The sequence below is a fragment of the Pimephales promelas genome, chromosome 10 (genome assembly GCF_988280905.1).
Source record: "Pimephales promelas chromosome 10, fPimPro1.hap1.1, whole genome shotgun sequence".
In the NCBI taxonomy this organism is placed as follows: Eukaryota; Metazoa; Chordata; class Actinopteri; order Cypriniformes; family Leuciscidae; genus Pimephales; species Pimephales promelas.
In genome coordinates this window covers 17,216,320-17,483,866 of record NC_142778.1, presented here as the reverse complement: position 1 = coordinate 17,483,866, position 267,547 = coordinate 17,216,320, and the positions used below count along the sequence as shown (strand labels likewise).

The 267,547-nt window shown below is 39.9% G+C and overlaps 10 protein-coding genes, 3 long non-coding RNA genes, 1 other non-coding gene and 3 pseudogenes across 23 annotated transcripts; 6 read left to right on the top strand and 11 right to left on the bottom strand.

Annotated features, from left to right (window-relative positions):
• Positions 1 to 24,136: 24,136 nt before the first annotated feature.
• On the bottom strand, positions 24,137 to 56,483 carry rab27a (RAB27A, member RAS oncogene family). The gene is made up of 6 exons (XM_089135434.1): positions 56,295 to 56,483; positions 34,534 to 34,706; positions 31,451 to 31,536; positions 30,630 to 30,733; positions 29,069 to 29,192; positions 24,137 to 27,371 (listed from the first exon to the last, which is right to left on the bottom strand). Exons 2-6 carry the CDS (start codon positions 34,684 to 34,686, stop codon positions 27,170 to 27,172), a joined length of 669 nt encoding a protein of 222 aa, XP_088991560.1. The 5' UTR covers positions 34,687 to 34,706; positions 56,295 to 56,483; the 3' UTR covers positions 24,137 to 27,169.
• Positions 56,484 to 57,507: 1,024 nt separating this feature from the next.
• On the bottom strand, positions 57,508 to 58,488 carry pigbos1 (PIGB opposite strand 1). Its single transcript, XM_039658691.2, has 3 exons — positions 58,264 to 58,488; positions 58,117 to 58,180; positions 57,508 to 57,894 (listed from the first exon to the last, which is right to left on the bottom strand). The coding sequence occupies exon 3, from the start codon at positions 57,843 to 57,845 to the stop codon at positions 57,636 to 57,638; it is 210 nt and encodes a 69-aa protein (XP_039514625.1). The 5' UTR covers positions 57,846 to 57,894; positions 58,117 to 58,180; positions 58,264 to 58,488; the 3' UTR covers positions 57,508 to 57,635.
• A 256-nt stretch (positions 58,489 to 58,744) lies between these two features.
• On the top strand, positions 58,745 to 68,230 carry pigb (phosphatidylinositol glycan anchor biosynthesis, class B). The gene is made up of 12 exons (XM_039658502.2): positions 58,745 to 59,017; positions 60,259 to 60,388; positions 60,493 to 60,610; positions 60,684 to 60,788; positions 60,895 to 61,025; positions 62,071 to 62,211; positions 62,297 to 62,348; positions 64,223 to 64,434; positions 64,603 to 64,667; positions 64,746 to 64,959; positions 65,828 to 66,008; positions 68,036 to 68,230. The coding sequence occupies exons 1-12, from the start codon at positions 58,903 to 58,905 to the stop codon at positions 68,159 to 68,161; spliced, it is 1,590 nt and encodes a 529-aa protein (XP_039514436.2). The 5' UTR covers positions 58,745 to 58,902; the 3' UTR covers positions 68,162 to 68,230.
• A 2,516-nt stretch (positions 68,231 to 70,746) lies between these two features.
• On the bottom strand, positions 70,747 to 114,823 carry ccpg1 (cell cycle progression 1). 7 transcript variants are annotated; one of them, XM_089135432.1, is made up of 12 exons: positions 114,760 to 114,823; positions 106,224 to 106,294; positions 101,773 to 101,857; positions 101,147 to 101,235; positions 100,859 to 101,066; positions 93,810 to 93,893; positions 89,348 to 89,511; positions 85,261 to 85,396; positions 80,099 to 80,187; positions 77,041 to 77,166; positions 73,501 to 74,810; positions 70,747 to 71,697 (listed from the first exon to the last, which is right to left on the bottom strand). In XM_089135432.1, the coding sequence occupies exons 2-12, from the start codon at positions 106,281 to 106,283 to the stop codon at positions 71,505 to 71,507; spliced, it is 2,544 nt and encodes an 847-aa protein (XP_088991558.1). In that variant the 5' UTR covers positions 106,284 to 106,294; positions 114,760 to 114,823; the 3' UTR covers positions 70,747 to 71,504. The 7 variants fall into 7 exon arrangements, with proteins under 7 accessions (XP_088991558.1, XP_039514746.2, XP_039514893.2 ...); XM_039658812.2 differs by lacking the exon at positions 114,760 to 114,823 and adding an exon at positions 107,852 to 108,006; XM_039658959.2 differs by lacking the exon at positions 114,760 to 114,823 and adding an exon at positions 107,852 to 108,006 and having other exon boundaries at positions 93,810 to 93,890.
• On the bottom strand, positions 108,779 to 114,535 carry LOC148977387 (uncharacterized). Of its 2 annotated transcripts, XR_016169900.1 has the most exons (7): positions 113,890 to 114,535; positions 113,337 to 113,385; positions 113,086 to 113,191; positions 112,896 to 112,958; positions 112,431 to 112,525; positions 112,206 to 112,315; positions 108,779 to 109,291 (listed from the first exon to the last, which is right to left on the bottom strand). It is a non-coding gene; the product is annotated as an uncharacterized LOC148977387 (long non-coding RNA). The 2 variants fall into 2 exon arrangements; XR_016169899.1 differs by lacking the exon at positions 108,779 to 109,291 and having other exon boundaries at positions 111,968 to 112,315.
• A 10,634-nt stretch (positions 114,824 to 125,457) lies between the features above and the next one.
• Positions 125,458 to 128,900, top strand: LOC148977386 (uncharacterized). The gene has a single exon (XM_089116614.1). It carries the CDS (start codon positions 125,458 to 125,460, stop codon positions 128,611 to 128,613), a length of 3,156 nt encoding a protein of 1,051 aa, XP_088972740.1. The 3' UTR covers positions 128,614 to 128,900.
• Positions 128,901 to 131,229: 2,329 nt separating this feature from the next.
• LOC148977385 (uncharacterized) lies at positions 131,230 to 134,698 on the bottom strand. Of its 3 annotated transcripts, none has more exons than XR_016169898.1 (6): positions 134,444 to 134,698; positions 133,474 to 133,723; positions 133,239 to 133,289; positions 133,034 to 133,125; positions 132,830 to 132,945; positions 131,230 to 132,731 (listed from the first exon to the last, which is right to left on the bottom strand). It is a non-coding gene; the product is annotated as an uncharacterized LOC148977385 (long non-coding RNA). The 3 variants fall into 3 exon arrangements; XR_016169897.1 differs by having other exon boundaries at positions 132,830 to 132,948; positions 133,239 to 133,301; positions 134,444 to 134,697; XR_016169896.1 differs by having other exon boundaries at positions 132,830 to 132,948; positions 134,444 to 134,696.
• A 2,869-nt stretch (positions 134,699 to 137,567) lies between these two features.
• LOC120488731 (uncharacterized) lies at positions 137,568 to 143,246 on the bottom strand. Its single transcript, XR_016145440.1, has 10 exons — positions 143,140 to 143,246; positions 140,343 to 140,532; positions 140,097 to 140,187; positions 139,925 to 140,005; positions 139,336 to 139,467; positions 138,616 to 138,815; positions 138,320 to 138,479; positions 138,052 to 138,165; positions 137,888 to 137,938; positions 137,568 to 137,639 (listed from the first exon to the last, which is right to left on the bottom strand). It is a non-coding gene; the product is annotated as an uncharacterized LOC120488731 (transcript).
• On the bottom strand, positions 140,662 to 143,047 carry LOC148977384 (uncharacterized; annotated as a pseudogene).
• A 17,042-nt stretch (positions 143,247 to 160,288) lies between the features above and the next one.
• Positions 160,289 to 166,434, bottom strand: LOC148977383 (uncharacterized). The gene is made up of 6 exons (XM_089116649.1): positions 166,386 to 166,434; positions 165,968 to 166,060; positions 165,404 to 165,639; positions 165,030 to 165,189; positions 160,503 to 160,609; positions 160,289 to 160,342 (listed from the first exon to the last, which is right to left on the bottom strand). The coding sequence occupies exons 1-6, from the start codon at positions 166,432 to 166,434 to the stop codon at positions 160,289 to 160,291; spliced, it is 699 nt and encodes a 232-aa protein (XP_088972775.1).
• Positions 166,435 to 167,306: 872 nt separating this feature from the next.
• Positions 167,307 to 169,148, bottom strand: LOC148977382 (uncharacterized). Its single transcript, XM_089116613.1, has one exon. It carries the CDS (start codon positions 169,146 to 169,148, stop codon positions 167,307 to 167,309), a length of 1,842 nt encoding a protein of 613 aa, XP_088972739.1.
• Positions 169,149 to 197,001: 27,853 nt separating this feature from the next.
• LOC120464191 (uncharacterized) lies at positions 197,002 to 200,412 on the top strand. The gene is made up of 7 exons (XM_089116612.1): positions 197,002 to 197,010; positions 197,614 to 197,770; positions 198,167 to 198,277; positions 199,766 to 199,828; positions 200,003 to 200,065; positions 200,240 to 200,302; positions 200,408 to 200,412. Exons 1-7 carry the CDS (start codon positions 197,002 to 197,004, stop codon positions 200,410 to 200,412), a joined length of 471 nt encoding a protein of 156 aa, XP_088972738.1.
• Positions 200,413 to 200,477: 65 nt separating this feature from the next.
• On the top strand, positions 200,478 to 201,837 carry LOC120488653 (uncharacterized). The gene is made up of 3 exons (XR_016169895.1): positions 200,478 to 200,565; positions 200,883 to 200,965; positions 201,728 to 201,837. It is a non-coding gene; the product is annotated as an uncharacterized LOC120488653 (long non-coding RNA).
• An 8,884-nt stretch (positions 201,838 to 210,721) lies between these two features.
• On the top strand, positions 210,722 to 216,796 carry LOC120470862 (uncharacterized). The gene is made up of 13 exons (XM_089116648.1): positions 210,722 to 210,878; positions 210,995 to 211,091; positions 211,184 to 211,293; positions 211,518 to 211,643; positions 211,776 to 211,890; positions 211,983 to 212,045; positions 212,795 to 212,849; positions 213,028 to 213,119; positions 213,290 to 213,407; positions 213,535 to 213,642; positions 213,732 to 213,899; positions 214,078 to 214,242; positions 215,940 to 216,796. Exons 1-13 carry the CDS (start codon positions 210,772 to 210,774, stop codon positions 216,137 to 216,139), a joined length of 1,524 nt encoding a protein of 507 aa, XP_088972774.1. The 5' UTR covers positions 210,722 to 210,771; the 3' UTR covers positions 216,140 to 216,796.
• An 11,755-nt stretch (positions 216,797 to 228,551) lies between these two features.
• On the bottom strand, positions 228,552 to 230,255 carry LOC148977381 (zinc finger MYM-type protein 1-like). The gene has a single exon (XM_089116611.1). The coding sequence runs from the start codon at positions 230,253 to 230,255 to the stop codon at positions 228,552 to 228,554; it is 1,704 nt and encodes a 567-aa protein (XP_088972737.1).
• Positions 230,256 to 233,937: 3,682 nt separating this feature from the next.
• LOC120485961 (general transcription factor II-I repeat domain-containing protein 2 pseudogene) lies at positions 233,938 to 235,696 on the top strand (annotated as a pseudogene).
• Positions 235,697 to 258,169: 22,473 nt separating this feature from the next.
• On the bottom strand, positions 258,170 to 266,129 carry LOC148977380 (uncharacterized; annotated as a pseudogene).
• Between the last annotated feature and the right edge of the window lie 1,418 nt (positions 266,130 to 267,547).

Here is a 267,547-nt window from a genome sequence, read left to right as displayed (position 1 = left end):
CTCATGTGACTCTCTCCCTATTCACTTCAATCGGGAAGTCACTCACTGAACAGCCAACACTGGCTGTTTGCGAGCCGTCATGGAAAATGCGCCATACTTTTTTTCTCAAAGTTGGCTTGCCATAGTCCATAATGTTTGAACAAAAGAACAACAGTGTGAGCGTCCTGCAACACCACAAATGTCACGTCCATATTGGAATTGGAATTGCCCAATATTGGAATTGCCCAATTTCAACCCAGATAGCAAACCGACATTGAATCAACGTGGAAACGACGTCTCTCATGACATTGAAACAACGTTGATTTTGCTCATCGAATTAACGTTGAACCAACGTCAGACGCGGCATTCTTCAAAGCTAAATGAAAATCGAAAATTGGTTTGCTTTCATAACGTTGAAACAACGCGTTGATTTCAAGTTGATTTTCCGTTAGTTTTGAAAGAATGACGCGTCTGACGTTGGTTCAACGTTAATTCGATGAGCAAAACAATGTCAGATCAACGTTGTTTCGATGTCATATTTCCACGTTGATTCAATGTCAGTTTGCTATCTGGGAAAGAATTTAAACATAATTTTAACATAGTTCAAGGCTACCACTTTTTTAAATTACTATTAGTACTAACATAATTAAAAATGTGGTAGCCCTACGTGTAACACATCACAATCTGCAGTTAATGTAGCAATATCAGCTTTTAACAGATGAGCGAAATTCTTCGATGTTGGTGTGATGGCGATCTCCCTTCGAGGGCATACTTCCTGCTTATCTGTGCCCATTCCTGCCCTCGATGGAGCAGCTGCCCATGGATACACTGGGCTCCCCCCAGTTGAACGCTCTGTTGCGATGCAGCTGTGTCCTCAGAGTGCTTCTTCTCGCAGCGAGCCTAAGCACCCATCCAAAGCCTGTAGGTACTCGTCTATGTTAGTGGCAAAGTCCTACAGAGCGGCGGGACAGGCAGCATCTTTGCTGCATGCTATGGCCACTCTGCAGGTCTACCAGACCCAGATGCTCAGAGACATGCACGAGGGTATGACAGACCCAGGGCTCTTTGATGAGCTGCGCGCTGCCACCTTGCTCTCCGGGCGACGAAGGTGACCTCACACTCCCTGGGTTTGGTGATGTCCACAGCCGTTGTCCAGGAGAGACAACTGTGGATGAACCTGGCTGAAATGAAGGATGCCAAGCGGTCCTGTCTGCTCGACACCCCCATGTCCCAGGCCAGCCTCTTCGGTGGTGCAGTTGAGGGCGTCGCCCAACAGTTCTCAACTACTCAGAAACAGACTGAGGTCATTAAACACATCCTGCCCCGCTGACCCACTGCTGCCTCCATCCAGTCGGCACCTTCTTGCGGCTTCCTCCATGACCGGGCCTGGGTGAAGCCTGCTGCTTGGAGCGGGTGGGAGGGCCCGGGTGGGATGGGTGCTTTTGTTCTCCACTCACCCTAATGTGGTTAAAGAAAGAAGTAACATGTCCATCCCTGAGCACAAAGAGTTCACGAACGACACAGTGTACCGCCCCCAGGCCGTGCCCCGCCCTTTGGTAAAAACCTACCTGTTCTCTTTAGCATACTGATCTCTTTTTTAAGTATTTTATTATGTTATAATTGAGTCTCTGACAAGGCTACTCGTAGCTTTGCTGCTTTTTATGTGTTATATGCTTTTTGTTTTTTATTGCTGTTTTCTTTTCTTATTTGTGAGTTCTCTAAAGCACTTTGGTCTGTCTAAGCGGCTGTTTAAATGTGCTATATAAATAAATTAACTTGATCTTGAACTCTCGAGACCAGGTGTGCGAACATAGGGACCAAGTGCTTTGCCCAGTGCAGAGGATCTCCTATCTTGGTATGGATAACGACTCGGTCGCCATGTCCATGCAGCTTATGAGCGAGTGTGCGCAGTCACTGCTTGGCTTGCCTTAGACAGTTTGAGGGCAAGAGTGTGGTTCCACTGAAACTTTTCCAGAGGCTCCTGGGCCATAAGGCATCTGCAGCCATGGCAACATCGCTCGGATTGCTTCATATGAGACCACTTCAGCTTTGGCTTCACGACTGGGTCCCGAGGTGGGCATGGCAACATGGCACTCTCCGAGTAGCACTTACTCCAACTTGCCGTCAGACCCTCACCCCGTGGTTGAACCGTAGTCCCCCTGGAACGAGCTTCCCGGCATGTTGTCGTAATGACAGATGCCTCCACCATGGGCTGGGGTGCCATGTGCAATGGACATGCTTCCGCGGGCTCCTGGACAATAACCCAGCGCCTATGGCACGTCAATTGCCTCGAGTTGCTGGCTGTACAGCTCACCCTGCGCCGCTTCCGAGCCGTGCTCAAGGGCCAGCATGTACTGGTCCAATCAGACAATACTGCAACTGTAGCGTACAATAACCGTCAAGGTGGTCTGCGCTTCTGCCGTATGTCGCAACTCGCCCGCCACCTCCTTATTTGGAGTCAGAAGCATCTGAGGTCGCTTTATACCATTTATATTCCCGGAGCCCTCATCTGTGCAGCCGACAAGCTCTCACGGCTTCAGCCCCTCCTGGGGGAATGGCGACTCTATCTCCAGTCGGTTCAGCTGATTTGGGACCAGTTCGGGGACGCACAGATAGATATGTTTGATTATTCTCTGACCAAGGGCATGCTCGGCACAGATGCACTGGCGCACAGCTGGCAGAGGGGCCGCAAATATGCGTTTCCCCCAGTGAGCCTTCTTGCGCAAGGTCGGGGAGTACAAGTCATTCTGGTCGCGCCGTACTGGCCCACACGTACCTGGTTTTCCGAACTCATTCTCCTCGTGACAACACCTCTTTGCCCCATTCCTCTGCTCTGAGGAAGGACCTCCTTTCTCAGGGACGGGGCACATAATTGCACCCTCGTCCTGATCTTTGGAACCTCCACGTGTGGCTCGTGGACGGGACGAGGCAGGTTTGAGGACCCTTCCACCAGCGGTGGTGGCTACCATCACTTCTGCTAGAGTGTCGTCCACGGGACACGCCTACGTGTTGAAGTGGAACCTCTTCGTCAACTGGTGCTCTTCTCACAGAGAAGACCCCCGGAGATGTGCGATCAGTGTCGTGCTTTCCTTCTTTCAAGATGGGTTGGAGTGAAGGCTGTCTCCCTCCACCCTCAAGGTCTCTGTCACCGCTATCGCCACACACCACGACCTTATCAAAGGTAAGTCGGTGGGAAAACTCTACCTGATCGTCAGGTTCCTGAGAGGAGCGAGGAGACTGAATCCTCCTCCCCCTCCTCTGGTGCCCTCTTTGGATCTCTCAATGGTTCTAACTGCCCTGCATGGCGTGGGGCACCCCATGGAGTGGAGTTGCGTGTACATGTACTATGTACAATCTAGGCCGGTGCCAAACTATTTTTCAGTTTGGTTCCCTACACTAAAGGCGCTTTTCCACTGCATAGTACGGTACGGTTCGGTACGTCTCACTTGTGGTGCTTTTCCACTGCATGGTACGGTACAGTACGGTTCGCTTCAGGTCGCTTTAAATGGTACCTGGTCTGTTGAGGTTCCAAGCGTACCGTACCGGTACTAAAATGTGACGCGAAACACTGCAGATCACTGATTGGCCAGACAGAATCGTCATTCCCTGCGTCACTACTAGCGTCATTGGATTTGCGACACGAGACACGAGACACTTTTTTAGCAGTATTTTTGTTTTGCTGCCATCAGCCTCATTTTAAACACATTTTTCCGTCTAGCAGTTAAAAACAACCACATACCGAGAATCAGGAACACCATCCCCTCGATAGTCTCCATTGTTCCTGTGTTGTGGGTTTGAAAATGTGGCGCTTTTAAGATGATGTCATGGCAGTAGAGGCGCGCGCAAATAACGATCAGTCCCACACACTTTGAAGGGGTACTACTGCGGTGGAAACGAAAAGCGATCCGAACTGTTCTGCGCCGAGTCGAAGTGTACTGAGCCGAACCGTACCGTACTATGCAGTGGAAAAGCGCCTTTAAACTATTGCACTGAGAGATGCATATTCATTAAAGCTCAAGGCTTTTAAATAAGGTTCGGTAAAACCTGCAGATAACATTGCACAAAGTAAATTCTAGTGATCAACATGCTAAAAAGTAAATACAACATGAGCCATACAGAAAAGCCACTTGTGCTCAGTTTTGTATGTTTGTAATTGACATTGTATATACGTAATTGTAATTGTATATATGATTACTAGAAGTTTACATCTTGGTGCTTTTTGTATTTGTACAGTTTGCAAAAACTATAGTCTCCGAGCGTGGTCAAACATATAGGAATTTACGAAAAACATGAACCGATATTTCTACATGAGATATTTCTTTTAGAGCTTCTTTCAGCTATGTCTACGAAACATTGACATGAAAGATGAGTATTGCTGTTTTTCTGTTACCTATAAAACTATTATATTTCAAACTCTTCTAGCTATTGTCTGTTTAACAGCACAGTCATAGATACAGAGTTATTTTGTGTATGTGACTAAACAACGGTCAAGCTAATGAATTACCATTGATAACCAATATTTTTACGAGAAAGGTGGTGTAGAGTCTGTCTGGTCAATTTGGGGAATATGTATAGCCTACTATAATTAATAATTGATAATGAATAATTATTCACACAGGTTTGAATCAGATAAACTTTACATTATTAAATCTCCCGAAAAGGGATAATATGCTATACTTAAAGTTGTTCGCTTTTCAAAAAACTTTTGCTGATAATTTACTCACCCCCATGTCATCCAAGATGTCTATGCCTTTCTTTCTTTAGTCAAAAAGAAATTAAGGTTTTTGATGAAAACATTCCAGCATTTTTCTCCATATAATGCACTTCATTGGGAGAACCAAACGGTTCAAGGTCCAATAGACACTTTCAGAACAAACTGCAAACTGTTCAAAGGGCTTTAAACGATTCCAGACGATGAATAAGGGTCTTATCAAGCGAAATGATCACTCATTTAAAAAAAAAGTTTTATAAGCTAAAAAGGTTGCCTTGCTCTGTACTGCGATGTGCGTTTGTGACTCTCCTCTGACAGGAGGAGAAGCTCGCGGGCAATCGGGGAAACTTGGAGGCAAAATGACAAAATAATTTATTAGAATACCTAGCAAAAGTTTCTCCTGCTCCTAGCTCATGGACAGCTCCTACTCACACACTCTGCCTCTGGAAGTTTCGGAAGGGAATGATTCAAATTTCTCATGCCACAGCCACTAGAAGACAGATGGGTTGCTCACGTCACATCTACATCGTCAAGCAATGTTTGAGTCGGTTTGAGTCTGCGTGTCAGGAACGGAAGTGCTAAAAAAATAAATAAATAAAAAATGCTAAAAATGGGCTTCACTTGTCTCAATGGAGTTCCTGGCTCTGTCCACTTCTTATACTGTCTAGGGATTTCTCTTCCGCATCGGCTTCGGAAAACGCGGTCGTGTGTAGCGTTCACTTCAAATCAAATGATTATCATCCCGGCGATATAAAGGAGTTCAACATGGGATGCCGAAGCAAGAATATTGATCGTCGTATACTATACCACGATCATCAAATAGTGTGATATAGGTAACTTAGGCCCCGTTCACACTGCAGACAAAAGTGGCCCAAATCTGATTTTTTTGGGGTCAAGTGACCAGGTCAGACTTCTTCAGAGATAGTGTGAACACTCAAATCTGGCCCAGATCTGATCTTTTTAAATCAGATTCAGACCACATTCATATGTAGTCCTGAATCAGACACAGATCTGATTTTTTTCAATGTGTCCACAGTGTGAACAACCAAGGCGGATTTAATGCGACTCTGACATCAATCTACATCTGACATTTGACAGAATTATGCGCCGGCGATTAAGCACTAGACACAACAGACACAGACAGTAACATTAAAAACTTGAATACATATGGAGAACAGTCATGGAGGGAGTCAATGGAGGGAGAGTGATGTGTTAGACCTATTAACATATGGGCTAATTAATAAATAGCCAATTTTGCTTTCTTTCTCTTCATTCTTCTCCTCATCATCACCTGCTCATTAATTTTATGGCTTCTATTACACAGACATTTAGAAATAAAAGCGTGAAATGCTTACTTCCTCCATAACCACAGAAACCTTAGTGCAACAGTGTGCTGCGTATGAAGTCATTGTTGTTCTTTTGCGCATACGGGTTGGTTTGAAACATGCAAACAGTTCACATTGGAATCACATATAGGTCACATTTTAAAAGGTAATGTGAACAGCCAAAACCAAAAATCTGATCTGAGCAAAAAATCATAAATGAGCATTAAGACTTGCGGTGGGAACAGGGCCTTAGTCATGCCCTAAATAGAGGCAACTTGTAATTGAAAAACAAAATTGGTTGTTTAAATACTCAAATCTTTTATTTTCTGTTTATGTTATAACCCAGGTGAAAAATGTAGGCTACCTTTATGTTTTTAGTACAATAGAAATATACGCAAGTATAGTTTTTATACATTTAATAGTATACCCTAAACAAACTAATGTCTGCTGGCCTGTTATAGGATCATAATAATCTGTACAATATTGTGAGCACAGTATATATCGTTAGTGAACGTGTATATCTACAAGCACGTCTCTCACAAAAAGACACCTGTCCTGTTCTCCACTGGTTCCTCACACCACAACTCAATTTGTTTCTGACCGTTCTGTCTAACATTATCCTGGCCTGTCCCTGCTCTCTTTAGAATAGCAGGCTCATAACTTTATGGCTTGGTCCGTTGTAGGAGTATTTCCTCAGCGTCCGAAATGTCATTGCGATCCATTGTTTTCCTTTTGTGTGAATCGACCACTCTCCCGTTTGTTGCGTCACACCCGCCACGCCCATTTTCAGACGCGGTCACGCGGAGGTAAAATTTTCTCTCAAAAACGACTCCAGAAGCTTGTAGCGTATTTATAAGTATATTTTAAACAAAATCTAGTTCCTACATTATTTTTCTATGCATTGACTCGTTGGGTTCTCTAACCTGCAATATGCCCTTTAAAGCCCTTTGAACAGTTTGCAGTTTGTACTGAGAAAGTGTCTTTTGGACCTTGGACCGTTTGGAGTGCATTATATGGAGAAAAATGCTGGAATGTTTTCATCAAAAACCTTAATTTCTTTTCGACTGAAGAAAGAATGACATGGACATCTTGGATGACATGGGGGTGAGTAAATTATCAGCAAAAGCAAGACTTTTGACCACCATGTATAACATGCATGAATATGCATATTATCATTATATTTTGTAATTATTTCCTTGTGGTTATAAAGAGGCCAAACAAAGGTATCAATCTGACATGTTTTTTCTGGTCCCTAAATCTCAGGTCAACATCGACATTAAATCAATGTTGATTCGACATCAGGAAATGAAACGTCAATTTGGTGTGATATGTCAAAACAATGTCTGAAAAAGTATATTTATTACTCACTGTAAATCAATGCAACTAATTTTCAACATCTAAAAGACTGATCTTGAAAGTTGTAGGCCGTTGTAGGTCTATGTATTTTGCATTTTTATTTTATTTAAATACTAAATCCTAGCAAGTTTAATTCAGTTCTCGATTAAAATGACAGCAGACACTATAATTGCATATACTATGAAAGGTAAATTTAATATGATATTGAAGCTGATTTTTAAAATAATCATCATCGATTACAAATTGACTACAAAAAGACGTCACATCCTGGCCATATCGCGCGGAAAAGACGTCACATCCTGGCCGTATCGCGCGGAAAATCTGCATAACCGCCCTCAGGGCCGTATTAAGAGCTTACTGGGCCCCGGGGCTATGAGTTACTGCAGGGCCCCCCCACCACTTTAGGTCACCAACTAGATGAGCTAAATGTTATATTATTATACAAGTCATTTTATCCATCTATGATATACTTCACAGTTAAGTTATGTTACTTTTAACACGATTTTTTTATCATATCAAAATGTATTGACTAAAATTTCATAATTATTGTGACCAATTTCAATATCACCAAAAAATAATAGTAGCTTAAGAAAATAATCTCAAGCTTACTGATGACAAGAGTCACAAATTAAAATAGAACAAAGGCACAATAAATCGACCTATGAAAAACTTGAAGCACTGAATAATATTATATTATATAAAGTAATCAAATATACAATACATGGTTTTCACTATAAATTCAACATTCATTCGTGTTAATTTTGCAAAAGTAATTCAGTCAAATGCAGTAAATTACTTTCTTTCTGATGTTTGATTAACATTATTGACACACACGGCGGTCACTTTGAGACCTCAGAGTCGGATTCAAGTGCGCTGTGCAAAACCGGCTCAAGTTCACCACAGTCTATGCTTCACCTTGGTCTCAAAACCAGCATTTACAAATTACAAATTCTCCCGCTGCTCACTGTGCCTGAGCAGTCTGAAATAATTTGTATCCAAACCACAACGTTTAAAAACGCGTTTAAATGATAAACTTACATCATGATGGCGCAGCAAAATTTAAATATTTCTACCGGATATATTATCGCCAGTCCTTTAGGCGAATATAGAGTTTAATCAAACACAAAAAGCAAAATTATACATCCATCAAGTTAATATTCAAACTTACCGAAAGTTTGTGGGGTCGATGATGACGCTGTATTTTAAGAATAGACTAGATTAGAATGAAGAGTAGAGTAAAGGCGATTTATTGGTTGAAAACCTATTCTAATAAGGCGCAGGCAGCAATCATCTATAGGCCTATGCGCAGCAGCAGGTCGGTCGTTCACAAGTTAAATATAGAATAAATATATTTGTCATATCAAATTAAAACCTGACGTTTCAATTTACCATGCCCTGCTCAGAGCTTCCAGTCCGACATTCAGGCTGCTCTGTTTTTGCTGGACAGGTGGGTAACGTTAAATTGTTTTTTTCTTTTAATTGACGCTTATGTTTGCCAAACCCACACAAGGATATAATTTGCTAGAAATGCACGTTCACAATTATTTCAAGAAGCACGGAAGGGAGGGGGAGGAGATGAGATGCGGAGGAGGGAGGGTCTAGCTAGCCTCCGTTTTGTTTGAAAATATTCCGAATGTAAACACCCAGGATTGCTCAGAGAACCTTTAAGTGCCATAACATTCCTGTGAGTGGACACGCCGTCATTGCATCATAGCCCGCCAGAAAGGGCGTGGCCAGCGTGTATAAAAGTGAGGTTCACAGGGTGCCTCCCTGATTTGCATCTCTGATCGTCAGAAGCCGCGTCGGCGTTGATGGGCATCTTTAGCAAGCGTGGACAGCGCCTGAAGAAGCTGGCCATCTTCGCCACCGTCAGCCATCCTGCGACGTATCCTTTTTAGAGCACTACTTCATTTGTGAAGCTTCACAAAAGAACAGCGAGAGTCTTTTAAAGATGCCTCGCAACACCTGCGGTTCATGCCGCGCCCCTCTCAGCAACGGAGACCGCCATCTCATTTATGCTCTCTGCCTGGGACTGGAGAACACAGAGCTCGCTCTCGCCAACGGTGGATGAGGAGCTTTCGTTGCCACGCAAGAAGCGCCGCTCCCAAAGGCCGCCGGAACCTCCCATGAAAGCGACCGTCTCGCCGGAGCCTCTACCTCCGGATGAGAAGGAGGTTTGTTCCCTTTTGGCTTCAGACAGCGAGGAGTGGTCAGGTTCTCACGCCTCCTCCTCGGCTACGGAATCCAGCAGGAACAGCGCCGGAGTCGAAGAGGAACTAATGCGCCTCCTCTCACAGGCCGTTGGCCGCCTCGGGCTCGAGTGGTCACCGCCCCCTGAGCAGGCCCTCAACCGACTCAATGGCTGCTTTCTTCAGTGCCGTCACCCTGCCGAAACTCCACACTGAACTCAAGTTGTGGAACGTGCCGCTCTCGGTCAGGAACCGGTCTCATGTTTCCACCTCTCTGAGCTCGGTGGACTGGGTTGCCGAGAAAGGCTATTCATCCATCCCCCCCGTCGAGGACTCGGTTGCAGCACACCTTTGTCCGCCCTCCGTGAGATGGCGATCTAAGCCTGTGCTCCTGTCTAAGGCCTGCAGAACCATGTCCGCTTGTGTTGCCCGCGCTTATGCCGCAGCCAGCCAAGTCTCTTCAGCTCTGCACTTTATGGCCTTCCTGCAGATCCTCCAAGCGAGGGCCAAACTCCCTGATGCTGTCACTGATTTAAGGAGCATGACGGATCTTTCTCTTCGTGCCATGAAATCTGCAGCTCAAGCCCTGGGAAGATGCATGGCCGCTTTAACTGTGACTGAGAGACATCTGTGGCTAACGTTAGCCGACATGGGAGAAGCTGAACGCGCCACCTTTCTCAACACGCTGCTTTCTCCGTCCGGTCTCTTCGGATCCTCTGTGAGTGGGATCGTCGACCGTTTCTCAGAAATCCAGAAAGCCACGCAAGCGATAACTCATCATGCTAGCTCCTCTGCAGGCTTTTCACGTGATCAGCACGAGTACCGCTGCAGTGCCCAGCTCAGCACAGTCAGACTTCGCAGCGTCGTCAGGGCGGCCGCCCTAGATCACGCTCAGACAGCTGCCACAGGCCGCCGCCCGAACAACCGAAGTCCTCCTAGCCCAGCTGAGAAAACGACGGCTATCTCCCGCCGCGGCCGGACCGCCGTCAAAGCTTCATCCTCTGTCAGTCCCCTATATTCACATTACTGCAGCAGTGTACACAGCAGCCAACAAGCCAGTCACCACTCCTGCTTGCCTGAACCCAGAGAGATCTCTTAAAGAGCAAACATGCCGTTTGTGTAGAAAATGTGCCCACAATCCAGTGTTCACCCCTACACAAAAGCACCACACTCCCGGTGTCTCTGTCAGAGCCCACTCCCATAAAGCGGGCAGAGCCCGTTCGGGTGTCAGAGTTCATAAACGCGCGCACGGGCTCCCTCTCTGCCCGCTCTGTTACACGGCCAGTAAAGCCCCGTGTCCGCGACCATGCTCGCTCATCACTCTCATGTGACTCTCTCCCTATTCACTTCAATCGGGAAGTCACTCACTGAACAGCCAACACTGGCTGTTTGCGAGCCGTCATGGAAAATGCGCCATACTTTTTTTCTCAAAGTTGGCTTGCCATAGTCCATAATGTTTGAACAAAAGAACAACAGTGTGAGCGTCCTGCAACACCACAAATGTCACGTCCATATTGGAATTGGAATTGCCCAATATTGGAATTGCCCAATTTCAACCCAGATAGCAAACCGACATTGAATCAACGTGGAAACGACGTCTCTCATGACATTGAAACAACGTTGATTTTGCTCATCGAATTAACGTTGAACCAACGTCAGACGCGGCATTCTTCAAAGCTAAATGAAAATCGAAAATTGGTTTGCTTTCATAACGTTGAAACAACGCGTTGATTTCAAGTTGATTTTCCGTTAGTTTTGAAAGAATGACGCGTCTGACGTTGGTTCAACGTTAATTCGATGAGCAAAACAATGTCAGATCAACGTTGTTTCGATGTCATATTTCCACGTTGATTCAATGTCAGTTTGCTATCTGGGAAAGAATTTAAACATAATTTTAACATAGTTCAAGGCTACCACTTTTTTAAATTACTATTAGTACTAACATAATTAAAAATGTGGTAGCCCTACGTGTAACACATCACAATCTGCAGTTAATGTAGCAATATCAGCTTTTAACAGATGAGCGAAATTCTTCGATGTTGGTGTGATGGCGATCTCCCTTCGAGGGCATACTTCCTGCTTATCTGTGCCCATTCCTGCCCTCGATGGAGCAGCTGCCCATGGATACACTGGGCTCCCCCCAGTTGAACGCTCTGTTGCGATGCAGCTGTGTCCTCAGAGTGCTTCTTCTCGCAGCGAGCCTAAGCACCCATCCAAAGCCTGTAGGTACTCGTCTATGTTAGTGGCAAAGTCCTACAGAGCGGCGGGACAGGCAGCATCTTTGCTGCATGCTATGGCCACTCTGCAGGTCTACCAGACCCAGATGCTCAGAGACATGCACGAGGGTATGACAGACCCAGGGCTCTTTGATGAGCTGCGCGCTGCCACCTTGCTCTCCGGGCGACGAAGGTGACCTCACACTCCCTGGGTTTGGTGATGTCCACAGCCGTTGTCCAGGAGAGACAACTGTGGATGAACCTGGCTGAAATGAAGGATGCCAAGCGGTCCTGTCTGCTCGACACCCCCATGTCCCAGGCCAGCCTCTTCGGTGGTGCAGTTGAGGGCGTCGCCCAACAGTTCTCAACTACTCAGAAACAGACTGAGGTCATTAAACACATCCTGCCCCGCTGACCCACTGCTGCCTCCATCCAGTCGGCACCTTCTTGCGGCTTCCTCCATGACCGGGCCTGGGTGAAGCCTGCTGCTTGGAGCGGGTGGGAGGGCCCGGGTGGGATGGGTGCTTTTGTTCTCCACTCACCCTAATGTGGTTAAAGAAAGAAGTAACATGTCCATCCCTGAGCACAGAGAGTTCACGAACGACACAGTGTACCGCCCCCAGGCCGTGCCCCGCCCTTTGGTAAAAACCTACCTGTTCTCTTTAGCATACTGATCTCTTTTTTAAGTATTTTATTATGTTATAATTGAGTCTCTGACAAGGCTACTCGTAGCTTTGCTGCTTTTTATGTGTTATATGCTTTTTGTTTTTTATTGCTGTTTTCTTTTCTTATTTGTGAGTTCTCTAAAGCACTTTGGTCTGTCTAAGCGGCTGTTTAAATGTGCTATATAAATAAATTAACTTGATCTTGAACTCTCGAGACCAGGTGTGCGAACATAGGGACCAAGTGCTTTGCCCAGTGCAGAGGATCTCCTATCTTGGTATGGATAACGACTCGGTCGCCATGTCCATGCAGCTTATGAGCGAGTGTGCGCAGTCACTGCTTGGCTTGCCTTAGACAGTTTGAGGGCAAGAGTGTGGTTCCACTGAAACTTTTCCAGAGGCTCCTGGGCCATAAGGCATCTGCAGCCATGGCAACATCGCTCGGATTGCTTCATATGAGACCACTTCAGCTTTGGCTTCACGACTGGGTCCCGAGGTGGGCATGGCAACATGGCACTCTCCGAGTAGCACTTACTCCAACTTGCCGTCAGACCCTCACCCCGTGGTTGAACCGTAGTCCCCCTGGAACGAGCTTCCCGGCATGTTGTCGTAATGACAGATGCCTCCACCATGGGCTGGGGTGCCATGTGCAATGGACATGCTTCCGCGGGCTCCTGGACAATAACCCAGCGCCTATGGCACGTCAATTGCCTCGAGTTGCTGGCTGTACAGCTCACCCTGCGCCGCTTCCGAGCCGTGCTCAAGGGCCAGCATGTACTGGTCCAATCAGACAATACTGCAACTGTAGCGTACAATAACCGTCAAGGTGGTCTGCGCTTCTGCCGTATGTCGCAACTCGCCCGCCACCTCCTTATTTGGAGTCAGAAGCATCTGAGGTCGCTTTATACCATTTATATTCCCGGAGCCCTGATCTGTGCAGCCGACAAGCTCTCACGGCTTCAGCCCCTCCTGGGGGAATGGCGACTCTATCTCCAGTCGGTTCAGCTGATTTGGGACCAGTTCGGGGACGCACAGATAGATATGTTTGATTATTCTCTGACCAAGGGCATGCTCGGCACAGATGCACTGGCGCACAGCTGGCAGAGGGGCCGCAAATATGCGTTTCCCCCAGTGAGCCTTCTTGCGCAAGGTCGGGGAGTACAAGTCATTCTGGTCGCGCCGTACTGGCCCACACGTACCTGGTTTTCCGAACTCATTCTCCTCGTGACAACACCTCTTTGCCCCATTCCTCTGCTCTGAGGAAGGACCTCCTTTCTCAGGGACGGGGCACATAATTGCACCCTCGTCCTGATCTTTGGAACCTCCACGTGTGGCTCGTGGACGGGACGAGGCAGGTTTGAGGACCCTTCCACCAGCGGTGGTGGCTACCATCACTTCTGCTAGAGTGTCGTCCACGGGACACGCCTACGTGTTGAAGTGGAACCTCTTCGTCAACTGGTGCTCTTCTCACAGAGAAGACCCCCGGAGATGTGCGATCAGTGTCGTGCTTTCCTTCTTTCAAGATGGGTTGGAGTGAAGGCTGTCTCCCTCCACCCTCAAGGTCTCTGTCACCGCTATCGCCACACACCACGACCTTATCAAAGGTAAGTCGGTGGGAAAACTCTACCTGATCGTCAGGTTCCTGAGAGGAGCGAGGAGACTGAATCCTCCTCCCCCTCCTCTGGTGCCCTCTTTGGATCTCTCAATGGTTCTAACTGCCCTGCATGGCGTGGGGCACCCCATGGAGTGGAGTTGCGTGTACATGTACTATGTACAATCTAGGCCGGTGCCAAACTATTTTTCAGTTTGGTTCCCTACACTAAAGGCGCTTTTCCACTGCATAGTACGGTACGGTTCGGTACGTCTCACTTGTGGTGCTTTTCCACTGCATGGTACGGTACAGTACGGTTCGCTTCAGGTCGCTTTAAATGGTACCTGGTCTGTTGAGGTTCCAAGCGTACCGTACCGGTACTAAAATGTGACGCGAAACACTGCAGATCACTGATTGGCCAGACAGAATCGTCATTCCCTGCGTCACTACTAGCGTCATTGGATTTGCGACACGAGACACGAGACACTTTTTTAGCAGTATTTTTGTTTTGCTGCCATCAGCCTCATTTTAAACACATTTTTCCGTCTAGCAGTTAAAAACAACCACATACCGAGAATCAGGAACACCATCCCCTCGATAGTCTCCATTGTTCCTGTGTTGTGGGTTTGAAAATGTGGCGCTTTTAAGATGATGTCATGGCAGTAGAGGCGCGCGCAAATAACGATCAGTCCCACACACTTTGAAGGGGTACTACTGCGGTGGAAACGAAAAGCGATCCGAACTGTTCTGCGCCGAGTCGAAGTGTACTGAGCCGAACCGTACCGTACTATGCAGTGGAAAAGCGCCTTTAAACTATTGCACTGAGAGATGCATATTCATTAAAGCTCAAGGCTTTTAAATAAGGTTCGGTAAAACCTGCAGATAACATTGCACAAAGTAAATTCTAGTGATCAACATGCTAAAAAGTAAATACAACATGAGCCATACAGAAAAGCCACTTGTGCTCAGTTTTGTATGTTTGTAATTGACATTGTATATACGTAATTGTAATTGTATATATGATTACTAGAAGTTTACATCTTGGTGCTTTTTGTATTTGTACAGTTTGCAAAAACTATAGTCTCCGAGCGTGGTCAAACATATAGGAATTTACGAAAAACATGAACCGATATTTCTACATGAGATATTTCTTTTAGAGCTTCTTTCAGCTATGTCTACGAAACATTGACATGAAAGATGAGTATTGCTGTTTTTCTGTTACCTATAAAACTATTATATTTCAAACTCTTCTAGCTATTGTCTGTTTAACAGCACAGTCATAGATACAGAGTTATTTTGTGTATGTGACTAAACAACGGTCAAGCTAATGAATTACCATTGATAACCAATATTTTTACGAGAAAGGTGGTGTAGAGTCTGTCTGGTCAATTTGGGGAATATGTATAGCCTACTATAATTAATAATTGATAATGAATAATTATTCACACAGGTTTGAATCAGATAAACTTTACATTATTAAATCTCCCGAAAAGGGATAATATGCTATACTTAAAGTTGTTCGCTTTTCAAAAAACTTTTGCTGATAATTTACTCACCCCCATGTCATCCAAGATGTCTATGCCTTTCTTTCTTTAGTCAAAAAGAAATTAAGGTTTTTGATGAAAACATTCCAGCATTTTTCTCCATATAATGCACTTCATTGGGAGAACCAAACGGTTCAAGGTCCAATAGACACTTTCAGAACAAACTGCAAACTGTTCAAAGGGCTTTAAACGATTCCAGACGATGAATAAGGGTCTTATCAAGCGAAATGATCACTCATTTAAAAAAAAAGTTTTATAAGCTAAAAAGGTTGCCTTGCTCTGTACTGCGATGTGCGTTTGTGACTCTCCTCTGACAGGAGGAGAAGCTCGCGGGCAATCGGGGAAACTTGGAGGCAAAATGACAAAATAATTTATTAGAATACCTAGCAAAAGTTTCTCCTGCTCCTAGCTCATGGACAGCTCCTACTCACACACTCTGCCTCTGGAAGTTTCGGAAGGGAATGATTCAAATTTCTCATGCCACAGCCACTAGAAGACAGATGGGTTGCTCACGTCACATCTACATCGTCAAGCAATGTTTGAGTCGGTTTGAGTCTGCGTGTCAGGAACGGAAGTGCTAAAAAAATAAATAAATAAAAAATGCTAAAAATGGGCTTCACTTGTCTCAATGGAGTTCCTGGCTCTGTCCACTTCTTATACTGTCTAGGGATTTCTCTTCCGCATCGGCTTCGGAAAACGCGGTCGTGTGTAGCGTTCACTTCAAATCAAATGATTATCATCCCGGCGATATAAAGGAGTTCAACATGGGATGCCGAAGCAAGAATATTGATCGTCGTATACTATACCACGATCATCAAATAGTGTGATATAGGTAACTTAGGCCCCGTTCACACTGCAGACAAAAGTGGCCCAAATCTGATTTTTTTGGGGTCAAGTGACCAGGTCAGACTTCTTCAGAGATAGTGTGAACACTCAAATCTGGCCCAGATCTGATCTTTTTAAATCAGATTCAGACCACATTCATATGTAGTCCTGAATCAGACACAGATCTGATTTTTTTCAATGTGTCCACAGTGTGAACAACCAAGGCGGATTTAATGCGACTCTGACATCAATCTACATCTGACATTTGACAGAATTATGCGCCGGCGATTAAGCACTAGACACAACAGACACAGACAGTAACATTAAAAACTTGAATACATATGGAGAACAGTCATGGAGGGAGTCAATGGAGGGAGAGTGATGTGTTAGACCTATTAACATATGGGCTAATTAATAAATAGCCAATTTTGCTTTCTTTCTCTTCATTCTTCTCCTCATCATCACCTGCTCATTAATTTTATGGCTTCTATTACACAGACATTTAGAAATAAAAGCGTGAAATGCTTACTTCCTCCATAACCACAGAAACCTTAGTGCAACAGTGTGCTGCGTATGAAGTCATTGTTGTTCTTTTGCGCATACGGGTTGGTTTGAAACATGCAAACAGTTCACATTGGAATCACATATAGGTCACATTTTAAAAGGTAATGTGAACAGCCAAAACCAAAAATCTGATCTGAGCAAAAAATCATAAATGAGCATTAAGACTTGCGGTGGGAACAGGGCCTTAGTCATGCCCTAAATAGAGGCAACTTGTAATTGAAAAACAAAATTGGTTGTTTAAATACTCAAATCTTTTATTTTCTGTTTATGTTATAACCCAGGTGAAAAATGTAGGCTACCTTTATGTTTTTAGTACAATAGAAATATACGCAAGTATAGTTTTTATACATTTAATAGTATACCCTAAACAAACTAATGTCTGCTGGCCTGTTATAGGATCATAATAATCTGTACAATATTGTGAGCACAGTATATATCGTTAGTGAACGTGTATATCTACAAGCACGTCTCTCACAAAAAGACACCTGTCCTGTTCTCCACTGGTTCCTCACACCACAACTCAATTTGTTTCTGACCGTTCTGTCTAACATTATCCTGGCCTGTCCCTGCTCTCTTTAGAATAGCAGGCTCATAACTTTATGGCTTGGTCCGTTGTAGGAGTATTTCCTCAGCGTCCGAAATGTCATTGCGATCCATTGTTTTCCTTTTGTGTGAATCGACCACTCTCCCGTTTGTTGCGTCACACCCGCCACGCCCATTTTCAGACGCGGTCACGCGGAGGTAAAATTTTCTCTCAAAAACGACTCCAGAAGCTTGTAGCGTATTTATAAGTATATTTTAAACAAAATCTAGTTCCTACATTATTTTTCTATGCATTGACTCGTTGGGTTCTCTAACCTGCAATATGCCCTTTAAAGCCCTTTGAACAGTTTGCAGTTTGTACTGAGAAAGTGTCTTTTGGACCTTGGACCGTTTGGAGTGCATTATATGGAGAAAAATGCTGGAATGTTTTCATCAAAAACCTTAATTTCTTTTCGACTGAAGAAAGAATGACATGGACATCTTGGATGACATGGGGGTGAGTAAATTATCAGCAAAAGCAAGACTTTTGACCACCATGTATAACATGCATGAATATGCATATTATCATTATATTTTGTAATTATTTCCTTGTGGTTATAAAGAGGCCAAACAAAGGTATCAATCTGACATGTTTTTTCTGGTCCCTAAATCTCAGGTCAACATCGACATTAAATCAATGTTGATTCGACATCAGGAAATGAAACGTCAATTTGGTGTGATATGTCAAAACAATGTCTGAAAAAGTATATTTATTACTCACTGTAAATCAATGCAACTAATTTTCAACATCTAAAAGACTGATCTTGAAAGTTGTAGGCCGTTGTAGGTCTATGTATTTTGCATTTTTATTTTATTTAAATACTAAATCCTAGCAAGTTTAATTCAGTTCTCGATTAAAATGACAGCAGACACTATAATTGCATATACTATGAAAGGTAAATTTAATATGATATTGAAGCTGATTTTTAAAATAATCATCATCGATTACAAATTGACTACAAAAAGACGTCACATCCTGGCCATATCGCGCGGAAAAGACGTCACATCCTGGCCGTATCGCGCGGAAAATCTGCATAACCGCCCTCAGGGCCGTATTAAGAGCTTACTGGGCCCCGGGGCTATGAGTTACTGCAGGGCCCCCCCACCACTTTAGGTCACCAACTAGATGAGCTAAATGTTATATTATTATACAAGTCATTTTATCCATCTATGATATACTTCACAGTTAAGTTATGTTACTTTTAACACGATTTTTTTATCATATCAAAATGTATTGACTAAAATTTCATAATTATTGTGACCAATTTCAATATCACCAAAAAATAATAGTAGCTTAAGAAAATAATCTCAAGCTTACTGATGACAAGAGTCACAAATTAAAATAGAACAAAGGCACAATAAATCGACCTATGAAAAACTTGAAGCACTGAATAATATTATATTATATAAAGTAATCAAATATACAATACATGGTTTTCACTATAAATTCAACATTCATTCGTGTTAATTTTGCAAAAGTAATTCAGTCAAATGCAGTAAATTACTTTCTTTCTGATGTTTGATTAACATTATTGACACACACGGCGGTCACTTTGAGACCTCAGAGTCGGATTCAAGTGCGCTGTGCAAAACCGGCTCAAGTTCACCACAGTCTATGCTTCACCTTGGTCTCAAAACCAGCATTTACAAATTACAAATTCTCCCGCTGCTCACTGTGCCTGAGCAGTCTGAAATAATTTGTATCCAAACCACAACGTTTAAAAACGCGTTTAAATGATAAACTTACATCATGATGGCGCAGCAAAATTTAAATATTTCTACCGGATATATTATCGCCAGTCCTTTAGGCGAATATAGAGTTTAATCAAACACAAAAAGCAAAATTATACATCCATCAAGTTAATATTCAAACTTACCGAAAGTTTGTGGGGTCGATGATGACGCTGTATTTTAAGAATAGACTAGATTAGAATGAAGAGTAGAGTAAAGGCGATTTATTGGTTGAAAACCTATTCTAATAAGGCGCAGGCAGCAATCATCTATAGGCCTATGCGCAGCAGCAGGTCGGTCGTTCACAAGTTAAATATAGAATAAATATATTTGTCATATCAAATTAAAACCTGACGTTTCAATTTACCATGCCCTGCTCAGAGCTTCCAGTCCGACATTCAGGCTGCTCTGTTTTTGCTGGACAGGTGGGTAACGTTAAATTGTTTTTTTCTTTTAAATTGACGCTTATGTTTGCCAAACCCACACAAGGATATAATTTGCTAGAAATGCACGTTCACAATTATTTCAAGAAGCACGGAAGGGAGGGGGAGGAGATGAGATGCGGAGGAGGGAGGGTCTAGCTAGCCTCCGTTTTGTTTGAAAATATTCCGAATGTAAACACCCAGGATTGCTCAGAGAACCTTTAAGTGCCATAACATTCCTGTGAGTGGACACGCCGTCATTGCATCATAGCCCGCCAGAAAGGGCGTGGCCAGCGTGTATAAAAGTGAGGTTCACAGGGTGCCTCCCTGATTTGCATCTCTGATCGTCAGAAGCCGCGTCGGCGTTGATGGGCATCTTTAGCAAGCGTGGACAGCGCCTGAAGAAGCTGGCCATCTTCGCCACCGTCAGCCATCCTGCGACGTATCCTTTTTAGAGCACTACTTCATTTGTGAAGCTTCACAAAAGAACAGCGAGAGTCTTTTAAAGATGCCTCGCAACACCTGCGGTTCATGCCGCGCCCCTCTCAGCAACGGAGACCGCCATCTCATTTATGCTCTCTGCCTGGGACTGGAGAACACAGAGCTCGCTCTCGCCAACGGTGGATGAGGAGCTTTCGTTGCCACGCAAGAAGCGCCGCTCCCAAAGGCCGCCGGAACCTCCCATGAAAGCGACCGTCTCGCCGGAGCCTCTACCTCCGGATGAGAAGGAGGTTTGTTCCCTTTTGGCTTCAGACAGCGAGGAGTGGTCAGGTTCTCACGCCTCCTCCTCGGCTACGGAATCCAGCAGGAACAGCGCCGGAGTCGAAGAGGAACTAATGCGCCTCCTCTCACAGGCCGTTGGCCGCCTCGGGCTCGAGTGGTCACCGCCCCCTGAGCAGGCCCTCAACCGACTCAATGGCTGCTTTCTTCAGTGCCGTCACCCTGCCGAAACTCCACACTGAACTCAAGTTGTGGAACGTGCCGCTCTCGGTCAGGAACCGGTCTCATGTTTCCACCTCTCTGAGCTCGGTGGACTGGGTTGCCGAGAAAGGCTATTCATCCATCCCCCCCGTCGAGGACTCGGTTGCAGCACACCTTTGTCCGCCCTCCGTGAGATGGCGATCTAAGCCTGTGCTCCTGTCTAAGGCCTGCAGAACCATGTCCGCTTGTGTTGCCCGCGCTTATGCCGCAGCCAGCCAAGTCTCTTCAGCTCTGCACTTTATGGCCTTCCTGCAGATCCTCCAAGCGAGGGCCAAACTCCCTGATGCTGTCACTGATTTAAGGAGCATGACGGATCTTTCTCTTCGTGCCATGAAATCTGCAGCTCAAGCCCTGGGAAGATGCATGGCCGCTTTAACTGTGACTGAGAGACATCTGTGGCTAACGTTAGCCGACATGGGAGAAGCTGAACGCGCCACCTTTCTCAACACGCTGCTTTCTCCGTCCGGTCTCTTCGGATCCTCTGTGAGTGGGATCGTCGACCGTTTCTCAGAAATCCAGAAAGCCACGCAAGCGATAACTCATCATGCTAGCTCCTCTGCAGGCTTTTCACGTGATCAGCACGAGTACCGCTGCAGTGCCCAGCTCAGCACAGTCAGACTTCGCAGCGTCGTCAGGGCGGCCGCCCTAGATCACGCTCAGACAGCTGCCACAGGCCGCCGCCCGAACAACCGAAGTCCTCCTAGCCCAGCTGAGAAAACGACGGCTATCTCCCGCCGCGGCCGGACCGCCGTCAAAGCTTCATCCTCTGTCAGTCCCCTATATTCACATTACTGCAGCAGTGTACACAGCAGCCAACAAGCCAGTCACCACTCCTGCTTGCCTGAACCCAGAGAGATCTCTTAAAGAGCAAACATGCCGTTTGTGTAGAAAATGTGCCCACAATCCAGTGTTCACCCCTACACAAAAGCACCACACTCCCGGTGTCTCTGTCAGAGCCCACTCCCATAAAGCGGGCAGAGCCCGTTCGGGTGTCAGAGTTCATAAACGCGCGCACGGGCTCCCTCTCTGCCCGCTCTGTTACACGGCCAGTAAAGCCCCGTGTCCGCGACCATGCTCGCTCATCACTCTCATGTGACTCTCTCCCTATTCACTTCAATCGGGAAGTCACTCACTGAACAGCCAACACTGGCTGTTTGCGAGCCGTCATGGAAAATGCGCCATACTTTTTTTCTCAAAGTTGGCTTGCCATAGTCCATAATGTTTGAACAAAAGAACAACAGTGTGAGCGTCCTGCAACACCACAAATGTCACGTCCATAACGCTGGAATTGCCCAATTTCAACCCAGATAGCAAACCGACATTGAATCAACGTGGAAACGACGTCTCTCATGACATTGAAACAACGTTGATTTTGCTCATCGAATTAACGTTGAACCAACGTCAGACGCGGCATTCTTCAAAGCTAAATGAAAATCGAAAATTGGTTTGCTTTCATAACGTTGAAACAACGCGTTGATTTCAAGTTGATTTTCCGTTAGTTTTGAAAGAATGACGCGTCTGACGTTGGTTCAACGTTAATTCGATGAGCAAAACAATGTCAGATCAACGTTGTTTCGATGTCATATTTCCACGTTGATTCAATGTCAGTTTGCTATCTGGGAAAGAATTTAAACATAATTTTAACATAGTTCAAGGCTACCACTTTTTTAAATTACTATTAGTACTAACATAATTAAAAATGTGGTAGCCCTACGTGTAACACATCACAATCTGCAGTTAATGTGGCAATATCAGTAGATTTACTCACTAACATTTAACAATGGAAACTAAAATATCGTACAGCGCAAAATTCTACCTGCCGCCTCAGTCCCAAACACTCATCGTAGTCTACATTCAAATCAAATGTTAATGCCGCGGTAGAGTTACACTCACTGCACTTATTCACAATCACAAAAGTTCATTATTTGTCTGTGCTTTAAAGCTTTGCCGGGTAAACATTTCATTGGCGTTCTGTTCTAGTGCACTTTTTCTGAGTGCTTACTGAAGTGCACGCGCACTGTCACACTGTCCCAAATGGCACACTCCGGACTTGTGGAATCCCTCAGAGTCCACACTTCGGTGACGTCATGTTGTGTAGACCTATAGGGCCTTAGCACGAGTCCACGAGGGCACATAGAGAGGTATTTTTGGGACAGACTCGATCGTCACGCCGGAAACAGAAAGGAGGTCTGGTTGTTTTTGTTGTTTTTACAAGATGTCTTTCCATGCAGAGAAATCATATTTTTGCGCTCAGATGCATTCCTCATGCCTGTGAAAGCCTTATCCCTCTCCATACTGAGCTGAAAGAACTTAAAGGTCATCTCATCAGTCCCTTTATTAGAAAAACATCACAAATATTATTTAAAAAAATTACAGTCTTTAGCATCGAAAACTGGATTTATTTTATTTTCCCAAATCTTATGTCCATGTGAACTACATAGTCCACTTTTACAGTTCTATAATTGTATGCCACCAGGGCATTAGAATAGATGTTTTGGTTATGTAAAATGATAAATACAGTTGTACATAATAATAATAATACATAAATGTTCAATTTTAACACAAAATGAAAATGAGTTTAAGAAAAATGTATAGGTTTCAATATTCATACTACGTTTATATGACTCAGTAAAGCCATGACATTCGGTTCTTTTTATGTAATGAATCATAATGCCAACCACTGGTCGATAATGTTTGTATCTGTAATTAACAACTGGTAAAATGTACGCCTATGTCATAAAAACCATAATGATACTTAAATATTCTCTTCTCAGCCATATGTTTACAGTCCGTGACCGAAATCCCATCCGTTTTCTAATTTGGCATTTCACAAGGATTCCTGCGGAAGACCGTTTCAAGGGTATAAAGGGGGCGCTGCTGAGCACACTTCAAAATACTAAATGGGACAGCCTACGGACTCATAGATTCGGCGAGCATGCGCAATTTAAGTCCACGAGACCGAAAGTCCGTGAGACCGAAAGTCTGCATGAAGTGCGCCATTTGGGACAGGGCCAGACAGTGCCAATCTGGATTTTTGTTGGTCCCCCATCACTATCAGATGGGGGCCTCCCCCCCAGACCCTCCCCTTAACAAAGAATAAAAAGACATGACCCACCCCTATTTTCCTCTGGTGGCCCTTTCCATAAGTTCCCTAAGCAAAAAAGGGGGGGGGGGAAGACAACAACATTCTGTTAATTTATTCTACTTGCAAGAAATTCCAGTTTTCTTTGACGGAGGCTGCAGTTGGATAAATATTGCAAGCGCATTGGGAAACTAAAAACAGAAATTCTTTGTGAGGCAACCAATGTCTTAAGTTAAAAGTGCAAAACAAAACCATGGGTAATTTGTGGGTCTATGCTGCAATTTTAGATTTCATCACTCAAATATGTAGATTACCGCCATTTCAATGAGTCAGCTCACGAGTAATGCATTTCAAAAGGGTGCATATGACAACATCATAATAATAAATAAAATATATTTATTTTCTCAAATAGAGTTTCAGTATTTGGCACAAAAGACAGTGTTTGGCAATGACTCAGTGTTACAGGGCAGGCACTGCAGTAAAATAAAGCACTTTGGAAATTATTCTGGAAACTAAACCAAAATGTTAACAGAAGATAAACAACAAATTCACTCATATTTCTTTTTTTACTTTTGTGAAATTGAGGGACTGAAGAGATGAGATTAGCAGAATCTTCTGGCACTTTGCAACCCCTTTAAAAAAAATAAAGTATGAACTTTAACCCTAATTTACAGAATAGATGTGGATATTTGATCTAAACAACATTCCAAATCAAATCCTAAGATTAAATGAAATGGCAGTAAAGCTACACAAACCAGTAGGAAAACAAACAAACCAAAAAAAAAACAAAAAAACAACCAACACCTGGTGAATGTCTAAACAAATATAAAACATATCAACCACTAATCTAAATATGAATATGATAACATCTAAATACTTATTCTATTTGTGACACATCTACAAGACTAGAGATAACATAGTAACACATTTAAAAGTGTTCTACAAATTTGAAAGACATGCGATTCACCATCTGTCCAAAAGAGGGGGACAACCAGCACAAGTTATTAAAGGAACAGTTCACCAATTAATGACAATTCTGTCAATTTCCTATATTCACCCTCATGGTTTTAAAGGAACACTAAAGAAGGATTTTAGCTTATTCACCATATCCCCCAGAGTTAGATAAGTCCATGCATACCTTTTTCATCTCTGTGCGTGCTGTAACTCTGTCTGACGCACCCATCGCTAGCTAGCATACTAATCCCAAATAAGTGACAAAATAACGCAAACATTTTCCTATTTACATGTTGTGATTTGTATAGTCACAGAGTAAACAAATAACGAGGTCATATATGAGACACAGCCATCTTTTAACCGTATAAATATTTGGAACTATATTCTCAGATGGCGAAGCACTGCTACTTGGGTGGAGTGATTACCGCACCACCTGAGAGACGCACCGTGGTTCGGAGCAGAGAGTTCGTTCAGAGGATTACTAGATAGTAAAAGCATAGTATAGCAAAGCATAGCATAGTTTACATAGAATTCCAACCAAAAACGCTGACCAGATGAATCAATGAAGTTACTTGCTCTGGATAATGTTAGATCCAAGCACACCTGAAGAGATCATCAAGGACCATGTTTGCTCAGTACATTTCACAGAGGAATATATGAATAGAGTGGTCACTAGTATTGCAGTTGTTCCCGGTATCCATGTATCCCTGAAAAGTTTATATGTTTTTATCTCGTTGCACCGCGACCGTGTTGCTTCCATTATGAGCACGCATATCCTGCGCGCCTACATTTGAAATAACAAATTGGCTTTATGCACAGCTGCACTACTTCCTGAACTTCAGCCAGCTCCTTGTTTCCTGTCTGCCATTATTGGCCAAATTGATTAATTCAGGTGTGTCTGATTATTGTTGCCATGACTACTGAGGTCAGGTACACCTGAATTAATCAATTTGGCCAATAATGGCAGACAGGAAACAAGGAGCTGGCTGAAGTTCAGGAAGTAGTGCAGCTGGGCATAAAGCCCATTGGGCACGCAAAAGACGCGACATTAGCAGGCCTTATAATGTTAGTATTGTTTGTCACAAATGCGCTCTATCGTCCCAGTAACAAATGAGCGGAGAAAGAGGTAAATTCAGGACTGTAGCCTTCACCTCGCTAATGAATGATTTTTTTTTTTTTGGGGAGAAACAGTGACCTTGTCCAGAACGGGTAGGCTATTATGGGTTCATTGTGCAAAAACCATTTGTCTTGTGCTATTACTTTCTCCTTATTCTAGCCTATTGTAATGCAATTATGTAACGTTACTGTATTATATGCTGTTGAATACATTTGGTTCATCTGTAATAAATTGCTTTTAAAATATATTGATTTCTGTAATAATAATTCTTTATTCATGTTCTGTGATATTTATAAATCAGGATACATTTTTGGTTGAAATTCTATGAAAAATCATGGTATTACCCAGTCTCCCCTGTTTATTGTTGCAGCTACAATACAACTAACACCCATGATTGTAAACTATGCTTTACATTCTAGTAATTGCTGACTCTATTACTCCAACTCTAAACGAACTCTCTGCTCCGAACCACGGTGCATCTCAGGTGCTGCGGTAATCACTCCGCCCAAGTAGCAGTGCTTCGCCTTCTGAAAATATAGTTGCCAATATTTATACGGTTAAAAGATGGCTGTGTCTCATATGACCGAGTTATTTGTACACTATGCGACTATACAAATGACAACATGTAAATAGGAAAATGTTTGCATTATTTTGTCACTTATTTGGGATTAGTATGCTAGTTGCAACCATTTACATTCAGTCTTTGTGCTAAGCTAGGCTAGCGGTGGGTGCGTCAGACAGCGTTACAGCACGCACGGAGATGAAAAAGGTATGTATGGATTCATTTAACTCTGGGGGATATGGTGAATAAGCTTAAGTCCCAAAAAGTCGGAGTGTTCCTTTAAGTTCATATGTTTTTCTCATTTCTCTTGTTGTTGTTTTTTAGAAGTCAAATGGGTTTCAAATGACAGGGTGAGATAATGACAATAACGGTTTGTAATGTATATTTTCTAAATGCATTTATATAATTTTGAGAGGTGAGGTTTTCATTTAGAAATCAACAAAAACCTAATTTTCTAACAACTGCTTTAACAATATATGTGCAATAACAGTGAAACACACACAGTGAGAGAAATCAAGCCCTTGATACAAATCTAGTCTGATATACAGTATAAAGGGTTTTGAATGAAGGATTTGGTGTAAAGTGCTCTCAAAACGTGGAGACTGGTAACCAGCCGAAAGCTTGATGATAATGTAGGTGGCTTTAGTCCATTCTGAGAAAAACTGGTTTAATGCACAGGGTCTCTTATCCTCTACATCCACTGAATTAAACTGAAATATATACTACTATTGGTGAAAGAGATCTGGAAGCAGAGGCCCACCGGGAGGATCATTACATTAGCAGGCACACTTGCTCTGGTCTGTGTCCCGCGGTTCTGCCAGGTCGCTGGTGCTGTGACCGTTGGTGCGAACCGTTCCGTCGGGTATCCAGGATTTGTCCACACATCTCTCCATGCGCTTCATGATCAAATCCAGCAGAACCTCCACAGCATGGCTCACGTTTTCACCGTTCGCAGCACTTGTCTCAAAGTACGGGACACTGCAAGAAGAAAAATTAAACTGATTCCAATGGAGTTTGGAACTAGGATGTTGCTAACCTACTGATATAGCTCTCGAAGACAGATATGGGATAAAATAGTAATTTTTACAGTAGTTGCTTTCATTGATACAGTTCATTCAATACACATATCACAATCTACATGTCATTGTGGCAGCAATATATGATACAATTTAAAAATGTGTAGGCTATTATACACAACATTAAAAACGCAAATCGAGCAGCCTTGTTTTTACCTCAAGTAAAAAAAGAGAGTATTGGATAAGAGTATTGGTATTTCACCGGCGTCGTCCATTAACTTGTTTCCGCTAATTTCCATATTTTTAAAATGACATCCTTTTGGGATAAAATGCAATATAATATACAATTAAATTAGATTTAAATAATAAATAGAACATTGTTTACCTATTATTAAATTCAATATGAATTTATTTGTATTATTCCAAGCGTATGACTTTATTTACAGCAGACAATCATACGACCAACCACGTGAGCAGCGTGTTTGCCGGATTACAAAACTCGCTCCTACACATTCGAATGCAGTTATTAGTGAGGTGCTACGCAAATGTATTTTTTACAAACATCCACATGAGAAACAATTAGCGTCCCAAACAGGGCTATAGAGCAAAAAAGATTGAGAACCCCAGCAATGATAGATTCAAATGTCTCTATTGTTTGTTCAAAAACAAGCCTGGGAGGAGATAAGATGCCAGTATCAGTCAACACACTCGATGGACACTCTGATAGCAGTGTGCAGTGAGTTTGCAGTGACTCATCTGTTAAATGTTGAGAACTAGGGATAAACACATTGCCAATATTATTGACTAAGTAAATATCTAATTCTATCACAGTAAATATCTAAATGTGCAGTGTAGACAATAGATATATAGTAACTTTTTTTTACATAACAGACTAACTCAAAGTCAGTACATCGAAATATGTCAGAAGGATGACAAGTTTAACAAGTGACTCTTAAGGTTTCAATGTAACTTCATATAAAACTGTACTGAACATAATTAAGAGCTAAGAAATCTGTTCTTGAGGCCAAAACATTCTTAGATGCCATAAAAGACTTCTGAAGTAATACCAAGCTTTTCTAAACTGAAGACTCCTCACATTAAACACAGTAAATATTAGCTTTTCGGTATACCGCCATCTTAAAGTGTCATATTTAACGAGAAGATGCCCTCATCTTAGGCAAACACGGTACAGACAAGGCCCTTAAAACAAACATCCTTGGAGACGCCCGCACCCTGTGAACACGTACAGTATGAAGACCTACATTACGATACGACTCGCACACACCAGCAAATCATTTCACATGTCTGCACGTTACTGCACGCCTGGGAATCCGCCTTAATCAGGCAAACCCGTACAACTTCCCTAGCATTTCCTGTCATTTTATCACCACAATCAAATTAGTATGAGATGTGATGACCTTGAAACTAACTTGCCAGCAGCCCTCTGCTTCATATCTTGATCCGGCACCACTGAATCTGATTACTACGAAACCTAAATACTTTTGATCAACAGATCATTCCACAGGCGAACTGTGAAGCATTTCTGTCCTAAAGTCTACAATAAAAAACGATTGCTTTTTGAAGCAGACGAGGTCATGTGTTACACATACAGGGCAAGTTTCTTCAGGTCTGATGGATCAGGTGAATGTGGCTTCTCACCCATATTTTTCGGCCAGTTCTCGTGCATTGTCCGCTTTCACTGCACGCTGGTCCCCCAGGTCGGATTTGTTTCCACACAAGACAATGTCAGGATTCTCGCAGTACGCATGCGTCTGCAGCTGACCTGCACAAGACATCACAGAAGTTCAATAGCAATAAGTATTTGAAAGATTATAATCATAATGATAATAACTAGCAGCGGCCCATCTACTACTACAACTAATAATAATTATTATTATCATTATTATCAAAAATATGACCAATAAGCTGCTAGTTAATTTTTTTTTTACAAAATTGTACACAAAAAATATTTATATTTTTATTATTATAAGAAAATTTGCGACCACTCTAAGCTGCTTGTTACAGTTCATCAAATTGTATTAAATTGTTATTTTAAATACCATTTATTATTCTAACAATTAGATGGGCAACTATTCTAAGCTGCTAGATAAAAAGAAAAATTATTTTTGGGAGGATAATTTTTTGTGAATAATTTGGTAAATAAAATAAATTATGAGGAAAATGCATGTTGCTACACTTTAAATGTGGTAAACCCCCCCTGTTGTTGTGGCTTAAAAGTTAATCCTCAAGTGTGGATCGTCGTCTACTGTTTGCGATCCACCGTCACCTCCAGTAACAGTAAGTGTATTTTATGATTTTTGAGCAAATAGTCTTTTCAGTTGATGTCTATGGAAGCCAATTCAACAACAAAAGCGTCTAAAGTTGTTGTCGTCGTAGGGTGTCTGTGTAGGCTATATAATTTAAACCTTGTTTGTATAGTGTGTAACCACACGTTTATAAATATATATATATATTTTAAAGATATTGTATTAAAAACTGCATGTATGTTCTTGTTCTGTAAGTTAGCCATCTCCTCACATTTGCCAAAGAAGCACCTGTAGGACAAGCTAAACATGACGCTACAAGTCCCTCGAATAAATGTAATTTCGCTTGTACGTAGCAAACTTTATCACAGAATGTGTATGTAGTATCAAAAAATTGCGCCACCATTAGTGTTTGTGTGTCTGTGTGTGTGTGTTCCACATCCATAATTACAAATGGGACGCGATTACAACTCAATAAGTACATCATTGTATCAAATAACCATACCGAGACGTACAGGTCCATTCTCATTTGTGTTTATTTTGCCGGAGTCTCTTCGTACTATTTATATATTCCGATTCAAACGTACGCTGAATGACATTCAAAACAGCGGTTTCTCTCACTCTCTCAGTACCGACTGCCATAGGTATCAAGTTACGCCCTAATCCAAAGGCAGGGCGGGCATATGCAGCTCATTTGCATTTAAGGTGGTATACACACGAAACAGCTCATTTTTAATCAGGGCCCAAAATGACATTTTCATTTAATAAATTAACGGTGGGGTATTTTGAGCTGAAACTTCACAAATACATTCTGGGGACACCCGAGACCAATATTACATCTTGTAAAAAGGGGCATAATAGGTGCCCTTTAAAACAAAATAAGGTCTGTATATGTAGGAATCTCATCATGTGTTGATTTCAGTGAGTCTGGACTCAGTAAGGTATGAAGGACATACTCATCCAGTTCCGCACATTAAGGAAGCTCTGCTCGCTCGTGAGGTCAAAGAGCAACAGGAAACCCATGGCATCCCTGAAGAACGCAGTGGTCAAACTCCGAAATCTGCATGAGCATTTAGAGGAGAAGACACAGGTCGCACAACAGTGAAAAACCATTTCAATTTCTTTCACTGAGTGCATAGCCGCGTTTCCACCGCAATTCCCAGGAACTATTTGTCCCAGGAACTTTTTTCATGGGAACTTTTTTTGCCCCAGACTGCTTCCTTACTGCATTTACACCACGGACTAAAGTACCGGTCCAGTCCGTGAAGATTATGTAGTGACGTTGAACTGCGTGCGACTGCTCCTCCCAGTCTGCGTGTTTGTTTTGAGTTTGTATGGAGGAGATTCAAGCTGTGCTGCTTTTGTGTGCGATTGGTTTACTAGCGAGGTAATTAACAAAAAAGGCAGAAAAGAGACGAGCTCCCAAAGCATATTCAGAAAGCTCGTAATGCTAGATATAAAACCAAAAGTAGATGTTAGTTATCAGCGGACTATGATCGCGCCATCGGGCAGAAAGAACAAGTGTAAGAACCAATCAGCATGTTCAGCGCACAAGTCCCACCCCGAAAGTTCTCAAACTCTGAAAAAGTACTACCTCGCCAGCAGGGACTTTCTGGCAGCAGGGAATTTTTTACCCGGAACATCATTTAGACCCTGGTTCCTGTGGTGTAAACACACTGAGTACCACCCCAAAGTTCCTAGTTCCTGGGTAAAGTTCCTGCGGTGGAAACGCGGCTCATGTTAGGAAGTAAAGCACAAGTATTGATCTGCTTCTCACCTCTCCTGTCCGGCTGTATCCCACAGCTGAATGTGGATCCTCTGACCTCTCCCGGCTGTGCCATCAGGACCGTTGGATTTATACACCTTATTTAGAGACCCGTAAAAAACTATATTAGTGCATGATGCTTGAATATCCTTGACACTTCGACAAAGAAACTATATTGTTTGTAGAAAATGTGAGGTTTGCCTCATAGAAAATGTGCTACCACAAAGCTACAGTGTTGTGGTGGTTGCTCGGATGTTACTATGTGGTTGCTGTGTGTGTGTTTTTGTGTTATAAAGTTCCAAGAAACTTGAATTTACTTTTGACTTAGTCAAACACAACCATGAAATGCATACTTGATGATTCAGTACTGGAAGTGTGGCCCTAAACAATCAGCATTTGTTTAATGTCTTAAGTGCTGAAGTGTTTGTTCTTAAGGAGGGATCCCTGCTCTATTATGCCATATGAAGGTGGGAGGATCTTTCTCCTAAAACACACACACACACACACAATCTTCTCTACTGAATTAATATTTCCGTATCTATACCAGCCATCCCGTTTCAGTTTTGAGTGCAACAGTCTGGATGTAAAAATCCCATTCATTTTCTGATTTTTCAAAGTAATTTATAAATCAATAAAGGCAAACCTACTGTAAGCTACGAGATTGTTAAAGGAATAATTCACCCACAATTTGAAACTTTTTTCATCATGTTCCAAACCAGTATGATTTTTTTTCTTCAGTTGAAAACAAAAATATATTTTGAAGAATGTTGGTAACCAGGCCAACATTTTTCAAAATATCTTTTTGTGTGTTCAACAGAAGAAGAAGAAGAAAAAAAAAAAAACTCGTACAGGTTTGGAACAACTTGAGGGGGAGTAATTAATGACAATTTTCCGTTTGTGGTGAACTATTCCTTTAGATCAATGGTATACGCTTTTGTTTAAGCTTTTCAAAATAATATATATATATATATAAACCAGTTTAATCACTGTTGAAGCAAACATATAATGTCATTCGCATACAAAGCGGACATTGCGCCTCGCACAAACATTCAGAAGCACAGAAACTCATCAACACTGCCTCACGACTTCTTAATAAAATTGTTTCGCTACTAAATCGCTAAAAAGGGGTTACAATGCTATTATGTTAATAGAGAGACAGACGCTGAACAGATGCTCTCTTTTGCTATAATTAATTTAAATAAATGCTATTATTTATTCATTCAAATTAATTTAATCTTAAGCACTACTTTAAACTAATATTTTAAATATTTTAAAATAATACTTTGTTAAACATGATTGTTTAAATAATTGTATTTTTCAGTGGAATTCAGTGGAAAGACATGACGTGATTGTCACACGCTCAAACTACAAAATATAGGCAATATACACTACAAAGGTAAATATTTGTATGAACAGAAAAAGATCCAACAACTGAGAGATAAACTGAACAAATTTCACAGACATCTGACGAACAGAATTGAAATAATAAAGTGTCCCTGATGAAAGTGAGGTCAATATCAAAATTAGTAGTCAGTATGTCTCCTTACAGCATTACAAACATTGCAGTTTATCATCATGCCTCCTGCAGCAGGACTGTATTATTCTTTGGGGCCCTGGGCATCTTTCTCCTGGTGTTTTTCAGAGTCAGTAGAAAGGTCTCTTTAAAGCTAATTTAGGCAATTTTGGAGAGGCTAGCAATAGCAAGATCCCACCGTCCCTTCAGAGCATCTCCAAAGCCACGCCTCCTTCAAAAAGCACTCAGCAAAGTATCACGACACGAGAGATCTCATTACCTCAGGTCTCAAAGCACATAACATTTCAAATATAATAAAAGTACAAGCGCTGACTTGTACCACCTGACTGCTGCAGATTCGTTTAGGCATTTACTGTGTGCCACAGAAAGGCATTAACCCAGGGACGTGCGAACAGCTCAGAGTAGAATGTTACAGGATCCAACTGTGTGATTCTTTTTTTGCTGAGTTTATATCTTTAAACTAGTAGTTTTATATTTCTACATTGTTTTGAATTCATTCACAATGGCGTGGAATTGTAGTTCTTTCCCTCACTAGAGCTGTACGTTTGTTTTTTTCAGCTACTAAATCATGGCTTGTAACTTTAAAAATCCCTATGGGAAAAACATATAGGAAAAATCCGAGGCCATTAAATAATTGGGCGGCCACTAATGCACTCTTTGTTGCATGTCTCTGTAAAATGCTTGATTCTGATTGGTCAAAAGTAGATTTACAGCTGCTAGATTCAAGTCTTGCCATCTTGCATATCACGCCACACTCTTCCTTCCCATATTTTTATCCAACAAAATAGCTTCTACTTTAATCAAAATTTATGCCCATGTATTTTACTGGATAAGAAGTCATGTGGTCATCAATAGGTGGGATAATGTAGATTAGTCATTATCATAAAATAAAGACCTTTAAGAGAATAAACCACTTGCAGAGGAGTTAATTTTACTACAACAATTAGTTCATTGATTGCACATATTATATTACATAATAAATATTATTAATGTGCATATTCTTGTATACTGTGTATCCATCCATCCATCTCTGACGTGTGTATCATGTGAAGTATGTGAACTGCCTCTTGTCGTTGCGTGTACCCAACAAATTAAGCAGCCTTAGGCATCGTATTGCATTCAGGAAAAGCATAATTACTCAGAGAACGTCTATTTGCTTTCGCAGGCGTGCAGTGTTTTGCATGTGTTTTTTCTGCATATAGTATTCATGACCGTGTTCAGACGAACCTGTGTATATCCCCCTGCACCTGAGGCAGCGATTTATACATTAATGGCGGTTTTTAAACCTCTGGGCAAGATTCCATGTGCAGAGCTGTACAGGACGATGGGATTTCACAGTCCAGTTAACCTCGACTGGGACTTCAAAACACTAAACCTCCATTACAAATCAAGCAGGAAACATCTAAACCTATGAGACCTGATAAAGGCATCTCATTTGCATAGAACTATATACATAGCCGAATACTCAAAGCTAAATAAGTTAAAAATTCAACATAATCAATATCAATACAACTATGAAAATGTCAATGTTCATTTTAGTTCCAGTGATAAAAATACGTACCACACGTTTTTCTCTGAAGTCTATTCCCACTGTGGTGATGAATTTGGAGTTGAATTTGCTGTCTGTGTACTGATATAGAAAGCTGGTCTTACCCACCCCAGAGTCCCCCAGTGCGAGGAACTTGATGAGGTAATCATAGTCCCCATCGGACATACTGAGAGCAGATTGAGGACCTGCGATGGACAAACACAGAGCAGTGTTATTGCACTATCATTGATATACAATTAATGTCATTCAGAGGTTTGGGGTCAGTAAGATTTGTTTTGGAAGAAATTAATACTTTTAGTCAGCAAGGAGCATTCAATTGATTAAAAGTGACAGCAAGACATTTATAATGTTACAAAGGTTTCTATTGGAAAAATGGTGTTCTTTTGAACTTCCTATTCATCAAAGAATCTTGAAAAAAAAAATGCATCACAGCTTCCCCAAAAATATGAAGCAACAACTCTTTTCAACATTGATAATAATCAGAAATATTTCTCGAGCAGCAAATCAGCATATAATAATGATTTCCGAAAGAGCACGCTAAGATTTCAATGTTCATCACAGGAATAAGTTTCATTTCATAATATATTACAGTAGATAGACAAACTGTTATTTTAAACTGCAAATAATATTTCACAACATTACTATTTTTACTGAATTTTTGATCAGATAAATATGCAGCCTTGGTTATGACTATGGCATGGTCACTCCATGTCAAATCAACTACATTTTGTAAACTTTCCCTGCTCGATTTTATTTTTTAATTTTTTTATTTCTGTACAAAGATAAACAGAAATCGTGATAAAAACAAAACATTAAATATCACAGTATATTCAATGAGTAATCCACTATTTTGTAGAGGGGGGTAAAAATTAGAAATTTCACCTGAGATTTGGAAACAAATTAGAAGGTGTAAAAATGAATTTAGAAAGATGGCAGCATCATTTTATTTTACACACAGATTGGTAGGTCTATTAATAAAATCTGTTGCATTACATGCCAATAGTGACAGTTCAAAAATTACATAAGGCACTTGTGTTTTTTTGTCTCATGTTTGCATGCCTGTAACTCAAAAAGTATTTTTGTGTTTAAAGTGTTCAAATTCTGGTTCTTAACAAACTTTCCTTTTGGCATCTTCATTTTAAAGGCCCTCTATGGTTCAATCCCAGAGATATGGAGATCTCCACAAGTAAATTGGTAAAATTGTACATTTCAGTGGTTAAAAAAATCAAATGTGGGTCACTTTGTATTACAGCTAATACTTTTTTCTTTTAAAGAGAAATATCTGAAGAAGTTATTTCTTCTTTTTTTCTATCAACATAGCCTGGATGCCAGCCCGAACTCCGCCCACAACATTTTTTGGTCGGGAAGTTCGGTCTGGACTCGATCCATTGAGGAGTAATTATGATCAGACAAGAAACGTTCGGGCCAATCAAATTGCCAGGGCGGGCTTTATACGATGATGGACAGATGATCTGCAAGGGTGTAATCATCACGTTATCAAATATCGCTTAACTGGTTTCCCTCAAAGACGACTGCAGCTGGAGAATTGATATGTATAGATTCGCTGTCGCGTCTGTTGTGAAATAAATCGACAGCGCATTAATTTTAATAGACAAACCGAGAACTGCAATCAAGGCACTTGTCGATCGGAAAGATATCTTTGCCGTCCTTCCAACTTGATTCGGCAAAAGTGCAACTTATCAGCTGGCTCCGATGGTCGCTAAGAAGATGGGACATAATGAAAAGCCTGTGGTCGTTGTGGTTTCACCTTTGGTCGCACACATGGAGGAGTAAGTAAAAGAAGCAACACTCGTTATTTTACTTCTAAAATAAGTAAGTTCTGTAGTTGAAAACTGCGAAGTTGCAAAGTTGTTGAGTTACTGCGTTACTCTTATTGGTTGTAGGTTTACCGACTATCCAATTGAGTGCAGAGGTTTTTTTTTTTTTCCTGGTGCGGTTAAGACACGCCTCATAATCAAAACCCTACGGAGCAGATTCAGAATCATATTCTCACTAGATGTAGTCAGGCTACTATCAACATAGAACATGCATAGAACATACCTGATGAGTACCATAAATATTCCTTTTCCGAAAAGTTTGCATGCTTGTACTAAAAGCATTCAATATTTCTTAATATCCTTTTAGATTAGCATTCTTAATATATTTTGCTTTTGAAATCTTCCTTTTCAAGGCCATAGATATTTCATTCCCATAGATATGGCGATCACAATGCAGCTCCATGTTCAAATTATTGAATTTTACCCATTTTCTGTGATTGAAAACCAAATGTGGGTTACTTTATTTGCACACAATTGATATTTTCATCAATTGTTGTCATTAACATTCATGCTGATTCAAGTGAAGCCCAAATGAAATCATTAGTCGACAAAGTACATCAAGAGGCCATTCTTTTTCAAGCATTTCGTTAAAAGGCGAGTGTTTTTATTTATGCAACAGTGCTGATTTAATAACAGGAAACTAAAAAAAGAAGTGTGAAACAGCTGCATTTCTGTCTTAAAACAGTCATTATGCTTCTTAAATCAATTTTATTTGTTATTGGTCATGAGAGTCCATAAATGCTGAAATCCTGGAGATTAAATGAAGAAAAAGCACCTACTTACACTTGAATGCTTCTACACAATAGCTTTTATTTCCACTCACATTTGTCAACTCACGTTTCTTTACACTGTTAATCGAGTGCCTTAGAACTACCACTCAGAGACATCATTCTGTTAAAGGTTGTGTTACATAACCCATGGTGGTATTTAACACTAGAGAGTAGAGACAAACATTTTCTGTCACTTTAGTCTTTAAAATTGTCATGCTCTATTTTTTATCTGACAGTAAAATATTTCAATGCTTGTTAATGTAGATTTACAGTGACATTGGAATCACAAGACCGTTTGTGATGAGAGCCTGAAAGTCTCATCATATGCTCTCAAAATGTGAACAAGTCGACATTAACTGCAGAATTGTGATATGGTCACTCACTTAATTTACAAAGTTTCACAAAACCTCAATTTTGCAAAAAAAAAAAGCCTTAAAATGTTAAAAGTTTTTAAAAGCTTTAACAGCACATTAATATATTTTCTCACAAGATCAATGAACATTCTTCCTTTGTGAGAAGATGTCTTGTGTAAGCTTAAATAAAAAGAATAAAGCTGTGTCTCATTTTGAAGACTGTGTCCTCTGGAGGTCCCTTTGTCGGCCGCATTCATCATTGAGGCTGCTTCATTTCAGTGAAATTCATTACATTCACTACATTCCCAAGATATGAAAAAAATACTAGAATTTATGCTTCACTAAGAATAAAAGACAACTTTATAATAGTTACTGCGCTGTTCTTTATGACGTATGCGGCCGACAAATGCGACGGCAGGAGGACGCAGCCTTCAAAATGTAAAAACCTGTTTCAACAGCCCTATGATTTCATAATGCCTTGATCTTGTCTTGTCATGTCCGCAAACACAACTGAGAAGAGAAAAGCATCTGGAGAATGGTTCCTCAGACTGCATTAAAGCAGATCATATGACTGCAGAAAGAACATAGAAACTCTCTAACAAATGACCACATTATTTCACGAGGAAGGGCTAAAGACCATCCAGCCCATAAGCTGCTTAACGTCTGGGGCTGACCCAAGCAATCGGATCCATCCAGCGAGACCACAGAATACTTTTCTTGGGTTCATCTGGCTGATACATTGACTATTATGTTGACGCTTACATTAAATATATATAATAGCATTTTTTTCTGGGGAGTGACAGAAACACATTAATACGTTTTTGTGTTTAATTTTGGAGGGAAATGGACTGCTATGGACAGAAACATAGAATGCAGTAACAGCAACGACTACAGTATATCTGCAGCAATGTTCGGTAAAATTTTAACATCATAAAAAGAAACAACAGATAGTTAATGAGTGAATTAACTATGTTCCTAAATAGGCTATGGCTACAATCCATAACATGTATGTTTTTAACATATGATCTAAAACTATAATTTCAGTATGGCTAATTTCATCCTTCCCTAATCATAGACTAAACCATTCATCAAAAAACACCCACAAATGCATGTGTACTGTACGCAGTACATTGTATACATATACACTCACCTAAAGGATTATTAGGAACACCATACCAATACTGTGTTTGAACTGCCTTAATTCTACGTGGCATTGATTCAACAAGGTGCTGAAAGCATTCTTTAGAAATGTTGGCCCATATTGATAGGATAGCATCTTGCAGTTGATGGAGATTTGTGGGATGCACATCCAGGGCACGAAGCTCCCGTTCCACCACATCCCAAAGATGCTCTATTGGGTTGAGGTCTGTTTACTGTGGAGGCCATTTTAGTACAGTGAACTCATTGTCATGTTCAAGAAACCAATTTGAAATTATTTGAGCTTTGTGACATGGTGCATTATCCTGCTGGAAGAAGCCATCAGAGGATGGGTACATGGTGGCCATAAAGGGATAGACATGGTCAGCAGAAACAATGCGCCGGTAGGCAGTGGCATTTAAACGATGCCCAATTGGCACTATGGGGCCTAAAGTGTGCCAAGAAAACACACCCCACACCATTACACCACAACCACCAGCCTGCACAGTGGTAACAAGGCATGATGGATCCATGTTCTCATTCTGTTCAAGCCAAATTCTGGCTCTACCATCTCAACAGAAATCGAGATTCATAAGACCGGGCAACATTATTCCAGTCTTCAACTGTCCAATTTTGGTGAGCTCTTGCAAGTTGTAGCCTCTTTTTCCTATTTGTAACAAAGATGAGTGGTACCCGGTGGGGTCTTCTGCTGTTGTAGCCCATCCGCCTCAAGGTTGTTTGTGTTGTGGCTTCACAAATGCTTTGCTGCATACCTAGGTTGTAACGAGTGGTTATTATAGGCAAAGTTGCTCTTCTATCAGCTTGAATCGGTCTACCCATTCTCCTCTGACCTCTAGCATCAACAAGGCATTTTCGCCCCACAGGACTGCCGCATACTGGATGTTTTTCCCTTTTCACACCATTCTTTGTAAACCCTAGAAATGGTTGTGCGTGAAAATCCCAGTCACTGAGCAGATTGTGAAATACTCAGACCGGCCTGTCTGGCACCAACAACCATGCCACGCTCAAAATTGCTTAAATCACCTTTCTTTCCCATTCTGACATTCAGCTTGAAATTTCAATTAAATAAATTAATTGTGTGTGTGTATAATATCAGGTTACCGCAAGTTAGCTAACGTTAGTAAAGTGTTGATCATGTAAGCTATAGCTGCAATTAACTTATTATCTTCCAATAAACAATAACTAAAACTGGTTACATAAAAGATAACTACTGACTAGATTCACGATAAGTCAGATAAGTCAGCTAATGTATGTAAAAGTAAAAAAAAAAAATACAGTAATTTCATTAATTTACCAGCAAGCATACTTCGGAAACACTGAAAATGAATGGGGTTCAATGCAGGACCTATCAGTGTTTAGAACTATTGGCTGCACCACGAAACGCATCACTTCCACATTCCACAGTTCCTGTGGCGGTCTATGGGAGTGTCGCAACTCAGTTTTTCAACGGCACTGGTTCAGTATTAAACACTGCCAAGCAGCGGACACACTGCTAACGTGCACTTTCTTCTTCGCTGCTCTAAACAGTGGTTGCTTGTGGCAACAGCAAGGCAGAAATGTTTTGAAAATATGGACGAAGGTACTGAATACGCAATCGGATGCATTATGGAGGATTGGGATTACACATAGTGTCAGCCATCTTTTTTGGAAGCTAAGCTAGCAGTCTCTTGTTCTGTGGAGAAAGCCGAGTAGTAACTCGGACCGGTAACTTGCGTCTCACAAGTGTCGCTCATCGGTAATCATCTCCACACGGCCCTGACTCGTCCTCCTCGCCACAGTAAACCTGATGAATGGCAACTGTATGCAAAAGCCGAATCCCGGACATTCTGGGCGATCTTGAAACACATTTTCGACTCATCACGGAGAATCATTAGTAGCCTACACTGTTGTTTACCTACTACGCTGTTACCAGTAGGCGTGGCCTCCTAGGGGAGCGAAGCAAGTGCATTCTGGGAGTTGTTGTCTTTCATCCACATAAGCCAAACATATATTTTCTGGCTTTTCTCAGTCTAGAAAGCTCCAAATTCCAAAATAATTTCACATTTCATAAATTACCCATTATACACATTCATCTTTCCAGAGGTGGAATGACCCTTTAAGAAAAGGGTATCGGATCGGTACATGGGTACAAGTATTCATTCCAATGCCAGAATTAACCCTCTGGGGTCGGATTCCAATGCCGGAATTTTTATTGGTATCGGTGGCATTTCCGATACTAGTATCATAATCGGAACAACTCTATTTGAGATCAAATTAATGCCAGATGTTTTGCAACAAATTACAGACATGACATCGGAGGACTATTTCTCATTGTTCTTAGTTATTTTGTTTTATTTCCAGATTCAATCAAAGGCTCGTTCTTACGTACTAAAGCATGAACGCACATGCGCACTCATCAAAAAAAGGTGCTATAACCCTCTGGCGTCTAAGGTGTTTTTGGGGTCCTTAAGATGTTTGGACATACCCTTACATGTGTTTTTTTCAGTTGCTTATAAACATATTAATGACACAGGTGAAATTACACTATTTAGCAGAAACAGGGCTACCATAATATTTGAGAAACATGTATGTACATGTTTGTATTTTTGATAGAACATTGTTTATGCATGGTTATTGAAAAAACAAAATAAAGTTTCTGAAATAAGACCACAAAACACTAATTATCTGTCCACAAGACTTTTGACTAATGGATGTTGTGGCCTAGCGTTTGTACTTCAAAATGATATGATGATATAAATCATCCTGCCTAAACATTCACATAAAAAATAGATTGTTTTAAATTGTGAAAAACATTTTTTTTGTTTGGAAAGGCAATATGCGAGGAGGCGTGAACAGCCCAAACCCTCATGTATAATTAGGTTGTTCTCACCTGAGAAGGCAAAGACCCACATAATAATGAGCCTTTCATTCAGGTGCGTCACACAAGAAAGAATGCGTTATCATATCATGATTAAAACAAATCTCAGTAGGCTATAGCAATATAGTTTGGATGTGTTCATGAAAAAAAAATAACGTTTACTAATGTAGGAGCGAGAGTGAATGAACGCACAGATGCGATGTACAGTTGTAAACAACAATGCGCGCACGCGCCTCTGTGCCATTCATTCATTTATTCACACACAAGCACGCAATTCATATTTAAGCAGTCTTTGTGCAGTTCACAGACACTATTCAATAACATGATCAGAACAAAGCACATAAGAATAAACTTATATACATCAGAATTTCAGAATCGAGTCTGAGCTTAGTTTTTAAATACAGATGCGTGATGACGCTGCGCGTGCTTGAAACAACCGTGTTCCGCTTCTCTCTCGCTCTCTTTCTCTCTCACTCACTCACTCACTCTCACACACACACGAGTCACGACACTGCTCGAACCTTCCGAAACATGGCATTTCATACTCGTTCGGTGTTTAACTGAATTACAATGAAATTCGCGGCCTTCGTTGCACAGGTTTTGGCGCTTTGCTTGATGTTATAACATTACTCTTGCAGTCCACATTCTCTCCCGTGGGAATTTTCCTTACAAATGCTTCACAAAGGCATTATGTCTTTTGGAATGCAGTTGGCTTATATTAAAATATGAAAATCACTGAGAAATCACGCGAAATTACTGCAAACACGGTCAGTTATATCTTAAACCAACAGGACAAACCACATTTACAATTTTAAAAGAGATATGCATTAGTGTGAATGCAGCTTATCTTATCTAAACTGAGGGAAAAATAAAAAATAAAATCACTCCAGCTCTTGAATGAAAAACATTCAGACAGCCTACTTTTAAATACTGAGACCACTCTTTGTTTATTGCTTGTAATGCTTTTTTGTTTCTCTTTATTTACTAGCTTTTATATTTTGAAGCTATATTAGTTTATATAGCCTATTTACATTTCTTAACATGTAATTAGTTTAATTAAATGTTTTTATATATATTTTTTATGTATGTGTTTTTACACATTTAATTAAATACATATTTTAAGTGTTATTAAGATTAATTAATAAGAAAAAAAGTAGATCGGATCATGAGCTGCCTAAAGATTCCCATCCCTACTTTACAGTGATTTATTGCTCGTCTTTGTCGACTAATACAGAAGGTAAAGAACTTAAAAAAAAAAAAAAAAAAAAACGCATACTAAATCGCAATCGCAATATTGGTTAAAAAAAAACAAAAAAACAAAAACGCAATTAGATTATTTTCCATAATCGTTCAGCCCTAGCTGGATCCGTGCTCCACGAAATGCAACTATTCCAGAACTTCTGAGGTTACATTTTGGAGGTTTTATCCATGGCTGTTTTCATGGCTTGCCTCAACATTTGCATTTGAATAGTGCACGCTCTCAGTGGGCGTGGTCACATTAACACGTCATACGCTATAATTAGCTGAAAGGAGAAAAGATCCCTCTCTTTTCATACCGATTTCATAAACTGAGAATCTTTGTTTTTTATATATATTACTTCATCTAAAAGAAGAGAATTTCAGCTTCATAACAAAAAAATCTTTTGTGCCTGTGTGACAAGTATTTACCTACAGTTAATTTTCCGACGCGTTTCAGAATGAACTTCACCGACAGAGAGAATGCAAGATTCGCATGAAACCATGTTTATTTTTCTTTACTTGACAAACAGCAGAACACTTTGTTTTCATTGTGAGTATCCACAAAAAATACACACTTAACAGGATCTGTTGATTTTGATCTTACATATGTTGTAAATGCAGCCGTGGTTTTTTTGTATTTATTTTAAAATTTAACTTAAAAATAACTTTTATTTTGACACACACAAGCAACCGATAGTTTCACTGTCATTTTTCGTACAATCATTAAATGTTGTAGAACAAAATAGGTGATACAGGTTTCATTATGGCACATGTACAGTAAACACATCTCTGTAAAGCAGTAGGCTGCAGTAGTAGGGATAATACACACATAGAAGAATCATTCAACAAAGTGTGTGATATATTGATGCAAAACACTACAATCACAACATAGGTTTATTGAATCTCATTATCTTGAAACTTTCATGATTTACTGTAAACATGGTAGATTGTGTGTCATGCAACAGTTATCATTTTGAGCAGTTGGATCAATTGATAGTTAGATCATTGTAAGGAAATGAATAGACACTCATTTGAAATGCAATGTGTGAATTGCCTTTTGAAATAGTACTTTGATGTTAAGTTGTGTCATATTGAACAGGTGATTTTTGTTGAATGAACAAATGATCTAAGTTTTATGTATATTGTATCCAAGCAATTGAGAAAACGGTTAGAGTTTTTAAAATGTGCATTTTGATCATTGGTTGTGAGTTTTGTGTCTAGAGTTTTGAAAAATGACATCAAGGTTCTGAAAATAGTAACAAAGAGAAGGTAAAAAAACTGTTATAAAGTCTATTATTTCGAGAGACAATAAAATTTGGCTACTTGATGGTCAGGTTGATGTTCTGTCTGGGTCAAACTTAACAAACTTAACCACATGTAGGTTTAAAAGCTGCCCTAGTCTACTCTTTATCTGCTCTGTCTCACTCACTTTTAAAATTCATTTAATTTTTATTTTTATCTTGTCTGTCTTTACCTTGCGTGACATGGCATCTACTGGTAAGACCCAGTTTACTCCTTGCATTTAAACATAGCCTACTCCACGTGGTTTCTGGAGCAACATCACCGTGGATATTGGAAATGTGTTAATTACAGTTTATGATGTGTACACAAACACATTTATAATAGGCATGTATGTATGTATGTATGTATTTGAATGAAAATCTCTCTAAGTAAAGATTCAAATGGCACACTCACTCTAATATTTTGTTTTACAAACATAATACATACAAACATAAATGCATTATAAAGCCCACATTAAAAACTTTGGCCCATATGGTTTAAATGTATATTTTGGTTTAAGTTGTTTTTTTCTTTTTTATAAATGAGACAATCTAATTTTCTAATGTATATCATACAGTTTTCTTAAAATAGCCTACTGATCTGGACTAAAATGTATGTGCACTTAATGTGTGTTTTATCATACTCTGTCTTTAGTTCTTCTTTTTAACTTGTATCTCATTAAGGTGTGTATCTGCTTTAGCTACTTAAGAAAATTAAAATCTCTGTCTCTAAACTTTTATAAACACCTATCTTTTGAAACCCCCAAAAAATGTTCAACCATGACATTGTGCTATTATTTTATAACCATTGTTTCTACCACTATTCAACTTTAGCTTAAATAAATAACCTTTTTGTGAACAAAAACATTGTCTCTTTCTATTAAATGACCCTTGGAATTTTAGAAAAGGGTTAAATTGTGTTTGTCTTCATTAAATGTTATGTAGGACACTGTTCTAGCTGTATGATGACCAACTGTAAATATTTCAGCAGATATTTCATTAAGGATCCATATGATTAAGCATATCTCAAGGCTAAATATGGTACATAAATGTAACTATATATACTTCACAACAACATATATCAGTCAGTTCCCTGTATATAAAACAGTTTAAAATAATTAATTCTTCAGTAGGTCAAATATCATTACTTTGTCCATCTGATTCAACTATGTGTATTAGCCTGAGTGAAGCCAACTGAACATCTGGATGTTTTAATCCTTATAGTGCAGATAAATCCACTGTCTATAACGTTTATTTAAATAAACTAATACATAAAAATTAGCTGAAGTCTAGACGGTTATTAATGTGTTTGTTTCCAGCGTCGTTTTACGTTATTTCGCCATACATCCATCTCCCCCTACTGGACGCATCAGGAACAACAGGGGCTTAAAACTGTCAGGGGCGTAAAACTGTCAGGGGCGTAAAACTGCCGGCTCCAGGTCTGCAGCCTCCCCATATAGATCTTGGCAGCGCTTCACCTCTCGTCACTACCGGATAAAATAAAATGGGCAAAGAAGCGGGACGTGGATGGAGCTGAGGTACTAATGCTATATGCTACTGGCCTCGCGCTAAAAGTGACAGCTGACTGAAGAATTAAAGCCAAAAGTTAAAGTTTTTGTTTTTACTAGGGATGGGCAACGATTAATCGCGATTAATCGCATCCAAAATAAAAGTTTGTGTTTACATAATATATGTGTGTGTGGTGTATAATAATTTTGTATATAAATGCAAACACATGCATACATATTTAAGAAATCTTTGCATGTATACTTTATATATATTTATACATAATTAATATTATGTATAAATATTTGATATTTTAAGAACACATTTTTCTTATACATGCATGTGTGAGTATTTATATACACAAAATAATTTTAGACACCACACACACATGTATCATGTAAACACAAACTTTTATTTTGGATGTGATTAATCGCGATTAATCGTTGCCCATCCCTAGTTTTTACCCTTCAAAATATTAGGCCTATAATAGCTAAAAGACGTAACTAAACGTGAGACTATTTACTTTACTTTTTTATCAACTTTATTAATCTCTCAAGAGGCAATTAGTTAAGAGCATGTATACAACAGATCACACACATTTCTCACAAACTACAAGCAGTCAACTATGTGTATCGTGATGCATTATTATTCTGCTAGTTAAAAATGTATTATCATGCAGACAGTAACTTACAATATTGCTCTGAGATTGTGTGTGTGTGACAGTGATTCATGCACATGTCAGTCAGCGCGGCATTGCATGTCAAGTTCGTAAAGAGCTTTATCTATTTTACAATCGGATTTTGGCCGCCTCTCAATTTCTCAGATGGGATAAACCAAAGATATGATTTCAGAATGGCAAGTGCACTAGAAATCTACACTCATTCAAGGGTGTGCATCTATTGCATGGACGGAGAGAAAGCACTGAAATGATCAGATATCCATTAGTGCATGCGAGGGAAACAACTGGAAATACAGCGCTGGTCGTTCTCTCCATACTCGACAACAACGGAATACGACGGCATGCATGGGCGAAGGTATAATACGTTGTGTATAAAATTGTATGAAATAATCCCGAAAAAAGCACAACACAGCAGAGGGTGACGCTAACAGACAAACGAGCAGTAAAAGCAGCGGCAATCCACCAGTCACTCAAGTGGCCACGCCCTTAATTATGCAGAACTTTAAGGCTTAATTAATTTAAACGGATGAGTTGTAAAAATAAATCACCCCCTCTAACAGGGTCATAAAGGGTAAAATTATCGATATAGACCAAAACAACTATTTACCACCAGGCTGTAAACATGTTTTTTTTTTTTCCTGCAGTGAAGTTAGGCATTTTAACATGGGGGAGATACAGATTTGACACGCTTTAATTCACTTCCGTGTTGGTTTCAAGAGAGAGATGGGGAGATTGCCGCTTGTTGGGCAAATTGAAGACCGTCACCGGAAGTACGTCTTTTAGTATAGGCTACGGATACGGCTCTTCCGGTTAGCTTTTTACAATGTGGGAGACCGGTAGATACGGCTGGACCAAACCTCTCCGCAACCTGCCTGAAGTCACATATATGACGATGTGGTTCAGACGGTAAATGAAAACTTTCGAGTGGGAAAGCATGAAAGCGAGGTATAGCTTTCTACGTCCTGATGCAGAGCAACCCGGGACACTACAACAACAGCCGTGGGTAGCTCTAGCCGTTCGCCAGTAAGGTAAACGTTTCTATGGTAACAGCACATTGGACCAATCAGCAGACGTTGCTGCTACGCTTAGGATTGAGTAGTTTTTTTTTTTCATAAGATCACGGAGAAAACGTTTTTCTTTAAACAAGGTTGATTTAAAGGAGCAATGTGTGATTTTTAGCGACATCTAGTGGTTCGGTTGCGAGTTTGCACCAGGTTTGCACTAAGGGCTCCGCCCACTGCTCACCCCTCCCTTTCGAAGAAGCTACGGTTGCTAAAACGGGACAAACATCTCGTCGGCTGAGACAGCAGAGAATAGCCAGAGTAAGCCAAGAGTGTGTAACATTGTCACTGTTTCTGTACCACAGTCCATTATAAACCACATCATGAATACTGTCTGTTTACAAAGCCAGTCAGGTGAGGATCAAGGGTTTTAATATATAATTTAATATAATAATATTAATCAGCTGATTGTCTCACAAACGTAACCAGCAGCACATTTCTCCCCACATACTGTAGCAAACCCATAATACAGCGAGGGAGCAGCTATATATTTTTTCTAACAGGGTAGTAATAGTTTAGCTGGCTAATATGAGCTGTTACTGTGGCTGAGCTGGGACGCGTCCGCATCACATGAGTCCAAAGGTCGGAAGTGCGCGCGCTGTTACAATCATGTCATCTCCGCATCCCATAGATACTATTTACTACACACAATAGGCTTTTTTCTCTGATTTTGAAAACTCTTGGCGATCGACTTTAGTGATAAAAGACTTTAGTAAAAGTCTCTATCGACGGGTTAGTGATTCCTGTAACGTACTGTTTTACAGTCAATGACATGAATACTAATCATCAGCTGTCTCACGAACGTAACAGCACATCTATCCCCAACATAACAAACCCATAACACAGCGAGGGAGAACTAAGTTACATGAAACAATCCTAACTACATATTTTACACCACTCACAAGGGAAAAAAACACTACTCACGGAGTGTAAGGCTAGCTTCCAGCTTTCCGCTACTTCTCTTTCAAGGTAGTGATGAAACGCGTTCGGTAGCGCTGTTTGTTCGCGGTCGGCTACGGTAGGAATATGACGTCACAACATGGCGACCTTCATAGAAGGGGATTCCCTCGGTTATGGAGCTATTAATGTCTCATTCTAAGGTAATAAAAACATTACGGTTAATTAAGTAAGTTCTTTATACACCACTGAAAACATAGTTATGGATGTCATATTGCATTTCTGTTAATAGATAATCAACTTATTTACACATTGCACCTTTAATATGAACTTACAGCTTCAACAGGAGCAAAAACCTTTCACAACCTCATAGCTCGTTGTCAGTCTACCTCGGATGGTTTAGACATTAGGGCTGATAATCTAAATCCTTATAGAGAAATACTGTTGACCGGAAGTTCTATATCCCTACTTTGCGTTCTGGAAGCAGGAAGTGTGACATCGGCCTATTCAAGCAAATTTCTAATCCGTCGAAATCGCAGCACCAATCAGAAACATTGGGTGGACTTTAGACGATGACGACAGCAAAGTGACAGAACTAAGGGTGTGACACTTATAGTTGAACACCGTCATTAGAACTCTAGAACCGCCAAAACCATGTTAAAAATGTTTGTGAAAAAAATTTTAATATCATAAAGATTGTTTAAATACTAATATCAGCTTACGAGGGAAACGGATGCTGCTACTGCTGGAGATGATTCGGGAGAGGTCTGTGCCCCACCCCCTCCCAAGAAGAGAAATCTTGGAGATCTCCTTAATAAACGGAAGTCTGAAATCTCTGCCCCTTTACCGATTAAAGCGTGCGCTGACACGGAGTAAAGCTTCGTTTATACTCAACGCGTCTGAATAAGCGTGAAGGTGCGCGCGGCAACAATGGTGCGTTCAAATCGCAAGACCAGCAAGACCTCATTTCTCTTTGCGCGTCTAAATTGCAAAGTTCATTGCTAAATTTTTTTTGTTTAAAATTTTTTGTTTTGTTTACTGTGTGTGATTTATTTAATGCAAAGTACATTCACTTCTAAATGTCTTGCTGTTAATTTTAAATAAACGTAGAGCAAGTAGCCAATCAATGTCTGCTCGTTGGTGCCTTTGGTCTTGATCCCTTTGGAAATGATTTGTCTATGAAGCTTAGTTACAACTGAGAATAGTCTGGTTTTAACCAGGCTAGGTTTTACCATTTCTGATCAAATAAATGCAGCCCTGCAACAGAGACTTCTTTTCAAAAACTTTAGTTCCCTGGGTTCCTTTAGTATTGCTTCCTGCTTCCTAAAGCACCTCTGTTTAACCTATATGGGTTTATGAGTTTAAGATTAGCTATAAGGGCAAACGATCTTGAAAACAACAACAACAACAACAAAAAAAAACATTGTTATCAACATCCAGTATAAATTCAATGAAATCATTTTGTTCTGTGTTCAGGTATTTAATGCACCATTTTACGCATGGCAAGGAGAAGGTGTACATTTATTTTGTACCAACTTAAATTTAATTAATGACCGGCTTTACAAAAGATTTACACACATATGAGACCATGTTTCAATGAGACCAAAAGTATTAGTTTATCACTGTTAACATTGGAAGCTGATGGATAAAAGCAGTCACTTGATTCTACATAATCTTCTTAGCTCCACGGTGCTTGTAAACAAGCACACAAATCACTATTATGAGGACAAATTGCTCAACTTTAAGACTCTTATTTAGAAGGGTCATACTAAAATATGCAACTATTTTTATAGACTGAAAATTACAGTTATAAAAAGTTTTCACTGTCTGGAAATAAGTGTGTCACAATCTCAAACTTCGAATTAAAAAAATTAAATCATTGCTACTGCCATGCCCCCACATCACGTCCGTTCGGCTTGGCAAACGGGGAAAAAAAAAGTCTATGGTGCTGCGAGTCTATGATCAACCTCCTCTAACTTAGCAACAGCCATTCAAAAGATAGCATGGCAACATTTAGCTGAGCCATTGCACAAGGCCAGTGATTGTTTAACCCTTTGATGCGCAAGCTATGAATACCCCTTCTAATGCACAAAATCTTAAAAGACCCGTATTCATTTCCTAGGCCAATGTTATTTCATGCATGGCTTGGTATTTTTTTGATGCACCTTTTGAAATCACTTTATTTGATTTAATATTTCATGATTTAGGAATATTCAAAATATCTTGTTTTCAATTATCACAAATTAATATTTTAATATTTCCAAGGTTTTGTGTTAATACATCAAATTTGCACGCATGCCTCTAAAATGACCCATCTATGCAAGTGTGATAAAACAAAAGAATAAAGAAAACTTTTAGTTAAAATAGCCAATGTCACAGTAGTTTAAACTTTAGATCAACACATTTACTGTAACACTTGAAATATGTTTATTGGCCACTTTATCACACATAAAACAGATATAACAGATAACACTGAAATTGAACTGTAGTGTAGGTGCAGTAGGGGGATCTCGCCACCACCAATGTGCAGCATCCACCCAGATGATGCGACAGCAGCCATAGTGCACCAGAACGCCACCACACGACGACTTGAGACCGATAGCATTGATTTATGACTACAAATAAAAATAAATGTGGAGGTACAAGGTTTCTGTCCAATAGCGACAATGTATATACTTGTGTATATAACTTTCTATTGCAACTTTTATTTTGTTGACCTAGCAATTAGATAAAATAGAATATGTCGACTGCAAGCTATAGCTAATAGTATTGGACATGTTTCTCTTTTGCACTAGCAATGAATTTCAAGGTCAATGTAACCTTCGCCTAAACGTTCAAATATTAGGCGATATCTAGATGTCTTTCATAAAATATCAAATATTTTCTGTTATAAAAAATGTATTAAATAAAACTTACATGCATGAAATATACAAAAGCACAAGCAGCCATGTTGAATTTTGAAATGTATGGCAGGTGAATAGTTTTCTGCAGTAAATATATTTATAAGTATCAAAAGTTCCTATATGGGTCATTTTTGACCCATGTGTGTAAAATTGATATAGATATACGAAAAAACATGTTTGTTTATAAAGTAAGAAAATAAAAATAAATATAATGATGTGGGGATATCAAAAACAATATATTTAATGAAAACCTGGATTAATAAATTATAAAATACATTTCTTTCAAATATTCAGCAAAGAAACATGAATACGGGTCATTTTAGACCCATGTTGCATATTAGAAGGGTATTGACACAAAAACGATTTTATTCGAAAAATAAGAAAAGAAAAATTTAAATAAGGATTTGTAATGATCTAAAACAAGTCAATTGAGAAATACTGAATGATGAAATTAATTCCTTGCAAAGATTTAGAAAATGAAACTCAGTTGGGTCTAATCGAACCGTGACCTTAGAATCGAAAATGTAATCGAATCGAGGATTTGGAGAATAGTGACACCCCATCTGGAAAGCGTACCGATTTGAAAAACAACCTTATCTTTATGTGCTATATAAGCATGAACACACAAACAATGTAGAATCAGTTCTAGACACAAATGGTGAGTGTTCGACTGCATCAACTGACATGTTTGTGATGTTCACTTCACACTACAGTAACTTTTGAAGACAGACAGACGCTTTCATTTGGGTTAGACACATCTACACAACACAAGTGCTTAAACAATCACTGGCCTTGTGAAATGGCTTAGCTAAATGTCTGAGTTTGAGTTGTGCTTCCCGTCCAACCAAAACAGCCCTGATGAAAGCCTGGATAAAGAACAGGAGAAACAGAGATAAAACATTGCCAGCAGAGTACCACCCAGTGCTAGAGGAGAGAGCCGCTAATCCAGGAGCAGAAAACTCTTCTGCATTTCACACCAGAGTTTCTTCACCAACAGTCAACCTCTGACAAGTTTTTTTTTCTTTTTATTGTCCACTTCCCTCTTTTCAACTCAAGCTGTACGTGTGAAAGACAAAATAACTATGCAGATCTACAGAAGCTCATAATAACCTGACGCAAGAAACATAAGAAGGAGTTTTCTTCGGCCTGGAAGCCATTGCAAAACAACTATAATCACATTTTAACTACAACCTTTAAGTTTAAGAAAATTAATCTTGTGAACTACTTAAGAGTGAATCTATAGGATGTTCTGGATGGTTTCTTTCTTTCTGGCAAGAAAAAAGTCATGTCAGGAACATTGTATTTAAAAGTCTAAAGCACATGAACAACACCACAAAGTTGGGGAAACTGGATTTTCTGAAGTTTCCAAGTTTAAGGCATGTCAGTGGAAAAACATGGTGGACACAATGGATGCAGTGTTACGGAAGCCCCGAACCGCAACGTAAAAAAAAAAAAATAAATAAAAAAAAAAAGATTAAAGTCGAAACGTTTCGAGAATAAAGTCAAAACATTACGATGATACAGTCTTCCATAGAAGTGTGTGCATTCATAACAGTGCGCATCCACTAGCTCAGATCGCATGTGTGTGTGTGTGTATAAAGAAATGCACTAGCGAAGTCGAACTTCCATGGATCAACACAAAATAGTAGCTTTTTACAGGTGCTAGTGGCAGTGTTTTTGAGGTGTTTTCGTGCTCGTCTAAGCAACATCTGGGTCGAGAACACAACAGTAACCTTTCTGTCTCCCTCTTCAACGTAAATACGTTCTGTATACATTTTAAGTGCATCATTCTGTATCCAATCATTTAGCCGGATCCTGTGATTTCCTCAGATTTAAAGGAGAACTCCGGCGAACAATGAACCTTTGGTTTAATAAAACATTGGTACCTAGTCAATCGTTCTCTGAGTTTTGTTTTCATGATAATCGAATGTAAAGAGTTTTATCTCTAAAAACTGTTTAGCGTATAATGCTAGTAATGGGGGCATTGAAGAAAGTAAAAAGAAATCGCTAGTTTATACCACTAACAAGGCTCAAAATAGCCCCACACTCACACAGTAACATAATGAGGCTCCATACATGCAAAACGAAGCATTGAGAACTTTGTAAGTGTACAGACCGTTTAATAAGAAGATGAAGACAGTTCACTTCGCGTATACAGGCAGGAGCCATCTTAAAAATGAGTCTCGATAAGTCAATCTCGGAACGCCGTTCATACAGTTCAGAAGTTCGTTGAACTTCATAGAGTTCAGATCACTCAGCATGACGTTCGTGGTTTGACTTATCGAGACTATTTTTTAAGATGGCTCCTGCCTGTATACGCGAAGTGGACTGTCTTCATAAAGTATCTTCTTATTAAACGGTCTGTACACTAACAAAGTTCTCAATGCTTCGTTTTGTATGTATGGAGCCTCATTATGTTACTGCGTTAGTGTGGGGCTATTTTGAGCCTTGTTAGTGGTATAAACTAGCGATTTCTTTTTACTTACTCAATGCCCCCATTACTAGCATTATACGCTAAACAGTTTTTACAGATAAAACTCTTTACATTCGATTATCATGAAAACAAATCTCAGAGAATGGTTGACTAGGTACCGATGTTTTATTAGACCAAAGGTTAATTGTTCGCCGGAGTTCTCCTTTAATAACCACTTAATAACCAATTCTCTGATATGATTGTAAATCCCTTTGAGTGTAGGCCTAGTAGACATCTAAAAGTGCCATATAAATGCCCCATTCATTCATTCACTCAAGCTGGATTTCGCCAAACCACTCTGATAATTGTTTTCCGGGTTGGTTTTCCTAGTATAGGCTAAAAAGTCTATTCCAGCGCAGTATATTTTATAACGTTCGATACTGGTAGCCTATTGCTGGTAGATTGGCACCTGTTGAATTTCCTTTTGTTTAAACAAAACACAAATGCGCAGACACACACACAGTGTGAATCACTCGCTATGCACTTTTATGAATGCCTGTGTGTGCGGCACCGGCAATGTGAGACAATGGCAAGCACACACGCAGCTTCAACGGAAGACTGTATTCTCGTACTCTCAAAATATTTTGACTTTATTCTTGAAATGTTTCGACTTTAATCTCTAAATTTTTCCGCTCTAATCTCAAAATGCTAGATTTTTTTTTTTTACGTTGCGGTTCAGGGCTTCCGTACAGTGTCAATTAATAGTTAATTTGTTGATTTTATTTTATTTTTTTTTTACATTAAAATGAGTTGCATGTACAGTACAAAATATGGTTAACACTTTACCTAAGGGTCCATTTGTCAACATTAACTACAAAAAGTACTTTTCATTTATTAATCTAAGTTTAATATTAATTTAAGCATTTATTATATAGGCCTACAATATTAAAATCAAAAGGCTATCTGTTAATATTTTTAATGGGCCTTGTATTATTATTAAGAATCCCTCCTTCAATGCGTGCCTGTGGGATTTTTTAACCTGTTTTATGGAGGGAGAAAAAGGTTAATCGGATGGGTCACTTAGTGAAGTAAAAGCAGTACACTCTCCTCAACAACACACATGATTTGAGAAGTCATTCATGTCTGAAACAAGCGCTGCAGGCCGACACAAGCTCAACTCTATTACTTAGACAAGCAATAGTGATGCAAATCGTACTATACCAATAGAGCTATCTGAAATTACTTTACAGGCTTAAATATGTGTCCAAATGGCTGAAAACATCTTCATTAACTAAATAAAGAAATAAATCAATTTTGCAATTGGATAGAAGTGTCCAGAGTGATTTTTGCCATACCTTATATAAAGGCTCCGTTTTGGTGTTTTGTGAACTGTAAGTTTTAACATCAGGCTTATCTAATAACCATCAGCTGGTGCTCATGTGCTTTTGGCATCCTGTCATGTGACCCTCGATTCCCAGCCCTGCCAAGACCACGCTTAAAACACACACACACACACACACACACACACACACACACACACGCACAAGCCAAGGTTCATTTAATTTGCTTTCTCTAAAACGGAGGAAAAAAACTATAAGCCAGCCAGTTTAAATGATATGAGCTTTGTGGGACGTTCTTTTGAGGATAGAATACTCTTTTGAGATGCTTAAAGGAATAATATAACCAAAAATCTCACTTTCTTGTTCCACATTCCAAATATTTTTTAATGCTACGCAAAACAAAACATTTAGCAGAATACTTTGCCAACATGCAATAAAAATAAACGGGGCTGTCAAGATCTAAAAATACAGTAGTCCATATGACTTGTGTACTATATTCCAAGTCTTCGTAAGTTATATGATAGATTTGTGTGTGGAACTGACTGATATTTAAGTCTATTAAAAATGTATTTCTGCTGTATATTCCTTTTGCTGTAATTCTCAAAGTTGCAAACCTTCAAATATGGTGCATTAAGATGTCTCAAGTTTGATGGAAGTGACATCAAAGTAATTGGATATTGAATATGTCTGGTGACCAAAGATCATTAAACTATCAATAAGTTTTACTGCATGACCTTAACTAAAAACAGAACATTTTGCAAGTAAAAAAATGAAGAAAGAAAATAGCAGGTTTTGGAATGACATAAGGATGAGAAATGTTAATTCTGGAGGGAAATTTTGCTCTGTGTTACAAATAAAAGGGTGTCAAATTCAGAAAAACACAGTGACCATGGTAAATCAATCCATTCCACACATAATAGATTGATTCTGAGTCACAAACATAGGCCTTTGTCTTACAGTTACTTAAGAGTATTTCCAAAGTTAAGCAAGGAAGAAAGGAAAATTGATCATTCAGAACGAAAAATTATCCCTTAACCAAACATTCCTGACAAGTAACCCGATATGGGAGTGAAGCAATGTATTTCCCCAAGTGAGACAGGTAAATTCCCAGGACAATTCTTCCTCTCTGACCAGATTATAATTGTAGGTCATAATCATGCATCATGTGTGTTTGAGATGACTAAAGTTACATCTCATCCAGGATAGAGCCACATGTGTGTACAGTTAATTCAAACCCATGAACGGCAGCTGTCCATCACTAAAAACTCATTATTATGACAAGCAGAACGAGTAGGACACACGTAAGATGTTTTTAGGGTGCAATCATTAGATATCATATTGCGTGCCTGTTTAGTCAAAACAAAAATACATTATCAAAAAGCCAAATTGTAAGATTTTGAAATAAAGATGTTGACAAGACATTTATCAAACTGTTATTATCACCCTTTGAAGAGAAACTAATACATGTAGCCTACTTACCAGGACAGTGACCCGAACGTCTGTTGATCTCGTTGGATTTTAAAAGGTCTTTCGAAAATATTAAACCAACGGAGAACAAGTAGAAAATGTGTGATACTTTTGAAGCGATGGACACTTTGTTTCCTAAAGTTGCTCCCACACCTACATGAAGCAGTGCGTGTGTACGCGGCCGTTCAGTGACGCAATACTTCCCGTGCAGCAGCGCAGTCCGTTTAGCTCATAATTATTAATTAGGTAAGGCCTGACGTTGCTTAAAGATCTTCCTGGAGCCTTGAGCGACCACCCCATCAATAAAGTCATTATTATTATGAGCCCAACCTCTACTATAAAATCAGCCAATCATAATGTACTATCGGACGAACGTCACTTGCGTTCTAAATATTCATGAGGTTAAAGCCTTCGCCATTGTAGTATGCGTTCGTTTGCGCCACTCCTGTTAAGAACACAGACTTTCTGAGTCTATTGATTTAACTAGTACTATAGGTTTTGGTTTTTGCATTTAAAACACGCTCCAAAAGTGCAACAGGAGAGGAACCCTTTCAGAGCCGTAAGTGTGGTGTGTGTGTCTGTGGCGACATCTGGTGGTAAGATTATGTCAAAGGTAACTTCTATCAGTGAACGAAGTCAGTGGGGCCTCACAACATTCTTCAAAATCTTTTACGTATCACAAAACAAAGAAATTCATACATGTTTGGAAAAAAATTTTTATTAACTCTTTTGTAACAATATATGTTTAGACAAAAAATGTATTTTAGTATGATATCCGTGTGAAATCATGTACTTGTATTTTTTTATTTGGTAATATGTGTGTATTAATATAAGATGCTTTGTTTTTAGGGTGACTTTTTAAACATTCTGTCAAGCGTCTACAGATACAAATTTGTATTTTTTTTTGGTAAATTTGGGCACATTTACATCTACCAATGTTTATTAATGTGCACTGGCCCTGTAAACAAATGTAAAAGTAAACAATGACAGAATTCAAACTTTGGCTAAACTATAACTTTAAGCTAATTATATATTATATTATAGCTATACTATTGTATAAATACTATTGTATTTGGTATGCAACTTTGCTAGTTTTATTGCAAATGTAAAAAAAAAGCCATTTATATGAACACATTTTGTGTCAATACAGTATGCAGTGGCTTAATGTCACTGCAAATAAGCGCGCACACACACACACACACAAAAATCTACGCCATTCTGTTCATTTATGGATGAACTATTTTCAGTGACAATAAGGCATTTTATTTAGAACCTTTTTAGTGGTCATTTACAGAGTATATGAAAATAACAAGCATTTAACATTCAAACTCTCACACAAACTCTTGTTCAACATCAGTCTTTGGTTGCAGATGCATTTGCTTGTTCTTCTTGTTGGGTAGCTTCCGCTTTCTGCTCCTTAGAGTCTGGTTTGAGGTCTTGATCTGGTGCAATTGGAGGTTTTTTGGGTGCTTCAAATATAGGCCTGTATATATACACACCTCCCACCACTCCAACCAGAGTAGCAACTGCTATCTGATTAAAGGGAATCCGTCTTCCAAACATAATCTTACTGTATGTTATGAAGGAACACAACCCATTTAACACCCCATTCCTGAAAAAAAAGGAAATTCAGTAGTCACATATTGTTTATCAGATCTTCTGTTAGCTGCTGTTTATAGAATTTTGCATTACTGATATATAATTGCACAATCTGTACATTACAGTGCATAAGCATGATTGTAGATGACATTCACATATGAATTTACGCAGGAACAATAACATTCTACCATGTCTAATTTTCTAATGTCTAACGTTTACTATTTTTATTACTCACCCTTTTTAAATGTTTTCCAAATGTTAACAGAGCTTTGTCAGACGTGAACAGTTACAACCAAAGACTGTAAAAAAAAAAAAAAAAAAAGGTTAAAACACATGTAAGCCAAGGACATACGGGGACATACGAGCGACTACGGCAACTCACGCAGTCCAAATGCGACGTGTACATTTCCGCCTTTTTTCAAACTACATTCATAATAATGTTTCAGAGACCATTTATTGATCCACGAATCATATTTAAATAAACCTAAAATTATTATACATATGACAAATTAAGCGTTACAAAACATGCATTTATGTTCTTATTACATATTCCAGAGCAGAGCCATCTATTCTGTTCTGCTCTGTTCCAGAGGTAACGCTGGGACTGTCGCCCTCATAGGTATCTATAGATAGCAAACTGCACCCCTCCAGACACAACGTGCGCCCGCCATTTTGCAACGGTCAGAGTGCATTCTCACATGTGAGAATGTCTTGGTTTTTTAATTTAATTTAACTTTTTAATGTCGTATCAGCTGATGTCTTCGTCTTGTTGTATTGTGTTAGTTTAACAAAATGTTGCAGACGCTCAGTCGATTGCTCACCGACCGCTCCAATATGGCTGACTTAATGAGGCATCTATGTATGTACTGCTATGGGACACCATGACCCAAACACGGAAATGGATCTAGTTTCCACATTTAAGGCAGAAAACACTCAGTAAAAGCGCCAGAAAATGAACATTCACTGTCAAAGTAAAAATGCTGAACATTTTAACGAGCCCCTTTGAGGTTAATGTGGAGACATGGAAAAGATCCGAGAGCGCTTCAAACAGAACAAATCCTCATGTGAATCAGTGAGACTGAGGAAGAGGAGCTCCATTCTATACAGCACAGATGACAGGAGACCTCAAACACTTGGTGAGAATCCTGAACTGGGGTTTAGATTCACTTTACAGCCAAATGTGTTTCAATGGGAAGAAAATAATAATAAATAATAAACTTTACATAAGTAGACAGTTTTGCGCACATAATTATATATATATATATATATAAACATGAAAAATTACATTTTGAGATGCTAAAGATATTGAAGTAAGTATATTATCCTTAAAAATAAATAAAAAATGAAATAAAAAATAAAAATTGTCTTTTTAATAATTATGTAGGCTATTTAAATTCTATTTATCATATGTTTATTTAATTGCATTTAATGGTAAAATATTTATAAAGGATAATTTTTCTTGCACAGAATGATATTTTTTTTAAACCATAATAAATATCCAATGAAACTCACATTAAGAATGAATAAGAAATAGAAATTGAACACTAAAATGTATTATTTTAATATAATTTAATTCTTTAATATTATGTATCTGTTTTATTATTCTTTATTAGTAATCATAATCAGTTGTATTATCTTATGACGTTTAAAATGGAAAATGTAGATTGCATGGACACATGTTTAAGGATCATATTTTAGACACAGGGAGGGGAGCAGGGAGAGTTACTTTTTTTGCTTAGAGGTATGTGTGCAATGCAATGTTCACTGAGCAGAGATGACGAAGATACATCAAATGTGTACAATTATGTTCTTTACAAGGAGAGGAATGTTTTTCAACTGATTCAAATGTACCACAAATGTATAGACCGAGGAATAGTTTCTTAATGTGGAAAGTGGATTGTACCATGTTTAAGCATGAGGTATACGTTCCATTTTTAAACATAAGCAACATGTTTTACTACCTTACAATGAAGTTGAAAGTCACTCAGTGGTGTATATAAGCTCAATCCTTACTGTACTGACTTAGAGAAACATAAAGGCATGAGGGCGTGAGGGAGGAAAAACACGTTGAAACCCTTTACAGCTGGCATGATGGGGTGAGGGGATAGAGAAATGGGGAAAAGAGAAATTTGGAATGAAGACCACCTCTCATATAGCCTTATTCTTCTATGCTTGTTTCTCTCCTATGACTGATACATGTATAAAATAATACATTGAGATTTCTTGGCAAAAAACAATAATGGGGAAAAGCATTATTTTCAAATCTGCAGAAATAATGCTACAACTAAGTAAAACATCCGTTATATTAATCGGCATTACACTGGCCATCAGTGACCCTGCTTCTACTATCTGCACCTGCTAACTGTCATTTCTGCAGAATTCTTTGGCATCGGTGTCTCAGTTTTCACTGTCATATTCCGCCTGCTCAACTGCCTCCTTGTTCAGACCAGCTTCGTCCCAGATGAGTACTGGCAGTCCCTTGAGATTTCCCATCGAATGGTCTTCAGATATCCTTGCTTGTACAAAAAAAAAAAAAAAAAAAAAAGTTGTTTAGTTTGAACAATACTTTAGAAACATTCACTGTAAATGAAATCCTTAACCTGTTTCTCACTTATGGCTACGAGACCTGGGAATGGAAGGAAGGCATCCGAGGATACTCTTATCCTCTCATGTTCGCTGTGATGTATAAAGTCTTGGATCTGATGAATTATGATACAGCGTATCTATTGGTAAGACTTCAGTGTATTATATTGACAGCAAGTGGAATGTTACTTTCCTTAACATGTTTACCTGTTTTTGCAGGTGTTTTTGCCACGTGTTTTCCAGGCACTGCTGGCTGCATATGCTGATGTGAAGCTTTACCACCTCGTCCTGCAGTGGGAAACCCCAGATGTAGCCAAATGGACGGTAAGATGATGTTCCTGTTGTGATAATCATCAAGCAGAGACTCAAACAATGCATTAAGATTGAATGCTTTGTGTTCACTCCACTCAGTTCTGCTGTGTTTTCTTAGTGTTTCTGTCAGCTGTGTTCATGGTTCACCTGGTACTGCTGCAGTCGGACTCTGACCAACACCATGGAAACGGTTCTGACCACCCTGGCACTTGGCTTTTACCCGTTACCCGGCTCCAAAATGCACAACAGGTGCATAATTTAGTGCCTTATCTACACACTAGAGCTGCACGATTCTGGATAAATTGAGAAACATGATTTATTTGTTTTATAAAGAGATCACGATTCTCCCAAAACAACACATCATTTTCTAGAGGTTTCGATAAGATGTTAATTGCTGCAGTCTATTTAAAAAAAAAATATATATATATATATCTATTTAATTTAAATGATAAAAAAATATCTATTTTTGACTGAATTATTCAATGAGTCACTAGATGAATTTTGAACGAATCTCTTGAATGGATGATTTAATGACAAATACATTTTTAAGTCGCTTGCTGTCACCTACTGGTGTAACAATGTAATGGATACAACCTTTATTTGAAGCTCAATTTTGATCGCTATCATAAACATCAGTGTTTATATCTGAACTATAGTATAAACCTATATCCCAGTACTTCTGTGATCATTTGAATTTCTGTGATCAGTTTGTAACACAGAAATGTTGATACCGTGTGGTTGAAAAGACTATTTGTGACGCTGTGTCATAATTTTATATGACAACTGCCCTCCGCACCAATGCAAATTTGAATCGCTGTGATTGTACCTGTCAAAGGTTTAAAGGTGGGGTAGGCAATGTTTGAAAGGCTAGCAAGCTAGCTTTAAAAGTATGAGATCCCACCATCCCTTCAGAGCATCTCCAAACCCATGCCTCCTCCAAAACACATGAACACGCACTGCACACAGCGTTATGAGACAGTGTTAAATCACCTCATGCCTCAAAGAAAGTAAACAACTTGTAGAGTGCTGACTTGTACCACCTGACTGATGTAGTTTCATTTCAGCGTTGATAGAAATGCATAAATCCGAATCAAAGGATGTAAATAACCCTATAGTTTTGGCGTGAACGCAGCATAAGCTTGCCTACCCTGCCTTTAATTGACAGCGAATAGTTGTCATTTAGGAATAAGATTGCGATCGTTTAACCATTAATCATGCATCTCTACAACACTATAGTGATTGCCCAAACCTTTCAGATACTCATTGGTGAAACTTTTTCATTTCTCTCCTTTAGCTGGAAGTATTTATGTCTGGTGTCCTTGGCCGTAGTCATCCGTCCCACAGCTCTGATCGTCTGGCTTCCTCTGCTGTTCTATCATTTCTGTGGGGAACAGAACAAGCTGAAGCTCATCACACAGCGATGCATTCCCATTGCGTACGTGTTGCATTTGTTTTCACTTGTAGTTTGGATACCAGCAATAATCTTTGTTAGTTCATGAATGTTTCCATCATTTGTGCAGGGCTCTTGCACTGGCTGTCTCGACACTGATAGACTCTGTGTTTTATGGAAAGGTATTTTTTACTGCTTTTACAGACTTTCTAATTGAAAAAAAAGTGTATTTCTCTACTGAACAAAAAGCTCAAGACACCAAATGTATTGATTTTTTTTTTATTTCAAACACCACCGGTTTTGGTGGAATAGAAAGTGTTGCTCACAAAGTCTGTAAAGATAATGCTGTCATATTTCACACCTGAATCAGTGTAATTTTAATATGATAATCTAAATAAAAAATACTATTATAGTATTTACTAATATTTCAAATTAATATTTTGTATAATATAATATAATGTGCTTTTGTCATTTTCTATTTAAAGGAGAACTCCGGCGCAAAATCAACCTTTGGTCTGATAACACATTGGTACTTAGTCAACCGTTCTCTGAGATTTGTTTTCATGATAATCGAATGTAAAGAGAATTTCTTTTTACTTATTTAATCCCCCTATATACTAGCATAATACTCCAAACAGTTTTTAGAAATAAAACTCTTTACATTCGATTATCAAACAAATCTCAGAGAACGGTCAACTAGGTAGCAATGTTTTATTAGACCAAAGGTTCATTTTGCGCCGGAGCTCTCCTTTAACTTAAAGGAGTAGTGCACTTTTGAAAACTTTTGCTGATAATTTACTCACCCCCATGTCATCCAAGATGTCCATGTCTTTCTTTCTTCAGTCGAAAAGAAATTAAGGTTTTTGATGAAAACATTCCAGCATTTTTCTCCATATAATGCACTTCAGTGGGAACCAAACGGTTCAAGGTCCAAAAGACACTTTCAGTACAAACTGAAAACTGTTCAAAGGGCTTTAAACAATTCCAGACGATGAATAAGGGTCTTATCAAGCGAAACGATCACTCATTTAAAAAAGCTCAAGTTAAAGTAGCCTTGCTCTGTACTGTGATGCACGTTCGTGACTCTCCTGTTCAAACTCGTTCATTAAAATGAACAAATCTTTTTCTGAGTCATTTGGTTCATTCAAGGAACAAAACGAGCTAATTGACTCGGAAAAAGATTCGTTCATTTTGATGAACGAGTTCGAACAGGAGAGTCACAAACGTGCATCGCAGTACAGAGCAAGGCTACCATTTGAGCTTATAAAACTTAAACTTTGTGTTTTTTTTGTTTTGTTCAATGAGCGATCGTTTCGCTTGATAAGACCCTTATTCATCGTCTGGAATCGTTTAAAGCCGTTTAAATTGTTTGTACTGAAAGTGTCTTTTGGACCTTGAACCGTTTGGTTCCCACTGAAGTGCATTATATGGAGAAAAATGCTGGAATGTTTTCATCAAAAACCTTAATTCCTTTTGGACTGAAGAAAGAAAGACATGGATATCTTGGGTGACATGGGGGTGAGTAAATTATCAGCAAACGTTTTTTGAAAAGTGAACTACTCCTTTCATTTCTTTTCATTTCAGTTTTAGTAATTTTAGAATTTCAACTTAAGTTTTTTGTAATTGCTTCATTTTTCAGTTAGCAAAAATGTTTTTAAGATAGTTTTAGTTAAGAATAACTATGACATAAATAAGGAACTGCATTTTGCATAAAAATAATAAACTCTGATATTAGTGTAAATATAAAATAAAATATTTTATAATATATTTTTTTTTCAATTGAGTATATACATATATTTCTTGCACTCACTGAACATAATGTAAAACATTTGGACATATAAGAAGAATTAGGGACAGATAATGTGCTTAATTATCAATCTTCATAAAAAATAATAATTTGCTCATTTTTGGATGAAATATGACCCGGACATATTCTTGACAGTGTTTCAATAAATTACCGAAACTGAAACCATGAAGCTTTCAGGCATAGATCGAAGTATGAATTGCATGTATCATCAGAATGACCAACATGTTTGTTGTGTTTGTATTTCTGAAGTGGATCTTTGTCCAGTGTAACTTCCTGAAGTTTAATGTGCTGCACAATGTGGCGGAGTTTTACGGAGCTCATCCATGGCACTGGTACTTCAGTCAGGGTCTGCTGGTCGTCATCGGACCTCACTTACCGTTCTTCTTGCACGGATGTTCACTGGCCACCAAAAAGCACAGAATCCTGCTAATAACCATCTTATGGACTACAGCCATTTACAGGTGCACTGAGTAAATCATTAACGCTTATCTACAGACAACATGTCATATAGAGTCAGGCCAAGATGCCATAGCATTGTGTACGCAACTTCTGCATGGACAACCATTTACGTTTGGCTTCAGAGAATGAATTTATTAATGTATTTAGCTCATGAGATATGCTTTTTGCAGTTTGCTTTCACACAAGGAGTTCCGGTTTATTTATCCAGTGTTGCCATTCTGCATGATATTTTGCGGTGAGTATTTCTTGAATATTTAGCAGTTTGTGAAGATTTGAAACTGCTCTGAAGGTCTTCATGCTCTCTTACCGACAGGCATATCTTTAGCGAAGCTGCAAGTGTGGAGGAAAACTGCTGCTGGTGCACTGCTGGTGCTCAATCTGTTCCCTGCCTTATATACTGGTTTAATTCACCAGCGTGGAACTCTGGATGTCATGCATGACCTGCAACGACTGTGTGACATCAGTGACTCGCAGAACTCAACTGAGCTGCTGTTCCTCATGCCATGTCACTCCACACCACTGTACAGGTGAGCATCTACATATTCAGAATACAAACATTTTAGAAAACAAAATGTTTCAAGCTTTTATGAATCATACTGTATGTAGTATGATGTAGTGTGAATATGGAGGGGGGGAAAAGCACCAATTTTATTCAGGTCCAAACTGAGCAAACATTTGCAATTTGGGTGCAGTTGCTGATATTTATATGACCAAAAAGTGAGGTGAAATTTTGATAGCTTGTAATGTAAATCAGTGAGATCTTTATATCAACAACTTTGTGACAACTTGCATAAAATGCATTTAATTATAGACATAAATGTCACTCAATATCTGCTGATAATACCAAATGATATTTAAATGTTTAGTTTTATGATAAAATCTCTGTAGTTTTAAAACATAATGCAAAGCAATACAATGTTGTTTAAGGGGTGAACAAATAAACATTCCTCAAATCCCTGATGTATCGTATTTGATATTCTCTTATCAACATGATTTTTCATTAAGGAACTTTTTGGATTCTTTTTTTTTAAATCAAGTAAACCGAAGTTGTTTCAGTCCAGTTCACCTTGAAATATTACTAGCAATATAAAAGTTATCTTTGGTTTATAAGAATCAGTAAAGATTTCACAGCAAAAAAACAAACAAACAAACAACAACCCGTAACCCACCTGAATGTGTATGGTTTGCAATTATACTAAAAGGTCTTTTACTTGCTAAAAAAAAATAAATAAATCACATGACAGAAGGCATGTAGTAGATTTTGTACAAAACAGGTTTTCATGAAGTTTTGATGATGTTGATTATTAAAAATAACATTTCAAATACGAGACAGTACACTTCATAGGGTTAAAGCAATAAGATGATGTGACATCATGGTTCCCCTTGTGTTTCTAGTCACCTGCATTGTCCCCTCAAACTGCGTTTCCTGGAGTGTCCACCTGATCTTACAGGAAATGAGGAGTATGTGGATGAAGCAGCCGTGTTCTTCTCCAACCCTCTTCACTGGCTCAGAACATCCTTTCCATCTCGGTCGACGTTACCATCACATTTAGTGCTGTTTGACTGCCTGGAGAAGGTAAAAGATCGAAAGCAATTAAATGTAGTCAAATTAAATCACTTGATGTTTACACTTATCAAAGAGACCAGGGGCCTATACCATGAAGCCGGTTTAGGTGGCTAGCCCGATATGTTTCAGTTTAGTTTGTGCCAACCCTGGGTTTTAGGTACCATGAAAGTGGTTTGGCTTGTAGCAGTGTTCATTGCCATAGTAACTTGCACTCCACGGCTAACCTGGTCCGGGGCAGGTTATGTTCCAGGTAAGAGGTTGCAAACCGAACTTGGACCAATCAGCTGTGAGCAAAGTGACACATGTGTGACACGATAAAGTCACTCCACAGCAAATAATATTGAAAGACAAAAATCATGTTTTTTTAGTAAATAAATTTGTATGATTTAGAAATTATTTCTTTAATTTTTATATCCTAAAACAATCTAATTTAAGTTCATCAATTATTATTACGCAGATTTTAAATGAATACGTATATAAAGGCAATATATTTATAAATATGCTTTAGAATCAATAAATGAAGCTATAAAATGACTACATGTGAGAACATAAACTAACTTCACAACTTTTTCTTGCACTCATATACAGTAGCGAGACTTTCTTTTAGTTGTCCTCTTTCATAGACGGCTATTTTCTTCTTGCTGTGTAAATTTGTTTAAATTCTTAATATTTTAATACTTTTATTTAATACGTGAATTGCGCTGCTTCTCTCGCGAGAAATTAATTTAAATGAGTTTCACTCTTTCTCAGCATGTGATTGGCTGTTCGCTACTGATGTCACACCTAAACTCCTTAAAGGATTAGTTCACTTTTGAAAAAACGTTTGCTGATAATTTACTCACCCCCATGTCATCCAAGATGTCCATGTCTTTCTTTCCTCAGTCGAAAAGAAATTAAGGTTTTTGATGAAAACATTCCAGGATTTTTCTCCATATAATGGACTTCCAGGGGAACCAGACGGTCCGAGGTCCAAACGACAGTTATAACAGTTTCAGATGCAGCTTCAAATGTCTTTAAACGACACCAGACGATGAATAAGGGTCTTATCATGCGAAATGATCGGTTATTTCAAAGCTTATTCCAAAAATGTAACTTTTCTAAGGACAAATGCTAGCCTTGCTCCATTCTGTGAGGCGCGTTTGCAACGTCACGTAATACGTAATTACGTTCAAAAGGTCACGGGCGACGTAGCCGGAAGTACAGAGTCAGAGTGTTGAACGCATAGGTTGAACGTGCAAACTAACTCAAACACCGTTTACAAAAAAGGAATTAAAAGGTAAAACAACGATGTCGGACTATTTTGATTCTGTACTTCCGGCTACGTCGCCCGTGACCTTTTGAACGTAATTACATATTACGTGACGATGCAAACGCGCCTCACAGAATATAGCGAGGCTAGCATTTGTCCTTAGAAAAGTTACATTTTTGTAATAAGTTTTGAAATAACCGATCGTTTCGCATGATAAGACCCTTATTCATCGTCTGGTGTCGTTTAAAGACATTTGAAGCTGCATCTGAAACTGTTATAACTGTCGTTTGGACCTCGGACCGTCTGGTTCCCATGTAAGTCCATTATATGGAGAAAAATCCTGGAATGTTTTCATTAAAAACCTTAATTTCTTTTCGACTGAGGAAAGAAAGACATGGACATCTTGGATGACATGGGGGTGAGTAAATTATCAGCAAAAGTTTTTTCAAAAATAAACTAATCCTTTAACTCAGGATCAAAGCCTGAGTTGACAGAGAAAGTTGATGATCTGCATTATGGTACCAACAAAGCCTGGTTGGATTGGTTTGGTTTTGTCAACTCGAAACTAGTCCTGCAACCCTGAGTTTGTTCAACAACCATCATGGTACAGGCCCCCGAGGTGATACTTCCCTGCAAGTCGTAAATCCAATTGCTCTTGATTTGAGGAATCATTTTTGTTTGAAACGCAATTGCTGCAGGACCTTAAAAGTTTAATACTTCTTTTTAGAGGTTTGATTGAATACATCACTTATTTTCTTGAGACTAATTTTGTTTCTTTCTCTTTTAGGAGATTGCAGCATTCCTGGAGGAAAACAGATTTACCAAACAAGCTGAAATATTCCACACTCACTTTCCTGAAGGTCGAGTGGGAAAAAACATACTAATATACCAGAGGATCTTGACTGAAGATTGATTCATTTTCATAGTTTGAAGATGTACAACCGAATGCAAACCTATATAAAGACTTGCTTTTGTTTTGTTACATTCTGTCTAATTTCACACCAGAATCACAAACACTTTTCCAGTGTAAAATCCAGGGCCCGTATCCATAAAGATTCTAAGAATCCTCTCAGAAAACTCTTTTAATTTAGCTTAAAAACTTTTACGTAGGAGTCTTAGCGATTCTGGACCGATCTAAGAGCAACTCTGAGTAAGGAAAACACAAAAGCTTTCATCTTATTGAGGAGGCGGGGTTGACCCTATTGCTATGTATGAAACAATCTTTTGAAGACTGTGATTGGTTGGTTGTCCAAGAAGGAAAAAAAGTATTTCTAAATCCTTTTTTTTTACCATGCTGTTAATTTCCTAAAGTATTTGATTGGCTTAGAATGATAAAAAAAATGTTCCACTCTTTTCAATCACACTGATTGCTGAGGTTCTGAAAGTGCTGTATTTTTTTTTTTTGCGTGATCATTGCTTGCAGAAGGTTGTGACAGAACCAAATCACCGCTGCTTTATTGTATTTTCCCATTTTCCAAATATCTTAATGTAGTGATTACTTTAATTTCTGGCGTTATGGTATTCCTGCGCTGTGTCTGAGATATTAGCGTGTCTCTAATAAGATCGGTCACAAACATGATCCCTGGGGATATTCAAATTAATTAACCAATTAGTAATACCATTGATCAGCTCTATCTAACGTGGATGGTTTTCCACAAAAAAACGAACATTGTTATTATGTTTCGATTGATACTTTGAAGCTGCTTTGATGCAATCTATATTGTGAAAAGCGCTATATAAATATACTTGACTTGCACAATCTATCTCATTAACTCACTATCATCCATTGTCTGCATCACATTTCTCCTCCCTCTTCATCTTTCTGCCATTTTCTCCTCTGCTAAAGAAACACTTAAGCCTCTTAAAAGTCCTCATCCACACTCCTAACAATTTTGACCTTAAAGGAGAACTCTGGCGAACAATGAATGAACCTTTGGTCTAATAAAACATTGGTACCTAGTCAATCGTTCTCTGAGATTTGTTTTCATGATAATCGAATGTAAAGAGTTTTATCTCTAAAAACTGTTTAGCGTATAATGCTAGTAATGGGGGCATTGACTAAGTAAAAAGAAATCGCTAGTTTATACCACTAACAAGGCTCAAAATAGCCCCACACTAACACAGTAACATAATGAGGCTCCATACATGCAAAACAAAGCATTGAGAACTTTGTTAGTGTACAGACCGTTTAATAAGAAGATACTTTATGAAGACAGTTCACTTCGCGTATACAGACAGGAGCCATCTTAGGAAACAGTCTCGATAAGTCAAACCATGAATGTCGTGCTGAGTGAGCTGAACTGTATGAAGTTCAACCAGTCTAATTGAAGAGAATTGGCACTGGCTGGTTACTTCCGGGTTCTGGACTGGCTGCAGTAACGCGTCTCTGTCCATGCGGGGGCGCTCGCGGTCGAGTGCAGAATGAATGGGAGTCAATGGGGTTTCACCCCCAGAAATCCACTTTTCTCAGGATGTAATTTTTTGTCAAGTAATTTGAAAGTTGCATTCAAAAGGGAGGGCTAAGAAAATACACTCAGCTGAAAATTGCTTCTCTGTTCTAAAAATCTGTTCAAAAATGTGATGACGTCACACAATAGCAGAATGCTAGCGTGTTCCGGCCGACAACGGCCTAACCTGTACGAAATCAAAAGGACATAAGTACTCGTTCATTCGACTTTTGGCCTATAATCTATATTGAGCTTGCGGAATCAACAATAAAATCTATTTTGATTTAAAGACAAGCAGGTGAAAGAGACACATTTAGCCGTTTAGCCCCATAGACTCCCATTCATTCTGTTCTCGCTCGCCATCACCTCCAGTGGAATTCTAATGGAACTGCAACCAAGATAATACACAACGGGGCTAATAGGAAGTGCCAAGGCTCTCCGTTAGACGGGCTCTGGTTCAACGAACTTCTGAACTGTATGAACGGCGTTCGGGGTTTGACTTATCGAGACTATTTCCCAAGATGGCTCCTTTCTGTATACGCGAAGTGGACTGTCTTCATAAAGTATCTTCTTATTAAACGGTCTGTACACTTACAAAGTTCTCAATGCTTTGTTTTGCATGTATGGAGCCTCATTATGTTACTGTGTTAGTGTGGGGCTATTTTGAGCCTTGTTAGTGGTATAAACTAGCGATTTCTTTTTACTTAGTCAATGCCCCCATTACTAGCATTATACGCTAAACAGTTTTTAGAGATAAAACTCTTTACATTCCATTATCATGAAAACAAATCTCAGAGAACGATTGACTAGGTACCGATGTTTTATTAGACCAAAGGTTCATTGTTCGCCGGAGTTCTCCTTTAAGACCTCTTTTATGGGTCAAGATGCTTTCTGAATGACTTTTTCATTACTAGGATTTTTCCTTTATTTTAAAAGTAAACTTTAAAAGAATTTTGTCACTAGGAGCTACTCTTTGCACTAAGATTCTTTATGAATACGGGCCCAGATCTGTTTGTAGCTTAATAGGTCAAAGCAGGAAAACAATTACCAGTGAAGCATAGAAATACTTTTATTCTACAGTTTAAGTGCAACATTAAGCAGTTAAGTGCATTTATGTTCAATTACATTAGAGCAGATGGCTAGTGCATCTTACAGCTGTTTCAAAACAAGGAATGTTACTTAGCCAATAACCACACAAAAAAAGAAGAGGAACTGGGAACTAACAACTGATTAGCATGGTCAAATAAAACAGCCCCGCAACAACCAGTCAAACCAGACCACTTCAAAGTTACCCATATAATGCGGTGTAATCCTGAAATTATTATTTTACATCTGAACATCTGAGCTTTTTTTTCAATATAATTTATTTTGATTGGTTATTTTGTCTTAAGCAAACTGGAACACAAGGTTTTTTGTTTAGAAAACCATTGTTATGAACCATTTAAAATGATACAATACAAAGTGCTTTTTGGTTTCTAGCCCGAATCAAAATAATTTACCCACTTGTTACGCGTTCAAAATGATTTTCAATAATTTACTAAATGACTTTTTCCTAAATGATTGGGGAACAAAAATCTGCCTCAAAAATACCTATAATTAATTCTAAACTGCTAAAGAAAATGCAGTTTGTTTTCTCTAACTTTGAGACTCTGCCATCACTGTAGTGCAGAAAGAGAAACCCACTCGAATCATTCAACCAGCATTAGAACAGTATTTTACATGTGCAAAAGTCCAAAGCATTATTAAATCTCCTCCAAGATACAACAAATTGCAAAAGGAGCAACATTACAAAGAACTAAAATGTTTCTGTTAATATTTGGGATCGAAGGGCATGGGACCCAGCTCTATTTTGACATCTGTGAACTGCCGATTGGGGTCGCGTTCTGATTGGCTCCATTTCTTCGTTCTCTGAGGCCGAGGTCGTGGCTGCTGGTGCTTCCTCTGTCGCCTCTGACAATGACCCCATGCTTTACCCTTCGACTCTGGCACTTTGAAGGGACGACTGCAAATTTACAAACAGGAAATTGTTTAGGGTTTGACAAAGCCCCATGCGTGTCAACATGCAGACTCTACTGTTTCTCAGACCTACAGACAGAGAAGCAAAAGAGACGAACATGGTTATGAACATGTTAAATGTAGTACAACATTCTAGTATACTAAAAGACAAGAGAGCATCCATCACTGGCTCTATTCCGGATTCAAATGTTCACTTTTCACAATCCAACCAACCGACCCTTTGCTAAACTCCTCATAAACATTACATGCCAGTGGCCAATTCTCCCTTAAAGGGTTAGTTCACCCAAAAATGAAAATGAAGTCATTAATTACTCACCCCCATGCTGTACCAACCCCGTAAGACCTTCGTTCATCTTCGGGACACAAATAAAGATATTTTTGATTGAATCTGAGGGCTGGATGACTCTTCCATAGACAGCCTGAGGGACTGCCTCTTGAAGGCCCAGAAAGTCATTAAAAGAAAAGGTTTAAATATTCCATGTGCCTACAGTGGCTCAACTATAACTTTATCAAGCGACGAGAATACTTTTTGTGCGAAAAAAAACGTAAATAACGACTTTATTCGACTTTCCATTACTTCCTTATGGGCGCATGCGCGAGAACTGAGACGAGACCGTTCTTCTTCGACTACTTTTTGTTACCGGCTGCTCACCGCTTAGGAGTTTTACCGCCCCCTACCGTATAAGATGACGTACTGATATAGCCGGAGGCGCAAAACGTTCTGTTTACAAGCAGTACGTCATCTTATACGGTAGGGGGCGGTAAAACTCCTAAGCGGTGAGCAGCCGGTAACAAAAAGTAGTCGAAGAAGAACGGTCTCGTCTCAGTTCTCGCGCATGCGCCCATAAGGAAGTAATGGAAGTCGAATAAAGTCGTTATTTACGTTTTTTTTTTCGCACAAAAAGTAGTCTCGTCGCTTGATAAAGTTATAGTTGAGCCAGTGTAGGCACATGGAATATTTAAACCTTTTCTTTTAATGACTTTCTGGGCCGTCAAGAGGCAGTCCCTCAGGCTGTCTATGGAAGAGTGATCCAGCCCTCAGATTCAATCAAAAATATCTTTATTTGTGTTCCGAAGATGAATGAAGGTCTTACGGGGTTGGTACAGCATGCGGGTGAGTAATTAATGACTTAATTTTCATTTTTGGGTGAACTAACCCTTTAACAACTTTTGCTATCCACCATGTTATCAGAAAGGCTTTTACATTTCTCTAATACAAGTCTATATGGACAATCTGTGTGTTGATAATTTTAAAACAGAATTGTACAGAAAAAAATACAATAAATGTTGCTCTTTTATAGAAGTGACAATGTATCCATAGAGGACATAGTGTTTTTTTTATTATTAAAATGAAAACAGAAAATATAAAACAAAAGCTAACTCCAAAATATTAATAAATACAATTTTATATGTTAAGTACATAAAAAGGTAATACAAATAACTAACACTGGCCTTTGGATATAACTGTTGCCTTCATTCCCAAATAAACAATTATAGTATAATAAGTATAAGAACACCTACATTTGCCAAACTAAAGTAGTACTACCTTAACATAATTTTATGTACTTATTAATGTAGATAATTTACTAAATGTTGATGTTTACTAAAAAAAAGGTACAGTAGTTAATGCATTCATTAGAATCAACATAATCGAATAATCCATTCCTCATGGATAAAATGTCATGTGCAAATTATGGAAGTAAAGCAGGCTCATGTTTATAACTCCACTAGCTATATCTCCAAAGTTTAGTAATGAAGAAGATTATTTCAACACCACAAAATGGCTTACCTTGGCCCAAAGTATTTTAAGTACGTATCTCCAAAAATGTGCCGGTATATGTAGTCGTCCAGATCCTCAAACACATCATCACTGAGACTGTGATATTCATCCATTTCTTCAAGATAATCCTCAACGCCACTAACAAAGTCCGTAAACAGCATCTGGTCGTGGATGAAGACGCCGTTATGGAAGAAATTATTGATGAAGCTCTCCAGCTCTCTCCAGTGGTGGAAATGGCTGACTTCTTTATACAAATAACTGCGCAAAAGTTTGTTAAACTCATCCGCACGAATGGGGTCTATTGCCTTATTGAACAGACTCATCGACTCCTGATATGCACAGTCAAAAACACCTGAACAGCCTTTGAGTGGCATTTTCTGACCCATAGTAGTGTAGGCTTTCTGATTACCAGGTTTGCGTGTGTTGCGATCCGTGTGAAAGAAAGAGTCGATGGTCGATTTGCGAGGATGTCGGTGTAAAGGTTTCTGAGGCTGCCAATCTTCGGCACGTTTGTTTCCTTGCTCTTGCTGAAACGTTTGATGCTCGGGTTTCCTGGCTTGAAACCTCTTTTCCTGGTTGAACACGTTTGAGGCGGACTCTTTAAAATGCCTGAACGTGGATTTCACAGAGTCAGAAAACTTCCGTAGATTTTCCTTAACCGCCTCTTTGGCCTTCTTGATCTGTTCCTTTTGATGGTGCACAAACTCTTTGGTGGAATTCTTCACAGCATCAAACGTTTCTTTCACCTGTCCTAGCATCCCATCCCTGGTCTTTACGTCCCTGTCCCCCTTGGCTCTCTCCACCTTCGACTCCACGTACAGTCTCTCCCAAAGATCAGAGCGCTGCTGCTCAAACTTCAACTTGTTTTCGAGCTCCTGAAGTTGAGCCTGCAGTTCTTCGGTCTCGGGATCTGTCTTGCCCTCAACATCCTCCTCTTTCAGACTCAATTCCTCCAGTTCCTCCTTCAGCTTGTCCGTTGTCCTCCGCTCTTTATCGAGCTCTTTCCGCAACACCTGAGCCTCGGCCACCAGTGCTTCCCTTTGGCTCATGAAGTTGCGTAATTTCTGTTTCTCCTCCTGCAAGTAGCCCTTCAGTCGCTGGTTCTCGGACAGAATTGAGTCGGTCCCGGCTCCTCTCTCCTCCAGCTCTTGGATCTGTCCCCGCAGGTACCTCAGTTCCTCCTTCAGGGCCGAGAGAGATGCCTCTTCTCGCTCGAGAGTGATTTTAAGGTCCTGGTTCTCCATGGTCAGGTCTTTTTGCCGAGATTCCATCTCACTCTTAGTCTGCGTCAGTTGCTCATATAAATCTTGTCTTTGGGCCTGTGTTTTCAAACAGGAAGCCAAACTGTTAATGTGGCAAGTCCACTAATACAACCAAGTTAACTTAAACTAAAACCATAAGTAACGTTTTTGTTACTATAAATGAAATAAAATATACAAATACAAATATTTTTTTTCAGCTAGTTGTCAAAGCAAAATCTCTCATTTAAATTAAGTTAAAGGGATAGTTCACCCAAAAATGACAATTCTATCATCGTTTACTCACCCTCATGTTGTTCCAAACCTCTATGTGTTTATTTGTTCTGCTGAACACTAAGGAAGATATTTGGAAGAATGTTTTAATCAAACAGATCTCAATCCCCATTGACTACTAGGGCTGAACGATTTTGGAAAATAATCGAATTGCGATTTTTTTAACCAATATTGCGATTGCGATTTAAAAAAAAAAGTTATTTACCTTCTGCATTAGTCGACAAAGACAAGCAATAAATCATTGTACAGTATGGATGGGAATCTTTAGATAGCTCATGATCCGATCTACTTTTTTTTCTTATTAATTAATCTTAATAACTCTTAAAATATGTATTTAATTACATGTGTAAAAACACATACTTTAAAAAAATAAATATAAAAAACATTTAATTAAACCAATTACATGTTAAGAATTTTAAATAGGCTATATAAAATAATATAGCTTCAAAATATCAAAGCTAGTAAATAAAGAGAAACAAAAAAAAGATACGATAAGCTGCATTCACACTAATGCATATATCTCTTTTGAAATTGTAAATGTGGTTTGTCCTTTTGGTTTAAGATATAACTGACCGTGTTTACATCAATTTCGCGTCATAAAAGCATTTTGACATGCAAGTACATTTACCAATGAGTCGCTCACGGCCGCATGCAAGAGCGCTCTTCACAAAGCACGCGTTAGTATTTTAAAATGAAAGCAGCCTTCTCAGTGATTTTCATGGTTTTAATATAAGCCAACTGCATTCCAAAATACATAAATAATGCCTCTGTGAAGCATTTGTAAAGAAAATACCCGCGGGAGAGAACGCGCACTCCAAGTGGAACGTTATAACATCAAGCAAAGCGGCAAAACATGTTCAATGAAGCCCGCGAATGTCCTTGTAATTCGGTTCAATCCCGAACTTTATGAAATAACGTTACTATGTTTTGGAAGGTTCGAGCGTTGTCGTGTGTGAGTGAGGAAGAGAGAGAGCGAGAAAATAGAAGCAAGCAGATTCAGAACCCGGTTCGTTTCTAAAGCACGCGCAGCGTCATCACGCATCTGTGTTTAAAAACTATAAGCTCAGACTCGATTCTGAAATTCTCTGAATCGATCCAGGATTGTTGAGAATAAATAACACAATAAACTGTTCTTTTCTGGACGCCAGACCGCGTAGCGTGGCAAGTTATGCTTTATCTTGCAGACTGCTTTTCTCTTGCGTGTCACGTGACCAGTGTAATCGCAGCTCTTGCGATTACAAAATCACGTTTCATCATATCGCGATTTTATCGCAAATGCAATTAATCGTTCAGCCCTATTGACTACCATAGTATGTATTTTTTTCCTACTATGGAAATCAATGGGGACTGAGATCTGTTTGATTAAAACATTTTTCCAAATATCTTCCTTTGTGTACAGCAGAACAAATAAACACATAGAGGTTTGGAACAACATGAGGGTGAGTAAATGATGAAAGAATTTTCATTTTTGGGTGAACCATCCCTTTAACATTGATGTTCTAAAATAAACTAAAACTGAAATAAAGTTAATAAAACTATAGACATAAAAAAACAATAACAATAGTATCTCAATCATACAAAAATAATACTAATAACCAGTAAAATTTGGTGAAGTTTGTAGCAGCTATACTTTTGTTTTTAGTTAACGCAACCGTTAAAGGGCCAAAAATGAAAATTCTGTCATCATTTACTCACCCTCAAGTTGTTGCAAACCTGTATGAGTTTCTTTCTTCTGCTGAACACAAAGGAAGGTATTTTGAAGAACCATTGGAACTTTGGCACCATTGACATCCATAGTATTTCTACTTTTTTTCTACTTTTAATTTCTACATAATTTTCTACTATGTAAGTCAATGGTGCCAAACAACTGTTTGGTTCCACTCGTTCTTCAAAATATCTCCCTTTGTGTTCAGCAGAAGAAAGAAACTCATTCAGGTTTGCAACAACCTGAGGGTGAGTAAATGAGGAAAGAATTTTCATTTTTGGGTGGAGTATCCCGATAATGGAGACAAATTACCTGTAGGTCTTCCAGTTTGCCTCTGAGATTCTGGTTTTCTTTAGTTATCTTGTCCATTATGCTTGTGAGGGACAGCACCATGTCTTGCTTTTCTTCTAGATTTTCTCTTAGGTTTTCAGCCATGTCCTAAATGCATAGAGACAGGGCCGTGAGAATGGACATCCATTCAATTCTACTCTTCTCTTCAAAAGTTTGGGGTCGGTAAGACTGAACATGTTTTAAGGTCTCTTATGCTCACCGAGGCTGCATTTATTTGATCAAAAATACAGTAAAAACAGGAATATACGCCTTATTCACGTCAGCGCCATCTTTGATTTTTAATGAGAATGAAAGCGAGGCTGTGAGGGATAGACATGCATCTATCCCTATAAGGTCTATTGTGAAATATTATTGACATTTAAAATAACATGTTTTCTATTATAATATATTTTCAAATGTAATTTATTACTGCGAAGCAACATTTTCAGCATCATTACTGCAGTCTTCAGTGTCACATGCAGAGATGTATAGTAACGAAGTAGAACTACTTCACTACTGTACTTAAGTACTAAAAGGCTGTATCTGTACTCTACTAGAGTATTGTTTTTTTTCTCCTACTTCCACTTTACTTCAGTACATATTTTCAATGAGTTTAATACTTTTACTTCGATCATTTTTTTATGTTCTGTATCGTTACTCGTTACAACTATAAAAATGTTACGAATCATTCCAAACCCCCATTATCGTTCCCAGAGCGGTAGATTACCATCTCTGTTACTGGTTTGATTAAGTTGGCTTTTGTGCTGCTTAAATCACACACCCGTTTTATAGTGTTTTATAGGGTAATGGTATTGATTGACACAGACACTGACATAACTAATGCAGAGGTTTACCTGCAATGACATTTTTTTGGCGGCCGCCAAAGCAAATGTTTATCCCGCCAATGCACCTTATTTGATTGGTGTGACTGGTGACTGGTGAGTGATGTAGAATAGAATGAATGACTGTTGCGCTTGACGGCACATATAGAAACGATCAGAGAGAGAGAGACCCGTCTTGCTCTCAAATCGCTCTATTTGTTAAAGGGTTAGTTCACCCAAAAATGAAAATTAAGTCATTAATTACTCACCCCCATGCTGTATCAACCCCGTAAGACCTTCGTTCATCTTCGGAACACAAATAAAGATATTTTTGATCTTAATTTCTTTTCGACTGAAGAAAGAATGACATGGATATCTTGGATGACATGGTGGTGAGTAAATTATTAGCAAAAGTTTTTTTTTTAAAGTGAACTACTCCTTTAAGTGTGGTGCTTAAAGAGCACTTCAACTTCTACTCAAGTCACTTTTTTGATTGAGCACTTGTACTTTTACTCAAGTCCGGGTTTCTAGTACTTTATACATCTCTGGTCACATGATCCATCAGAAATCATTCCAATATTCTAAATTCTGCTCAAGAAATATTCATTATTATTATCAATGTTAAAAACATCTGTGCTGCTTCATATTTTTGTGAAAAATGATTTATTTAGTTTTTAAGGATTATTTGATGAATAGAAAGTTAAACAGAAGAGCATTTATTTGAAATAGAAATAGTTTTAACTTTACAAATGTATTTACTTTCATCCTTGCTGATTAAAGGTGTTAATATCTTATATACTGATTGTCTAGAGAAAAAAAAACCTAGAAAAAAACTAGGTCTGATTTAGAAAAGATCCTTAATAATTAGGAAGTCAGGAAATTTTACATGCAAGGTATTTAAACCTCTTTAGTTAAGGAGAAATTATTGAAGAGCAAATACAAAAATACAGCCAAAGTCGTATAAACGTAGAAGTGGAAGAATAAGCGAGTAAGATAAAGGATAAAGGACACTAAATCTCAGCATACAAAGATGAACCTGAGAAGAAATTATCAGCAGAAAAGCTACAGGATGATGAAAGCTGAAACAAAGTTCACCAATGAGACAAATAGGAGAAAACAAAAAAACACAGAGAGGTGTAATCAATGTAATCCAAACTAGTAAATACATTTTGCTCATCACTATTCAGAAGCCATGAATGTCAGCTTAAGTCTGCTGATGTGTGATTATTTTCTTCTTTTAAAGGGTTTTGGCTACTTTTACTCTCTTATGGAAGTAAAATAACGACAAACTGCTTGCCTGTATATAGTATGCTTTATCAATAAGGTGTACACTGACTGAGTTTTGTCTTTTTACATCGCTGGTAGACCAGTAAGCCAGTGTTTTAACGTTAAGTTTTTAAAATGCCCTGCATACTGTATACTGGCCCTAATAATCACAACATACTGCTTGCTCCATTTCTAAATGAGTTTTTATGAATGAATGAATGAATGCATGAATGGCTCTAGCTGTTGCTTTGGTTCTCGCCAGCACCCGCTTGCACCTCCTGCTGGTTAGGTGACTAACGGCAGATTAAGCAGCGGTACTCTACTGCTATTCCTGCAGTTCTCAAATGTGCAAAGTGGAATATTCAGCCGAATTTGTACCACCAAGTGAATTTGTTAAGTGAAATAAAATGGAATGATAATTGGCTGTTGAAAATTATAGGTGTTACTTTTAAACATACTGAATATTTTTTAATTAAGCTGATGAAACCATGTTGAATAGGCTTTATGCCCAGCTGCACTACTTCCTAACTTCAGCCAGCTCCTTGTTTCCTGTCTGCCATTATTGGCCAAATTGTTTAATTCAGGTGTGCCTGACCTCAGTAGTCACAGCAACAATAATCAGACACACCTGAATTAATCAATTTGGCCAATAATGGCAGACAGGAAACAAGGAGCTGGCTCAGTTCAGGAAGTAGTGCAGCTGTACATAAAGCCAATTCCAGCCCCCCAAAATGCAAGCCCTGAAAATAGTACAATGCAATGAATTGCAAGCACTGTTAAAGCAATGCATTTTTTTATTACTGCAATGCAATGTTTTCTTTCAAAGACATTTGTCATTATTTAACTTCCATGATCTCTAAGATGAAACAAGTCTTTGAATCTATTAACAGCTTTCAAATCTGCAGTCTTTCTCAGGCTCAGTGAGCGGACTGTGACAGACAGGACTTACTTACAATGGCCAGTTCTCTCTTGGACGGCATTTCCAGCTCATTCATGCGGCTCTTTTCCACAATCCTCTGCCTCTCCTGAACCTGCATTGTGCCTGGAACACACACACATTCTGATATTAATACTGTCTATAATGTACGTGTAAGGGTTAATGCCCGACGAGGTGTCCATTGTCAGGTTTTAATGGACGACGGCGAGGCGTAAACCGGCCGACGCGCAGCGGAGGACGGTTGCCTCCGCCGAAGTCCATTAAAACCTGACAATGGACACCTCGGAGGGCATTAACCCGCTTATACCATGGTCACTTGCCAAATAAAACATTTTTAAAACATTAGTTTATATTTTAATTAGGCTAAATCTAGTTTTTACAAATAATAACTTGCCTTGCCTGACTGTTTATTTAGCAACCGGAGATATTTATAGTCCGCTTAGCTCGTATCCCTTCAGGTTCACAAATGTATTTTTTTTTTCATGAAACACAAAAGGTAGGCATATTTTTTTTTTTATTACACATAAAACAATTAATCAAACAACAATAAAAAAACAATTAGCTCTGAGCTCCAGCGATTTGCGCTTAACGTTATAGAGGGCAATAAATTAATCAGATCAAAGAGAGGGTCATTTGCCTCAGGCTCCTTAGGCTTGAAACGCTGTAACGTTCAGCCTTCTCCTGCCTTGGTTGTCTGGACAGCTGCGTAAAACTCCCACAGGGTCTCATTCAGGGGTGCGTTTCCCGAAAGCATCGTTATCCAACTATGGTCGCAAGTTACGTCGTTACCAATAGAGTTCAATGGAGCAGCGCAGCAGCGGTGTAATTTCCTCCGTTTTATTTACATTTTTTCTTTCTTCAGCAGCATACCAGTCGTCAAAGTTGCCATATTCTCCATAAATGTTAAAAGAAATAGCACGAAGTCGCTCATTGTTGTATTAGGCTATAATATCTAACGTTAGATGATAGAGCTAGAGCATGTGACTGCCTGTTGCTATGGTTACTCACAGCCGTTGTGGGCAGCGCATTTATTTATTCATTTCGAATGGTAAACAGGCAGTTTCACCAGAACTACTTTACTAGGTGTCCTCTATCACTTTTTAACGGACACCCTGCAGCCAATCAGAATCGAGTAGCCTATTCACCCAGACCATGGTATAAATATCAGCAACATTTAACTGGTAGCTTTTTCCCACAACCAGGGTTGAGGTTCAGTAGGAAAAATTACAATCTGGACATGCTGTTTTGTATAATATACCAGTAATCTGTATAATACAAATCTCATGCAAACTTCATTGCTATATGTTGATTAATAGAACACTGTTAGGACTAAGACCAGTTCATCTTTAAAATATTTAGCTAAACCAACCTTGTAATGTTTAAACATTAAAGTCCCTGTAAAGTCAAAGTTAAGTATGTGTTCTGAGTTTGTCACACCACAGAAAAATGTGTAATTAGCCACCCAGCCAAATTTGAATGATAAAAAAAGTCGGGAAGTACATAAAATAAGCTATCAAAATCATGAAAAAATGAGCAGATTCTCTGCTCTCAAACGCTGAGGGCGTGTCCGCTGGCTGTGCTGAAACCACGCCCACTCACGGGAAAGCTGTTGACGTTGATATTAGCTGATTAGCTTTTGGAGACGGGAGGATGAAAGCTGAGGCGGGAGATCGTCGTTTCGGCCCTGTTCAACAGTAATAGTAGCCTAGAAATCTAGACGCACCCTAGCGGCAGCAAAAATTATTTTGCAGCAAAGTGTGGTCTAGCAACTCTCCATAGACGTTTTAGCTGGAAAACCCCAACTCTGGTAGGGCCAATCACATCGTGTATAGAGTAGGCGGGCGGGCTTAACATAATGACGACAGAGTTGCGACGGTCAGAGCAAGCTCGGACATATTCGGTTTGAAGTCGTTCATCCTCGGATGCGGCCGGCGCCGTGCGCGCTGTTACAAAAAAGCTGTGGCGAAAGGATCAACTTGTCATTTTTTGCCATGCTGTTGCGTCGAGTATAACTCCGTGTCAGCGCGTGCTCTGATCGGTGCACGGACCTCTCCCGAATCATCTCCAGCACTCCAAAGCACCACTAATCCGCCTCCGTTTCCCTCGTAAGCTGATATTAATATTTAAACATTCTCTATGATATTATTTTTTTATGACACGCTGTCTCTTTCTCTCATACACACACACACACACAAACACATATTGTCTCTTTCTCTCTCACACATATGTAGGCTAGTTATAAACTCTTTAGACTTTTAATGATTAGTGTTTTATTTTTAAAGTTTGTGGGTCGTGTAAAAAACAAAAAAAATCCCTTTTTTTGGGGATGGATTCCGGGAAATCTCCCTTAATTTCAATGTTCAATGTTGACAGCTCACTGGATACGATAAAAGTTTAATATATCAACTTGCTCCGCTGACTACGTCACCTTCTTCGTTGCTCTGATTGGCTTTAGCGCTTTCCAATTGCGTGCAGAGAGAATTTGAAAGACAACCGTTTATCCCGCCCCTCGGATTGAGCCCTGTCAATGAAGAGTTTCCAGACCTAACATCTTGATGTAGGTCTGGCATGCCAGGCTACAGTAACCGCGGATTATCAGTGAATTATCAGTGAATCCAAGTTGTCTCTGAGGAAAGTTTATAAAACGATCCAGTCTAAAATTATCACTACAGAGGCGGGTGTTTCTGTCGGTGATCCTCAGCTTGTCATCAAGGTAACGTTAGGCTCTCTAAAAATCTCTTCTTGATGTGATCGTTTTTAAGGGAATTTAAATAAAGATACCGATCTGTTTTGTACATGATCGCATCCAGGTAGTAGCCCATGCATGTCCGTGTCGAAGGCATAGCTAGCTAGAAAACTGTAGGCTCAGCTGTAGTAACTAATAGTACTGACAGTCACTCGCGATTGAGCGGCGAATGCGAATGTGCTCGGGGAGTGTGTGTGGAGACGGGGAGGTCAGACTCTGTGCGTCATCAAATAGGGGGGTGTCCAGCAGCTCATGGGTTCCAGTGCGTCATCGAGCCCTGTTTTAGCCCCGCCCAATTAATCCGTAAAATTGCAATGGTGAAAAACTGTTTAACGGTCTAACTCCACATTTCAGTACTTCACAGTTCACATACTTTGTAATATGTTTTAGCAATACATATGTAACATTTATAATGTGTTTAGAACTTTTTTGTAGAATTGACTTTACAGGGACTTTAAACCCTAAAACTATTCTTCGCAATGTTGCTAGAAGAAAAAGCTATTATGGTCGTTCTGATTTTAATTTTGCCGCCCCTACAAACTGGAAAAATTTGGTCTAAAAGGGTTGTCCCTATTCTCTTAATGAGTAATGGGTGTGTTTTGGGCATAACGTACATTAAACCAATCAGAGTTTCATCTTATATTCCCTTTACGCTTACGCCATGGAGGATTCGCTATGTACATAGCGGAATTTGCAAGTGGAAAAACTGAACACTTCTCTAGCGAGGAAACGGATCTATGAGAAAAAAGTGAACGCACGTTGTGGACCCACCTATAGAAGCATATTACTAACGTGCTCTTTATATATAAAAAATTGTCAGTTGCCTCAAAATAGCAATGCGCCAACAATGCGCCTAAACACACCTTGTTTTCAGACCAGCACGCCCATGGGCGCACAAATGGGCACAAATGCATTTGCTATTTAAACGTAGCATAGGACGTGAAAATGATAACTGTGTCGTGCTGAAAGTAGCATAATACACTTGCATATTGCGCAGGGTATATTATAGGGCCTCATCACAGGATAACCAATGACGACAGAGTAGAACTGTTTCAGCTGCTCCTGTGGCAGGTTGAATTGCCTCAGCTGGCAAAGAAAGTACAACCTCTACTGGGCTTTTTTCACTTCTTTTATCATTTATTAATAAAAACAAACTTCATTCGAATGCTGTCTATAGGCAACACCAACTCGTGGCCATTAGAAATAGGCCAAGATGTCGTTACCTCAACAAAATGATCATATGGCCATGACTTATTATCACAAGTTAATATGTCATTGTCATGGCAAAACTAAGTAAACCGCACAGGTCCACTCCCGGTCACTGTACTAGATACCTCATTATCCGAATTGTTGCATTTTTTAGACTGCACATTAGCTTATTTTTCATCAAATGGTTCAAATTTACAACATCGCATAAAAAAATCTATCAGATTTATGCTGAGGTGAGATGAAAAGGAAATACCATCGAAACGTTCCTGAAGACAGACATTGCTATAAATTTGTTCAGACATTAATTAATATAATGTCCCTCAGCACTACTATAAAGGTTGTAAAATTGGCATCAGGATAACTTGGCACTGGAGGGCCACTGCAGAGCTCCAACCATGGTCAAACTCACCTGACTGAAGCCTTCAAGCAAAGCTGATTTAAGGCAAGCCTAAAGGTTAGCAAAAAATAGTGTAACGCTACAATACGCAGGGAAGGAGACAAGAAGTTGTTTTTTAATGGATGTCAATGGAGGAGAGGCTTCACTATGCTGAATAGACTGTTTATATAATGAATGGACAGCCTCTCAACTAATCTTCAATATGTTTACTCTTAAAATATTAATTTTGGATTGACCTATTTTTAGACTTTACACCGAAAAAATTATGTTTTATAAGAGAAGTCATGGACAACTGCGCGACAGGTAGGATTTATTTTACAGCACTTCTATTCACTTAATTCATTTCTATGGTATCCACAAATGGTGATTGACTGTTGAACATCTCTGAACGAAATTCAATGACGTCAAGGGCAGGCTGTAATGTGATTGGTTATCAAGGTACAAGGGATCCAAGTTGGCCATTATGCTTTCACCAATGGTAAAGCTACAGACCCTTGTATCTCCCAATAACAAAACCATCTCTGCTCCTAGTAATTCTGAAGACATTGATGAGCTGGCTCAGGTGTGTTTGATTAGGGCTGGAACTAAACTCCGCAGTACAGTGGCCCACCAGGACTCAGTTTGCCCATCCCTGCTATAAAACCCCACCTTGTTTTCACACAAAACAAAATGCATGCTACGATGCATGCTGCACCTGTACAAGACTGCTTCTAACTTAATGCTGGACAGTATTTGCCACCAACAGTCTTTAAATAAGGTTTTTATGATATTAAAATTAAAATGAATTAAAGTATAAAATGGTAACAGCCTCGTAAGCTCTGCTCACCGTAGAAGTGCCCGAAGCCCATGCTGGTGGCGATGAGCAACGCTAACAGGATGCATTTGTTCAGAGTGCCGCTGACATGAATTTGATCTTGCGGAGCAGTGCGGCCATCCGGATGGGCTTGTATGTCTTCAACAACCTGATATAGAATCAAACATGCATAATTTCAGTACATGGCATGGACAGTGTTTTGTTGTTGTTGTTGAGATAGCTGGCTAAGATAAATGTGATTTTGTGAAAAATGCAACAACGATTAAAGGAAGTCAATGTTTCATCAGTTAGAAGAATTAAGGGTGTAACGGTTCTTGGTACAAAAATCCAACCGTACATTTCTCCTTTGAGTTAGTCTCAATCTGTCAACACATCTATTTTATGGTTTGGTGAAAATCAACATTGCATAAAACAGTGTTCAGCTAATGTATGGTTCCGATGGATATGCTCCGTGTGTGTTTCGTGACCCTTTGACGCATATGATCACACCTGTGTGATTAGAGCGTTCATTGCATCACCTGCAGAGGGGGAAAGAGTACTAAAATATTCTACTCAAGTAAAAGAACTATTACTTCAATGGGCTCTATGCACGGCGGTATTTCCGGTGAAGCATTAGGGATGCTCGATAACTTCCGCCGATCATAGAGTCCAATGCAATAGCGAGAATTTATATTGAATTTTATACTCCATGGTTATACTAATGAAACGTTAGTCACAAAAACAGATAAACAGACACCCCTCGTTGTGTTTATGCTTCTTTTTAAAATTATATAAAATAAACATAACTGTATATAAAATTACATCTAAACGTATGTACGTTTCGTTTCAAAGACGGGAGGACAGTAAATATTGAAGACTCTGCCATAATCCCGTTTTCTCCGGTTTTCCTCCGCTTTAATCTACACAACCGGAAATAGACGAGCATCCTTGCGTCAAATGCGGAACTTATGCGTGCATATAGCCCATACGATGTTACTTAACTACAAGTAAATGTGCCTGTCTAAAAATCTAGGTAAAAGTAGTTCATTTAAAATTGTTTCAGATAGGGGTGTAACGGTACATGTATTTGTATTGAACCGTTTCGGTTCGAGGCTTCCGGTTCGGTACTCATACAAACCGAACGATTGCTTGGACCATTTTTCCTGCCGGCAAAATTCGGGCTGACGCGGCCAACACACCGTTGCGCAACATCAAATGGCAAGCGTAATGAAAGCAGAACGAAACTGCGCTACTCATTATGTGCTTCACGGATCGTTGCTATCAGTTCGGACCAGCAACATCTGTGCAGCGCGAGCCGATCTCGATCAAGCAACACTGTTACCACACCGCGCTAAGAGATCCGGTAAAGAAAACATTTGAATTCGCCACTGAGGTAATAACATCGCTGCGAGATCTAGTGAGATGCATTCACATTTCTCCGTTATTAACCGTAGATCTCTATTAGATCAAACAGCGCTGTCATGGAAACCAGGAGAAACATTGTGCCGTGAATGAACTAGTGTTACTTTACGTCCACAGACCAGCAACATTCACCATGGATTTAATGTAGTAACACTAACTGGAACCAGTTTGGCTGGAATGGTGAAATGCTTTCAAGTACTTCACATCTTTTTCCAGCACTTCAAAATTCAAATATTATATAAATAAATATATATTTAAATGTTATTTTTAATGTGATGACCAAAACATTATTTGTTCATCCTTCAAAGATGACCCCCATTTATAAACCTGAAAGTTTCAAGATCTACTGTAGGAAAACTCACTTATTTAAAAATATTTTTTTTCTTTGAACAAATAGGACATTTCTCTGGCATTTCTTTCTTTTTGCTGTATCGAAAACGTACCGAACCGTGACTTTAAAACTGAGGTACGTACCGAACCGTGATTTTTGTGTACCGCTACACCCCTAGTTTCAGAGTAAAAGTTGCTGAGTTACTTGTTTAACAGCGGGGGTGGGGTGGGGGACTCTCCCATTTAGGTCTGTAACGGTATGAGAGTTTCACATTATGATAACTGTCTCAGAAAATATCACGGTTCCATAACTCCATCAAGGTCAGCTAGGAACCTTGGGGTTGAAATTGATGATCAATTAGGGTTGGGCGATCTCTACCAATTTGGGATCAGATGATGTCTATAGTGAAACATCGCGATGGACGATGATATCGGGAGGGAGTTGGGGGTTGGGGTATTTTCGTAATATTCTCATTTTCCACAACATATTTTCCTCTATCAGCAATTTCGAATTCGGCACGCTCTACAGCAGCTAAGCACAGAGCGAGTCTATGGAGTGAATGTATAGTGACATAACTGCCAGATTCAAACTGCGTGCTTGTGCTATGGCTGGCGCTGAGCCAAAGATGGACGCGCGCAGCGCTTGTCATAGGCTATATCACAACTGTTCAGTGTTTTTAATCACATAATATATTTATTTTAGGTTTCGGACATTTAAATATATATAATATATTATAGCAAAACAATACTTTTTTAGTTTGTAAAATACACAATGGTGTCTATAGAAGCAGAAATAACAACCCATTCAAATATTTGATGACGGTTTTTATTGATATCAGAGAGACACCGTGTAAATAATTATAAAGTCAACTCTATTTTTCTCGGCCACTTTCATGTGTTTCGGGAGAAACTGATGAATTTCCGCACTGTAATAAATCCAACAGACAGAAATATCTGAACTGCGGCCCAAACACTGCGCTGATCTCACGTTACAGATAAAGATCTTTTTCTTTCTTTTTTTTTAAACGACAAAACAAACTCACTAACACATTTGAGAATCGGAATATGAGAATGGTAAACAAGTTCATATTTTGAAATAAAAGCGCTAACTTAAATCTGCAATAGAGCGCTATTTTGGCTGTGGTGAATCACGTGCCAACAAAGCATAACGCGTCACCATGGAAAGGGGGGGGGGGGGGCGATGTTTAACCGGTGATGTCTGTCAGCCATCTGTCAGCCCAACCCTATGATCAATTGAACGTCACAGACCACATTGCTAGAACTGCCCGGTCCTGCAGATTTGCCTTGCACAACATTAGGAAGATCAGGCCCTTCCTAACAGAGCATGCTACGCAACTCCTTGTCCAAGCGCTTGTTCTATCCAGACTGGACTATTGGCTCTCTGGCTCTCCTGGCTGGTCTTCCAGCTTGCTCTGTCAAACCTCAACAAATGATCCAGAATGCTGCAGAACAGAGCATTCTTTTAATGAGCCGAAGAGAGCACACGTCACTCCTCTTCTCACAAAATTGCACTGGTTGCCAGTTGCTGCTCACATTAAGTTCAAGTCACTGACAGTCGCCAACAGAACACGCAAACAGCACACGAAACAGGCATTTTTTCTCAATTCTCGTTATGAGAAGTATGAGAAAGTTGCCCTCCGCCGTTGATGTACGTTCCAGCGGCCAATAGGGCGTCTATGTATTTATTATGTCTATGACTTTGGTACCCAACCCAAGTCGCCGGCCAATACAATTGTCGCGTTTAGACACGTGATTCAGACACCGGTCATGCTGAGGTGTTCCCCATTAGTGTCCTAGGACGCAGCACTGTGTCTAGATCCACTTCTCAGGGAACCAAGGTTACACTTGAAGAGTTCAGATGCAAAAGCCTCTAAATGCCATTTGAAATTTTCTTCTTTAATGATGATTTTTATCAAACTTGTATATTTAAGTTCAGTAATTTCACTTAAATAACAATTAATAGGTAATTATCATTGCCATTTAAGTGAAATCACTGAACTTAAATATACAAGCTTGATAAAAATGATCATTCTAGAAGAAAATTTCAAATGGCACTTAGGGGCTTTTGCATCTGAACTCTTCACTTGTTACCAGAGATGGTTTGCTTTATCGTTTTCCAGCAAACGCATGTTTATAAATTTTTATCCATCATGTAGTTTATGGATCTAGCTCACAAAGAAATGTTTCTGTGACCATGATAGATATAGATGTATAATTTCCAGCTACATTTCCAGCTAACTAAAAAGTATTTGTAAAAATATAAAAAGTAAAACTGGTATAATTTATAGCATCAAGTATTATACAGCATTATGGAGTAACACGTTGTTGTTGTTGTGTTGATCAGCACCTCCTGTCTCCTGTGGGGCTCCTGCGGATCTCCAGGCTCTGAGCCGGTGGTGCTCCTCCTCACTCTGCGTCTCCTCACCACAGGGCTTGCCTTCATCTCATCCTCCTCTTCCTCACTGCTGCTGGTACTACCGTCTCGCTGCACAAGCTGATCCACTGGGAAAACTGTGTACAGACAAAAACACACACAACCCAGAGGAATCAATATCTATTGTTCTTAAATAAAAAGCCAATTATAATTACCACTGGTGTGGTGTGGCATCAAGAAATGAATAATAAAATAAAAATAAAAGCAATACATAAAAAAATACATTTAAAAAATATTAAACAAAATAGCAATAAATAAAACTAGACAGACTGATAGACATAGACAGACAGATATCATATTATCAAGAACTGGGATAAAAGTTTATAGTTTGGATATAAACATGACGGAAATATAAACATGATGTCTATGGATTTCAAAATGGACTAAATCACCTTTTGAAACTAACATGGCTACATCAAGTGTAAAAATGTATTTGTCATTAAATCATTCATTCAAGATATTTGTTCAAAAATGATACACTCACATCATGATTCCATACTATCAAAATATTTTAAGCCAAAATAAAAAAGTTTTTTTTATTATTATTATTAAAAAATATGATTACATCTAATACATAATAAACAAGTGAACAAAAAAATGCACTGTTGATTAAAACACGGTTTATATTCAATGCAGGCCTACACTAGCCTGGCATGCCAGACATGCATCAAGATGTTAGGTCTGGGAACTCATCATTGACAGGGCTCAATCCAAGGGGCGGGATAAATGGTTGTCTTTCAAATTCTCTCTGCACGCAATTGGATAGTGCTACAACCAATCAGAGCAACGAAGGAGGTGATGTAGTCAGAGCGTATCCAGTAGGTAAAACTCCGAACACATCTTTTTTTTTTTTTTTTTTTTTTTTTAAATGACTCAAGTGCCGTTCTTTGTTCTGGTTTCAAAGAAAAGCTTAAGTTCAAATCATCCAGAGTAGCGGTCAAAAGCCGAATCGAAAGACAGCTGTTCACCAGCAGCAGCCATTCTTTGTTTTTAAGTAGCAGTGAATCGTCGCAACTCTGTCGTCATTATGTTAAGCCCGCCCACCGACTCTATACACAATGTGATTGGCCTGACCAGAGTTTGTTTTTTTCAGCTAAAAAATCTATGGAAAGTTGCTAGACTAGCCTGACTTCGTCATACCTACTTTTTAGGGACCAATTAAACACATGTTTTCTGACAAATGTCAATGAAATTTGTTTGAACATAATGCAAAGTGCAGAACAGTGAATCCTGTCACAAATTTTTTCACACACACGACAAACACGTGCTAGCAGAACACATGCTTCCAAAACACATCCCGCATACCATAATGCAGTGCAGAAAAAGTTAACAGACCTGTTTACACCACAGTAACAAGCTAATCGACTAAAACAGCACATGACTTGTGCTTCAAAAATACAGCTGCAGGCCTAAAGCTGTTGTGACTGTCTCCGTTGTATTTGTTGTTATGCTTAAACAGCTATTGCATCAATATTAGGAGAAATAATTCATACAGAAGAAGGAAATGATTTAAGCATACTGGAAACACAGCTGAAGGAACCAAAATTCTATAAATACTAATGAATATTAACAACATCTCTCCACAACACACAATTTGAGGAATCATTCATCCCTGAAGCACAAATAACCTAGAATACTGTCTAACATTTGATGACTGCTCTTGTCAAGTGTTCATCGTCAGTTAGGGCCCTGGGGGTGCTCTTTTGGCTCGTTTCCACTAAGTGGTACGGTACAGTTTGGTTCGCTACGCAATTATTTGCGTTTCCACTGTCAAAAGTTGTGAATGGTACCAAAAAGCCGAACCGTACCGTACCACTTTTTGGATACCCTTCCGTTGGGGTACCTAGCACAGTGAAAGGGTACTAAAAGGTGGAGCTAGACTCACAGCAGAACGGTGATTGGTTGACAGAGTATCGTCACTCGCGCGTGCTACAAGGGCATTAGAAGCATGGTTTATTTATAGATTTATGATAATTTGACTGAGATCCATTTCAAGCGATCACCGGACGCTCGCACTGGTGTCCCCCGCCTGGAACAGCCTTTCCTCGGCTAGTCGTTCTGATGTTTGCCGCTGACTCGGACGTGTCTGTAGTGGTTAAACATGAGATATAGTTCGTCTTGTATAAACCTAACAGGTGATCTTTGGTCTCGTGAATCTATAATTCGTTCCCTGGCCAATAGTTTTTGCAGAAGGCTAAGTGAAGTTTCATATCATTTGAGTGCTGAATTTGTATATTTGACTAACTGAATTGTTTCTTGATGTTATTTAAGCTTTACTGTATATCTTTTTGTACCTTTTACTTATACTTTTATAATGGCTATTATTGATACAACTGAAATTCAACAAAAAGAGATAGTTTTGTCATTTTTTTTTTATTTTGTTACAAGGTCATCTGTAATGTTGTTTATTGCAACATTTGTACCCATGCGATATGCAATACATTACATTACATACTGCCTGGAATATGTTTCATATTTTTAAATTTAAACAAAAAGAGGCAGGGTTGTTTTATATTTAGTTTTGTTATAAATATAACGTTGAATATAATCAATAGGCTATGCGTTGCCTGAACCATATTTGTGTGCTTTAGAATGTTTAAAATGTATTGAAATGAAATCGAAAAGAAGCAGAGTGGTGTTTTATAACATATTTCGTTTTATTGTTGCCTAAAATGAACATACAGAGATAACCGGAGTCGCAGAGCCCAAGCGAGCTGAGTGCCGCGTTCAAGAACGCGTTGTTCCATTAGCAGAATTACTGGACTCGCATCCGATCGGGACCATTCTCCTGAGTCGGACTTTGCGTTGGCTTCTTGGAAACGCCTAATGCCAGCGCTTGTTTCTAGTGACAAACATGCCGAGAAGCAAGAACAAGATCTGCTGTCTGTCTGTCGTCCATTGTTGTTTACTATGTCGCTTTCTTCTTGCGAAAATGACGTCGATCGTTTCTTTCCAGCATACCACACCTATCAAGTAAGGGTACTGTTGGCGGTGGAAACGCAAGCCTGATCATGGTGTACCCGACCTGTACTGTACTACTGTACCGTACCGTACCATACCGTACCCCTCAGTGGAAACGAGCCATTTGATACCAATTTTTCATTTGAAAGCCATGTTTCAAGCATCTGTAAAGCCATGTTTTTTCCATCTTAAAAATGTATAGACCATTTCACAAGATGTAAACAACACTGGTCCAGAAGCACTTCCTGTTTCAGTTTGTAACTGTTTTCGTTATTTCACATGTAAAGAAAACATCTTAAAGATGTTTGTTTAACTTTTTGATTCAGTTTTAAATGTTCTGTTGGTTGTATTTTATCCCAGCTTTTATGTAGTGTTAAAAAACTGAAACAGGAAGTGCTTCTGGACCAGTGTAGTTTACATCTTGTGAAATGGTCTATATAAATTACGAAACATGCTCCCAATGACAAATGCAGAAAGTTACTTCATGCATTCATGACCTCAAAGCAAGATTATTGTAATGTTCTGCTGGGTGGCTGCCCTGTACTCTTAATAAACAAACTCCAGCTGAGAACTTCAAACTTCACTAGAACCAGGAACTATGACCATATCAGCCTGGTTCTGTCAACACTGCATTGGCTCCCTATTACACACTGCATGCATTTTAAAATCTTGCTAATTACAAAACAAAACACTAAATGGTTTAGCTCCCCAGAACTTGAATGAGGTCTAAACGCATTATAGTCCTTCACTTCTATTGCAATTTCAAAATTATGGCCAGTTGATAATACCTAGAGAGTATCAAAATCAACTTCTGATGTACTTGATATATCGTAAAAAGAATGGCATCTCTGCTAATATTAGTCTGTCTTACCCTTATCCCGAGGTCTGATGTAAATCAGATTGTGGACCTGCACCTAGACACAACCAACACATAGCCTAAAACACATTTTTTGCTAAATTAATGAAATAAATGATGACCTTTACAACAGAACTGAATCAACACTGAACTGACTTCAGCTGAACAACAGCTGGAATGCATAATTTTCCTGTTATCACTGTAAAGCTACTTTGAAACAATCTGTATTGTATAAAGCGTTATATAAATAAAGATGACTTTAGTTGACAAATTCTGACAATTAGCTCACAATCTAGTCAACTCAAGACATGGAATTGGGACATATACACACAGCAATGTAGGTCAAAAAAACCCAAAACATATTACTGTGGCTTTTTCCACACACTTTACGCCTGTTATCTCTACTCACAGCTATTGGCTGGCCGTTTCATCAGTCAGGTTAATGTGGCTGAACCTATTTTTGCCATATCCCTTAACTCACTCACAAACACACTCGCTGTCCTCAGAGCTTTATTAGCATGCAGATCACAACATGCTCACACTCCCATGGCAGAGCACCTGAGAAAGAGAGAGAGCTGTGAAGCTGGCTGCCATATTCCCACAGTGTCCTGGAAAATCCCCATCCACTCCAACACCAGTCTGCTGCCACTCAGGAGAAAGAGGAACATTTCAACAAGGGTGAATGTCATGAAAACTGTTAAAAAAATATGTGGGTCATACATAATCAGAAAATATTTATATACACAGCATAAAGTATATATAGTATAGCATATATAAAAGAGCCTATTTTAGGATCATTACGAAATTTTGCATTGTGACATTATTTTCATTAAAATTAGGAATTATAATTAATTATATTATTAAAATTAAGAAATTAAGCATTACATTTACATTACATTTAATTTTAACATTTACATATACAGTATGCATTACAAAATATAATTTCTGATTATGAAAATTTAACCTGGACATTTCTTTTTGAGATGCATCCATAAAATAAATTTCATGGACACAAAAAGATCTACACACTAAGAATTCCAGGGATTCTAGGAAAAAAATTTCCAAACTGCTCAGGAATTCACAGTTTTTTCAGGCTAACTAAAAATGATATATGGGTGACAGATGTTAGAGGTTCCTCTTTCCAACTTCTCACAGTCGGAAATCGTAATTACAATGCATTGTTTAAGTGATTTGATACATTCGTGTTAGATACATTACACTGATCTATATAGATCAGTGATGCAATCATTGTTCTTTCTCTCTTTTTCACTTATTGACAAATACAGGATGCTTAGTGCAACAAAATTAAGAGCAAATTATTCACATTACACGTGTAATTGATGCATATTTTATCTTCCTCAAACTACCAAAGAGAATGATGGGAAGTATAGTCTTTCTTATAAATGGGCCAAGAAGTTTAAATAAAAAATAAAAAGCTCCAGATTTGGTGTACTTTTTTATATGGATGGACAATTTTTGCCAAAATATTTTTGAACATAGAGCATATCAATAATAATAATAATAATTATTATTATTATAAATAAACAAAAAATATTAAACAAAATAAGAAATATTAATTATGTTATTTCATCATATGCCTCAAGCTACTCTGAGACACTGAAAACACTAAATCATGAGCTGTTTGTGTATAAAAAAAAACACATGAGAACCATTGCAACGACAGCAACTCTACAGCAATATCAGTAAGAAATTAGGGCAGTGCGATTGAGTGCATTTCTTTCTATCATAGCTGTGCGCTTTTATTCCTACCAAATCAGCTAAATCAATGATTGTCATAAAATGCAGTCTATCGTTGCTTAACTGGAAGACGTGAAGAAGAGTTATTAAAACTTTCATTAAGCCACGAAAGAGATCTGTTCTCCATGCAGATTTCTGTGCGCACTCTGAGAGGAGCGGAACTCATGGAAAAGTAATGTGAGCTTTGACCTTCGGGTTCACGCCTAAGCAGTTAAATATACAGACATGTCAAAATGCCTGGATTAGAGAGTCATTGCATAAATGCAGTCGGTTATGTCTTAGGTTAACAGAAACAGTTAGGAAATTTTTTAAATGTTTAATGAAAACGTATAACAGTATATTGGATCTGTGCATTCTGTCTTAAAGTAACAGGAGCCTAATATACAGCTTCTGTATATTATCAAACAACAAAAGACAAAGGGGAAAAATGCATTGCTCTTTAGTAGATTTAGACAGATAGTTCAGTAACACTTTACAATAAGATTTCATTCATTAACATTAGTTGTTAAAGTTAGTTAATAAAATACAGTTGTTCATTGTTTGTTCATGTTACTTCACAGTGCATTAACTAAGCTGTTCCTAATCAGTGGTGGAATGTAACGAAGTACAAATACTTCGTTACTTTACTTAAGTACATTTTTCACGTATCTTTACTTTACTTAAGTACAATAAATAGTGCATACTTTTTACTTTTACTTCGTTACATTTTGCAGCAATTATTATACTTTCTACTCCACTATATTTCTACAACTTCTGTTACATTTTCGTTACATTTTCTGATCAGTTTTTCCCCTGCCAAAACGTAATCTGACCGTCCGTTCGTTGCATGTTTGTCTCACCAGTGACGTTTGGTTGCCATAGATACAGTATATCAACCCGGTCACACTAAATGCGTCTCGCACGCAGTGTGTTTATCATGCAACTCATACGCGAAAATTTGTTTTTACGTGCATAGGAAACGCACCGTGTGTAATATATGTTTGGTTTGTTTAGGATTATGGCAAGCCAAGAGGTTCAGAATTACACCATAAATGAATCGCGTTTACTGCCAAACATAGTTATTAACATATAGTAAGGATAAGCATGATATTGCCTAATTGCAAGCTTGTTTCAGAAATGGTGACATTTTTTTCCATCATTATTGAACATCATTATAGGAGTAGGCTATTAGGTTGAATGAGTTAGAATTAAATGTTTTATTAATCATTAGAAAATAGACATTAAGATAATAAATTGTTATGCAAGTACTTTTACTTTTAATAGTTAAAGTACATTTAAAATACAGTACTTTTTACTTTTTACTTAAGTATGGTTGTCATTGTGTTACTTCTACTTTTACTAAAGTAAATATTTATCTGGTTATTTGTACTTTTACTTAAGTAGATTCAGTACTTCCTCCACCACTGTTCCTAATCATAAAGTCATGGTCAAAATTGATGGCACCCCTGGAAAATATGATCAAAACTGGCTGTAAAAAATACATCTGCATTCTTTATCCTTTTGATCTTTCATTCACAAAATTCACAAAAATCTAAAATTTCATTGATGTAAAAGAATTGAAAGTGGGGGTAAATCACATTATGAAATAAATGTTTTTCTTCAAAACATGCTGGCCATAATTATTGGCACCCTGCCATTAAATACTTTTTTGCAATCTCCTTTTGCCAAGATACCAGCTTTGAGTCTTCTCCTATAATGCCTGATGAGTTTGGAGAACACCTGACAAGAGATCAGAGACCATTCCTCCATACAGACTCTCTCCAGATCCTTCAGATTCACAAGTTCATGTTGGTGCTTCTTCTCTTCAGTTCAGACCACTCATTTTCTATATGGTTCAGGTTAAGGGAACTGGGATGGTCATGGCAGAAGCTTCATTTTGCAATCAGTTACACATTTTTGTGTTGATTTTGATGTTTGTTTTGGATCGTTGTCCTGATGGAAGATCCAACCACGGCCCATTATAAGATTTCTAGCAGAAGGCGTCAAGTTTTAATTTTTATCTGTTTGTATTTGATAGAATCCATAATACCATGTATCTGAACAAGATGTCCAGGACCTCCAGCAAATAAATAGAGTTGTTTTTGGAGGAGCGAGGAGGATTTTTCTTGAAACCCTCTCAAACAACATGTGGTGATGTTTTGATGTTTGATGGTTGTTTGATTTTTAGGGGCCAAGCACCGAAGGTGCAGAGGCACCTACTGTATCTGTTCCGGTTCTTCTTATTATTATTCCGACTGGGCGTCTATGGCAGCCCATAGACCGGTTTGCGGGAAAGTTGTTTTGGTTTGACATTCTGATAGAGGACAGTCCCAACATTAAATACACCAATTTTGGTGTCTCTAATTTTTTTTAGGTTTTCTGACCCCAAGACTCAACTTATCTTTGCAATTCTCCATCTGTGATCCTTGAAGAGTATTTGGCCACTCAAACTTTCATCCTCACCGTCCATTAAGGCAATGTAGACACACATCCTCTTCCTGGCAGAACCATAACATCTTTAGTTGATGGTCAAAATGAGAATTTTCAATTCTTTAGATATTTTCTTACAGCCACTTTGTATTTTGTGAAGCTCAACAATCTTTTGCTGCACATCAGAACTATATTCTTTGGTTTTACACATTGTGATGGATGATTAAGGGAATTTGGCCTTTGTGTTTCCTCATATTAAAACAAGAAGTCATGGCTGGAAAATTTCATATTCCTAGTCACCCTGGTTATTAATGGGAATGTACTTCAGAGATATTTTTCTCATAAAAAATTTTAGGGGTGCCAACAATTATGGCCAGCGTGTTTTGGAGAAAAACATTTATTTCATAATGTGATTTACCCCCACTTTCAATTCTTTTACTTCAATGAAAGGTTAGAATTTTGCCAGTTTTTTTAACGGAAGATCAAAAGGATAAACAATACGGATTTTTTTTTTTTTTTTACTGCCAGTTTTGATCATATTTACCAGGGGTGCCATCAATTTTGACCATGACTGTATTCATTCTAGGAGAAGGAATGAAATATGTTACAAATGTTGCTTGCCAATAAATAAAGAGTTGCCCATACATGATTCATTTTTATCTCTTAAAAGGTGCTATATGTAATTTCTTTGACTGTACTAAAGCATAGAAATACCACAATATGTTTACAGATGTTCGGAAAAAATGCTGCTCACAAACTAGTTTTTTAGAAAAACAATGCTAAAGCCTAGTGTTGTAGTCAAGACCACCTAACCAGAGACCTAGACAAGACCATGACCAGAGTGTATCGAGACCGAGACAAAACCAAGACTTTTAGGGGCCGAGACCAAGACAAGACCAAGACCGAGTCAAGACCAAGACCAGCGCCCTACACTAAATGACAAAATAAAATGTGAAACAAGATAAAAAGAGCTTCTCAAATTGATCTGAAAGATCCACATTCCCATAAAAACACAGATATTTAACACTCGAAGCTGAAATAAACTTCACCATCTTTATTCAATACGCTTGGGTGACTTTCATCATTTAGTACAGAATATAAAACGAGTCTTCACTTTTCTCCGTCTTTTATTAACAATACATAAAGTTATGTTGTTTTTAAACCAACAACATTCTTTTTTTTTCAAAACCACGTAGCTAAATGTGAAAAAAAATGCATGTGATTTATAAAAGTACAGAATTGATTTAATTGGGAGCAGTTTCATCATATGCCAAACCTTAACATACTGAAGTGTCAAAAACTCTTCATAAATTCAAGCTCCCTGCCAGTGGATAAACAGTAAACACAGTATTCATTTTGTTATATGTCATGTAATATCTAACAAAGTCTGTTACGATGATAATAATAATAATAATAATAATAATAAAGCTTTTGAGGACAGTTACACTGTATTGAGACAGTTGAGAAATAGTAGGCCAAATATTTTTAGTTTTCAACAATAGGCTTGTTGAAGCCTTGCTCTTATGTTTCTCAGTTTTGTCATAATTTTAGCAAATAATTTCTTTTATATGTTTTGAGAGTTTTAAGACTGTTAAAAAATGTTTTTATTTAAGTAGGAATCAATTTTTTTTATTAAGTATTAATTTTGTTGTAACCTAATACATAAACTAAGTGTATTCATTCATAATGTATCATTATTGCGTGACATTTGTGTCAATAATCGTCAAACACAGGTGACTCCGCATCGTGGGAGGGGCCCCCAAATCAAATTCTGCTTAGGGCCCCCAAAAGGCTCGGGCCGGCTCTGGATAAACACATTTTATTTTGTCAATTTATTTTGATTACTATGTGCCAGGGAGAGAGAGCAAAACAGCGCATAGGAGAAGGTAAAGCCTTTATACATTCGCCTGGCTCCGCAGAGAGATTTCTTCTGATGCGCCCCGTCACACTCGCAGCAGTTCGTCTACATTACTCATCTATCAAATAAGGGCCCTTTCACACTTACCTTGTTTGGTCCGGACTTTGGGACTTTTCAGTTTGGTCCGAATCACGGTCCGGACCAAACAGATGAAATTTGGTCAGACGAAAAGAGGTAGTCATTACATGCATTGTAGGGCTGGGCAAAAAAATCGATTTTTCGATTAATCGTTTTTTAAAATGTGTTCGATTCAAAATCGATTCTCAACGGCCGGAATCGATTTTTTCCATATAAAGGGCTCGCGGACGCGGTGCTGCATCTTCTCGTCTCTCTGCACTAGGCAAGCGCTGCAGCTGACGATACACACACGCGTTTAGGAGTTAAAAAACGTTAAAAAACGTTTATCATTTTCACGTCTTTTTGAGTTTTACAAGCAATGTTAAACCATCCCGTGCTCGCGCACTCTCAGAGATGTCTTTCACTGCGTGCACAACGTTACAGCCTAAATCTGCCTCACAAACAGCTCGCCAGAAACAAAAGTTTTATCCCTGGATTATATCACTTTAACAGTTAAAACACGCAACATTATGTCAAAACTCTGGTCTTGGTGAGTAACCTCCTAAAGACAGTCGGTAATGTCTTAAATTAGCATTAAACGCGTGTGACAGAAAGTTAATGAAACAGTAATGGATTCGCGCACTAGTTCTTAAAGTGAACGCAGCCATTTGTGTCAGTCATTAATTCTGTTGTCATAACAACAGAATATAGTATTAATTGTAAGCAATCAGAATAATAGCCTTTGTATGGACTAAAAAGACTATCCAGTGTTATTTTACATTGGATTACTTTATTCAGTTTCTGTAGTATTTCTGACATACCCAAAAAACTACCCCAAAATGTCTCTTAATTTGTGTCTTTATTCTATTGTATTTATTTGTGCTACTTTTTTCAATTTAATTCAAAGACTGAAATCAAGCTTCCATACATAAACTCTTAAAACAAAAATAAACAAAAAATTACATTACCATTTAGGTAAGATCAATGTAAAAAAAAAAAAAAGTCAAAATATTTATATATTTATTTATCTATATCTATCTTAAACATAAAATAACATGATACTGTTTGATCAAGCTGTGCGACTGTTCTGACTTTTTTTGCATATTGCATCAAAATCCTGTTTATTCTCTGTATGCATTTAGTGTTCCTAAAATAAAAAGAGTTTTATATACAGGTTTATGGCTCTTAATTTCCTTGTATTAATTAACCACTAGTAAACTTATGTCCACTGTTCTTTTTTATAAATATAGGATTTGTATTACATCTTCATTATAGTCGAATCGAGAATCAAATCAGGAATCGAAATCGAAAATTGAATCGAGAATCGAAATCGAATCGAACTGAGAGCTTGTGAATCGAAATCGAATCGAAATTGAAATGTGAATCGATACCCAGCCCTAATGCATTGATATGCATGTAAAAACGAGCATTCCAACATGAATTGAAGGCAACATTTTCCACTCACTTGTATCAGACTCTCTAAAAGTATACTGGCTGCTCGATGAGCTTCCGAGATAGAACTCGTCACTTCCTGCTTCCTTTGCCTCCTTGGCAACAGGCTCCTTCCATGCATCAATCTCCGCCTCACAATAGTCTGGCAGGGTTAGGATGTCAGAGTTCTCACTGGAGGAGCAAAGAATCACATGTTCTTCCCCACCCACATTATCTCCGGCCTGCAAGAAAACATAAATGCCCCTTCTTTAAGCTGGCTTAGAAACACATGCCAAGAGGTAATTTTTGGATTTAATCACACCTTTTGGGTGGGTACCTCCTTCGTTGTTGTCTCCTCTCTTAGTGTGAGGTCCAAAGAAGTCTCTACCAAACTTTCCTCAACCCGCTCGTCTGAAAACCCAACATTGAAAGTCATTTATTTACTGTGTACTTATATCTGCCATCTGACTGTCTGAGACATGGTTGCCATAACGCGTTGCTGTGGGTTGCGTCTTGCTTTGGACATTCTGACACTGCTTTCTAACTTTAAATACTTTTGCAATTATTCTGCTAATTGTACATATACAATACAAGAAGTTTATATCAGTAGTCCTATATTTATAATTGTGACCACACACAATATTGTCATAATAAACATACATACAGTATACTGTATATAGGCCAATAAATATAACTACTGATAGATCCTTATTTTTTACATTTGAACCTCTGCCTCTAAGAAACTCTCTGCATGGCCCTGTATACATTGGACTGTTTTTAATAACTTTAATGTACTTAAATTTACTAACTAAATTGCACCAAGCATTAGGAAACTGCAAGTATCGGATCGGGACTCAGTCTCGAGGCACCAAAAAATTGATCAGGACATACCTAATAAATAGTTTTGTGTTTATTCATTTTGAATGACACAAAGGATGACATCCTCACCATCAGGTATGTCCGGAACACAGCTAACTGCTCTATCCTCACACTCTCCAGTGTTATCAGGCCCCAGCGTCTCAATATCCGAACCCTGTAACACACACACACACACACACACACACACACACAAACGTTTAAAAATAAAGTTGAGCATTTAGTAAACAAAATTAAAAAAAAAAGCCTCTGCACTGGCTTCTAAAAGAGGAAAATAAAAGACAGCAGCAGTGATATTAGTGAAAAATACGTTTGCATTTGTAATTAAATTTACATAAAATAATTACACACAAAATGTAATTTGTATACATGTACATAATTTGCATTTACAAAATGTGTATATATAGCTAAATGTGTATAACTTTTTAAACTGAATAACAAAGAAATGTCCAAAATGAATACTGTTAAATTTCACTCAATATATATATATGCTCACCAAGGCTGCAATTATTTGATAAAAAATACAAAAAAAACAGTAATATTGTGAAATATTATTACAATTTAAAACGGCGTTTTTCTATGTGAATATATGTGAAGTGTAATTTATTCCTGTGATGACAGCTGAATTTTCGACATCATTACTGTTGCTGATTACACATCAGTTTTCAGTGTCACATGATCCTTCAGAAATCATTCTAATATGCTGATTTTATGCTAAAAAAACATAGATTATTATTTTCAATGTTGAAAACAGTCGTGTACCATTTTTTCTCAAAAAATTCTATGATGAATAGAAAGTTCAAAAGAACAGCATTTAGCCACTTAATATAAAGTGGGACCAAAATAGAATCTTTTCTAACATTATAAATGTCTTTACTCTTTACTGTAACTTTTGATCAATTTAACTCATCCTTGATGAATAAAAAGTATTTTCTAATTTCTTTCCCCCCAAAATAAAAAAATAAATTCCCCAAACTTTTGAATGGTAGTGATTAATGTTACAAAAGCTTTCCATTTCAGATCAATTCTGTTCTTTTGAACTTTCTATTCATAAAATAATCCTGAAATAAAAATGCAAAAAACTGTTTTCAACATGGATAATAATCATAAATGTTTCTTGAGCATCATATTATAATAATTTCTGTAGGATCATGTGACACTGAAGACTGGAGTAAGGAAGCTGTAAATTCAGCTTTGACCACAAGAATAAATTACACTTCACTATATATTCACATAGAAACCGATGTTTTAAATTGTAATAATATTTCACAATATTACTGTTTTTTTGGTATTTTTTATCAAATAATTGCAGCCTTGGTGAGCAGAAGAGACTTCTTTTAAAAACATAAAAAAATCTTACCGTTCTAAAACTTTTGACCGGTAGTGTGTATATATATATATACACATATATACCAACCCAAAATCAAGAGTAGCTATCATCAATAAGAAAATGTGGAAATGAAAATAATGCCACAATAATAAATAATAATAATGGTCCTAAAAATAGGCTAATTATTCCTTATGCAAAAAATAATTCAATATTTCTATCTTTAGATTTTGGAGCAAAATATGACCTGTATGAGTTCTTGACAGGCTTTGTTTAATTTACCAAGTGGAGGATCATAAAAGGATAACTCCCCAAAAGCATTTACAGTGCAGGTCAGAATTATTTGCCCCCTTGGTAAATATGATCAAAGATAGCTGTAAAAAATAAATCTGCATTGTTAAAGCTACAATACGTAATTTTTTTTGCCACTAGGGGTTGCTAACCTCTTACAATAACAAAGGCGCATAATGAGGCATAAGAGGAATTATGGAACTTGTCATCATGCTTATATTAGATCTATTAATACTTATGGATGAGTGAATACATTCATGTTTTTTTTAATATTACTGTGGTATGAAGCAGGGTCCGATTGCTAATGAGACACAGACAAGTCCCGCGGATATAAAGGAATGAGGACATTCCATTCTAACGAACTACTCTCAAGTGCTGAATTAATACTCACACTGGTCAGTTTATGTAACAAATTAAGATTGTGAGGTAAGTAGCACTGTTTCACTTGGTCTACTACACTATCACACTAAACTGCACTTCAGTGTGTTGAAAGTTATAATGTTATTATATGTGTCATTGGCTGTATGAGACAAGCAGTAAGCTAGATCAACATTAGAGTAACATACAGATTCTAACATTTCATCATGGTGAGCTATATAACATTGATTAGTTTTATGCTACATTTGATCACCTGTCTAATAAAGCGCATGCAAGAGCGGCGTCTGTGTCAAGTCGAAGTTAGTCGCGGACGTGGTGCTCTCAGCATATTAAAAACGCCACGCCGATATTGATCTTTGTTTTAGTTCTCCTTTTGTCCCAAAGTCTGCTTGCCATGGTCCATAATGTTTGAACGAAACAACAACAGCAAGCTGCTTGACGTTACGCAGTTGTCCACGTCTGTCGCCATGGTTACTATGGCAGTACAAGCAGAAACCCGAAATAACGCGAATATTACGTCACTGACAGGCGACACTGACCAGGGACGATCCATCAGCTGGAAGTTGAAGCCTCGCGGGAGCCGCCATAGTAGCAGACCATCACCTGCTGTCAGCATTCCATTAACTCCCATTCATTTTGGCGTTACTTTGACAGCGAATAACTTTACATCTGAGGCGTCCAAAGACTTAATATTTCAACAATGTTTTTGAGGAATTAGGTGATTCAGATTTGTCTTGGCACAGCTACTAGAAGATTTACAACTGTCAGACTGTCATCACGCTCAGTTTGAGCCTGCGCAGTCGCTCAGACATCAGGCAGGAAGTGTGATAATCGGACTTCAGTCTTCTCCGTTGAAATCAATGGGGACGCTCGCTGTGTCCATTTCTTTTACTATGGGCTATGTGCACAACTGTAGTTTCGAACTTCCGCTTTTGTCAGAAGTTGGCTTATCAGTTTCCGGTCTACGACTGGTCATCCGCATCCACTAATAAACAAACAAGATGAGTGCTGCTGTTTTACAAAAAAAAGAGTTCTTAAACACATCTAAGTTTCTAAGAACTGTAGAGGATCTAACTTCCGTTTCACACCCGTTTGCAGTGTGTGTTGCGGTGCAGGAGCGTGCTATTAGTTCGTTCACATATGATGCGTTTGCACAGTGAATAACTGATCCGCGGCTGTACAACAAACACATACTTAATATTTTTATTATTTTTTGCGCGTCGATCAAAATGTCTATTTTGTGCAGCCACTGCACACGAAGGTTGGTGTTTATCAGGAAGCAGTAGAAGCTCAAATGGCTGTTAGCGACTTGAAGCCGAGCAAAGTGCCACACAGCAGTCTTCTAACGCTCCATGTAAACAGGTTAGGGCTTTCACTTTTCACTGGTGTGGTACGTATAACAGCAGCACAGCGATCGTTTCCACACCGAATCTATTTCTGCTGTGCTGCAAACGCTGGTGGTCAAAATGATAAAGATTGACCTGAAAATGTAGTAATTTCACCATAAATGCATTTAATTAAATAAAATTAAGTAATCTCAACATAAATGCACATTTAATCAAGGAAAACTACAATTTACTTCAACCAGGCGACAGAATGAACTCGTCTCGATCGTGGAGGAGGAAAAATAAGTTTTGTGACATGCAAGATCGATTGTTTTAAAATTAAGATGCAAAAGAAAAGGCAAGTCGGCTGCTTTTGTCAATTTCAAGTTTTAATTTAAATTATTTGCAATTTTAATATAGGAAATATTTGACCACTTTAATGCATGTAATGCATAGCCCTAACTTACATTGTTTAAATTGTGTTTAAACGTGCATACAAAGAATCGCAATGCTGACACAACTTTTTGTTTTTAAAAATAAGTCGCAGCATAACTTCTGGACTTTAAATAAAAATATTAAGTATGTGTTTGTTGTACAGCCGCGGCGGATCAGTTATTCACTGTGCAAACGCATCATAATATGTGAACGCACTAACAGCACACTCCTGCACCGCAACACACACTGCAAAAGGGTGTGAAACGGAAGTTAGATCCTCTACAGTTCTTAGGAACTTAGATGTGTTTAAGAACTCTTTATTTCGTAAAACAGCAGCACTCATCTTGTTTGTTTATTAGTGGATGCGGATGACCAGTCGTAGACCGGAAACTGATACGCCAACTTCTGACAAAAGCGGAAGTTCGAAACTACAGTTGTGCACATAGCCTATGGGGATGAGACATTATTTAAAATTGGAATTTCTCTGAAATTAAAAATCTTTGGGAACTTTTGGGATATTGTAAGTACACACCTGCAGGAAACATATCACACTGTGCAAGTGATTTTTGGATATTTTATTACATAAATCTTACATATTGTAAGAAAAATATTGTAATAAAAACATATTGTTATAAAAAATCAAAAGGATAAACAATGCAGATTTATTTTTTTACAGCCATCTTTGATCATATTTACCAATGGGGCAAATAATTCTGACCAGCACTGTATACCTGATGGGAAGCGAATAGCAATAAAACATTAATCACCTCATTACTAATGACTGTCCATCCACAGGACGACTCCGTGTCACTGGAGCTTTCAGACATCTCTCAACCAGCTAGAAAACAAGTGTAAACACACAGCTTATATTGTTGTCCTCTGTAATGACGTCTACCTGAATGCTCATTTACGGGATAGAAATGTCAGGTTGACCCTGCCACTGGTAAATGATTATTCTGCAATTTGCAGAAGCCATACAAATAGAGATCTACATAAACAAAGAATTGCAGACACAAATAAAGAAGCTTTTTTCATTATATATCTGACAGTAAACTGAAATCTGATGTATTGGTTTGGCTTCATGCAAAATGTTTTTTAATTAAAACAACATGCAGGTTGAGGGTGAGTAAATAATGTGAGGATTCATTTTGGATTGAATAGTTAATATTTATATATAAACGATATGAATGTCAGAAAGAGGAGAACTGGTCCCCGACTGAGCCTGGGTTCTCCCAAGGTTTTTTTCTCCATCCTATCTGATGGAGTTTTGGTTCCTTGCCACTGTTGCCTTGATTTTGGCTTGCTCAGTTGGGGATATTTAATATTTAACAACATTATTATTGATCTGTGTTGTACTACTTTCATGTAATCACTGTGAAGCTGCTTTGATACAATCTGTATTGTGAAAAGCGCTATATAAATAAATGTGACTTGACTTGACTTGATTGAACTACGTATTTAAAAACCACAGATCTGAGTCAAAACTATCATCTGATTGTTTCATTGGTTTGTTTTTCAGAAAAAGCCGACAAAAATAGCACAGTCTGGTTTGTTAACCATCCAAAAAAGCAGAACAGTGTCATTGCACATGTATGACATCATCCAAACAAAATTACAAAATACGGGGTGCAAAAAAAAGCATCTAATCCATGATATTTAGGTGCTTTTTTGTATTACAGATCAGGGGTTTTCAAACTGGGGTCGAGAACCACAAGGGAGTACAAAGTGGTTGAACATTCAGAGAAAAACAGTATATATATATATATATATATATATATATATATATATATACAGAAAATAAATATTTTTCCAATAATATTAACAAATATTTAGAATGTTCATTTTTCAAAGTATTAACAGGGTCTTTAAGAAAATAGAGAAATTATATAGCGAAATATTATATGCAAGAAAATATATAGTTGCCTTTTAAGTTGTAGGATAGAGTTCCCTCATACTTGTGCTCCGTGGCATCTAAAAGATTGAATTTGAAACCCCTTCCCCTGTTAGAGATTGATAGGAAGTAAATGGGTGGTGCATGATGCAGAAAACTGTTGTTGGATTGAAGTATGACAATATGGTCGTATAAAGCCGTACAAAATAGATAAATATGGCAACAGTTAAAGGGTAATGTCAGAGTGCATCTTATTTCAGAACAATTCAGATAAATGAAATCGAGACTGATAATCGAAAGTTAGACTTGTAATATGCATTTAAACAACGATCAAAACAACCGATTTGTCTCACTAACATTACGTGAATTGAACTTCTGTAGAGATGAGCAGATACAATGACTAACACTAGCTCAAATTTACAAAATATGAATGAGTCTCTTTAATCTGTAAGTCCTGCTATAGCTTTATGGTGACTTTAAACTGCCTTAATTAGCTGTCCTTACCGGTTTTAAAGGTAAATTGCAGCGGTAGAAGAGAAGAAGGCAAATGTCCTCTGTGCAAATCTAGCATTAAACGTCACGCCTCTTTAACCTAGCCAAAGCATCAACATCAGACCACACGAACAACAACATTGTGGCGGCCATAGACATCATATAGGTAGACGCCCTACCGACCGATACTGCCTATTGGCACGGACGAGAATTGGAGCCGCCATCTTAAACCGGTCATCCGCTCCGCTCAGTGCAATCTGAATGGCTTGTGAAATGAGCTGTCAGCGCATTAAATTAATCATATCTCACTGAATACTGAACTGATTTTCACGCGTTTTTTTTTTTTTTTTGCTGCAAAGGTCATTCATGTACATAAATATATATAAATATATAAAAAGAAGTATAAATAAATATAATAAAGAAGCAGAAACAGATAGTAATAACAGTAAAGTAAGATATTTTAATAAGTTGAAGAAGTTTATGATTGACACACGCACATACATACACACGAACAGACACACACACTCTCTCTCTCACTCTCTCTCTCTCTCTCTCTCTCTCTCTCTCTCTCTCTCTCTCTCTCTCTCTCTCACACACACAGAACGCAGCCACCGAATCCACCGAACGCAGCCACCTGTAATAAAAATTGAGAAGATGCTTTTCAACGTGTTTACAACAGTAATTTCTAAAAATTAAATTCGGACATTAAGCTTATACCTTTTTTATTGTATGTGGATGTAGGAGGGGAAAATGTCGAGACTAAAGCCCTATTCAGATTAACTTTACAAGGGTAGATGGGGTAAGTTAATGAAATTTTACCACAGGACTTCTGTAATATCAATAGCCAAATCGCATGTGGTAAGATATAGGTTATCAATAAAACTAGAAGTTGGAGAGGTAAGTTAACTCAATTTGCGCATCGCTGTCATGCGTGTATATTACGTTCCCAGTGGGCATTTGATGTCAATTTAACATCAAAATGACATCAAACATTGATGTCAAAATTACGTCACAAAATAGGTCAAAAATGAAAGTCAATTTGACGTCAAAGTGACAACGTCAATTTGATGTCAAGATTTTGACCTCTGCCGATGTCATTTTGATGTTATTTTGATCATGCTTTGTATGCATTTGATGCCAATTCAACATTTATTTGACGTCAAGATGTCATCATGTTGACGTCATTTTAATGCTATTTTGATATCATACAATATCAAGCTTTGATATCAATTCAACATAAATGTGACATCAAACATTGATGTCAAAATTACATAAAATTATTGACATATTTTGATATCATTTCAATGCTAAGCATCACTCAATTCCAACCTAAATGTACAATGACTGACAACATACACATACTTTGAGATCTGATATGTTTATTTTATTTTTTTGAGCAGTGTAATGCAGTGGGGGGGGGGGGCTATGGGTCACTCAAGGGCTCTCAAATGCCTGTAAAAGGGAACAAGAGAACAAGAAAACAAGAAAGCAAACATTAAAATGGGGCCTGTCCATTAACATAACAAATGCTTAGTACCCATCAGTAGTAGGCTACTCTACAGTATATAGAAAACTAAAAGATAATCCACATTATAGCCTAATCACATGCAGTTGTCAGATGTGCACTACTAATTAGGGCTTTCAAATGATTAATCAATCGCATCCAAAATAAAAGCTTTTGTTTTTTGTTTACATAATATGTGATTGCACTGTATATATATATATATATATATATATATATATATATATACACACACACACACACATGCTTGTATATATTTAAGAAATATTTTCATGTTTATGCTGTATATAGATTTATATATAATTTAAATTATTTATAAATAACATTTTTTTATTAAATATACATGCATGTGTGTGTATATATATATATACACAAAATAATTATACACAGTGCACCCACATGTATTATGTAAACAAACTTTTATTTTGGATGTGATTAATCGTGATTAATCATTTGACAGCCCTAGTACTAATATATGATAATGGATCGAGTCAATTTTTGGTTAATTTGTGTTAACAGTGTCCAAGGTTATAATCGTTAACGAAAACTAACGAAAAAACGAAAACTAGATGGGAAAAAACATTGTCGTTAACTGAAATAAAAATAAAAACGAGCCATTACAAAAAAACTATAACTAACTAAAACTGTAATGTGTGTTTGCAAAACTAACTAAAATAAAATAAAATTATAGAGCAAATGTCCTTAGTTTTCGTCTTTAACACTATTTAAAACACGCAGTGTATTCGTTGCATTTCATTTCCCTGTAACGCTTTCTCCCTCCGTCTCTCTCTCAAATGCACGCACACACACAGCCCCTCCCCTCCGTGCAATGCACACCGCGTCTCTATGAAAACGAGGGTTCGATCAATGTTAAAAGCAAGTTCGCGAAAGGTTGGTATCTCATGATGAACATTTTACACAATCACACATTAAAAGGTGGTGTAAAAATATGTTAAATTCTTAATACAATTCTGTAAGTGTGTTAATGTCAACCCGAGAAGCGATTGAGCCTTCGTTAGAAAGTTACTGACTTGGTTGCAATTTTGAGGTAAAATGCTGCTGGGCAGTGGGCATGGCCGTGGCTAACCAGTCCGGACCTCGGCCTTTTTTTTTTTACATTCAAAAATGGAATGGCATGATTGAATGATTATGTGAATGATTAATTAGCCATGTTTAGACCACCTGTGTGTTTGCAATTCATGTTGCAGCGAGAAGCTAGCGTAGGGCTTGAGAACGCATTGTGAATGAGGGCGCTAGTGTAGCCTCTGTGTTGCCAGATCCACCTAATCGAATGGTGCGGTAATCTTCTGGACCTGTTTTTCGGATTTTTTGTGACACTTTAGGAAGTTATTATAGTGGAAAGTTGCATGTTAGTGTTAGTGATATATTAATCTTATTTCCAAAACACAAGCTTTGAAGTAATTTCGAATTGTTATTATATTATTTGCTTGTTTTTCGTAGCAATATCTGGCAACATTTTACTGTCTGCGTTAATAAAAAAAGCTTTTTTTTTTATTGACAAACTGCAATTGCATAAGGCAACCACTCCAAACGCAATGATCATTGTGATTATCTGTAAAAACAATAGCATAATACAGATCTGTATGTTACAGAATAAAATTTGCCAAAATAACCTTACTGGCCAGCTGGAAGACAGCTCATGCTTTGTTAACGTTTCACATAGTCATCATAAATGCAATAATTAAAGTAGTGTTTCTCAACTAGCAATCTATTCAACTAGCAATTTATTTAGACCTACTTTTATTCTGTTTCTTTGCACAAAACTCTCCAGAAAGTGCCATTTAGTTAATATATGATATATATATATATATATATATATATATATATATATATATGGTAAATTCCTTTAAAAAAATCCCTTCATGTCCATGGGGAAATGTGGGTCCAATAGCCTAACCATTATTATATTACTAATTATTGTGAGGTAATTATTAACCATTATTACCTCACTAGTTTTCAGACCCTGGTTGCAGCCTTGCTGCTTGGTTGTCGGTGTCAAAACTCTATAAGCTGTGATTCAAATATTAAATAATGTTATGTCATTATTTTACTCTTACACTGACTGTTTGCTGCTTCTGTCCAGATTGTTGTATAGGGTAAATTTAGTATAAGGTGTGGAAATTGTAAAGCTGTGGGATTTTTTTATAGAAGATATCTAGATTGTTACGGTAAAGGATTTTCACATTGTAGGAAAAAATCTTCATTTTATGTACTGGTTTTAATGTTGAATAGATATTTCTAAAATTGTATGATGTTTTTGTTGAGTTATTGTTACACGATTCTTTTTCTGACCTTTTTCAACCTTGCCCCTGACAGATAACCCAAACTACAAAAAAAGGACTAAAACTAACACTAAAACTAATAAAAACTAAACTAAAACTAAGCATTTTCAAAAAATAGAAACTAAACTAAACTAGCAAACCCACTTTTAAAACTAATTAAAACTAAACTGAATTTGAAAACAAAAATTCAAAACGAAATAAAAATAAAAACTAATGAAAAATGCAAAACTATAATAACCTTGACAGTGTCATATGTCAGGATCTCATTTCACTGCTAGTCATCAGTCCACATTTTGTGCGGAATTGTAGAATGTGAACATTCATTCAAAGCCAGACAGCAGTGATTTCAAAACATCACATTCGTCCAGGCTCTTCCCTATGTATGCGATTGATATCTTTTTTTTTTCCATGGAGAATATTTTTCCCCCTATATCTTTCCAACATGTTTCGAAGGACCAGGTGTAGGGGTAAAATGAAGGGGAAGGGTAAAAAAAGAGAAATTGAATTGGGCCTAATCTACATTGCTTGCAGCAGCTCCTACCTTCCGGCGCCCAGTGCCCCCTCTTCTGTCCGGTGCAGCGAGCAAATGGTTGGCCGTAAGGCTACCAATGGAAGCTTCTGTGATGCCGGGTTGTTACTTCTAGATGGCACCTGAAAAAAATGTAACAGCAATTGCCATTTATCTTGCACATACTGATCAAAATAAAAATCATGTAGAGAATAGAGCTATAGGTGGTGTAGGTGCACAAATAGAAAATATAATTACCTATTGCGACCTTATAAAGTTCAATTCTTTTGAAAGGCAGCTTGTCACCAGTCCCATCCATGTTCAGTATAGACATGAGGCTATTTGTGAGCACTCTGTAAATAAAAATGTGAATAAACAAAGTTATACATGCTGTACAGGAAGAAATGTGAAATAATGTCAGGGCTCACAAAATCGCTAGCCAGACGTCCCGGGCTATATTGTGTTTTCAGTAGGGCTACCAAAATACATAACTGTCCTGCCCAACAGGCTATCTGAAATAGTATAATCAAATTCCCCTAAACTTCTGCCTCGTTCCCCTAAATATTTGTGATTAAGTGTAAACCACACAAATTCGTGTTCGCTTCGGTCTTGTTATAATCAGATTCAGCGTGTTCTTCATCTTCAATCCGCAGATCTGGGCGTATTCATTTAAGAGTATTAAATACATTTTAAGATATTAACCGCACAACTTCAGAGACTGACCTTTTCATCACAATGTTGACATTTTCCCACAGGGTAGCTGCACCAATTTGACATCGGAGCTGTCTGAAGGAATAATTTAGCAAATATGCAGAAATGTATATGAGGAACAAGAATATGTGAATAAGATATTGTATGTCTAATAATTGCATCTGTTAGCAAATGTTTGTTTTACTTTTTCATAGTAACCTACCATGAGTTTTCGTTTTTCCTCGCTGGTTAGCTGTCTGTTAAGCTGTTGAAGCGGAGTCGTTTTTGGAACTCTGAATGTCAGACCAAAGAGAGCAAGACATCATATTCTATACAAACAAAAAATTTGCATTAAAAAAAAAAAATTCAATGCAGCAGCTATTTTTTGTTTAGAAGAACACACTTACTTTTCTCTTACATTGGGAAAGGAATATTTTTAGGACAGTAACGTTATATACTACCATTGCAACTTACCTCTTATTCAAATCAGTGACAGATCTGGGGCTGGTAACGTTAAGTTACGCTGGAAAAAAAATTAAAACATTTCACATGCTTAGGATATCATTTTACTATCATTGTTAATTTGTCATCTCTAACATTAGCCTTGTAACGGGCTAAAGCTTGAAATGTCCACTTTTAAACCAACAAATTCGAATCGACAGTAAATATCGTCGCCGGTCGGTTTGGCCCCAGAAAACCAGTAAAATCGACATTTTTCCACACACACACACACGCACACGCACACGCACACACACACACACACACACACACACACACACACACACACACACTTTTAAAATCATACGATGGCAGACAGGAAGACACTTCTTCCATCATACCAGAATGTCAACGTTACAGTTAAGCTAATCTCCGGTTAAATTAGCAAGCTAACTCGCTCAGGTAAAGGGCAAGGCTGTGGAATTATTCGACATATTTCTGACAATTACACCCAATCAGATTAAGTAGCCTATGTATAAGATGGTGTATTAACATAATAACAACAATAGCATGCTAGCTGGTTACTTACCAAGAGTTGAAAGAGGAGTATTTTTTAAAATTCAAATCGACGATCTCTCTGGCAGTGAGCAGACGTGTGAGTGAGGGCGGTTATGCAAATCTTCTACTTTTCCGCGCGATATGACCAGGATGTGACGTCTTTTTGTAGTCAATTTGTAGTCGATGATGATCATTTTAAAAATCAGCTTCAATGTCAGATTAAATTTACCTTTTATAGTATATGCAATTATAGTGTCTGCTGTCATTTTAATCAAGAACTGAATTAAACTAGCTAGGATTTAAATAAAATAAAAATGCAAAATACATAGACCTACAACTTTCAAGATGGGTCTTTTAGATGTTGAAAATTAGTCGCATTGATTTACAGTGAGTAATAAATATACTTTTTCAGACATCGTTTTGATATACATTTCACATCAAATTGACGTTTTAATTCCTGACATCAAATCAACATCGATTTAATGTCAATGATATTGACCTGAGATGAAAGGACAAGAAAAAACATGTCAGATTGATACCTTTGTTTGGCCTCTTTACAACCACAAGGTAATAATTACAAAATATAATGAAAATATTCATATTCATGCATGTTATACATGGTGGTCAAAATCTTGACTATTTGTTGATGTCAAATTGACGTCAAGGTGCCCGCTGGGTTGCTTCCTGATGTGCGCAAACTGAATGCTTATCTGACAACCTAGAAGCTCTTGTAATAATTACTTTAACAGTTACCCCACCTCTCCATGCCGGGTGAACACCGGCTGATGGAACAGCATTTCACAACGATTTCAGTACAGTAATAACAAATGCTCCTTCTCGATTATCTGGTAATATTCTATTCACAAAATACAACCAATAGTACGGCAATGTTAAGACCTACTTGTGAAAAGCCCTATTTTCGGTGGTCCGGCGATTAGAACAGGAAAATGCTCCACAGTGCCCTGGCATCTCATCTGCTGCCACGCAACGAGACTAGGAATACGACCGGTTCAAGATGGCGGCCGGATTTCTCGTTTTCCAGCGGCCAATAGGGTATCTCTATATGATATCTATGGTGGCGGCTGGCGAGAGCAAGATGGATGGGAGTTGTAGTTTTAAAAAACCATCCCCTCAGTGGTGTCTTAACATTCCAGAACTCTAAAAACAACATTTCCCATGACTCCCTCTAGAGGCAACACAGACTCTGGCACAGGGCTAACGTGTCACGTGAGTCCTTTTTTAAGCGTTTCTGTTTGCGTGGTTGCTGATTAGCTTAATCCAATTTATATTGATTCCGGAGTTTAAATTTAATTTCAGGACAAAACTAGTTAATCGTGGTATGAAATGTTAGTTTTTACCGGGTTTTACGCCTTTTTATTTATGAGCACGCGCCGTTGACGTAACCGATCATTGCCATGGAGACGAATCTACACCACTCCACTCTCGCTGAAATTTATTTATTTATTCATTTTATTTTATTTGCCAGACTTATGTCCAAAAACACCACGCACGACAGAACAAATAAACAAAGCAAAATAGAAGTATTAAATTAAAATGAATACAAACATTTCAGCCAATGCACACTCAGTCTGGACGTGTACCTGGAGCAGCTCACTAAGGGATTTGAGAGTGCCACCATGATACTGTTGGTATACTCATCCAGACGTTGCATAAACTTAAGCATTTTTCTCAAATTTCTTTAAAGTGCTTTCAGGGTGATTACTCCAACAGATACACACATCTGACTAGCACCCCCTCCTCTGGGAACCTTGAGTAAAATTCTCATTGCATCATTGAAGGCAACTTATACATTTTGCATGCTGGATTTTTTGTAAGAAGACCACAGCGGACATTAGTGGTGGACATTGAACAGCCACTTTTACTTGAGTAGAGCAGTAACTAAACTTACATGCTATGATGTTTGCCTGTAAAACTTACGTCTACAGTATATGTCATCATCATCAATATATCATCTGTAATACAATGACCAAGATATTTAATATTTCTGCGGACCTCAAGACAATTTTTGGCTAGCATGAACACAGGAAAATGAAGCCATTCTGTTTCGTTCTGCATATTAAAACAGCACTTTTGCTAGAATTGTATTTTACCGGTCACCCCTATGCGCCTGTCACTCGACCTACCACTGCTATACGCGCCAGTCCTGCAATCTGTCATGGCTAAAGGTGCCTGTTATGGCAAGCCAAAGTGTTCACAAACGCCTGGTCGGGCGTCTGATCGCACAATATGTCAAGCCAAAGTGTTCACAAATGCCTGGTCGGGCGTCTGATCGCACAATGACACATTATTTCAAACACGTGCATCAAACCGCGCATCCTCGACGTGTGATCTGCTATTTAAAACACACGTTTGCAACGTGCGCTTTGGGGTCACCTAAAACACGTGTTTTTGATGCGCGTTTATAATAACAAAAATGGGCATTGAAAACGTGTGGGTTTTTCTTACTAGAACAAAACGCACACTTTTGACATGTAAACAGTTAAACTAAACAGGCAGTACAAACGTGTGTGAACTTTGGAACGCTAAAAGGCTCACAATGCGCCACTTTCCTACCATGTTTTGTTAAAAAAGCGGTGTAAAAAGTGCCGTTTGAAAGGCCAGGACACTGCTTTTTACGCCGCCAAAAAGCGAAACGCTGTAAAAATTGCTGTGGGATTGTGTAAACTATGCCGTATTTTTCGTCGGTCCAGAGGCGGTGGAAAAAAAACAACGCTCTATATGCTCATGTAAGCCACTTTTTACAGGACACAGAGTCCCCATGACACGTAGCACAATGCGTCATAAGAGCCATAGGTGTAAATGATAATGATCTACACCCTATTTTTTACAAAGCCAATCAATTTGAACTGTTATCACCCAATCAGTAAAGAACAAGAACAGACCACATTAATCCAACCCAGCACAAGGATGAGCTTCCAAGCCTCCGCTCACTGAATGTATACTGAAACTGAGAGATGGTTTAGCTCACTGCTAACGATACCACCTTGTAAGGCAAGTCTCTGTGTGTCGCGGGTTTGCACCCACTCACATCCTGTTATTTGCGAAAGGTTTTTAATATTTTTGTACAGTCTGTTTTCTATTAGAATGGAAATCGGTAAACTTAAGTTGTAGGTAGGCAAAAACTAGTGTTTTCATCAAATGTTAACCTAATAGAAACGATTCAACATATAGCCAACTGACTGAGCTTGTTTTAAGGTGCATTAAAGGATCATACTTTAACGGAAATGTACACACACACACACACAGGAATACATTTGTAAGGCTGTAAAAAAGTACATAATTTGTCAAATAAAATCATACAAAATGCAGAACCACCACAAATATAAATTAGTGACACTAGCCATGTTTCCATCGACACGTTTTTATCCGAATTAAGTGATATCGAATGAAAAAGGCCTTATGGAAACAGTAAAATTCGATGAAATTTCATGAAAATCGACTCAAATGAAATACGTTCGGTCTCATCGAATTTTCTCTTGATCGATATACGGCTAATGCGATAAAAGCTGATGGAAACGTTATTTGCCGAATAAACAATGAATTGCGATTAAGTTTTATGCCCTTTTATGGTTGCAACACGTCAGAAGACGAGTTCATTTCCGGCCAGTCTGTTTGCGCACACATGGCGGATGTCAACAAAGACAGATGTAAGTGGACAAAGCAAAAAGATGCTTCAACCAAAGGGTTTCCGTGAACCACGATCTTCCAGAACTGATTGAGCGCTCGTTCCCACACCACAGTCACCTCCGCTGTCGTCGGGCATACGTGCATCGGCATCATCATAGCAATGTTTATAGCGTCGTTGTTTTCTTGGGTTAGTTTTGCTTGTTTTTACGTGGCTTGGTTGAATTCTAATGTAGAATGTGGTCTGTTATTTCTAGTTAACAGACTGCGGCGCTGCTAGTGTAACACACCGTTGCCATGGACGCAGTTCAGAGACGGAACAGACTATTTTCTTTAGCAGAAGCAATACTCGTTTTAAATTAATAAACTCATTTTTAAGTCAATATTTTGTGTCAAATGATTTATTTATTTATTTATTTGGTTGATTTATATGTAATAAGCAGGATAATATATAGCGAGGTGGTTGTGAGGCGAATACAACAACCGCCTCGCATACATTATCCCATTCATATGTCGCTATCAGCTGGCACATAAGCATTATTAGCCTTCAACTGATCATTTTTTGGTAGATGGCGCGATCCGTTTTGTCTAACAAAACTTTGTTCGCAAAAGTTTGCTTGTTCGATTCAGTGCGAAAATAAATGGAAACACCTTAAAATGTCTCAAATCAATTCGATATACCAATTTGATCGCAAAACAGCATGTGCCGTCATTACGTACAGGTTTTTATTCGCTTTAAAGCCGTTGGATGGAAACGAATTGGTTACCTAACGTTACCTAATGTAACCTCGGTTCTCTCTAGATGAGGGAACGAGTATTGCGTAAGCTAGCTTACGCTACGGGAAAGATTCATCTTTGCTGAGAAGTTGAAGCCAAAAAATTATTCCATAATTTTGTAATCATTGTCAACGCAGTCTCTTCTGAGGCAGACCATGAGCGGGCTAGCTAGCGGCTCATTGGTTCGCTCAGAGAGAATGCACGAACCTATGGGAGAGCGGCGCTGAGTCCGCGGCCAATGAGCGGACGGCGCTCGCTCACTGCGTCACAGCCCGCCAAAAGGGGCGTGGCTACAGTGTATAAAGGTAGCTCTCCCAGGCTAGTTCGTCGATTCTGTAGCATGAAGCGAAACGCTGGTGGCGCAAGCACGGCCGGGAACGCAATACTCGTTCCCTCATCTAGAGAGAACCGAGGTTACATTAGGTAACCGATTCGTTCTCTTACGAGAGGTTCTCTCGTATTGCGTAAGCTAGCTTACGCTACGGGAACACCTGGTCAACGCCGTGCGCGCTAAGTAACCACTAAGCATCCCAGGGGGGAAAACACCGGGGGAATCTTTAAGTGGATGAAGATAATAAGGCGGCCAGCATAGCGGCCGTTATCATCTAGTGCAAAACGCCCTAAGGCGGCCGGCGTAGCGGGCCGTGACGTATAATGCATAAGCACATAGGGGAACACAAGGGGTGAGCCGGTTGTGATGGAACTCCCGATAGTGCGGCTTTCTATAGGAGAGCTGTATAGTACTAGACCGCCAGAATTTTAGCCTGTAAGCCTGGAACTTCCAAGTTATAAAATCTGACAAAAGTGGAGGGGGAGGCCCATCCCGCAGCCACACAAATGTCGTGAATGGAAATTCCGCAGGACCATGCCCACGATGAGGCCATGCCTCTGGTGGAATGAGCCCTGATGCCCAGAGGGCAAGGCAGGTCTTTAGCGGCATAAGCAGAGACAATCGCGTCTACTATCCACCTGGATAGAGTCTGTTTCGAGGCGGCTAATCCCTTGGTGCAGCCACCGAACGACACAAACAGCTGCTCTGAGCGTCTGAACGCGGCAACGCGTGTAGTGTACACTCTGAGAGCCCGAACCGGGCAGAGGCGATCAGCGTCACGTTCGCTATCGGATGCAGGCAGCGCCGATAGAGAGATCACTTGCGCCCTGAAAGGGGTACCAATCGCTTTCGGAACATAACCGTGTCTAGGTTTCAGAATGACTATGGAGTCATTCGGTCCAAACTCCAGGCACGCGGCGCTCGAAGACAGCGCGTGAATGTCCCCCACTCGTTTTACTGAGGCGAGTGCCGTCAGAAGAACGGTTTTTAGCGAGAGGTATTTTAGCTCCACGGACTCGAGTGGTTCAAACGGTGGGGCTTTCAGAGCTTCTAGAACTATAGAAAGATCCCAGACCGGCACCGTAGGGGGGCGAGGGGGGTTCATCCTTCTGGCTCCCCTGAGGAAGCGGATGATTAGTTCGTCTTTGCCCAGAGACTGGGCGCGCCGGGGTTCAGCGAACGCCGTGACGGCTGCCACATAAACCTTAAGAGTGGATGGGGACCTGCCCTTATCCAGCATCTCCTGAAGGAACACGAGCAAAGACGAAACCTCGCACGTCCGTGGGTCCAAATTTTTGTCGGTGCACCATTTGGAGAACACAGACCATTTTGCAGCATAGAGCTTTCTGGTAGAATCCGCTCTGGCGTGTTTGATCGTGTTCAGAACCCCTTCTGGCAATTCGACGCGTAGTCGTCGTTGGTCACCCATGCATGAAGCGCCCAGCGCTGTGGATGGGGATGCAAGATCGACCCGCGGGCTTGAGTGAGGAGATCTGCTCTGATTGGAATGGGCCACGGGGCTGTCTGTGACAGCCGCGTAAGCTCCGGTAACCAAATCTGATTCTCCCAGCGCGGGGCTATGAGGAGCACCGAGTGGCGTGAGTCCCTGATTCTCTGAATGACCTGCGGTAGCAGAGAAATCGGGGGAAAAGCATAGAGCGGGCGGCGGGGCCAATCCTGGGCTAGCGCGTCCTCGCTCTTTGAGAAGAATATTGGGCAGTGAGCGTTCTCTTCTGACGCGAAAAGATCTATCTCCGCTCTGCCGAATAGGCGCCACAGCGTTTGGACTGTATGAGTGTGCGGGGACCATTCTCCGGGGGAGACCAGGTTCCTGGACAGCATGTCTGGACCGTCGTTCAGATGGCCCGGTACGTGCGTCGCTCTCAGCGAGAGCAGGTGACTCTGGGACCACAATAGGATGCGGCGTGTCAGATGAAAGAGATTCTTGGATCTGACGCCGCCCTGACGGTTGATGTATGATACCACGGCCATATTGTCGGAGGAAATGTATGCGCGGGAGGAAAAACAGCAGCGCATTCTCGACCGCGATCATTTCCAGACAGTTTATGTGTAGGGAACTCTCGAGGCTCGACCACTGGCTTGCGGCCGGTGAGCCCTCGCAAACCGCACCCCAACCCGAGTTGGATGCGTCTGTCGAGATGACTTTCCGGCGAGAAAAAGTACCCATGGTAACGCCCCTCTGAAACCACTCGATTACTGACCATGGCTGCAGTGCAGTGATACATGTCTGAGTAATCTTGATCATCTGGCGGCCCGTCGTCCACTCGCGGTGGGATACGCGGCTCTTTAACCAGAGTTGAAGGGGGCGCATGTGCAGAAGACCCAGCTGTAGCACAGCGGAGGCGGAAGCCATATAACCCAGCATCTTCTGAAAGGATTTCAGGGATGTGTGGGTACCCATCTGAAAGGAGGCGGCTAGGCGCTGAACACGGCGCGCGCGCTGTGTGGATAAGCGAGCCGTCATTGTGACAGAGTTCAAATCTATTCCAAGGAATTAAATAGTTTGACTGGGCTGGAGAGAGCTCTTTGTCCAGTTGACAGAGAGTCCCAGCGCTTCCAGATGGTTGAGGAGAACTGCGCGGTGCGACAGAAGCTCCGTCTGGGAATCTGCTAGAATCAGCCAGTCGTCCAGATAATTTAGAATGCGCAGCCCCTGACTTCGCAGGGGAGCGAGCGCTGTATCCATGCACTTCGTGAACGTACGGGGTGCTAAGGATAGGCCGAACGGGAGAACGGCATATTGGTAAACTTGACCCTCGAAGGCGAAACGTAGGAATGGCCTGTGATGAGGGTTTATCTGGATCTGAAAATAGGCATCTTTCAGGTCTAGAGAGATGAACCAGTCCCCCTGGCGGACGTGCGCGAGGAGTTTCTTGACTGTGAGCATTTTGAACGGTCTCTTCATGAGCGCTTTGTTCAAAGCCCTGAGATCTAATATCGGCCTGAGGCCGCCGTCTTTCTTGGGAACCAGAAAATAACGGCCGTAAAACCCCGACTCGGTCATAGATGGCGGGACTCTCTCTATAGCGCCCTTCTGCAGTAGCTTGGCTATTTCTAAGCGAAGCTTGTTCATAGCAGCCGGGCTGACAGTGGATTCGAGCCGCACGCGCAAGCGTGGCGGGCGGCGACGAAACTGTAATCGATAGCCATTCTGTTATGTTCTGACTTTTGCATTTAGTTTGTTACTTTCTCCTCCTAGTGGTCATCTGGTAGTAATTCATTGTGTACAACTCTTACATTGCTATCATTGGTTGATTTTATCACATGATGCAGTTTGATCAGGAAACATTAGTAGTTATTTTCCATGCGGTCGGCTCCAGTCCCCTTATCCTGTTCTCACTCTGTTTGTGCCTTGAGAAAGCTTCGCTTGTAAGTTGGATTTGAATTTATACTTAATTATTCTTTAATACACAAGTGTCATATAAGATGTTCTGTGATGTTGAATATTTATTTGTTAACATGTGCAACTGCTATCGTGTAGCCTTTCAGCTAAAAGGTAGCTAATAGTTTGTTAGTTTAGCTGTTGAACTGCACATACTATGTTTACAGTTATAAGCATTCCAGCTGAATGTAAAATATAAATATATATGTTTCAGTTTTGTAGCTTAAAGGTATATTATTTTATGTCTGTTAATGTATGATGTGTTTGAATAGCATTCAGTGATTGGTGCTATCTTTTTGTATCATTTCAGTTTTACAAAATTCCTTCATGAGAATTACGACAACAGTAAAGAGCCTTGAACTTTACTCCAGCTTCTGACTTTCTCTTGAAGCCTGTTAGCTATCTGTCGATTTGTGTACAGTCACACACACTGAGGACAGAATAGTAAAAAAGCGTCTTCACGGCGGGCAAAACAGCAACGAGAAGATCAGGTACTGAGCCAGTACACCCTCTCAAGCATACTAAGGCCTCTTTATTCATCCCATCTAATACAACTTGGAGGATTGTTAACCATAATGTCACATACCAGTGAAGCTGGATTGGAAAAAGTGTCCATCACTGATGGTGATGTTAAAGATCAGGAGACAACGCATGAAGCAAGATCACAACGTTCCACCTCATCAAGCACATCTAAAGTATCCTCAGCTAGCAGGGCCGCTACTAGGGCCCGTGCTAAAGTGGAAGCTGCACGTGCACGTGCCACCTTTGTTCAGAAAGAAGCTGAATTGAAGATAAAAGAGGCACATCTTGTAGCTGATTTGAAGGTTGAGGAGGCACGGATAGCCGCTGAGTTATCAGCTTTAGAGCATGAGAGAGAGATTGCAGTAGCCTTGGCTGAAGCTGAAGTTCTTGAGGCAGCAGCGGAAATCGAAGGTACACAAGGCAGTAGGAGTCTTCACAATGCGGCTCAAGTCGCCATTCAGCGCACACGTGAATACGTGGAACACCACTCCCAGCTACATCTCAGTGATGAGAAACCCCCAGTACTTGAACCATATACACCATCACTGTTGCCGCCGCTCATCAAACCCGACATTCAATCAAACAGAAAGGAGTGTCTCCCTGGTCCCAGCAGCGCTTCTCATTTCATACCCAAGAATGAGGGTGCAATTCAGGCTGCTGTACAACTGCCAGAAAGAGCGACGTCTGTGATTCGTCAATTCACCACAAGGGACAGCAGCCATAAAATGCAGCAGTCTGAAAGGCCAATGCCAGCAATTCATCACCACTCCCATGATCACCTCCTCTCTACTCATCATCACCCTTGCTCTGTCAGTAAAGCCTCATTACAGACACATGTTGGGTATACAGACGACAGGGAAGGTATGAGTGATATTGCAAAGTATTTGTTACGTCGAGAGCTGGTGAATTCTGGCCTGATCAAATTTAATGATCGTCCAGAAAATTACTGGGCTTGGAAATCTTCATTCTGCAATGCTATTGGAGGATTGAACTTAAGTGCTGGCGAGGAGCTTGACCTCTTAACAAAATGGTTAGGAAACCAGTCTTCAGAGCACGTCATACGAATTCGTTCTGTGCATGTTGCCAGGCCTGACATAGGTTTAAGAATGGCTTGGGATCGCCTAGAGGAGTGCTTTGGCTCCCCCGAGGTTATCGAAAGAGCTCTCTTTGAGAGGATTGAGAACTTTCCTAAAATCAGTCATAAAGACCCTGTAAAACTCAGGGAGCTGGGAGACCTTCTAAGGGAGTTAGCGTCTGCAAAATCAGAGGGTTACCTGCCAGGGCTCTCATACTTGGACACCGCTAGGGGTGTAAACCCAATCGTTGAAAAGTTGCCAATTGGTCTGCAAGAGAGGTGGTTAGCTCAAGGCTCACAATACAAGGAGCAATACAATGTATCTTTTCCTCCATTTGCATACTTCACAGACTTCATATGCAGTGAAGCACGCAGAAGAAACGACCCAAGCTTCACTCTCTCAACAGCCCCTGTAGCTCCATTGAATAGTTCCCACCGGTTTACTACAGGTCCATCAAAGCTTGAACGAGTGGAAAAGAGACCAGCATATGGGAAAAGCTATATCTCTGCACACAAGACTGAAATCGCAACGTTACAAACAGCTTCTCAGGCGGACAGTTCAAGCAGCAGGCGAGGTGAAACAGACAAACAATGCCCTATTCACAAGAAACCTCATCCTCTGAAAAAGTGTAGAGGTTTTCGAAGCAAGTCATTAGAAGAGCGTAAGGCGTTTCTTAAAGAAAATGGTATCTGTTTCAGATGTTGCTCTTCTACCAGTCACCTGGCAAAGAACTGTGAAGCGGTTTTGAAGTGTGCAGAATGTGAGAGTGACAGACATGTTGCAGCATTGCACCCTGGACCCCCACCATGGGACAGGAAAGATCCCTCCTCAGAGCATGGCGGGGAGGGTGAAAGAGAAACACTTCAGCAGGCAGTCACCTCTAGGTGCACAGAGGTTTGCGATGACAGTATGAAACCTAGATCCTGTTCCAAGATTTGCCTAGTGAAGGTTTATCCTAAAGAACGCCCTGAAAAAGCTGTAAAAATGTATGTCATTCTAGATGACCAGAGCAACAGGTCCCTGGCCAGGTCTGAATTCTTTGACCTCTTTCAAATTGAAGGGTTAAACTCACCATATACTCTGCGCACATGTTCAGGGGTCACTGACGCGTTTGGGAGAAGAGCCACGGGGTTCATGGTGGAGTCACTGGATGGAACAACAAGTGTGATGCTCCCCACACTCATTGAATGCAATCACATGCCAAATGACCGCTCAGAGATTCCAACTCCAGCAGCCGCACAGCACCACTCACACCTGAAGTCCATAGCTCACAAGATACCACACTTAGATCTAGAGGCCCAGATACTACTCCTTCTGGGACGTGACATCATCCAGGTTCACAAAGTCAGAGAACAACGTAATGGGCCACCCAGAGCACCCTACGCTCAAAGACTAGACCTTGGCTGGGTTGTTATAGGTGACGTTTGCTTGGGCTCAGCCCACAAGACAGAGTCTGTGACTTCTTTTCGGACTAGCGTGCTTGAAAATGGACGTCCATCTATCCTTACTCCATGTCCCAATCGCATTCAAGTCAAGGAGAGGTTTGGCAACGAAGGACTACACAGCATAAATTGTCATGGCCTTACACACCACACCTCAGTCCTCCATGACAGCAGCCTCGGCAGCACAATCTTTGAAAGAACCAAGGATGATGACAAAGTGGGTCTCTCCATCGAAGATGAGCTTTTCCTGGAGCTTATGGATAAAGAAATGTTTATGGATGAGTCCAACAGCTGGGTGGCACCTCTTCCATTTTGATCACCACGGCGAAAGCTACCAAACAATCGAGAGCAAGCTCTTAATCGTCTTACCTCTTTGTGCCGCACACTTGAAAGAAAACCTGAGATGAAAACTCACTTTGTGAACTTCATGCAAAAGATTTTCGATCATGACCAGGCAGAGCTGGCTCCACCGCTGCAGGAGGGAGAGGAACCATGGTACTTACCCATCTTCGGTGTGTACCACCCTCAGAAGCCGAATCAGATAAGAGTCGTGTTTGATTCCAGCTCTCAGCATCATGGGATTTCTCTCAACGATGTGTTACTTAAAGGCCCAGATCTGAACAACAGCTTACTTGGAGTCTTACTACGGTTCCGAAGAGAGTTAGTAGCAGTGGTAGCAGACATTGAGCAGATGTTTTACAGTTTTACTGTCAGAGAAGACCACCGAGACTTCCTTCGGTTCCTTTGGTTCAAGGACAACAAACCTGGCAAGGAGATTGTGGAGTACAGGATGAAAGTCCATGTGTTCGGCAATAGCCCTTCACCAGCAGTAGCTATCTATGGTCTTCGTCGCGCGGCACAACACGGAGCTAGTGAGTATGGCTCAGAGGCCCAACACTTTGTGGAGCGTGATTTCTACGTCGACGACGGCCTCAAGTCTCTACCATCAGCTGCTGAAGCCATAGACCTGCTGAAAAAGACAAGGGAGATGCTTGCTGGCTCAAACCTACGTCTCCACAAGATAGCGTCAAACCACTCTGATGTTTTGGATGCCTTCCCTCCTGAAGACCATGCAAAGGGTTTGCAGAACCTGGACTTTAATGACAATTCAGCCCTCATTCAACGCAGCTTAGGGCTCAGCTGGGATCTTAAACAGGACGTCTTCACCTTCAGAGTAGTGTCTACTGAGAAGCCTTTTACCCGTAGAGGCGTTCTAGCGACCGTGAACAGTCTGTTTGACCCTCTCGGATTTGTGGCCCCAATTATTATACAAGGCAAGTTCCTGTTACGAGAGCTCACCAGCATTGAAACCCTCGAATGGGATAAGCCTCTTTCACCTGAAAAGGCAACTGAATGGAGAATTTGGAAAGACTCCTTGCAAGACCTGAGTGAGCTTAAGATTCCAAGAGCTTATACACCTTCCACTCTTATCACCACGCAAAAGAAAGAGCTCCACATCTTCTCAGATGCTTCGTTGAAAGCCATCGCCGCTGTAGCTTACCTCAGGGTGATCAATGATGATGGAGAGTGTCACGTAGGATTTGTCTTGGGAAAGGCAAAACTGGTGCCCTCATCTGCCCACACTATCCCAAGGTTGGAACTGGGAGCAGCTGTGTTGGCAGTAGAAATGGCAGAGTTGATAGAGAGTGAGCTGGACATCAGTGTGGACACATTGAAGTTTTACACAGACAGCAAGGTCGTCTTGGGGTACATATACAATCAGACCAGGAGGTTTTATGTGTACGTTTCCAACAGAGTCCAGCGGATCAGGAAGTCCACCAGACCTGAGCAGTGGCACTACGTCTGCACCACACAGAATCCGGCAGATCATGGTACACGTTCTGTTCCTGCGGCCGAATTAGCTAGCACAACCTGGCTCACAGGGCCTCCATTTTTGTCTCTCCCTGAAGGACCAGCCATTTCAGAAGAGAAGCCATATGGACTCATTGATCCGGACACAGACGTTGAAGTGCGTTCTCATGCCACCACTCTCTCTACTCCATCGTCTAGCCTGGGATCGCATCGCTTCGAACGGTTCTCATCTTGGAAGTCTCTGGTGCGAGCCATAGCATTCCTGAAACACATCATTCAGTCGCAACAAAGTGCAGTAAAATCCAAGGATGACACCTGTAGTGGCTGGCATCAATGCAAAAAACCTCACCCGGCAGAAGAGCTGTCCAAGGCAGGAACTCTTATTGTCAGGTGTGTGCAAAGAGAAACTTACAGCAAAGAGTTTGCCTGCTTGGTAGCTGGGAAAGACATCTCAAAAGATAGTTCATTGAGAAAGCTGAACCCCTATGTGGACGAAGAGGGTCTCCTTAGAATAGGAGGCAGGCTCAACCATGCTGCACTCGACACTAAAGAAAAGTTCCCTCTTATAATTCCAGGCCGTAGCCACATTGCAACATTGCTTGTGCGTCATTTTCATGAACAGGTTAAGCATCAAGGTCGTGTTCTTACAGAAGGCACTGTCCGCACAGCTGGGTTCTGGATTGTTGGAGCTAAGAAATGCATCAGCAGTATCCTTCACAAATGTGTTACATGTAACAAGCTTCGAGGGAAAAGCGCTGAACAGAAGATGGCAGATCTACCACCAGATCGTCTGAGTACAGAGCCACCCTTCACCTACGTGGGACTTGATGTTTTCGGCCCATGGGCTGTCACCACAAGACGAACCCGCGGTGGACAGGCTAACAGCAAAAGGTGGGCTGTACTTTTCACCTGCATGAGCATACGTGCCGTGCATATAGAGCTGATAGAGGCGATGGACACGTCAAGCTTCATCAATGCTTTGCGCAGATTCTTTGCGCTGCGGGGACCTGCTAAGCAAATCCGTTCAGACTGTGGAACCAATTTTACAGGTGCCTGCAAGGAGCTGCATATACTCCTTACTGATCCCAAAGAGCCCAATGTGAGGAGGTACTTGGGTGAAGAGGGTTGCTCTTGGGTATTTAACCCCCCGCATTCCTCCCACATGGGAGGATCTTGGGAGCGAATGATTGGCTTTGCCAGACGGATACTCAACTCCATGCTTATGCAAACCAGTCCTTCATGCCTTACTCATGAGGTGCTGTCTACTTTAATGGCAGAGATCACGGCAATTATTAATGCTAGGCCACTCGCGCCTATTTCTTCAGATCCGGATTCACCCTTTCTTCTTACCCCTGCTACACTTCTGACTCAGAAGATGTCTACTTACCCTTCTCCTCCGGGAACCTTTGACAGCACAGACCTGCACCGCCAGCAGTGGAGACGGGTGCAGCATCTAGCCGACACGTTTTGGAGCAGATGGAGACGCGAGTACCTTCCTACGCTGCAAAGCCGAAGCAAGTGGCAGGACGTACGGCCTAACATTGAGAAAGGTGACCTGGTTCTGCTTAAGGATAACCAGGCGAAACGGAATGAATGGCCCTTAGCTCTGGTCACAAAGACATTCCCTGATGAAGATGGAAAGGTTAGGAAGATCGAACTCAAGGTCACAAGATCTGGATCAGCAAGAACCTTCTTGAGACCTGTTTCTGAGACGATCCTTCTCAAGAGTGCTGAGGAGACTAACTGATTTAGTTACCCTTTTTTATTCAGACTCAATAAGGTACTTCAGATAGTGGTATTTATTTAATACCAGGCGGGGAGTGTTATGTTCTGACTTTTGCATTTAGTTTGTTACTTTCTCCTCCTAGTGGTCATCTGGTAGTAATTCATTGTGTACAACTCTTACATTGCTATCATTGGTTGATTTTATCACATGATGCAGTTTGATCAGGAAACATTAGTAGTTATTTTCCATGCGGTCGGCTCCAGTCCCCTTATCCTGTTCTCACTCTGTTTGTGCCTTGAGAAAGCTTCGCTTGTAAGTTGGATTTGAATTTATACTTAATTATTCTTTAATACACAAGTGTCATATAAGATGTTCTGTGATGTTGAATATTTATTTGTTAACATGTGCAACTGCTATCGTGTAGCCTTTCAGCTAAAAGGTAGCTAATAGTTTGTTAGTTTAGCTGTTGAACTGCACATACTATGTTTACAGTTATAAGCATTCCAGCTGAATGTAAAATATAAATATATATGTTTCAGTTTTGTAGCTTAAAGGTATATTATTTTATGTCTGTTAATGTATGATGTGTTTGAATAGCATTCAGTGATTGGTGCTATCTTTTTGTATCATTTCAGTTTTACAAAATTCCTTCATGAGAATTACGACAACAGTAAAGAGCCTTGAACTTTACTCCAGCTTCTGACTTTCTCTTGAAGCCTGTTAGCTATCTGTCGATTTGTGTACAGTCACACACACTGAGGACAGAATACATTCTTTATTATGCTTAAAACCCACGGGGAGATGCCGGGGATGGCTTCCCACACTTCGCAGCATGCGGCTAGCGGTTGAATGGCGATTTCGCCCTGATTGCTGCACATAGCGGGCTGGACACTGGGTGTGGGCGCGCTTATAATGCGGTTGGCAACGGGACTTACACTCAGAGAGGAGTTTATGGGCCGTGTGACAGAGCGGACAGAGGGGGGACACGCGCACGGGCTCGTGGGCGTGTTTATGTTCTATGCTACTGGAGCGGATAGAGCTCGCTCCGTTAGAATGGGCTCTGTGTGAGACCCGGGGCATATGGTGCTTGTGTGTATTCGTGAGCACATGCTTGTGGGCACATTTTTCACATTTGAGGCTTTTATGCTCTTTTTGTGAACTCTCTGGGTAGCCGTGAAAACGGCTTTTAGTCGCTCGCAAGCGGGCAGGGAAACCGGCTTGATTGTGGCGGTGAACTCTACTGTAGTCAGCGGTGAGACGGGGACTAACAGTGGGCGAAGCTTTGACGGCGGTCCGGCCGCGGTGGGAGAGAGCCGTCTTTTTCTCAGCTGTGCTAGGCAGACTTCTGTTGATCGGGCTTCAGCGCGATCTTGGGTCGAGGCCCCCGGGGAGGAGGCTGTCTGCGGTGGCTGTCAGAGCGAGAGCGAGGGCGGGTGCCCTGTCTACGCTGGGGCTGCTGAGCTTGCTGAGGCGGGCGCTGATGTGGGGTTCTGGCAGGTGGCTCGTGCGAGCGGCCTGCCGAAGAGCTAGCGCGGCGGGGCAGGAACAAGTTCATGGCCTGAGTCGCTTTCTGTACCTCGGAAAAGCGGTCAACGATGCCCGTGACGGCAGATCCGAAGAGACGGGTCGGAGAGATAGGCGCGTTGAGGAACACGGCGCGTTCTGAATCTCCCATGTCGGTAAGCGTGAGCCATAAGTGTCTCTCAGCGACACAGAGGGCGGCCATGCATTTCCTCAGGGCTTGTGCGGCGGCTTTAGTGGCGCGAAGGGAAAGATCCGTAGCGCTTCTCAGATCCGAGAGGATGGGCGGGTTCCTACCGCTGTTCGCCATCTCGCACAAGATGTCGCTCTGGAGCACTTGGAGGACTGACATGGAATGCAGCGCTGAAGCGGCCTGTCCGGCGGCAGCATAGGCGCGGGCATGAAAGTTAGAGGTCGCTCTGCACGCTTTAGAAGGAAGCGTAGGGGAAGAACGCCATCTAGCAGAGGGCGGGCAAAGATGAGCGGCGACCAGGTCCTCGACGGGCGGCATGGCAGTATAACCCTTCTCGGCGGCGAGTCAGGAGTCGAACCACTGCATGAAAATAGGTGTATCCGGACCAGTATACTCCTGTATACACTGCTGAAATTCGGAAGAATCCAGGAGTATAGTGGCCGGATATGTCAAATTCCATGGGTTTGTATATATCCGCATACATCCGGAATGATACCAAATCGGATGTATGTTGTGGACGTATACTTCCGTGCTAGAGCCATTTGTTGCCATGGCAAGTAATCCCATTAAAGTTTTTAGCAGGAAAAAATCACACCTTTTTGCAGGAAACATTCACACCTTTTTGCCTTCCAACCAAACTGGATTGGTTGTTCTTTTAAAGCCACTCCCAACACCCAGACCACTATTGGAGGGCAGGACATATTGAAAACCCAGTAAACGGACTTTATTGGTTACTTTTAAACATAGCCCACCCTAGGCCTTGTAGCATACTGATTTGATTGGTTATATACCAGCTATGCAGATATTGCTCAAATATATACCAAACCTCCCTCCCCCAATTTTAATATATTCATTAAAATAAATTTGATATATATATATATATATATATATATATTTATATTTAAACACACAAAGAACAATGGGAAAGTCTGAAATTTTTATTAAGGTATATAACACATTCCAAATAGCATTATAAACAAGCATTACAGAGGAATTGGGAACAAAAACTAGAAAAAAAAGTATGAAGTAATAACATCTCAAAGGAAGAAAAAAAAATCATGGACATTCCAAAGAAAATTATAAACATACATTAAATAAATTGTTAACTTTTTATTTTCGTTATTTTTTTTTTACCCAATCATTTTAAAGGACAGATGTAAAGGAATAAAGTACACAGTGTATATAAAAAGTTACATATATATATATAAAATATATGAAGAGTTCCATTTGAAATTTTCTCCTTTAATGATGATTTTTATCAAACTTGTATATTTAAGTTCAGTAATTTCTCTTAAATGGCAATGATAATTGCCTATTAATTGTTATTTAAGTGAAATTACTAAACTTAAATATACAAGTTTGATAAAAATCATCATTAAAGGAGAAAATTTCAAATGGCATTTAGAGGCTTTTGCATCTGAACTCTTCATATATATATATATATATATATATATATAAAATATACGTAGATATTCCAAGTAAACAATATAAATAAATAGAACATTGCAGAGAGTGCATTATAAACATACATTAAAATGCAAACAAGTAAACAAAATGGAGATAAGCAACATGGACAACAAAAAAAAGGAACAAATATATGAAATAATACGAGAAAAATAAATAAGAAATTAAAGTGTATATAAAATATTCAAGGTGTACACTGCCGTTTATAAGTTTGGGATCGGTAAGAAGTCTCATATGCTCGCCAAGGCTGCTTTTTTTTTATATATAAAAAATACAAAAAAAGTAAGAGTAATATTGTTAAATATTATGACAATTTAAAATAAACGTTTCTATTGGAATACATTATTCTTGTGATCAAAGATGAATTTTTAGCATCATTACTCCAGTCTTCAGTGTCACATGATCCTTCAGAAATCATTCTAATGTGATGATTTGATGCTCAATAAATATTCATTATTATTACCAAAGTTGAAAACAGTTGTAGACTTTTTAGGATTATTTGATCAATAGAAAGTTATATTTCATTTATTTGAAATATGATGTTTTGTAACATTATAAATGTCTTTACTATCACGTTTGATTCATTTAATGCATCCTTGCTGAATAAAAGTAGAGTTAATTTGAGCTATCCCCCCCAAACCAAAAAAAAAAATATCTTACCGACCCCCAAACTTTTGAACGGTTATATATATATATATATATATATATATATTTTTTTTTTTTACGAGTTAACATTTTTCAAACTGCCATGATACGCTGGTGGTGTGACGCATAGTGTGGGTCAGCCTCTAGTCTGTTTTATAGTACCTAGCAGAGAGCAGACTGGTGGAGACCTCACCATTCACACTGGCCTTCCATCAACAATAGCATCATCTTCATCAGACATCAGTTCTATTGTTGCGGTCTTCCAAAGTTCCTTTTCTGTGTTGGTTTGTACAACCCCGGACCTGGTCTCCAGCAACTGAAAAACATGACAGTAACTTAACCACTAAAACACAGAGAGGAGGATAGTTACATTCTGAAGAGAAAAAAAAGTGCTTAACCAGTTTCTTAACTTACCAGTCGCTTTCTTTGAAGGTTCTTTGCAATGCTTGTCATAGTTTTTCTTTTCTGGGCCTTTTCAGGCTGAGCCAAAGAATACTTCCTCCGCAAAGTCTCAAAATACATCTTCCAACCTGCTAAATATATCATAAATAAATGTAATGGCAATAAAAATAAGTAAAACAGAGGACAATAAAATGATTACAACATCTTTAAGATTACCTTTTACACATTCAGGGTCAACTTCTGTAAAAGTTGACCTTAATTCTTCGAAGAGGTAAGTGGTCACAGCCAGGTTATGTGATGAATTTATTCTGGGGGGGAAAGTTGCAGGTATCATTACTGAAATTCACTTTTGGCATTCCAAATCCATAGAGTAGTAGATTAAACTAACATTTAGGCTATAGTATATAAGAAACAGTCTTACCTGGTTTGTGGAACGTATTTGTGTGGGTTGTTCTCTGAATTATGGAGGCGCCTTTACAGATTCCTGTAAAGTTTGAAATTAAAAAGCAATTAAATTGATTCACAATCTTCAAGAACCACAAAACTGAATTTTCAGTTGGAATAAGCTGACCATCACAGTAACCGCAAGAGACAAAACAATAATTGTAACCGAACTATGGCTTACAGCCACGTTATAGAACAATAATTGGACTTACCGCAATGTTCACGTCATGTGCCTTTTTTATTCTTTTCGAAGCGTTGTAAGATTCTTCATGTAACGTTAGTCTGTGCTGCTCATACTTTCGCTAAAGAGCATCAAGACGCTGGAGAGTCTCTCTGAGAAGATCAGGTTGTGGCCAAAGACAGATTGATCCTCCCATTGTGATTCTGCATCACAGCTGTGGGGCATGTGGATGTGATCATCCTCATAGTTATCCACTGCATTACTGACTCTCATTGATGCATCTATGGAAATATTATAACCATACACATTTTTTACATTAGTAGCTACTTAAAATAGATCATGGAGAATTCATTGATGATGGCACCCATAGTTACACAGAACAGTGTGTGAGAAAGATACATTAATTAAAAACGAAACAATACACAATCTCCTAACTCGCCATAAGTCAATATCAATATCTGAATGAGAGATGTAGCTAGCTGGCCTGCTAGCATCAGCAATCTCTGTATAGACCATTTCACAAGATGTAAACAACACTGATCCAGAAGCACTTCCTGTTTCAGTTTTAACACTGTATAAACGTTGGGTTAAAGTACAACCAACAGAACAACTGAATCAAAAAGTTAAACAAACATATTCAAGATATTTTCTTTACATTTGAAATTAAGAAGCCTTTTACAAACTGAAACAGGAAGTGCATCTGGACCAGTGTTGTTTACATCTCGTAATGTGCAATAGCAGTAATGTGAGCTATTGTAAGACTAATGTAAGTTACCATACTATCTTGTACTACCGTGAATATTCATTCATTCATTTATTCTTTCAGACTCTTAGGTCAATATCACAAAGTTAAATAAATAACATGTGGGCAATGGTAATCATGCAAGATTCATTGTATTTTGTTTACGGCTTGTTACTGATCTTAAATGCATTCATAGAACGGACTTCACGAATCTAAAGTTAGGCAAACAAGCACATAACAGTTAGGCAAGTTAGCTTACCTGAATCTGACAATATTCAACACCCGGCGTGACTTCTTTATCGGAACATCGTAGCCGAGCCATTTCTGGGGTGTTTCTCAATCGGATTCCCGTCCTTAGGCCCTGTTTACACGAGAACGCTCGCGGGTGAAAAAGTAAAAATATTTTATCGGATGTGCCTTTCGTTTACACGGCGATGGCGTTTTTGAGGCTCAAAAACGCAAAAAAGTGAAACCACCCTCCAGAGTGGAAATCTTAAAAACTCTCCACCTCCGCGTTCCCGTGTAACGGTAAAAACGCAAAAGTTTGCTTGACGGTGAAAGTTGTACGCAGGCGCGTGGACTTAGTGTTGTTGTAGTATGCATTCCTAGCCGCCTGAAGTGCATACTACATTGAATTTCACACACTTTTGCGTCTCCATTTGCACGCGGACTTCTCACACAAAACGCTCGTCTAAGCGCAAAAAAAAAAAAAAAGATGACGCAACGCCACTTTTGCGTTTTCTCATCAGAATCGGGCACTTTCAAGCCTATGCTTCCAAATGTGTGCCTTCCGCCATTGCCTCCGGTGCTCCTCGTCTTTAGGTGGTGGGTGTAGCTAAATCGTAAAGTGCACCACAACAACAATCTGACCGCCTCACATTATGTTCGTTACACCGTTGGTTCAATTGTTCTCTCCTCTATCCAACTGTTATGGCAGCACCTAACTGAACATTTAATACTTGCCATATTTTACCGTTCGTTTCAACTAGCGCAGAATCTCATCCCTCTCTTGAGCCGGAAGTTGAAGTCTTTCTCAGACGGGAGAAGATGACAAAACGAACGCAATGGCGTCACCCTTGTTGTCGTGCAAAATAAGGTGAATAGAAGAAAACTGTTTCCAAACCTTGAACTGTTCTCTTTGCTTCGGGAAAGAATGCTGTAATTTTAAAGTATTTTTCTCGCGCTTGAAGCAATACACTAACGTTATTGGTTGCACCTCCATTACGTCACCACATTTGTTGTGTTAATGGTTGTGAGTGGTGAATTTCAAACCTCAAAACGCCCCCTTTTCTTGCAGCTTGTTTGTTTGCGGAAGGACTTATTTACTCAAACCACAAACCTCGGTATGACGCGTTGCAAGTGAATCTATTTAATTTTGTGAATAAATATGATGCAGCTGGACCTTTCAACATGGAAGGATAACCAGCTGCTGACAATAACACGGGAAAGCCCGGTGGTTTTGCGACCACTCGTTTCACATCATGCATGCCCAAAGAAGCATGGATTAACTCCAAGCCAAAACCGTGATGTCATTGTCCATCTCAGTTCAGATCTCATATAATGGTGTCAATGCAGGCAGTTCAATAACATTGTTGAATATTAAATAAAAATGTCCCCAACTAAGCAAAGCCAATGGCGACAAATGTTGTTGTCTGCAATTTGTAAAACGTCACAATAAAAATTTAGATATTCTGAAATGTTTCCCTGTATTTTTTATTTCATTAAATATTCAGATGTTTTTGTGAACGTATATTCATGGTGTTTATTTTGTCCTGTTTTTATAAAAGAATATTTGATTAGGATACTTTTTTTCATACAGTAGTTTTAAGGCCCTGACACAGGCGACATAAGCCAACCCTAGAGTTGGCTTTAGTCATTGCTAGTTCTTTGACGTCGGTTTTCTGTTTCAGGGCCTTAAGAATTTATTTATTTTTCTGTACAAAAAAAAACTTGTTTGCTGTAGACCAGAGATAATTTTCAATCCTGAAGTCCCCTGCCACTCCTCCCTCTGAGAACAGCCAGCACCCTTATGTCAGTCATTAACATATGAAAGGTCTTCTTCACACCTCTCACATCCAGCAGTGTTTCAGCTGTATATGTCCGTAAAATTTCACGGATTCCTGTATATGCCCGCGTAGGTGAGGTTTCCGGGTTTGTCTGGAAATATACTGTTCCGTGTTACTCTGATCCGCTTTTTCCCACATACATCCAGCAAACATCAAATTGCACAGGAGTTTACCATGCCCGGATATTGCCGGATTTGAGTCTTTTCATGCAGTGAGGAGTCCTTCTCATCCGCGGTGTCGTCGGAGGCGACAGAGCGGCCACTCGGCGGCAACTGTATGTCCGGTAGGGGCGGAGAGGGAGAGCGGTCGGTGGGCGGCGGCCCACATGGATCCGCAGGGGGCTCCGGCGGCCTCTGGGAGCGGCGTTTCTTCTTCCGCGGCGAAGTGAGAGGCGGTGCGGGAGCGGTTTTGACCGCCTGCAGTCGAGCCCGCAGGGAGGACAGAGGCAGGTCCTCGCAGTGGTCGCATCCTCCGTTGGCGAGGGCGAGCTCTGCGTGATCCACTCCGAGACAGAGAACGCAGATGGGGTGGCGGTCTCCTTCCTCGAGTGAAGAGCGGCATGAGCCGCAGGAAATACGAGGCATCTTGAAAAAGACGCTCGGCTCTTTTGTGAAAAGGGTGGAATAAAGGATACGCGTCGGATGGCGCTAGCTTGCTGGGCGGCTGAAGGTGGCAGACGGCCGGCTTCCTCAGACTCCGGAGCTTGCTAGAGGGTGCCTTCTCGACGACGGCGGCTTCTTCCCAGGACAGCGGATGCGTGTAGCTCGCTGAATGAAAAAGAATCGACGAACTAGCTTGGGAGAGCTACCTTTATAATAATAATAATATTAATATAACTGTAGCCACGCCCCTTTTGGCGGGCTGTGACGCAGTGAGCGAGCGCCGTCCGCTCATTGGCCGCGGACTCAGCGCCGCTCTCCCATAGGTTCGTGCATTCTCTCTGAGCGAACCAATGAGCCGCTAGCTAGCCCGCTCATGGTCTGCCTCAGAAGAGACTGAAGATCAGACTCAGAAGATCTCTATAACGTTGGTTCAGCAGTCAGCAGACCTTCGCAAACTTATAAATAAATAGGTTTAACTAGGCTACTTTACACTCAAATTTTAAGATTGTGAAATGGCCTGTTCATTGTTGAATTGCATTAAGAGACGGCACAACAGACAAACTTAATTGGTTATAAAATGACCCTTTTTATTGGTGACAAGTTTAATTTATTAATGCTTATTTATGTAAAAAAAAAAATGCAAACAAAATTAAAATAAAGCCAACGAAATCAACAAGGAACCAAAAATTGACAAAAAATATGGCAAAGAAAAAACAAACAAACAAACAAAAAACACTGAGTTGCTCTGACGATGAAGACGGAGCGGAGGAGGAGAAGCAGCATACTCCTGTTAAATAACAACAAACATAAACAACTTTTTAGAGAATTTAAGATATGTGTCGTTTTATTTTTGAGTGTATATTTTTTTGGGGGAAAAGTAGGATTTATTTTCTTGCCAGCAAGAGATTTTCATCATGTTGGGGTAGCAAATTTATTATACATCTATAGTGTACGCCTAGTAAAGATGAAATACCTCTGTTTAGTGGTGGGGTTAGACAGAGGAAGAAAAAAAAACAATTATTGGAAGACACTTACATTCACTTTCACTGCTGCTGGAATCTAATTGAGGGGGAGGCATCTGCTTTTCTGTGTTAAAGAAAAAATATAGTAATTATCAAAATGTAAATTACTTAAAATGTATATATATATATATAATAATTAATAACATTTTGGATCAGCCTTAAAAATGCCTTGTGTACCTTTTTCTGTTGCTCTTTTTTTTCTTCCTCCATTTCGGTCTCCACTATACTTCAGCCAGGTTTTTATTTTTTCCTCTGCTTCCACCACTTTTGCCCCTTGTCTTTTGGCTGCATCTGTCAGCATGACATTAAAGAACATTTTTTTTACTTCCATTGCATTTCATTCAATGACACATTATGTGAAACTGTAATGGGTTGTTTTCTCTTTTGCAATTTCAAGACAAGTTATGTCTTAGTTTTGAATGTTTTTTTTTTTTAAACACATCACCTATGACAACTTTTGCTAGCAAAAGTGTAGAAAATGGGCTCTTCTGTCCTCTCCCTTGCCAATTAAAATTGTTGGCCAACCCATTGGTCATTATTTCCCTCATCATTCTGTGGACAATGTCTTTAGCAGATGTTCCACCCAAGCTGGTAAGATATCTTGTCTTTGAAAAAAAAAAAAAAAACATGTGTTAAGCACCAGTAAACCAGGTCTAGATCTCTACATATAATATAATATAGTTAGATATTAATAATATGTTAGTATTCGTTTAAGTTAAGAAAAAGAACTTTAGAATTTACTAGAGAACGTTGTGTGTCTCTGTTTGACAGCCTATCCTCCAAATCTTTTATGCCGGTCATGCTCCTTAATGGAAACTGAAACTCCTCATTCACAACTTCAGCAGCATTCTCTCTTCGCAAAATCGCCTGAAGGAGGAGCGTATTCTGCCTGACCTGACCCTTTATCTCTTCCAGCATCTGGTAGAGCCGGAGTTCTCTTTCTGAATCAGACAAACATACGATGCAACATTATAACTACACAAAATTGAACGTATAAAGAGAGAAACTGCACCTCTTCTTTTTTGTCTTTATCATAACTTTAACAGCCTTTTGTTAAATCCATCCCAGCTTTTTTGAGACGCAATAAATTTAAAATTTGCTCCCATTTCCCATAAAATAGTAAAATTTGACATTTTCAACATTTAATGTGTTGTCAATGTCCTTTTAAAGCAAAATATGATTTTACAAGATTTGGAATTTTGTTTTTATGTTGCATTTCACTTAATGTCACAATTAAAAAAAAATGGTTGTAAATCAAAGCACATTGATATTAATGCTAATTGTCAAAAGCAAGGCTTAAAAAGTTTATCATTTGAAAATAGTACAACTTAGCCAGGGGAAGTTGGTTTTATTCTCCTTTTTGGTTACATATATTTTATTGTGTTCCTTGAACAGTGTCTAATCCAAGTTAGAGACTAAAGGTAATTACTAAAAGCTATGTAAGGAGTTAATTCTACTTACCATCTTGTCTTGGTTCAGGGACTGTCACAGCAGCTGCTGATGGTGCAAATGGTGGTATGGCTGGCAAAGTCAGGCTTTTGGCTCCATTACTGCAGAATCTTTTTTTTTTTTTTGGTCTTTCCATTGTCTCTGCATATGGAACAGTGAGAAACAGAATCAGTATAATGTACAATACATTGTCAGACATCACAACATTTACTTCCATCCAGAGCTTCGCTGCGATCTTATACAACAGGAAAGTGACCACTGTTCAAAAATTCCTTTCAACATATTATTATAATTCAACATAATTAAATATAGTTTACTACAACTTAATTTTGACAAAAATGTGAGATATAACCTTATACTGTAATTTCCAACACACAGTTTATACATTCATTTGGCTAAATTTCTAAGGTTAATCCATAAGAGCAGTGATTTTTTATTTTTTTTTACCTTACATTAAACACTTTCTTGTGGCTCAGACAAAGGAAATTACTTTAATTAATTCTAAGGGGACCATATTGTCAAGTCTTGGATTTAAGGAATCTGTGGTGACCAGATATGTTGGGAAATGATGCAATGACCACTGTCTGTTTTCGTCTGTACCTGTGCCCGCTTGTTGAGGCCTGCACTGGAGGTCTTCCTGAGGCGGTATGATGGAAATCCATTTACATATTTTGATGATGGTCTGTTGGACACATTAAGTGTAATCAATTTTTGTAAAAGCTCAGTGCAAATAAGCAGTAGGCTATAAAAGGAGAAGAACAGAGGAAGCATACACTCTTTTCCGTACACTGTCCTCATTTGTAGACTCCAAACTGTTGCCTTTACAAAACTTCACCAGCTTTCTTCTGGCTTTTTCATAGGAATCTAAACATAGAAACAAATAACATCACTAAGCCTATTATCTGAACATTTGAAAAGAACTGCTTGGCATAACTCACAAGGAGCATCTTTTAATTTTTGAATAGTTATTTCTCTATATTTCTCAATAATAATTCATATTTAATTCCTCAAAGACTTACCATACTCAGCTACCCATTCAGTTATATATTCGTCCCATTCTTCATCAGGAGTTTCATTTTTTTCAACCGCTTTTCTACATTTTGTACTGTTATATGGAGGCCAAAAGGAAATTTTTTTGTCGACGGTCAGCCAGTCACTTGGTATTACCTCTGTCTCATTCTTTTCAGTAAAAACAACTATTGAATACATCTATAAAAAAAAAAATTTAAAAATATATATATATAGTGTTACAACTTTATACATTTATTGTAGCTCTATTAATTACCCAGTGGAAATCTAATTAATTAAAATAATTCCTAGTCTTATTATTACTATTTCTTATGATTGATAAGGTCTGTACCTAATGGTGGTGGTGGTGGTGGGGGGGGGGGGGTACTTACTGTAAAAGAAGAACTTTTGAAACAGTCTGTGTAGGAACAATAGTCAATGACTGCCCGGGTTGTTTCACAAAGGTTATGTCAAGACTTGATGAATCAATGGGATAGGTGAAAAATGATGACTTGTTTTGGAATTTAAGACAGACTAGATGTGATGCTTCCTTGTCTTTTAAAATGTTTTTAACTATATACATATCTCCATTGGACTGGATATAATGGGTTTTATGCCCAGCTGCACTACTTCCTGAACTTCAGCCAGCTCCTTGTTTCCTGTCTGCCATTATTGGTCAAATTGATTAATTCAGGTGTGCTTGACCTCAATAGTCATGGCAACAATAATCAGACACACCTGAATTAATCAATTTGGCCAATAATGGCAGACAGGAAACAAGGAGCTGGCTGAAGTTCAGGAAGTAGTGCAGCTGTGCATAAAGCCAATTGTCTCCCTCTGATAAACTAATTAAAGTTCCACCATTTACATATTTCTTATACTGTGTGAACTGCTGAGATGTCACATCATATGGAACAGGCCCGTTCTTATGTTCCTGGTAAAAACCATCCTTGCACACCTTTATTTTAGTTCTGACACTTGCTTTTTCTGACAATCTCCTGATGATCTGTTGAAGGGGCTGTGTAGGGGTCCTAGTCATTTTTTTTAATGTGTAGAGGAAGTTCTCAAATGGAAAAGCCGAGAAATTATGCAGCACACCAAACTGCCTTACATCATTGGCAAGATGTGTCAGGCCGTGTATGTTATACACAACGTAATTACCATAGACAGATTGAAAATGCTCGACAAATGTGATTAGTAACTTTTCAGCAAAATCACAGTACTGGAGACAGAGTGAGGGGCAGCATAATATTCGAATGGCTACATGCAGAAGCATAAAATTGTGGTATAGAACATTCGGCAGATGGTCTTTCAGTGCAACTGGACCAGTGTACAGAAGAAAAGTTCTGAACTCTGTTGCTTTCCACCTATCTACCTCAACAAGGGATCTCTCTTTTCGTACAAACTCTCTGGGGAGTCTCAAGGCAAAGGACGTAAGCGCTGCAGAAATTAGGCCTATCTGATGAGCACCTAAACGAGTTGGAAGTGGTCCCCTCATCCAAAACCCTATCAACTTTCTCACAACCCCAAGAAAAACCAGATGCATAACATCTAATGGAAATTGGGAGACCATACCAATTCCAACCTTTGACAACACACTGGTCCCTTTATGGTGAAACTCATCGTCTTTATTAATAAAAGACGTATCTGTCCGTAAAGGTGAATCTACTTCAGGAAAAGTCATGCGATTTTCCACCCATGTTCCCTCCTGTGTGCATTTTTCACAGCCGTGATATGCATTGTGGGCTTTAATGTTTTTTTACGAAAGCCCTCGCACTAGCGTCGCAAACAAAATTAGAAATTTTCATTTCTACACATTTGCCAATTACATCCACACCCTCTAGTTTAAGCTTTCCATATTCATTCACAAATGATTCTAGGAACAGATTGACATTCTCTGGCTTTTTAGATCCAAGATATAAAGCGATGACGAATGGTTGCTTTGTTTTGTCTTCCTCTACCAAGCCTAGAATGGGCCAGAACTGCTTATTACTGCTTTTGAACAAAGGCAGTCCATCAATATTCACTTGTAAATGAATGGCCTTTGGGAGAGGGTCTATCTGGTTTAACACATCCCTAATGCCTTTCTCCACTCCAAAATAATGCATGGTGCCACCAGCAATCTCCTGGACCTCATAATTAGTTTGAGTCCCTAAAAGAGTGCAGGAATCCTTTGGGAGATATGGATGATATTTCCTCAGGATGCCCAACAGCCCATTTAGATGGCATTGTGGTATTTGTCTGTCTATTGCCCAACCTCTGATCTCCTCAGCAAGACACTCTGCAGACTCAACAAATTCATCATCACTTGTGTCAGTTTCTGTCAGAGCATCTGACCAAAATTCATCAGTCTTGTTGTCGTCAACATTAAACTCAGTCTCTAACTCGTCTGATTCATAGGACATGGGCCAATCAGAAGCAGCATCTGACCACACATCATCAGCAGGGGTGTTTTTTCCAGGCATATGTTTATGTCGGCTGCGTCAGATTCAGCATTGACGCAAACCTCACTAAGGATATTGTAAGCCCTCCGCTTTGCCTGACGTTTAAGTGTTCTGTCTGAATAAATTCTGTTTGCAGACATTGTTAGTGTGCTGCCAAACAATATCTACAGCTGATTTCGATTGTTTAATCCAAACTAGAAGGCTACAATGCTAGCTATAGCTAACGTTAACAGTTAGAACGGTAGATCGTTACATTGTAAATAATGCTGGCTAAAATATAAGGCTAAGTTACATTTACATCAGATTGTAATGCCTTACTAGATAAGATATAAATTAAAACAATATATTGAATCGAGCAGATTACCTTGGACTGGCTGGGTTACCGTTAACGGCTGAAGTGAAGCCTAGAAGAAAGATAACGGTCAAAAGATAATGGTAATTTTAAATCACGCGCACTGTTCTCTTGAGCAGAATGAGCTCGCGCCGGGACGTCGACAGATAAATTTTAACGCAGGTGCTGATATACTGTATATATATATATATATATATATATATATATATATATATATATATAAATATTTTTTTTAGGCTTTTAATATAATAAAATAAAGGCCTACTACAATATAATATAATATAATATTTTAAAAAACCCGAATTGAAGTATTTGAAGTGATAGCTATAATCAGTTTAAATGCTTCAATTTGTTTACATATTATATTATTATAATATGAAAACAAACTGAGGCATTTAAATAGATCTAATAGCTAAATATTTTCAAGAAAAATGAATATGTGAACTCATTTATATAGTAATCTATAGTAATCTACCATTCCTGAACCCCCCCCACACACACACACACAAAAACATTTACACCGTTCTGCGTCCATCAACCGTTATATAACCGTTATTATTTACTTTAAAACATTATGATGTGATTTTATTTCACATGTCTTTTTGTTTCTCGTTGCCTCTCGTATTGAGCTATTTTGTCCGCTCACTGCCAATCACACGCGCTCTTTCTCTTTCTATGGAAGCTGTAAACTGCATTCACCAATTTTCACTCTACAGCGGTTGACCAGAGCACTGATAGCCTACTTATTTCTCACTTAACCTACAATCAACTGAATTTCCACACATTTCGCGTCAGTCCTCTACATGTCATTTTATGATTTTCTGCGCGACCGCGGCTTCAGAAGTGTACGACCGCGTCACCGCGACATATATGGCGCTTTTCCACTGCATAGTACGGTACGGTTCGGCTCAGTACGGTTCGATTCGGCGCGGAACAGTTCGGAACGCTTTTCGTTTCCACCGCAGTAGTACCCCTTCAAAGTGTGTGGGACTGATCGTTATTTGCGCGCGCCTCTACTGCCATGACATCATCTTAAAAGCGCCACATTTTCAAACCCACAACACAGGAACAATGGAGACTATCGAGGGGATGGTGTTCCTGATTCTCGGTATGTGGTTGTTTTTAACTGCTAGACGGAAAAATGTGTTTAAAATGAGGCTGATGGCAGCAAAACAAAAAATGCTAAAAAAGTGTCTCGTGTCGCAAATCCAATGACGCTAGTAGTGACGCAGGGAATGACGATTCTGTCTGACCAATCAGTGATCTACAAGATAGGCGTGCTACAATTACGATCCATTCTTCAAGGTGACATTTCAGCACTTGACAAACGGACAGCGCCTCTCTAGGGAGGGTTGCTTCAGCACCTCAAGAAAGACCAAAGCACACCGTTAACACCCCCAACAATAATTTCTGGAAGCAATTATATTCATGCTGTTTTTCTATGTAAGCCCTGAACCACATGGTGAAGAAGAAAAATAAATGTGTTATTTCGAGTCAAGTCGTTATTTCGACATAATATCTCGTTATTTTCGGCATTATAGTTGTTATTTCAAAATAATATCTAGTTATTTCAATATCATATCATATATTTATGTGTGCAAAATTCAGAATTAAATGAATGTGCAGCAATTTGTACAAATAGAGAGTCTGGCCTCTATGTGTTGTAGCTACATATGAGCACATTTAGTTTCATATTTGTTAAAATATTGTAATGTTTTTTCTTCCCATCTATGTTGATTATGAAAAGTGAACAGCATTAGTATAGGATGTGTAATATATCGGGACACATAGAGTTGGTCAGACAGGATTTTGACCACTTCATAAAGTTTTGTAGCCTATACAAAACTTTCCATAGAAAGCCTTTCTTTAAAAAAATCGTTTTGTATACATTGAATCTTAATTTTAATAAATTTTTCATCAACCAATTGCGTATTTAATAAATACGAAGCAAATATAGCAGACAACTTAATATAATCATGACCTGGCGACGGCGCGGTCACAGTGCACTTATTGCATTGCTCTTGAACTTGTCAACAATAACTAAATTTTTGTGGCATGGCAAACGACCTCGCATTAAGCTCACCACTCTGCAGCAAGAAAGGCAATTGTATTAGCCAATATGTTGTTGTTGTTTTTTTTTTTACTTTTTATTTTATTTGTATTATTATAATTTGTTTTTATATTATGTTATATGCTTCGTAATATGCTTATCTCGGTATGTATGCAAATGCTTGTATATATGTAGGTGTGTGATTAAATATATATACATGTACATAATCTATTTCTGTGGTTTGTATACCATATGTATTGCCTTATATAAGGAAAAAGAAATACAAATTTGATCACAAAAAAAAGCATTGCAGATGACCATACCAACGTTGGCCCAACGTTGTATTTCTGTCAGATAGGTTGGGCCATCACAGCTGACCATACCAACGTTGGCCCAACGTTGTATTTCTGTTGTATAGGTTGGGCCAACGTAACCAACCAAAATTAACGTTGGCCCAACGTCTGTTTGCTACCTGGGTTATTAAGTGATTTAAGCAATTTGCCCAGATCCTTAAAGGGGGGTTGATTGCAATTTCACTTTTTTCATTTTAAATAGTGTGTAATGTTGCTGTTGCTGCATGAACAGTAGCCTATTGTAGTAAACCTTAATTATAAGAGGTTTAACAATTTATGGAGGACAGAGGGCACGTCACCACACAGGATTTTAGAGAAAATATATATTTTTATTGACAATCTAATTTAGAAAAATAGTACCATCATATAAATACATTGAAAGAGGCTCTATCCCACATTAACTCAGCACGCGCACACTAAGACAATCGCGATCCCCATGTGAACACTTCAAACGTCACTACACTCCAATGGTTACTCCCCAGCCCAGCACAGCACACTAGAACTCGTGATCACACTACAATCAGTTTATCAAGTGGAAAAAATCATCGTGTCCTTGGTCCCGCGTACACAAAGCAATGGGCGTACACACTACACACTCTAAAATGCGCAACTCTCATATACACATTCACACCCACACATAACTCATGAAATGGTTAAAATATAAAACACTTCCCCGATTTCCAGGCAAATAAGACCCCGCCCAGAGGTCTCGGGAACGGAATCAGCCGTGATGAATAGTCCACAGAGGCAGCACGCGTTGTTTGTCAGCGTTTGTCCGTCCCAGGACCCTAATGGTCTTGAGCAACACAATGCGTCCCCGTTTCCCTCCGAGCGCGAGAAGCCAATCACGTCCTAACGAACTTCCCCTCTGCTCTCTTAAATGTCCTCCAGTCCAGGTGAGATCGATCATCAATAAGCACATACTACGAAACGGTTCAGACGGGCGGAACCAAAGCCAAACAACACAAAAAGATACACCCCCACGCCATTCATCACTATCTGCAAAGTTGCAGCGCTGAAAGTTCAGTGTAAGCAGAGATATCATCTTTTAAAAATCAGGAAGTATATTGTCTACAAAAACGACTCGATTGGGACTACAGCTGGGTTTTAGACGTCACTAACCCACACATTTGCATCAACCCCTCCCTCCGGAAAATGCAAAAAAGGGCATGCGTGGGTTATGTTCACCCAGGTCTTCTGTGTTCGAGCTTCCCACAGACGCTGTACTTCGTCAACAATGGATACAATTTATGTTTAATTATGTTCCTGAAAATGACTATCGGAATTTATCTCTCTGTACTGCGCATTTACGAGAGACAGCTTCCAGAATCTCCACAAATTCAATTCAAATTCAGCCAGTTATTGTTGCCAGTCAGATGCTATTGTGTTAAACAAACGTGTATAAAGTTAAAAAATGTAGCGAATTATCATTGAGAAACGTTTAGTAAGAGCCGTGTGGTGAGGTTCTGCTTCCCTCTCTTCATCGCCGCTTTCTCTGTCTGATTCTGCCTCAAACTGATACTGCAGATTCGACACCATTATTTACATCTGGACCGGAGCGCCGCAGTCACGTTTCGCCCGTAAAGGTAATGGGCACTAACCTTCTGGACAACGTGAGTGACAGTTTAGCCAATCACCACACACCGGCCCAAACTAACTAATCTGAGCCCACTGCCTGTTTCTGAGGGAGTGGTTTCATAGATTCAGGAAGTCAACAGCTCGTTCAGGGGACAGAGGAGAGCGCTACTTTTTAAAAAAGAAAAAACACAAATACATGTTATATTGCACCCCATTAATAGAATCATGCAAAGAAAAAAAGCAGTAAACCCCCCCTGTAACTAAGTAGCTTACTTGGATTCATACCGTGAGTCAGCTTTATAGCAAGCATAGCGGGAAAATAAAGAGGACATGATAATGATATAAGTTAATTGTTATTGAGAATAAGGACACGTCATGGAAGCTTGCTGTCAAGTAAGAAATGCTCACCTTGCACAAATGATTCTTTAGCTATGCCCAACTTGCTAAGGTGTCAACTTAATCATAGAGTGGTGCTAATTAGTGATTGGAAGTTCGGTTCCTTTCCGCGAACCGGTTCTTTCGGACAGTTCGTTTCAATGAACCGGTTCAAAACCTGACAGTCGACAAAAAAAATGATGCATGTCTCCAGTATGTTTAATACGTTATGTTTTAACGCTTTATACACATTTACTGAGCAGTGCACCATTTAAAACCTTGGTAAGAGTTTACATCAAAGATTTATATCAACTTACTTAGAAATTAAATGAGCTGTAATTTAGTATAATAATAAATGTTTAGTTTGACAGTTTTACAATCCATTCATTGTTTCCAAACTTTAAAATAATACCGTAATAATAAAAAGTAATTATGTGATCAACATGTTTTCTTTTGTTACACTTGGTCTACTGATTATCAAATAAATACTTAAGATATGTAACATATTTCGTCCCTCAGAAAAAAAAATATGCTTAACTCATCGGCTCATCGGTTCTCAGTATTATATGTCGAACATGTACTGGTGATCCGTGATCCAAGAACTGCTAGAACCTGAATAATCCATACAAAACTATAGTGGCATAACATAATATAAATAAAAAACAAATATTAAGGAAAGGTTGTGCCTCACCTTGATAAGACATCAGTTTCCTCCTCCGGACCATCTTCATTCATTATCCTATTAAATTGAGCTTCAGATCACTAAAAACCGTACATGGAATTCGAAGATCTCATCAGTGGAGTCTGGATGTCATCTAGTGGAAAATGTTGGTACTGCGCACAATACAATCTTTCCTTAAGCTCATTTACTGAGACATCAACCGAAAAGTTTAACCCTCTGATGGTCTTCAAAAAAAGTCACAATTTTGGTCTCCGGGGTCTATTGGACCCCAGACAATAAGATTTAATTTTGTAACAGAATATTTTTTTTTTAACAAATATACTTTTACTCTGTTTATTAATGTTTTTACTCAACATTTGTGTAGTTTTTGGAGGATTTATGATTTTTTTTTTTATTTCTATAAATGAATAAATATTTATTTAAATAGGATTTTTACAAAAAAAAAAACAGCATTTTATGTTAAATAAACTTTATAAAAGACCCAGATTTATAACTTTAATTCCTGGGGATACCATGGGTAATTTTACAAGGTTGAATGGAAGATTTTTGCCCATTTTTTGGAAAATACAGGTTAAAATTTGTAATAAGTCACTTTAACCACTAGATGGCTATAGAGCTCCACTAGGCCTATATACTATTTGAATTACTGAAAGATATAGTTTCTAAAGTTGGATTCAGTTGGATTAATATCTACATATTATAAAATCACAATTATAACAAAAATAAAATACTTCTGTCAAAGTTTAGCATTTGTTTTTGTACTGAAAAAACAACAGTTTTTCAACTAGAAAAAAAAGTTTGATGACAAACTTTAAGTTGGCTTGAGAAAGCCGGACCAGAGCGTTTGAAGAATCTTGAAGTTTGAATGAAGTTTTAAAGATGGAATTAGAAAGAATGAAAGAAAGAAAGAAAGATGGATAGATTAGTTAGAAAGAAAGAAAGATAGATAGATAGATGTTTTTGGCAAGAAGCTAACATGATTAGCATGTAGCTAGCTTGATGCTAATATGATTAGCATGTAGTTAAGATGATTAGCATGTTGTTAGCGTGATTAGCATGTTGCTAGCATCATAATGGCATGATTAGCATGTTGCTAGCATCATGCTAACATGTTTTTAGCAAGAAGCTAGCATGATTAGCATGTAGCTAGCATCATGGTAGCATGATTAGCATGTAGCTAGCATCATGCTAGCATGATTAGCATGTTGCTAGCATCATGCTAGCATGTTTTTAGCAAGAAGCTAGCATGATTAGCATGTAGCTAGCATCATGTTAGCATGATTAGCATATAGCTAACATCATGCTAGCATGATTAGCATGTAGTTAGCATCATAATAACATGATTAGCATGTTGCTAGCATCATGCTAGCATGTTTTTAGCAAGAAGCTAGCATGATTAGCATGTAGCTAGCATCATGCTAGCATGATTAGCATGTAGCTAGCATCATGCTAGCATGATTAGCATGTAGCGAGAATCATGCTAGCATGTTTTTAGCAAGAAGTTAGCATGATTAACATGTTGCTAGCATCATGCTAGCATGTTTTTAGCAAGAAGCTAGCATGATTAGCATGTAGCTAGCATCATGCTAGCATGATTAGCATGTAGCTAGAATCATGCTAGCATGTTTTTAGCAAGAAGTTAGCATGATTAGCATGTAGCTAGCATCATGCTAGCATGATTAACATGTAGCTAGCATCATGCTAGCATGATTAGCATGTTGCTAGCAAGAAGCTAGCATGATTAGCATGTAGCTATCATCATACTAGCATTATTAGCATGTAGCTAGCATCATGTTAGCGTGTTTTTAGCAAGAAGCTAGCATGATTAGCATGTAGCTAGCATCATGCTAGCATGATTAGCATGTAGCTAGCATCATGCTAGCATGTTTTTAGCAAGAAGCTAGCATGATTAGCATGTAGCTAGCATCATGCTAGCATGATTAGCATGTTGCTAGCATCATGCTAGCGTGTTTTTAGCAAGAAGCTAGCATGATTAGCATGTAGCTAGCATCATGCTAGCATGATTAGCATGTTGCTAGCATCATGCTAGCATGTTTTTAGCAAGAAGCTAACATGATTAGCATGTAGCTAGCATCATGCTAGCATGATTGGCATTTTGCTAGCATCATGCTAGCATGTTTTTAGCAAGAAGCTAGCATGATTAGCATGTAGCTAGCATCATGCTAACATGTTTTTAGCAAGAAGCTAACATGATTAGCATAAAGCAAGAAAGAAAGAAAGAAAGAAAGAAAGAAAGAAAGAAAGAAAGAAAGAAAGAAAGAAAGAAAGAAAGAAAGATGGAATTGTTAGAAAGAAAGATAGAATTGTTAGAAAGAAAGAAAGAAAGAAAGAAAGAAAGTGAAAGAAAGAATTGTTAGAAAGAAAGATGCATAGATTAGTTAGAAAGAAAGATGGATAGATTTGTTAGAAAGAAAGATGGATAGATTTGTTAGAAAGAAAGAACGATAGATTTGTTAGAAAGAAAGAACGATAGATTTGTTAGAAAGAAATATGGATAGATTTGATAGAAAGAAATATGGATAGATTTGTTAGAAAGAAAGATGGATAGATTAGTTAGGTAGAAAGAGAGAATGATAGATTAGTTAAGTAGAAAGAAAGATGGATAGATTAGTTAGAAAGAAAGATGGATAGATTTGTTAGTTAGAAAGAAAGATGGATAGATTAGTTAAGTAGAAAGAAAGATGGATAGATTAGTTAGAAAGAAAGATGGAAAGATTAGTTAGAAAGAAAGATGGATAGATTTGTTAGAAAGAAAGATGGATAGATTAGTTAAGTAGAAAGAAAGATGGATAGATTAGTTAGGTAGAAAGAGAGAATGATAGATTAGTTAAGTAGAAAGAAAGATGGATAGATTTGCTAGAAAGAAAGATGGATAGATTTGCTAGAAAGAAAGATGGATAGAATAGTTAGAAAGAAAGATGGATAGATTTGCTAGAAAGAAAGATGGATAGATTAGTTAGAAAGAAAGATGGATAGATTAGTTAGAAAGAAAGATGGATAGATTTGTTAGAAAGAAAGATGGATAGATTTGCTAGAAAGAAAGATGGATAGATTTGTTAGAAAGAAAGATAGATAGATTAGTTAGAAAGAAAGATGGATAGATTTGTTAGAAAGAAAGATGGATAGATTAGTTAGGTAGAAAGAAAGAAGGATAGATTAGTTAGAAAGAAAGATGGATAGATTTGTTAGAAAGAAAGATGGATAGATTAGTGAGGTAGAAAGAAAGATGGATAGATTAGTTAGAAAGAAAGATGGATAGATTTGTTAGAAAGAAAGATGGATAGATTTGTTAGAAAGAAAGATGGATAGATTAGTTAGGTAGAAAGAAAGAAGGATAGATTAGTTAGAAAGAAAGATGGATAGATTAGTTAGAAAGAAAGATGGATAGATTTGTTAGAAAGAAAGATGGATAGATTAGTTAGAAAGAAAGAACGATAGATTAGTTAGAAAGAAAGATGGATAGATTAGTTAGAAAGAAAGATGGATAGATTAGGTAGAAAGAAAGATGGATAGATTAGGTAGAAAGAAAGATGGATAGAATAGTTAGAAAGAAAGATGGATAGATTTGTTAGAAAGAAAGATGGATAGATTAGTTGGAAAGAAAGATGGATAGATTTGTTAGAAAGAAAGATGGATAGATTTGTTAGAAATAAAGATGTATAGACTAGTTAGAAAGAAAGATGGATAGATTTGTTAGAAAGAAAGATGGATAGATTTGTTAGAAAGAAAGATGGATAGATTTGTTAGAAAGAAAGATGGATAGATTAGGTAGAAAGAAAGATGGATAGATTTGTTAGAAAGAAAGATGGATAGATTTGTTAGAAAGAAAGATGGATAGATTTGTTAGAAAGAAAGATGGATAGATTTGTTAGAAAGAAAGATGGATAGATTTGTTAGAAAGAAAGATGGATAGATTAGTTAGAAAGAAAGATGGATAGATTTGTTAGAAAGAAAGATGGATAGATTAGTTAGAAAGAAAGATGGATAGATTTGTTAGAAAGAAAGATGGATAGATTAGTTAGAAAGAAAGAAAGAAAGAAAGAAAGATAGATAGATAGATAGATAGATAGATAGATAGATAGATAGATAGATAGATAGATAGATAGATAGATAGATAGATAGATAGTTCATTAGTTCATATAGAATGGTAGTTTAATTGAGTCTAGGGCTTCAGGGAATTTAGATTTGAGTTTTTGTTGTACGCTATTGGGCCACCGTAGTCTTGGCTCAATTTGACCATGCTGCAATGAAAGTCAATGGGATTTTTATGATTTTTAATATTAATTTTTAAGAAATCTGAAAGTCGAATCAGTCTAAAAAGATATAGCACACTAAGTCAGAACAGTCTGAAAGTCTGACCCGAGTTTGGAGTTTGTAGAGTTAAAGCTCTAGGAGGAGTTAGAGTCAGAAAATTTTGAGTAAGAAGAATAATAATAACTAGAATGTACATTTCCAGAGGAAAATGTGAAGTGGTGCTTGCAGTGGCAAAACTCACCACCCGGTTGCTAGGGTGTTCTGGGTGGTTAATACGGTGTTCTGGGTGGTTGCTAGGGTTTTCTTGGTGGTTGCTAGAGTGTTGCTAGGTGTTGCTAGGTGGTTGCTATGGTGTTCTGGGTGGTTGCTAGGCGGTTGCTAGGGTATTATTGTTGGTTGCTAAGTTGTTCTGGGTGTTGCTAGGTGGTTGCTATGTGGTTGCTAGGGTATTCTGGGTGGTTGCAAGGGTGTTGCTAGGTGGTTGCTAGGGTGTTCTGGGTGGTTGCTAGGGTGTTGCTAGGTGGTTGCTAGGGTGTTTTGGGTGGTTGCTAGGGTGTTCTGGGTGGTTGCTAGGGTGTTGCTAGGCAGTTTCTAGGGTGTTCTGAGTGGTTGCTAGGGTGTTGCTAGGTGGTTGCTAGGGTGTTCTGGGTGGTTGCTAGGGTTTTATGGGTGGTTGCTATGGTGTTGATGGGCGGTTGCTAGGGTATTCTGGGTGGTTGCTAGGGTGTTCTTGGTGGTTGCTAGGGTGTTCTGGGTGGTTGCTATGGTGTTGTTAGGTGGTTGCTAGGGTATTCTGGGTGGTTGCTAGGGTGTTGCTAGCGTGTTCTGGGTGGTTGCTAGGTTGTTGCTAGGAGGTTGGTAGTTGTCACAGATGGTTACTATGAAGTTTGTAGCATTTTCTTGGCATGATTTAGCACTTAGCTAATCAATATTAGCATGTAGCTATTCTCTGCTAGCATGTGTAGCATGTAGCAAGTCATGTTTGCTAGCATGAGTAAAAAGAGCCAACCCCCATCTCTATACGATGTTTTGATGCAGAGATGTAGGTCTTACAAAATGGTTGCTAGGGTACTCTGTTTGGTTGCTAGGGAGTGGCTTGGCAGCTGCCAATCATGAAGCTCCAAAGTCAATGTGAATGTATGAACCAACCCCCATCTCTATACGATGTTTTGATGCAGAGATAAAGTCTTGCAAAATGGTTGCTAGGGTACTCTGTTTGGTTGCTAGGGAGTGGCTTGGTAGCTGCCAATCATGAAACTCCAAAGGCTGCTTGTCAGTATGAATGATATAAACCAACTCCCATGCCTCTATGACATTCAGAATGGAAGATATCCCTCTTTGGATTTTGGTTGCTAAGGTGCTCTACAATGGTTGCTAGGGCATGGCCAGAAATTGTTGAGGTGATTCATGATTGGCTGTTTGCTGGCCCAAGTCAAACGAGCCCACCCTCATGTTTCTATGACACTTATATCCTGAGATATCCATTTGATCTCTTTTAATGGAAGTCTATGGGAGTTGTTGCTAAGGTGCTCTAAATGGTTGCTAGGGCGTGGCTTAATAGCTTCACAATGATGCTGAAAGACTGATTGGTCGTCTGAGTAAAATGAGCCCGCCCCCTTGTCTCTATGACACTGTGATCCAGAGCTATGTTCAATACAAAATCCCTATGCAATTTACCATAGTAGGAAAAACACTAAAAGTCTATGGGACTTTTTTACCCAATGATTTGCCCCTGGGGCGAACACCGTACCCCCGATCGCTACGAAAAGTCACAGCACACCTCTACTCAATAATCCGCAAAATTTGACGCCTCAATCAGGGGTCTGTGATGTCGGCGTGTATTTTTTAACAGATGATTACTATTTAGTCTCTAAAATTAGTTTTTATAGAGTTTTTATAGAGTTATTTAGTATGGCACGAGGCCTGCGGCCTCGTGCCTATTGCCCACGGTTGCTAGGGTGCTTTAACCGGTTGCTATGGTGTGGCTATTAAGATTTTAGGCCATTACTTACTGGCTGCTTGATAAATTAAATCCTCCTAGGGAGAGAGAGAGGTCTGCCCTACAGCAGGGCTGTCAGGCCCTTTTGTGTCTGTGAGAAAGTGACAGTTGGGATTTGAATTTTTGAAAATCCCCCAATGTTTAGTCAAAATCGCTGATACTTGGCCTCGAACAAACCTCCCTAGAGACAAAACTATAGGTTGTATCAGCGAAATGACCTGACCGTGAGCGAGACAAGGCCTTTGTGAACGCTGTGATGTATTTTTTGTGTGGATAGAGTTGAAAAAAGGGACCACTTTGGCAAGTTAAAAAACTGGTCTGTAATGCTCTGATTACTAAAGTTTGACCTGAATTTATAATTGCTGCCAATGGAGGAATGTCTGTCACTCCTGTCGTTTGGAAGGACACAGAGAAAAAACTATAAGTCCGAGGGATTTACTAAACACACGAGAGGAAGCACAACAAAAATACCTACGTTTTAAGTATAATTTCATGGCCAAAGAGTGAAGATTGTGGCCAGGCCAGCGATTTAAAAATTATTTTTTAGCATTAGTTTTCAAGCTGGCTCACTCTAGCTTATGACATCACGTGCTCTAGCTCTGAACAGTCGCTCTCATTCACTCCCATTATAATTTCAGAAACGGCTTGAAAAACATCATGAGACTAAAGTAGAGATTGTGAAAAAAGTATAATAGATATCAAAAAGTTGAATACAACTTTAATAGCTGACAAATTTCTCAACATTTTAAAGTTTTAATGGCTGAAATAGCTGTCAAAATAGGGCTGTCAGGCCCCTTTTTGTGTCTGTGAGAAAGTGACAGTTGGGATTAGAATTTTTGAAAATTCCCCATAGGAAATGAACTAGGACATTTTTGGCCGCTTTTTCGTCCGCTGTGCGAACATCGTACACCCGATCTCTTAGAAAAGTCATAGCACACCATTCCCGAACAAGCCGCACGTTTTGATACCACTTTCATGGGTCTGTGACAAAAGCTGCGGGAGGAGTAGCGCGCCGAAATTTGTACGGAATAAGAAGAAGAAGAAGTAGAGGAAAAATAATAACTAGAAAAATTGCATTTCCTGCGGAATATGCGTGTGAATGCTTCAAAAGCTTAACTTAAATGCACAAACAAATGCAAAACAGTGCAAAAAAGAAAAAAGGCTTAATTCAAATGCATTTAATAAGCTGAAATGCAAAGAAAGAAAGAAAGAAAGAAAGAAAGAAAGAAAGAAAGAAAGAAAGAAAGAAAGATGGGTAGAAGGAAAAAAAGAGATAGAAAGAGAAAGAAAGATAGATTATTAGAAATAAAGAAAAAGAAAGAAAGAAAGAAAGAAAGAAAGAAAGAAAGAAAGAAAGAAAGAAAGAAAGAAGGATTAGGTAGAAAGAAAAAAAGAATGATAGATAGATAGATAGATAGATAGATAGATAGATAGATAGATAGATAGATAGATAGATAGATAGATTAGAAATAAAGAAAAAGAAAGAAAGAAAGAAAGAAAGAAAGAAAGAAAGAAAGAAAGAAAGAAAGAAAGATGGATTAGGTAAAAAGAAAGAAAGAAAGAAAGAAAGAAAGAAAGAAAGAAAGAAAGATGAATTAGGTAGAAAGAAAGAAAGAAAGAAAGAAAGAAAGAAAGAAAGAAAGAAAGAAAGAAAGAAAGAAAGAAAGAAAGAAAGAAAGAAAGAAAGAAAGAAAGAAAGAAAGAGAGAAAGAAAAATTAGGTAGAAAGAAAGAAAGAAAGAAAGAAAGTAAGAAAGAAAGAAAGAAAGAAAGAAAGAAAGAAAGATTATTAGAAAAAGAAAGAAAGAAAGAAAAATAGATGATAGATAGATGAAAGAAAGAGAAAGCAATGATTAGTAAGAAAGAAATATGAATTTGAAAGAAAGAAAGAAAGAATTAGTTAGAAAGAAAGATGGATTTGAAAGGATGAAAAAAGAAAGAAAGGATTAGTTATAAAGAAAGAAGGAAAGATATATTGGTTAGACAGAAAGACAGATAGTATAGTTAGAAAGAAAGAAAGATTAGTTAGAAAGAAAGAAAGATAGATCAGTTAGAAAGATAGTTAGTATAGCTAGAAAGAAAAGATTATTTAGAAAGAAAGATAGTATAGTTAGAAAGAAAGATAGATTATCTAGAAAGAAATAAAGATAGATTAGTTAGAAATATAGATGGATTAGTTAGTTAGATAGATAGATAGATACATAGATAGATACACAGATAGATACATACATAGTCTATACATAGATAGATAGATCATTTGGACACAGAAAGTCAAATAGTTAAGACAGGCAGATGGGTAGAAGAGGATAAAAGGAAGAGTAGAAAGGAGAAGAGATTATGAAAGGAGGGTAGAATAGGAGGACAGAAGGAGTAGAGGATTGGAGGAGGAGAAGAGGAGGGAAGAGAGAGGGAGAACAGGAGAAGTAGAGGCATAAATGCAACAAAAACTTGTAGTATCCTTCAGAAAAGAGCTGAGTGACTGTCCACCAATCAGAACACAGGACCAACTATGTGTGTCTCCCTTTGATCTTTGCTAATCAGCATCACCTGTGCAATCAGCTTTCCTATTTAGACAGAGGCCAAAATTGCTGATACTTGCCCTCGAACAAACCTCAATAGAGACAAAACTATAGGTTGTATTGGCGAAATGACCTGACCGTGAGCGAGACAAGGCCTTTGTGAACGATGTGATGTATTTTTTTTGTGGATAGAGTTAAAAAAAGGGACCACTTTGGCAAGTTAAAAAACTGGTTTGTATTGCTCTGATCACAAAAGTTTGACCTGAATTTATAATTGCTGCCAATGGAGGAATGTCTGTCACTCCTGTCGTTTGGAAGGACACAGAGAAAAAACTATAAGTCCCAGGGATTTACTAAACACATGAGAGGAACCACAACAAAAATACCTACATTTCAAGTATAATTTTATGCCCAAAGAGTGAAAATTGTGGCCAGGCCAGAGATTTAAAAATTATTTTTTAGCATTAGGTTTCAAGCTGGCTCACTCTAGCACGTGCTCTAGCTCTGAACAGTCTCTCTCATTCACTCCCATTATAATTTCAGAAACGGGTTGAAAAACATCATGAGACTAAAGTAGAGATTGTGAAAAAAGTATAATAGATATCAAAAAGTTGAATACAACTTTAATAGCTTACAAATTTCTCAACATTTTAAAGTTTAAATGACAGAAATAGCTGAAAGTATGCAGAAGTTGTAGGCTTTGAAAGCAGAAGGAGCATAAAACAGAATTTGAAGAATTCTCCATTGACTTCCATGTTAAAAAATATGCATAAAAAGTTTAATAATTTAAAAATTATAAAGGTTATAAAAAAGAAAAGTAATAGCACACATGTCCTTGAAAAGCTGCACATTTTGATACTTGAATGGTTTTTGTAGCACAAAGTAGAGAGGAGAAGAAAGCGACCGAAAAACGTACGGAAGAATACGGAATAATAATAAGAAAGATTTGGATTTCAAGAGTGTGAATGCTTGAAGCATTCACACTAATAAGTATGCAGGATAACAATAGTGTTGCTTTGCAAGCACCACTAATAATAATAAGTTTAAATAGGATTTCAGTAAGTTGGCTTTCTCAAGCCAACTTAATAATGTTACAATATGATTAGAATCAAACCTGAACAACATGTTACAAAGAGAAATGTTGGAGTCCTAAGATTTGATCATTTATTTCAACTGAACAGCAATAACAATAACTGTGTGTGTGTGTGTGTGTGTGTGTGTGTGTGCGTGTGTGTGTGTGTGTGTGTGTGTGTGTGTGTGTGTGTGTGTGTGTGTGTGTGTGTGTGTGTGTGCGTGCGTGCGTGCGTGCGTGCGTGCGTGCGTGCGTGCGTGTGTGTGTGTGTGTGTGTGTGCGCACATTTTCAATGTGTCTTAGTGTTACCAATTTATTTTTGCGGTGGTTCTGCATTTTAGAGTATTTTATTTTACAAAAGATAAGAGAGAGTTTTTATAGTCTGTATGTATTCCTGTATAGTATTCCTCTATATGTGTTTGTTTGTTTGTGTGTGTGTGCACGTATGTGAGCATGATAATTTTGGATTGTGGAAGTTTTTTGCATTTTTGGAAGTGTGCCACTTATTGATTTATTTATAGATATTTAAAAGCTATCATAAATCCTCCAAAAACTGCACAAATGTTGAGTAAAAACATTAATAAACAGTAAAATAATATTTGTAAAAAAATAATAAAAAAAAAACATACTATTGTTCTGTTACAAAATTAAATGTTATTTTTTTGGGGGTCCAATGGACCCCGAAGACCACGAGTGTGACTATTTTTGTCACACCTACATAAAAACAGATAATGTTCCATTTAAATTTTTTTTTTGTTGATCTAGAAAGTGTTGAGAGCCGTAGGAAGTTTCATACCATTTGGAAAAAGAGAACATTTTTTTAATTTAAGCAAAAGTCATTTGGAGTCCAGTAGACCCCGAAGAAGGGTATAACACATTATGTATTGTTTACATTTAAAATGTTCATAAACTTAAACTACTTTAACTTTGTTTTACCCTTAGTACCCTGTTAGTTCGCAGTGCATTAAATAATGTTAACAACAACTTTTGATTTTAATAAATATTAGTAAAGGTTGAAATTAACATATAGAAGTGAAGTTTATTATTAATAATTCATGTGGACTAATGTATACTTAAACAATGTATGAAACCTTTTTGTAAAATGTTACCAAACGGTAAAAAAAAACTGTGTTTTCTCTCTTTCTGAACTACGTGCCTGTCTCTCGACCTGTCACTGCTATACGCACCTGTCCCGCGTTCCGTCACGGCTAAAGGTGCCTGTCCCGCGCCCCTTCATGGCTATACCCAGCTAAAAATGTTACGTTCCCAGGACGTTCTCAGAACGTCCCCACTGGTGTCAAGGACGTCACCTAGTAACGTTCTGGGAACGTTCGGAGACCGTCATGATGTGGAGTTCTTTAAAGGTTCGGAGGACGTTATTTTGCGACCTTTACGGAACATTCGGGACGTTCTCGGAACGTTTTTAGGGGACCATGTTTTATTTGGAAATGTAATGTTCCCAGAACGTTCTCAGAACGTCCCCACTGGTGTCAAACACGTTGCCCAGTAACGTTCCGGGAACGTTTGGAGACGGTCATGTTGTGGAGTTCTTTAAAGGGTCGGAGGACGTTATTTTGCGACCTTCACGGAACATTCGGTACGTTCTCGGAACGTTTAGGGTACCATGTTTTATTTGGAAATGTGATGTTTCTAGAACGTTCTCAAAACGTCCCCACTGGTGTCAAACACGTTGCCCAGTAACGTTCCGGTAACGTTCGGAGACCGTCATGATGTGGAGTTCTTTAAAGGGTCGGAGGACGTTATTTTGTGACCTTCACGGGACATTCGGGACGTTCTCAGAACGTTTAGGGGACCAATGTTTTATTTGGAAATGTAATGTTCCCAGAACGTCGCCTCCAATGTTGTCAAGACCTGTAACCAAACTAGAATGCAGAAACTCTTTCACATTTGTTCTTGCAGAAACTTAATAATAATAACTAAGCATGCGTTTAACGTTTAACACATTCAAAGATACAATGCAAAGCAGAGATTCGTTGTTTATTTATTTATTTTGTGTAATCAAAAACAGATTATGAATTAATATTTATATGTGGTCATGCATAAGCATATAAATCAAAAGTAAATAAAATTAGGACAAGACAAAGATTTGTTAATTGTATGTTCCGTAGTCCCTGATGAACAACAAATAAAAAGAAAAACTATGAAATATAATAAATTAAATAACTACTAAATATATATAGTGTGTGTGTGAGAGAGAGAGAGAGAGAGAGAGAGAGAGAGAGTGTGTGGGCGTGTATGTTAGTCACTGTCTCCATCCTCAGGAGGTGCCTGAAGTTGTTCTTCTTCCACTGCCTGAAAAAAATCAAACTTTATTACCAATCACTTCAACGACTTTTAAACTTGGTGTCTAAGAGATAAATCAAAGCAGTTATGTTATTCGAGAGAGAGAGAGAGAGGGGGGGGGGGGGAGAGAGAAAGAGAGAGAGAGAGATCATTGAATAAAATAACTTACAGGTGTTGCGACCACCTTGACACGGTGAGGTGCATGTTTGAGTGTTTCCCCTATACATGAATCGATTTCCTTTTCCGTGTTTTTCGGAAATTGTTTGGCACAAGCACCTGGAGAAGAAAAAAAAAGGCACCAAAATTAATGTGAAGTCTCTAATGCAGGGCTTCAGTTTACAAGAACAAAATTCACTCCACCGAACAAAAATGGAAAAAAAGCAGCACGTAAACACTTATGGGCCATTATTATGACGTTATTGTGATAGGCCTACATGATTACATTTTAAAATATGTAGATATATTCCATATTATATATTTATATATTCTCACATAGCGCAGAGAAGTAGCCCCACCACGAGAGAATAATTGATTCTCGAGCCATCGATATCAACAGATTCAGCACCATCGCCACGGACAGCACCTGGTAACGTCGCACGTAAGAAGGTATACCGGGCCCGGTTCCCCAAAAAGTTCTTATCTCTAAGTAGTTCTTAACCTATTCCTTAACCTCTCTCTTAACCTTATGGCACGGTTCCCGAAACGTTCGTACGCTAAGTATATCTTCTGTAAGTCACACTTTCATAAGGTTGGTCTGGACCGTTCTTAAACTCTCTTAGTGTTAGAACATCATGACCGTGTTGTTTGAGCTCAAGACGCTAGTTTCCACCACTGTGCAGCAGTCTTTAGAAACTTTCACACATTTTCAAAACTATTTCACCCTATTTTCAAAACTCTACACACAATTCCCAAAACTTCACACAAAAAATGCAAAATGCCTCGCATCTCCTTCAAAAATGTAACTGCATTCAAAATGCCATAAACATGTCAGAATGAAGCATTTCCATCAAATGGCAAACACTTATTTCATAATAGTGCATTTTTTGATACACCATGTAAATATATATATATATATATATTTTCTTTCTAAATCTAAAGCTCTTTGGTCTTCCATACACTTATATCTACATTTCAATACAATGTTCTATGGTGAAAGTAGTCTTCTGAGAGGGGTAACTAGTAGGCCTACACTGTAATCACCAATGCAATGTAGAAAAAGAAAATATTCATTAGGCCAAACATTACTGTTGTATACACTATACAACAAAACCATAAACATATGTAAACCAAAAGTATATTCTTTATATAGTAATACAGAGAAGGACACAAATGACTCTGTGGGGGTCTCTGTCCATTGTTGGCATCTATTGTTCAAAACAGGTAATCTGACCTTTGACCTATTATAGGCTTATTCTACAGTAAAGCATTGATTGGTTAGCGATCAGTAAAACAATTAGAATTTGCACATATGAGGAGTTTTTGCGTGACCTGGTGAATAATTGTAGCATTTTGATTGGTATGTTTGGAAAAGAAAAGCAAGTCAATTCCTGCTAGATGTTTTGTGTTTTAGGTAGAGAATGGGCTTTATGCACAGCTGCACTACTTCCTGAACTTCAGCCAGCTCCTAGTTTCCTGTCTGATTAATTCAGGTGTGTCTGATTATTGTTGCCATGACTACTGAGGGCAAGCACACATGAATTAATCAATGTGTCTAATAATGGCAGACAGGAAACAAGGAGCTGGCTGAAATTCAGGAAGTAGCTGAAGCTGTGCATAGCCCATTGTGTGTAGTGTTTTGAAAAAAGTGTTTTATGCAATTAAAACTTTTATGCAAGAGTCAAAGGCTGAGAAATAGCTTATGGATTTGGAGATTTGAGGTTTGCACTTTGAGTGAGAGGTTTCAGGACCGGAGTGGGACTCATTTTACCCACATGCCCACTTTAGTTTCCCACTGATCTCCATCTCCCTCTCTCGTTCTTCTTCTCTCAGTCTCTTTATCTTTACCTGTAAATATCCCCTTCCTGAATCTGAGCTTTGATAGATGTTTAGTTTTGCCACTTGCATACTATCTCGTGAAGTTTTGCATTGGGATTCGCGCGCGGCTCGCGCTTCTGTGAACATCCTGCTTTGATCGTCATCTCTAACATTTTGACAAATCACAATTTGATCATTTAATTAATAGTCTATATTTTACTGATAAGTGATAACTTAAACAATGTTAAAATAAATGTTACTCGAATAATTTGAGGAATGTTTAATTTGCATAGAACGTGTTATCTTTCTTACGCGCGAAGTAAATCGATTCCTGAGCAATCGATGCCAACTAATTCAGCACCTTCACTTGGAACAGCGCCTTTGTAACGTCGAACGTAAGAGGAGCGAGTTTCGGGGAACACACTTAGGAACATATACAACTTAGGTAAGATATATATTTTTGAGTCTTCTTAGCGCGCTAAGAGTGAGCGTTATCGGGGAACCGGGCCCTGTATAATAACAGCGCGATTTGGAAATAAAATTGCTATATTATGAGACAAAACTGCCCTGGTCCCTCCAAAATCGACAAAAATGCATATTCTACAAGGGGGATAAAACAATAGATCTATGACGATTATCACTATTGAAATTAGTTGAAACGTTGAGAATTATAAACAATAAGACACGAATCTGCAATAACCAATCATTTGAGTGTAGATAAGAGTGAAAAAAAAAAACTGCTGCTTCGCGGGAGTTTTTGCCGCGTTCACGCGAGTGCCGCTCACCTCAGACAGAGACAGACACAGTCTGGATTTCATTTCACCTAAATTCACTCGAGGAAAACTGAGATGTAAGTAAGATATTAACAATCCTATTGTTTTGTTTTTTTTCATGCGACCAAATAACTACTTGTTTTTGCTATCGAAAAACTAATCAACTAATTCATAAATAGTTTGTGTGATAGCCTACAATAATTACCCCCCCTCCTCCCCGCCCCTCCCATATATTATTATTTATAATCAACATTATTCATTATTACATTATTAAATTAAAAAAATAAATAAAAATAAATGCTATAACAGAATCAACCTCTATGGGAATGATGTGGTGGATCAGGTTTTTTTTTTTGTGTCCTTTCGTGAAATTAAATATAAGTATATAGTTTACAAACCAGTGGGAACAGATTGCAAAAGCATGGGCATGGTTTTTGAATCAGAGAGCACGAATTAGGAACTCGTGCATGGGTATACGGTTTCGTGGGCACGATTTGTTAAACCGAGGGAATTAACAGTTTGAGAATTCGTGAGTATACGGTTTATAAACTGAGGGGACGGATTGCAAAACCGTCTCCTCGGATTGGAGGAGACGGATTGGAGGAAACCGTCCCCTTGGTTTACCCCTTTTTTCTTGTTATAATGTATGATTTTCAAAAATAAAAATTACTGCATCTGTGTTGATGAGAGAATCATTGAATGCGCGTTGTGTACCCGCTACATCATGGGCAAGCATGCGCGCTTAAAATAGCATTATGAACAACGCGCAACGCGCCACTGACTTTAGACCAGGCTTTTTCTGGTCAGTGGCGCAATTGTGGAAGTGTAAAATAGCACCAGGGAATGTTTGCGCCGAAACACCTCCTTTTTGCGCCGATCCGCCCAGGGAGCCCAAGTTCATTCCCTAGTTTACCGACGACTGTGGAGGGGAAAATCCCGCTTTGCGCGCGTGCAAAATAGGAATGAGACATGCGTTCGTGTATAGTCATTTGCGCCGGGTGCAAGATAGGGCCCATCGTGTGAACAGCCTACTGACAATTTTAATTTAATTAATAGTCTATATTTTACTGGCGCCGTAATGCACCTTCGCGTGAAGTGGGAAATCAATTCCCGAGCAAATCTAATTCAGCACTTTCACATGGGACAGCGCCTTTGTAGATTAAAGAGGAAGAGGAAGATTAAAAAGAAAGAAGTTTCCTAAGGGGACACTTCGGGGAACACACTTAGGAACATACAGTAAACACCTTGGTTAAAGGAGCTATAAGCAAGAAATGTATTTCAATTAATCATAATTTTTCCCTGATATGTCACTAGACATTAAGAAATCATGCTCATTTCAAATAGGCTACTTATATCACTGACAACAGTAGTCAGGATATTGTCAATTAAAAAGTGCAGTTGCAGCCCTTGACTGGTATTGATGTCATGTTGTGTTTTGTTCTGATGTGTCACCCTCCACCGATCTACCAATGACGGAGTCAGTAGTGTTGTGGCATTCGGGTTGCCAGCTCTTAGTGACCACAGCTGCAAATACAAACGTGTCTGAATCGGATAAAAAAAAAAGTCTAACGTTGTGAAACAAAAAAAAAACCCAAACAAACAAACAAAAAAAAAACAACTCTAAATGAATTCGAAATACTTTGTGACAGAAAGAAAAGAAAGAACTTCGTTTCTGCTGGATCCTGCAGCATATTTGGCAACCTCGAGTCAAGGGGAAAGTGTAGTACACCCTAATTTGAAAGTGATTGCAGTACCAGTTTTGGCCACAATCTTCTATACAGCTCCTTTAAGATATCTTTCGAGTCTTCGTAGTGCGCTAAGAGTGAGTGTCATTGGGGAACCGGGCCCTTTCTTATTTTTTCAGTTTAGAAATTAAAACGAGAACAAATTATCCGAAGATATATGGACATGATGAAGTGAGAAGAAGAGAGAAGTTTTGAAAAGCATACTTAAAACAATATGGTGGAGGGCTGTCCCTATGAAGGTCAGTTTTCCTTTTCGGCCTTTCAGGCTGTAATTTGACCAGGCCTCATTGGTAGCTATTTTTCTAAGGATTCTCCTCACAGAGTCTCCAATGTTGCTGCCTCCCATCAGGCTCAAAAACTGTATCTATGGAACATATAAAGATAAATATTAAAAAGCAAATGTTAGTGTCGCAATGGCACGCGGAGCAGGGATAATCGCTGGCACACAAGCAAATGCGAAAGGTGTATGTATTTCATTCAGATAAATTAGCCAACATGCACACAGATCTACATTTTGAATTTTAAAAATGGCACTTTGTGACAAAAAGGTTGACGAACTCTGTGCCATATCAACATACCATCCTTTTTTTTTCGTCTGGGCTCTGAAGTTTTAATGTTAAAGCTTGCAGCTCCTGCACTGTTTTACAGGGCCTCACAATGGTCTCTTGTGGTGGTGTTGTAATGGTTGCCGAACCAGGACGATTCTGTTGAATCGCATGGACCAGACGCTCAATTGAATTTGATATATCTGTGGACATTCTCTCTATTGCGAGGAGCATCCGCTGCTCAGATTGCTCAATGAGATGCTGGAAATCTGAAAAATTGAGATGGGATATTGTTGGGGGTGGGGTACTTCAAGAAATAAAATAAAAACATTGGCATGACTGTGTTGCCAGATGCTGTAGCTATAGTCTAATTTGGATAGTAAGTCAGTCAAGTCATCTCCATTCTTATTTTGTGCTTTTAAAAATGTAGATTGTTTCAAAGCCGCTTTACAGAGATAAACATATAATTTAAGGTAACAGATTGAGATTAGACAGTATTTTAAAAAAAGCAGTCATAAACTTAATTTACTGAAGATAAAAAAATCTAAAAAACATTTATCTTAACAGATGAATTGTAGACAAACGTTAAACATATACCATGGAAAGTATTATTAGCTGAAAGATTTGGCAGGGATGGCTCATCTTCCTCAGGCGCGTGAGCAGTGACTGTGATGTCAGCAGGTAGTTTGTCTAAGAACAGACATTGGAAGCATGGGATAAACTCATAGTTCAGGGGAGTTGATTACAAGGAATTGTAACTTACACAAAATGCCATGACAAAAAAAAAAAAAAACCTACAACTCACTCAAAAAAAGACACTCCAACTGAATTCAAAACATTTTTAAAATAGGATTTTCATTATATACATGATACTGTTTGTATTTTGCACAAAATAGCCTGTTCCCGCCAGCTGGCAATACACTTAGTTTGCCTGTTCACTAATTGACACTGGTCACACCACCATCAAATCAACACAACACAAGAAATTACACGAAAAGTTAAATCTGTTACTTACAACTCGGAGGCTTTGGGAGGCTTACTGGCTTTTGGGAAGATGTGGACATTTTTCTCCTTTTTTCAGTTGGAATCTCATATTCTCCTATCAATTCAGGATGACTATAGTTTATACAGTATATCTCTGCAATCATGCATGGTATATGATTTTTATACATTAACAGCGTAGTAATGCATGAAAAAGCTATCGCGTGTTTACCTTCACTCTCTGACCAGTATTTTGATGGAACTTTTTTCTTCCGCACTTTTAGCACCTCTTCCTCTGTGTCCACATTTGAGCTTGCAACAGCTTTTTTGGCTCGCTCTCTGGCTGTCTTATAGTTGTCTAAGGACAGAATAAATTTGTGTTGTCTTTTTTAGTTTTTGTAATCATTTTACTATTTAAATGCAGTGTACCTCCACATGACTATATATTTATTCAGTTTTCTCGGAGAGTATTCTTATTTTCTTATTTCTTATTTTGTGTCGCTTCCAGAGATCCTTATCTGGCCTTTGGGAGGCCTTTGCCATGGCATCAGCGTTTCTACGGGGCCAGTAGCAAATCAGAACCTAAAACATTTCATGGAAAAGTTAATCACATCTTATTTTATACAGTATTAATTATGTGTGTTTGTGTGTTTGTGTGTGTGTGTGTGTGTGTGTGTGTGTGTGTGTGTGTGTGTGTGTGTGTGTGCGTGTGTGTGTGCATATGTCTGATTGTGCATGTACCCTTACCCCATTCACCTCCTCTACCCATAATGCAGGCGCCACAGCAATTGAATTTTCTTCTTCAAAAATAACTACGTAAAATCCAACCTACATTACAAACAGAAGAACATAAATTTCTTATAAAAAAGGGCCAATAAATATGAAATCTAAGTTAAGACATTAAAGCAATGACAGAAAAAAAGAATACTAACTATGTACATATTTCCGTATTTCTTTAATCAAGGTCGTGAAGGAGAGAAAAGACAACTTTGCGGCCATGCCCATCCTCAAGGATCATTGCCCTTCCTTGCAAGTTTGTCTCGTCCAGAATCTCCATCTTTGATGGACCACACACATAGGCTCCGTAGATCATTGAGTCACATGGCTCGTAAAGGTATGATGTTAAGTGGGAGAAGACTCTACATAAGAGCTTTCCAGAGTTGATCCTCTCCAGAACTTCACAGCAGGATGTTGGGCTAACAATGTAAACATTATCAGGATGCTTCAATTGTATTTGTCTCTCTTCACTTGCTTGTATAGGAATTTGTGAACGTTCTTGGAGCCGTTTGACTGCTTGGACTAGAACATGGTTTCCTGATCTAACCGTCTTCTTCAGCTGGTGCAGGTAGCTCTCAAACGCAAAGGCACTGCATTTGTCTAATGATCCATATGTGGTGGCATCAGCAGTGAGGTGAAGCAGTGAGTGCACATTGTACACTAGGAATTCTTTCCCATATATGTGCCGGCCTTGTTCAACAAAATATGTGAGGAGCTCATGGGCATACACATTGTGGGTTTGTGTTAAATGTGGAGACACTAGTATACACAAAGCCACACTAAAGGCCATGAAATGTCTGTACAGGGTTTCTGGCAGGATTCCCCGGAGAACAACTTTGCCAGTGTAGAGCATAAACTGCCTGAATTCAGTGGCCTTCCACCTCTCCAATTCCTCCAGACTGCGTGGCTTCCTGGCAAAAAGATTGGGTATGTCACTTCTCAAATTCCTCAGCCTCTGATTGACCTCCCTCAGCTGAGCCGGCGATAGCCGATGCCCCGACTTGCCCCGTGACCATAGTAGGAGCATTTTTCTCATCACTCCCAGGCAGCACTGGTGCATGTAGTCAGCAGGGAAAGACTTGATCATGTCAATTTGGAGATTGCTGAAAGGGGACACAGCATCTTCGTGATGATGTTCTGGCTGGTGTTGCTCTCTAAATGAGACATCATTCCTCAAAGTGAGGTCATGCACCTGTTGGTAGGTGATGCGCCCCTCCCAGGTGCCTTTTTGGGTGCATTTGTCACAGCCATAGTAACCTGAGAATTGTTTGATGCACTTCAGCATGGCTTTTGCTGGTGCATCACAGGTAATGCATCTCAATCTAACATTGACTGTTGTTTCTCCCCAGGCAAAGCCATTCATTAGAATAGTTTTCAGTTCACCTGAAATGACTTTAATGAAATCCAGTGATTTGGGCTTGGCCTCAGTAAGGGCAATTGTCAAAGGAAATGTGCTTGCTGGTTTTAGATGTACTGTGCAGAGTACAGGCCAGAAAGATTTACCAGTGCTCTTAAAGAGTGGCAGTCCATCTACATTGAGGGAAATCTCAAGTTCAGTGATGTCTTTTGCATAATTGTTGGGATACCGATTCAAGCACATTATTAATTGTTCAGTCACTCCTAATTTAATGCATTCGACACCAGAAACCATTTGGCTTTCAACATGATCCGTTTTTAGTAATGTTTTAGTGGTAGATGGCAGGTGTTTATGCCCTTGATCCCTGAGAATTTTGAGCAGTTTGTCTGCAGCGTTGTGCTTAATATTATATTCATTGATCCAATTCTTTAACTCCTCTGCGAAATTTTCAGTCGGCATATCAATGTTGGCATTACTCTCAAAAAACTCTTCATCCATGTCACTACTGGAATATTCAAGAACCATATTCTCTGTGTCTTCTGCCATTGAATGTTGTAGCGATGTGACTCCACTGATGTCAGTATTGACAAACAGCATTTCATCGCTGTCACTATTAGATTCTCCAGTCACTGCATTATTTAGGCCTGGGTTACAGATTGGCATAGTGTCCCTGGGATTTTTTGCTTCACTGTCTAGCACATTACTAGTACCAGCTGTGTTAATTTGAACATTTCTCATTTTCCTTTGCACCCTCTGCCATAGTCTTTTATATTCTCTTTTCCTAGCTTCTGCAGGCATCCAGTTATGTGACACAGCTATGTGTTTTTTTCTCTGCAAATGGGTACATGCATGTAATTTAGAAAACCTAAAGATCATTCATTTTTAGGCAAATACAGTGATCTTTCACGCCATATTATATGAAAAACATCTTGGTATAACAATAAACTTATCACATTGCTGTGAAATGATCCCTTTTTCTGGCATGTCATATGCTGTAAATTTGAGATGGTTCTCACTGCAGAACATGAAATCCACGGGGAGGAGTCGGATCCAGATCCAACTCCTCCCACCTTACATACACATAAACCTACCCAACTCCGCCCCCTAATCCCTAAACCCAACCCTAATCCTACCCATCTCCACACCTTGGATTTTGATCCGACTCCTCCCCGTGGATCTCATGTTCTGCATTGAGGTGCTACTGGTAAATTTGGAAACCTTTTTTTGCAAGACAAGCCTACCTTCTGAGATGACATCATGCTAGTATGTCTGTAGGGCAGGGTCTGGAAAAGCACATAAAAGAGGCATAAAGTGATGGAAATCCCCTTATTTACACTTTACACTAGAATTTTGTTTACACTGTTACTTCATATGATAGATTATTGCCTGAATTGTGACTTATACCCGGTTGTGCATTAAAGTGTAATTTCTATAATAATATTAATTATTTATTTATTTATTTAATTAGTTTCTATTTTTATTTTGTTTGTGTTTTGTACAGTCTATTTATTGTTTGATCTGGTGTTGTTATGTAGGAGATAAAGAAAACCAATAAAAATGTAATTTCATGAACATTACTATTAAACATGGACCTTTATTTTCACCAAAATAGGCTTATTTCTGTTATTGTAGGCTCATTTTGTAAATCTAAGCGCAAACTGGGTGCTGGCTGTCTGGCCATGTCATGACGCCACCGTCACGCTGGTGCGGAGGCTGCTGCGAGAGGGGCGCGCGCACACACAGCCAAGCCTGTGAGAGGTCGCGCTAATTTACAAATAGCCTACTTTATTTATACAACTTACAATATTGATAATAATTACATTCATAATTTATCTAGTAGCTAATGTTTACATGACAGACATAACCCTAAAAAATGAAGGAGCTGCTTATCTGAAAAGTATAGATAGGCTAGGCTTCTTTAAACCAAATGACGTCACGTAAACATAACGGTATTTAACGACAATTATAGCCTATAACGGGGTAACAGGGCGGACGAGTGGTATAAAGTTAAAGAAAAAGATGGAAAAGCAGTTTGTGTAAATAATTGTGGTACATTACACCTGGGAAAAGACAGTTTTGTCAATTTTATGACAATTCTTGATTAGGCCTACATTTCTTGTGGAAACGGCAGTTTTACCATGAGAAGATTCCGCCCAAAGGCTAACTTACTGTCCTTATAATTCCATATTATTATTATTATTAGCATGTCTACATATTTTATATGTTATTTTGTTTTGTGTTTTTAATTTAATTAAAACGGTCAATTTAAAAGACATTTACCTCAGAAAAAACTGACAGTTGGGATGTCCAGTTGTTCACTATGAGTTACGTGTCAGTCAAGACGAGTCGAAGCAAAGTGTGAGCGCGATGGTCAGGGAACCCAGCTTATATATGCCCGCTGCCAGATTTATAATTTCTGACATAGGTGTCAAACGTTTTTTATTTTATTAAAAAAAAGTAATATATATTTATATAGGCCTAATGATATACATTATATTATAATCTAATATAAATGAAAAAAAAGGTTCCGCACAAAAATTAATTAATGCAACTCCATATCTTACAAATAAATATTTGTTGTGAGAATAATTTAGTATTATTTACAGTATTATTTTGTATTATTTATAGTATTATTAGTATTATTTATTTATTAAATATATAATTCGTATTATTATCATTATAATTTAATGTTATTTATTTAATTTATTTTAAAATGTTGAAGTGCAAATAATATAAATAGTCACACTCGTGGTCTTCTGGGTCAAAAATCAAATTTAATTTTGTAACAGAACATTAGTTTTTTTTTAACAAATAGAATTTTACTGTTTATTAATGTTTTTACTCAACATTTGTGCAGTTTTTGGAGGATTTATGCTATTTTTAAATATCTATAAATAAATAAATAAATATTTATTTAGCCTATCATTGGACTAAAAATAGTCAAAATTCAAATTCAGAAATAACGCAGAACACAGACAGAAATGACAGAAATAAAGTGGCACACTTCCAACAATGCAAAAAACATCCACAATCAAAAATTATCATGCTCACACACGCGCGCGCGCGCACACACACACACACAGGAATACATAAAGCTATAAAAAAGATGAAAGAGATGAGACCAACTGTTGTTCTTCCAAACTATTGTTGTCCGATTTTTTTTTTTACAAATATTTTATTTTTACTGCTTTATTTGCTAATTTGTTATTGCTGTTCAGTTGAAATAAATAATCAAATTTCCAACCAAGACTCCAACATTTCTCTGTAACATGTTGTTCAGGTTTGATTCTAATCATAATGTAACACTATTGAAAAACTGTTGTTTTTTCAGTACAAAAACAAATGCTAAACTTTGACAAAAAGTATTTTATTTTTGTCATAATTGTGATTTTATAATATTTAGATGAATCCAACTGATTCCAACTTTAGAAACTATCTTTCAGTAATTCAAATAGTATAGGCGTAGTGGAGCTCTATAGCCAGTGACTTATTACAAATTTTAACCTGGATTTTCCAAAAAATTAGCAAAAGTCTTACATTAAACCTTGTAAATGTATCCATGGTATCCCCAGGAATGAATGTTAGAAATCTGGGTATTTTATAACGTTTATTTAACATAAAATGCTGTTTGTTTGTTTTTTTTTGTAAAAATCCTATTTAAATAAATATTAAAAAATAAATCCTCCAAAAACTGCACAAATGTTGAGTAAAACATTAATAAACAGAGTAAAATTATATTTGTTAAAAAATATATATATTAAAAAATAAATCTTATTGTCTTGGGGTCCAATAGACCCCTGACTTTTTTTTTTTTTTTTTTTTTTTTTTTTTGAAGACCATCAGAGGGAAGTATGGCGCGCAAAGAAGAGTTTTGATATTTTGGTTCATTTTTGGGGTGTGGCAGAAAGATGTTAATGACAGAGAAGCTAAAGAAGCGCATCATGTTATTTTCTTTAGGCTATTTTTCAATGGCATGAATAATAAAAAATGAAAAATAAAACAACGAAAAAGGAGCTGTTTTCTCATTTTCCTACTTTCAAAATCAAATAAAAAAAACAAATGGACAGAAGATACCCTTATTATATTAGGCACATTTTCTCATGACAAATCGTTCATTATTGTTACAATGGAGGCTCCCGCTCCGCCTCCTCTTCGCCACCAGAGGGAGCCTTCACCAGAATATTGACCATTGGCTTTGAACTCAAATTCCCATCATACCTCTTACCTGGGACTGATTGCGTCACACACCTGCACCGCATTAGCACACACACATAAAAGCCACTTCCACACACCACACCAGTGCGAAGTCTTGATTTGCCCCGGTGATCATTTCTGAGCGTTTATACCCCCTGATTCTGATTCTCTGGTTTTGGACTTTGGACTGTTTGACTCCCTCTCGATTGATATCTGCCTGGCCTGAACTCGGACTGTTTCCTGACCACGATTATTGCTGCCTGCCCCGATCTCTGCCTGCATCTTGATTATCCCGCTGTCTTGTCTGCATTGCTCTGTCTGCCCGTTTTGACCCTGCCTGTACGATTCTGTCTAATAAAAGCTGCAAATGGATTCCTCTGTTCCTTGTGGATCATTACAGAAGACTTCGCCGTCTTCCAATCCAGCAGCTGTTCAACAGTTAACCACTGAACTCACCGCTCAAGCTTCCCGCCTGGATCTACACCACCAGCAGCTCAGCCATCTTACCACACTCACTGAACAGCTCGTACAGGGGATGCAGGAGCTTCGCACCGCAGTCGGTGCCACACCCAATCCGCCTGAGCCTCCTCCGTCACCGATAGTCCCACCTGTAAATGTGAGTACATCAGTCAATCCTCGGCTCGCTTTTCCTGATAAATTTGATGGCACACCAAGTAAATGTAAAGGGTTCCTGCTACAATGCACGATTTTCGTCGACCAACAACCTGCACTTTATCCCAGTCACGGGAGTCGTATTGCATTTGTATGCTCGCTGCTCACCGGCAGAGCATTGGAGTGGGCTACGGCCATCTGGAGACCAGACGGGAATACGTTCACTACTTTTGAAGAGTTCACACAACAGTTTCGACAAGTCTTCGAACATACCACAGGAGAAGGAGATGCGGGAGAACAACTTTTAAATCTCACACAAGGGAAGGACACCACCGCTGATTATGCACTGACTTTTCGAACGCTCGCTGCACAGACCAACTGGGTAGAGGACACTTTAAAAACTCTATTTAGAAGAGGACTTACCCCCGAACTCCAGTCTGAGTTAGCCTGTCGCGACGAGGGGAGAAGTTTGAATGAGTATATTTCCCTGGCTATTCAAGTCGACAATCTGATCCGTACACGATGTAAACCCCGGGCAACTAATCGAACTTTTCTCCAGGCAGCAACCCCTCATGAGCCCATGCAGTTGGGTTTCACACCCATTTCTCCAGAGGAACGAGAACGCAGATATCAGAACCGACTGTGCATGTACTGTGGCCAACCCGGACACATGAAGCTTTCCTGTCCCGTACGACCATCCTCTCACAACTCTCCGGTGAGTTCGCCCGCTAGAAAGGGAAAATCATCTAATCATCTCTCAATTCCAGTTCGATTAACAATACAGGAACAAGTGTTTGATACTATAGCCTTTATTGACTCTGGAGCCGCTGGAAATTTCATGTCTCAATCATTCGCCGAACAATGTAACGTCAAATTGAATCCATGTCATTCTCTTCTAACAGTGGAAGCGCTAGATGGACACCCCATCGGAGAGGGAAAGATCCAATGTATTACTGCAAACATTAAGATGGACATTGGATCTCTGCATTCGGAAAACATCCAATTTTACGTCATTCACGCACCCCTTCACTCTATCATTCTGGGATATCCATGGCTCCGGACTCATAACCCTCAGATCTCTTGGAGAGAAGGTGAGATTATCCGCTGGGACGAAACCTGCCAGAATCACTGTTTAACCAAGGTCACCAGAATAATCCAGTCCATTTCAGCATCCTGCACGAAAATACCCGAACTCGAATCATTACCCCCCAACTATGCAGATCTTACTGAGGCATTCAGTAAAGAAAAGGCGTCGCAACTTCCCGAACATCGTCCCACTGACTGTGCCATAGATTTGATTCCCGGTGCCACTCCCCCAAAAGGGAGAATTTTCCCGTTATCCAGACCTGAGTCCGAGGCCATGAAACAATACATTGAAGAAGAACTCGCTAAGGGTTTCATTCGTCCATCAACTTCACCTGCCGCAGCCGGGTTCTTCTTCGTAAAGAAGAAAGACGGAGGACTCAGACCCTGCATTGACTATCGAGGATTAAATGATGTAACAGTCAAATACCGCTATCCACTGCCTCTTGTTCCTGCAGCATTAGAACAGCTTCGACAAGCCAAATATTATACCAAGCTCGATCTACGCAACGCTTACAACCTGGTTCGCATCCGTGAGGGGGACGAATGGAAAACTGCTTTTTCTACCACTAGTGGGCACTATGAGTATTTGGTTATGCCTTTCGGCTTGTCCAACAGTCCTTCAGTCTTCCAGGCATTCATGAATGATATTTTCCGAGATATGCTGGACAGATGGGTGATCGTTTACATTGATGACATCCTGATCTATTCCAATTCATTTGAGGAACACGTCCAACATGTCAGATCGGTCCTTCAACGATTAATTCAATTTCATCTATACGCCAAGATGGAGAAGTGTGAGTTTCATCAAACCAGCGTCTCATTCCTGGGATATATCATCAGTCAAGATGGGGTCGCGATGGATGAGAAGAAGGTGAGGGGAGTAGTGGATTGGCCACTACCTCAAACAGTGAAGGAACTACAAAGATTCCTGGGCTTCGCAAACTTTTACAGAAGATTCATCAGAAACTTCAGTTTAATCACCGCCCCTCTAACCGCCTTAACCAAACGACACACATCTCGCATTTCATGGAACACCGAAGCACAACAGGCCTTTCAAGAACTCAAGAAACGTTTCACTACTGCACCCATTCTGCGTCATCCGGATCCTGAACGCCAGTTCATTGTCGAAGTGGATGCTTCTAACACAGGGGTGGGGGCCATCCTCTCACAGCGTCAAGGGAATCCAGCCAAGATGTTTCCGTGTGCCTTCTTTTCCCGTAAACTCTCCCCAGCCGAACGCAACTATGATGTGGGCAACCGTGAACTACTAGCCATGAAGTTAGCATTGGAAGAATGGCGTCACTGGCTGGAAGGGGCAACCGAACCATTCATCGTACTCACAGATCATAAAAACCTGGAATATCTACGATCAGCCAAACGCCTCAATCCTCGCCAAGCCAGATGGGCTCTCTTCTTCACGAGATTCAATTTTACTGTTACTTACCGTCCCGGATCCAAGAATACCAAAGCTGATGCTCTATCTCGTCAATCTGAAGAGACGAACTCCAGTCCCAACCCAGAAAAGATACTCGGTGAGAAATTACTACTAGCTCCTGTTCAGTGGGATATCATGACAGAGATTCAGAACGCCAATGTCCAAAATCCAGCACCGATTGAATGTCCCGCCAATCTCCTCTTTGTCCCAGATGCCTTGCGATCCCGTCTCCTGGATCAAGTCCACTCTACTCCCAGCTCTGGTCACCCTGGAATCAACGCCACAATTCATCTGCTCCAGAACCGGTTTTGGTGGCCGACCATTACTTCAGACACCATAACCCACATCCAAAACTGTACTGAGTGTCAAACTTCAAAATCACCTCGAACACTACCCTCTGGTCTTCTCTGTCCTCTACCCACACCACAACGACCCTGGTCACACATAGCCATTGACTTCATCACCGATCTCCCGAATTCCCAAGGCTACACTACCATCCTCACCATAGTAGACAGATTTTCTAAAGCATGTCGACTGGTCCCCCTCACTAAACTTCCCACAGCTCTCGAAACTGCCGAAACTCTATGTAATCAGGTCTTCCGTTTTTATGGTTTACCCGAAGACATCGTGTCTGACCGTGGACCCCAATTCACCTCCCGAGTCTGGACTGCATTCTTCAAGAACCTCAATGTGAACATCAGTCTTACCTCCGGGTACCATCCACAATCCAACGGTCAAACCGAACGCCTCAATCAGGACATCATACGTTTTCTACGCACCTACTGTCAGCAACATCAGGAAGAATGGAGTAGATATCTATTCTGGGCCGAATATGCTCAAAATTCCCTCGTCAAACCAGCAACCGGCATCACACCGTTCAAATGCATCCTTGGATTCCAACCACCTCTATTTCCCTGGTCCGGTGAACCCACAGAACTCCCATCTGTCACGGAATGGCTTCAAAAGAGTGAGGAGGTTTGGGATCAAGCACACACTCATCTGCGGCATGCAGTACGGCGCCAAGAGCATCAGGCCAACCGTCATCGTCGTCCAGCTCCCGAATACCAGGCGGGCCAATGGGTATGGTTGTCCACCAAGGATCTTCGACTCAGACTTCCATGTCGCAAGCTCAGTCCCAGGTATGTTGGTCCCTTCCAAATTTTAAGACAAGTTTCACCTGTATCATTCCGTTTAGACCTGCCCGCTAACTACCGCATTTCTCCCACCTTTCATGTGTCTCTGTTGAAACCCGCTGGTGGTCCGAGGGGAGAAGCGGAGGAGGGGGCTGCCTCCCGGGGCCCTCCTGCCTTTCTGGTTGACGGCGAGGAGGCGTACAAGGTGCACAAGTTGCTGGATTCCAGACGTCGGGGTAGCATTCTCCAGTATCTGGTCGATTGGGAGGGGTACGGTCCGGAGGAACAGTCCTGGGTCAACTCAAGGGATATCCTGGACCCCACTCTCACGGAAGAGTTTCATAGGACATATCCGGAAAAACCGGCCCCTCGACCCCGTGGGAGACCCCGACGACATTTGCCTCCTCGCGTCAGGAGCCGCTCGCAGGGGGGGGGCTCTGTTACAATGGAGGCTCCCGCTCCGCCTCCTCTTCGCCACCAGAGGGAGCCTTCACCAGAATATTGACCATTGGCTTTGAACTCAAATTCCCATCATACCTCTTACCTGGGACTGATTGCGTCACACACCTGCACCGCATTAGCACACACACATAAAAGCCACTTCCACACACCACACCAGTGCGAAGTCTTGATTTGCCCCGGTGATCATTTCTGAGCGTTTATACCCCCTGATTCTGATTCTCTGGTTTTGGACTTTGGACTGTTTGACTCCCTCTCGATTGATATCTGCCTGGCCTGAACTCGGACTGTTTCCTGACCACGATTATTGCTGCCTGCCCCGATCTCTGCCTGCATCTTGATTATCCCGCTGTCTTGTCTGCATTGCTCTGTCTGCCCGTTTTGACCCTGCCTGTACGATTCTGTCTAATAAAAGCTGCAAATGGATTCCTCTGTTCCTTGTGGATCATTACAATTATTGTAATGTATGAGATTATAAATGTCTTTAGCCTACCTGTTTCTTCTTCTCAGGTGTGCTGACTGCTGAACCGGACTCATCCAATTGATTGATTTTTTCTTCGATGGTAAAAAAAATAAATAAAATAATAATAAAAAAAAAAATCTTCCCCCAGAAGTTCAGTCGTGTGATCTTTGTGGCCATCAATTTTATGGCCAATTTAAAAATCGCCATTTACTTTGTCCACTTTATCAAGCAGCTGTTTTCCTGAAATTATGACTCGCTCAAGCGTTTTGCTTCCTCTAATACGCTATAGGCTATGTATGCCTATATAATTTTTATTTTTATTTTATTTATATATGGTTTATGCATATATTTGTTAATCTTCATTATATGATAACATACAGAAAGTAGTCAAAAGACATCCAAAACAAAAGTTGTTTATTTATTTATACAATATTAAAGTGCTTATTTTTCAATAAACGAAATTGTCATCGTAGAAGACAGCACAATACAACAATTTTCAATCTTCAGAGCAGATTAGTACCTTTTTGTGGTGGTTTATTTTGAAAAAAGCACAACAATTTCTTGATATTGTGAGTTTACACAAATACAAGCTTTGAAAAATGTATTATTCTTATCTATACCAGAAACGATGGAGTATTTTAGGTTGTTTACACTGTTAACAGGAAAAATGCATGTGATTCCGCTGGCGCTTCATGAACTGCGCTCCCCACTCCGTACATAAGGGACAGATAATGGAAGAACCAGGGCAGCGGCAGTGAATGAGGATGCAGCTCTCCCTTCTGAATGCAGCAGAGTCAGTCAGCTGTGGTTGTGGCAGTGCCTAACCAAAATTCATTTTGAATATTTATATAGAAATGTATAGACAATAGAAAATAAGATATTGTTATGTTCACCATTCTGCAGCATGTTGGTAAGTATTTTTAGATATTAATTGCGCTTGATATTCAAATAATGCACGACTTCAGCATAGAAGACAGTGTCAGAGCTCCACAAAACTCAAAGATTTTCCAATGTAAATGTGGTAAAAAATGTAACTGCATCGCATGCTTATATTCACGTTGCATGCCTTGAGCTATATGCCATGTTTTGAATGTCTGTTAATAAGGGATTTATGGACACACCAAGGTTAGATTTGTTTAGTAAAAGTCATATTTTTTATTTAAGTCATATTTAAGTAAAAAAGATAAAATTCTACCCACACAATTAGCAGAGAGGACCTAATAAGATGGTTAGCATGTTAACTAGTGCTATTATTTTAAAATTTAATACTTAATATATTATTATTTAATATTTTCATGAATTAGATGGGTACATTTAATACATCTATGCTTTCATTAATTAATGTGTCATATTTGTAACGTGTGACCATAATAACCAGTAGGCCTAGAAACGTTCCCCCTACAGCCAGGAACGTTATTTTATGACCAAATAGAGGACCGTATGGAAACGTTCTGTTAACGTCCCGAATGTCCTCTTTGTAACGTTGTTGTGTGACCATAGAATAACCAATAGCGAACGTCTCCCTAAAGTAATAACGGGAACGTTATTATGACCAACAGAGAACCATATGGGAACGTTCTGTTAACGTCCCGAATGTCCTCTTTGAAACGTCATTGTGTGACCATAGAATAACCAATATCGAACGTCCCCCTGAAGTCACATTGGGAACGTTATTATATGACCAACAGAGAACCGTATGGAAACGTTCTGTTAACGTCCCGAATGTCCTCTTTGTAACGTTGTTGTGTGACCATAAAACAACCAGTATGGAACGTCCTCCTGAAGTCACATTGGGAACGTTATTATATGACCAACAGAGGACTGTATGGGAACGTTCTGTTAACGTCCCGAATGTCCTCTTTGTAACGTTTGTTATGTGACCTTAAAATACCCCAAATAGAACGTCCCCCTAAAGTCATATAAGGAACCTTGAATTGCAGCACTTTCATAACCAAAAGAGGACGTTCTATGAACGTCCCTAATGTTCTGTAAAGGTTCGGAACTTTCGTCACCTTTAGGGAACGTTGCACAAGGTCGCGAGAACGTCCCCTCCTATGTGGGTATGCGCCTGTCCTTCGACCCGTCACGGCTATACAAGCCTTCCTACGCACCTCTCACTCATGGTTAAATAAATCTATGCTATGCTAGTTATTCTTAATGTAGCCTAGCCTACATAATATAGTATTAGGTCTGCAGCCTAATCATTATTATAATTATTATATAATAATAATAATAATTATTATTATTATTATTATTATTATTATTATTATTATGTCAAGCCAAATAATAAACACTGTAAACACCCACTGCTGCGAGTGGAGAACATTTTTGCATATTATAATGAGTTTACCCGTCGGTGTACGTGGGGGAAAACGTCCTATGTTGTCAAATGGCAACCGGATTCGCCCATACATGTTCAACCCAGAGTCCGTGTGTTGCACAATATTCCTGTCAGATCCAATATAGACGGCACAGCACCGTTCTTTACTCTTAATCGGTCTGCAAATCCAGTCTTGTTGACAAAACAATCCTCAGTGAAATGAAGCGAACAGACGACGATGTTTTACCTCATCAGCTGGAACGTCATTAAAAATAAATTTTATCCATGCAGTCCTATTGGAATCCACAGGAAGCTTATGCAGCGACTGTCTTGCACAACCAGGCACTGCACAATATTCTGTATTGCTCGGTAGCGATCCAGTTTGTCATCAGGAGGTAAGCATGTAACGTTACATGTATGATACTTATGTGTGTAATGCGCGAATCGGTGGGCGGGGCTAAACCTGCCGTGGTGATCATCTTCTGTGGGGGTGGTGTTTTATCCTCTTTGTCGTCATAGTTCCCCACTTTTAAAAACGAATCGTTTTTAGAGGCTGTGTCAATAAAAGCTTTTATTCGGTTGTTAAGTCGTGACGTAATCACACTCTGATAATACTGTTTCCGGGTCCAAATGCTGCGTCCTCTCTATCTGCTTACCGCTTTTGCCCGAGTTTTAACATGCCGCAGTGCTGTGTCCCATGTTGTTTAAATAGATCGGAGTTAAAAAAAAACAAGTGACATTCAACTGTCATTCTACCGCTTTCCCTGTGACGAGAAAGAAAAGAGAAAATGGCTGCAGTTGATAAGGTAAGTTACAATTCTTTCCTTTATCCCTAACACCCACTGGCGCTGAAGCGAAGCCAGTCCTTTAAGAAAAGGGCTTACTCTAACGTTATGGGTTGTAACGTTAAGATATGGACGAGCGGAGCGCTTGGACCCGGAAGAGGCTAAACGTCACGCGTGACGTCAGACTTAACAACCGAATTGGACTGACAAGGACATTTTCAGTTCTGAAACTTACAGGATATTCTTATAATATGATGACCTCTTAGATGTCAAAAGCTCAAGGAAAATTAGATTTCTCAGTTCATCACCCCTTTAAGGTAAACTTGCATTAAAGTTGGACTATGAAAGTGCGTATCTATACCCATGGACACAAGAACCTGTTGGCAAACAGTCATGACAACAAAATGATAGCTTAGAGATATACATCTAGGTGTTGTTTCTTTTTTGTATGCCATGTTTTGGGTGTGGGAAAAAGAAGGTTCATTTTTAGTAATTATTTAATTAAAAATTATTTAATTTATCTTCAGTGTGTATTAGCCAATCTGGTGTCTTGACGCGAATCACGCGATTAGCCTACTGTTTTTTAAGTAATTGCGTGATTCGTGTCAAAAAGACACCAGATTGCTATGTTATTAGCATATTTTTCGCTGCCAGCATTGGTAGGTCCTATGTTTATCTCGAAAACAGCATCTTTGCTGTTAAAGGTGTACCAGCTCCTAGGATATTCAATTTGAACAAGTCCCACCTCCCTTTCTCCTTTTATATTTATAGCGGTAGCCAGTCTTGTTCCATAATTAGATATTTTATTATCAGGGTATACGGACAGTGACGCGTTGCAGGGTAGTGTAACGTAAAATCCACCCTCAGCCATGTCTGCTTTTTATACGTATGTGTACATCTTGTGAATGTCATTTGTTTTTATGGTGTCTGTACATCAACTAACTCTTTCTGATCGGTCCATGATGCAAATTTCACCGGCCATCCGAGCCACTGCACCAGCAATAATGTCTTGCGAGTTGCGACCCTTCGTCTTCTTATCTAAAAATTTTTCAACTTTAAACGTCTTGTTTTTACAGACACGTATTTTTTGTAACTCTTCTGCATAAAAACCCCCGCATAAAACGTCCCCATCATAATCACGCAGTTTGTAGACAGGGGGTTCTCGTGGGATACATGTCGATATAGTAAAATATTCTTGTGTGTAGTTTTCCTCATACCCTTTTGCAAACGGTCCTCTGACTTTAGAAATCCGAACCACATCACCAATTTTAAATATAGGCTTAACACTGTGCGGTCTCAAACCCCCATATAGGTTATGTAGCACCACAGATTCGTTTTCTTTGCACACATCAATCGGTCTCATCTTGATGCTTCTGTGATAGCTCGCATTGTATCCTTTCGTAATGTCTTGAAGTATATCGATGTAACGTTTGGAGTTTGTAGCCGTTAAATATCGCCACATTCTACTTTTCAATGTTCGATTAAACCGCTCGACCACAGAGGCTTTTAATTCTGTGGCTGTAGCGAAATGGTGGATGTTGTACTTTTTTGTTAAGTTTGGAAAATGTTTGTTAAAAAACTCCTTTCCTTTATCTGTCTGTAATTTCTGTGGTACACGGCCCTCTTTCAGTATGGATTCAAAAGCTTTAGAGACCTCTAGACCACTCTTGTTTTTTAAAGCTCCTGTATATGCAAACTTACTAAACAGATCGATGCATGTCAAAAGAAAATGGTTATTGTCATTTAACTTGGCATAAGCTGACATATCAACTTCATCAGCCTGGTATTGCATATCAATGCCATAGACAAAAACCCGATTCCTTTTGTATTTTATTGGTGCTGTTCTGTGTAGTGTATATGCATCCTCGCCAGCAAGCCAGTCTGAAACTTCTTTATTGGTTAAACGAACACCTGTGTCTTTTAAAACGGCTTCTTTTAAACGTTTTTTCCCCCCTAAAGATCCAGGATTAGATGGTGTGTAATAAATCTTTTTCATTTTTCGGACATACTGACACTTTACGCTCCAAAAAAGAATAACACAAATGTCTTAAGCGTTTCAGGTTTTTATTTCTTGAAACAGAGTAAAAACAATACAAAACAAAAGGTATCATACAGCATCGATGTAATGTAAAAAAATTATACACACCACAGTGTTTTTCTCGACTATATAATCAACCAATGTTTCAATAATTTCACAAACATCCGTGTGGCTGTTTCTTGTTAACATGTCCACACATAGATCAGTCACATATGTACACATGCACAATATATCGGCTATTCTAATACTGCTGCCACATTCAGTTATGAAGTCTAAAATTTGTCTGATAGTTACACAAATTGGATCACCAGCATTAATACATAAACGCATCATATCAGTCCATTCATTTGACAAATTTCTCACAACAGACATTTATTTCTTGAGGTTTGTAAAACGTTTGGTATGAACAGAGCATTTGCTTACAGCAACAGATACATTGGCAGATTCATTAATGATCTTATACAACAAGTTAGTCATCTCACATCTAATACGTTGTTTAAGTAGACACTTTGCCAGTCCAAATGCAAAACATGTGTTCCCCATGTTGTTGTTTTTACATCACTCAACTTGGATACTACCTTTCCAACAGTCCACAGCGTCATAAACAATTTGTTCGCTGGCGCCGTCCACAACTTTCTCTCTGACCTCACAAAGTTTTTTCACAAGTTTTGTCCCGCAAAATCGTGTAAAATAGCATCCACAGACCCTTGAATTCTCTGGGGATGAACCCTTAAACCACAACTGCTCAATGCTTGAGCAACAATGTGCTTAAGGTCAGGTCTCACCAGATTACGGGTCAGTTCATCAAAGTATGCATCAAAGAAATAGGGACTTGGTTCAAACAAACAGGAGTGTCTAATCTGACTGGGGTGATCCACTTCACAACCCAAACATATTTCTTTTAGCTTTTTGTTAATGATGTGTTCCAGAAGGATCACAACAGTTGCTTTTATGATCTTGAATCCGTCAGAGCGGATACAACTGTCTGTGTCATAAATTCCGGCAAGGGATGCTGCTCCGGCTATTGCACCAGTGTTGCCATATGGAGTTGTAAGGAAGGTCAGGTTGTGATATCCAAGGTCCATGCAAAATTTATCCAACCAACTATTGTCGTAAGAATGTGGGTGGGGCTCCCCCGTTGTAGCATTGTTATCAGGCATCGCAGGGGCTGCCTCAGGGTTATTGTTGTAGGAGTAGATAGTTGACGGTTCTAGAGACATGGTGAAGGAATGTAGCATTGTGTCGAACTGCAGGAGTTTTTAATGACTGTAATACGTGGGAGGGCTTAAAAGGCGGTCTTCTTGGTGGAAACGCCCTGTTCCGGGTGAAACAATTTCATCTTTACAGAACTGTAACGATCATACATGTTGCACCATCTAAACATCTTGTCTATGCATGTAAATATGCTGTCAAGCATACCCATATCTTTCCACTTAAACAAAAATGTCATGTCGTAGCAGCTGTGATGCTCAGATTCACGAATAGGCCAAGTAGGCTCACAGAGCCTTGTCTTGTTGTAGCAGCAAAAAATAAACATAATCATCTGGTAAAAAGTAAACACAATCATCTGGTAGCTTTTTACTGTGATCCCCGACTACGCGAAATCTTATGTTAGGAGTTATGCCGTCCCACTCTGATATATACAACGGATCATCACCACAGTCATTCAAATCTCTCCAAACATTGTTGAAAAACAGAGACCAGTCTTTGTCGTGAAAAATCAGATATGGGGTCTCCAATGTAAATTCGTCTTCAACATTCACCATGTAGAGTTTCACTGTACGCAACACTTTGTCAAATGCATAGCGCACCATACGACCACCATCCAAAGAGAAATCGCGTTTCACAAATCTGCAGTCTTCATGAAGAAACTTTGTCAAGCTAACATTATGCTTCTTCCTTGGAGCAAATGTTAGATCATCGCTCATTTCAACGCGTCCTCTTGTCGGCGAAATGCACATAACCTTTCTAGAGGTTTTAGGTGTTCTCGGAGTAGCCATTGTGTCGGTAAAGCTTGTAGAAAAAATTGTCGTCTGTGTTCAGCAGCATGTGTCCTAATTGTATTTAAACAATCATCATCATGATGTAGGTAGTGACGTATTTGTAGTAAGGATGTTAGTTGAGGAAGGATTGTACTATAAAACAAAAAGGGCCAATAGCAATTTGCAAAGTGTAACACCATTAAAGAGTCATAAAATCTTACCAGACATAGAGCCGCCTGTCACATACCCCTATAAATCAGAAAACACCTTTTACATGATACAAGAACACTATGAAAGTTAACAGACATAAGGCCATAAATCACATCATAAATCATAAAAAAGTGACACAACGTATATGATACCACTACTCTTGTCCATTTCTCTATGGCAGAAATTACTGAATGGTCCGGTTTTAAGAAATACGCGGAAGTAGATTGCGAATGTTTCGCCCGCGGTGGCGAGGACCAGTTTGTTTGGCCTGACGCCCACGAGATAATAGAAGGTTGCGGCAAAGATTCCTATTCTGAAGGACGAAAGATTCTTTATCGAAACGGGACGAGCTAGATTCGGACATGGCCAAATGCTGCAAACTGTCAATGGATCGAGGTAAGACTGCTGAGTCTATATGTACCCTCTTATTGCTGATTGCTGTCCACTCGTGTTAATTATCTGAACGTGCTCCACCCGAACATAGTTAATAAAACTTCATTTATAGCCTATTTATATACTAAAGTTTATTGTTTCAGTTGTTTGTATTGTTAAAAGGCGTTGAACATTAAAGGTTGGTTTGGATTCCCGTCTCCTGGTCATGATAATACGTGTATGAGAAAAAAGAAAAAAAAGAAAAAAAGACGGCGGTGTCCAAGGCCGGTGTGGTGAAGAGATGGGTCCCCCTGAAGAGATGGGTCCCACCTTAGGACCCCATAGTATGCCAGTAGTATGCCTGATCTAAATATGTTCTCGCGATAATATGATTGTTGCTGTCAAGTAATACGTTTATTTGTTCAGCGCTTTTCAAGTAAAACCTTTATTTGTTTAGCGCTTTTCATAGTAGGTTTCGTCAACAGCAGAGGAGAAAGTCCGCGAAATTTTTAAAATATCACTGTTATTGTGTCATGAAATGTAATTTTAAGAGTTTTTAAGTCGAGAATGTAGTTGTTTAAAGCTCAAATCTGTGGTTTATTTATAAAGATAGCGCCTTGTTCTGATTTAGGCTATTTAACTTTAAAGTTGTAAGCTAGCCTGCTAACTTATTGAATCTTTTAAACAAGACAAAGTAATTGCATAATCACCATCTTCATCAACACCCACTCCTTGCAATTATTTTGACTGTTTAAGCTTCCAGTTTCAAACTCAGGTACGGTACAACCAGGTCTTTAAACTTATCATACTTGACAAGTACACAGTTCCATCATTTGTCAATATGTTAGTGTGAAACACATCCATGTACAACCTGGTCTCACAGGATTCCGTGAAATGTCCACGGGCCCTTAACTCAAAATCCGTGGAAACATCACGGAATCGCCGCGAATTCCGTGATGCGGCCACGGATATAACTCCAACGCAAGTCAATGACACTCACTTTCCGTGGTCCACACACGGATACCCGTTTGAATGACGGAGTACAGATCTCACCCAACGGACGTGCTTTCTCATTTGGAAACGCAACATTTGAAGAGTTATAGTTTCTTTTCCAACAATAAAAGCCATAATGACGTTAACCTCTTTATTACAGCTATTGCTCTGTCCTGCCGTCATACAAATTCAGTCTGTTTCAGTTAACCGATGTCCCGTGATGGCACCACGGACCTCAACGACCTCATGGACGTTGTAATGTGGCTTGTTTAGAAACTAAGCTTATGTCTACTCTATTACAATAATGGCATGTAATTAACTTGACGTTTTGTCTCGTCCTCATAAAATCCATTTTGATGGCGTTTACACCTATTTCTCGCTTGGCTACGGTCAGAACTAAAATCTGTGATAGCGGCACGGAGTGAGTCTGTGCTGATACCACGGATAACTCCAGCGCAAGTCACACTCATCTTCCGTGGTCCACACACGGATACCCGTTTCAATGAAAGAGAACAGATCTCACCCAACGGACGTGCTTTCTCATTTGGAGACGCAACATTTGAAGTATTAGTTTATTTTCCAACATCAAAAACCATAATGACATTGTTATTGTTGCACTGTCTTGCCATATTCAGTTCATTTAGCCTAACCGATGTCCCGTGATGGCACCACGGACCTCAACAACCTGACCTCGTGGACGTGATGTGGCTGGCTTGTTTAGAAACTCAAGCTTTATGTCGAATCTATTACAATAATGGCATGTAATTAACTTGACGTTTTGTCTCTTCCTCATAAAATCCATTTTGATGGCGTTTACACCTATTTCTCGCTTGGCTACGGTCAGAACTAAAATCTGTGATAGCGGCACGGAGTGAGTCTGTGCTGATACCACGGATAACTCCAGCGCAAGTCACACTCATCTTCCGTGGTCCACACACGGATACCCGTTTCAATGAAAGAGAACAGATCTCACCCAACGGACGTGCTTTTTTCATTTGGAGACGCAACATTTGAAGTATTAGTTTATTTTCCAACATCAAAAACCATAATGACATTGTTATTGTTGCACTGTCTTGCCATATTCAGTTCATTTAGCCTAACCGATGTCCCGTGATGGCACCACGGACCTCAACAACCTGACCTCGTGGACGTGAATGTGGCTGGCTTGTTTAGAAACTCAAGCTTTATGTCGACTATTACAATAATGGCATGTAATAACTTGAAGTTTTGTCTCGTCCTCATAAAATCCAGTTTGATGGCGTACACCTATTGCTCGCTTGGCTATGGTCAGAACTAAAATCTGTGATAGCGGCACGGAGTGAGTCTGTGCTGATACCACGGATAACTCCAGCGCAAGTCAATGACACTCTTCCGTGGTCCACACACGGATACCCGTTTCAATGAAAGAGAACAGATCTCACCCAACGGACGTGGAGACGCAACATTTGAAGTGTTAGTTTATTTTCCAACATCAAAAACCATAATGACATTGTTATTGTTGCACTGTCTTGCAGTTCATTTAGCCTAACCGATGTCCCGTGATGGCACCACGGACCTCATGGACGTTGTAATGTGGCTGGCTTGTTTAGAAACTCAAGCTTTATGTCGACTATTACAATAATGGCATGTAATAACTTGAAGTTTTGTCTCGTCCTCATAAAATCCAGTTTGATGGCGTTTACACCTATTGCTCGTTTGGTCAGAACTAAAATCTGTGATAGCGGCACGGAGTGAGTCTGTGCTGATACCACGGATAACTCCAGCGCAAGTCAATGACTCATCTTCCGTGGTCCACACACGGATACCCGTGACGGAGTACAGATCTCACCCAACGGACGTGCTTTCTCATTTAGAAATGCAGCATTTGAAATAGCCTTTTCACTTAGATATATGCCATGTTAACCTGGCGGCCTATGTTGTTCTGCCATTATAAAAAATCAGTTTGATTCTGTATTTAGCCTAACCAAAGTTCCCACTCACTGAATGTTTTAATGAACTTGCTCATTTAAATTAATTCATCAGGTCAACTCTGTTATCCTAATGGTAATGCAGCCTAATTAACTAGACATTTGCCCTGTCATTGTAAAATTCAATTTGATCACGTTCTCCAAATCGCAGGGAAAATGCCTTATCATTATCTACCACGGATCTGGAATGGATCTGTGGTGGACTCACGGACTTGGTCTCGTTCTATGCGTTGCTTTTGTTTGCTCATTTAGAAATTTGAAAACTTCAGGTCGACTGTGTTAATTAATGTGTTCCATTGCTATTAAGTTTGGAATTAAAATGTCCAAAACCATGGATTTTTATTTTTAAAAGTTTTATTGTGTAACAATATTAAATATTGTTAAACTGATATTATTATAGGCCTAGGCTACTCCTTTTAACATAAAATGCAGGCTTATTAGGATTCTTTGTATTATTTTTATTAATTAATATTCAGAAAATTATGTCATTGCTGCGACGCGTCATAGGTCTACTTCCTCATGCAGGCTACATCCCAGAATTGCGCCCTTTTTCCTATTTTGCGGTCGACGTTCACAGTCAGCAGATCGGTAAGTAACGCTAAAGCTTGTGTTATGTGAATTGTTGATTCATTCGAAGCAAATGTAAGACTAAGTTAATTGCTATCAAAAGCCTACCTATCTTTTTATTTATTTTTTCTTTTTTTTTCTTTTTTAACACCAGTGTCGGTTGCACAGGGCCCTGTAACGTTAATCCTGTTAAGTTCGGTGTTAATTTCTCCATAATTGCTAGGAGTTCAAATTGCATTAACTACGTACCCAGTGTATGCAACGTTTCTTGCTAGCTAGTCATGTAGAATATCTTAAGCTTTTTACTTATTTTCATTTTTTATTTTTTATACAGTATAGGCCTATATGTATTTTAAATATAGGCTATGTGTTGAAATGCATTGCAACGCGTTGCTCTATGTTTTACTGTAGGCCTAGTACTGGTATTGGTAGCTTGTAAAATCGAGGACATCACGTGCCCTGCGCAAGCCACAGCTAAAATCTTGGGTCATTGCGATGAGTGGTCAGTTATATGCGAGGGACACCATACTCACAGACAGACGTTTATTACTTAAAATCTTTGTCAGCATAATTTTATTTGCCAATAGGCTGCTAGTGATTTAGTTAATATATGTAATTTCAAGAGCAACACAAACAGAAAACCAAATAATTCCAAGGGGCTCACAATATTTTGATTTTGACTTAAGCAATAGAACATGTAAAAGATAAAGAGAAAAAAAACCCCAAAAGGGTAAAAAAAAAACCAGCCCAAAAACAGGTTGATTGCATCAAAGACTTATGCATGTCGATGTGGCCAGATGGCATTCTCAACCACAGTATTGCCAATCAGCAATTTGTCGGTTCACAAGAAAGTTAAAGTCATGTCGTGAATGAATTTCATGTAGAAATGAAATGCGAATTTCATGTATGAAATATGCATGTAGAAATGTTTGTTCTAATGGTCATTCTAATAATAATTTCTGTCTGTTACAGATACAAGACAGCTTTACCAAAAAAAGGCACTTTTAAGAGCCATTCTTTCACATTTTTTATATTTATCTATTTCTGTCTCTTTTTTGTCTCTCTCTCTCTCTCTCTCTCTCTGTCTCTCTCTCTCTCTCTCTCTCTCTCACACACGCACACACACACACACACACACACACACACTCTCTCTCTCTCACACACACACATTCACTCACTCATACTTACTCATACCATAACTCATATTTCATACAGTAAGTATCCCAAGATTTTTATTTTCTACACAGCACAAGTTTAGGTTATTTAAAGATAGTCTTGTATTTTGTTTCATTATAATGATGTATGATTTGTATTTTTGCTGTAGGAACAGCAGGTCACATAGTGTTATGCTAGATACCCTGGATTGGTTACACATATCAGTCGCGACATAGCTGAAATTTTGTCTATTACATGATAATTGTAAGATAATTGTATTGGAAAGACAAAGTGTTTTATGGAAACCTTCACAACTCTTGCAGTTAAGGAATTTATATTTTTATACAATGGTTATTCCAATCATCCTTTTCTTTTGTATGGTTTACAGAATAACAATGCCTGGTGGAGGGCTGAAGAAGTCGTGCCCTGCATGTCTTCAAAAATTTTTTAATGGATGCAAGGTCTGCCCCTTGTGCAAGGCAGCACAGCCGCAACATATAAGGCTGAAAAAAAAAATGGACAAATTCAAGATGGAGAAGGAGTCTTGGGTGTGTAAGACAAAGAAAAATCAATTAACGTCTCATTTATTGGATGATGCCGTTATTTTGGTAAGTAACTTGTTCTGTTACCATAGTACTAGTGGCTTCAAAATTACCTTGGTCCAGGTGGTGACACAGGTGGTGTGTTACATTACAACCGACTATTCTTCTATTCTACTTATGCTATAGATGTACTCACATAGACCATGAGTTGATTCACACGTTGTCACGGATCCATCTGCGTCAGCACCAGACACCTTCACTCCGCCCACTCGTTCCAGCTCCCCAGCCTTCTAATCACCGTCACCTGCCCGCATCAATCACCGTCCCAATCATCCTCCCTTTATAAACTCACTCCTCACAGTCACTCACCGTCTGGTCTCGTCGACACATCGGCTACAGACTCCCGCTACTCTACTCCCTGGCTTTGAGAAATACTTGCCCGCTGACTTTCGTCCTGACTGCTCCTCATCTGCTCCTGGTCCCCGGTCTTCCTCTGCTCATCTGTCCGCTGCCTCAGCTCTCCATCTTCCAGTCCTGCTCAAGATAAGATATACATCATCAGACTGTTTCCCGTTCCATTACTGAACTTTTCCCATTATCTACTCACCTGCTGTCTACCATATCACCTGTTTCAATAAACCTGGTTTACCCTCATCCATCTGTGTCCTTCTAGTCTGTGACAGAAGACCAGACCAACAACATGCTGCAAGCTACCCCGAGCACCAGCGCTACACCGACCCCACCTTCTCCTACCATTCCCCGGACTAGCGCTCCAGCACTCGCCACATCCACCGTCACCACTTCTTCCCCATCTGCCTCTGTCAGTCCCATGGCCCAACAGCGCCCTTCTCTGGCGAGGAGGAGGAGTGCAGCGGCTTCCTCTTGCAGTGCGAGCTCTACATGGAGATGAATCCATCAGCCTTCCCCACCGAACGATCTAAAGTCGCCTTCTTCATCTCGCTCCTGCGAGGCCGAGCGCTCAATTGGGCTCATGCCCTTTGGAAGGATCGAGGTCCAGTTACTCGGACGTTTTCCGCTTTCTCCGGTCACTTCATCGAAGTGTTCTCGCAGTCTGCACATTCCATCTCGGTCCAAGATCAGCTGTACCGGCTGCGGCAAGGGAGATCGTCCGTCGCTTCATATGCACTGCAGTTCCGCACCCTCGCCGCCACTCTCGGCTGGAACGAGAGCGCGCTCATCACCGCATACCGTCATGGCCTGAATCCTGACATCCGCCTCCAGCTCGCGATTTATGACGACACCGTCGGAATAGAGAGCATCATTCAGCGATCCATTCGCATCGACCAGCGACGCACTGCATGCCAGCTCGACAGCCCTGCACTTCCACCTCCTCGTCCAGCGCCCCGTCATCACAGTCCTCCAGCACCAGAGCCGATGGACATTGGAGCCTCGCGACTGCCCGTGTCCGAGAGAAATCGGCGCATCACCAGCGGTCTGTGCCTGTACTGCGGAGCCTCCGGCCACCTACTCGCCTCCTGCCCCATACGTCCACCCCGACCCGCTGTGAGTACAGTCCACCTACCACTACCCATTTCCTCCTTGAAATATACTACGGCCACTATCACTTATATGAACCGTTCCATTCCAGTTCAGGCGCTGATCGACTCCGGATCAGCGGCCAATTTCATCGCTCTGTCCACCTTAGACCGGCTGCAAACCAGGCAACGATCCATCCCTCACAAATTGCAGGTACAGACCATCCTCGGTCAACCTCTGGGGCGTGGCCGGGTAGGACATCGTAGCCCCGACCTGGGACTGGAGATCGGCTGGCTCCATAAGGAGGAGATATCTTTCCTGGTGCTGGAGGGCTCCACGGCCGAGATCATCCTGGGACGCCCCTGGTTGGAGATCCACTCCCCGCATGTCCAATGGTCCACCGGGGAGATTCTACGGTGGGGTAAGGACTGCTTCCATCATTGCCTGCCATCTGTGACGAGAACCTCCGTTCCCGCCACCACTCCGTTCGTTCCCCTCTCCACCACCTCCGTGGAGAGCCCACCTGTGGAACATCCTCCCGAGATCCCCTCTCCCTACCGGGCGTTCCAGGATGTCTTCGATAAACACCAAGCGACCACCCTACCTCCACATCGGCCATGGGACTGCGCGATCGATCTGCTGCCCGGGGCGGTCCTACCGCGAGGTAAGATCTACCCTCTGTCCATCCCGGAACAGAAGGCCATGGGGGAGTATATCCAGGAGGCCCTCGACCACGGATTCATCCGACCATCTGTGTCCCCTGCCGCTTCGAGCTTCTTCTTCGTGGGGAAAAAGGATGGAGGCTTGCGCCCCTGCATCGACTACCGTACCCTCAATCAAGCTACTGTCAAATTCCGCTATCCTCTTCCTCTGGTCCCAGCCGCCCTGGAACAACTCCGAGGGGCATCCATTTACACCAAGCTAGATCTTCGTAGTGCCTACAACCTCATCCGCGTCCGGGAAGGAGATGAGTGGAAGACCGCCTTCATCACCCCCGCGGGGCACTACGAATATCTCGTGATGCCCTTCGGATTGTCCAACTCACCCGCCATCTTCCAAGGTTTCATGAATGAGATATTCCGCGATCTCCTCAACCAGTTTGTCATCATTTACATCGACGATATCCTCATCTACTCCCCCGACCTGACCTCTCATATCCATCACGTTCAAACAGTACTCACCCGGCTCCGAGATTATCACCTCTATCTCAAACTGGAGAAATGTGAATTCCACCAAAGCACCATCCAATTCCTCGGTTACATCATCACTCCCCACGGAATCACCATGGACCAGAGGAAGGTGGAAGCGGTACTCCACTGGCCACAACCCACCACCCGTAAGGAGCTTCAACGCTTCCTGGGGTTTGCCAATTTCTACCGCCGGTTCATCCAGAACTTCAGTCCCATCAGCTCTTCCCTCACCAACCTTCTCAAGAGTGGGGCCAAGTCTCTATCCTGGAACGACCAAGCCACCCGCGCCTTTCAAGACCTTAAGTTCGCCTTCAGCTCCGCTCCTACCCTGGCCCTTCCGGACCCGGCCCTACCGTTCCTCGTCGAAGTGGATGCCTCCATCTCGGGGGTAGGAGCGGTCCTCTCTCAGCGGCAGGGGAACCCACCTCAACTCCACCCATGCGCCTTCTACTCCAAGAAACTGTCCCCGGCGGAGCAGAATTATGACATCGGCAACCGGGAGTTACTGGCCATCAAACTCGCGCTGGAGGAATGGCGGCACTGGCTGGAGGGAGCCCAACACCCTTTTACAGTGATCACGGACCACCGTAACCTCGAGTACCTCCGCGAGGTCAAGAGACTCAATCCCCGTCAAGCCCGCTGGGCCCTGTTCTTCACACGCTTCAATTTCTCAGTCACCTATCGCCCCGGAGATAAGAATGTGAAAGCAGACGCTCTCTCGCGTCAGTTCCAACCCGAGGTCCCTCCTTTTGAGTCCGAAACCATTCTCCCTCCAGCCGTGGTGGTCAGCCCCATTCAGTGGAGCATGGATGATCACATCGCCGAAGCCACACAGCTTGAACCTGCTCCGCCGGGAGGTCCTGAGGGACGGGTCTATGTCCCAACTCGTTTACGCCTGTCCCTCATGGACTCAGTTCACTCCTCTCCGGGCTCTGGACACCCAGGCAGCCAGTCCACTCTCTCGCTCGTCCAACAGCGCTACTGGTGGCCGGGTATGGCCCAGGATGTCTCCCGGTTCGTCAAAGGATGCTCAGTCTGTGCCATGGCCAAAGTTCCCCGTCATCTCCCAGAAGGTAAACTGGTCCCTCTTCCCATACCCACTCGACCCTGGTCCCACCTCGGAGTGGACTTTGTCACCGACCTGCCCGTGTCTGACAATCACACCTGCATCCTAGTAGTAGTAGACCGCTTCTCTAAAGCGTGCAAGCTAATCCCCCTTCCTGGCCTACCTACAGCCTTTGAAACAGCGGAGGCGCTGTTCCAGCACATTTTCCGGAACTTCGGTATCCCAGAGGACGTTGTCTCCGATCGAGGACCCCAATTCATCTCCCGTGTCTGGAGGGCCTTCTTCAACCTTCTGGGAGTGACCGTCAGCCTCACTTCGGGTTATCATCCCCAGTCAAACGGCCAGACTGAGCGGAAGATCCAGGAGATAGGGAGGTACCTGCGGTCATACTGCCACGATCATCAGGACTGTTGGAGTCGTTACCTGCCCTGGGCCGAGTATGCACAGAACTCTCTCCGACAAACCACCACCGGACTCACCCCATTCCAGTGCATACTCGGCTACCAACCTCCACTCTTCCCCTGGTCAGGAGAACCATCAGACGTCCCAGCAGTCCACCATTGGTTCCAGACGAGCGAGAGAGTCTGGGACTCAGCCCATACTCACCTCCAGCGGGCTGTTCGGAGACACCAGAACCAGGCCAACCTTCGCCGCGCCGACACCCCTCACTACCTTCCCGGACAACTGGTCTGGCTCTCCACCCGGGACATCCGTCTCCGACAGCCCTGTCGGAAGCTGAGTCCCAGATACATCGGACCTTTCGCGATACAGAGGCAGATCAACCCCGTCACCTACCGGCTGGTCCTCCCCGCTCACTACCGCATCGCCCCCACCTTCCACGTCTCCCTGCTGAAGCCCTACACTAACCCTCTCTCTCCTTCTTCCCCAGGGTCTGGTGCTGCGGAGGTGCCCCCTCCTCCTGCAGATCCCGAAGACGATAACATCTATCGAGTCCATGAGATCCTCGACTCCCGACGACGGGGCGGCCGCTTGGAATATCTCGTGGACTGGGAGGGATTCGGTGCTGAGGAGAGATGTTGGGTCAACCGGGAGGACATTCTGGACCCCTCATTACTCCAGGACTTTCACACCACCCACCCAGATCGTCCAGCGCCCCGGGGCCGTGGTCGTCCCCGTCGTCGGTCCCGTCCGCCAGCTGGAGCTGGCCGTGGGGGGGGGGTACTGTCACGGATCCATCTGCGTCAGCACCAGACACCTTCACTCCGCCCACTCGTTCCAGCTCCCCAGCCTTCTAATCACCGTCACCTGCCCGCATCAATCACCGTCCCAATCATCCTCCCTTTATAAACTCACTCCTCACAGTCACTCACCGTCTGGTCTCGTCGACACATCGGCTACAGACTCCCGCTACTCTACTCCCTGGCTTTGAGAAATACTTGCCCGCTGACTTTCGTCCTGACTGCTCCTCATCTGCTCCTGGTCCCCGGTCTTCCTCTGCTCATCTGTCCGCTGCCTCAGCTCTCCATCTTCCAGTCCTGCTCAAGATAAGATATACATCATCAGACTGTTTCCCGTTCCATTACTGAACTTTTCCCATTATCTACTCACCTGCTGTCTACCATATCACCTGTTTCAATAAACCTGGTTTACCCTCATCCATCTGTGTCCTTCTAGTCTGTGACACACGTTAGGTTAGCAGATATTTTCAGTTGCACATTGTATGAAACTTAATAAAGGCAATTGATTGATCAGTTTCAGGATCGTAACTTTAAACTATTTATAATTGGAAAAGTGTAAAGAAACAGGCAAGAAACAGCCAGGTTCACCTACAGTAGGTGATAGCCCGCAGTTCTGTAACACACGTCAGCTCTCCATATCATCCACAGTTTACTCTTCCCTACTGAGTGGTTCATGCCCAATTATGTAAGTACATAGCGTTCACTTGCGTGTTCTTCTTCTTCTTCTTCGAGTCTGTTGCAACCTTAGATGTCATTCTGTCACTATCTGGTCACAGCTGATGGGGTCATTTCAGCTCGGTGCTGGGGGTGGGGTCATTGTCTGTACAGCTTTACAGCTGCATGTGTCTTCTGTCTGGTGGTCCCGTGCTTTCCTGCTGTTCCACTCGTAGTCTGTTGAGGGTCTTCCAGGTTAGCCACCCTGGTGGGACATTCAGTAGGGGTGATTCCTCTCTCCATCCAGTCCTGGGCTTGTGTATGTAGCTGGTTCCATTCATCTTTACAGATGTTGTCCATGCTGTTTCTTTGGTTGTCTGGAGGTGGGACTGTCTGCAGGAAACTGGATCTGGATTTCAGTCGTGGTGGAGGTGCTGTCTGTCCATGAAGGGGGTGCAAGGTGTCAAACTCGTGTGTTCTCCTGTGCTGTCTTGGGCGACGATGGATCATCTTATGTGGGGAGCGGGGATGGGAGGGAGCAATGCCAGCTAGGTGTAGAGGCACGGGCCTGGCGTTGTCTCTGTGCATACCGTGATAATGCGGCAGGTATTGTTGAGGGCTGTGTCAATCAGTTTGGTGTGGCGGGAGCGGCTCCAGTTTGACCACGCATATTCAGCTGTAGGGAAGCACTGACTGGGCCCTCAACCAAGACATGCTGCTACCATCCGACTACATTACTGAGTGAGATTCTCTCATTGCACAGAATATGATGTGAGTTGTGTGTAAGTCAGTGCGATGTGTGGTAGACCAAAAACTTTTAACCAATCTCTTAGTAGGGATTTTTACATGAAGATGCTCTTGGAGGCTTATAGTTTCAATTCAATCATGCAATCATCTGTAGAACTGTAAGCCAGATAAGAGTGCATCATGCACATGATGGAGACAGGCACACCAAACCCACCCACATATACTCACACCTTCCCCACATCCTCAATGTATCATCTGTTCTATATATATATATATATATATATATATATATATATATATATATCAGCTTATGTATACATCAGCTCTTCCATAAGTTAAAAAGTGTGCATCTGAAACATACTGTTGTGGAGCTGGTGTCTGTTACACATAACACTAGCACAGTTTTATCGTAGACATAAAGCCCTTATTATTGTTTATAGAGTATGTTTTTTTTTCTTTCAGATTGAGAAGCTGAATGCAGTGGGCTGGAGGCCCATGCTTTTTCTTGAGTACCCGAACCAAATAGTCAAGACGCTGCTGCCGGAGGGGCTCAAATTGAGTGCAGGGGAGAAAATATGCGTTGACAACATGAATACTATCTACAGCATGATAGTTAAAGGTCATTCCACATTTTCTATACACAACGCATTCTCACCCCAAGGCGTCACCTTTGACCATGCTTCAATATTTGACGTTTTAGGCGCCTTTTAGCGTCACTTACATGACGCGATCCTACGGCGTCATCTAACTGACGCTAAAGGAAAGCGTCTGTTAGAAGACGCGGTAAGGTTTAAGTGTGGGGTGGGGGTAGGGTACACGCGATCCTAGGGCGTCAGTTAGGTGACGCCTTGGGGGTGAGAATGGGCTGCTATACATTATAACATCTTTAAACAATCCAAATTCAGAAAAATTCAGGACATTTTAAAAACTAAATGACATCAAATAACAAATTCACCTTTCACATTTTGACCTAATTACATTTTGTATATTCTTTGTGTTACTTGTATTCTTTCAGGAAATACAGTGCCGGCAGACCCTTCAACAACTGAAAGTCTGCAACTTCCAGAACAGGAGACTGTTGTTGTCTTAAATTTGGAGACTATTCCAGACCCTCCACCTCAACAAGGTGTGCTTAGTATAGCTTTATCGTTATCTTTCATATTTTTATGACAGTGTTCTTTACCAGCATATTATTATCATTATTGTAGTATGTTATTTAGGCCTGGGTAAAAATTATAGATTTATCAATTTTAATCGATTCTCATATTTAAGAAAAAATATTGTTTCTAAAATCCCAAGAATCGATTTGTCATCCGGTTTTCAGTTGATGAATGAATAGAACATTGTTTTGCGCATCTAGGAGACAGTAGAGAAAGAAATCTCTGATGACCGAGGCACTCCTTAATTAAAATGTCTTTATTGAACAAATGACAAATGAAATTTTAAAAGCCCACGCATAGCGGCATGGAGCCTTTTCAGGGCATGGTGACAAGGCATTGTTTTGCGCATCCCATACAATAAATGGCAATAATCTTTGTGCTTTGTTATTATTTATATGAAACAAAGTCTCAGATTTTAAATTCCGTTCATTTTCTTACGAAATTCAAAAACACAATTACCATTTTGCCGCTGTGGCGTGAGATCGCTCTGGCGCAGCTCAAGAGAAGCAGCAGAGTGGACCTTACGTAACCTTCTCTTCCGCCTTAATAATACCGGTTACAGCGCAAAATAAACATGAATGAGCTTCTGAAAGTGTGTTAAAAGATAGAGTACAACTTATTAAAGTCTGTGTCATGTCACATGGAATCACTCAATCAATGTTTCAACCGTGGAAAGATGTCATATAAACAATCTCATGTAACGTCACATTTACCTCCGAAAAAACATATCCAGCGACCATAAACTCGTTAGTCAGCTAGAAAAAAATGTCCTCTAGAGAGGAGAATTTTGTTAAATATAGGCTCCATATTACATATTCATTGATATTGTTAATGTTCTTCAATATTTAATGCATGTTTGAATACATCTGGAAAGTTTTTTATGACAGCCACCATTAAAATTTTGGTGATTGGCACTGAGTCTGACTCTGTGTTGTGTTTATTTTAGTCTTAGAAGCGTTGAAGTGGAAATTAAGGCAGCTTGACAGGTTGGCTCAGAGGCTCTGTAATAGGTTTATTACAGAGTTGTAGTACAGCAGGATACAGACTTAAGTAGAATAGTCTATAATAATGGTGGTTGATGGCTCTAGAGAAGCTCTCCTCGGCAGTCAAATCATCTTCTCAACGAACCAAAAGGTCCGACCAGTGTTATACAGAAAGATAGTCATAAATAACTAGAACAACAGGTGCCGGAACAGAAAGATCTAGGAAAGGGTCCCCATTGATAAGGCATAGGCCAATGCTACATCTGACAACAGACTGCTCGGCACCGGCAAGGTAACCCAAAGTCCCACCAAGTTGCAATGATCGAAAGTGATCAGTTTGTTGTGCTTAGCCTAGTTATTTGCTCTTTAACTTTTCGTGCCTTCTTTTACGTTTTTGTAGAATGAGCTTGATCAGCCACACGTCTATATCTGACCTTCTTGCATATTGTATATTCTGTGTCTACTCTTTAGTTGAAGCTCTTCTGCCAACCAGCCCTGCCACCGACACCAATGAGGGGGGACAGATTGAGACAGGTAACCCAAAGTCCCACCAAGTGGCGATGATCGCACCAAAATTTGTTGTGCTTAGCCTGGTTAATTGCTCTTCAACTTTTCGTGCCTTCTTTTACGTTTTTGTAGAATGAGCTTGAGCAGCCACACGTCTATATCTGACCTTCTTGCATATTGTATTCTGTGTCTACTCTTTAGTTGAAGCTCTTCTGCCAACCAGCCCTGCCACCGACACCAATGAGGGGGGACAGATTGAGACAGGTAACCCAAAGTCCCACCAAGTGGCGATGATCGCACCAAAATTTGTTGTGCTTAGCCTAGTTAATTGCTCTTCAACTTTTCGTGCCTTCTTTTACGTTTTTGTAGAATGAGCTTGAGCAGCCACACGTCTATATCTGACCTTCTTGCATATTGTATTCTGTGTCTACTCTTTAGTTGAAGCTCTTCTGCCAACCAGCCCTGCCACCGACACCAACAAGGGGGGACAGATTGAGACAGGTAACCCAAAGTCCCACCAAGTGGCGATGATCGCACCAAAATTTGGTGTGCTTAGCCTAGTTATTTGCTCTTCAACTTTTCGCGCCTTCTTTTACGTTTTTGTAGAATGAGCTTGAGCAGCCACACGTCTATATCTGACCTTCTTGCATATTGTATATTCTGTGTCTACTCTTTAGTTGAAGCTCTGCCAACCAGCCCTGCCACCGACACCAACAAGGGGGGGGGGAATGACAAACCAACGAAAAGACGTCAAAGGACAAAAGGTGTACCTAATAAACTCAAAGCTGATATTCTGCCATATTTAACTTTATTCCCATTACGTTTGCTATTTAATTTGCTATGCAGGTCTCCGTTATGACATTAACATTATTGATGTACTTCATTTACATGTGAATTGTACGCATTATATCAATATGTGTTATGTCAAATATACCCCTCCCTCTTTACTGAGTTACAGGTCACAACAAATACTTCTAATCTGTGGACTGTTTTACAATAAGTTATATGATGTACTTTTGTTTTCTTTTTTTATGTTAACATTTGGATTAACATTTCTCAATTTGCTTATGATTCTAAACAGTTTCTAAAAAAGAAATGGATTGTCCCCACAACATCCAAGAGGTGCACGCATATAAATGCGTAATTAAAACAAGAAAGAGAAAGGTATTCCCATACATAATACAATTGCAAAGAAAACAATGGGTGATTTACCAATACTGATTGATCACTTGTTTTAATTGATAATGTCACTAATTGGCTAATGGCAGTAATTTAAAATTTGTACCAGTGATCCTACCAGATATTGTATTTGTTTATGTTGGTGTTTATGTTAAAAATTTATCTTGTAACACTCGACAAGACACCAGAGATAACTCACTCCCACATTCAGTATTCTCAGGGTGAACAAAATCAAGCCATGTTTTGTTATTGTTAGAGATTGTACCAAGCCCAGTATGTTTTCCTGCAGTCATTTACATTTTACATTTACATTTATTCATTTAGCTGACGCTTTTATCCAAAGTGACTTACAATTGCTATATATGTCAGAGGTCGCACGCCTCTGGAGCAACTAGGGGTTAAGTGTCTTGCTCAGGGACATTGGTGTCTCACAGTGGATTTGAACCCGGGTCTCTCACACCAAAGGCATGTGTCATATCCACTGCGCCATCACCACCCCTCTTATGCTCTAATTTATGGTGACTGAGCTGCACAAAATGACTGGAATGTTTTACAGATCATAATGGGAATGGGAAGTGAGTGGACCATGAGGAGAATAGCTGAACATTACAAAAAGTGTCATACGTTTACAAAACGCTCTGAATGGCTAATACTACCTTTAAGTGTAACTAAATGATATGTAAAGTTGAGAGCAATGTTTATCTTAAGCAAGGTACCAATTTTATATGTCTTTGTTTGCCTTCCCAGGGGAAGACGGAGAAACTGATTGATTGGCTCCCCTGCAAACTGTGGTGTGTTGGTTGTCTTTCACACTAGATACAATTATCCACAAAATTACGGTTTTCCAGCAGACATACACATAACTTACAACAATCACATACTGTAGACTAGGCTACATGTACACACATACATTATCTCATAGAAGTGAGTGCACCCGTCACATTTTTGTACATTTTTTAATTTATCTTTTCTTTGGACACTTCGGGGTATACTCACTTTTGTTGCCAGCCGTTCAGACTTAAATGGCTTTGTATTGTCATTTTGAGTTATACAAGTTATACAAGCTGTACACTGACTACTTTACATTGTAGCAAAGTGTAATTTATTCAGGGTTGTCCCATGAGAAGAGAAATTAAAATATTGACTAAACTGCGGGTTGTACTCACTTCTGTGAGATACTGTAGAGCACAACTCAGTCTATATATTGTAACACACCTTTATACGTGCTTCCTTATTGGATGTGCAGTATGTGTTTGGAAATTGGTGGAAGAGTGTTGTCTGGAGTGATTTTAAGTTATTAACTATTGTTGATGCAGAAATGTAGTTCTTTTTTGTAACGTTATGCACACCATAATCCATGCTTGCATATCTGTTTGATCTAATTTATGCTATTTTAATATTGTTTTTGTTCATTTATGACAACTTTTAATTGTCATTCTGTCATTATTGGCATTCTGAAGTAGTAAAGATGGTTATTTGAAAAGTTGATGCCAGTGTTGTAGTCGAGACCACCTCACTCGAGTCCGAGTCGAGACCGAGTCCATAGAGAGTCGAGTCCGAGTCGAGTCCGAGACCAGAGACGGTCGAGTCCGAGTCGAGACCGAGACCAGTGAGGGTTGACTACCTAATGTAATTTTATTTACTTAGAGAAATCTTTTTTTTTATTTTTATTTTTTTACTGATTTTACTTAGAGTTTAAAAATATGATCAGTTTAGGGTAAAAAGGCCACATAGTAGGTGATAAAAGTAATTTTATTACAATTTGTCATGCGCAGTTGCGCACTAGAAAATCACCAATCACTGGGCGTGTCAATCAATTTAAAGAAATATTTTATTAACATACATTAATAATCATGAAAAATATTTTTAATTGAACTCTAATGGATTAGGGAATAAGTCTGAGTCCTAAAAAAAAAAATGTTCGAGTACGAGTCAATTCCGAGTCCAAATGCACACGAGTCCATGACAAGACCAAGACCATTAAAATATGGTCTCGAGACCGAGTCCGACTCTCGAGTACTACAACACTGGTTGATGCTGTAACATTTTGTAAATTCAGAGTGTCAGGTGCTAGTTTTTATATTTCCATACTGTGGATTATTCAGATCTTTGATTAGTTGTTACATTGTGCATATTTTTTTTTATGAAATATGCTTGACCAGCTGTCCCCTTTCTAACTAAACACCATTTTCTGTTTTTCAATATACACCAAATTTTGTCACCATTGGTGCCATTTCATATACAAATTCACCATAGTGTTTTTAATTGGTGTTATTATGACATTGGTTGATCTAAATGTCCCTCCACTACAATTGCAAATCAAATTGGAAAAAAGGTTACAATGTAAACATTACAGCTTTGATTATCAAGTGATTATTCATTATTGACTTTTTTACTAATCATCTCTTACCCTTTTTTTCCTAGTGGGAAAACCTGGCCTCCAACCTGGGAGGCTGCCTGACACACTCACACACACACACACACTCACTCACTCACTGACTCACTCACTCACTCACTCATTCTTTCTCTTGCTATTTCTCTCTAATAAAATAAAATCAAAAAAATGTTATGCTGAGTATTTTTCTTTTGTAATCTTAATTTCTTAGTAAAAAAATGCTAATACTGAAATGACATCACAATTTTGAACCTTGCACCTATCCTAGCATGATGCTGTTTACTGTAAGCTGATTTGTGTGCTGGGGAGAGATGGTGGCACACCAGTGGTGGCCTATATCATAAAAAATTGTCCATTTATATGTAAATTCTACCCAATATTCCTTTTCATGAAAATGGTCAGTGACAGCTGTCTTACCAACTAGGTGTCTTTTCCAGTGACTTGACCAGTGTCCTCTCAATGACCAGCAGAGTTAAATTGTATAAATGTAATAATAATAAAGGTATAATATAATAAAGTATACTATTAATAATAATAATGGATCATTTTAATATTTATTGTTTTGATTAAGTATAAGTAACAAGCATTGTTTTAATTAAGTATAAGCAACAATTTCGACAAGCAAATACCAAAAAATAGGTAGCAGCAGTTTGTTTTTCGACTATAACTTGAAAAATCCGCGATGGGACAGAGCTTCAGTATCAGCGACTTTTTATGGGATGAAATCGCTGTCAATCAAAAGGAGATGCGGCAGACCCTCCAATCTGCATGCAGAAGCCCGGAGTCCGGGCCAGCCCACTCCTCATTTACCCCCAATGGTAGGCTACATGTCCGTGGCGTAGGAGGAACATGACCGTCTAGTTTCGAAGCGCTGAAAAAAAAAACTGTACAATGCAGCCCCATTGAAGTCAAGTCAACGTAAGCTGGGATTCAACAGGGATGCACACTCTACGGGAATGTATGAGAAGGAAATCGCGTCGCGACCTGCTGAATTTTGTGGATTCCAAATTAACTTGTCTTTGAGGATAACGTTTTCTAACGCATTTTTTGTCAATACAATGTTTGACCTTTATTTATTTTTTTATTTATTTTTTTATAGGGGAAGCCGAGTTTTCCTTGCAATCTTAAATAAATCTCCACTGCTGACAAAAGAGTTCATGCTTACCCCTCTTTTATGACACTGTTGCATCACAAATTAGGCTGTCTCAGCCATTGTGTAAAGGTGACATCTGATCGAGACACATAAGATGAGTTATAGGCTACTGCCTGTTGTGAAGCTCGAAGCTTATCCATGTTCTTATTCTCCAAGCTTGACTAGGGATACTGTGCTCACTGGCCTCCCAAAGAAGATCAGATGACTGCAATGAATTTAAAAAGATGCAAGAATTTTAATCAATTCCAATAAAAGAGTAGCCTGGGAGCCAGCCAAACTTAGGCTCACCCACAACATTTGAGGTCGGGAAGTTGTGGTCGTTGAGCAGGAACTATTGCTTCGTTGAGCAGGAACTATGCGTGAACCAGGGCGGTTCAGAACAGAAAAAAATACTAAATGGTTCAGAGCTAAAAATGCAACTGTGCAATTTTGAGTAGCCTATGACAACATCAGGCTAATAAAAGTGTGCTCAAAAAATAATTGCCCTCCCCACTCCCAATCTACCATTGTTGACACCTCCTCCTGAGGTAGCGCAAAAACACAAGTCTAGACTGAGTCCTGGAGTTGATAATTTAGAGTGAACTGAGTGAGAGTGTTTGTGTGTGTGTATTTATGTGTGTCAAGCAGTCTTCCATGTTGGTTCTCGTGGTTATAGTAATAGGCTAATGCAAAGATGTGATATGGCACCTATATGGCCATTTTGATCTGAACATTTGTTAAGCTCTCCTTGGGGCTCAACATTACAAAGAGGTATGCTGTGGATGCAGAGACAAGACATCACCCCTGTTCCATCCACTCAGTATCAAAGGTCAGCCAGTGAAACAGGTGCAGGTCCCTGTCCTTATCACACACAGACGCAATACAAACACGTGGCGCAATGACTTCACCTGCTCAGGAAACTCCGAAGTTTTCAGGTCAGAAAGGACGAGCTTTGGTTTACCACTCCCTCATCAGTTATCACCTTCATTATTTCCCCCTTACACAACCAACTCATCAAACACAAAACAAGATTCTCCCGCATAGTAAATCAGATTGCTATATTAATTGACTCCTCCAAACTCCCTCTATCAGAAATGTACACTGATTAGGAAAGCCAACCTCACAGAGGACTCCTCACTCCCTCCTTCATTCCTTCCACCGTCAGGTCGACGATATGACATAGCTAAATGGACCGCAAAAAATGTCTAAAATAATTCATCCCCTCTGCAATAGCCATCCTGAACACTGCTCAGTCAGCTGCTACCTCAACACCCCCATGGATTGAATTATGCATGTTTTCTAAATGTGAGTGGATCCCTGTCAAAGACAAATTTCTCTAACCTTTTTTGAATTATAGGATAAAGTAGGCCTATATCTTATCTTCCACATGTGTTTCATGACTTGTTGGACTTATGTAAAGACAATTGTAATTGTTAAAGCAAATCTCACTTACACATATCATCATAAAGTAAAACAAACATGATTGGATGCACATTTTTCACTTTGAGACCCCTCACAATTAACCAAACTTGTATTCATGTTGTATGTTTAGAAACTGTGTGGGCAGATAGTTCGAGAGCAAAGCATGGTCAATGTGATGAGGTTTTAATAGACAATGATGGACTTTTTTCCATGAGGGAACGGAATGGGCCAGGGACAGGCTATTAATTGTTGAATGATTTTAGGACTTATGTTTCAGAAAGCCAGAAAATCAGAAAAAAATGTTTTTGTTAAATAATCCTAAATGTGAGCCTATATCTACCACATAATGAATACTACAAGTAGGCCTAGTTTACACCACTTTGGGTTACACAATTAAATGTTATTATTAAGCCAATATTATGTCTCATTTTGTAAAAAAAAAAAAAAAAAAAAAAAAAAAATATCATCTGAAAAGGCGGACCAAAACGAAACTCCTAATAATTTTGTCATCTTGGTCAGATATTCCATATTCAAACAACACATAGCCGACAATTGCAGAGATAAAAAAAAAACAATTCTTATAATTAGTAATAATAATATTAGGAAGATGATGTTGCCATTGCGGCGAGACGTCATATCCTCTGCAGGCTACACCTCAGAATTGCGCCTTTTTGCAGTCATTGCGACGTTCACATTCAACAGGTCGGTATGTTCTATCTCTGGCTGTGTAATTTGTATTGTTAATTTCTTCGAAGCACCAAATAAAGTTGCTCATTACCTAAATATTTCTTGACATTAGTGTCGGTTGCATCATGAAAATTAATTTGTGTCTGTTATGCTTTTGCAATTATGTAAATGTTGTCGCAGATTTGTCGCATGTTAGGTGTAACTTTAGCTGATTGCGCGCGTTTAATCAGGTTTGGTCGAGCGTTTGTGTCTGATTGCTGGAGTTTCTGAAAGGGTGTCAAGTCATGTTTAAATTTTTAGCATTTAAAAAAAAAATGGCAATGCCTATGCCTACGCGCTACACTTTGACCCCAAAAAATTCCAAATCGGGGATAAAAAGTGTACTTTAACTTTAAACAAGAATGCTTATTGAGCGATTTGTTAGTCGGACGATTAGATTCATGATGTTACGTGGATCTTTATTCCCTCATTGTTTTGATTACAATCGAACTAGTTTCACTATTCTAAAAGTCATTTTAATGTTTTTTTTTTTGTCTTTGTTACAGATCATTATTTCAAAGATACCTTTAAAAAAAACACGAACAAAGGCACTTTTAAGAGCCATTCTCTCTCTCTCTCTCTCTCTCTCTCTCTCTCTCTCTCTCTCTCTCTCTCTCTCTCGCACACGCACACGCACGCACACACACACACACACACACACACACACACACACACACTCCTGTATTTTGTGTTTTGTGTGTCAATTGTCCAGCCATGTACAAAAAAAACATGCTTTTTGCGGATCCCGCTGAGGTCAGGGACCACATAGCTGCTGAAATCAGTCATGAGCTACTCCTTGAGGCCCAGGTGAGAGAAATTTTTATTAGCTTACTCACAATTGTATTAAATTACAAAACAAATTGCTGTTGTTTGAGTAATCCAATGAAAAATATAAGTTTACAATCTTGATATTGTATCTGAAGATGTTGCTGTCATTGTCATGTAGGCTGCAATGGGAAACCCTTCCGTTCCTCCGAAAAAAAAAAGGAGAAAGAGAGCAGCCACAAATCAAGTGGTCACAAGGCGACGTCAAAAACGTCACAAAACACCAACACATGCATCAGGTTTGTTGTGCACTGCACTGTTATCATGGTTAAATAATTAAGATTATAAACAAATTATCTGTGGGTTGAAATATGGTGTTGTTAACCCCATTTGACAGATGGAAATTTGGATTTTTTGGGGGCAATTATAAAAACTAAAAAATGTATGATGCTTCAAGAGTCTGATAGAATGGATAACCCAAATTATTTGCCTCTGCAGCTTCTGTGAACCCAGTGAGTGAGGAAGTCCCGATAGAAGGACTAGAATTGACTGCAAGTCTCGGTGAGTATCTGTATGTCTCCGTGTGTGTGTGTATTCATGTTTATATTACATGGTGTGGACCAAATGTCCCAACAAGTATAGTAAAACCTGAAATCACCTACATTGTGGGGACCAGCCAGCGGTCCCCATGAGGAAAACAGTGTATAAATCATACCAAGTAATGTTTTTTTGAAAATGTAAAAATGCAGAATGTTTCCTGTGATGGGTAGGTTTAGGGATAGGAGCAGGGTAAGGGGATAGAATATACAGTTTGTACAGTATACAAACCATTGCGCCTGCTTGTGTGTGTGTGTGTGTGTGGTGGGGGTGGCGGCAGCGGCTATCACTTTATAATGTTGTTTTTACTGTAATACATGGACAAGTCAAAAAAGCATTCAACCAACTGAAAGTTCCATGGTCAAACTGAATTTGAATTATGCGTCCCCAAAACAAAGATGGTTAAACAGTTGTTTTATTTTTCAGAAAATAGTCTTCGAGAATTAAGGGGTACTCTTGCCTTTCTTGAAGTTCCAGTGGCAACAGCAGACACAACCTGGACACAACGTCAGGTACTCGCTGGAGCAAGAGCTAGGGAAGCAAGGCCAGTACTCCTTGATGCCAAACTCTCGGCACAGAGAGTATTAAGGCAAATATGCCAGAAATGCCATGAGGTGCAGGCCGTGATTCGATGTTTGGAGTGTGTCCCTCTGGACTTCGAATACCTCTGTGGCAAGTGTGACAAAGAGGTCCACAGGAGGCAAATCTTCCATGGCAGGATGGCAATATTTCATGGCTACCTAGAGCCTATTCCACCAACAAAAGCTGTGGTGGTGGATGGAAATGGACAGCCTCACTTTTGTGAGCAAGGTATGTTCATCCAACATTTTCCATAAACTAGTTAAGAGTAATTCCAAAAAATAAATAACATTTTTCTGTGTTGCAGTATGTCAGTTGCCTTTGCCCTACCAAAAGGGATTATGTGGATGCACGGAAGAGACTGTGGTCACCAATGGGAGGCAGATATCACTGGTCACCATGAATGGTATGTTCTGGAAGTCCTACTTTTTGTTTCAGTACCAACTTAACAGTTCCAACTTAACGTCTGCAAGCATAGTAAAGCAGTTTCACTTCATCATTTGACATTTTAATGTCAAATGCCATGTCAAATGACTATTATCAATCCCCTTCACCACAATTGTGTCTATGAAACATCCTTAATTTAATGTAGGGATGTCAACGATTAATCGACAATCGATTAATTGTCGATAAGAAATTTAATTGATAAAACTTATCGATCATCGATTAACCATGCGCGTGCGTGCTCATGCGCGTGTGCTGCTCCACCGCGAAACATGTTAGCGAGCGTGCCGAGTTTTGTTTGGGACTATTTTATGCCTTCATCATAACAATAAGTTGGCATGTGCATTCACAGCCTTTTAATTTGTGGAAATGTAAATTGTAATAGTTTATTTTGTTTAAGTGACACCAATCTGTATCTGCTTTATCTCATATTGGATGTATTTGGTTAAGAATTGACACTAAAGCGTGATCTTTAGCCCGCGCTGCTCAAACGACATTCATACGGCTCAAATGACAATGATCACATTACATAACATTTTAAAGAAAACAATATTGTAATAAAACACTGTGAATTTTTTGGTTTAGATGCCGTGTCACGTTGTTACTGGAAGAGCGCGTCCACAACATGAGTCATTCTGAATGGCACGTAACATTAGGCCTAGTTCAAGTTCACTTGTGCATTCACGTCATTTTGTGCAGATATAAATAGTACTATTATGTTTATTTAGTATATCTGATTAATCTCATAGGATGTGTTTCTTTGAGTTAAACAACACACTAGCAAAGTGCTCAACGGTTATTTAGTCAGCGAGCACCGCTCAAGCAGAATGCACGACTAATAATAACCGTGATTAATTTGGGACCGTCATATCACATAACATGAGAACACTATTTTATTAGTTCATTGAGAATTCATTGGGTTTAGTTGCTGTTTTCAGTGTGTTGTTCCAGGAAGAGCATGTCCACAACAGTCACACATTCTGACAAGCACATCTGAGGCGGTTGGTGACACGACGTTGTATTTGTCGTTTTATTTGATTATTAAATAATTAATGTAATTATCAATCACATCGATATATTTTACAATCCTACCAGCCCTTTACTTAGATAAAAAAAAAAAAACATTCTCTTTAATTTGGTGATGAACAGCGTTTTGAGCAGCATTTACAGACCCTGTCCAGCTGTTGGCTATATGACAGAGCAGACACATATTGCAATATTAAGGCTAACGATTAATCGATCGTTAATTTGAACGACGACCGATCATGGGAATATGTGAAAATTGACATCCCTATGTGTTTCTTTTTTTGACAGGACGATATGAGGTGTCTTTACCTCGAAAGGTCTGTCCAAAGTGCAAGACTGAATGGACTCCAGGGGTAAAAGACCTTATGCAATATAATTATTGGCCAAGCACCACAAACTGCCAAACGTTGTATGCATTTGAAGTGTTTGAGGCTTTCTCTAACATGAAACTGTCAGCTCCCTCGCTTTCAAGACATGCTTTTTTAAAGCTGTTGGAGCACCAGTCTGTTCAAGGAGGAAGGGTTAGTCTGCCTGAATCACATTGTAACACACAATTATGACTGTATTTGTAATTTTGTGGGTATGTTTTTTTTTTCTTCCTCTAAATCCATTGTTTGTTTTTTCATTTCATAGATGGGGAAAATCTGTGCGGATATGTTTCAAAAGAGCTATTTTGAATATTGCCTATGCAAACATTCAGAGGACATGATGTCTGAAGTTGACTCTTTTTGCTGTCCAGCCTGTCAACCTGACATGTTGGCAGTGTGTTGTGATGGCAACCGAAAACATTACCGCTTCCGAAAATCAAGAGGGTATGTAATGTCTCACTTGTTTTTTAACAAGAACATTGTCATTGAAATAGTTGCATGTAGAGTAATGTGCATTTACTGCATTAGTTAAATTAGGTATATTGTGATCATTTGTACAGAACCGAGGAACCGTCTTTATATGAGGGCTTGTTTATAGCCAAAGATGATGAAGTTCTGACCTTTCTGGAGAAAATCAGAGGAAACAGCGGGGCAAGAGTAAGTTTGATTCTGCATACCATAATCTGTTTATTTATGTGTGTAAGATGTGTGTGTATATTTGTTGAAATGAGTAACTGCTGACTTCACAGGCAAATGACAGTGGGACGTGTGGGGTGTCGAGGTTCAAGGCGAGTAAGGAGACATCCAACAAATCCTCCTCAAAAATTGATGAAGAGGGCATTCAGGTGGCAGTTTGCAGGTGTGTTCGAATTTCAGGAGAGTGTTCCTGTACAGTGTCATTCATGTTGTGGACACTAATCTATTTATTCACCTGAATGTCATTTTTTGATGTAAAGTAAAAACAAGAAATGTGACTGTACGAGAGAGAGGAAGAAAGTGTATGTTAGTGTGTGCGTAAGGATTTAGAGCAACTCTTTTTGTGTATGTTGATCATTACTAAACTCATTGTCTCTTATCAATCAGACACGGGATATTATTGCGTGCCCTGAACCACTACTGTGGAGAAATCTTCGCATATCCAATGTTTATCCAAAAGGACATGGCAGAGAGGGCAAATGTTACCTTCTTCGCAATGGATGTTATCTGCAGGTAACTTCTCTTGGTAAACCTACTGTATATCAAATGACGCATACCTGAATGTTTTAGTCTGAGTCGTAGTTTTCGATTGATTTCCAAGCAAATTGTGTTGGTAATACCAATAATGATGCTCTTGTTTTCTAGGTACTGGCCCTACCTAAGCAAGGTGGCTGATAATTTCACCGATATGCAGCCGTTGATGGAAATGAGGCCATTTCTGAGTGTCATGCACGCCAAAGCGCACACCGCAAAATGCGAGGTACCTGAAATGACTGTAAATGGAGTAAGTTTAATATAATACATTACATTACACTTTTACCATTAGAAGGTAATGATAAATCACTGTTACAGGTGAGATGGGGTGGCAGGAATCAGGATGGAGCAGGGAACACTGTCGGAGAGGAAGTTGAGCAGGTTTGTTATTGCTGACTTAGTAACTATGTGGACATAGGAGACTTAACTGATACATGTGAGATAAGCAGAGTGTGAAGGATAAAGTACATCAGGATATCAAACAAAGATCTATGCTTGTTAGAATGGCCATCAGCATTTTCTGAACTGCAGTTGCAACACCCATTTGATTATGTCTGAGTAAAAAGTGAAGTCAGCAGTGTAGGTGTATAGATGTTCTATCATTATTTCAAGCTATGTTCCTTCTGAGCTGCACCATTTAAAGGGTTAGTTCACCCAAAAATGAAAATTCTATCATCGTTTACTCACCCTCATGTTGTTCCAAACCTCTATGTGTTTATTTGTTCTGCTGAACACAGGAAGATTTTTTGGAAGAATGTTTTAATCAAACAGATCTCAATCCCCATTGACTACCATAGTGTGTATTTTTTCTTACTATATGGAAGTCAGTGAGGATTGAGATCTGTTTGATTGTTGGCTATGTCACAGCCCAGTTGGCTATGTCACTCTAATATCCAAGGTTGTTCCCAACTTAGAAAATTCAGGCTCGATCTTGCCAATTTGGTTGTGTATGGAGACCACTGAAAGGGTGTGTTCGTTTTAATTTCCATGGCATTATAAGGGGAGAGCTAATTGACGATCAGATATTATTAAAAAAAATACTAATAATATGGATACATGTTTTGTGTATTTTTTTTTTTTTGTGTTAAGTAATGGGAATACATTAATTTCTGTATTGTTTTTACATGTAGGTAAACAGCTTCCTCTCCAGGGCAGCTCTTGTCACGAAATACATGACAAAGGCAGGTTGGTATGACATATTACAAACCATACACCGTGAGGAGGTATTTCTGACTTCTAAAATGTCATTTTCATGTTTTCCTCTCACTAAAGTAATTGTTGTATTAAGTCATGTCTAACTGCAATGGTATTTCCCATTTAAACTGATCCAATCACTCATGCAGATTTATGTTTTTTCAATCAGGGAGAGAAAATATGCTCACTCAACAGGCCATGGGGTGGAACAAAAAAAAAACAGCAAACCTTCACAAGGTATTGGCCAACAGATACATCAAGGTAAGGACATTTTTCTATGTTCCTCTGGCCAGACACAACATACATTTTAATAACAAACAGCGTAGCTGGAGTCTGGCCATCTGTAATAAGCTCATTCATACACTGATTTTTAAACTGTAGATTAATGAATTTCTTGATCCCGAATTTTTGTGTGTGTGTGTCATTTAAAGATCTCAGAGAGGGCAAAGGTGGAAGCTGCCAGCTTCAGTGATTTCAGCCTGAGAAATGGCATCACTGAACAAACAGCACAGCAGTGGGTGTGTGATGTTCAGGAGTGGGCAATCACAGGTAAATCATGCACAGTGCTCGGACTCTTCAGAAATACAACTGTTAGTTACTTTGTTCAAATATGAACTACATAAGGTGATCAGAATCTTTCAAATGAAACTATCGCTTGACTGTGTTACCTATTCAGAGCCAGGTAGCACAACACAACAGGGAGCAACAGAGGATCTCAGGGCTGAGATAGAAAGTATCATAGTGTCCCTGCTACGCAAGAAGCAGGACCTCTATCGTCAGCATGGTTGGTTGACAAATATTGAAATGGCACATTGCAAATGCAAACAAACAAAAACTCTGTTTTCCTTAGAGTTTTATTGTTTCACTTTGCAGATAGCAACCAGACCAGACAAAGAAAGAGAAGAAAAATAAGAGAATTAAAAAACAAACTAAGACAAAAGATTGTACTCTACAATACTATTGCAGAGGATACGATTGATGGGGAATTGGCTTCCAATTTGACAGAGGACTACATCCTGCCTTGGGAGAGAAGTGAGGATGGTATGGTAGCCTATCTTGACATGTTTTCTAAAATGTATGCCTACATGCGTATGGTATAGCAATGACAAACTCTCTCTATCTCTCAATCTGTCTATCTATGTGTATGTTTGGGTTTGTAACTTAATTGTGAATACTAAATCACTTTTTTCATATTTCCATCAATTCCCTCTACCCATAGGCCACTCCTTCAGATTAAAACGGTCTGTTTTTGACCAAACAATGCTAATTAGACGGCTTGAGGAAGAGCAGAGCATCCTTGTGAAGGAGATGTCTCAGCACATCACGTCTCTACGAAAGGAGATAAAGGCAGTGGATAAGCTTAAAGAGAACATCAGAATGGGCTGCCGCTGTAAGTGAAATTCTGAATTTTTTTTTTTTCCTCACTAAATTAGTCCCTTTCCTACTGCTCAACTCACCTCAACTTGATAACAGTAATTTCCTGTGTATTAGCCACATTGTGTATAAGCCGCAGGGCAGTGTTTTATGGAAGTTAAAAGAAACAAAACCATATCACTTCCATATTAACTGCCCCCGTGTATTAACCTAATAGCTGAAGAAATTTTGCAAAATCAATATAAACTGCGGCTAATAGTTGGGAAATTACGGTTCTCTGGTTACAGACGTTTTGTTTACCACTGCATAAAAGTACCATTTAATGTAATTGGTGGCTATAGCGACACTGAAGTAAACTACCCACTGAAGTAAACATCACCAACGTGGAAAAGATGGTAACAGCAATGACTATAGCAGATAAAATCAACAGCATTCTGTATTCATCACAATACAGGCACATTTTTGGGGAGATGGCAATATTTACTCTTAGGCATAAAAAAAAAAAAGTTTGGTTCCGGTTGATTGTCAGTTCAGGTCATGGGTCGGTAGGGATTTTTTTTTTTTTATAATTTTTTTTTCAGTGGCAGCAACGGATGGGTAGGAAATTATTCAGGGCTTGACATTAAAGGGATAGTTCACAAAATTATTTTTTGATATGTTTTAGCTTACCTCAAGGGCATCCAAGATGTAGGTGTTTTTGTTTCCACAGTATTTTCAATTTTGATATTTTTAGGTCAAACCTGTGCTCCGCTCATGTGTGTAGATTTTTCTGCGCGAGCGTCAACAGCGCAACCTTACCATCAGTAATACAGTAGGCCTACATTTATTATCCACAATCGATCGCAACTTGCAATAAATGTAATAAAATCAGAATCATTCTCTCGGTTAAGTGATTCCCTAGTTATTTTTTGGTTTTTTATTGATGTTCTAATCCGGCAAAAAAAGACAGAAATGACAAAAAAAAGACTTGTATAATATGTATTATAGTTCAGTTTGACGAACGATATCTGCCTCGTTTGTTTATAGCATTGCTGGAGGACAAGATGCATCTTGCATCGCGTGCTGTACAAAAACGTAAATTTGTACAGCACGCGTACAAAAACTTAAAAAAGACAAAAACGTAAATTTATAGTTCGCCTCAAAGTTTTTTATTTGTGTATTTATTTAATTTTTATTATTTCTTCCCCAAGCTCATAAAATAAATTTGGGTCGTAATAATTGACAGGGTCGGTCGGAAACCGGAAACAAACAAATTTTTTTTTTATGCCTTATCAGCCGTCCTGTCCGTGCTAACACTGACAGATAGCTGCTGAGGGCATGCTCAGACATTACGATGCTGGTGATAACAATGACAACTTGGCAATCTCCAATATTTACATATCATCGTTGTAACCTCAACAGAGGTGTAACCAAAAGTGGTAGGTACAGAGTGCTAAAAAGTCATGTTGAGCTGGTACCAGTCTATTTGTTTAGTTTTGTCCCACTGCCATCACACCCATATTAGTCATACTCCACCCTCACACTTTGTTTGGTCTATCCTCACCTCAACCCCACCCCCCAGTAACCACAGTATATGACAATTAAATGTCCTTGTTTCACTTGTTTAAGATTTCATGCAACAAACAACCAAATGTTTCTCTCTATGTGGCTCTACATGCTATGATTTTGGGACAATACTTGTAATTCTTATGTTTATGTATGTTACAGATTTTGGTGACATGTCAGAGGATGCTGCATCTGGTTGGAAAAGTGTCCTCATGCGGAGGTCCTCCATACTGGGGAGTTTATTCCAAAATGCTGTGAGCACGTACAGGGCTATAGTTGACGACCTCCAGATACAGGACACAGAATGCAGTACGGACACTGATGACGAGTATGACCTTAGTAGTCCAGAGTCAGAAGATTAGGAAAGAGACCACTCTATGTTTTGTTTTTAAAATCTGTCAACTTTGTGTTTTATTTTCCTTTTTCTTTTCTTTTTTCTTTTTTTTAAAGCCTAATCCCACTCATAGGATCTCATTCATGAAACGTTCGTAAATATACAAGTACATATGTGAGTGATTTGTGCGTAAAGAGACATTGCAGAAAATTCTTCTCCTGATTCACAACTACTTTGAAAACGTCAGATTACACAGAAGTGTGTGTGTTAATGAATTCCAATCAGTTGTAAATGGGACGTGCATGCACGCTCATTCTCTCAATTACCATAAATCCTGCAGATTAAAACCGACTGACAACTATATATGGGCATCATATTATGACACCAAAGGAAGGATTTCAATGTTACGTCAAAAGCTTTTTATTATCAGAAGTTTATTCAAAACGCCACATTTTATTTTCAAGCGTACATAGTGGTGTATCGGGTCCTAAAAAAAAAAGATTTTTTGAGGTAATAATGCTTTTACCTTAGTGCTTAATGGAAAAATGCTTTGCAGCACATTACAGATGCAGTTAATGGAGTTTCATCTGTTAATCGAACAGTCCCAGAAGTGAAAAGAAAATGGTTCGACATGAAGCTTGGCTGCAACACTTATTACTTGCAGACTAGTTTAAAAAAAAATTGAATAAACAGCTTGAATATATATATATATATATATATATATATATATATATATATTTTTTTTTTTTTTTTTTTTAATATAATAAAAAAAGACTTGCGGACTTGTGTTCCATTTGCAGATGCTATTACTGGCTCTCATCATAAAAGTAAAAAGTAAAACCGTACGTAATTACTATATATATATATATATATATATATATATATATATATTTATGATGTGTAAACATGTACCTGATTAAGGTGAATTTTAAAATGCTGCCTTTCAAAACGTTCTAATGTTAAACGCACTATTTACGCGTGGCAGGGAGCAGGTGTAGATTTCTTTCAAAAAATTTACGCCAGAACCACTTTACACACGATTTACAATTTTTTTTTTCTCCTCGTGTCTCATGAATGAGACCCATTATGTTCTGTTTATGTACAAATGAAGAGTTCAGATGCAAAAGCCTCTAAGTGCCATTTGAAATTTTCTTCTAGAATGATCATTTTTATCAAGCTTGTATATTTAAGTTCAGTAATTTCACTTAAATAACAATTAATAGGTAATTATCATTGCCATTTAAGTGAAATCACTGAACTTAAATATACAAGCTTGATAAAAATGATCATTCTAGAAGAAAATTTCAAATGGCATTTAGAGGCTTTTGCATCTGAACTCTTCAAATGTACATTTACACTGTAATTACACTTATACATAGCCATATTCTACTGCTCTCCATACTATTCATCCTGAAACATACACTTATTCTTAATACTCATAATGTTTCTGCACTACAATGGTACTGTTACCACACTGCACATAGATGTACATATGTCTATATGGTTCATACTGAATATCCATATTTATTTTGTTTTTCTTACACTGCATACACATTATTCTTACTACTATTATAATGTTACAGATACTACTTTTCACTTATCGTATTGTTCATGCATTGTTCATATTACATAGCCATATTCTGCTCTTATGTGGTAACCGCTAATTCACTGCACACATTTATAGTTCATTTTCATTATTCTAAGCCATGTTCGGTAAACCAACTGTATACTTCTGTCTACACTGCATTATTGTCCTGTCTACTTTGTATATCACAATGCTTGTTTCTCTGTAAGTTCGTTCCTTCTTGACTAGTTCACATGATGTTTTGTGGAAATTGTATAGAGGATAAATTGTTATGGTCTTAAGGAAATAAATAGAAAATCCACCTTGAACATGATTTCCCGTTATCTCAGAAGAAATGTAAAAGTCTTCCTACTTGAGTATGGAAAGTGTGTATTTTTGACAACTCTGTCCATGAGTAATAAATTAAAAAAATTAGATGCCCGCACTCTGCTATTTCTCTCATACTTTTATTGTGCAAAAATGCAGGGTCAAAACGTTGCAGCACAGTATTTATGGGAAAAATAGCAGAGTGCGGGTATCTCATTATTTTAAGTTATCCAGCCCCCTTTTGCCCAGCACCGCACATGTGGGGATGAGCACACTACCACTACTGCTCAAATAATAATCCCTTGTACAAGCATTCCATGTTTTTAATGTTGCCTACTTTAACCAGATCAAGTATATGACTATGGATGGATTGCCTGTTTTCTGTTAATGTGGATTGTGCATAGGCTTAGGGTCACTCTTTCGCCGACTAAATGTTCATGGTAATCCATGAACCTAAACAATAACAATGTCCTTTTTTAGACGGTGACTTTATAGTCCTATTGGGTCCATGGGTCCATCACATGATTTCTGTAAAAAAAAAAATAAAATAAAATAAAAAAAGTAACGCCATGAAAATTAATTATTTTGAAATTAACTAACAAAATAATTTTTAATTGAGTGGAACCGGAGTTTGTAGTCCTTGTTTTCCCCACGGATGAATCGGTGGTGGCATTACAAATTCACTTTTAATCTATTCAAATAAATGGCTGCAAAACATGATCAAACTGGATTTTATTTTGACAGGTCGATTGTAAAGTCGACCAGAAGCATTAGGTTTCCAAATGAGCAGACAACATAAACCAACATCCAGATCAGGCTACTGAGGGAATCTGTGTGTCGACCATGGAAGGTTAACATGATCAAACTGAATAAATTATAGCACAGTGCAATAGCGCCATTGTTAGACAGTTGACCTGAAGTATTAAAGTTTAATGAGTAAACATCAAAAGCAACTCATAGAACAAGACCGTGGGTCCACCACAGATCCATTCCAGATCAGTGGTAATGTCGCAAGAGGCACAGCATTTCTCTGAAATGTAAAGATATCATGGCTGGCTAAATGGAAAACGTGATCAAATTGGATTTTTCAATGACGGGGCAAATGTTGATTATACCAAACAGTCGACCTGAAGACTTGATTAATTATTTAATGATTAAATGAGCAAACGCAGTAAAACATCCAGATTCCAGTGAGTAACAGAACTTCGGTTAGGCTAACAGAATCAAACTGAATTTGTATGATGACAGGACAATAACAGAGGTTAACGTCATTATGGCTTTTATTGTTGGAAAATAAACTAATTAATACTTCAAATGCTGCATTTCTAAATGAGAAAGCACGTCCGTTGGGTGAGATCTGTACTCCGTCACTCAAACGGGTATCCGTGTGTGGACCACGGAAGATGAGTGTCATTGACTTGCGCTGGAGTTATCCGTGGTATCAGCACAGACTCACTCCGTGCCGCTATCACAGATTTTAGTTCTGACTGAGAGAAATAGGTGTAAACGCCATCAAACTGGATTTTATGAGGACGAGACAAAACGTCAAGTTAATTACATGCCATTATTGTAATAGATTCGACATAAAGCTTGAGTTTCTAAACAAGCCAGCCACATTCACGTCCACGAGGTCAGGTTGTTGAGGTCCGTGGTGCCATCACGGGACATCGGTTAGGCTAAATGAACTGAATATGGCAAGACAGTGCAACAATAACAATGTCATTATGGTTTTTGATGTTGGAAAATAAAATGTTGCGTCTCCACGTCCGTTGGGTGAGATCTGTTCTCTTTCATTGAAACGGGTATCCGTGTGTGGACCACGGAAGAGTGTCATTGACTTGCGCTGGAGTTATCCGTGGTATCAGCACAGACTCACTCCGTGCCGCTATCACAGATTTTAGTTCTGACCATAGCCAAGCGAGCAATAGGTGTACGCCATCAAACTGGATTTTATGAGGACGAGACAAAACTTCAAGTTATTACATGCCATTATTGTAATAGTCGACATAAAGCTTGAGTTTCTAAACAAGCCAGCCACATTCACGTCCACGAGGTCAGGTTGTTGAGGTCCGTGGTGCCATCACGGGACATCGGTTAGGCTAAATGAACTGAATATGGCAAGACAGTGCAACAATAACAATGTCATTATGGTTTTTGATGTTGGAAAATAAACTAATACTTCAAATGTTGCGTCTCCAAATGAAAAAAGCACGTCCGTTGGGTGAGATCTGTTCTCTTTCATTGAAACGGGTATCCGTGTGTGGACCACGGAAGATGAGTGTGACTTGCGCTGGAGTTATCCGTGGTATCAGCACAGACTCACTCCGTGCCGCTATCACAGTTTTTAGTTCTGACCGTAGCCAAGCGAGAAATAGGTGTAAACGCCATCAAAATGGATTTTATGAGGAAGAGACAAAACGTCAAGTTAATTACATGCCATTATTGTAATAGATTCGACATAAAGCTTGAGTTTCTAAACAAGCCAGCCACATCACGTCCACGAGGTCAGGTTGTTGAGGTCCGTGGTGCCATCACGGGACATCGGTTAGGCTAAATGAACTGAATATGGCAAGACAGTGCAACAATAACAATGTCATTATGGTTTTTGATGTTGGAAAATAAACTAATACTTCAAATGTTGCGTCTCCAAATGAGAAAGCACGTCCGTTGGGTGAGATCTGTTCTCTTTCATTGAAACGGGTATCCGTGTGTGGACCACGGAAGATGAGTGTGACTTGCGCTGGAGTTATCCGTGGTATCAGCACAGACTCACTCCGTGCCGCTATCACAGATTTTAGTTCTGACCGTAGCCAAGCGAGAAATAGGTGTAAACGCCATCAAAATGGATTTTATGAGGACGAGACAAAACGTCAAGTTAATTACATGCCATTATTGTAATAGAGTAGACATAAGCTTAGTTTCTAAACAAGCCACATTACAACGTCCATGAGGTCGTTGAGGTCCGTGGTGCCATCACGGGACATCGGTTAACTGAAACAGACTGAATTTGTATGACGGCAGGACAGAGCAATAGCTGTAATAAAGAGGTTAACGTCATTATGGCTTTTATTGTTGGAAAAGAAACTATAACTCTTCAAATGTTGCGTTTCCAAATGAGAAAGCACGTCCGTTGGGTGAGATCTGTACTCCGTCATTCAAACGGGTATCCGTGTGTGGACCACGGAAAGTGAGTGTCATTGACTTGCGTTGGAGTTATATCCGTGGCCGCATCACGGAATTCGCGGCGATTCCGTGATGTTTCCACGGATTTTGAGTTAAGGGCCCGTGGACATTTCACGGAATCCTGTGAGACCAGGTTGCCATGTAACGTTCCACCCATAACCGTTTGTTTCTTGGTCTCATGTTTACTCTATGAATTATTGTACCTTTCACAGCAACACCCGGAGGGTTTGTGCTCTGCTTAATAATAGTCAAATACTGACCAAATCTGTTTTTTAAAAACCGTCCATTGGTAAGCTCATGTACACACGCTCCAATCAAATGGCCGCTCGGATCCTCACACAGAAACGCACGGCTCCTCCCTTCACTCAGACAAGGCTTGCAGAAACCAAGCAAAGGAATCTGGTGTTCCAAACGATCAGTCCTTCCAGAAAAACGCAGAGTTTTTTTTGTGATTGTTGCGGGCAAAAATCCTTGATTACGCGGCCCGTTTTCTTTAAAAATGCGATGGAATATGCGGGATATTTATGCAATTTTATGCGCTGAAATTGCGGGAACTTGAAAAATTGCGGAAACTTGCAAAAATTGCGGGAATTTGCAAAAACTGCGGTTTGATAAAAAAGAGGAAAAAAAATGATTCCGCCAACACCCTGTTCTCACTTAGGCTACTACCTTGATGTAAAGAGTCATTTCTTATTACTTCCTTTGATAAGCAAGCATACTACATCATAGAAAGTGCTGGGAATATTTAATTTCTCATCATGTTTTATTTCAGACTATAACGAGTGTAAATAAGGTGTGGCCTCTTTAAGAGCTGCGCGCTCCCTGTTGAATTGTCTGCAGTGTTATATGTACGCCTCAAACACCCCATGTGTGCGGGTAATTTCTGTTTGATGCTAATTCTTTTATCTTATGTTGTTTATTAAGTAACGATGTGACGGTAGAACGTGTGACAGACAGTTATACGAGTTCGATTTGTGAGATGTCAATCGCCTCCGTGAGTCTGTCTGGCCTCTGCAATAACTTCAGCTGTGAGCTATCCCGTCGCCGTCGTGTAATTGCGTCACTTCATAACATTCCCATGGAAACAGGGGGAAATGGCTACTTTTGCGTGAAGCAAACGCAACATTTTTGTACGACTTTTTTGCAACGAAAATGCGAGGATTATGAAATCATGCAAACCCCGCATATTTTGCACGGAAATCGGCAATTTATGCGGCGAAAGTGCGGCTTATTTGAAAAAATGCGGCCCCCGCATAAATATGCGGACTGTGGCTGATTTTGCATTGAATTCAGCGATCGCATAATCACGTTTTTCTGGAGGGACTGGAAGTACCTTGGACACCCGTGCTGCTTGTTTGCCCTTCAGATCCTTCGGGCGTGAAGGTGACTTGGTTTGAGCTCGACCCTCTTTCTCCAGAAAATCCACAAATTTCTCTGTCTATAAAGAAAAACATCCCATCAAGTTTAACCAATCTTACAACTTCAATTTCAAATTTATTATGCAGGCAATGCACAAAAATCTGGTCTCCCGACTGCCATGCTTTATGCGCATCCAAATCATTGTACCAGTCTTTAAAGTCTTTGTCAAAAGGTTTTAAGTTATTTTTTACATTGTTCCAAAATACCTGCACTTAATCCAGTTAGCAATTCAGAAGATCTAACATTGTACTTGTTAGCCGCATCAGGGCTGGGAAGCCTGAATGGGTAAGTTGAATGAACCACCTTGCCGGCTTGGTGTCTGTAGGAAAATAAACACACGCTGTGAGACAGGAGTACTGGCTGCAATCTCCGGCAAAGTTTACTTAACTCTCAAATTTTCTTATCTCTCAATGTATTCACAACATTAACATCTTTGCTTTTACATAACACATATGTTTTACATAACACATTCCATTAAAAAAATGAATGTTTACATTACATTTTCAATAAAAGCTTTTCCAAAAAGTTACTTTTGTCTGTATTTGAAGAGTTCAGATGCAAAAGCCTCTAAATGCCATTTGAAATTTTCTTCTTTAATGATGATTTTTATCAAACTTGTATATTTAAGTTCAGTAATTTCACTTAAATAACAATTAATAGGTAATTATCATTGCCATTTAAGTAAAATTACTGAACTTAAATATACAAGTTTGATAAAAATCATCATTAAAGAAGAAAATTTCAAATGGCATTTAGAGGCTTTTGCATCTGAACTCTTCATTTGTTCTGTAACACATTATAATCACAATACATTGAACTGCTTTAATGGTTTTAACATCACCATGAACATTAATTCCAGATTCACACTGTCACATAAATAAATCTCGTATTCAGTTTCACATAACCGCATCTTGTACATGTCGCCATTTTGGCTCTAGCTCACGCTCACGTGGAACGCCATTTTGGCTCGAGACAACTCTAGATGCCAACTCGCTTAAATATTACCATTCAATCACAATACACATAGAAAACACATTAGAAACATTCCGAAACTCTTTACACATGAGTATTTTATCTCACTTCACCTCAATTTCACATATTTATCACTCGTGTGCAATCCAATATATCACTCATTACCACTGCATGCGTTTTAATCAAACTACCCAGACAGCAAACTGACATTGAATCAACGTGGAAACGACGTCTCTCATGACATTGAAACAACGTTGATTTTGGTCATCGAATTAACGTTGAACCAACGTCAGACGCGGCATTCTTCAAAGCTAATGAAAATCGAAAATTGGTTTGCTTTCATAACGTTGAAACAACGCGTTGATTTCAAGTTGATTTTCCGTTAGTTTTGAAAGAATGACGCATCTGATGTTGGTTCAATGTTAATTCGATGAGCAAAACAATGTCAGATCAACGTTGTTTCGATGTCATGTTTCCACGTTGATTCAATGTCAGTTTGCTATCTGGGTAACAGTCTTTTCAGTAACACATCAACAATCAACATGCTTGAAACACAGTATTTAGCATCAGTTTTGACCAATTTATAGATCGTTTTTGCTCACCTGTAGAAAAATAAGCACACGCTGTGAGACAGGAGTACTGGCTGCAATCTCCGGCAAAGTTTAATTCGCTCTGTGCACAAGAAAAATGCTAACTTCCGCCTTGAGGGCGGATGTTGGGTACTTCGGTTCCGGTTGCCGTTGTTTACATCAGTGGACCGGCTATCTAAAGCTTAGTTATCTAAATATATTTGTCTAAAACTATGTTCGTTTGTTCACTGTCAAGTCAATCAACACAGTTTTCACTCATATTTGGTTGGAGCCAGGCACTGCTGCATTGTGAAAAGTAAACAATATTTCACATCTGCTTTTTGTCACTGCACCCAAGCAGTCGCTTTACAGAGTGGAGCGTTGTGTATCCATGACAACTAGAAGGACGTTTTTAGGCTACTAATTATTTCATTATATTATACCCTTTAACTGGGAGAAGCCCCTGGGGTTAGAACCTATTTTGCAAGGGAGACCTGTTTAGAAATGTGTGAAAGCAGCCTAACTAGATAACGAACAAACCAAAGTCGGATACCTTTACTCCCTGTATGACATGTATAGTGGTTGTCAACACTGATCTAATGACATTCTATATAGATCAGTGGTTGTCAACAACATAGCCTCAGAACATCATAAACAAAACAATGGCTAACACAAACTGTTCTGGAAAATGCACAAAACAGTTACCAAATAGCATAGCTTGAGCACGTAGCATGGCAACATTAATGTCAGAGTGATTCCACGTGTATTTACCGTATGTACACGCCGTCAAATGTCCGAGCGAAACAAAACAAAATGTAGATCTACATCTGGGGAGCGATATTTTTTCCTAGTATGGTAGGAGTGATGGGTAGGTTTAGGGACGGGGTTGATCAGGTCATATGCAATATATATATATATGAATATATATTACTGTATATATATTATATATACAGTAATAATGTTAAGTCAACGGCATTCATAAACACGCTGAAAAGAAATTATGCGTGTTGATAGCATGCCAAAAATATGTGATACGTGTCATACATACGCAATTTCATGAGATCAGTCTGAGCATGGATGTTGTTGTGACTTAACGTTCCCTTCAAAATTATGCAAATACTGAGAGATGTAATATTTAAACCCCTTCTCTCTTGCTCTGGGGAGCTGGAGAAAAATCATTAGCCAGTCGATGAACATAATCGACAGTAATATTCGGCAAATGTTCAAGACATCTGGAGAAATATACATCCTCTACGTCGTCCATCAGGCTACCGGAAACTAGACACCCGGTTTCGCAGCCGGAAGTAGCATATGCTAACGTGCACATAGTCCATTAACTCTGAAGCAACCGGAGCAGTACCGTCACTTAACAGCGCTAACGCCCTCTACAGGAGACAATAATAATAGCAACCTTTTCTTTACATACCCCAAAGATAATGATGAATTGAACCAACCATTAACAAATGTAAAAGGCCCACACATTTATTAATAATACACAATTTTTTTTTTTTACTCCTTTTTATTTTTAACCTATATACTGTGGAGTGCAAAAAGGAGTATGTTGCCACAGGAGTATGTTGCCACCACAATACAAACGTTTCAACCAACTACATATTCAATTGTATCATCATTATTGTACCACATAAGATATGCAGTTTTTTGATAGCTATCTTGACATAAATCCAACATTACAAAGTTCACTCTTTGGTCCATCAGTGGCTGACAACAACTCATGCATTTGTCGTCTCCAATGACAACCCAGTAATTAAATCATCTTGTCAAAAGTTCTCCCCCTGGAGCTCTCCTGAGTTCATAAGAACATTGAATATGTTATAGTCAAATTGTATCCCCCTTTACTGCAATTCTTAACATACTCAGTTACATCTTGAATATAATTGTATAAACAATTATTCTGCCCATCACAACAATGTACTCAGTTTTCATAGTCCAAAAAATAAATAAAATAAAATCTTTAACCATACACAGAATGTAATTGTAATTTTTAAACCCCTTCATGGGTAGATGCAGTGCTGTCGTTGCTAGCCATTGTGGATTATCTTGTAACTGTCACAACTGTACGTCTTAGGGGACTGAATAAGATGTATTAACTAGCTATGAGACTTATACCACTATACCCCCCTTTTCAGAGGGGACATAGATTGTGTCAAGGCCTCTCGGTGCTCCTGATTAACAATAAGAGCTTGTTTGTTGTCTTTATCCACACTCCTTCCAAGCCCAGACACCTGCGAGATAAACTTAACACAACAAAAGGCCTTTGATTGGGCTCTCATTACACCCCCAAGGCCTGTAAGGCCCCGTCCACACTACTGCGTTTTCGTTTAAAAACGGAGACCTTTTGCTACGTTTGCACCTCCCGTCCACACTAAAACGGGAAAAACGAAGACCTAAAACGGAGAAGTTTAGAAACGATAACGCAGAGGCTTACGCTCGGCTCTATGATTGGGTGTCATCAGTCATGACGTGTCCTTCCCTGATTCGCCAACCACTGTTTACACCGGCACGCGCATGCCCAGTGTTGGTGAATGGTCACGTGATCTGCTTTTTTTTAGTCGTTTTAATGTGGACGGAGATCAATTCTAATACGCAGACAAAACGCTGGTGTGGACGGAGATCGTATTCGTTTTAATTCTCCGTTTTTAAACGAAAACGCAGTAGTGTGGACGGGGCCTAATTTCCAATAAAATCAGAATACCAATAATGGCCCCAACTATTAATATTACATACCAGTGATCAATTATCCACTGTATTGCCCCAAATGTAGTAGTAGCAATATTTTTCCCTATTGCAACAACATTTTCCACAGTCTCTTTAACCTTTCTGCCAACTATTTTCCATCCTTGAAACACTTTATCTTCTAAATGCTTAAAATCTTGTGTTGTCCATTGCCTGTACCCTGAATTAGTTTCAGCATATTGGAGTCTGGCTACTGCCCAATACAATGGATACGGCGGCATGCATTTACCTTTATCTTCCTCATCATAATCTATTTTATTATCCATAAATATGGGTTTATAAGATGTAACTTTATACGCCAACATCCTATTAATTCCTTGATTAATATCCAATCTTCTCAGGTTACTGTCTATTGTAGTATTTAAGTAAGCCCATCCTGCATACACAAATGACTTTCTCCCTTCAAAATAATAAACAGTCCATAGACCGCTGTCAACAGTCAGTTCTTCCTGGTCATTCAGTATGCCACTGACATTAACTGTCATTTTGTATTTTGGTTAAGGCACAGTCTTTTTATTATGATATTCAGGAATTTCTTTAGGAATAGCCCATACGATTCTACTATCATTTGCGTATCGCATTCGTACTATCGGTAATGGGTAATAACCTCCTAACCAGGTATTTTTATATTTTATTCCCATTCCATTATGAGTTTCCTTGTTGCCTACTTTAATCTTTTGAGCTTTCATACTTTTCACAGGGGGGGGGGGGCGGGCACAATCTGAGATGTTGCAATTGTTTCCTGATGAGTTGATCATGTTAGGGGGGGGTCAGGGGGTTTCTCCCCCTGAAATTTTTTACAATTCTGGCTCCTAAACATACCATTTCAATGCAGTTTGGGAGGGACAGAAATACCTTAACGGAGCTAGCAGCAACCCTCCTCTATCTGAGGACTAAGTTAAAGTATCTTTTTTGTAAGTTTATGTAAAAGACAGGTTGATGAAAGAACTGTAAGCTCAAATTCAAAAGCTTTTGAAGTCTACTTCATTAAAGCATATTTACACACACACTTACTGTACACTTAGGCCTTCTACACATGTTTTTAAAAACAGTACCATTGCAGTTTTTATGTTATGATTTTAAATAGATATGTGACCGAAGAACGATCTTACATTAAAGGTATATAAAGGGGCTAAGGTCTGACTTTGTGGTTCTCTGAAATTAAGTTATTTTAATATCAATATGTGATGAAGGACTTTGAAAGAAGTTTGACAGATTTCAGTGCTGAATAAGGTTAACACTACCCCGTTTATTTAAAAATGATTAATATTTGTCAGAAATTTACAAAAGCAATCAAATCAAATGTAATCGTCAATTATTTGTGCTGTTATGGTTAAACATATTGATTGGCATTCACTTCTACAGTAGGAAATGCAATACAGCCCCTTTTCTTAAATAGTGCAATCTTAACTTCTTCACTCAACAATTACGGGTGCATCAATTTACAAATATGATTATACACAATGCCAATAACTTAAAACACAGATGATAAAACCACAAATTAGTGGACTTTTATGCCTACCCTAACGTCTGTCTGCAAGGCTCCAAAAGGAATCCCTCACTCTCTCTAAGTTCACATCCTGGGTCCTCTCTGCCTCAACAGCAATCACCATCAGATCAGCCATTCTTTCCTGCAACATTGTGGTACGCAATCAGTTCTTTATGAATTTTAGCGCAGGGAAGCATCTTTCATTGCTGCATGATGTGACTGGCAGAGCGATAATGAGCTGGTACATTTTGCTAATTTCAGGATATGCTTCAACAAGACCATTCTGATGCAGGAACTGATAAATAGCCAACATCTTGCAGGGCGGTGTGTTTTCTCTGTTTAATCTGTGTATTAGGAGTTTGTATTCTATGTCAGCTTGATGTGAATTTACATCCCCTTCGTAGTATGCACACAGCTGTTTCAGGTTTGGGATCTTCTCTAAAGATGGTCTTGTGAGACAGCCTGTGTGTTTGAGAAGAGGTTGGTTCTCAATGCTAAACCTTTCAGTTATGCTCTGAATGCAGAGGTCAAGAGTGGCAAAGTAAAAATTAACCTTCACCTCCTCTTTTTGATTGATCTGTGTCTGGCTTTGCCAGTTGTCATCCAGTCTCCTTGAAACCTTTCGTTGCCTTCTTTCCACCCATTCAACGTCAATCTTTGATGCCACCATTTCTGCTTCATTCCACATCTCATTAAAAACTTCACCCCCCCTCAAGACAGACAACTCCATTTTGCAATCATTCACAAGATCTATAGCTGTGCAGATGTCCATGTCTTCACTCTGAAGGTATTTTGAAAGTGTACCTGTCACCGACAGAATTCTACTTAAGGCCACCAGATGGAAACAGAATTCAAAATCAATGGCTCTTCTCAGTGCCATTGCAGTTCCTGATGTGTCCCTGTCAAAGGCAACACTTGTCTGAATCCGATCCAATGTCTCCACCACAGAATCTATGGTAATGAGAAGTGCTCTGCAGTTGTCAATTCGTGCTGCCCATCTTGTTGCACTCAAGGACTTCAGTGTCTTGGGTCTCCCGGGGTCATTTCCCATCAACTCTTTTTGTACATCAATGAACAAGCTATGATTTTTGGTGGAACCTTCCATGAACACGTAGAGCTGCTGAATGAGACCAAAGAAGTTGCGGGAGGGTATATTTTTACAACACATATCAACTACAACAAGGTTCATACGATGGGCATAGCAATGCACGAAATATGCCTTGTCATTGGTCTGTTTTATGATCGCTTGTACGCCCCTATATATTCCTGACATGGCAGCACAACCATCATATCCCTGTCCTCTGATGTTGCTGAATTCAAGGTTGTATTTCTCCATTGTCTCCACAAGAGTCCTGGCAAGACCAACACCAGTTGTATCTTTCACGTTCACCATATCAATTAGGCACTCCTGAATATTGGCTGTTTTGTCAACAAAATGAAGAATGACCGACAACTGATCCTGTTTAGCTGAGTCTGGAGTTGTGTCGAGGCACACAGAAAAAAACTTAGCTTCCTTCACTTCATCTATTATTTTTGCAATGCAGCCAATCATTTCATTCTGACTCTGTGCAGAAAGGTAACTGGGCACACCTTTTGGGTTTTTCTTGGCCAATTCAATGTGGGCATGAAGTACATCATCATATCTTGCCACTAATCCTGTTATTTCTTGGAAAACACCTTTGTTTTTTGATGTTTCAGATTCATCATGGCCTCGAAAAGGCAATCTCAATCTGGCGAGTGTTGATGCTATGTCTGCAAGTCTGAGGACAGCCTGGAATCTGTTCTGCCTTTCTTTTGTTTTAAGCTTAATTTGGTTTGCTCTCTGTACTGACAGCTGTGCATCAACTGGATCATTTATCAAGTACATCTGCTACTTTTGAAAGTTGTCTTTGTGTAGTTGGCTTGCATTATGTCGATCAAAGCCTTTCCCTGTCTCCAAAGCAGTCTTCCAATCCCTAAACCCCTCAGCAGAAAACTTGTCATGGTATGTACTGTGTCCAAAAACTCGACAAGGAAAACAAAAAGCAGCATCATTTGTTTTGTGGTATTCTAACCACTGATACTTCTCAAACCATGACTTGCTGAAACTTCTGAGTTTGCTTCCATGTAAAGTTTTTGGATATCTGTCTTCCTCCCTGCGAATAGGCCCTTTCCTTATGTAACTGTCCCTTGCCAAACGCTCATCTGGGATGACAAAATGACATAATCACCTTCTATCTCATGGCTTTGTGTGACACTCAGAATCTGAGTGGAATCCTCACAGCCTTGGCTGTCTGACTGAAAATCTGAAATGAAATCATAAAGCTTCTTACATATAGGCTACTAATAAATGCTGACTTTTTTCATTCATCAAATCAATACATATTCTTTCCTTACCACTAAATATGAATTATCACTAAATCCCACAAATTACTTTCCAACTTACCACTCGTAAAACATTGCCAGTTCAACGTGCGAGCTGCTTGTACCGCCTGAACATACACAGCAAAGATTCTAAAGCGTAAAGCTCTACGCGCGTAGATTTGATACACAGACACCATATTAGGAAAAACTGGCGGGCTAATGCTGACCGATTTATTATTACACATCAAGAAAAAGAATATATTTGGGTCGTTATAGGCTCTGGTAATTATGGAGCTAGCATAATAGGAATAAAGGAATCAGGGAAAATGAAAAGAAATTTTAAAAGAATTAAAAAAAATTATCAGGGAGGAAAAATCTGAAATGGGCATGACGCCACTGCCAATATCACCAAATAAATCCCACAATCGGAATTGTAATATCATTTGATCAGTCTCAGTTCCGTTTTCAGTAATCACATTTTTCCACAATTCACTATTTCTTTCCATAATTGCTATTCGTAAGCCTTGCCACTTTTGACCTTTTGCGTTTCTCCAAAAAGCCAACCAATGTTTATTTTTATTTTCTTTTTCCCAAGTCATGCCTGCCCTAGCCATATAATTTTCCCCACAATTCCATTTTTTAGAAGTATATTCACATGGGCATATTATACTTTTGCTCTTTCTACACAGTTTTGGTTCTTAATCATTGTCCTATTAGCATCTTAAGCCCTCCATCTCCAATGGGTGTGTAACTCCAAATTGTATTGAGTTCCGTCACATTTATTTAAATCCTTCTCTGGACAGTCCTCCCAAAATTTATTTGTTGTAATGCTAATTTGGTAAAGGGTTCTCAAACCTCTGGAGTATGATACTCTGAGTATCGACTAATTCCTTCAGTAGTTTCCCCTAAACGGGTGGTTCTCTATTTTCCATTATAATTTCTTCTTGATCCTGGTAACATCCGTGTTTTTCTCCAGGTCCAATATATTCTATTCCTTGTATCTTGTGCCAAATCCAAATTTTTCTTTTTTGTGTAATGTTGAATGGGTTTGTCCTTACTCTGCATTTCACTATGGTATTTTCCCCCACAGTATAATTTTTTACTATTTCTTCACATTTGCTACATTCTTCCAATGTTTTCCGTTCACATGGGCCTTCAAAGAATTTGGTTGCTATAGTACAGTTTGAAACTTCTCTCACAGTAATCTCATCCACTACAATCAACTTCGTAGTGAAATTAATTAAGGGCCAAATTCCTGTTAAAATCATAAGCCCTGTGACTAGTACCACTAGAAAAGGTCTGGGCAAACAGGGTTTTCTCCATTGTTGTAATTTCCTTGCCCATTCTTCTCTTTAGTCTCCGTCTTGTAATTTTATCATTCCTAAGAGAAAGGAAAAATAATAATAATAATAATAATAAAGAGTTTAGACCACCCCCTCCCCTTCCAGAACCTTTTATTAATTTACTTTATTTTCAATTCTTTATCGACCGCACATGCAAGAATTTGTGGTTGTGAGGTTGTGGTCATATTTATTATAACTTTAAATATAAATGTGTCTGTGTGCTGGCAAAACAGAGGTTTCCCCCTCCATTATTGGCTTCCTGCCAGAAGATAAGGCAGCTGCGTCAAGGTTGCCTTGTCTCCAGAAGCCCATCGGCACACAAAGAACTCTGCTTTCTTTTAAAATTAGTTTATTTGAGCATCGGTTTTCATCCAATTTTCCAAATTGGCAACGCATATTTTCATTCATATCATCACACTCTCCCCTTCGCGGAATGTCAAGTCTTGGTGATGGTATTTGTTTTCCCGTATTATTTTCTAATATTGTTTTGGCAATAGGAAACAATATTCCAATTCCTTTATCCGGTCGAAATCTATATCTATATCATCTATTTCCAAATCCGCTTCTAAATCCTTTTCGTCATTTCTTCCTTCCATCTGTCCTGAATTCAAAATAGCTGCCTTCATTTCTTGCAAAGCTTCCTCTGCTTTTTTGGTCCAATTTAAACGTCCACCTTTTATGGTTGTATGGATGGGTTTTGCCATCTGACTAAAGCAAGGGATTAAGTCTCGAACGTATCCCATTAATCCCATTGTTTGCTGGACCTGTCTAACTGTTTTCGGTGTCTCGAGTTGGCTTACTCGGTCTTTCATATCATTTTTTTATATTTAGTTTCAACCCTGCATCCGCAAGTCGCCTTAATACTTCTTTTACAGTTCTTTCTTGACTTTCCTCTGCTAGAGGTATGGACCAAAACCCATTTGCCAATCGATTTTTGATAAAAATCTTCCCTCTTTTATTTTTTCTACTGTGTCTCTTGCATTAATTAAATAACGCCTATCCGGCTTCGTTAAACGGTTCAGAGCTCAAAAATTATTAACCAATCTAAAAGAATTAACTTCTTTAGGAACTAATTGTATCGGGCTATTGGTAATAGCTCCTTTTACTTCCATTATAATTCCTTGCTCCTCTAGCTCTTGTATTGTTTGTTTTAGTTCAGGTATTCCTTTTTTTATTAATCGGGTATTGTCTTTGGGGTTTACGGATCCCTCCCTCTATAACGTGTGAAAATTTATCACTTACTTTCCCGCAGTCATTTTTACTTCTCCCATAGGGTCTTTCTCTATTCTTTTCAATTCTTGCTCATAATTCACCTCTTTTAATCTTAAAATCTTTTTCAGGTCTTTTGCTGCCAATAAATTTTCCGAACCCTCAATCATAGTGATTCCATATCTTTCGCCTGTTTTTTCCCTTTTTACTTGTCCATCATATGTTTGTACATTAATTGAACCGGTTTTGTCTAATGGCTCAGCTGAAATTGAGACCTCGGCCCCCGTATCAATAAAATATTTCGTCCCCTCAATTTCAAAATATAAATTTTCATCTTCTTCTATTACTCTAGGGCAGGGGTCTCAAACTCCCGGCCCGCGGGCCATTTACGGCCCCCCCTCCCCCTTCCTCCGGCCCGCATCAGATGTAGAAAATATAACATAATTCGGTCGCAAAACTATTTTAATTAATTAATTTATTTTAGTTGCTTCTTGACAATTAAAAAAATAACACTTTAAATTAAATTGAAACAAACACAATCTTTCTATATATAAAAAAATTGCGTGTACGCATAAAAAAAAAGAAGAAGAAACCCGCGCAAACCCGGCATATTTGTAAATAGAGCTGATTTTGGTCATAGGAACGAAAACGAAAATGTCTCTATCTAAACCGAAAAGGAAAGTGGACGACGAACACAGACAGTTTCAGGAAAGTTGGACATTGCAGTATTTTTTTGTGGAGTTTAATGGAAATGCTACCTGTCTGATATGTAAGGAAAAGGTTGCCGTGCTAAAGGAGTATAATCTCAAGCGTCATTATTCAACTAAACATGGAGAACGATACGAGAAGTACCAGGCAGACGAGAGAGAAAAAACAGCCATGAAGTTGAAGAAAGAGCTAACATCCCAGCAAAGCCTTTTCTGCAAAGCCAAAAAGGATGCTGATGCAGCAGTTGAGGCAAGTTATGTGGTGAGTGAGTTGATCGCCAAAGCAGGAAAGCCATTCACTGAAGGACCGTTTATGAAGGATTGTATGTTAAAAGTCGCTGAGATTCTATGTCCAGAAAAAAAGAGCTTGTTCAACAATATCGCTCTATCGACAAACACAGTGGCAGAGCGGATTAGCGAGTTGTCCAGTGACATTTATGATCAGTTGCGTGGCAAAGCTAGAGTTTTCACTGCGTACTCTGTGGCGCTTGACGAAAGCACAGACAAAACAGACATTGCGCAGCTTGCCATTTTCATCAGGGGTATAAATGAACAGTTTGAAGTGACGGAGGAGTTATTAAGTTTGTGTCCAATGCACGGACGTACCACAGCCAACGATATATTTCAGCAGCTGTGCGATGCGATTGAGCGCGCTGGTTTGCCGTGGAACAGATTGGTAGGCATTACCACTGATGGCGCCCCATCTATGACAGGCAAAAAAAAACGGGCTGGTTGCGCTGGTACAAAGAAAGTTAGAAGAGGAAAATGCAGATCCAGCAGTTGCTCTTCACTGCATTATACACCAACAAGCGCTGTGCAGCAAATGCTTGAAATATGAACATGTCATGTCTGTTGTCCTGAAATGTGTCAATTACATCAGGTCAAGAAGTTTACAGCACCGCCAGTTTCTGACCTTTTTAGAAGAAATTGAGTCAACATATGGTGATGTACTTTACTTTACTGAGGTGCGCTGGCTCAGCAGGGGGAATGTCCTGAAGAGATTTTTTGACTTAAGAGCAGAGGTGAAGAGATTCATGGAAGATGGCAGAATGGATGTTCCTGAATTTGATGACCCTAAATGGGTCATGGACCTTGCATTCTTGGTGGACATAACACAGGAGCTAAATATCCTTAACTTGAAGCTCCAGGGTCCTGGTCAGCTCATCACAGCAGCATATGAAAGTGTGAAAGCTTTCTCCACAAAGCTGCAATTGTGGAAAACTCAGCTTTCTGCAAAAAACCTCAGTCATTTCACTACATGCAGATCTCTTGATCAGCGTTTTGCTGACTTCAAGTCACACCGTGACACTTTTGAGCTGTTCGCAGATCCCTTCTCAGCTGACGTGGAGAGTGTCCCAAGTGTGTTGCAAATGGAGCTTATTGACTTGCAGTGCAACAGTGAGCTAAAAACTAAATTCAGAGAGGCACAGGGAAAAACAGAAAAGACTGGACAGTTTTTTAAAGAGTTACCTCCATGCTACCCAGAGCTGTCCAAAGTGTTCAGTCGGGTAATGTGCCTTTTTGGAAGCACATATCTGTGTGAGAAATTGTTCTCAACTATGAACTTCAATAAATCCAAGTACAGGTCTAAACTTAGTCACGCCCATCTTGAAGCTGTACTCAGGGTTTCAACTGTGACCTCCATCAGGGCAAACGTGGCTCAGTTGTGTGAGCAAAAGCGCTGCCAAGTTTCTGGCAAGAAATAGAATAGTGATAGTGTGCAAATGTATTCAGGAATTGTATTCACTGCAAGGTTTAGTTCAGTACAATGTTTTGAAGTTATTTAAGTTAAAGTAAGGGAAAAAGAATTGCACTAACTTAAAAATATTATATATTGTTAAATATATCTGTTTAATATACTGATGTTTACATTTTTTTGTTAGGAATGACACAAATATGTTAGTTACATAATCTGAAATGAATGAGAGCTAACATTTCAGCAAGTGAAATAAATTTACAGAAACAAAAATTGCGCTTTCTTGTGTTTGAATGATAAAATGGCCCTCCTATGGGTTTTCGTTCACAGCAGTGGCCCCCAGCCAATTTGAGTTTGAGACCCCTGCTCTAGGGTTACAAAAGTCTTTCTTTCAGCTGGCCGGCTAATTTTCATTCTGTATCAGAGTCGATTTTCTCCTTCTTAACTGCTTTGTCTACGCTCTCCTTTTTAGATTGCGAGCGCTTCTCTGTCTTTTTAACTACTTTATTTCTCCTAATTTTCCTTGTGTTTTCTGTTTTGTTCTTACGGTCTTCTATTACTTTACTTCTCTCTGCTGGAGTCATATCGTCCCACTTTTCTGCTGAAATAAATCCTTTCTTTTGAGGGGTTCCCGTGTTCTTTTTCATCCCTGGTTTATCATACATCGCTTTCTTTGCTGTTTTAAAATTCCGCCTATTTCCAGAAAACTTATTTACTGTCCTTGTTTCACTCTGGAATCTTTTCATACTTTTTAAAACCCACTTGTTTATTTAATTGAAATCTATTATTTTTAAATTTCTTTTTGATCTGTATCCCTTGATTCTGTTTATTTTGCAGTGCCATTTTCTTTATTGCTTGTACGTGTCTCGACCTAAGATCATATTCTGCTAATTTTTCTTCTATTTCTTCTTTTCCCTGGTAGCATTGTTTAACAGTGTGACTAAACCGTGTCCGCCTGGAATCTTTCTTCCTACTTGTCTTAAAGGAGAACTCCGGCGAACAATGAACCTTTGGTCTAATAAAACATCGGTACATTGTCAACCGTTCTCTGAGATTTGTTTTCATGATAATCGAATGTAAAGAGTTTTATCTCTAAAAACTGTTTAGCGTATAATGCTAGTAATGGGGGCATTGACTAAGTAAAAAGAAATCGCTAGTTTATACCACTAACAAGGCTCAAAATAGCCCCACATTAACGCAGTAACATAATGAGGCTCCATACATACAAAACGAAGCACTGAGAACTTTGTAAGTGTACAGACCGTTTAAAAAGAAGATACTTTATGAAGACAGTTCACTTCGTGTATACAGACAGGAGCCATCTTAAAAAATAGTCTCGCTAAGTCAAACCACGAACGTCGTGCTGAGTGATCTGAACTCTATGAAGTTCAGCGAACTTCTGAACTGTATGAACCATAGACATATACACTAGACCTCACCTTGGGGTTCTAAACATGCGTCAAAACCGTCGCCATCTTGGAACAGGGGTCTTGTCATAGGAAGTAGCTAGGTAACGCTGCTATCTCTGCCTTTACTTCGAATTCATTGATGGTGGTGGACTTTTGTGCAGCGTATGATGTTCACGGATGAAATCTGAACTAGGAAGAATGTTTAAAAAAAATAATAATTCTTTCTGGAATCAATGATAAATACATTTCTGACCGTTGGAACAAACCAAAAAAAAACAAGAAAAATCTCATTTATAATGATTTATGGTGATTTTATTTCCGTTAGACCTGTGTCTACTACATTGATGCTGATGCATTAAAGTGGAGGGGCTCCCCTGTTTCAAGACGGCGGCTCTATTGACGCATTCCTTCCATTGAACTGGCGTAGCCAAGGTGAGGTCTAGTGTATATGTCTATGTGCATGAACGGCGTTCGACTTATCGAGACTATTTTTTAAGATGGCTCCTGTCTGTATACACGAAGTGAACTGTCTTCATAAAGTAAGTTCTTATTAAACGGTCTGTACACTTACAAAGTTCTCAATGCTTCGTTTTGCATGTATGGAGCCTCATTATGTTACTGTGTTAGTGTGGGGCTATTTTGAGCCTTGTTAGTGGTATAAACTAGCGATTTCTTTTTATTTACTCAATGCCCCCATTACTAGCATTATACGCTAAACAGTTTTTAGAGATAAAACTCTTTACATTCCATTATCATGAAAACAAATCTCAGAGAACGGTTGACTATGTACCGATGTTTTATTAGACCAAAGGTTCATTATTCGCCGGAGTTCTCCTTTAACAGTGAAACTTTCTCACCATCAGGAATCTCCTGTTCAATAGATAACCAAATTCCTAATAAAGGAATCTGCTCTTTTTGGGCATTAATGAGGGTTTTTTTCCCATTCTTTGAATTTTGCTTCTATACCTATTAGATTCCTCATTCTCCCTAATGCCTCCGCCGAGATAGGATGACCAGTGCAAGTTTGTACTAGCCTTGTAGCGGCATCCCGACTCTGTGCAGTGACTCTGCACTGAGCTGTGCAGTTGTTGCTGCTTTCATTATCCGATCTGCATATGCACTCGGATCTTCACGCATTTTTTTCCCTCCTACTTGCTTTCTTACTGCTTCTGTAAGCTGTAATTCTAGCAACTTCGCTTGTACGCTAGTCTGACTCTCCTCCACTTCTTGAGGAGTTGTAAATCCTAGTTGTCTGAACGAAGTTGTAAATCCAGGAGTTGCTGGCCTAATTCTAACTGTTTTTCTAGGCTCTGTGACTTCTCCCTCCCAGTCTTCCTCCACCTTTCATTCCTTCTTATTGTTTTCCTACATTTTAACATTTCCATTTCTTTTGACAGACTTTCAATTTCTGATTTTAGTGACATTACCACTTGATATAATTCTTTAACTACTTTCCTATTATATTCATATTCTTCTTGATACAATATTTGCTTCCCTGTTTTAGACCATCCGTCTCTCCGAGCAATTCTGTGGGCAGATGGGGAGCGGCTTGCTGACTTCAGTTGTCCGTAAGTCAAGCTTCTATTTTTGACTATTTTCCGGTCCCAGTTTTTTGTTAATGTTCTACCACGTGGCTCATTAGTAGGATTTTTGTATTTAATCCCTCTTAAATTAACTTCAGGCCAGTCATTTTCTATTTGGTGTGACACTCGTTTTAATTCAATCCGGCTTCCTCTCTTATTCCTCAGTCTAGCTCTTTTGTTAATATTTTCTGTTCCCTATCGTAGTCACTTCGAGTTACGTCAGAAGTGACGGAGATTGGGGGTTTCGCATAGAAAGCCAATCCTCTTCGAGTATTAAAACACGAGCCAATGGCATGCAATGCCTTGGGGCTGCGGAAATTTGCATAGCGTACTCCGCCCTACTCCGTGAGTATAAAAGGAGGAAGTGAACGCAACCGCAGTATGTTTTCGCTTCGGAGCCAAGAGAACCTCTTCACTCCTCAAAGCTGAATCAAGACTCTTCGAGACGAGCGTCCTCTTCAGTGTTGGTGTGACGGCGGTACCCAGCGAGATTCTGCATTGCCTGCGATCTGTGCAGTGGTTTGCCAGACTTTGCGCTTCTCCCTGGTAGCCTCAGCGCTGAAAGAGTGAATTTCTCTCCTCTCTGTAAAAGAGCTGCACGCGGCACGTCTTTTTAAAGATGGCTCGCCCGTGCCCTTCTGGATGTGGTAGATTTCTGTCGTCATCTGATGGTCACGAACGCTGCTTTGTTTGCTTGGGCATTCAGCATGCAGCAGCAGCGTTCGTGGATGACTCATGTTCCTTCTGTGGGACCATGACCATCTCCACACTGAGGTCGCGGCTCAATGATCTCACTAGAGTGAGAGCCCCGGTCCCCCCTACTCGATCGGCTTCCTTCACGAGAGGGGGCCCGTCGACCCGGGGACCGGGCGATCTAACGGTGACGGTGTGGGATAAAGCCCCGACAATTCCTCGGGCCACACCTCCCGCCTCAGTGCGTGAGCCAGCGGGCGCTAGTTCGACTCGGTCGGTTGTCTCTTCGGCGGCACCGGCTGCTTCGAGCAGCGCCCCAGATGATGATGCGATGTCTATCACAGCATCACTAGGCGGGCTTGATTCCTCGGGAGAGGAAGATCCGGCTGCGTTGCCTCCTTCGGGAGTCCCAGCGTTGTCCGCGTCAGATCCCGAGATGACGGCCATGCTGTCTCGAGCCGCTGGGAGTATCGGGCTAGAGTGGAAACCTCCATCCTGCCCCGACCTCTCACGGATGGATAATTGGTTTTTGGACAAGGCTGCCGCTGCAAAGCCACGGCCGACTCCAATACCTTTTTTCCCCGAGCTGCATGCGGAGTTATCGCGCTCTTGGGGGGCTCCTTTGTCCACTCGAGAGCGCGATCTCTCCCCCGCCTTTCCCCCCCTCGACGGCGGGGCCGCCCGTGGGTACACTGGGATGCCCCCGGTGGAGCGCTCTGTTGCGATGCAGCTGTGTCCACAGAGCGCCTCCACCCGTGGTCCTCCTAAGCACCCATCCAAAGCCTGTGGGTTCTCGTCTGCTATGGCGGCGCGATCCTACAGAGCGGCGGGACAGGCGGCCTCCGCTCTGCATGCTATGACCACTTTGCAGGTCTTCCAAGCGAAGTTGCTCAGAGACATGCACGAGGGCGGGACTGACACGACGGCATTCAAAGAACTGCGGTCCGCCACTGACCTTGCTCTCCGGGCAACGAAAGTGGCTGCTCGCGCCGTTGGTCAGGTGATGGCCACTAGCGTGGTTCAGGAGCGTCATCTGTGGCTCAACCTGTCGGATACGCGGAGCGCTGAGCGGACTCGTCTGCTCGACGCTCCGCTGTCCCAGGTTGGCCTTTTCGGCGGTGCGGTCGAGGACTTCGCCCATCAGTTCTCCACCGCCCAGAAGCAGACGGAGGCCATCAAACACATCCTGCCCCGACGACCAGCTGCTGCCTCCACCCAGTCGTCGGCACAGGCGCCTCCCCCTGCTCGCCGCCGAGGACGCCCCCCTGCGGCTCCCCTCCCTCCCGCCCGGCCCCAGCAGCAGCCTTCACCCGGGCCCCGGCGTCGAGGAGGCCGCAGGCCGGCGTCACAGCCCCCTCAGGCCGCTCGCCCCGCTAAACGCCAGGCCAAGCGAAGATCCTGACACGGGCCGCTCGGTGACGATCTCGAGTCTTTCACAGGAGGCGGTAGCAGGCCCCCTCCTTCCCCCGGTGGAGGGCCGGGGGAGAATCTTTTGTTCTCAGCTCCCCGCTGCTCACCCACGGGTGGGCAGCACCCTGAACTGGTTAAAGAAAGACTTGACATCCTCACTGAGCTCACAGACTGGAGTGAGTGCCCCCGATGCCCCAGGGTGTCGGCCCACTCACTCCTCTCTGTCTCGGAGGGCGCGGAAGGGTGCGTGTGTCGTCCCCGGGCTACACCAATCCCTTCCCCCTCTCTCGCCAGACCCCCGGCAGAACGGACCCCCGTGGAACGCTCCGCTTTCCCTGGTCCCTTCTGTCGGGGAGCGGGCTTCGACGCATCCGAGCGGGGTAACCCCTGCACGCGTGCCAGTCGACCCACCACGCTGCCCCTCCGGGGGGACGTCTGTGGTTCACATGACCCCGTTGGCTCACTTCCTGGAAGCCTGGCTAGCGCTTCCCGGGGTATCCCGCTGGGTCATCAGAACGATCAGATTCGGCTACGCGATTCAGTTCGCACGGTCTCCTCCCCGCTTCAGGGGAGTTCGCTCCACGATAGTCGGTGGCAATGCCCCACTCCTGAGAGCGGAGATTGCGACCCTGCTGGCGAAGGGTGCAATCGAGACGGTCCCTCCAGCCGAGGTGAGGTCCGGGTTTTACAGCCCCTACTTCATTGTCCCCAAGAAGACCGGTGGGTTACGACCGATCCTGGACCTGCGCATTTTGAACCGTTCTCTCCATCGACTACCGTTCAAAATGCTCACGGCCAAGCGCATTTTCGAATGTGTTCGGTATCAGGATTGGTTTGCAGCGATCGACCTGAAGGACGCGTACTTCCATGTGTCCATCTTACCTCGACACAGACCGTTTCTTCGGTTTGCCTTCGAGGGCCAGGCATATCAGTACGCCGTTCTCCCATTCGGGTTAGCTCTGTCCCCTCGCGTCTTCACGAAGATCGTCGAGGCAGCCCTTGTTCCCCTTCGCGAACACGGGGTTCGCATCCTGAATTATCTCGACGACTGGCTGATACTAGCACACTCTCGAGCTCAGCTTTGCGAACACAGAGACTTGGTGCTCCGGCACCTAGCCCGTCTGGGCCTTCGGGTCAACCGAGAAAAGAGCAAACTTTGCCCCGTGCAGAGGATCTCTTTTCTCGGCGTGGAGATAGACTCGGTCGCCATGTCCGCGCAGCTCACGATCGAGCGCGCGCACTCACTGCTGACTTGTCTTCGTCAGTTCGAGGGCAAGAGTGCGGTTCCACTGAAACTTTTTCAGAGGCTCCTGGGGCATATGGCATCCGCGGCCGCGGCAACGCCGCTCGGTTTGCTTCATATGAGACCGCTTCAGCTGTGGCTTCGCGATCGAGTCCCGAGGTGGGCATGGCATCGCGGCTCGCTCCGAGTCCCAGTGACTCCGACATGCCGGCGAACCTTCTTCCCGTGGTCGAACCTCAGCTTTTTACGGACGGGCGTCCCTATTCAGCGAGTTTCCAGGCATCTCATCGTCTCCACGGATGCATCTACCACGGGTTGGGGTGCCATGTGCAATGGGCATGCAGCCGCCGGCTCCTGGACGGGGGCCCAGCGCCTCATGCACATCAATTGCCTCGAGCTGCTGGCAGTACGGCTCGCCCTGCACCGCTTCAGAGCGTTGCTCAAGGGCCAGCATGTGCTTGTCCGCTCAGACAACACTACGGCTGTAGCGTACATCAACCACCAGGGGGGTCTACGCTCGCGTCGGTTGTCGCAGCTCGCCCGCCACCTCTTGATATGGAGTCAGAAGCACCTGAGGTCCCTTCGTGCAGTTCACATTCCTGGAGACCGGAACTGGGCAGCCGACGAGCTGTCTCGGGTCCGCCCTATCTCCGGCGAGTGGCGACTCCATCCCCAGTCGGTCCAGCTGATCTGGAAAGAGTTCGGGGAGGCACAGATAGATCTGTTCGCCTCCCGGGACTCAGCCCACTGCGCCCAGTTTTATTCTCTGACCTGGGGCACTCTCGGTTCGGATGCGCTGGCGCACAGCTGGCCACGGGGCCCACGCAAGTATGCGTTTCCCCCAGTGAGCCTCCTTGCACGGGTGTTGTGCAAGATCAAGGAGGACGAGGAGCAGGTCTTGCTGGTAGCCCCCTACTGGCCCACCAAGACGTGGTTCTCCGATCTCATGCTCCTCGCGGCAGCACCTCCTTGGCCTATTCCTCTGAGACAAGACCTACTCTCTCAGAGACGGGGCACTCTGTGGCACCCTCGTCCCGATCTCTGGAGGCTGCACGTGTGGCTCCTGGACGGGACGAGGCAGGTTTGAGTTCGCTGCCACCTGCGGTGGCGGCAACCATCACTTCCGCAAGAGCGTTGTCCACGAGACACCTTTATGCGTTGAAGTGGAACCTCTTCGTCAATTGGTGCTCTTCTCGCGGAGAAGACCCCCGGAGATGTTCGATCAGTGTCGTGCTTTCCTTCCTGCAAGAGGGGTTGGAGCGCAGGCTGTCGCCCTCCACCCTTAAGGTTTACGTCGCGGCCATTGCCGCTTCTCATGAAGCAGTGGAAGGTAAGTCCTTAGGGAAGCACGACCTGGTCATCAGGTTCCTGAGGGGAGCGAGGAGGCTGCATCCGCCTCGTCCTCCCCTCGTACCCTCTTGGGACCTCTCGGTAGTTTTAAGTGCTCTGCAGAGGCATCCCTTTGAGCCTTTGCAATCAGTAGAGTTAAAGTTTCTGTCCATGAAGACAGCACTCCTGGTTGCATTGGCCTCCATCAAGAGGGTGGGGGACCTGCACGCATTCTCCGTTGACGAAGCGTGCCTGGAGTTCGGGCCGGCTTACTCTCACGTGATCCTGAGGCCCCGGCCTGGATATGTGCCCAAGGTTCCCACCACTCCCTTCCGGGACCAGGTGGTGAACCTGCAAGCGCTGCCCCCGGAGGAGGCAGACCCAGCCTTGGCACTGCTCTGTCCGGTACGTGCTCTCCGCACCTATGTCGACAGAACGCAGTGTTTCAGGACCTCAGACCAGCTCTTTGTCTGTCATGGAGGGAGCCAGAAGGGAAGGGCTCTCTCAAAGCAACGGCTGTCCCACTGGATAGTGGATGCCATTGCTTTGTCTTACCAGCAGCAAGGCCTTCCGTGCCCCCTTGGTGTGACGGCCCATTCCACTCGGAGTGTAGCCTCCTCTTGGGCTTTAGCGCACGGCGCCTCGCTAACAGACATCTGCAGAGCTGCAGGCTGGGCGACACCCAACACCTTCGCCAGATTCTATAATCTGCGAATTGAGCCGGTATCCTCTCACGTACTCGTTTCGGCCAGTTCTGGATCCGCTCAGGTGTCTTCGCTTGCTCGCCACTCCACTCCCCGGACTGGATAAGTGCGATATTTCCTCAGTTCTTCCATTGAAGTCTTGAGTCCTCCAGCACCGACGATGCGGGCACCACTGCGTGGCTCTGGATGCTAGCTAGGTGCCTCCATGCGCACGGTTCCCCATGGTAACCGTCTCATGTGTATTATCCACTGTAAGCCTCTCTGAGCATGTGTCTTCCCTTGGCAAGCCATCTGCCACCCCTGGAGTTTAAATCAGTAGCCATCTGCGGTTGGTACTCCAGTGTTCCATATGTGTCCCTAGGTGGCCATAGGTGTATTCTTAAGTCCTCCCTTCGGTAGGCAGCTGGTAGCATGTCCCCTTCGGGATATGTTTCCCAGTGTACCTTGGTAATCCTGTGTCAAAGTCGGATCCCCAAAAAAAAAAAAAAAAAAAAAAAAAGAGGTAAGGCTCGGGGGTTCAGTCTTTCGCAGGGCACTGGAAGACAGCTTGAAGATGGCGTGATGGCACAGACCCCCAATCTCCGTCACTTCTGACGTAACTCGAAGTGACTACGATAGGGAACGTCTCGGTTACGTATGTAACCCTCGTTCCCTGAGTAAGGGAACGGAGACGTTACGTCTCCCTGCCACTTCTGCTGTATCGCTGGGTAGAGGCCGAGTTCAGTCTTGGCTCCTCAGCGAAGACATACTGCGGTTGCGTTCACTTCCTCCTTTTATACTCACGGAGTAGGGCGGAGTACGCTATGCAAATTTCCGCAGCCCCAAGGCATTGCATGCCATTGGCTCGTGTTTTAATACTCGAAGAGGATTGGCTTTCTATGCGAAACCCCCAATCTCCGTCACTTCTGACGTAACGTCTCCGTTCCCTTACTCAGGGAACGAGGGTTACATACGTAACCGAGACGTTTTGCTACATTCACTATCTGTACAGGATGATGAAGAATCTGACATGACTGAGTCGTATGCAAACTTTGACACCTCAGATTCAACCTCGGACTCTGTCTCGCCCTGTTGTTCGTTTCTCTCCAATGCAGGCACATTCCAATGCGGAGCAGATGGCTGAGAGGGTCCTGCCTGGTCTTTACCTTCCATTTTTTTAAGAATGTTTTCTAGTTCTTCTTGATTTATATTAGTCATTAAAGGTATAGCGGAGGATTTTCTTTTTCCGGGTGGGTAGTCTATACTATTGGTCCACCTAAGTGTCAATCATTCTGGTGATATGTTTACGTAAGGCCGTCGTACGTGCTCATCCCTATGTAGTTTTCACTTTCAGGTGTATTATGTCAGAGTTACGGTTTCAGCCATTCCTTTGAAAATGGCTGAGGGTCGAAAGAGAAAAAATGTATACGAAGTGTATGATAAGAAGAGAAAGGCTGCAGAAAATAGAAACAAGACCAGAGTTATTTCGGGTGATATCACACGCTGGCGTGCGCTAAAAGCACAGGTTGGGCTTCTCACTGATGCCGCAGTCGCGAAGATTCTACTAGACAGGTAAAGTTTGTCATGCTATTTGGAGAAATCCATTTAAAATCACTAGTAAAAGTTAATGCAAGCTCCTTAGCAATGCTAGCCCTGGCACAAGTCATGCACAGCATAGACACGGTAAACATCTCAATTTTTCTAAAGTAGCCTTTTGACCAAATGGTAAATGGTATCACGCTGAAATATTCTAAAACCTTGTGTTTACATGTGTTCATATTCTAAAACCTTGTGTGTTCATGTGTTCATATTCTAAAACCTTGTGTCTTTATTATTACCCAAATGCAACAAGCTAACTTCTCCATTACATATGCAACTATGTATAAAAATAACGTATTAATACCTACGTATTAACAATGAGACATATTAGGTTAAGGACCAAAGCAATAGCACTGCTTATATGTTGCCATGTAACGTAATTGCGATTTGCAAAATAGTTTCCTCAGAACGTTGCACATATCATGTCTTGAGTCCTCGGTCACTCAATCGATCAGTATAATAAGTAATAAATAAGCTCTTAATTTTGATCTGATCTGATGCATTTAACCTTAAAATGTAAAAAAAAAAAAAATCTTGCGGGGGAACAGTCAGTAAAACATAAGATTATCTTTTAAAATCGATTGAACGTGGAACAGTTTTTCCTGTGAGACTGGAAAACCCGTAGTGGACGAAATCGGAGTGATAACAGAACGCTTAGAGCATATAGCATCAGCTCATAATCAGATGGGTTAATGAGCTGATGAGTTAAATCAGGTGTTTGATTATGGAGACAAAGAATACGCGCTGTGTTGGTGTGCCGCCAGGAACAGGGTTGGGAAACACTAGCTTAGAGTGCAGAGAGGAATGTGCTCTGACTCCAGTCCTGGTTTTGCGTCCGCGCCGTTAGAAGCTCAAGCTTGCAGGCAAGATCGCTCTAGATTAGAGGATATTTTAACTAATTTGCGGTAAAACTAGTCGATCACGAGTGGAGTGGCTCAACTGGTGAGGTCTTCATTCATAGTCTGTCTGAGATATATTAGAAGATGTGTCTGTCATGGATTTGCACCGAACTGATTTTCAAAAATACAGAACAAAGTGCGTTCCGTATCAGTTCAATACGGAACAAGACTTTTATGTGACAAATACGGAACGATCCTGTATTATACGGAACGGTTGGCAACCCTACCTGTAAGGCTATCTTTTGCCATCCTTATACACGAGAATCACCCCATGTATATGCTTGTATAAAAATCTTACTGGATTTTTCTTGGGCTTTCGCTGCCATAACTTAGCCGCCTTGGTATAGACTTTCCTTCACTCTTTAACTTATTTCTTATGTGCACATCTAACCCTTTCTGGGTCTTCTTTAAATAATATTTTCTAGATTATTTTTCTTTTTCGACTAATTTTCTCTAGTCGACTTCTATTTGGTGATTTATCTTTTTCTTCTCTTTTTTTTTTTCCAAAAAAAAAGTTTCTAATCCTTAAGCATATTCACGCACACACTATTTAGCAGGTGCTTAACTGTTCAATTCTGGCCAGTAATTGAACAATTAAAGCCCCACTGTTGGGCGCCATGTTTTACTGCATGCTTTAATCCTAACACCTTTAACCTTATTATTTATTATTCTCAGGTTAGGTTGAGTAAGTCAAATCTGCACTAAATCATAAGCATTCAAATGGTACTTACAATTTGTTCAGAAGACTTCTCAGTGGTCAGTTCTTGCTTAAGGTTTATTAACAACAACACTGGTAGACAATTCTTTTGCAATTAGTATAATAGTTATTTATTAATGTAATGTTCCAGAAATAAAAGTTAAAACTAAAACTAATAGCAAAGTTACAATATAAAGCAAAGTTTAAAGGTGCCCTATAATGTGAAATTGAATTTATTTTGGCATACTTGCATAACAAGAGTTAAGTACATGGACATGATATACAGTGAGTCTCAAACATCATTGTTTTCTCCTTCTTACTTAAATCTCGTTTTTGAAAAACACCCCTGAAAAACAGGCGAATCTCCACATAATACCGACTCTGACGTAAAAGTCGGGATCATTAATATGTGTGACTCCAAATATTTGCATATGCCAGTCCATGTTCAGTGATAGACGAGACGGAGCTGCGCAGCCGAAGCATGGCAGTCGATCAGTGTTCGGATGTACATACTGTATGAATACAAAAGTATTTTTAGTTCCTTCATCCGAGCCTCTGAAGAAACAATGGGTTAATTTTATTTTCTCTGGATATTTCTAAACATTTCACAGACGACTGTTTCCTCAACTTCCCAAGAGCTGGCCTCCCAGACAGCAAACTGACATTGAATCAACATGGAAACGACGTCTCTCATGACATCGAAACAATGTTGATTTTGCTCATCGAATTAACGTTGAACCAACGTCAGACGCGGCATTCTTCAAAGCTAAATGAAAATCGAAAATTGGTTTGCTTTCATAACGTTGAAACAACGTTGATTTCAAGTTGATTTTCCGTTAGTTTTGAAAGAATGACGCGTCTGACTTTGGTTCAACGTTAATTCGATGAGCAAAACAATGTCAGATCAACGTTGTTTCGATGTCATGTTTCCACGTTGATTCAATGTCAGTTTGCTATCTGGGCTCGGACCGAGCTGATGTGTTATTGTTGTTCAAGTTCAGACAGGTAACGTTAATCTTTCACTCAAAATCACTCAATACTGTTTATGCATCAGTAAGTCAAGCCAGGGACTTCACATCGTTTCTTTTAGTAGGATGAACAAATAATAATAATTGTGAATAAATTGTATACAGAAAGCGATCAATATCTTTCCACACAGCGCGAATTTATCTGGACACTTCCCAAACTCGTTATGAATTCAATGATGCACGTTACACTGCACAACGAAGCTCTTGCTGTATTTACATGATCGTGTCTGCATTAGTAAAAGCAGAGAAGGCAGAAATTGCGTTGCAATGATAATATCTTCATCCTCGCGATCGACAGGCTGTCTGTCCTCTACTTGCTCAATACTCAACACCGCAACATTTTATGTGATGGGAATAGATCTAAATACTTCAAAAACATCTCAGGATTCGTTAATCTCGATGGCTGTAATAGTAAAAAAAAACGTATAATTGCTGGAGTAAAATTATTCGAGACAGTTTCACATGTAATACATAGCTATTTTATATGCAAGCATGTCAGCAAATCACAGAAGAGGCTGGTTACACACAGCAGACACGCCCCTTTAAACCGAGTGTTCAGATCAGAGGCTAAAATCAGGCTAGGAAAAATGCCTTTTATTTCTAAATTATAACTATTTTTGATCTAAAAAACATACTAACATTATAAGGGCATCCCAGGAAACATTATAAAATAATTTAAAAAACCATTATAGGGCACCTTTAAATCAAAGGTACAATCAGCTGGGTTTCTGGCGTTGAGAGATACTACGCAATTAGTATCTACTGGTCAGTCCTCTCTTCAGTCTTTTATACGCAGACTGTCCACAGCCAAAGTCAGACTCTCTTCTGCTGTCTTCATTTGGAGAGCTGCCAAATCTTCCATGACCCTTAAGCCAAGTTCACACTACAGGATTTTAAGCCCGATTTATGCCCGATTTGCAAATCGTTGAGCTCGCCGACAGGTCAGGGTGTTATCGTGTGGAAATCGCGGGGGATTAGCGGACGATAAACGCTTGCCAATCTGTTAATATGAAAGAGCAAACAACGCAGCGAAAACGCTCGCAGGCGCCTCGCAGACGCGTCGCCGAGCCCAGAAAAATATCTAGCCTGCTAGATATCCAGAGCTGTCGCGCGACTCAAACTCAGTGATATCATGAGTACAGTCAATCATAGCAACGCATGGGTTAAGGACACCAGATAAATCTTAGTTTTTCTTTTTTGCATTTTTTCCTCAGAGCAGATCGTCGCGCAAACACTGTGCAGCACTAGTTTCTGTCTGACGTCCATATTCACGTGTTGTGTTCTCTTCTGGGTATTGGCGCAATATTTATTTATTTATTGCATTTTTTTTTCGTGACAAAACGTGGTTTGTAGACAAGATAGAATCGTTGGGTGACAGAGTTGTTGTCAGCTCATTATTTATTTGATTATTTTCAGGATTTAGACCATAACATAGTACTGAAACAGCACTCATTGAGTCACAGATGATTTGCTCTTATCATCCGATCGTGGTTGTATCTCTATGTAGTGCGTTGTCAACTCGTGTAGTGAGTTACCTCCTGTTGTGGATCAATCACGTTACAGCTAAACAACTTGAACACTCCTGATTTCACTGAGAGCAAGTCATGTAGTGTGAACCGCACAGTTCAGCCCAACGTTTTAAAATCATGTAGTGTAAACAAGGCATTATAAGGTGTTTCCGTCGTAGCCTGCCCGCTCTCTTCTTGGCCCTTTTTCTCTTCATCCTTCTGTTCCTCGTCAGTAAAATAAAGGCTACCTTATCTACAGCATTACATTTTCTTCAAAAAGCAATTATTATCTAATACATAAAGGCTCTCTACTCTAAGGCACTTAAAGGGTTAGTTCACCCAAAAATGAAAATTAAGTCATTAATTACTCACCCCCATGCTGTACCAACCCCATAAGACCTTCGTTCGTCTTCGGAACACAAATGAAGATATTTTTGATTAAATTTGAGAGCTGTATAACTACCACATTGGCTCCTAAGGGACTGCCTCTTGACGGCCCAGAAAGTCAATGAAGAAAATGTTTAAATATCCCAAGTGACTACCGTGGCTCAACTATATGTTTATCAAGCGACGCGAATACTTTTTGTGCGAAAAAACAAACAAAAATAACGAGTTTATTCGACTATTTCTTTTCTTCCTTGTAGGCCAGAACGAGACTTCCTTAGATTTCCACGACGCATGCGCGAGATTTGCGATCTGCTCACACCAGCTTACACCACTTCAGATCGCAATTCTCGCGCATGCGTCGTGGAAATCTAAGGAAGTCTCGTTCTGGCCTACAAGGAAGAAAAGAAATAGTCGAATAAACTCGTTATTTTTGTTTGTTTTTTCGCACAAAAAGTATTCGCGTCGCTTGATAAACATATAGTTGAGCCACGGTAGTCACTTGGGATATTTAAACATTTTCTTCATTGACTTTCTGGGCCGTCAAGAGGCAGTCCTTTAGGAGCCAATGTGGTAGTTATACAGCTCTCAAATTTAATCAAAAATATCTTCATTTGTGTTCCGAAAACGAACGAAGGTCTTATGGGGTTGGTACAGCATGGGGGTGAGTAATTAATGACTTAATTTTCATTTTTGGGTGAACTAACCCTTTAATACATCTTCATATCTTTACATATATATATTAGTAAAACATTTGTACTCTTTTTATATGGTTAAGTATACATGCATATTATCATAATCATTGGTGTTGCTTTCCATATACACTTTTCCAATACATTTTATGCAGCATTTCTACTTGGGTTACATAAAGATACTACTTAAAGGGTATATATCATGCTTTTAAATCATTCATTTTTACATATAAATCATACCGTTGTGGTCTATATAAAACATAACTGCAATGCTTGGGTCTGAATTCCTCATTATTATAGCTCCACAAGCCCCTTTTCTACCCCTTTTCTGATGTGCGCCCGCTCTCCAGGTCTATGAGTTCACGGTCAGTTCAACTCCATACGTTCGGCCATTATTGTAGTTTGATTAGAGATATACGATTATATACGATACCTTCAAAGAACATTTTTATTCACACGTTAATAAAATGTCAACAACAGAAGACTTGTCCATCAAGCCTTACATATTATAGCCAGAGCGAGCGAGTTGATAAAGACGACGACGAATCTGCAGAACAACCTCTTATGGATGTATTGGTATGTGAGTTAACTGTTTTGTGTTATTAGTGAAAGTCGACTATTTCTCTTGTTAAAACAAGCACACTGACAAGATAAATGACTACGGTCTAATCTTACCACAAACAATCTGTTGATAATATGATACGTTTAGAAAAGCATCAGAAAAGCAGCTAAATATGACCATTGATGAAACTCAAGAACAATAATACTGCAGACGTGTAACGTTACTTCAAAACAAAAACAAAGAAAGACAAAGGTACTGCTAAACCATGACCACCATGTGTTTCACGAGTTCACACGTACATGAAATCAAATATAATTTTAATGCGTATTTGGCTTGCTGTCCGGGGGAGGGCTCCGAGCTCGGAATTTTTGCCCCAACCCAGAGTACTCCCCCCTATATTGGGGTACAGCCTAGAGTGAGGTGATGGGGTGGTGGAGGGATGCTGAGAGACTTGTCGTGAGACAGGAGGTGAGAGAAGCTTTATTTATACCGGCTTCCTTTGAGTTGATTGGTTGATTACCTGAACATGCTCCTCCCGAACTTTGTTTACATAAAACTTCATTTTAAGAAAGTAAAGTACTTTATTTTTATTAACGATATTTACAGCTTATCAAAATGCTCTGTTCGTCATCTCCAAAGATAAAAGGAATTTATCTCTCATTCAGACGAAGTCAATTGGCAAACCCTTCTGTATAACGTTACTGGCGGAGGTTGTTGAAGTGGGAATCCTTGAAGTGCTTCAGGTCACTACATCCGAAAACCGAACATTTTGACTTGCCCTCTCGTAACTTCTGCATCATTGAGCTCGGACTACAAAATCAGAGCGAGAAATAATAATGGCGGATTGCACAAAGTTTTGGACCGGTAGTCAATGTCCTTATTTGTCAGTTCCGCTGCAAATACGGTGATGTTGTAGTTAAAAAAACGCCATAGAGAACAGAAAAATCTGAACAGGTTGAAAAATATGACCAAAACAGAATATAAAGATAAACGAAGCACCTGAAGAGAATAATTTCATCTTTTCTGTACTTATAACACTCCAAATATACAACAAAATGCATTTAAGGGCTAAAAAAGTGGATTTTGCATGATATGTCCCCTTTAAGCAAAACAAAATTTAAACAAAACAAAGTAATTGCATAATCATCAAGTTAAACAAGACAAAGTAATTGCATAATCACCATATTCATCAACAATTACAACACTGGTTGTATGATTGGTGGCATGCTGGTGAATCATATCATGTATGCAAATGACCTTGTTAGCTTAGTCCACGTAGTGTTGGGCTGCAGGAGCTTCTTCAGTAAGGCTAAAATCTTTCAGTGGCAGGGACAGCCCGGGACCCGTCACGGCTATACGAACCTGTGCCGCAACCCGTCACAGGCACGGCTATGGTGTCTTTTTGTCATTAAATTTAACAACGTTTAGGCTAGATTTTTTTTAAAACATCAATGTTAATAATAAACAGTTAGGCCATTATATTGTATTAAAGAGGACATATTTGTCTATAATACACAGTGATGTAGGTACTTTGCAACCGAGTTATAACAGTAACCTAAAATGCTGCAAAAAATGCAATATATGTATTAATACAAAGAATGTTTATTAGTTCTCTTACGAGAGGTTCTCTCGTATTGCGTAAGCTAGCTTACGCTACGGGAAAGATTAATCTTTTCTGAGATATTGAAGCCAAAAAAATTATCCTAATTTTTGTATCCATTGTTAACGCAGTGCAGAAGCTGCAGACCATGAGCGGGCTAGCTAGCGAGCTCATTGGTTGCTTGGCAGCAAACTGCTGCAGCCTATGGCCGAACTCGCATGAACTCGCGAACAATGAAAGGCGCTCACGCCGTAATTGCATCATAGACCGCCAGAATGGGCGTGGCCAGCGTGTATAAAAGTGCGGTTCGCAGGCTGCTTCCCTGATTTTCATCTCTTCAGCTAAGCTCTTCGCATCTCTGATCAGCAGAAGCCGCGCCACCATTGAGGGGAATCTAGCAAGCGTGGACAGCGACTGAAGAAGCCGGCTGTCTTCGCCGCCTTCAGCCATCCTGCGAGCTACGCCATCCGGCAACGTATCCTTTTTGAGCACTATTCTCACAAAAGAGCAAGCGAGTGTCTTTTTAAAGATGCCTCGCACTTCCTGTGGCTCATGCGGTGCCCCTCTCAGCGATGGAGAGCGCCATCTCATTTGCACTCTCTGCCTGGGACTGGAGCACGCAGAGCTCACTCTCGATGACGGCGGATGCGACCTCTGCGGGTTCGATTCGAAGCGTTCAAAACTGAAGCCGCCGTGCTGACTTTCGTCTTGTTTCACCCTCTCTGTGAAAGGCTATTCATCCATCCCCCCCGTCGAGGACTAGGTCGCAGCACACCTTTGCCGCGAGATGGAGGTCTAAGCCTGTGCTCCCGTCCAAGGCCTGCAGAACTACTTCCGCTTGTGTAGGCCATGCTTATGCCGCCGGCCAGGCCACTTCAGCTCTGCACTCTGCCGTCCTGCAGATCCTCCAAGTGGATCTCCTTTGCGAGTGGGATGAGAAGGGCAGACTTCCTGATGCTGTTACTGATTTAAGGAGCGCGACGGACCTCTCTCTTCGTGCTACGAAATCTACAGCTCAAGCCCTGGGAAGATGCATGGCAGCTTTAACTGTGACTGAGAGACATCTGTGCCTAATGTTAGCTGACATGGGAGAATCTGAACGTGCCACGTTTCTCAACGCGCCGCTGTCACCGTCCGGTCTCTTCGGATCCGCTGAGAGTGGTATTGTCGACCATTTCTCCGAGGTCCACACACACACTGACCCACACTCTTGCCGGCCTCATTCTTATATATACATATTCCCCACTCATAAGGGTTCTCCGGGGTGCCCCCGGGGTGCCCGCCCCGGTAAAATAGGTAACTGATTCGTTTTTCACTTCCAATTTCTTGTAATAAAACTTCAAAAAGTCCCCTATTGAAATTTGTATGCTTATATATGAAATATTTTATTCACATACATTTTTATAAATATATTACTGTAAATATATATAAACATGTATTTAAATGAATATTTCAATAACAATCTTTACAAAAAAAATGGATCTTTACAAAAAACAAAATTTGGAAACAGGGCATGAAACAGATTTTGCAGAGGGCCTCCCCAGCTCTTGGACCAAAAGCACAGTTGCTCAGTTGTAGCTGACCTTCCTCATCACACAGGACGATTATGCCTTCAAAACCATGGTGGATTTGATTGTTTCACTCTTTAAAAGAAAAATAGGACAGGGGTATATGTTTTTTGTAAATGTTTTAAGGAGAGAAAAACAACAACAACAACAGTATAATAAAGACGTACTCTAAAGCAAAGTTTGACTGTAAAGCCATTTCTGCCTGAAACCTGTGAAATCCGTCAGTCTTGTGCAGAATTAACAGTGTTAGCTTTAAAAGACAAGAAGATGTCGTTATGAAAGGTACATGTACAGTGCATTTATGCATATATGTACCTCAGGGGTCAAAACATCAAGAATCTAGGTTGTGTTTTCCAGGGAGTCTCTGGGCAATTGTGTTATTGAGTACAATCTTTCAGTTATCCTCTCAGTCTGTAGCAAAGCATTGTTAAAGTTGTACTTATTAACATTGATATGGTTTAAAAACGTATTACGATTTAAAAAGTAACTTTGTAAATGTTTCTGCTGGATGTAACGAAACTATTTTTCATACGGATGTAATGAAATGTGAGATGTTCAAATAGTCTGTCATACAGTATATCATCTTATCCATCTGTATACAGTATAACATCTGTATAACACTAGCTTATTTTTACTATATAAATTGTTAAACAAGGCAACAATATGAAATTGTACCTGATCTTCATCAAAAAACTAAGCTTTTCACTGATCTTAAGCTTTGGAGAAAATGTTGGATGTTTAAATAAAAACATCCTGTTGGATCGGATTGTCAGTCCTCAGGCCTTTGTGTAAATTCTGGAATGTTATATAGTTTCAGAAGTTTGACAAGCGTAAGACATATGTGTGTGTGTGTGTGTTTGTGTGTTTATTAATCTAAATTTATAGTGCCCCACAACAAGCTCTAACAGATTACATTGCTATAAATTATGTAATCTCATGAACACCATTACAAAAGTGAAATGTGAATATCTTTGTAAATAACTACTCAAAATGATACAACTAGAATATAAGTAGCAAAATGGTTCGCTTAGTAATTTTTAATATTTACCAAGATCTCTTGATCCTCTATTACAGTGTCAACCAAACAGCCCTGCTTCAAGAGTGCCCATGTTCTCTAAAATCAAAGTAGCATTGAAACATGTATTGTAATTTATTATGCAAAAGATATAGACCCCTTTTGCGCCGACATCACAGTTACGTCACAGCGCTAGCTGGAGGCAAAACAAAGTGGAAACTGGAGGCGGCCAATGCAAACCAGCACAGATTCGGCTACATAATAAGTAGCTTAAATTACTTTTATTATTTTTAAATGTCATCTTATTGTGTTGTTTGGTGCAAGTATCAATGAAAAATTGATATACTGTATCTATATTTTTTTATTTCTAGAAAATATTCACATGATTAAAATCGCACCGTAATGACACTCTTTACATTGTCGTCTTCTCTGCCCTGGCTCGGCAGAACTGCGAATCATAAACACAAGTCTTGTACAGGACCATTTAGCACATAGTTATTGGCATCTAAAGATTTATATGCCCTCAGTTTCTCTTTACGATTGGTTTCTCTATAAGGTAAGTGTAGAAGTCAGGCCACTCAACCAAAGTAACGTAACGTTAATCCTGTCAGATCGTCCATGCATTGAGTGAGCGTGTAGGCGGCTATGGGTCGGCCAATCTGGTTCTGTCCGTTAAAAATAACTTTTGGAAATAACAATCACGGTCCTGGTCAGTGAGTGACTTTACACATTAAGATAAAATCTGATTTTCTCCAGTCATTGTTAAAAAACAAGCTAATAAAACTTGCTAACTAGCATTAGTGAAGCGGCCAGAGGGATCGTTCTGCCTCCACCTAAGCTCCGCCCACATAAAAACGTCACCATGTTTACCAACTGAAAAGGGGTCTATAGTTTAAGGTATAACATATTTCTCAAAGGTATGCACATGGTTACATTCACAGTTAAATGATGTTTATGCTGTGACCGCTTCAATACTGATGCCAGCACAATCAGCATGCAGCCATTTTTGGCAAAGGTCACACTGAATCCAGACTTGATTTGTGGGTGCATCACTCTGCAGACAGATAAATGATAACAATGAGTAACTGCTCAATCAAATCAGTATGGAAATGAAATAGTCATTACTTACTTTGATCGATATTTTTGGTAAATGCAGACATCAGCATCCTGGGCCATACAGCTGTTTTGTGTTGCACTCTGGACTGCTTTAACCTCAGGTGGAAAGTCTTTGGAAAATTTTTCATGTTAAGCTTTGCAAAACCCTGTAAACTGTAAACCTTGTTTTAAATTCCCAGCAATACCTCTGGTTGCAAATTTTTCACCATGCACGAAGCATGGTAAAGACGAAGGTATTCCATCTGCTCATTGTGCAGAATTTCCTGGCACATTTGAATATTTTTAGCTTCCATCTCTGCCATCTACTCCAAAAATGATTAAACAGAATCAAGTAGTTACATAAAAAAATATATATATTACAAAACATATTTAAAAAAAAAATCAACATACAACATTTATTTAAAAACAGTTAACTCACTGTGCATACGAAAACACCACAGTTCCTTCCATCATCTCTGTTCCATTGCTTTGGACTGGACACAGTCCAATCTTCTAAGGATGCAATATTTCTAAAAGCATCTCTGAAATTGTTTTAAATATTTTGCAAAGTTATTATTTTTAATTGAGCAAATTATGTATTTACGTATGTATTTTTGCTCATTATGTATTGAGCAAAATTTGCAATTACATGAAATAGGGTGTAAAAAGAATTACAGTAGAAATGACTTACTTCAGAATTTCCATGTCGAGCTCGGATATTGTCAGATATTGACTTGTGTTAAAGTCTAATGTTTTTTGTAGTCATGTCATAAACCTGTTAAGTAAAAATAACATCTTTCACATATGAAAAAGCAGTCTACAGCAATATGAAATGGAGGTCCACTGGCCCTCAGTGTGCGCCTCACCTCATGCTCCTCCACTGTGCAACTTAAGCTGCTGTGAGCTGTGGTCTGGCTGTCTCTGATGGTGTCACCTCAAAACGGACAAAAAAGAGGTTCAATTCCTCTGCCAACGAAATGTCACCTTCAGCAGCTCTGAGTTTGGGCCTTTAGTTGGTCAAATGCTGGACTCCCTGCCACACCTGCCTGCTGTTGTTACTGCCCAGGTGTTCCTCAATCCTCCTCCTGTAGTTTGATTTGGCCTCTCTGATGCCTTTCTTTAGGTTAGATCGGGCCGTGCTATAGAGAGCCCTGTCTCTGGATCTGAAGGCGATGTTCCTCTCCTTTACCAGCTGCTGGACTTCCCGGGTCATCCATGGCTTCTGGTTGGGATATACCCGGATCCGTTTGTCCACTGTGACAGTGTCCATGCAATGCCTAATGTAGCATAATACACTGTCCGTGAACACCCCTAGACCAATTTCCAGGAGCTCATGCCAACTGTAGATGTTATTTGCCCGACATAATGTAGATAAAACAAAAAACGACACATACGTAACCAGCCATACGAGGGACCCGCTGGGAAATTTCTTGGCCGCTGCGCCTGCGCGCGCCCCCATCGCCCTGCATACTATAATATGTATGCATCACAGGGCGATGCTCTGTGCCAGAGAATGAATGTGTCTGTGTTCAGGGCCATGACCTGAAAGCCAAAATCACAGGTTTTAGTCTTTATATAACAAACTATAAATGTCACAGGTTCTGTTTGAATAACTTACATCCTTAGTCTCTTCCGCAATCTGAGCAATGTGGCAATTAGCCTTTCAAAAACCAAAAAGTTTTTTTTGTTACGGTATATAAACATACAATATGGGGTGATGCACATTAAATGTGTGGATAAGAAAACTTCTAAAGCTTTATAGCATTTCATATTTACATTATCAGTTAGCCACGGCATTGCTATACTGCTTGTGTCACTCAACAGATGAGGGGGGAGAACAGATTCAAGGTCTCTCAGATATAAAATGGCAAAGCGAGAAATCCTGGCAATGACATCATCTTCTTTCCTCTTTACAGCATACAGTTTGGAGATTGTCTCCTAATGATGAAAAAGTTTGGTGGATTACTATAAACAGTACATGTTGATAGTACTCTTTAATTTCTTATTGTTGTTCATGGTTGTCAGTGGTGTGAAAATTCCAATGTTGTTAAGTCAAGTCAAGTCAAGTCACATTTATTTATATAGCGCTTTTCACAATACAGATTGTATCAAAGCAGCTTCACACTGATAACATGAAAGTAGCACAACATAGATCAACAACATTGCTAAACACTAAATAACCCCAACTGAGCAAGCTCAAAGCAAGCCAAAAGCAAGGCGACAGTTACCCTGCGCATCTGCTCAATGGGGAACAACGCCACAGAAAACTTCTTCCCTTCCTCAGGCATAGTGTCAACTTTTGCTGGGCCATGTGGATATCTGCCCTGTTCTTCTGTTGGTCGTATGTTTGTTTCTGCAATTATTTATGAATACATTACTCCACAGTAAATATTATAGATTCACTATAATGAAAATGGGTTACCGTACATATTACTTCAAATTTCACATCATTACCTTTTTGGCCCCACATCAGTTTGCCATGTAGTCCTAGGTATATGTTTTCCTCTGTACGTTTCTGCATTTCTTTCAAAAATGCAGAGTTTTTCCTGGTATTGTGTAGATAGAAGTACAGGCGTTATGAAAACATGGGTATCTCTCATCTGACACAATGAATTCCGACTTGAGGCAGCTCCCTATTCACTTGTTCAGCTTCTGAGGTGTTGATAAGAGAAGCCAGTTCAGGGATTATTTTCAGGCCACGTTTACACAAAGCCGGGTATTTAGCAGAATCGACAAGAAAGAACCTAAAACGCTGTTTCTCCCAGTTCACACGACAACACATAACCAGCGTTTTCAGAAATCTCCACTTTGGCTGGAGTTTTTAGAAATAATCGTTTTCTGTGATAAAAAAGGAGTTTTCGTGTAAACGAGAGGCCAATCCGCAGGGAAATATCTGCATTTTCCCTTCGTGTAAACGGGGCCTCAGACTCCGTAATTTCTCCGCTGGTCATTTTCAGGGCCGGCGCTAGCCATTTGGGTGCCCTAAGCACAAATGCTTGGTGGAATGCCCAAGGAATAACAACCATTCAGAATTTCTCTTTACTTCCAAAACAACTGCTGCAAATAAATAAATTTACATTAACAATGGCACCAAATATGAAAAGAAATAAATAATAAAAAGGTTAAAATTATAAATACCAAAAACCACCACAATTACGAAAAACACATATTTGGAACTGGCTACAACTGCTTTATGTTTCTTCCTCCTGGCCTTGAGTTGCTCCTTGCATGTATTTTAGCATTGACCCTGCATTCAGAAATACGAGACAAAATATTCAGGGATTCTACTGAATCAATAACCATCATACAAAAATATTGCACTCATTAGTCTTTTATTTAGGCCTATGTGTCACTGGAACATTTAAAATTCAAAACTCTATTCTACCTTTAAATGAGGTCTGATGAGGCACAATATAATAATTCTGTACACAATTTGTAGGGCTGGGAAAAGATTAATCGTGATTAATCGCATCCAAAATAAAAGTTTGTTGTGTCTACATTAATGATATAGGCCTATGTGTGTGTACAGTGTATAATTATTTTGTATATATATATATATATATATATATATAAAAGCACATTTGCATGTATGTGTTTAAAAAATATATTATATATACAAAATAATTATACACAGTACACAGAAACTTTTATTTTGGATGTGATTAAGCTTTTCCCAGCCATAATAATTTGACAACTCCAAATGAAAATATACAAACACTGAGATTGTGGTTTTTTTTTTTTTTTTCTAATTGCAGTTTCATCAACAGATGTTGCCCTTGGGCCTTTAACCGCATTATCCGCATAGAACAACAACGAAAAAAAAACGTATCTAAGCGGTCTTCCTTTTCTTCTCAAACAAACTAACTGCATATTAAACAGCTCAAGTTAAAAAATTTCCCGGGGAGAAACCCCTGGACCCCCGTTAAAAAAAAAAAAGATTCTACATGCAGGGCAAAGCCCTGGATCATTTGCACAACTAGCGAAGCCCCTCTGGACATGCATACACGAAACAAGGGCGCCTACAAAACTAACACTTTTATTCAAAACATTTTCTTACCTGCAAACGAGTATCACCCCGCTGTCTCTTCTTTTCCCTTTTTTTTCCGCCCCCGACTCTTGGTGCCTTTTCGAGGCCATGTCTGATGTCGATCAGGTGTCTGCCAAATTTGACACTGATTGAGGAACAGACCACTGCGAGGTGGGGAAGGGGGGGGCACCAGAGGGAGACTGGCACAGGAGATTCACCTTTTTCTCCACTAATTTGGTCTAGACCTATATTACTTTTGTATTGCTTTTGTATATTAACATTTGTTATTTATACTAGTAGCCTATTGTGATGATTTTTTCACGACCCAGATTTTTTGGTGCCCCCACAAGCACTTGGTGCCCTACGCGCAGTGCGTGATGTGCGTGTGCGGAGCGCCGGCCCTGGTCATTTTTGGCTCTTTTGGTGGAACCTATCATAAAAGGAGAAGCGATCTGATGTTCCACTTTTTGGATGAGGTTGTAAGAAATTGTCCATTGTTGATGGTTCTGGGTTGAGTCTTGCTTTCATCTTTATATTGTTGACCCAGTCAGGATGTACCTTCAATTTCCCAGCAGATGCCAATGATATATTTGCCTCACACACATATACTTGGCTCACAAACCCTCCCATCATGTGGCTTGAAAAATCGCTACTGTGTGTGATTGTTGACATGTCTGGCAACACGTCCAGCAATGTCTCAAATGTACACAGTGGGAGGGTGTTTGAAACTCAACAAGGCATCCCCATGGTACTGCCACCATAAAGGCGATGCATTGTAGACCACTCCATGGGTTACATCACGTGTAAAACTCCACCTGTATCACAACAAATATTTTTGGAACAGCGTAGGTGAGTTTTACCATAAAGATATTGTATTACAAAAGAAAATTTCTAATATATTGTTCCCTAATATAAATTATATACATTCCAAAACAGTAACAAAACCTTACCTCCAGATTTTTTGAGTTTCACAAACATTTTAGGATAAACATGCTTACAAAGGAGATGCTACTCAAGCCTGTTTATCATATCAGTGATTTGATCCACTGGCAGACACTCGGAGGACATTGCAGGCTTCAATCAGTTTATCCTTTTTTGGCTTATCAAATTAAAATTTACATTAAAACATTTTTAGGAATGCAAAATTTGTAGATAACTAGTGCAAAGTGCCCGTGCAAAATCAGTTTTTGTGTGTTTTTAGTAATTGTTGGTTTGGTGTGTTTGAGTGCTCATTGTTACAATTGGCTTTATGCACAGCTGCACTACTTCCTGAACTTTAGCCTGTTCCTTGTTTCCTGTCCTATTGGACAAATTGATTAATTCAGGTGTGCCTGACCTCAGTAGTCATGGCAACAATAATCAGACACACCTGAATTAATCAAATTTGTCCAATAATAGCAGACAGGAAACAAGGAGCTGGCTGAAGTTCAGGAGCTGTGCATAAAGCCAATTACACAGCAAAAGTTCAGTGACATTTTTATTTTTGCGTAGCTAATCCAAACTCGGCACTGCACCCGTAACAAGACACCCATCAAGTCTGAAATCCATCAGACTAACACACACACACACACACACAGAAAATAATGCCCGTGTGCCAGTGTGTTTTTAGTAGGGCTGGGTATTGACACAAATTTCACAATTCAATTCTATTTCGATTCACAAGCTTGCAATTCGATTCGATTTAGATTCTGATTCGATTCAATATTGATTATTTTGGATATCAGTTACAATAAATGGCAAATTTTCACAAGGAAATCAAATCTCTTAACTAATGCTGTAAACTATGGGAGTCTAGTTGTAGCCTATAGGCTTCATTAGCCTAATATGAAGGTAATAATTAACTATTTTGTAGCTATACAAACACTTAAATTACACTTTTATTTATTTTTAGAATAAGAAGATCATATGAAATATAAACATTTAAATGGTGGCTGTCAAAAACTTGCCAGATTTATTCAAATATGCATTAAAAATTGAAGAACATTAAGATTATAATGCATATGTAATATGGTGTATATATTTAGCAAAATGCTCCTCTCTAGAGTTATTTTTCCTAGCTGACTAACGAGTTTATGTGGGTTTTCTGAGGTAAATATGACGATACATGACATTGATTACAAGCTGTTTAACTGACGTCTTTCCACGGTTGAAATGCTGATTGAGCGAATCAATGTGACATGATACGGATTTCGATAAGCTGTACTCTATCTTTTAACTCACTTTCAGATGCTCATTCATGTTTATTTCACGCTGTGACTGGTATTATTAAGCCTAAAATTCTAATTCTAATTGTAAAGAAAATGGACGGAATTTGAAAATTGAGACTTTGTTTCATATCAATATTAACAAAGGACAAAAGATTATTATGAGTTTTTGGATGCGCGCAGCCGTAATACAATGTTCCATTAATTCAAATGAAACAGGATGACTAATCGATTCTTGAGATTTAAGAATCGATATCGGTTTGTAAAAATGAGAATCGATTAATATTGAGAAATCGATATTTATTACCCAGCCCTAGTTTTTAGCAATTGTTGGTTTGGTGTGTTTGAGTGCTCAAATGAGTAAGCGTGACTATTCATGGAGCAAATCTGCTTTCTTCATCCCTCTGTCTCTGGTCCTGTGCTAATAATGCCCGTGTGCACTAAGTGCCTGTCTTTACAGCAAAACGACGCCCGTCTTGAAACAGCCTCAGTGGCGTAGGTCGTAGGGCGTGAAGTACTTGAAAGCAGCTTTTTGATGCGCTGAACGCGAGTACAAATCCGCCTTGCCGAACTCTTTCTTCTCCCTTTTCCCAACACAGATAGCCTATGTAAAGATGTAAAATGTAAAACCTAACATTAAGGTCTCTAGCGTTATATTTTGCCAACGAACTTAAATTAAAACCATGATATGGCTTAGCTTCATTCACACCATGTTGCGCCATTATAATAACTGACATTAGAATAGCATCCAGTTTGTGCTGCGTGATTACTTTGCTCACGCGATCATCTGGTCAGCTGGTGTTTTCTCCTAAATAAAAGCTCAAGGGTTTATTTCTTGCAAGTGAAGAAATTAGGACAAAAGTATTTTAACTTGATGATTATGCAATTACTTTGTTTTGTTTAACTTTTGTTTTGCTTAAGTAGTATCTTTATGTAACCCAAGTAGAAATGCTGCATAAAATGTATTGGAAAAGTGTATATGAAAAGCAACCAATTATTATGATAATATGCATGGATACTTAACCATATAAAAAGAGTACAAATGTTTTACTAATATATATATGTTAAGATATGAAGATGTATTAAGTGCCTTAGAGTAGAGAGCCTTTATGTATTAGATAATAATTGCTTTTTGAAGAAAATGTAATGCTGTAGATAAGGTAGCCTATATTTTACAGACGAGGAAAAGAAGGATGAAGAGAAAAAGGGCCAAGAAGAGAGCAAGCAGGCTACGACAGAAACACCTTTTAAGGGTCATGGAAGATTTGGCAGCTCTCCAAATGAAGACAGCAGAAGACAGTCTGACTTTGGCTGTGGACAGTCTGTTGAGTACACCAAAGTTTTATTGCAGAAATGTGAATTATGGGTCCCCAGCATAAACTGCCGGATGCTACTTTGCATATGTTGAGCAAATTTCATAATTAGCATTATTAGCTTAATCGTCCATTTTGACCAGATATTTTGCAGTCTATGGCCAATTTCTACAATATGTGAGTGGTTTAAAAGGTTTTAGAGAATGCTGATTTCATTTCTGGCACTATCAGACTCAAAAATGGTAATTCTAAAACAAATTTGGATACATTTAGACACATTTTTTATTAATTTCAGACAAAATTTTAGGTTATTTTTCAGGTAAACACAATAATTTCACATTTCAGAAATCACAAGAGCCCTTGCTCTTTGATGTGAATGTAACCAAATTTTGTTTACATTTCTTGAGGTCTGATTATTGTTTTATGAAATAAACTGTTGCAGCTAGCTGTTGTATTTGTAATAAGTATGTTGTAAAAGCAAGGGAGCATAGTCTAGTTTTAAAGTCGAAATTCACCTTGCAAATATTTTTATTTTTTTTATTTTTATTATTTAATTTAAAAAAAAAAATTATTATATTATTTTTATTATATCGCCTTAATATTCGTAAATTACAAAGTCAGTAAATGGATTTAATGTTGACATTTTAATGTTGACATGAATGTTTTCACATAAGATACAAGGTGGAAAGAGTTGTAATGACAGTATTGTTCAATACATTGTGAATTTCTAGTCAGATCCATTTTGTGGGTAAATCTGGTGTTCTAAAATTTGTTACCATTATATTAAAATTTTGGATTCTTGTTTTTTTAAAAATTCAGACTTTGACATCAGGTTTGATAAGGAAGGATTAAAAACAGTTGATATTCGTGTTATTGCAGATTTCCCAAGTTGTTGCGGAGGAACATTCTCAGAGTTTCAAAACAAAGAGAGATTAGTTTGATCAGGTCAAAATGTTGGGAAAGAAGTGTCTGTTTGCACCATGCAGTGGCAAAGATGGTGACTTTAAAATATCTGGGTCCAAAGGAATCGCTACTATGCTAATTAAGAGCGAGGAGCTCGGAGACACAGCCAGACATGAGACTTTGTCAAACATTATTGTTACAGATGGTCCTTCATCAGCTTCTGTGTTATGTCACAAATCTTGCTACAGCTCATATACTTCTCGCTCTAGAAATGATAGCAAACGGAAGTCAGACTCATGTCAGAGTCAGCCCAGAAAGCAAATCATTCGCTCTAAACTCTCTGCCTTTGAGTATTCAAAACAGTGCTTGTTCTGTGGTCATATTTGTGAAGAAAAAGACTCTAAAAATCCTAACAGGTGGAATCCACTTAAAAAATTTCAGACTTTAGATAGACCAGGCCTTCCATCCTTCAAAGATGTGATTTTGTCTAAATGTGATGAAAGACAGGATGATTGGGCAGAAGTTGTGAAGTTACGGGTGAATGGCATCATGGACCTACCTGCAGCAGATGCTCAGTATCACTCCAAGTGTTACAATGCTTTCAGGAAGGTACCTATTGACGCAAGTGCAACTGCTAGTAAACCAATTGACAGCTGCCTAGCTTCGGTCATAGACCACATGAGTGCAAACAAGACAGTGACTTGGACTGTCTCTGAATTACATGATGTTTTTGTTGTCAATTCTGGGAGTTTGTGCCGGAAGCAAATGCTAGCCAACCTGTGTGATTATTATGGTGATGCTGTTATTGTACTGAGAGTTGAAGGATGCCAGACGATTGTTGGCTTTAGGCAGTACATTGGTAAAACACTCAGATTGGTAGTACAAACTGGCCTCTCCAATGATGACGATGGTGATGTCAACAAGGTTGTCAGAAAAGTGCGGGCAGAGGTCCAGAATATTCCATTGCCTCGTGAATACGACCTTGGCAGCTTTAGGCATGAAAGGGTCATTCAAGATACATGTCCAACTCTCCTACGGCTTGTATCCAGTCTTGTGTCCAGGGAAGAAACAGTGACCAAACCAGCACTCACACTTGCTCAATGCATCCAGCAGCACATCAGTAAAAGCTGGAATCAGACAACTTTGGGGCTAGCAGTAAAACTTCATAATAAGTATGGTAGTTCAGAACTGGTTCGGAACCTAAATGAGCATGGTCTTGTTGTAACATATGATGAGGTCCTCTGGTTCTGGAAGTCAGCTGCCAAATATGGAGAGGTGCATTGGCCCTATTCACACTTGGGGTGATAATTTTGATCTTGTAGTCTTCACACCCAATGGTTGCCGCACAACACATGCCATGGCCACTCAGTTTGTGCAAAATCCTGCAGGGATCCTGTTCCCTAGAGTGGCGACTCCCGACGGTGGGATTACATAGTTAAAAGTACCCCGTCTGACAAAGCTCCAAGCTGAGAAATTCTGTCCGATAGCTAACAGCAGTCATTGAACATTATACAGGCCCTAAGAAGCTGACTTCACCCGCTCTGAAAGAAGTGCCAAGAACAGCTACTGTCCAAGAGAGCATTCAAGAGAGGGTTTCTAGAGCACAGAGGAGGGATGCTGCTTGGCTCTGCCAGCTCCATTCTAATCCTCTTCCCTTGGACTGGTCGGCCTACAATGTTGTGCAAGATCGTCACAGTGATGAAGGTGTGTCTAGAATGAAGACTATGAGGCCTCGTTTACACTGCATGGTTCAAGTGACCCAAATCCGATTTTTTCCTCTCATGTGGCACAGATCGGATATGACCAGTGAACGTGTAAGCAGGAAAAAAACGCATGGATTCCGATTTTCTCAGATCGGATTCAGGCCACATTCATATGTGGTAATAAATCAGATATGAATCAGATACGTGCATTTGCATGTGCCATGTAAGCAGACAAATCGGATATTCCCCGGTAATGCGAGTCGTACGTCATTAAAAAGGATACACACAGTGGAGCAATGCGGAGGTTTCATGTCTTTTGAGTCTTTGGGGTGAAGAGTGCAGGTGAAAATGCAGGATTGTTACAGAAATAAATCCGTTTTTGAAGACATTTCACGAGATATGAGGCATCGTTTTAAGTGCTCGTGGCTAGAGCCTCTCCTTTTTTTTTTCTCCGCCGTACGAGACCAATGTTTTGATGACTTATTGAAATATTGTGTAAATAAAACAATGGATAATTTTAATCAGATCTGCATCCATTGAAGTTTGTGCTGTTAATTTCACGGGTCAGAATGTCTGTATTTGATAGTTTCAGCAGTGTATAGTGTAAATGCAAAAATCGGATATGGGTCACTTTTAAAAGATGATGTAAGCAGGTCGTCAAAAAAATCTGATATAGTCAGAAAATCGGATTTGGGCATCAAGACCAGCAGTGTA

Excerpts from the sequence above, each read along its gene's own strand:
- LOC148977382 (XM_089116613.1), bottom strand. The coding sequence starts at position 169,148 with ATGCCAATCTGTAACCCAGGCCTAAATAATGCAGTGACTGGAGAATCT.
- pigbos1 (XM_039658691.2), bottom strand. The coding sequence starts at position 57,845 with ATGTTTGGAAGACGGATTCCCTTTAATCAGATAGCAGTTGCTACTCTG.
- LOC148977386 (XM_089116614.1), top strand. The coding sequence starts at position 125,458 with ATGAAAACTCACTTTGTGAACTTCATGCAAAAGATTTTCGATCATGAC.
- LOC120464191 (XM_089116612.1), top strand. Across the intron at positions 198,278-199,765 it reads AGACCCTCCACCTCAACAAG|TTGAAGCTCTTCTGCCAACC; the intron begins GTGTGCTTAGTA and ends TCTACTCTTTAG. Across the intron at positions 200,066-200,239 it reads GGGGGGACAGATTGAGACAG|TTGAAGCTCTTCTGCCAACC; the intron begins GTAACCCAAAGT and ends TCTACTCTTTAG.
- LOC148977383 (XM_089116649.1), bottom strand. The coding sequence starts at position 166,434 with ATGTCCACATCTTCCCAAAAGCCAGTAAGCCTCCCAAAGCCTCCGAGT. Across the intron at positions 166,061-166,385 it reads CCTCCCAAAGCCTCCGAGTT|ACAAACTACCTGCTGACATC; the intron begins GTAAGTAACAGA and ends GTCTGTTCTTAG. Across the intron at positions 165,640-165,967 it reads AGCTAATAATACTTTCCATG|ATTTCCAGCATCTCATTGAG; the intron begins GTATATGTTTAA and ends TCAATTTTTCAG.
- pigb (XM_039658502.2), top strand. The coding sequence starts at position 58,903 with ATGGAAAAGATCCGAGAGCGCTTCAAACAGAACAAATCCTCATGTGAA. Across the intron at positions 60,389-60,492 it reads TCCCATCGAATGGTCTTCAG|TTATGGCTACGAGACCTGGG; the intron begins ATATCCTTGCTT and ends CCTGTTTCTCAC. Across the intron at positions 62,212-62,296 it reads CAGCGATGCATTCCCATTGC|GGCTCTTGCACTGGCTGTCT; the intron begins GTACGTGTTGCA and ends TCATTTGTGCAG.
- LOC120470862 (XM_089116648.1), top strand. The coding sequence starts at position 210,772 with ATGATGTCTGAAGTTGACTCTTTTTGCTGTCCAGCCTGTCAACCTGAC. Across the intron at positions 211,092-211,183 it reads GAGGAAACAGCGGGGCAAGA|GCAAATGACAGTGGGACGTG; the intron begins GTAAGTTTGATT and ends CTGACTTCACAG. Across the intron at positions 212,850-213,027 it reads GAAATACATGACAAAGGCAG|GGAGAGAAAATATGCTCACT; the intron begins GTTGGTATGACA and ends TTTTTCAATCAG.
- rab27a (XM_089135434.1), bottom strand. The coding sequence starts at position 34,686 with ATGTCCGATGGGGACTATGATTACCTCATCAAGTTCCTCGCACTGGGG. Across the intron at positions 31,537-34,533 it reads ACTTCAGAGAAAAACGTGTG|GTGTATAAATCCAACGGTCC; the intron begins GTACGTATTTTT and ends TCTCTAAATAAG. Across the intron at positions 27,372-29,068 it reads GAACTGGCCGAAAAATATGG|TGTCCCGTACTTTGAGACAA; the intron begins GTGAGAAGCCAC and ends TTCTTCTTGCAG.
- ccpg1 (XM_089135432.1), bottom strand. The coding sequence starts at position 106,283 with ATGTCTGAAAGCTCCAGTGACACGGAGTCGTCCTGTGGATGGACAGTC. Across the intron at positions 80,188-85,260 it reads GGGCTTCGGGCACTTCTACG|GCACAATGCAGGTTCAGGAG; the intron begins GTGAGCAGAGCT and ends TGTGTGTTCCAG. Across the intron at positions 71,698-73,500 it reads TTAAAATACTTTGGGCCAAG|TCGTCCCTTCAAAGTGCCAG; the intron begins GTAAGCCATTTT and ends GTAAATTTGCAG.
- LOC148977381 (XM_089116611.1), bottom strand. The coding sequence starts at position 230,255 with ATGTACTTGATAAATGATCCAGTTGATGCACAGCTGTCAGTACAGAGA.